Here is a 288,358-nt window from a genome sequence, read left to right as displayed (position 1 = left end):
ACCAACGTCCATCCAGCAGTCATCAGCTGCATTAGTGGAGGGATGGGACGCCGTACCACAAAAAGTCCGAACCATCCTTGTCGACAGCGTGGGACCACAAGGCAGAGCGTGCATTGCCGTCTGTGGTCATCAGACACCCTAACATGTCCAGGGGACGATCATGAAATGCGGTGACTTCAGTGTAATAGTCTCATTATGTATCTCTTTCAGTTAGCTTCTGTACGATAGCGAAGCAAGTCTTTCTATGTATGGTCTGTGTAAGTGCTCTGTTACTTAAAAGTGAAACATGATGCGAAGGTTGCTTTCGTCCGTAAGTTTTGCACCCCAGAGTATTTGTCGAATATATTCCATTCTATGTCTTTCCCTACAGGTTTTATCCCCTACAGCTCCGTCTAATGCCACAAAAGTTGTTCCCTGATGTCTAACACACACCTTACATCCCTTCTCCTTGTCGATGGTTTTTACATGTTTCTCTCATCCCTGTTACTGCGGAGACCCTCCTCATTTCTTATCTTCTCTGTGCACCTAATTTGAAATATTTTTTTCCATCTCAGTCACTTCAAGTTCTCTTCTTCTCCAGTTTCCCCACATTCGATCCCAGTTCGAAGTAATTTTCAGTATTTTCAGTACATAAAATTGTCACTTCTACGGATGAAGAATGGTGTGAGTACGTGTTGGCTAGCAAGTGTAACGTTGCTGAAATATTTCAGACACAGATCGCAACACAGCATGCCCAGATGACGTGCACGTGCTGCTTATCGCCACCTTTCTGACTCTGAGAAAAGGTCGAATTACCGGCCTAATGGACATGGTGTAAGTAAACTGTTTAGGTTTTTATATTGGTAACGTCACGTAGCGCTCTGTATGAAAATCACTGGCTGTGCTGTGTGCAGTCTGTGGCTGGTTGGCATTGTTGGAATATTCGCTATTGTAGTGTTGGGCAGTTGGATGTGAACAGCGCGTAGCGTTGCGCAGTTGGAGGTGAGCCGCCAGCAGTGGTGGACGTGGGAAGAGAGATGGCAGAATTTTGAGAGCGGACGATCTGGACGTGTGTCCATCAGAAAGAGTAAATTTGTATTACCGGATATCATGAACATATATAAAATGACTTTTGAGCATTATTAAGGTAAATACATTGTTTGTTCTCTGTGAAAATCTTTCATTTGCTAACTATGCCTATCAGTAGTTAGCGCCTTCAGTAGTTAGAATCTTTTATTTAGCTAGCAGTATTGGCGCCTGCTGTATTGCAGTAGTTCGAGTAACGAAGATTTTTGTGAGGTAAGTGATTCATGAAAGGTATAGGTTATTGTTAGTCAGGGCCATTCTTTTGGAGGGATTATTGAAAGTCAGATTGCGTTGTGCTAAAAATATTGTGTGGCAGTTTAGTGTTGATCGGAATAAGTAAAGAGAGAAATGTCTGAGTACGTTCAGTTCTGCTCAGCTGTTTGAAAATCAAATAACGTAAGAGGTTTATCAGCACAGTAATTCATTAATTTTTCTAAGGGGACGTTTCAATAGGGGGCCAAGCCGACAGATCGCGCAGACAGGTGGCTGCAGTGTAGTAACTGCAGAGCGAGTGGTAGGACTCAGGACAACAGAGGGGCTAGAACAATAGGCACTGATCCTTCTGAAAGGACTGCACCACGGAAAGTTAGTAGGATTTTTCCGTTATCTCAGACGAATGGATGGACGGCAAAAGCTGAAATGCGGGCAGATATTAACAGTGTCAGCACGAACCGTTGTAAACTGACTACTGGAAGCTGGGTCGAGACCTCGAGTTGTCATAAGTAGATGACACCGATCATCCTGCGACAGCCTACTTAAAAGTTTTCAATACCCAGTAATGAGTGAATAATACAGAAACATATTTCAGTCCGCTACGTACTGCTCTCGTCTCATCACACACGTTGCATTAAACAGCAAATTTTTGCTGGTGTTCATCACGTGTAAGGTACTGAATGATTAAACTGTTCATTTTTATTCTATCTATAAAACCGTCTAGATTGCTAAATTATGTATTACAACGTTCCGTCATCTGCTGTTATCAGATTTCAGACAACTTTGTACTTGCGAAACAAGGTTCAGTATCAGTTTTAAATTACACTGACGGAAAAAAACGCCACACCAAAAAATAATTAACGCAGAGTAATTAAAATTCGGGCATACATTTGTCCAGGTAACGTATTTAAATGGCTCTGAGCACTATGGGACTTATCGTCTCAGGTCATCAGTTCCCTAGAACTTAGAACTACTTAAATCCAACTAACCTAAAGACATCACGCACATCCATGCCCGAGGCAGGATCCGAACCTGCGACCGTAGCAGTCGCGCGGTTCCAGACTGAAGCGCCTAGAACCGCTCGGCCACACCGACCGGCTGGTAACGTATTTAAGTGATCAATATTACAAGAGTACAAGATTATGTATGCACGGGGTAAGTCATTGCAAATGTGAAGTGCTGGTACATTAATAACCATTGTAACCGCCAGAATGTTGAAAACAAGCTTGAAAACGTGAATGCATTGTGTTGAACAGGTCCCGTATGTCAGTTTGTGGTATGGAGTTCCATGCCTGTTGTTCTTGGTTGATGAATACAGGCACAGTTGGTGGAAGACGCTGGAGATCCCATGATGTCCCACACGTGCTCCATTGGAGACAGATAAGGTGATCGAGCAGGCCAAGGAAACATGTCGAATTCTGTACAGAATGTTGGGTTACAACAGCGGTAAGTGGGCGAGCGTTATCCTGTTGAAAACATTCCCTGGAATTCTGTTCATGAATGGCGGCACAACAGGTCGAATCAGGAGACTTCCGTACAAATTTGCAGTCAAGGTATGTAGGATAACCTCGAGAGGCTATAACTCCAGGTGAGGTGCAGGCCTATAACTGGCCTCCTCCTGACCGACACACGGCCCTCGCTGGCACCGACATAGAAGCAACTTTAATCAGCAAAGACAACAACCTCCACCCTGTCCATCAATGAGCTCTCGCTTGACACCACAGAAGTCGCAAATGTCCGAGGTTTGGGATCACTGGCGTGCAGGCTACAGGGCGTCTGTCTCGGAGCTGTTCTTGAAGTGAGCGATGCAACAGTTCAAAAAAGGTTCAAATGGTTCTGAGCACTATGGGACTTAACTACTGTGGTCATCAGTCCCCTAGAACTTAGAACTACTTAAACCTAACTGACCTAAGGACATCACACACATCCATGCCCGAGGCAGGTTCAAATGGCTCTGAGCACTATGGGACTTAACATCTATGGTTATCAGTCCCCTAGGACTTAGAACTACTTAAACCTAACTAACCTAAGGACAGCACACAACACCCGGCCATCACGAGGCAGAGAAAATCCCTGACCCCGCCGGGAATCGAACCCGGGAACCCGGGCGTGGGAAGCGAGAACGCTACCGCACGACCACGAGATGCGGGCCCCGAGGCAGGATTCGAACCTGCGACCGTAGCGGTCGCGCGGTTCCAGAGGGTAGCGCCTAGAACCGCTCGGCAACTCCGGCCGGCTGCAACAGTTCGTTGTGTAACTGTGGTGCCAACTGCTGCTCAGACTGCTGCTGCAGAGGGAGTGCGATGCGCCAGAATCAAACGCAGAACACGGCGGTCTTTCGTCTCAGTAGTGCCACGTGGCCGTCTGGGACAGGTCTTCTTGCGACTGCGCATTCTCATGACCACCGCTGCCGGCAGTGGCTACGTTGCTGCCAAGTCTTTCTATAGTATCACAGAAGGAACATCCAGCTTCTCGCAGTCCTATTACACGACCTCGTTCAAACTCAGTGAGGTCTTGATAACGGCAACTTTGCCGTCTTAAATGCGTTCTTGACTAACTTCAACTCACTATGTCTAATCTCAAAGGTAAATAACGCTCACGATCTTTACAGCTTGCATTTAACGCAAACATGACTTGCATCCTTTTAGTGCCGCTACTAACACCACTCTTACGCGATTGGCGCGAAAATTTTAATAGGTGTCATTTTCAGGTGTATAAACACGTCTGCCAACCTTCATTTACGTCTCACAACTCCGTCTTGGTGCTGCGATTTTTTTTTTCGTCCTTGTTGTCCTAATTATTGTTGTTGTCCTAGTTGTGGCGTCGACTAATACCTACGTATATATTTTAATATGGACACTGGACCATGTTTCGAAAGTCAGTAACGACAGTGTGAGGTATGATCAGCACTATCGTGAAAATATTCTTTTCTTCGTTGTGGTGTGGAAGGAAACAGACTTCGAATCTCATCTTGAAGAATTTCTTGCCGTGCCTGGAACACACGAAGCTGGCTGACTTGAGGCCAGTATGACAGTAGCCTACACGGCCTTCCCTCGCATGCTTGACATGCTTTATATGTGACAATCAGGGGACATTCCTCAAATCGTTTGTGTGGTCTTGCTCTACCCTACTAGAATACTTCATTTCATAGCTTGCCCTTGATTGGTATGACAGCAGGATCCACCTTCTTGTCACATAAGCCTACCTTCAATTATTACCAAATGACTTCTATAGTTATATGCTGTAGCTACCCACACCATGGCTCCGAGAGTTGCAAAGATGTGGGCCTCGAGAATTGCTGCTTCCGGCGGCCTCTCAGCAGGTTCTCTATGGACACGTTGTTGTCGATTTGACAAATGTGTTCCCGAAATGCCATTACTCTACATTAATTACTTTTTGGTGTTGGTGTTGCGATTTTTTCCCTTCATCGTATTTTAATACTGACACTGAACCCTGTTTTGAAAGTTCAAAGTTTTTTTTTTTTTTAATCTGATAATGATAGATAACGAAACGTTATAATAAATAAATATATTTTATTTAACGATGTAAACAATTTTTTAGATAAAATAAGAATGACAGTTTAATCATTTATTACATGATATATGATGAACAGCCGCGCGGTCTAATGCGGCTTCTCACGGTTCGCGCGGCTCCCCTCGTCGGAGGTTCGAGTCCTCCCTCGGGCGTGGGTGTGTGTGTTGTCCTTAGCGTAAGTTAGGTTAAGTTAGATTAATCAGTGTGTAAGCCTAGCGACCGATGACAGTAGTTTGGTCCCACAGTCGTTAACACAAATTTCCGATATGATGAACATCTGGACAAATTTCTTGCTTAAATGCAACATGTGTGATGAGTTTAACCGTGAATTTCGTGGAATTATTGCTTCTGTTTGGAATGTCTTACCCGTTTCTTTCCACTTATTGAGTGATGTTCGACAGCATTTTGGCAAATTTTGGGGACACTCCAGATACCAGTAACTCTATCTTCAGATTCAATGCACTGAAGATGTTTGATTTATGAAATATTTGTACAGCGGTAGGAGCGAGTGCCCTGTAGAACATACTAGAAATCCTAACAGGTGGGCAGTTGAATGTGAGTGTGGGGATGCATTTGAAGGTCACTTTTGAACTTTTTTCTTGAATAACTAGAAAACAACGGCCTCTACTACAAAATTTAACTACACTAAATTTCCTACAAAAAGGTTCTGTTCATTTTTGCTGTAGGACTAAAAGAAAAGTTTACAAAATTTTTGGAGAGAAAGTCAAATGTTTTTTGTAATGACTTGTCTAAAAGGATGAAATAAAAAATGTTATTGAAACGTTTGGTGCACCTCATTTTCTGGTCATGATTTCGAGCATGAATCATAGGCACATAGAACGGTTCTCTGATCTTCTTATTTCTTTTATACAAATCATTTCTTAAAGATATTTGACTGATTTCTTTCATTTTTTAATTTCAAGTTTTACTCAGGAATCATGATCTTACTTACTCCTCGTTTGCCTTCCTCACGTACTTGATTCGAAGGAAGCATTTCTGACATTTAAATACCGCACCAATGCATCTTTTTATGTGCAAAATAGCTAGGTCTTGAACAGATGAAATTTTTGACAGTTTATTTACGTAGCTCGGCGGTAGCTTTTCGTGAAATATTTCAATTTTTCCTCGGCTTATTAATTAAGTTTTCGTTAATTACCTCGATTACTTTCAAGTAGTTAAATATTTTCATGCCAAACTAGACCTCATGCTGGTCACTTTGATACCGCGTTTACCTGTTTCTCTCCCTTTGTTTGGCTGTGAAAACTTGGACAAAACCTCATGATGTATTTAAAGGGAATCTTGCTTTCGCTCTGCTCACGCGTTTACTGAAACGTATCGAGTGTTAATCATATGATAAAATAGTCCTTTCTGCGTGCTGTCATTTCCAAAATTCGTCGTTTCGATATCTTGAACCTTTTATGAGATACGACGATTTTTACGACCACTTGATTCCCGAAGCGCAGGAAAGGTTCGGACGCGCTGCAAGCGACCCGTCCGCGGATATAACAACCAATATCTCAAGAATGAAACGAGATATCATTCCGGTCTCAACTTTAAATAAAATTTAGATATATTGGTTACATTTCATACGCAATAATGTATGGCCTCAAATGAACTATACGGAAAGTCTACACAATGTGAATTTACCTCTGCAAATTCTTAAAAATTTCGTGCAGCCATGTACTCAATTTCATGCAGCACTGGAACTATGACGAATAACGAAAATAAATTCAGACCTTTATCGTTTAAAGACATCAAGCTATAGGTTGTGGAAGAATCCAATTTTTTCACCGAATAGTTTTCTTAAAGTCGGATGTTAAGTAATTCATAGCTACCATCGCGTCCGTTCCACTAATTTGCCGAGAAGACACGTGGCTGTCGCTTTCTGTCGCGCATGATGCAGCGACAAGATTCAAACACGTTTGAATTCAAACGTCGCCAGTTGCAGCTGGAGACAGGCAACGACACAGATGTCGCTCACGTAGGACACTTCCGTAACTACGCGTGCGGTTGTGTTTTGACGCTTAAAGATGTCGCGCGCTGTCGCTCACGTAGGACACGGCCTAATAGTTGCGCGTAGCGAGCGACAGAATATGAGAATCTCCCGCGTGGTTTATGAAGGCTAGCTGTAGCACTATGGGTTGCATAAAGCGATACCGGTAGGGGCAACTGAATCATCCTATATATCTAATAGCGCACAGGACCTAATTTTGCAATGATGAAAGTTGTTAGCTTGCCGATAGATTGATTCCTCAAAAGAGCTGACTTACGGGCTAGTGCGGAAGATGGAGGAGGAACTCTTTTCCGTTAGAATGGAATGGGACAGAAATTCCGGATATTATTTTCACGATTCGCCGGCTTAACGAGCGTAGGAAAGTCGTAAATTGCCTCCAGCGTTCGACGAAGCATCTCTGATAAAGGCGAGAGCTAAGGAAGCGTCGCTGCCGAAAGCGGAGTGCGAATGCCTTCCGGTTCCGGTCCGTGCGTGCTGCTATCTGCTGGTACGGAAGCGGGGCGGGGCACGAAGCAGAAAACGTATTTCTGTTCGGCACTTCTCAGAGATTTTTTATTTATTGATAATACATTACCTCATAAATCACAAAGGAGAAAAGTCGATTTTCCATATCATGAGTCGCATCTACAAGCCAACTAGTACAGATACCTGGGTGTGACAATTTGCATGGATATGAAACGGAACAATCATTTGGGCTCAGTTGCAGGTAAAGCAGGAGACAGATTTAGGTTCATCAGCAGAAAACTGGCAAACAGCAGTCAGTCTAAAAAGTAAACTGAGTACAAAACACTTCTGCGCCCCATCTTAAAATATTGCTTAAATGTGTGGGACCTGTACCAAATAGGACTAACAGGAGATAACTCAAAGTATTCAAAGAAGAGCAGTACAAATTGTAACAGGTTTGTTTCAGTCGGGGGAGAGCGGAACAGAGATGCTGGAAACTCTGAATTGGCTGACACTTGAACATTCACACCAATTATCCTGCAACGGCCTGTTTAGAAAGTTTCAATACCCAGTACTACGTGAAGAATCCAGAAAAATATTTAAGCCCCTACATATGGCTGGTTGTGATAATACAGCAGTAGTACACTGATCTCGTATATATAGCTGTGGCGCAAGTGACTGAAGAATTTCACAGCACCAGGACGGAAAAACTTAAACACACCTCGCATATCTTTATATTTTAACCTGGAAATGAGAAGGAAATTCACAATAAAGAACAGAATTGTTCGATTTAGTTTACAGTAAACAGAAGATTAATACAACGCCATTGTGCACTAGACAAGTAAGGAATTCTGTAGTTAAATATACTATTACAAGTAAGTATGGGCAGTTCAAACATACCATCCATTGATTGGATTGTCACGGATTCTTTGTTATGCCAGTTTGCATTCGTTTGTGAGAAGTCTGACATTTCAGCATACAGCAGTGGCTGGATTTAGATGATATTCCACATCTTAAGATAATAATCTTAAGAGACTGAATTCTGAAAGGTCAGTTTGCATTGTACTTTGAATCCTACAGTACTTTCCATTTCTTGATCAACACTGATCACAGTCAAAGGAGATGGTTTACATCTGGATGCTTTGATTATTTCCTTGACATCTTCAGGTGTTTCGTAATCTGATATTTCTATCACACTCTAAGTATGAATGACCATGCACAGGGAACGTAATTTTTATCTTCTTCAGGCCACTAACATGATTAACAGTTACATAAAATGAATGAAGATGAAGATAGTGAAGCTTTTATTTTGATCACCAGCAGAATCACAAAATATTCAGGACATTCCAGGTGGAACGGTCAGTATTCTGGGATATGACCGGAACGATTATCTGAAGTAAAAAAGAAAAAAAGTAATGAATATATTATCTAAAACACATACCTGGAGTCCTATGAACACTTCTTCGTCTTCGATAGTGCGATACAAATCTCTTCGACTGCAAGATATTTGCTTTCCATATTTTGAGAGGTAGCAGTATTGACGGCTTCAAAGTGCATGCGTTAAGAGATATTAGCGTTTGTTCATCTTTACTATGTTAAAAATGTCTCCTCTAATACACTACTTCCTACCAAAAACGGAAACCAAAGACCTTTCAGGGAAAGAGATTTATTTTACAGTAGGGATCGTAATACTAATATGTGAACAAGAAACTGTAGTACCGACTTTTAATATTCATTGTACAATGGCCAATGATCCTTATATAATTCGAAAGGTTCTTGGCCATAGATTCCACAAAGGTAAAACAATATGTGTATGTAGCCTTTAAGAGTGGTAAAATGAAGGAGAAGCTTTCACATTCGTAACACTGATGGTACGTTCTCTATTAGGCATTAAAATCTCCAATACTTGAACTTCGCAAATAGAAGAGCTACCAACCTTTGCCCTGCGCACCGATCGGGTGCTATGGTAGGAATGACACACAAAAGGAACATTTTGTGGAATCGTGTTCTAGGGGCTTTTATGTTCACATGGTTTATCTGCAGTAACACAAGCTTACCGGGCAGCTACAATGCGACAATTGCTAGATCGATGGTGTTATCGCCAGTGAAAATCAGCATATAACGATCATAATATTAATACTCGTGCATCCAAAGTTGCAGTACCGATTTTTAAAATTAATTGTACAAGGAGGCCAATGAAACTTACATAATTCGGAAGGAACTTTGCCGAAGATGTGTACAAAAGAAAAAATCGTGCGTAAACATAGCCATTTTTATTTTTATTTTTTTTTGTGAATATTCGTATGCCTAACTCCCCCTCCACAATGAAACTGTTCTTATGAAGTTTTACACACTTCGCATCACCACAGACTACACAGTGCTTTCTTTCCTCGTCCAGTAGTACTCCATATTTGCGACAAGAAGTCGAACAATTTTCTACTCTGGATAAGCATGGAATTAGGTTTTTCCATGTGAGAGAATCCGCCAAAGAAGCGTCAAGAGCACCAGACATCCCAATCGCTACCGATATAAATCGTCTGATTTTCCCTAGCAACTCAGAAATAATTCGCGGAGGTATGTAATTTAGAGCAACTAAGGGAACGACGGAAAATAGATAAAAATGACGATCACAAATAATTGATCATAACGCCCGCGACCAGAGTCGCATGATCGATTTACTATCGCACGTTCGATATGTATCGTTCGGACCCCGCGACTTCGATAGGCAATCATTCTTGGAAATTAGGTATTGCACAAGTACTTCGAAAATGCACTGTTGTCATTCCAGCACAGGCTTTGCTTGCCCATGATGTAACAGCATTACTGTTTCATGTTTCTCTATATTCTGATCCAGATCATTTTTGTGTATAAGAAAGAATACAAATCCCAGTACAGAACCTTAAGAGGCACCGTAGGTTATTGGACCTTTTTCAGATAGATGTTCCATCATTAGTTTACAGTCTTATCAGTGAATCTCACATAAACCCTTTGTCTCTGGTTACTCAGGAAAGAAGAAATCTACTCTGTAGCTGTTCCTTGTATAGCTTAATTTGCTAGTTTAATAAGTGGACTTTTGTTATCTACCATGTTGAATGCCTCAGTCAAGTCCAAAAATATTTCTGTTACATGTTATTATCATCCATTAATTTTAAGCCACTGTTTAAACATTCATAAACTGTGGTCTATGTCAATTTTTGGCTTCTAAAACCCATGCTGAGAGCTGCTTAACAAATTATTCTTACCTCAGAAATTAATCTACTACAAAATTTTTAATTATTTTGGATAAGCTATTTGGTATTAAAATGAGGTGGTAATTATTAATTTTATCTCTCTCATCTGTTTTGTATACATATATGACTTTAGCAGATTTGAGTATATCTAGAACAGTTTCACAGCGAAGAGAGCAGTTGTACAAGTGAGTCAGTGTTGCAGCAGCTGTTTGTTTTTTATCATCATTCAAGGCATTTCACATGTTTCTAGTGGCTGTATTTCTCACTTCATTTATAGCTGACATAAATTCTAATGAACATGGATTTATCACGTATTGAAATTCTTTTTTTACATGCTGACCATTGCCACTGAAATATTTTCACATGTACCCAGCTCTTTCAGTGAAATGCTTACATATTTGCAGTTTCTTTTGGATCTATAATAGTTTTTACATAAGATTAGAGTATGCATTATTTTGACCAATTTCCTCCTTTATCATCCTTCATAACACTTTCACTTTGCTGATTTACTTATAATCTATCAGTGCTCATTCCTTTTGCTAGCTTAACAGCTTTCTTAGGCATTTTGAGATGGATTTTACAGCATGGACCTCATTGTTGCCTTTACTTTGCACACATAATTCATACGGCAGACCAACTCAGTTTTATTATTACGTATATTAATTCCAATTTTAATCCAACTGTGTTTGAAATACCTCCCCCATAATTTACAGTCTTCCTTGGAAAAGCAGTTTTTAAGGGATTAAATAGAATGTCAATAAATAATGTTGTACCTACACTTTCACTGTCATACAACTCAACACCACTTTCCTTTTTTAACAATGAATCAAAAACGTTCATGTTTTCGTAACTGAAGTATTTGTACTTCATTTTTATCCCACTGCTTTCATTGAATCTTGCTTTGACATCAGTGTTTAGCACTTGATAACAGAGGGTCACCGAAGCCTGCACTTCTATTTCAGCCATATGTTTCTATTTTGTGATTAGAGTTACCCTTGCTAGAGCTTCCCACTTTGGAACTTAAAAGTATGGGCTTCCAATGGATCTAGCAATGAACTCCTGTTTTTCCTTCCCCATAAAAGGTCAATGCTGAAGTCTCTAAAGTCAAATCATAAGTCATAGCTCTTGCTTCATTCAGGAACCAATCTAGCTTACTAATTAATCAGCTACAATGTTGCAGAGGGTGAGGGGATAATGGAGCGAGGGTTGAGGAACAATGGCTGACAGCTGTAACAGCTGGGATGGAGGTGATGACAGTGCATGGTGTTAACATAGACGAGTGGGTTGGGAGACAATGACAGAACAGAGGAAGAGTGTGTGTATGCAAGATGTGGAAGTTTGGGTCCTTGTGCAAGGTGGATGGGCAAGGGGCTGGTGGAAACCGAGGCCAGGAGGAATGCAGGAACAAAGTATGTGTTGGAAGAACAACTCCCATCTACGTAGTTCAGAAAAGGTGGCATTGGGAGGGGGGGAATCAAAAAAACCAAGCGGCAAAAGTTTTGAGGAAGTCACTGAAATGGAGCATGTTATGTTGAGCAGCAATGGGTGGTCAACTCTGCTCTTGGCCACAGTTAGACAGTGGCCATTCATTCAGTTGGTCAATTGGCTGGTGGTCATGCCCACATAGAATGCTGTGCAAAAATGGTAGTAGAGCTAGAAAATAACATGGCTGCTTTCACAAGTGGCTCTGCCTCTGATGGCATAGGATAAGTTTGTGATGGAAGTGGGTAGGTGAATCAGATAGGTATTTTACTTGGGCCTTCCACAGCAATATGACCCATGTTGCAAGGAGATGGGACTGTGAGTGGCATTGAAATGGACCAGGATATTGTGTAGATTGGGTGGACACTGAAATACAACTTTCGAAACAGTGAGAAGGATGTTTCTAATTTTTTACTTACTACAACAATAAGTACAAAATTAAATTTTGGATCCAAATTGGCAGATAAATAATACTCATTGTGATGCACCAAAGCATGTACCAGTTTCTTGTCATAGTTTTATGCTTGAAATAGCTACGTCACTTCCTGTATATCATCTGAAGATGATCCTGAAAAGGTTCGAAAAATAAATAACTATTTCAAAAAAATTACTGGTTGTAGTTTTATGTACTTACATTAAAATGGGAGGTTCTTCAGAGGCACAAATTTGTGAAATCAAATGTTTCGCCACCCATGTTCCAGCACACACACACACACACACACACACACACACACACACACACACACAAAAATACAACTTGCACACACGTCTGAGTTCTCTGAGACTGCAGACATGTGTGCAAGTTGTGTTTGTGTGAGTGTGTGGTTGTGTGTGTGTATGTATGTGTGTGTACTGCTGACAAAGGCCTTAATGGTCGAAAGCTATAATTGTGTGAATCTTTTTGTTGTGCCTATCGTGACTCAGCATCTCCGCCATATAGTGAGTAGCAAATTTCCTTCTCTAGTATTGTTACATTCCATCCTGGATTTTTCATTGTTTGATTTTTGCCTTACACCATGGATATAAGTTACAAGTAACAGTACCCTACTTTATAGCATGTCAGATAACAGATGTGTTCATTGACTTGAAGAATGTAACACCCAAATTTATGCTGTTCACATGACAGTCTTACTTCAACCTGCTCTCGAATAGCACAAATTTAGGCACTATGCTATCTATGTCAATGATCACATCTGTTGCCTCCATTGCTATTAAGTGGGGACACAACAGGAGAAGGGTACTGTTACTTGTAACTTATATTTGTGCTATGAAATAGCAACAAATAATTTATACTTGGCAATGGTACAATGCCAAAATAGCAATAGCAGGATAAAAATTTATTGCAGCGATAAGTGGAAATGGATGTCCTTTAAACAGTTCATATATTACAAGAAGTTAATAATTAAAATAATTGAAAACTATAGTATTCAAAATACAGGGTGATTCAAAAAGAATACCACAACGTTAAAAATGTGTATTTAATGAAAGAAACATAATATAACCTTCTGTTATACATCATTACAAAGAGTATTTAAAAAGGTTTTTTTTCACTCAAAAACAAGTTCAGAGATGTTCAATACGGCCCCCTCCAGACACTCGAGCAATATCAACCCGATACTCCAACTCGTTCCACACTCTCTGTAGCATATCAGGCGTAACAGTTTGGATAGCTGCTGTTATTTCTCGTTTCAAATCATCGATGGTGGCTGGGAGAGGTGGCCGAAACACCATATCCTTAACATACCCCCATAAGAAAAAATCGCAGGGGGTAAGATCAGGGCTTCTTGGAGGCCAGTGATGAAGTGCTCTGTCACGGGCTGCCTGGCGGCTTTTAATCTTATCAGCTGCAGACAGTGCTTGAACCAATTTCAGACGATAAGGTTTCATAACTAACCTTTTTCGTAGGACTCTCCATACAGTTGATTGTGGAATTTGCAGCTCTCTGCTAGCTCTGCGAGTCGATTTTCCTGGGCTGCGAACAAATGCTTGCTGGATGCATGCTACATTTTCATCACTCGTTCTCGGCCGTCCAGAACTTTTCCCTTTGCACAAACACCTATTCTCTGTAAACTGTTTATACAAATGTTTAATACACCACCTATCAGGAGGTTTAACACCACACTTCGTTCGAAATGCACGCTGAACAACTGTCGTCGATTCACTTCTGCCGTACTCAATAACACAAAAAGCTTTCTGTTGAGCGGTCGCCATCTTAGCATCAACTGACGCTGACGCCTAGTCAACAGCGCCTCAAGCGAACAAATGTACAACTAAATGAAACTTTATAGCTCCCTTAATTCGCCGACAGGTAGTGCTTAGCTCTGCCTTTTGTCGTTGCAGAGTTTTAAATTCCTAAAGTTGTGGTATTCTTTTTGAATCACCCTGTAGAAAACATTAAGAATGTGTTGAACATAATAAAAAGACGAAGGAAACCAAATTAATGGAAAAAATGAAAAAAATCTACAGGAATTATTCTCTTGCATTGATTTATTATCAAGTGTTGGAATCATTGTTTCCCATCACTACTGACCTGAACAGATTATGTTTACTATGGTAAAATTTACTGAATGAAGCTACATAATTTCTACTTGTTATTAATGCTGCCATTATTAATAATGAAACTTGCTGGTTTCAGCATTAACATGGGTTGAAGAAATTATATAATGACTGCTACATCGAGTGTCATTCTGTAATTCCAGCTATGTCAGAGCTTTTATTTCTTAATTTTTGCTGTCCCTTTCTGCTGCATGTATTATGGAAGTTGCAGTACTGGAGGTGCGTCAAGGATGTCTGTGTGAAAATGTGAACTGCTTTTGAAACTAAATTAAAGCAGGAGACAGTATTGTGGTGAGATAATTGGATGTTTGTTACATTAAAAGGCAGAGAAATATTTAACGTGGAGTTCTTTTAAAGATAGCGCTGGTGGCATGCATCAGATAATTTGCTACTTGAGTGTTCAGATTCCTGGTGTTATGGGTCAAAGATAACGTCAATAAGTTTTCTTAATAATGTTACATTCGTCATTGTTTCGTAATTCCTCTATTGGCAAATGCTGAATAATAGTTCTATCTATTCAAGATAGTATGGAGCAGAATCATAATGAATTTGCAGCTGATGAAAATTGATATAAATCCCAGTTTATTATGTCAAAAGTGTCTAAAAGCTGGTGCCAACAAAGACAATTTGTGCTACACGTGTGCTGCTAAAGTAAATAACTGTAAAGGTGTGTCTATGCGATCGAAAGTGAAGAACTGTACACTGGTGCCACATGGCAACCAAAAACTCATAACGGACTCAGCACTGAAAGACGAAATAATTGAAGTAATCATAACAGCCCCAAGCTAATGGAACTTCTAAATGAAAGCAATGAATACATCTGCTATAATTTAAGGTTAAGACATTAGCTCAACCTAAAAAATCATCAAACTACAAGTAAATAACTTGTTGACATAACTGAACTTTCTAAATTCTCCTGGTCGAGAGTAACTGGTAACACTTTCTTTAGTTGATCTATGTCTACTGTGTATTTCTGATACCACTCAGAGCCTTGAAATCTGCATTTTTCTATACCACCCAACAATTTTTTCTTCGTGTCATTTCTTGCTATACCCTTGCATATGTTATCGAGTCCCACTGGAAGACAAAAACTGCAGCCCTTCCACAACCTCTCAAAAAACGACATTGAGAAAGGTATTGAACAATTAAAGAAATTTAATGCTTGCTCTATTCTGAACATAATTAGGTAAAGTCACAAACTTGCAGCATTAGTCTAATTTTGTTTGTAATATGCATATGGTCCCCCCCATGAACCATGGACCTTGCCGTTGGTGGGGAGGCTTGCGTGCCTCAGCGATACAGATGGCCGTACCGTAGGTGCAACCACAACGGAGGGGTATCTGTTGAGAGGCCAGACAAACATGTGGTTCCTGAAGAGGGGCAGCAGCCTTTTCAGTAGTTGCAGGGGCAACAGTCTGGATGATTGACTGATCAGGCCTTGTAACATTAACCAAAATGGCCTTGCTGTGCTGGTACTGCGAACGGCTGAAAGCAAGGGGAAACTACAGCCGTAATTTTTCCCGAGGACATGCAGCTTTATTGTATGATTAAATGATGATGGCATCCTCTTGGGTAAAATATTCTGGAGGTAAAATAGTCCCCCATTCGGATCTCCGGGCGGGGACTACTCAAGAGAACGTCATTATCAGGAGAAAGAAAACTGGCATTCTACGGATCGGAGCGTGGAATGTCAGATCCCTTAATCGGGCAGGTAGGTTAGAAAATTTAAAAAGGGAAATGGATAGGTTAAAGTTAGATATAGTGGGAATTAGTGAAGTTCGGTGGCAGGAGGAACAAGACTTTTGGTCAGGTGATTACAGGGTTATAAATACAAAATCAAATAGGGGTAATGCAGGAGTAGCTTTAATAATGAATAAAAAAATAGGAGTGCGGGTTAGCTACTACAAACAGCATAGTGAACGCATTATTGTGGCCAAGATAGACACAAAGCCCATGCCTACTACAGTAGTACAAGTTTATATGCCAACTAGCTCTGCAGATGATGAAGAAATAGATGAAATGTATGATGAGATAAAAGAAATTATTCAGGTAGTGAAGGGAGACGAAAATTTAATAGTCATGGGTGACTGGAATTCGTCAGTAGGAAAAGGGAGAGAAGGAAACATTGTTGTTGTTGTTGTGGTCTTCAGTCCTGAGACTGGTTTGATGCAGCTCTCCATGCTACTCTATCCTGTGCAAGCTTTTTCATCTCCCAGTACCTACTGCAACCTACATCCTTCTGAATCTGCTTAGTGTATTCATCTCTTGGTCTCCCTCTACGATTTTTACCCTCCACGCTGCCCTCCAATACTAAATTGGTGATCCCTTGATGCCTCAGAACATGTCCTACCAACGGATCCCTTCTTCTGGTCAAGTTGTGCCACAAACTTCTCTTCTCCCTAATCCTATTCAATACTTCCTCATTAGTTATGTGATCTACCCATCTAATCTTCAGCATTCTTCTGTAGCACCACATTTCGAAAGCTTCTATTCTCTTCTTGTCCAAACTGTTTATCGTCCATGTTTCACTTCCATACATGGCTACACTCCATACGAATACTTTCAGAAATGACTTCCTGAAACTTAAATCTATACTGGATGTTAACAAATTTCTCTTCTTCAGAAACGCTTTCCTTGCCATTGCCAGCCTACATTTTATATCCTCTCTACTTCGACCATCATCAGTTATTTTGCTCCCCAAATAGCAAAACTCCTTTACTACTTTAAGTGCCTCATTTCCTAATCTAATTCCCTCAGCATCACCCGACTTAATTAGACTACATTCCATTATCCTTGTTTTGCTTTTGTTGATGTTCATCTTATATCCTCCTTTCAAGACACTGTCCATGCCGTTCAACTGCTGTTCCAAGTCCTTTGCTGTCTCTGACAGAATTACAATGTCATCGGCGAACCTCAAAGTTTTTATTTCTTCTCCATGAATTTTAATACCTACTCCGAATTTTTCTTTTGTTTCCTTTACTGCTTGCTCAATATACAGATTGAACAACATCGGGGAGAGGCTACAACCCTGTCTTACTCCCTTCCCAACCACTGCTTCCCTTTCATGTCCCTCGACTCTTATAACTGCCATCTGGTTTCTGTACAAATTGTAAATAGCCTTTCGCTCCCTGTATTTTACCCCTGCCACCTTTAGAATTTGAAAGAGAGTATTCCAGTCAACATTGTCAAAAGCTTTCTCTAAGTCTACAAATGCTAGAAATGTAGGTTTGCCTTTCCTTAATCTTTCTTCTAAGATAAGTCGTAAGGTCAGTATTGCCTCACGTGTTCCAGTGTTTCTACGGAATCCAAACTGATCTTCCCCGAGGTTGGCTTCTACTAGTTTTTCCATTCGTCTGTAAAGAATTTGTGTTAGTATTTTGCAGCTGTGACTTATTAAGCTGATAGTTCGGTAATTTTCACATCTGTCAACACCTGCTTTCTTTGGGATTGGAATTATTATATTCTTCTTGAAGTCTGAGGGTATTTCGCCTGTTTCATACATCTTGCTCACCAGATGGTAGAGTTTTGTCAGGACTGGCTCTCCCACGGCCGTCAGTAGTTCCAATGGAATATTGTCTGCTCCGGGGGCCTTGTTTCGACTCAGGTCTTTCAGTGCTCTGTCAAACTCTTCACGCAGTATCATATCTCCCATTTCATCTTCATCTACATCCTCTTCCATTTCCATAATATTGTCCTCAAGTACATCGCCCTTGTATAGACCCTCTATATACTCCTTCCACCTTTCTGCTTTCCCTTCTTTTCTTAGAACTGGGTTTCCATCTGAGCTCTTGATATTCATACAAGTCGTTCTCTTATCTCCTAAGGTCTCTTTAATTTTCCTGTAGGCGGTATCTATCTTACCCCTAGTGAGATAGGCCTCTACATCCTTACATTTGTCCTCTAGCCATCCCTGCTTAGCTATTTTGCACTTCCTGTCGATCTCATTTTTGAGACGTTTGTATTCCTTTTTGCCTGTTTCACTTACTGCATTTTTATATTTTCTCCTTTCATCAATTAAATTCAATATTTCTTCTGTTACCCAAGGATTTCTATTAGCCCTCGTCTTTTTACCTACTTGGTCCTCTGCTGCCTTCACTACTTCATCCCTCAAAGCTACCCATTCTTCTTCTACTGTATTTATTTCCCCCATTCCTGTCAATTGCTCCCTTATGCTCTCCCTGAATCTCTGTACAACCTCTGGTTCTTTTAGTTTATCCAGGTCCCATCTCCTTAAATTCCCACCTTTTTGCAGTTTCTTCAGTTTTAATCTACAGGTCATAACCAATAGATTGTGGTCAGAGTCCACATCTGCCCCTGGAAATGTCTTACAATTTAAAACCTGGTTCCTAAATCTCTGTCTTACCATTATATAATCTATCTGATACCTTTTAGTATCTCCAGGGTTCTTCCATGTATACAACCTTCTTTCATGATTCTTAAACCAAGTGTTAGTTATGATTATGTTGTGCTCTGTGCAAAATTCGACCAGGCGGCTTCCTCTTTCATTTCTGTCCCCCAATCCATATTCACCTACTATGTTTCCTTCTCTCCCTTTTCCTACACTCGAATTCCAGTCACCCATGACTATTAAATTTTCGTCTCCCTTCACAATCTGAATAATTTCTTGTATTTCATCATACATTTCTTCAATTTCTTCATCATCTGCAGAGCTAGTTGGCATATAAACTTGTACTACTGTAGTAGGCGTGGGCTTCGTATCTATCTTGGCCACAATAATGCGTTCACTATGCTGTTTGTAGTAGCTTACCCGCATTCCTATTTTCCTATTCATTATTAAACCTACTCCTGCATTACCCCTATTTGATTTTGTGTTTATAACCCTGTAGTCACCTGACCAGAAGTCTTGTTCCTCCTGCCACCGAACTTCACTAATTCCCACTATATCTAACTTCAACCTATCCATTTCCCTTTTTAAATTTTCTAACCTACCTGCCCGATTAAGGGATCTGACATTCCACGCTCCGATCCGTAGAACGCCAGTTTTCTTTCTCCTGATAACGACATCCTCTTGAGTAGTCCCCGCCCGGAGATCCGAATGGGGGACTATTTTACCTCCAGAATATTTTACCCAAGAGGACGCCATCATCATGTAATCATACAGTAAAGCTGCATGCCCTCGGGAAAAATTACGGCTGTAGTTTCCCCTTGCTTTCAGCCGTTCGCAGTACCAGCACAGCAAGGCCGTTTTGGTTATTGTTACAAGGCCAGATCAGTCAATCATCCAGACTGTTGCCCTTGCAACTACTGAAAAGGCTGCTGCCCCTCTTCAGGAACCACACGTTTGTCTGGCCTCTCAACAGATACCCCTCCGTTGTGGTTGCACCTACGGTACGGCTATCTGTATCGCTGAGGCACGCAAGCCTCCCCACCAACGGCAAGGTCCATGGTTCATGGGGGGAAACATAGTAGGTGAATATGGATTGGGGGGAAGGAATGAGAGAGGAAGCCGCCTTGTAGAATTTTGCACAGAGCATAACTTAATCATAGCTAACACTTGGTTCAAGAATCATAAAAGAAGATTGTACACCTGGAAGAATCCTGGAGATACTAAAAGGTATCAGATAGATTATATAATGGTAAGACAGAGATTTAGGAACCAGGTTTTAAATTGTAAGACATTTCCTGGGGCAGATGTGGATTCTGACCACAATCTATTGGTTATGAACTGCATATTGAAACTGAAGAAACTGCAAAAAGGTGGGAATTTAAGGAGATGGGATCTGGATAAACTGAAAGAACCAGAGGTTGTAGAGAGTTTGAGGGAGAGCATAAAGGAACAACTGACAGGAATGGGGGAAAGAAATACAGTGGAAGAAGAATGGGTAGCTCTGAGGGATGAAGTAGTGAAGGCAGCAGACGATCAAGTAGGTACAAAGACGAGGGCTAATAGAAATCCTTGGGTAACAGAAGAAATATTGAATTTAATTGATGAAAGGAGAAAATATAAAAATGCAGTAAATGAAGCAGGCAAAAAGGAATACAAACGTCTCAAAAATGATATCGACAGGAAGTGCAAAATGGCTAAGCAGGGATGGCTAGAGGACAAATGTAAGGATGTAGAGGTTTGTCTCACTAGGGGTAAGATAGATACTGCCTACAGGAAAATTAAAGAGACCTTTGGAGAGAAGAGAACGACTTGTATGAATATCAAGAGCTCAGATGGCAACCCAGTTCTAAGCAAAGAAGGGAAGGCAGAAAGGTGGAAGGAGTATATAGAGGGTTTATACAAGGGCGATGTACTTGACAATATTATGGAAATGGAAGAGGATGTAGATGAAGACGAAATGGGAGATAAGATACTGAATGAAGAGTTTGACAGAGCACTGAAAGACCTGAGTCGAAACAAGGCCCCCGGAGTAGACAACATTCCATTAGAACTACTGATGGCCTCGGGAGAGCCAGTCCTGACAAAACTCTACCATCTGGTGAGCAAGATATATGAGACAGGCGAAATACCCTCAGACTTCAAGAAGAATATAATAATTCCAATCCCAAAGAAAGCAGGTGTTGACAGATGTGAAACTTACCGAACTATTAGTTTAATAAGTCACAGCTGCAAAATACTAACGCGAATTCTTTACAGACGAATGGAAAAACTGGTAGAAGCCGACCTCGGGGAAGATCAGTTTGGATTCTGTAGAAATGTTGGAACACGTGAGGCAATACTGACCTTACGACTTATCTTAGAAGAAAGATTAAGAAAAGGCAAACCTACGTTTCTAGCATTTGTAGACTTAGAGAAAGCTTTTGACAATGTTAACTGGAATATTCTCTTTCAAATTCTGAAGGTGTCAGGGGTAAAATACAGGGAGCGAAAGGCTATTTACAATTTGTACAGAAACCAGATGGCAGTTATAAGAGTCGAGGGGCATGAAAGGGAAGCAGTGGTTGGGAAAGGAGTGAGACAGGGTTGTAGCCTTTCCCCGATGTTATTTGATCTGTATATTGAGCAAGCAGTAAAGGAAACAAAAGAAAAATTCGGAGTAGGTATTAAAATTCATGGAGAAGAAATAAAAACTTTGAGGTTTGCCGATGACATTGTAATTCTGTCAGAGACAGCAAAGGACTTGGAAGAGCAGTTGAACGGAATGGACAGTGTCTTGAAGGGAGGATATAAGATGAACATCAATAAAAGCAAAACGAGGATAATGGAATGTAGTCAAATTAAATCGGGTGATGCTGAGGGAATTAGATTAGGAAATGAGACACTTAAAGTAGTAAAGGAGTTTTGCTATTTAGGGAGTAAAATAACCGATGATGGTCGAAGTAGAGAGGATATAAAATGTAGACTGGCTATGGCAAGGAAAGCGTTTCTGAAGAAGAGAAATTTGTTAACATCGAGTATAGATTAAAGTGTCAGGAAGTCGTTTCTGAAAGTATTTGTATGGAGTGTAGCCATGTATGGAAGTGAAACATGGACGATAACTAGTTTGGATAAGAAGAGAATAGAAGCTTTCGAAATGTGGTGCTACAGAAGAATGCTGAAGATAAGGTGGGTAGATCATGTAACTAATGAGGAGGTATTGAATAGGATTGGTGAGAAGAGAAGTTTGTGGCACAACTTGACTAGAAGAAGAGATCGGTTGGCAGGACATGTTTTGAGGCATCGAGGGATCACAAATTTAGCATTGGACTGCACCGTGGAGGGTAAAAATCGTAGAGGGAGACCAAGAGATGAATACACTAAGCAGATTCAGAAGGATGTAGGTTGCAGTAGGTACTGGGAGATGAAGAAGCTTGCACAGGATAGAGTAGCATGGAGAGCTGCATCAAACCAGTCTCAGGACTGAAGACCACAACAACAACAACATGCATATGGTAAGCACTAGCTTGGGAATGATCGATTCTGATGAAACTTGTCACAGCAAACGTACATGGTTAAAGGTAAAAAAATAGTTGTACTCCAATATATTCTGAGAAAAAGTTCCTTGAGTAACGTGAGAAGTTGCACTTTTTTGTACTGATTTAGTAAATTACCATTTACTCAGACAGCAATAAATTCTTAATTTGCTATCAAGAGAAAGAATAAAAGATTTAATATTAATTTCTTGTGAGGGATAATGACTTCCTCATTTTATCTTTATGTTGAGAATTCTCTTAGGGGCAACCAAGAGAAGGCAGAAAAGATTTAATAGTAACTTATTGAGAACAATAATGATTTTCTCATATTTAGTCTTATTGTTCAGAATTCTCTTAGAGGTAAATGACTCAATGATTGATTAGGTACACTACCTTTGGCGCTGTAGGAAAGGTAACAAAAACTGGGTGTGGACTTCTTGAATGCGTACTTGGAAATCAGCCATAATGATTTACAGAATCCATTAAAATTGCAAATATGAGTTCTGAATATTAGTTTGGATCTTTCTTCTCTAGATTATCAGTTCAGAGTTTTACTACTGCACCACTTTGCTTCTAAGAGGCAGAAGCAAATAAAGAAGGGAAAAGGGAAGCAAACAAGTGAAAAAGGAAGCAGAAGCCATTACACCAAACAAAGAGGAAAAAATTTCCTCTGGATCTGAGGTAACAATCTAATCCTCTGTGAGGGAGGTACACGGTCAACAACTGAGAAACTTGTCTTGATGTACCGCCAGGGCTTTTACTGTAGCCATGGCACAGATAGCACTGACACAATGGTGAACAGACACCAGTGATGCATGCTGTCAACATGAAACAGTGGAAATGAAACTATACTTTCAGTAAAGCCTAAGAAATATTAAGTTAATGTTCCACTTTCAGAGCAACAAATCACACATCTCACCTTTAATTTCAAGATAACAGTGGCAGAGATGAAATGTCTCATTCTGTGATAAGTATTCACTATTCAAATATTTGTGGCAAGTTAACATTTAGAGGTACACTAGATATCTGCCTCTTTCAATTGACGCATCTGGACAAAATACATTGTCTCAAAAGTTGAGCTTGGCACTATTTGCTCGCCGTTCTTGACTATAATTGTTCAACTAGAAAAACATTGTTTCCCAAAGTTAAGTTCCAGTGTCCAGTCGTAGTTCAGTACACAGTTATAACTTCTCACAAATATTCAAAACATAGAATTTACATATCAGGTGTAAATAATAATAATAGTAATGGCTAATTTTCCTCTTAGTTATAATCCTACAGTTGTAGTCAAGTCAAAAGTATTCATTGTTCCTCTCTACATATATTACTTGTCTGTCAGATGGCAGAGCTATCTCAGTGAATTTTGGAAAGACAAGAGGAACTAGAGTGAAGTTGAAGTTTCAAGTCAACCTGTGAGCACCATCTGTGACTCGTGTTTCTGCGGTCTGTTAGATATACTGTGGCTTGTGAAGTGGCAGAAAGTAATAGTTGCAAAATGCATAAAATACAGTTTGTCAGCATAACAATGTTCAAAAATTGTGCAAGGGCTAAGATGCCTATCAGACAACAACAAGTAGATAATGCACAATTTGATCCTTTTGCAAACGTTTTTGTCAGCCATCATGGACAAAAAAAAAGAACCTGCTGCTGTTGGGATGTTGATACTCCATTCAGTTTGGTAAGTGTGATGTGTGAGTATTTTTGGCATTATGGTCAAGTTATCACAAAGTAAAGAATAGTTTGTTTAAAAACCTTCATTAAAGATTCTGGGAATTGATTGAAACTTCCATAATCAAATCCATATTAAAGTTTTGTGTGTGTGTGTGTGTGTGTGTGTGTGTGTGTGTGTGTGTGTGTGTGTGTATGTATGTGTTGCTCTGAGCAGGAATACAGATACATTAAATCCTGTTTATGGAATTATTTCTGACTAGTTATAGTTATGTTGCTGAGCAGCATTAGAAATATGTTTAGTTGGACTACTTTCATGAAGGAACCTGTGAACTCCAAAACACACACACACACACACACACAGCAGGTAATCTGGATTTGGTTTAACCCATTCCCAAGAGATATGTCTTGTGCACAGTGCTCCTGTCCCTATCATACTGACCCACCATGTATCTGTATCTCTAGCATACATTACATCTTGCAGTCAGAGAATTTCATCATACAGTTGCCATTATAAAGCTGCATTTATTTTTTCAGTAACAAATATAAAACAATATCCACAAATATATGTTTTGTCACATTGAATTATGTCTATAAATCACACCATTGGCACAAACTCATTTGTGATTTAAACATAAAGATCTTTCAAAATAAACAATTATAAATGCATCATATTAAAACAATAACTAAAAAAATAACATTTGTCATCTTGCTTAATGCTTGTAAACAGATACTGAGATAACACTTCAACATCTGGAAAGTAAGTACACACAAGTTTAAAATATCTTTCCATATTAAGTTCACTTAATGTAACACAAAACATTATATTACATATTATATGTTAAAGATGTTCCTTTCTCAAAACCCTTATAAAGAAGATCACTGAAAAGTAAAGAACACACAGCTTCCTCTGTGAAAGAAATCAAAATTAAAGAAAAGCATGCATTTGACAAAATTACTAAAACAAAAATTATAGTTGGAATGTTTTGGACCTATTTCTCTGAGGCTGCCAAATTGACTTAGGTTCATTTTTTCCATTTTTAGTGGCATTTGTGATGGCATCACTCTTCACTTATTATCAGGCAATTTTTACTCCTTTCCCTCGTCCTCCCCCTTTTACCAAATTCTTCTCTTTCAGTGGTTATGCTCACTGAAAAATCTGCTTCAGAGCACCATCTGTGACTCATATTTCTGCAGTCTGTTAGGTACACTGTAACATAATGTTTACAAACCTCATGGAAGTGTGAGTAAATTGTGACATTTGTGAAAGACTGCTACAATTTTGGTGGAATTTTTGTCCCACTGTGAAGCTGATGCGACTAAGTTTTCCTAAGTTTACCACAGTTGGCTTGAGGTAGTTTCTCAGCACCAATTGAAATCCCCAAACTAAGGCAAAAGCCAAACTACTGATACTGGCTGGAAAGCTGTTTAATACTTTTTGGAGTTGTCCTGGACTTGATTTTGGGGGGAGTTGAGCACATGTTTGTGCAATGTGAATTAGTGAAATAGGGAGTATCCTAAGAGGTTTGTAACTAAGAAGATGGTGATCAGCAGTTCTGTAGACATGTTGAAGATTCTACTCATTCTACTCAATGTCCACAGGAATGAGAGTTTTTGGTGTCAGATCTTTGTAAAGGGAGGGTATTAACTGACTGGATGAGGCTACAGTCAAAAATTAGTTTTGGTCTTGTGGGATTAAACTGCATTATCTGTGATGATCCAGTGAAAATCAAAAGTGTTTATTTGTTTTGAATTGACTGACTGGTTCCCATAACTTTTAACAATAAACCAGAGATTTTGCTTCTGAGAATCACAACACTATTCTGTGAGCCACTAATAAGCATCTAAGTCATATGTCACGTACAGATGGGAGGTGATAAGAAGCATTTTTTCTTCTGCTCCAGTGGTTAGATCTGTGAGATTTTCTGAGAGTGCTACAGGATTCATATTAATGGAATAAGATTTGTAACTATTTAACCTCACAGCACAAGTCAAAACTATACTGGCAAAACACATCTAAAAACATTTTAACAAGTGGAAGAGAGTTGGAAATTGATCCACTTCCTCTGATGAATACTTCATTCACTAATGGTGGCACAATCACATTGTATAGCAAACTCACACATCCCACATCTCCTCTAGTACGTATAGAAACTTCCTTTGCAACCAAGTTGAGGAATGAACATTTTAAAACACTATAAAAAGACCATACAAATTCATGAAAACATATACACTCTAATAAAATTTGAGACGTAGAGAGCATGCAAGGTTTGTCATAGAACAGTCACTTTTTCACATCAAAAAAGCGTAAAAAGACTAATTTTGCAGTCCATACAAAGTTTTTCAAATTACACGAATGAACTGTCAACTCTTCTAGATTTTCTTATCTTATTTGGAAATTCAAGTTAATTATTTTCTGACCAGTACAAAGAAAGGAATGGATTGAAGCTGACCAATACAATACAAGTGAAGTTGTATGATGTTTCTCCAGTCAACATATTTTATAAACTCAAAAAAAAAAAAAAAAAACCACATAAAAAGCTTTCACAATTAGGCATTGTGCTTCATAATGTTCATATTTAAACCTTCACCTTCAGTTGATATACTTAACATAATGTAGAGTTATTATACAGTTAACATACAGAGACATTACACAAGTCAGCAACATTATGTCACATGGGAATGAACAATTCCACATTGGTACTTTCTCAAATCTGCAACTCTTGGGTGGAAATGGTGAAAGATTCTGTCTGACAAGATTCAACAGTATGATTCACTGATTGACAAAAAACTGTTTGTGACTTCAACAGAGCAAAGTTCCCCTAAATAATGAAGTAATTAAAGGTTGAAAAAATTCAAATTTTCAATATTTCATGATCCCAACATAACAAAGCATTTAGTCCCTTTGTTACTTCCACACTCAATATAAGTACTATTTTGTATATTAAGAATTTATATTAAAATATGTTAATCTGATAAAATTATTTCTTTTTTAAGTCATGTTTAAGTCTGTTTGGTCTCTCAACTTTCTTGCATTGATTTCATGAACTACAACATAAAAATATACATAAAACAATGAGTTACAAGTACCAAATCCTACATTTTTAACAAGGAACACAAATTATTACAAAAGTAACTGGTAAGTACAGACTATTATGACTTACTGATTTCCTGCTTACAACAACAATGAAAGTTTTGGTATTTTGCATCACAGAAGTCAAGATATTCCCAGCAGGAATATATTAAGTCTTAATTATGATGCATCACATTTATAAAACACAAAAGTTAAAATAACATGAGCAAAAACACACAACTTTGTACTATTGTTTTGCATTTCAGAAACTGCAGAAAGAGTATTTCTTACTGTTTAAGTGAAAATGTATGAAAATTCTAATAAAAATAACAATCAGTTTTGTTTAAGTACCACTTAGTAAAATAGTGACATACATACAGACTGACACAAAACACATCATACAGACATTTCCCTTCAACATACTATGTTGTGCTCCAACATGAAAGACTTGTTGGCCTCACAAAAATCAGCTAGCAGCAATTTCATGCAGAGGAACATCAGCAATATTGGTTTCTTCTTCTATAGGTGAACTATATTTTGCTTTCACCCTGTTTAAAAGTTTTGGCCCAGATATATAAATAGCAACAGCTCCAGTAGGAGCAGTCAACAAAATCGATAGCACAGCAACGGTTAGCAACTTTGATGCTAAATCTTCTGAAGCATCTCCTCTTTTTCTTGCTATATCTAGAGCTACAGGTCCAAGAGCAGCCTGAAAAGTGAAAAGTAACACAGTCAGAAACCTTCAACATATTCAGGAAAGGAGGTATGAAACATTAACAATTTGTGAAAAATTTAATGATAGTCGTTAAACGTGTTGTGAGCCACCTTTGCCATAGGACATTAAGCTGAGTGTTAGGCAATAGGCTTGGTGCATAAGTCGGTAGCATTTTTGATTTGCATGTTGGTATTCTAACTGCTATGGATCTATTTATCATTTGTCATTTTTTATTTGTATTAGCTTGGTGCATAAGTCAGTAGTGCTTTTGATTTGCATGTTGGTATCTGGTTGCTAAGGATATATTTATCAATTGTCATTTTTTATTTGTAGTTTGCTGTTTGAGTTTACATGCTGTTATTTTGTCATTTGGAGATATTAGTGGATCAGTGGACACTAGTAAATGGAGTGCCAACTGGGGAAATCAGAACATTTCTTCTGTTTGAGTTCAACAGAGGGTAGACAGCTGCTAAGGCAGCCAGAAACATTTTCACTGTGTATGGGGATAACACCACCGGACAGAGCATGACAAGAAAATGATTGTCACTCTTTATGGAGGATCTTTTTGGCATCAGTGGCACACACCACATTCAGGAAGCACTTCAAATTGAAAAAGATCATTAGTATGCACATTACGGTTTGGTTTAGCAATGAAGCCCACTTTCATCTGTATGTGTTCGTAAGTAAGCATAATTGGCACATTTGGGGGACTGAGAATAGTTACGAAATAATCGGTGCAATATTCCTTGATGGCACAGTGACTACTGAACAGTATGTGAAGGTTTTGAAAGATGATTTCACCCCATTATGCAAAGTGACCCTGATTTTGACGAGATGCGGTTCATACAAGACAAACCTTGTTCCCATCGAAGGAGAGTGTTTTATGCCCTGTAGGAGCACTTTGGAGATCACATTCTGGCTGTGAAAACAGCCAATTGGGAGGTCATTGACTGCACTGATGTTCCGACATTCAGTAGGTCACGCAGAATTTCGCTATTCGTCTGCACCACATCATCACAAATGAGGGCAGGCATATAGAATATGTCATAACCTAAATCCAATATCTGTAGTGACGTTTACATGTTGAATAAAGCGTGTGCACACCATAGTTTGTAACTAATTTATGTTTTGTTTTTTTCTTATAGTTCAATAATTGGCACCCTGTATGTGTGTTATTTATGCAGCAGAGGTACATAGTATAAGAATAATGGAAAAAAATAAGACATGCTTAAGAAATTCATGATACACACAAACATCCACTATTTGTCACTGAAGTATATAAGGCAAGAAAGATACTGATTCTAAGAGTTGAACAAATGCTTACTGTAGTCATATTTCAAATAGTTAAAATGACTCTAAGCACTATGGGACTTAACATCTGAGGTCATCAGTCCCCTAGACTTAGAACTACTTAAACCTAACTAACCTAAGGACATCACACACAGCCATGCCCAAGGCAGGATTCAAACCTGCGACCTTAGCAGCAGCGCGATTCCGGACTGAAGCGCCTAGAACCACTTGGCCACGGCGGCCAGCTAGCCACATTTACCACTACGCATGTACTGTTTGCATTTAGTTTTTGCGATGTTTCTACAGGAATTCTGAGGTAGTTTAGGGACACGTCATAGTGTTGTAACATTTTAGTTTGTGTTTGAATGCCTATAATACTTTCAGGCTATTTGTATCATGCATGAGCTTATTGTAAAAGATATAACTTGCTTCCACAGGTTTTTTTTAACATTACGAAGGTGTCGGATAAATGTGAACAGTCCTAAAGAACATGTTTCCATGTTTTGAGAAAACTTCAACATTCTGACTCTCATAAGCTAATGAAACTTCTTGCATATGTGCACACAAGCAAAAATACAACCTTTCTCTACATGACAGTTTCAAAGGCTAACCAAGAACAGTAATTACAACAATTCTGGTGCAAGGATATTACTCTTTGACTCTTTCTGATACAGCCATTTGATATTAACAAACAAGACTTAAGCTTCATAATAAATTTAGATTGTGTCACATCAAGAATCCAACCTAGATCCCTGTCTACTGCAGCAAGTATTCGTCCATGTGCACAATTTAAGAATGCTTCTTGGCCTAATTCAAAGCTAAGCACTGAGCAGGCTCTTCTTAATGCTAGGGGTGCTATTATCTCCTTTCCAACACTAGTTTACGAAAAAGACGTTCTCCTATTAACACAAGTAATGCTGATTCAGTTCTTAGCACAAAGAAGAGATACTCCAGCAAGAAATTTCAAACCAGGCACGCAAGGTATTAAGAAGAGCATTTATGAAGTTTGGAAAACTGCAAAGAGATAATGGCAAAATCAAAGCTGGCAGTTTTGGATAGCTCATTTGGTGACAGTATTGCCTACCAAATGTAAGGTTCCGTGTTGAAGCCCCAGGCTGGCACAGAGATTTAATCTACCATGCCTTAAATCAGTCCATGAAGATTGTCTCTAGAACTCAACTGAAAGATGTTAACCGAAATGTGCCAGCTGAAAGAAGTTAAAAGACATGTTTCAGCATGCTAGTAACCCACTAAAGTACAAAGCAACATACTGTATGTCCAAAATTGGAACATTGCATCTGAAATAGCATTTACAAGAAATAAACCAGCATTTACCTTCTCAAAGGTGGAACTTCTGACAGTTTTAAGCACAGCTATGAACAACTTTTAAACAGAATGATGGGGATTTTTATATATATATATATATATATATATATATATATATATATATATATATATATATATATATATATATATATATATATATATATAAAAAAAACAAAGATGAGGTGACTTACCGAACAAAAGCGCTGGCAGGTCGATAGACACACAAACAAACAAACACAAACATACACACAAAATTCAAGCTTTCGCAACAAACTGTTGCCTCATCAGGAAAGAGGGAAGGAGAGGGGAAGACGAAAGGAAGTGGGTTTTAAGGGAGAGGGTAAGGAGTCATTCCAATCCCGGGAGCGGAAAGACTTACCTTAGGGGGGAAAAAAGGACAGGTATACACTCGCACACACGCACATATCCATCCACACATACAGACACAAGCAGACATATTTAAAGACAAAGAGTTTGGGCAGAGATGTCAGTCGAGGCAGAAGTGTAGAGGCAAAGAAGTTGTTGAAAGACAGGTGAGGTATGAGTGGTGGCAACTTGAAATTAGCGGAGATTGAGGAGAGGATATACTGAAGGGCAAGTTCCCATCTCCGGAGTTCAGATAGGTTGGTGTTGGTGGGAAGTATCCAGATAACCCGGACGGTGTAACACTGTGCCAAGATGTGCTGGCTGTGCACCAAGGCATGTTTAGCCACAGGGTGATCCTCATTACCAACAAACACTGTCTGCCTGTGTCCATTCATGCGAATGGACAGTTTGTTGCTGGTCATTCCCACATAGAATGCATCACAGTGTAGGCAGGTCAGTTGGTAAATCACGTGGGTGCTTTCACACGTGGCTCTGCCTTTGATTGTGTACACCTTCCGGGTTACAGGACTGGAGTAGGTGGTGGTGGGAGGGTGCATGGGACAGGTTTTGCATCGGGGGCGGTTACAAGGATAGGAGCCAGAGGGTAGGGAAGGTGGTTTGGGGATTTCATAGGGATGAACTAACAGGTTACGAAGGTTAGGTGGACGGCGGAAAGACACTCTTGGCGGAGTGGGGAGGATTTCATGAAGGATGGATCTCATTTCAGGGCAGGATTTGAGGAAGTCGTATCCCTGCTGGAGAGCCACATTCAGAGTCTGGTCCAGTCCCGGAAAGTATCCTGTCACAAGTGGGGCACTTTTGTGGTTCTTCTGTGGGGGATTCTGGGTTTGAGGGGACGAGGAAGTGGCTCTGGTTATTTGCTTCTGTACCAGGTCGGGAGGGTAGTTGCGGGATGCGAAAGCTGTTTTCAGGTTGTTGGTGTAATGATTCAGGGATTCCGGACTGGAGCAGATTCGTTTGCCACGAAGACTTAGGCTGTAGGGAAGGGACCGTTTGATGTGGAATGGGTGGCAGCTGTCATAATGGAGGTACTGCTGCTTGTTGGTGGGTTTGATGTGGATGGACGTGTGAAGTTGGCCATTGGACAGGTGGAGGTCAACATCAAGGAAAGTGGCATGGGATTTGGAGTAGGACCAGGTGAATCTGATGGAACCAAAGGAGTTGAGGTTGGAGAGGAAATTCTGGAGTTCTTCTTCACTGTGAGTCCAGATCATGAAGATGTCATCAATAAATCTGTACCAAACTTTGGGTTGGCAGACTTGGGTAACCAAGAAGGCTTCCTCTAAGCGACCCATGAATAGGGTGGCGTACGAGGGGGCCATCCTGGTACCCATGGCTGTTCCCTTTAATTGTTGGTATGTCTGGCCTTCAAAAGTGAAGAAGTTGTGGGTCAGGATGAAGCTGGCTAAGGTAATGAGGAAAGAGGTTTTAGGTAGGGTAGCAGGTGATCGGCGTGAAAGGAAATGCTCCATCGCAGCGAGGCCCTGGACGTGTGGAATATTTGTGTATAAGGACGTGGCATCAATGGTTACAAGGATGGTTTCCGGGGGTAACAGATTGGGTAAGGATTCCAGGCGTTCAAGGAAGTGGTTGGTGTCCTTGATGAAGGATGGGAGACTGCATGTAATGGGTTGAAGGTGTTGATCTACGTAGGCAGAGATACATTCTGTGGGGGCTTGGTAACCAGCTACAATGGGGCGGCCGGGATGATTGGGTTTGTGGATTTTAGGAAGAAGGTAGAAGGTAGGGGTGCGGGGTGTCGGTGGGGTCAGGAGGTTGATGGAGGTTGATGGAGTCAGGTGAAAGGTTTTGCAGGGGGCCTAAGGTTCTGAGGATTCCTTGAAGCTCTGCCTGGACATCGGGAATGGGGTTACCTTGGCAAACTTTGTATGTGGTGTTAGGTCCAGGGCCTCGCTGCGATGGAGCATTTCCTTTCACGCCGATCACCTGCCACCCTACCTAAAACCTCTTTCCTCATTACCTTAGCCAGCTTCATCCTGACCCACAACTTCTTCACTTTTGAAGGCCAGACATACCAACAATTAAAGGGAACAGCCATGGGTACCAGGATGGCCCCCTCGTACGCCAACCTATTCATGGGTCGCTTAGAGGAAGCCTTCTTGGTTACCCAAGTCTGCCAACCCAAAGTTTGGTACAGATTTATTGATGACATCTTCATGATCTGGACTCACAGTGAAGAAGAACTCCAGAATTTCCTCTCCAACCTCAACTCCTTTGGTTCCATCAGATTCACCTGGTCCTACTCCAAATCCCATGCCACTTTCCTTGACGTTGACCTCCACCTGTCCAATGGCCAACTTCACACGTCCATCCACATCAAACCCACCAACAAGCAGCAGTACCTCCATTATGACAGCTGCCACCCATTCCACATCAAACGGTCCCTTCCCTACAGCCTAAGTCTTCGTGGCAAACGAATCTGCTCCAGTCCGGAATCCCTGAATCATTACACCAACAACCTGAAAACAGCTTTCGCATCCCGCAACTACCCTCCCGACCTGGTACAGAAGCAAATAACCAGAGCCACTTCCTCGTCCCCTCAAACCCAGAATCCCCCACAGAAGAACCACAAAAGTGCCCCACTTGTGACAGGATACTTTCCGGGACTGGACCAGACTCTGAATGTGGCACTCCAGCAGGGATACGACTTCCTCAAATCCTGCCCTGAAATGAGATCCATCCTTCATGAAATCCTCCCCACTCCGCCAAGAGTGTCTTTCCGCCGTCCACCTAACCTTCGTAACCTGTTAGTTCATCCCTATGAAATCCCCAAACCACCTTCCCTACCTTCTGGCTCCTATCCTTGTAACCGCCCCCGATGCAAAACCTGTCCCATGCACCCTCCCACCACCACCTACTCCAGTCCTGTAACCCGGAAGGTGTACACAATCAAAGGCAGAGCCACGTGTGAAAGCACCCACGTGATTTACCAACTGACCTGCCTACACTGTGATGCATTCTATGTGGGAATGACCAGCAACAAACTGTCCATTCGCATGAATGGACACAGGCAGACAGTGTTTGTTGGTAATGAGGATCACCCTGTGGCTAAACATGCCTTGGTGCACAGCCAGCACATCTTGGCACAGTGTTACACCGTCCGGGTTATCTGGATACTTCCCACCAACACCAACCTATCTGAACTCCGGAGATGGGAACTTGCCCTTCAGTATATCCTCTCCTCTCGTCATCCGCCAGGCCTCAATCTCCGCTAATTTCAAGTTGCCACCACTCATACCTCACCTGTCTTTCAACAACTTCTTTGCCTCTACACTTCTGCCTCGACTGACATCTCTGCCCAAACTCTTTGTCTTTAAATATGTCTGCTTGTGTCTGTATGTGTGGATGGATATGTGCGTGTGTGCGAGTGTATACCTGTCCTTTTTTCCCCCCTAAGGTAAGTCTTTCCGCTCCCGGGATTGGAATGACTCCTTACCCTCTCCCTTAAAACCCACTTCCTTTCATCTTCCCCTCTCCTTCCCTCTTTCCTGATGAGGCAACAGTTTGTTGCGAAAGCTTGAATTTTGTGTGTATGTTTGTGTTTGTTTGTTTGTTTGTGTGTCTATCGACCTGCCAGCGCTTTTATTCGGTAAGTCACCTCATCTTTGTTTTTATATATAATTTTTCCCACGTGGAATGTTTCCTTCTATTATATATATATTATATATATATATAAAAGAGGAAAGCTAATTAGCTGTTTCACTCAAAATAAAATTCTTGCCATAGCTTTTTATGCCTGACAAACAAGAAATCATTTTAAAAATTGTTGTCCAAGTTATCAAAAACACTCTTTGATGGTTTTCACTGTCTCTGCAACATTTATATTTCCCAAAAACTGAAAAAATACTGTTGTTGGACTGTTACTATTACTGTGCTGTTTTGCGTTGGTACTATTATTTTAGCTCTGTTTACTAAATTTTAGCAAGTTTATGTTCAGTTTGCCACTGTCTTCTGAATTATAATGTTGTTAAGTGCTTGGGTAAATAATCAAATGAAGAAACACCATCCGGCACAAAATTTCTTTAATTAACGACTACTGGTGTTGATCCACCCTGCATATCACCCTCAGGTCTGGCCCCACAAGAAGTAGTTTGTCAAAAATGGCATGAATGTAATAACATTACTTTTCTGTCATTCATATCACTGTTGCCAAACTGCACCTTGCACGGTTAGACCTGAAGATGATTTGCACAACAGACCAAAACTAGCAGTTGTTAATGAAAGAAATTGAGATGTGTGCAGTTTTTTTAGTTTGTTGTAACAACTGAGATCATGGTTCCTAACGCATGGCATCAATTACGCTTGGGTAAAGTAATGATCTTAATGATAGAACATGCCGTTATCTTGAATAAAAACCATACACTTCTTTTTCTTCTTCTGTACATGCAAAGATAAATATAACTTCTGGAAGCAAATGTCTTTTCCAGACATTTAAAATCCATTGGCACACTTTCCCTATCACATAGTCCTCACTATGTCCATCAGCAGCATCAGATAAAAAAATTCTGTCCTGGATGATGGCAGCTCATTGGTGATGGGTACAAAACGGTGAGAATGAGTTTTCGTATATCCTACATCACAAGGTGCTATCGGGTTTCATCTGGATGTGGACATCCAAAGAAGGTTATGCTATTGCAATCCAGTATTATTACAAGCAGAGTACACATTACTCAAGTAAAAGAACACTCAGATGACTATTAAACTGGTACATGGGAACAAATAGGGCTTCCTTTTTTTTCTTCTCTATTGGTCAGATTTTGTAGTCAGTATTAAAGATAGAGCACAAGCTCAGATCAGGGAAGGATGGAGAGGAACCTGATCAATGCCCTTTCAGAGAAACCATCCCAGCATTTGCTTTGGGTGATATAAAGAAGTCACAGAAAACTTAAATTTGGGTAGCAGAAAGAGGATTTCAATGGCCATCCTCACAGACATGAATCCAATGTGTTGAGTCTGTGCCAATAGCTTAGTGACAGACACATTACACAGCATCTAACAAACATTTCAGCAGCAGTCAGTTGGTGAAGCTAGACTGTTACATTGGTACATCAAAATCAGTCTGATCCTCTCTGAAAGCACTTTGTGCTTTAGCACTTTTATTTGTTATAACTGCTTTACTCCATTCATGAAACTGGTTCTATTGGTATTTAATTGCACTTTAATTCATTCTTCATCATTGCAGATCATTACTTTTTGTTTCAGACATATTTATTTTCGTACTGCATCAGTTTATTTTGGTTAAAATAGCACAAACCCTTCAAAAACCAAAAATCAGGAGATTCAGATTTAAAAATCGGGAAGAACCACTGATCAAAAATTGCAGCTCATTTTCAGTATAATCCTGAGAAAAAGATGATAGTCTTTCTCTAGTCATGCCACGAAGCTTTATAGCAGCCATAAAAACAAATAAAAGCACTACAACTGCCAGAAATGTCGGTTCCATACCCTTTTCTTTAGTGTAAACCAGTTAATTGATACTAGGTTGGGATTTTTTGGTTTTAAATAAATAAGTATTACAGTACTGCCTTAAAACAATGTCCACCATATTGTTTTGTGACATACACATGAAAATTGTTAACACAGGCTCCACAATTGGCTCACAAGTGTATTCAGAAATTCTACCAAAATGCTTCTTTTTCAATTTTTTAGGGTAATATCTTCTGTCTCCTCATAATATTTCACACATTATATGTCAGCATGGCAAAAGTTAGCTGGTATTACATATTTTCAAGGTTCTCATGTAATTAGAGAAATCTGAAAAATTCTCATACTGTTGAACTCTCGCTATGCTGCCTATTATTATTCAGTTATACTTAAATATCAAGTAGCATTGAAATGATTACACAAACATTTACAGTACCTCACTTGTCACAGATGAAGTAGAAGCTTCTTCAATAGGAGTAATAGAATAGTAGCTATATCATAGCATCTAAGTATTCTTTACTCACATCTGGAACAGCAACACCACTGGTACATTTCAATGTACATATTTTTAAGCATATGATTGTAGTTTTTCTCTGATTTACAGAGGTTCTTCTGCTTTATGACTAAAGATTCCATATTATTCAATGATTTCTTAAGCCTATTTCTGCTATTTTCTTACTTCATCTAATTCCTCAATATTTATCTAATGACAGCTCTGCCTCTACTTCCTGTTCTACTCATTGTGGAAAAAATGTTGTGTAATTTTTATGCATGTGTAACTAAATTCACGGTCATGTAATATTTTTAATGCAAAGAGGCTGCTAGAGAAATTTCTTTCCTTTCTACATATTATCTTTTCACACATTATTGATAGGAAACAACTATAATCTTGCCTATGAGTCCTTTTTCATTCTACCTCATATGTTTCCAGCAACACCTTGTCACTGGCCTTAAATATTTCCCCTCTCTTGACATGGAAAAGAGAGTGACCTTCTGATATGATAAATATAGTGTAGTCACAATTATGATAAGAGAGTAAACTTGTATCAATTTAATCTCCAACTGCAAGTATACAAATGTCGCATCATGTCAACACTGGATCACAACTTACACTGAGTGTAATGGATCTTCCACTATTCCCTGTAAGTACAGTAATAGGAAATAAAGACAAATGTCAACCAAAGTTCTCACATTATGTTAACTTACTTGAACTGTTGCCTTTGGTAGCCACGCTATGGCAACAAAAAGCTGCTCCTTCAGAGTCAGTGCTCCTCCTAGAGTTGCGATGCAACTAGCACATACACGAACCTGAAACACGAAAAAATAAAAATGTCACTTACTGTGAATCTATATTCAGTTTACCTGTAAATATATAACTGAGTTATGCAACAATGAATGACAACTCTGATTATATAATAGCTATTTAAATTGGTTTCTATTACTTACATACCTAGATCAATCCCAACAACAAACGAAGATCAGTATTCAATGTCCCGTCGACAACAAGCTCATCAGAATCGGAGCACAAACTTGGATTGTTTGAAGGATGGGAAAGAAAATTGGCCATGCCCTCTCAAATGAACCACCTTGACATTTGCCTTAAGCAATTTAGGAAAATCACAGAAAACATAAATCTGGATGGCAGGGTGGGGATTTGAACTCCATCTTGAATGCATGTCCAGTGTACTAACCAGTGCACCACCTCATTTGGTTTCCAACAACAAAAGAATGTTAATGAAAAAAATCACCTACTGCTGGATACAGACCATCTCTAGACCTTTTGTACATTATACTCCTTAGCTATATGCATCCATGTTACTCGTATTTGTTTTCAGATGTCATGTATTCAGCTTCCACTAAGTCCTCACCTTGAGCGTCTCTTGTGTCTTGGAATCCAGTAAAGAAATCATTGCTCCATTTATGGTCCATTTGCCTGTCATTGTGCTATTTACCTCCAGTTTATTTTCGTTACAGTCATAATTACAGCTTTCACTCCAGTATGTTCACTGATGCACTTGTATTCTCTCTCTCTCTCTCTCTCTCTCTCTCTCTCTCTCTCTCTCTCTCTCTCTCTCTCTCTCCACTGCTCAGTAAGCTATCATTGACATCCCTCCCTTTTTTTCATTTTTTTACAGTGCACATAGTAACTCACATGTAGAGTAAGAAGACTGCCCAGACATTTTTCCAACCTATGAGTTAGCAACCAAATAGTGTTCACAATTCACTGAAAGGGCATACCTGTATTGTGTATTTTGGGGAGTCTGTACAGGACATATTTAGTTTGCAAACAAGGTCTGAACGTCCCAGTTTTTTAGTCATTTGGTCCCAAGAAGGGCCATTTGCTAGTGTTTGATTGCCTACGTTAGCCTGCATACGTGTAGCTAGAAAGTGCAATAAAGGTCTGGCTTCTGAGGAACTCTAGTTCATGAGACCCAGGGTCTAAATGCAGTACTTTACTGCAGATGCGAGCTTAGTTGTACATATAAGCTCTTGGAGAGACTTATTTACAGCAGATTAGTGGATGTATTTTAGAACTCATTCCAATAGAACCAGCGGGATTTAGACCTCACTGAAGCTGCAACAACCAAGTACTAGCTATGAAAACTTTCATATGTGCCTGTTTCCAGAAGAAACCACAAACATTTGTGGCCTTCATCAATCTTATGGCAGCATATGACACCATCTGGCGGGAAGAAATGATTTGCAAATTTCTGAAAATAATTAAAAGCCAAACAAAAGCATGTCTTAATATGATAAGCAATCAATACTTTCTGGTTTGTTTGGGTGGAAATAGAAGGTCAATAAGGCAACTAAATAATAGCCTGCCACAGGGCTCAGTCCTAGCCCCTCTCCCGTTCAGCCTTTATATTTCTGACCTTCCAAAAACATCTTCAAGGAAATTTTGCTATGCAGACAATATCACGCTGACTTGTCAATCAAAAGAGCTCAGTCACTCAGAGGGAAGGACTCAGCAGCCCTTAACTCATATTTAAAAAAAATTGAGACTGAAGCCTTGTACCAGCAACAGCAAGATTTGCTTGCTTCACCTCAACAAAGAAACAAGCTAACACTGAGCTCAAGGTGCAATTTGATGGCAATATTCTCTGTCACAACAAGTACCCCAAATACTTGGCATCATACTCAGCTGCACTCTATCTTTTAAAAAATACCTGGAAAACACATCATCCAAGACAAAAAAAAACTCAAAACAACATCATTCAGAGGCTGAGTGGCACAACCTGAGAGGGAGAGGGGGAGAGAGAGAGAGAGAGAGAGAGAGAGAGAGAGAGAGAGAGAGAGAGAGAGAGGAGGGGGGGGCGAATAAATTGGCCATTGTGGATGCATTATTTCTTTCTTTTCGAAGTAAGTGAACTGCTTCCAAAACTCCAACTGGTGAAGTGATGCCTCTTCTGAAATACTAAGGCAGGATTTTGAATTTATCATAAAAGCAACTGGTTAGATAACTGGTAATAGCAACAACGATATGGAAGTCTGTATACCAGTTTACAAACAGACTGGCGATCACCATTCAGGTTTTGACTTCTGCTGGGTCATACAGAAGCTTGATGTATTACTTCAGAGTGCACTTCTTACCAATATGACACTTGGTACCAGACATCTGCTACACTTTGGTGGCAGGACTCAAGAAATTAATGAAGTCTGAAATAAAAATCAAATTTTTTTCCTACTATCTTATTGTAGTTCACTGGTACAATGAGAGAAATACAACTATGACCAAAATTGAGGGGCATGTAAAAATATGTATATGAAGACAAAAGTAAACAAAATAAACAAATATTGAAATAAAGACCTGGTTGAGTGTTTTGTGGTATGATTCATCTAAAAGTAAGAAGTAAAGTAGATTAGAGAAACATTTGACACACTGACAAATGATGCTCTAGATCATGTTCAGCAATTGAGGTACCAATTGGGAATTTAAAGTAAATAAGAAATAAAATAGATTAGGGAAACATTTAACGCATTTCTGAATGGTGCTCAAAATCATGTACAGGAAATGAGGTACCAATTGGGAACCTGAAGTTCAATTTTTAACTTGCAATTTTAGAGAATACTAGAGGTTGTTTGTCTAGTGTCTGTTATTGTGTGGCCTTTCTTACTATTGCCATGTGAAGTTAAGTGGAAAGATATGTTACCACTTGACATACTATTGCTTTTGTAATGTCAAGCATTTAAAGATTTTGCCAAAAGAATTACTACTGCTATGCAAATCAGTAACAGTAGCAGTCGAGATGCTCATACAGTCATATAGTAATTATGTAAAGAGTCCAGTGAGTGGAATTTTTAACCCTTTCAAACTGTAATCTGATTAAACATTCCTTGTATTATACTCAGTGGGTCTTCTTTTTTTGTGGGAAAAGTCCAAGATTTTGACAGCACTTGTAAGGGAGACATTACATACTGTGCCACAAACATCCTCTTTCCTTATATTTGAAACATCCCTTACTGATGAAATTTTGAGACTACAAAACTATTAGAACTTTTTACACTGTCATGCATAGATGATAGAAACATATGTCAGTAGACTGCATGGTCTACATAATCCACAAGCCAAATATCCTCTGATACTTTTTAAAAGTCTAAGATGCTAAGTTAACATTTAACTTTAAGTTCCCAATTGGTACCTCAGTTGCTGAACATGATTTACAGCATCATTCATAGATGCATCAAACGTTTCTCTGATCTATTTTAGGTCTTTCTTTTAGACAAATCACTTTATAAAAGATTTAGCCTTTTTTCCTAAATTTTTTATTTATTTTAGTATTTTGTCCAGAGCATGAAATATAACATATGCAAATATCAATCAGTGTTCTATTATTAATCTATATTTATATATAAAGGGGAAATGGTATTAGCAAAAAACTCAAAAAGTTCTTGGCTAATTCATTTCGGATTTTTATATGATGTTCTAATAAACATTCGGAAAATCCAGGATGGAATAATGGCAGCATTATGAGAACAACAGATTGCTACTGACCACATACAGGAGGCATTGAGTCGCAGACAGGCACAACAAAAGGACTGCTAAACATATGACCTTTTGGCCAAAAGGCTGTCTTCTAAAGAAGACAACACACACATTCAATGCAAGCATAGGTCAAATACACATGGCCACTGACTCTGGCCCCACAGATAATGTTCATGTGTGTTTGAGTTATACTTGCATGAATATGTGTGTGCTGCCTACTTTACACGAAGGCCTTTTAGTCGAAAGCTCACATGTTCAGCAGTCTTTTTATTGTGACTATCTGTGACTCAACTTATCCTCTGTATGCTGAATATCAATCTACCCTATTCATAATACTGCTAACAAGCATTTGAAAATACAAAGGCTATATCTTTTTTAAACAACTATGTAAGGGTTTTCTGTTAAACCTGATTGTGAGAAGGAAAATGGCACTCTGTGCCTTGAAAATGTGTTTTTTCGTTTTACTTCTCACTAATGGTATTAAGCGCAATTGTAAAGAATTTAAAACCATTAGACAAATTGTTTCCCCTATATATATTGTTTCTCTGTACATATAACTTTAAACCAAAATTGTACACACAACAATGTGCTGTTTTACTTTCTTCCTTGTAGTTGGGCTTATCAGAAAACCTGTATATTAGAAAAGTTCTATTGATGCCTTATGGGCTTATGATTAGAATACTACTATGCAATCTCAGTCCTTCAGGACTCGGTAATGGTAAATTAATACTGCAAGACATAATGTCATTAAAGCTAGTATTCTCACCGGTTTAGTAGCTGCTGAGCTCACTCTCATGCCCCATATACCAGTGACCCCAACCAATTTACCCATTTATTTTACTTTAAGTAACTCCAATTCCCAGTTAGTGTTTTGTTTGCAGTAACAATAAACAAGGTCAAGGTCAGACGTTCAAGTAGTTTGGAATTGATTTATGATCAGAATGTTTTTAGCATGGTTAAATGTATGTTGCTCTTTCACAAACTGTTAGTTCAGGAAACCATTTCATACTTCTACCATCATTCTGAAATTTTGTAACTGTATTGTCCGCAAAAAATTTAAAAACCTCATAAACAATAACACCCAAAATAAAAAACATAGGAGTCTTTTTCATTCAAATTCTACACGATTTATTATAACTTTAAGTTTCACACCTTCAAAGAGAGGGAAGTGGCAGCGAACAGCCAAAATTTATGTCCTGACACAATTTCCAGGGATATCCCACATTAGGATGTATATCCAATTCCTGTACATATTTAGCAATTGCAAAGCATCATTGGGTTGCCCTCTAAGAGCATATAGACCAAGAGAAACAAGGGAAATTTTAATTTATGCTGTGATGTGGGAGAAAAAGCAAAGCACTGCCATTCTGGCCACAGATGGGTCAATTGGGACCAACTGACAGCTGTGTCATACTCAGCCAATGGCAAAATTTGGTGCAGTTTTGAGGGACATGAGGGGTCAAAAACTGCTCTCTCTACCACACTCGTTCAAGTAGCTCCTCAACCCACATCATAAGGCTGAGTGAACCTTGATACAGTCCTCCCACCAATGAAAAATACTTGGAAACACTGGGAATAAAACCTGGGTCCTCCACATGTTAGTCAGCCACATTGATGACTCAGCTGTGGAAAGGGGCTGCTGCAATTTGACATCTATTTTATTTTCCCCACATGAAAGAAAGACTTCACAATTTATTTTTGACAGTAAAATATCACACCACCATAACATTTTATTTATAGAAAAGTTATGTCTTTAAGAGATGAATTTTTTGAAACTTCATTTACATAGTTAGCAGTGGCTCTTCGTGAAATATTTCAATTTTCCCTCAAATCACTAATTAACTTTTTCTTAATTACAGTAATTACTTTCAATCAAATAAACCCTTTTCTGCAGAACTAGATCTCACACTGGTCAATTTCCTACCCCATTTGTCCCTTTCCCACTTTTCGTTTGGCTATGAAAATTCGGACAAATATTCATTCTTAAATTTACAGGACGTCTTGTTTTTGCTCCACTCAAGCATTTGAATAAATGCTTTCATTGTAGATGTTACCTCCTACACACACACACACACACACACACACACACACACACACACACACACACACATATATATTCATGCAAATGCAACTTACAAACACATGACCACTTCTGACAATATTGTAGCCAGCATACAAAACTCATGCCCCTTGTTCACATGTCAGCTTTTGAACTGAAGCAAAATAATTTTGTTTCACCATTCAGATTATGTGACTTGGCACTGCAGCACTGTTGGTGTGAAAAAATGGAAGTAAGGCTGAGAGCGGGGTGAAAATATTTACAGACAGTGACTGGGATAGAGACAGCCTGACCAACCAAAATATTCTCCACCCCTCTAGGAAAACACTGGCAATACTTTGGCTGTACCTCAGCAACTGCAACAGCCTGCTCTGTCAGTAATATTGCCAGGCCATACCACATGATTGCCTTGTATTACAGTAAGGTTGATGGCAAAATAATTGCAACCACACTTTGCAGTACAATATGGCCCATGTAAACATATATTTAGATGTTTAATCCTGTGCAATGTTTTCTCACTACAAGGGTATGTAACAGATGACTCTATGGTTTTGTGGCAGTATGAACTCATAATAATCAGAAAGAGCTGTCTTGGTGCACCATGTGATTAAAATCCCATGAGCTTTTGCTTCTTTTGCTGTAGTGTGCACTCTTATTTCCAAATGAGTTCTCAAAAATGACATATCTGATTTTCTGGAATTAGTTTAAGTTATTTTTCTTATTTATGGTTACTAAGTTTAGTTGAGTGCAAGGAAGATAACTTTAAAAAATCATAGGGCAACAGAAGAAATACTTCAAACTGATCAGTGAAAGAATTAAGTACAAAAATATTGAAGGAAAGACACAAACACATCAATAAAATTCACTTAGAGATGTAATAAGTATGAATTGCAGGAAAGCCAGTATGAAATGGCTAAAGTAAAGATGCGAAGATATTGAAAAGTAAATAATCACTAGTATCACTGATTCAGTATTTAGAAAAGTCAAACCAAACTTCAGTGAAATTAAACACAAAGCCATCAACATTAAGAGTGCAAGAGGAATTCCACTGTTAAATGCAGAGGAGACACTGGATCAGCAGAAAGAGTACATTGTCAAGGGGATGAACTGTCTGATGACTTGAGAGAAGAAGAAATGAGAGTCAGTATGGAAGACAGAAGGGATCCAGATTAGAGTCAGAGTTTAACAGAGCTTTGGAAGACTTGTGATCAAATGAGGCGGAAGGTATAAACATAATTTCCTTGGAATTTGTGAAAGCATTAGGGAAAGTAGCAACCAAACTACTATTCAATTTGGTGCACAGAATCTATGAGACACACCATCAGACTTTCAGAAAAATATCATCCACACAATTCCAAAGATAGCAATGGTAAAGAAGTTTGAGAGTTACTGCACAACAGAGTTACTGCTTAACAGCTCATAGACCCAAGTTGCTGACAAGAATAACTTAGAGAAGAATGGAAAAGAAAACTGATGATCTGTTAGATGTCAATCAATGCAATTTTTTATATTCTTTTAAGATCACTTTCTCAATTTTATTTAAATATTTTTTACTTTAAAGTCACAATGTAGCCAAAACAAGCCAACCCTGACAAATAAGTATTTTCAGTTAAATAAATAGTGCCTTCCAAGCATAAAGAAAAATATTGTACATGTATTCACTTACAGTATAAAAAATATAGTGTGGAAAAATTTAACAGCAGCAGTAAATAATTTATATTAAAGCATCTATGAATCATTCACTTATCCATATGTAGTTTTCATACTCACCAAAAGGCCTACAAAAAGAACACCCATTCCACGTAGCACAGTGGCACCATCTAGCTGACTTATGAGAATTTCAGTGCCAATAAGTCCAAACAGTATGGGTTGAAATATTTCCCATATGACTGAAAATATACTGGAAACTGGATTCTGAAAAATCAGCCACATAAAGGACCAGACCTAAGCTCACATACCATTTTTTCATTTTTTTTCAGTAGCAGGTAGAATCTACCACACTGGTGAAAGTTACTGTACTGACAAAATAATGAAATTATGACAAATCACATACTTAACTGCTACATGTTAGTAGCCTTACAGACACTATACAATCTATGAGAGAAAATACATAAAATTTACATTAACCCAGATAACCCTGACGTCCTTCTGGAAGGACGGCATCACTCACTGTTGAAATTTTTACGAATAACACATTTTTGCAATGGACTGTGACGCATTGTTATATGAAGTAGGCAGAGTCAGTTGAGTGCTGCGACAGTCAGTTTGACGCTGTCGTTCATAGTGAGTGAGAAACTGTGTCTTGAAAATAGGGCCTATTTTACCATGGACTAACTGACTGACCTTGTCATCGATGTGTATGTATATTTTCTTTCATATTGCATCAATAATTCTGAAACTTGTCATATAATATCTTCAAGAATTAACCTTAATTATTTACAGGTTCATACTACGATTGAAAGTTTTCGTCAGTTGTAGTTCAATAATGTTTTCAACCGTCCTTCCAGAAGGACGTCAGGGTAATATGTTGTCATTTTGTATTCACAGAAAACGGTGTACACTGATGGAATTTTTGGACATGTTAGAATCAAAAGATGAGGAAATACCTAAAGCTGGCACATGTAGTAAGGATTATGAAACGAAAGGTATGGGGTACGGTGTGGTAATGACTTATGTTGACCAGTTACTTCCACATGTTCCATATCGAATATACTTTGAGAACCTCTTTACCACCGTTGAACTACTACATGACCTAAAAGAGAGGGGCGTGGAAGCAAGAGGAACAATAAGAGGAAACAGAGCTAAGAATTGTACTCTATCATCTGTAGACAAAATGATAAAAGAAAATAGAGGATCATATGAAGACGAGGGCTAGTAGAAATCCTTGGGTAACAGAAGAAATATTGAATTTAATTGATGAAAGGTGAAAATATAAAAATGCAGTAAATGAAGCAGCCAAAAGGAATACAAACGTCTCAAAAATGAGATCGACAGGAAGTGCAAAATGGCTAAGCAGGGATGGCTAGAGGACAAATGTAAGGATGTAGAGGCCTATCTCACTAGGGGTAAGATAGATACTGCCCACAGGAAAATTAAAGAGACCTTTGGAGATAAGAGAACGACTTGTATGAATATCAAGAGCTCAGATGGAAACCCAGTTCTAAGCAAAGAAGGGAAAGCAGAAAGGTAGAAGGAGTATATAGAGGGTCTATACAAGGGCTATGTACTTGAGGACAATATTATGGAAATGGAAGAGGATGTAGATGAAGATGAAATGGGAGATTCGATACTGCGTGAAGAGTTTGACAGAGCACTGAAAGACCTGAGTCGGAACAAGGCCCCCAGAGTAGACAACATTCCATTGGAACTACTGATGGCCTTGGGAGAGCCAGTCCTGACAAAACTCTACCATCTGGTGAGCAAGATGTATGAAACAGGCGAAGTACCCTCAGACTTCAAGAAGAATATAATAATTCCAATCCCAAAGAAAGCAGGTGTTGACAGATGTGAAAATTACCGAACTATCAGTTTAATAAGTCACAGCTGCAAAATACTAACACGAATTCTTTACAGACAAATGGAAAAACTAGTAGAAGCCAACCTCGGGGAAGATCAGTTTGGATTCCGTAGAAACACTGGAACACGTGAGGCAATACTGACCTTACGACTTATCTTAGAAGAAAGATTAAGGAACGGCAAACCTACGTTTCTAGCGTTTGTAGACTTAGAGAAAGCTTTTGACAATGTTGACTGGAATACTCTCTTTCAAATTCTAAAGGTGGCAGGGGTAAAATACAGGGAGCGAAAGGCTATTTACAATTTGTACAGAAACCAGATGGCAGTTATAAGAGTCGAGGGACATGAAAGGGAAGCAGTGGTTGGGAAGGGAGTAAGACAGGGTTGTAGCCTCTCCCCGATGTTGTTCAATCTGTATATTGAGCAAGCAGTAAAGGAAACAAAAGAAAAATTCGGAGTAGGTATTAAAATTCATGGAGAAGAAATAAAAACTTTGAGGTTCGCCGATGACATTGTAATTCTGTCAGAGACAGCAAAGGACTTGGAAGAGCAGTTGAATGGAATGGACAGTGTCTTGAAAGGAGGATATAAGATGAACATCAACAAAAGCAAAACGAGGATAATGGAATGTAGTCGAATTAAGTCAGGTGATGCTGAGGGAATTAGATTAGGAAATGAGACACTTAAAGTAGTAAAGGAGTTTTGCTATTTGGGGAGCAAAATAACTGATGATGGTCGAAGTAGAGAGGATATAAAATGTAGGCTGGCAATGGCAAGGAAAGGGTTTCTGAAGAAGAGAAATTTGTTAACATCCAGTATTGATTTAAGTGTCAGGAAGTCATTTCTGAAAGTATTCGTATGGAGTGTAGCCATGTATGGAAGTGAAACATGGACGATAAATAGTTTGGACAAGAAGAGAATAGAAGCTTTCGAAATGTGGTGCTACAGAAGAATGCTGAAGATTAGATGGGTAGATCACATAACTAATGAGGAAGTATTGAATAGGATTGGGGAGAAGAGAAGTTTGTGGCACAACTTGACCAGAAGAAGGGATCGGTTGGTAGGACATGTTCTGAGGCATCAAGGGATCACCAATTTGGTATTGGAGGGCAGCGTGGAGGGTAAAAATCGTAGAGGGAGACCAAGGGATGAATACACTAAGCAGATTCAGAAGGATGTAGGTTGCAGTAGGTACTGGGAGATGAAAAAGCTTGCACAGGATAGAGTAGCATGGAGAGCTGCATCAAACCAGTCTCAGGACTGAAGACCACAACAACAACAACAACATGAAATTTGTTCCGACTCAGCATCCGGGATTTCCATTGTACGTTGGAATGACAACGATGTTGTTGCTGTAGCCACCAACTTTGACGGAGTGCAACCACTACACTCTGTAGCAAGATTTTCCAGGAAACAAAAGAAAAGGATTAGCGTGCCTCAACCTAACTTATTACACTCCTACAATAGTCACATGGGAGGCATAGATCGAGCTGACCAAAATGTATCCCTATATAGATGCTCTGTAAGAGGGAAAAAGTGGTATTTCCCAATCATTGCACATTTTATAGACATTGCAGAGCAAAATGCCTGGGATCTTTACACGCACAACGAAGAACCCATAGATCATCTGACATTTTGTCGTCGAATTGTCACTGCAATTCTTGAAAGTAACAAAAGAGTCACTACCAGCAGTGGACGTCCTAGTAAGAGGGCCAAACTAGATTCTAGATTTGATGGAAGAGAACATTAGGTTGCCAAATTACCAACGGATGAGATAACAAAAAAGAAGAAGCAGCTAAAATGTCGAAGTTGCAACAAAAGAACTACTACTATGTGCGTAAAATGTGACGAACCACTTCACGTTTGTTGCTTTTGTTCCCTTATTGTCCTGACATCCTTCTGGAAGGACGCCCATTTTTGGAAATAGTAAATAAAAATAAATACCCAAAATTGTTTTTACTTCCTTCCTTACAACCTTGTGAATCAACGTTGATAAGATATAAATCAATTTTGAAAAACAAATAATTCAGGACTATCTGGGTTAATTAACGTATTCTGTTGACAGTTTCAATATAGAATTGACATGTCTCAAAACAAAAAGGGTCTAACTATTTTAGAGCATGTCAAAGACAAAATGCTTCACAGATATCACCACCACACTGATTTATTTCCATAATGTCATTTTTGTGAGAGCAATTAGATTTTTTCAACATTTTATGATCAAATCCATCTTTCAGTCAATCATATCAGTGCAAACTCATAACAGGAATCTAGTGATCATGATAGCTGTCAACAGCAATTACATTTAGAAAAGAGATTACATTAGATATACTGTTTGCTACATAGGTCCATAATAGGGAGGTCCTCAAGAATGTAGAACTTTTCGTTAAATGTGAATACATAATACGCATTTTTTTAAAAAAAAGGGAGAGAGAGATAATGAAGGCCTTTCCATCCATCCCAAGTGAAAGAGTCTTCATAGATGTAGAGTAAGTCCAACAATTCTTAAGCATATTTTTATTTAATATGTAACAACAAACCTTTCACAAAATAACATACTGTACACTGATATCAATATAATGGAAGGAAACATTCCACGTGGGAAAAATTATATATAAAAACAAAGATGAGGTGACTTACCGAACAAAAGCGCTGGCAGGTCGATAGACACACAAACAAACACAAACATACATACAAAATTCAAGCTTTCGCAACAAACTGTTGCCTCATCAGGAAAGAGGGAAGGAGAGGGGAAGACGAAAGGAAGTGGGTTTTAAGGGAGAGGGTAAGGAGTCATTCCAATCCCGGGAGCGGAAAGACTTACCTTAGGGGGAAAAAAGGACAGGTATACACTCGCACACACGCACATATCCATCCACACATACAGACACAAGCAGACATATTTAAAGACCCAATATGTCTGCTTGTGTCTGTATGTGTGGATGGATATGTGCGTGTGTGCGAGTGTATACCTGTCCTTTTTTCCCCCTAAGGTAAGTCTTTCCGCTCCCGGGATTGGAATGACTCCTTACCCTCTCCCTTAAAACCCACTTCCTTTCGTCTTCCCCTCTCCTTCCCTCTTTCCTGATGAGGCAACAGTTTGTTGCGAAAGCTTGAATTTTGTGTGTATGTTTGTGTTTGTTTGTGTGTCTATCGACCTGCCAGCGCTTTTGTTCGGTAAGTCACCTCATCTTTGTTTTTATATATAATACTGTACACTGAGGTGCACATGATAATTCTTAGGCAATGCAGCCATCATGCATCATCCCACAGAAAAACAATGTACAACACTTATTTCACAGTTCCTGGCATATTAAATTTGTGTGACAGAACAGGACTCGTAACTGGAACCATTGTCTTTTGTGACAAAGTGCTGTGAAATTAGTTATTTCTCCAACTTGAAAGGTTACGAGCAGGAAGCCATCCTCACAAAAATGTTCACATAGTACGAATACTGTTGGTCAAAAACATCTTAGATACATCATCCGCTATAGAACAATAACAGCAGTAATTATTTTGAGTGATAAATGCCTATTTTTCTCTTTGGACAGTGAGATCAATGGCCTAAGATCATCAAGCCACAGACTTCTCTGACCACCATAAGATGGAGTAAGAAGGCTGTCTGTGGGTTGAACTACTGTCAGATGGGTAATGTAGCTCACTGTCTGTAAATCATTATAACTTTGGATCAAGCAGTGCTACACTTAAAACTCTTGCTGATATCATGCTCTGTTCTGTTTAGCTGTGATCTAGGAATTTCTTGTCATTATTTCTTTGGACTTGGTAGCTGATACGACTCTGCCACGACTACAGACTTTCATGGTGGCTTTTTAGGCTGGCTATCCATTACATTTACTATGTCGAAGCACAGAGGGATGCTAACAGATTTCAATGTATTTTGGTGTTGTGATGTGTTACATGCAAAGACCAAGAACTTATCAAAACGTGAATATAATAATATTCTTTAACTCATTGGAATAACTGCCTCCTGTCTGTAGATAGGCCATTTATGAATTACTAGTCCCACACATTCTTTAATATTCTACAAGCGTGCTAACAGCAATATGGAAAGGATAGATTGTTAATCACCACATACCAGTAGAGACGTTGAATTCAGAAGCACAATGAAAAGTACTGCTAAAATGTTAAGCTTATGGGTTAAGTCCTTCTTTTGAGATAGAAATCACACACACATTCACACAAGCACAACTCACATACATCTACATCTACACCTATACTCTGTAAGCCACCTTGTAGTGTGTGGTGGAGGGTACTTTGTGTTCCACTGTCACTTGCCCCTCTTTCCTGTTTCAGTTGATAATAGTTCACAAGAAGAATGATTGCAAGTAAGCCCCTGTGTGGGCTCAAATTAAACTCTCTAATTTTGTCTTCATTGTCTTTTTGTGAGATAAGTGTAGGAAGAAGCATTGTATTTGTCGACTCTTCTAGGAACATATCCTCTCAGAACTTTTACCAGTAAACCATACTGTGATACAGAATGCCTCTCTTGCAGCATCTGACAGTGGATTTGGTTGACCATCTCTGTGGCACATTCATGCTTACTAAATGAACCTGTAGTGAAATGTGCAGCTCTTCCTTGAATCTTCTCTATTCCTTCTACCTATCCCATCTGGTACAGATCCCGTACTGATGAGAAATATTCAAGTATTGGTCAAATGAGGGTTTTGTAAGTTATCTCTTTTGTTGATGCCCTATAGTTCCTAAGGATTCTTCTGATGAATCTCAGGCTGCCATCTGCCTTTCCTGCAATTACTTTTATGTGGTCATTCCATTTTCAATTGCTCTTTAAGCATAATCTAAATATTTTATGGAAGAAACTGCTTCCAGTGATTGTTCTGCAATCATTTAGTCACTTAAGAACAGATCTTTCTGGCTATGTATATGCAATTTATTACATTTGTTAATGTTGAAGGTCAATTGCCACTTTCTGCAACAAGCATCAACCCTCTGCAGGTCTTCCTGCATTTCGCTACAATTTTCTAGCATTGCAATTTCTTTGTATACAATAGCATCATCTATGAAAATCCTCAAGGAACTTCTAATGTTGTCTGCTACATCATCTATATCTTGTGGAAAGTAATGGACCCATTACTCTCCACTGGAGTATGCCTGAAGTCATTTTTACTTCTGAAAAGTTTTTTCCATTGAGAATAACATGCTGCCTTCAGTTTGCTAGAAACACTTAAATCCAATCACACAGTTGGTTTTGATAATCCACAGGCTTATATTTTGTTCATTGGGTGGCAACACAGGAGTGTATCAAATGCCTTATAGAAGTCTAGGAACACAGCATCGGGGCACTGGTATCTACCACCTCATGGGTCTCGTGGACAAACAAGGCAAGCTGGGCCTCATACAACCATTGCATTTAGAACCCATGTTGATTCCTATTGAGGGGATTTTCAATCTCAAAAAGGGTCACAATACACAAGCATAAAACATGTTAGCAAATTCTACAACTGACTGATGTCAGAGATATAGGCCTGCAGCTTTGAGCATCTGTTCAATGACCCTTACTGAAAATGGGAATGACCTGTGCTTTCTCCCCATCATTGGAACACTTCACACCTCCAAAGACTTACGATATACTGCTTTCTTTCGCATGCTCTATGTAGAATTGTACTGGTATCTCATCGGGTCCAGTGGCCTTCTCCCTATTTAATGATTTCAATCATTCTTCTATCCCATGGTGACTTATTTTGACATCAGCCATTTTGTCATTTATGTGATGATGTAATGGAGCCTCTATAATCTGATCTTCCTCTCTCAAACAGTTTTGGACAAAGATGTTTGATATTTTGGCCTTTTTGTGTTGTCCTCTGTCTCAATGCAATTATGGTCCCAAAAGTGCCTGAACAGATCGCTTCAATCAATTTACTTATATAACATAAGACCAAAACTTCTTAGGACTTTCTGTGTAGCCAGCAGACAGAATTCTACTTTCAAATTTGTTGAACGTTTCATGAATGACTCCCCTTATGCTTACTTTTCATTTGATTTCTGTGTGTGAAGCTTTGGCTATGTTTAAATTTACAGTGGAGCTCTCTTTGTTTTTGTAGCTGCTTTCTAACACCGCTGTTGAACCATGGCTGGTCTTTTTCATCCCTCACAACTTGGTTCACACATACCTGCCTAAAGTACTAATGCCCTTGAACTTTGTCCATGGAGACTCAACATTGTTAGTGCCAGAGATGAAATTTTCATGCTGGCCACTTAGATAATCTGAAATCTGCTTCTTGTCGCTCGTTACGCAGAAAGATCTTCCTATTTATAGCTGTATTCAGTGATGCTGTAACAGCCTTATGATCACTGGTTCCCTGTTCTGAGCTAACTATGTCAAAAAGTTCTGGTCTGTTTGTCATCAGCAGGTTTAAGCTGTTGCCTTCATGAGTTGGTTCTCTGATTAACTGCTCAAGGTAATTTTTGGATAAGGCCAGTCTCCAAGTGCTGGAATGCGATAAGTCTAGCTCCAGCATCCAGAGATGGTGGTCATGTGTGTGCGAGTTGTGATTGTGAGAATGTGCATGAAATTTCTATTTCAGAAGAAAGACTGTATCCAAAAGCTTAATATTTTAGGAATCTTTTTCATTGTGCCAGTCTGGGCTACAATGCCACCTCTGTGTGGTGAGTAACAATCTATCCTTCCATATTGTTGGAATAGGAATTAAAATTGAAGGAGAAGAAATATAAACTTTGAGGTTCGCCGATGACATTGTAATTTGGTCAGAGACAGTAAAGGACTTGGAAGGGCAGTTGAACAGAATGGACAGTATCTTGAAAGAATGATATCAGATGAACACTTAAAGTAGATTCTTAAAATAGTTAATGAGTTTTTCTATTTGGACAGCAAAATAACTGATGATGGCTGGAGTGGAAAGGTTATAAACTGTACACTGGCAATGGCAAGAAAGAAGAAGAGAAATTTGTTAACATCGAATACAGATTTTAGTGTTAGGAAGTCTTTTCTCGAGGAATTTGTCTGGAATGTAGCCTTATATGAAACTGAAACATGAATGACAAACAGTTTAGACAAGAAGAGAATAGATGCTTTCGATATGTGGTGGTACCGAAGATTGCTGAAGATGAGATGGGTAGATCACTTAACTAATGACGAGGTACTTAATACAATGGGGAGAAAAGAAATTTGTGGCGCAACTTGACTAGAATATGGGATCGTTTGATAGTACACATTCCAAGATGTCAAGGGATCACAAATTTAGAACTTAAGGAAAGTGGGGGGAGGGGGGGGGGGGGGGAATAAAAATCATAGAAGAAGACCAAGAGATGAATACAATAAGCAGATTCAGAAAGATTTAGGTAACAGTAGTTATTTGGAGATGATGAGGTTTGCACAGAATAGAGTATGAAGGAGAGCTATATCAAAACAGTCTTCAAACTGAAGACCATAACAACAAGAATAACTGAGAAAAGTGTTGCATAATTACGTGCACACTTCCTCAGCATTCAAGTTACAGGGGAGTTAAATGGGAATATCAGTATTAGGCCCCAAAAATTATGTGTACATTTCACCACAAGTCACCATAAAATTATTTTGCCTTGTAATATTAGTTCTGTTTGAGAACAGCATCTGCCGAAATTAAACCATTAATGTATTTGATCACAGTGAATGTCCTGCTTCATTGCACACAGAGTACTTACATATTCTGCACTCCAGCCTTGAGCCTTCCAACCACAACATGCTACAAATGCAGCTGTAATACATGCAAGAGCTCCTGCTCCATCATAACCAAGAATCTGACTTCCAAAAACTGCAAATATTCCTCCTCCAGCAACCATTGCAGCTCGATAGTAAACTACATATGGCTGAAACCAAAATCAATGATTACTTACAATATTGGTAACATTTTTTGTTGAGAAATGACTAATTGTAAATACTGCACTTACATCTTTCCTGTGGGGTATGTACATTGACACCACACCCCAAGCAATACCAAATCCCAAACCAAGAACAACTTCCAGTGGACCCTGAAGTAATTGCTGAGTTACATTACCTACAGCACATGAAAAACAAGTGTCACAAAACACTGTAAATAATTTATAATTAATATAAACTAAACTATTCAGTCAAGAGGATAAATAAATATTACCATAGCAATAAATTCAAAATTGATCTTTGAAATAAGTAAGTAGAAAAATGAACATAAATGTCTTCTCTTGTTTTGTGAGAGTAATTCTCCATGAAATACTAGACTGCTGAGTTCTTCTTTACAGGCACTAAAGCCAAGTTGAGATGTTATTGGTTTGTGTCAGCACATTGAAGGAATTAATAGATGTGATATTCATTCCATATATGATGTTAAGTGATTAAAGTTTAACTGATGCAGCCTCATTACTAACACTAAAATAAGGACTTTGTGGAGGCACTTTAATTTTCCTGTTATCTGCATGCAGTATGGTGTAAGAAATGGGAAACTGTGACAGTATTCCTGCTTGCTGCCTTACCTGAACAGTGAATGATTACCACAAAAATGGATCTGGGTTCAATCTTTCAAAATTTCTAGGTCCTTTCTCAATTCAACAATTGGAAAAGAGTATGCACAGCCTTAAAAGCATAATTAAAGGTAAAGCTATCATCAACCCATAGGTGGATCTGAATTAGGTAAGGCCCTATTGGAGGTAGTATGCCAATGCCTTCCCCTTCAGCCTTTGAACTGAGTTATCCAGCCAATTAAAATATTTCATCAAATGAACATCTGCAGCTAAGCAACATATTTATAGAATAAATATCTGCTTCAGTTGCCAATAATTTCTTAATTTATTCCTCGACCATCTGTACTGGTCATTTCTGTGTCATGCTGTCTGGGTGGTTGCTGGTCCTATACCTCTATGTGTTTGTTTGACATGGGTGTGACCCCTCACCCCCACCCCCACCACCACCCATAACTGAGACTGGCATGACCACCGTACAATTATGTTGCCATCCTTATTTGGTGGCACCTGAAGATGAAGCTTTATGCTTTTAAATTGGTCATGGGATAAATTAAGAAATTGCTGGAAACTGAAGCAGATTTTTATCTGATAAACTGCCAGTTAAACACGGACTTTAAACCAAGGCACAACTTGACATTGTTCATATTAATAATTCATTGACATAGTTGAAACAGGTGATTCATGACAAAAAAATTATTTGTAATGACTGGGGATCAGAGCCCAGCCTTTTAGATTTGTAGTCTGGTAATTATTCACTGTGACATCAACAGATATTTTAAACAAAGGAAAATGTCCATTAATTCCTGGAAGAGTAATTTGCATAGTCCATACCTTCCTGTGTAAGCGTTCAGCATCACCTCTGGCATGACATGAGGTAGTTTACTGACCGAACTGTATGCTCCCATGAGCATGACTAGAGAATTATATTAAATTTTCATTACATTCCCATGAGGCTGTGTCTCAAAATAATTCCAGTTTGAAAAAACAATGATGTGGCAATAACGCTAGAAAAAATCTGATATGTAAATGAATGTAACCATCATATAATGGCAGTAATTCTTCAGTTTTTCTGACCTATATTCTAAAGGAAAAGTTTTTGGGTAAACAACCAGATCATCAGGTCAGTATTTGCAGTTCTGTTAAAGCTTTAAAGAATGTGGGTAATGATACTTTAATGATAATTCATTGGATTATAATAACAAATATTCAAAGAAAGATAGTATAGGCATTTACAAGTTCCTTGATGTACCACTTGCTATTTATAGCACAAACAATTTATCCTCTTGGATTAAAATAATTTTGTGATTGATATTTCTACATGTTAGGTGGTAGCAGTCATCCATCAGCTGTGTTGTATTTTTTAAGTGCACCTATTAGTCACAGTTTGTTACAGAAGGAGGAGAAGGGAACACTTTTGTCCCGTGTTACATTTACAGCTGGGGCAACATAAGCCAAATCTCTGCAGGGCAGAACAGAGTGATGAGTGAGTACAGAGAAGTTGCTACTTGATAGTGTTTCGGTAGCCACTGGATGGAAAGCAGAGAGACAAATATGGAGTGATTTCAAGTCATCTGCACCCTTGTATGCTAAGCAAAACTACATCCAAATCTAATGTCAGTTAAATTTGTACACAAATATGAAACACAGATTTTTGAAAGTGTGTGTTTGCTTCACTTTGAACCCTTCAATCAATCAATTTTATGAAACAATTATTTTGGTCATATTTATTTATTTATTTATTTTCTATCATGATGCCTCAAAATTAAGTCACCTATAGCACTGAACTTCCAGAGTTTGATGTGAATATGTGGGTGCTGAGATTTTTATGTTTGATGCATATGAAATGAAATGTAACAAACATATCAGAAAAGTCTTTATATCTCTCCAATTTGAAGTGTCAGTATATAAATTTTATATAGGCGATGTGCACATAATTTTCGTTCCATTTCTGGGTCAGAGAGAGACTCTGCAAATCAATTAGCATGTTTGTGCATACAACAGTCAGTGCAGTAAGTTCATTTTATTGTCTGTAGTGAGAAAGTTTTGTTCAGAAATGGACGCCCTAAAACATTACTTTTAAAAATGTATTAATGTATCCATTGTTGATATAAGCTGTGTGCATCCATTCATAGTATAACCTGCGTTCACAATCATTATCACTGCAGTTACTGCATTCCTCAAGAACCTATCTCCCCTATCTCACAGTTATTGCCAGTAGAGACATCAAACCTGATTGACAGAGTAAGGCACTTGTCCCATTCATCAAGTACTCATTTATACACCTCTGCAACCAATCAAACCATGTTTTTGAACACTAAACCTGCACATAATCTCCTCTGATCCCTCAAGAAAAACCAAAGAAAACATAATTCAAGAATAACATTAAAAGGACAGAACATATTAATTAAGCCACAAACCTTTTCACAACTTGACACACCATCACCAGGTATGTTGATGTATCATTAGGCCAATGTTTGTTAAAATATTTTCCTGATGTTCTGCCAGCACAGATTGCTGACACTGTCAGAAGTTAACACTGGGGGTTTAGTCTGCAGCCAGGGGTTACATGTGCCTGTCGCACCAATGTCTGAGGGCTTTTCCCTGGTCATTACCACTGTGGGTCTCTGCGTGCTAACTGCAACAGTCATTTGCTGCAGCATGAGCATCCAGGACCCATTTACGTCTTTCTTATTGAAGCTATTGCCATGTTTGTGAATTTCTACAGTTTCTGTGAACAAGCAGATATGTTAGCTCTTCTCTGCAGTACGAACATCTGTGACGGCGAATTTTGTTATGAGGTCAGTCTCACACAGCACGAGCTCCAGCACGGGGTGGATTGTCCAGTCACGCCAAAATAGACTTTTCCACATGTAAGCAGCATATGTCTGACATACTGAGTGGGTCCTTTTTGTCCCTTGTCAATTTGTGACACTCTCTGATCTTGTCAGCTGATTTATAAATAGTCTTGATGTCATATTCATGCAATGTATGGCCAGTTCTGTCCTTCACCATGGGGATGTATGGCTCAAAGGTGTTACTGGACCATTTTTCTTTTGACGTGTCACTTTGTCCAATGTTAGGTTTTGTGGGACTTCTTATGCAAATGATGGAGGACTCACTGGTCCTCAGAACACACTTCAGGTGTTGCACGTCAAACCTGATGTGCTTTGGCTCCACATATTCATCTTGCATGCATTATGAGCATATTAGTCATTTGTCTTTCCTGGCTCAAATAGTGATTTGACAGTTTGTGCAATTTTTGATGCTTACTGTGAACTAGGTTCTCACCATTCATTATAAGCAGCACATCTGAAATGGGTAGTTTTTGGTCCATTTTGACCTCTATAGTAAATTCACCTCTATAGTAAATTTTATGTTTGCACAGAAATTGTTCAGATGTCTTACAAAGTCACCAAGCTGTTCCTCATCACGACTCCACATACTGAATGTATTATCAACATATCTGTAACACACCTTAAGTTTACAAGGTGCCAAGTCCAGTACATGCCTTTTGAAATGCACCATGAAGAAACTGGCAACCACTGGACTAAGTGGTCTACCCATAGTGACACCTTCCAGCTGTTTATAGAAATAGCCATTCCACATAAAATAGCTCATAGTAAGAAATGTATGAGAGGGTTTGGTGATGTCCTTAGGGAACATGGAACAAGAGTCATTGACTGATATTTGAGTAAACAAAGAAAGAACATCAAAGCTGACCAGGATATCGTATGAGCAAAATTTCAGTTTCTTCAGTTTCTCAATAAAATTTCCTGAGCCCCTAGTATACATGTTAGTGGTTCCTAGGTGCATCTGAAGCAGAGAGGTCAAGGCTATGTAAACTGCACGACATTGGTCTGCTGAACAAACCTGTTTCATTCTCTGTCTTACGTGCCACTGGATGGCAGCACTGGAGAGGCATACGGTCAGGACACTCTCCAAGATAAAGTTTGACTTTGAAAACAAGACCTCATACTTTTCATTTGAAAAGATTTAGTGGTTCCCGGAGGGTTAAATGAGGCTTTCTCCAGGCCTCAAAGCATGACAGTCCTCCATATAAGAGACAAAATACCTACTGATACCTACTGCTAAGCCATTTAGATAGACACAATACATTTTCTAACTGTATACTTTCATACCAATGGCACTTTCTGTCCAATGTATGTAACACCAGGGATACAGACATCTGTCTTTATTACTCTAAATGTTATTAGATTATGCTTAATAAGGTGTCATAGTCTTGCTTAGATTTACAATGTATGTTTAAAGATATCCTTCAGCTTTCACATATTATTTAGCTCTGGAACAGTAACTATTCCTGTTAGCAGATCCTAACATGCTGGGATGGGAATTCAGCATTAAAAATTGAGATCACAGGAAAAAATAATGTCCCTTTAACTGATTTTGTATCTGAGTTGCACAATTTCTAAACAAATGTAACATCATACAGTTTTTTCTCATTTTACTATGAAAAAAAAATTTTTTTTTTCTCTTCCATTGTTTTTAAAGTAATTTAGTGAAAGTCCATTAAATGAATAAAGTAGAAGAAAACCATGCTGTAATAAAATACAATGCAGTTGCATACTCATACATATCATCTTACAAGACACACATGTAGAAGTCCAATACATACATTTATTTACCAATTTATTTTTTAAAGTTGTCAGACATTAAGGAAGTAAATCTACTCAGATAAGGGCACTTACAACAGGAAGACTTTATCCATGTTCATATCAGATCCATACAATTTTGATGAGATTCAAAGAGTGAAAGACAATGTTAAGCTCACATTAAGTTTAATACTATACATAAATTATAGACCAAGTATTAGCTTCATCATCAGACCATACCTTCAGAGAAAATGAATCCCAAAATAACACCAAAACCAGTGATAGCAGCTATATCATCAATACTAGAAGCTGCGATAACCAGTGTAGCTACACCTTTATCTTCTCCATAACCTCTTTCTTGCAGGTGTAATAATGAAGGAACAACAACAGCAGGTGAGACAGCACCCAGAACAAACCTGTAGAGCAAATCAATACATATTTTATAATTTTTGTGAAAAAAAAAATGTGCCGAAGGATGGTCACAGTTTCAATACAGCTACAGTGCCAAATGATTTCACAGTCAGAAATATTGATTACTTCAATAATGACACAGTAGTCTGAAAACAGTTAGAATAATCCTAGGCCGCAATTCCAATAAGGAAACTTCTTTTCTGTCAAACTGAAAGTAGGCTGTTACATTGCATTATCTCCACTGTGATTAAACTAGGTCAGTTTTGTAAAATATTTATAATTTTGGGCATGGAACTGCAGATACCCAGAGGCAGAATAATGGTTATGCTCACAGTGGACTAAAAATACTGGCCTGGGTACTGGAAGCTATCTTGTTTGTGACATACACAAAGTAATTCCTTGCCTGTAGAGATTGTGATCTATTCCATGTGAGTTCACTGGTTCATTTGTGTATGTGACTCAGGACTTTCACAAGGACTTGTCTGTTATTTGTTTATCTTCGGTTGCTAAAACGAGATTTATGAATTTGCAGTTCTACTAACAATAAGTGCTCGTTAATTGCTTGTTTAGATAGTAATTGTACGTTCTTAACAAACATTGTGAATGAATATTTTCATGATTCTTTCAGGTTATGCTTTGAAGTTATGTCACCTTGTGTATATTTATATCGTAATAAATACACTGAAGAGCCAAAGAAACTTGTATTGGCATGCGTATTCAAATACAGAGATATGTAAACAGGGAGAATACGGCATTCCGGTCAGCAACACCTGTATAAGACGACAAGTGTCTGGCACAGCTGTTAGATCAGTAACAATAGCAGGCCATCAAGATTTAAATAAGTTTTAACATGGTGTTACAGTTGGTTCATGAGTGATGGGACACAGCATCTCTGAGGTAGCAATGAAGTAGGGCTTTTTCCATACGACCATTTCACGAATGTACCATGAATATAAGGAATCCGGTAAAACATCAAATCTCTGACATTACTGTGGCCGGAAAAATATCCTGCAAGAATGGGACTAACAATGATTGAATAGACTCATCCAACATGACAGAACTGCAATCCTTCTGCAGATTGCTGCAAATTTCAATGCTGGGCCGTCAACAAGTGTCAGCTGGCAAACTATTCAACGAAACATCATCAATATGTGCTTTTGGAGCTGAAGGCCCACTCGTATACCCTTGATGACTGCACAACACAAAGCTTTACACCTTGCCTCGGCCCTTCAATACCGACTTTGGACTGTTGATGACTGGAAACATGTTGCCTGGCCGGACTTGTCTCGTTTCAAATTGCATTGAGTGGATGGGCATGTACAGGTATGGAGACAACCACATGAGTCCATGGACCCTGCATGTCAGCAAAGGACTGTTGAAGCTGGTGGAGGTTCTGTAATGGTGTGAGGCGTGTGCAGTTGGAGTTATATGGAATCCCTGACACATCTAGATATGACTGACAGGTGACATGTACGTAAGCATCCTGCCTGATTACCTTCATCTGTTCATGTCCATTGTGCATTCTGCTGGATTTGGGCAAGTCCAGCAGGACAATGTGACACACAACACATCCAGAATTGCAACAGAGTGGCTCCAGGGACACTCTTCTGAGTTTAAACACTTCCACTGGCCACCAAACTCCCCAGACATGAACATTTTTTAGCATATCTGGGATGCATTGAATGTGCTGTCCAGAAGAGATCTCCATCCCCTCATACTCTTATGGATTTATGGACAGTCCTGCAGGATTCATGGTTTCAATTCCGTCCAACACTACTTCAGACCTAAGTAGAGTTCATGCCATATCGTGTTGGGGCACTTCCACGTGCTGACGGAGGCCCTACACAATATTAGGCCGGTGTATCAGTTTCTTTGGCTTTTCTGTGTATATTGAACATCCGTTTTCAAATACTAAAAATGCTGAGGTGCTGTAATATGCTTGGCTGTAAAAGTAACTTCAAATCACAAAATGAAAAAGTCAGCATGTCTTCTTTACCCAGTGATGAAGAACTAAAGGTAAAAAGAGAACAGTTTATAGCTTACAGTAAAGCAAAGACATTTGTAAGGAGTTGGTTGGTTGGTTGTTTTGGGGAAGGAGACCAGACAGCGTGGTCATCGGTCTCATCGGATTAGGGAAGGATGGGGAAAGAAGTCGGCCGTGCCCTTTCAGAGGAACCATCCCGGCATTTGCCTGGAGTGATTTAGGGAAATCACGGAAAACCCAAATCAGGATGGCCAGACGCGGGATTGAACCGTCGTCCTCCCGAATGCGAGTCCAGTGTGTAAGGAGTTAACCAAGGATGAAACCAGATAGTGTGCCATCAATTTTCCCAGATTTTCCACAATACTTGACAACAGCAGAAGATTATGTGATGCACAAAGTGAAAATTTCAAAAAGTGATGTAAAATTCCTCATCATAATGTGCCAAATTGTTGTGTGTCAGTAAAATGTAAGCATGCCTTGGATAGTCTAAATACATATGTCAAATCAACAGAGTCTACAGAAGATATCTTAAACGAGAATTTTGTGATTCAGCACATAACATGTATGTTGGAAGAGGTTTTCTTTCATGCAATTTGCCACATCCGAGCAATGTAAGAAAGCTGACAGAAAAGTTTGAGTTAGATATTTTAAATGCAGATGGTAGTACAGAGCATCTGAAGATTAAAAAAGAATTTCTGAAAGATCATGAACGTGCGGTAAATGTGCTTCTGGATGAAATTTACATTGAGCCTCATTTGCTCTTTAAGGGAGATACAATATACTGGGTGATCTTTTCCACCGTGTACAAACTCTTGGGATTGATCAGTGGGAACATATGGAACAAAAAGGGTCTAATGAACTTATGTCCAGAAATGCACAAGACCATTTATTTGACCATACATTGTTACAGACACTGCAGTCTAATAAGTGCTGTACCATGCAAAAACAGTTACAGTATGTGTTGAAAAAGGTTTCCATAAGGTTCAATGCATGTGCATATGTGCTGTACCATGATCTGTCTCACACGTTCACATTGGCCAGGCTCTATCCAATCAGTGTCAAAGGCAGCATGAATAGGGTACTCCAGTGTCTCAAAATCTGGAATAAGCTCTGCACACACAATACTTTTGAGATGGCCCCATAACCAGAAATCACACAGATTGAGATCCGGTGAACGAGTAGACCATGTAACTGGACCCCCTAGTCCGATCTGTTGATCAGGGAAGACACAAATGAGATGCGTCTGAATGTTACTGGTGAATTGGTGTGGAGCACCATCATGTAGCAGCCATGTAACCCTTTGAATCATCAATGGCACTTCTTCCAGCAGAGGAGGCAAAGTCGCCCACAAGAAATGCTGATAGTTACAGCCTGTTAGGTGATGTAGAAGGAAGACTGGTCCCAAAACACAGTCGCCAATTATCCCAGCCCCCACATTCAGGCTGCACCAATGTTAATGGTTTGCTGTCATCATACCATGGGGGGGGGGGGGGGGGTTCTGCATACTATCCCACAGATGACTGTTATGAAAGTTGAAGATACCACTCCGCATAAAGGTGGCATCATCTGTGAATAGGATGGTCAACACTAATCCCACAATTGTGGTTGTCTGGTGAAGAAACCAGTGACAAAACTGCTCCTGATGTGGAAAGTCTGTCGCTAGTAAGCCCTGCACATGCTGTAAGTGATAAGGGTAGTAACAACTGTCATGGAGGATGTTCCACACCGTCGTCTGGCTTACCCTGTACTGGCACGCCAACTGCTTAGTACTGACATGGCGGTCACCTTTCACAGAGTTAATCACGTTTTCCTCCAAGTCTGGTGTCCGAACAATTTGAGTATGTCCTTCATGATTTCCTGCTTCCTGAAACAATCTTGTCTCAGACAAATGACAAAACACTGTTGCAAACATTGAATGGTGGAGTTGTTGTCAGCGGGGATATGTTTCCTGATACAACCTTGCTGCCCACTGCCCATTGCCATTTGGCTTTGTGTAAGTAAACACCATGTCAGCAAGCTCTCCATTTTAATACAGAACCATTGTGTACAATGCTGTATGAGATCCACTACAAGGTGAATCAGCGAGAGAAGTGAATCGGACACAACATTACCAATAACTATGGCAGAAGGCACTAGGGCATGACATGTGAGGAACAATAACACCCTCTAGGAGGAAACAATGCATACTGTAACTATGGTTGTATGGTACAGCACATATTAGACAGCAGTTTCTTTAACATAGTATGACTGATTAAATGGTATCTATAATGGAAACCATGCATTTCCAGACATAAATTCAGTAGACCTTTTTTGTTCAGTATCCTCTCATCTATTAGTTCCTGGAGTTTGAACACAATGGAAAAAATCACCCTGCATAGTGCCAGTAAAACTGATAATAATGATTTAGCTAAAACAGCTCAGGTTTTCATGCAATCAAAATTTAAAGATGATGTGACTATTATACCTATTAGCAATTTAACTGCTCCACACCTAAAAAGTATGCTATTACATGTATTAATGAAGTAGAGAAAATTAGATTTATTGTGTTAGCTTCAGTATCAGACAATAATGCAGTAAATAGAAAATCTTATGAGCTACTTACTCATAGTGATCTACTACAGCTTTGTATTGCACTTCCTGTTCATAGTAGTAGAAAGTTATTCCTAATTTTTGACATTGTACATATACTAAAAAGTATCCGTAACAACCGGATTGCTACACCTGAGAGAGTGTTGAAGTTTTCTGATTTTGACAATGTTGATCTTACTGCAACTTCTGAGTGTTTGAAGCTGATGCACAACAAATGTTAATTTAGCACTGAAAGTTTTTGATGAAAGTTCAGTAGCTGCTTTAATGGTCTTACCTTCTAGGGACACAGACTTTCCAGGGTCTGAACATACAGCGTCACTCATACAAATCATTTGTGATTAGTTGCACATAGTGAATGTTAAAGGTTCATATGAAGGTGAAAGTCAGTATAAGCAACCTATTAGGGTAAATAGTTCCTTACAAATAGATTTTTAAAAAAAGTCTTGCCCCCCTTCTAACAGCCAAATGATTGGAAAAGAGCACAGGTAGTCCCAGTCTTCAAGAAGGGTCGTCGAGCAGATGCGCAAAACTATAGACCTATATCTCTGACATCGATCTGTTGTAGAATTTTGGAACATGTTTTTTGCTCGAGTATCATGTCGTTTTTGGAAACCCAGGATCTACTCTGTAGGAATCAACATGGATTCCGGAAACAGCGATCGTGTGAGACCCAACTCACTTTATTTGTTCATGAGACCCAGAAAATATTAGATACAGGCTCCCAGGTAGATGATATTTTTCTTGACTTCCGGAAGGCGTTCGATACAGTTCCGCAATGTCGCCTGATAAACAAAGTAAGAGCCTACGGTATATCAGACCAGTTGTGTGGCTGGATTGAAGAGTTTTTAGCAAACAGAACACAGCATGTTGTTATCAATGGAGAGACGTCTACAGACGTTAAAGTAACCTCTGGCGTGCCACAGGGGAGTGCTATGGGACCACTGCTTTTCACAATGTATATAAATGACCTAGTAGATAGTGTCAGAAGTTCCATGCGGCTTTTCGCGGATGATGCTGTAGTATACAGAGAAGTTGCAGCATTAGAAAATTGTAGCAAAATGCAGGAAGATCTGCAGCGGATAGGCACTTGGTGAAGGGAGTGGCAACTGACCCTTAAGATAGACAAATGTAATGTATTGCGAATATATAGAAAGAAGGATCCTTTATTGTATGATTATATGATAACGGAACAAACACTGGTAGCAGTTACTTCTGTAAAATATCTGGGAGTACGCGTGTGGAACGATTTGAAGTGGAATGATCATATAAAATTAATTGTTGGTAACGCGGGTACCAGGTTGAGATTCATTGGGAGAGTCCTTAGAAAATGTAGTCCTTCAACAAAGGAGGTGGCTTACAAAACACTCGTTCGACCTATACCTGAGTATTGCTCATCAGTGTGGGATCCGTACCAGATCGGGTTGACGGAGGAGATAGAGAAGATCAAAAGAAGAGCGGCGCGTTTCGTCACAGGGTTATTTGGTAAGCGTGATAGCGTTACGGAGATGTTTAGCAAACTCAAGTGGCAGACTCTGCAAGAGAGGCGCTCTGCATCGCGGTGTAGCTTGCTCGCCAGGTTTCAAGAGGGTGCGTTTCTGGATGAGGTATCGAATATATTGCTTCCCCCTACTTATACCTCCCGAGGAGATCACGAATGTAAAATTAGAGAGATTTGAGCGCACACGGAGGCTTTCAGACAGTCGTTCTTCCCGCGAACCATACGCGACTGGAACAGAAAAGGGAGGTAATGACAGTGGCACGTAAAGTGCCCTCCGCCACACACCGTTGGGTGGCTTGCGGAGTATAAATGTAGATATAGATATAGATGTTTGAAAAGCTGGAGGCAGAGTGTTCCTAGCTCCCAATCTTTAAGCCCTCAGACTTTTCAAATACTCTTGAAGCATTTTTAGTCTTGATTCAATATGTATTTAAATATTCCAAAACAGATTGCACATTGCTTAGCAAGAGTCAGAATGACAAGCTGGAAGGTAGATTTAGCTGTTACTGTCAATTCAGCGGGGCAAATTACTGTGTAAGCTATGTCCAAAACTTGAGAGTGAGAAAAAAATGAAGATTGATAGATATGGTGCTAATTAATTCTTTGAATAAAAATGTATCCCTGAGAACTCTGTTTCCATGTCCTGGCAGATATACGTGTGTAAATGTTAACAAATATTCTGAGGTGTTAAGGGAGACTTTTGAAATATCAGAGGTATCAGTACTGATGTACATATCTGATTATGCTGTAAAGAAGGAAACTTTTCTAAAAAAAACTGTCAGCCTTGCACCTCTTGGGTGCAATCTCATAAGAAAGTTGGATTATCCATCCCAGATGACTTCATCGCAGAAGGTTGACAGTTCCCACTGAAAATGCTGTTATGGTGATTACTCTTTCTTGATTCATGTTGAAACATATATTAGATGTGTGTTCATGTACTTTCATTAGTGATTTACATGAGCTTCCTGTTTTGCACAAAGTGTGTAGTCTAAAGCTGGAGAGCTATGATCGTGTTGAGGATCATTTAAGTGATACTTGTAAATGCCAGACAACTGTGAGGGACCTATTACAAACCATCAGTTTCCAATCATGCAAGGTAATGATAAATAATCTGATTAAGAATGTCAATCACACTGCAACAAGTAAACAAAGTGGTAGGCAGTTAAAATAACTGAGAACATCACAGAATATTTTGTAAAAAATATATGAAAATGCTTTATTTCCCGAATATTTGATTAAGTGTGTGTGTGTGTGTGTGTGTGTGTGTGTGTGAGTGTGTGTGTGTGTGTGTGTGTGTGTGTGTGTGTGTGTGTGTTTGTTTTGGTATATTCAAGATGATTGGGCAGAAGTAGCAAGTTCCTGATTGCCACATAACACTGTGCTGTAAGTCTTTTATTATTATTATTATTATTATTATTATTACAAATGAAACAGTATCGTCATTTGTGCCACTGAGGACACAGACTTCAGTTACTTCACAGCCTAAGCCGTTAATGAAACTGCTGTACTTTTTGCCTCAACAGTAAATAATAACTCACAGACAGCTAAATTATTTATGCCTAATTTAGTGCACATGAAAGGCAAGTTTGCAAGAGTCTGCATGGCTCAGCCCACAAACCACCAGCAGCCACAGCTCTGCTCAAAGCCGATGGAGCTACTTTACTGGTGTCTTCAATGTGTGCCCAGGCTAGTATTTCTAGTTGGCCATGGGTTTTGCAACTCTATACTGTTATAATTTTTTCCTTACAAAAGAGGCTCAAATTATCAGTGGAAATGGATAACAATCTTTCAGTAAACATATGGAAATTATATTTAAAAAAAGAAGTTATTTCAAATCTATAAATTTGCAAAACTATTTGAAAGGATTTTCAAATCATTCTAAAAACCTCGACAAGTACATTATACAAAAAAATCCAGTTTTATGCATTCCATCTTATCTGTAATTCAGCTGTGCACTTAACAATCATTAAAACCCAGCATTTGTAAAAGAACGCTTTCACAGAAATGTATATTAGGTACATAACATAAAATGATATGCACAAATTCATGCTGCCATTATATTTAGGAAGTTGCTGTGTAAATGTATCTTTACAATAGAAGAATAAAAAGAATAAGAACATTTGTATGCTGCATCAGCCACTTTCCAAACCATTGAAAACTTGGTTTCAGACAAAGTACAGTTTAAACAGAGTTTGAAGAACTTTTTGTTAGGCAACTCCATCCGCTCTATAGATGTATATCTTAACAGGAACTGTTAGGCCAGCTTAAGTAAACTTCTCTGTTACATTTCAGTTTTGACAGCACTTGGTCACAATAGTCAAAATTAGGTATTTTGTGTATGACAAATTTATTAAAAGTGCACAGCTATGATTCATTCTGACAGTGTATTGATTCTGTAAATATTAGCAATTCCAGTTTACTATAATGTATTTCCATATCTTGACAATCTCATGACAAATGACCATAGAAGTGAGTATTATGTTATACTTTCTGACATGTTCCACACCCACAATAATCATAAATCAACTGTTTGTTTGATAAATTTTATGTGCTTTTGTGTGAAATTAGGCCTAACTGACTAATCAGGAACCAATAATACAATATAATTGGATAGATCAAAAAATCTACTCAACAAGCAGCAGCAGGGCAAAACACACATATAGGTTAAGAAAATGTGTGAGATTTTGGAGCCAGTGACTCCTTCTTCTCACAGAAAAAGTCTTCTGTACTGTCCTGTAACTCTCCCTTCATCTAAGGTTCTGGGTGACTTTTCCATTAACTCTCCCCATTTTCTAAGCCTCACCTGTCCTTTTCCTTCATCCCTTTTTCTTCCCTTTCAATACTTCTGCCGTTAGGAGTCACTGGCTTGGAAAGCTAGGATAAATTGCACCTTTCCTTAACCATTTCACTGCTACAATTGTTGCATTCCGTGCTGAGGCTGCTTTTGTTATGGCCGTACTGCTGGTGCATGTGCTGAGAGACAGCATTCCAGCTAATATGAAATACATATCATCCGATTTTTCAGAAACTGTTGGTGAGAAAAACTGATTTTTGCACCTCTTCCAGTCTGATTCTTCACTTAATGAAGAACTGAATTCCTTTTCATTACCCATCATACTTACTGTGCTTCATCAAATTATTCTTATCATCCGATTTTTCAAAATCTACAAAGTGAAAAAATTTTGATTTTTGCACACCTACAGTCTGATATCTTTTCTCGATAAAGAACTAATTTCTTTGATATGTGTCGTACTTACTGCACTGCATCAAATTAAATAAAACATTGCACAAAATTTTAAAGAGTTACCAGAGGTAAAAACACATTGTGTAAGCTTTGCATATGGTTGATTTTAGCTCATACATTGCAGTGAATGAAACATTGACAAGCTATCAAAATTTTATTTGAAATTGAGAGTAGAAGGATATCTCATTTCATTCTCAAGATATTGGGTTTTATATCTTACCAATGGTTGGGTGTGATGTTCTCAGTTCTGTCCATGTGGACTTGTTGGCAGTTAAGAAACACCAATCATTTGTTTTTAAGAAAATTTTTATGTGCTCTTTCTGCTCTTTCTGAGCTGGTAGTCGACTTATATTGTTATTATACAGGGTGTATCAAAAATAATCATTCAATTTTAAAAAATCATAACTATTATGTTATTTGAGATATGTGCCTCAACAACGTACTGTTGGAAAGAGCAAACTCTCAAGTTTTACACGGCTCCCACTAGGTAGCAGCAGTGAGTGCCCACTTCAGTTCTAGTAAAAATGGTGTCGAGAAACAGAAAGTGTTTTGTGGTCTACGTTTTGTGCAGTGCAGATCAGTAATAACTGTTAAGCGTGACCTTCGTATCAGGTATGGTGTGGATCCTCCTACAGCACAGAGCATTTGACAATGGCATGAACAATTCCAAGAAACAGGTTTTTTATGTACAGGCAAATTGCCGGGCTATCCTCGAGTGCCTGACACAGACGTCAAACACATCTGCCACAGTTTCACAAGGAGTCCACAGAGATCAGTTCACTGTGCAGCTCAACAGCACAACATGCCCCTGATGTCTATCTGGCGTGTGTTGCGTTGACTTCTACATGTGAAACCATACAAAATTCAGCTGCTGCAAGCTCTTTGTGAAGGTGACAAACAACGATGTGTGGAGTGGAGGATAACAGTTTTCTTCGTGAACCGTCACAATGTGAAAATACTGGAGTATGGGACAACCACATGAATTTGTACAACATGAGAGGGACTTCCCAAAATTTAATGTGGGTTTTTGCAATTTCATGCAAAAAGGTGTATGGTCCATTTTACTTTGCTGAGAACACTTTTACAGGAAGTACATGTCTCGATATGCTTGAGAACTTTCTTTTCCCACTGTTGGAGATTGATTTGAACAACCTTATTTACCAGCTGGATGGGGCACCATCCCACTGGCATCTGGAAGTGTGAGAATTTTTAGATCTATAAAGGATTACTGAACAATGGATCAGTCACACTGGACAAAATGATTAAGCCCTACATTACTGGCCTACACGGTCACCAGACCTGACTGTATATGGTTATTTCTTGTGGGCGCTTATAAGAGACTCTGTTTATGTGCCTCTGTTACCAACAACAATGAATAAACTAAGACACTGCATAACAGCAGCTGTGGAAGCTGGTGCTCAAGATATGCTCGCTGCAGTGTGGGAATAATTTGAATACCACATTAACATAAGCTGTGCTTCTCAAGGGTGGGCATTTTGAACACGTATGAAAAGGTATGAAAAAAGAATCTTTTTGAGTTTCCCGTTCATCAAAAACAAAATTCACAGTACCTGTTTATTAGTTTCAGAACAACTGAATGATTCTTTTTGATACACCCTGTATTATATTAATATTATAATAATATGATTGGACAGATAAATTTCCTCACCAAATGGTGGCAGGAAAAAACACATATAAAAGTCAATGAAATGTGCAAGCTTTCATAGCCAGTGGCTCCTTCTTCTGGCAGAAAGCACCTTTCCTTCTCAACCCATCTGGTAAGTCACTCCTGACTGGGGTTCTGAGTGACTTTTCCGTAACTCTCCCCATTTCCTAAACATTTCCCAATCCTTTTCCTTCATCCCTCTTCCTTTCCCTTCAACCCTTCAGCCAGAAGAACGTGCCACTGGCTCCAAAAGCTTCACATTTCCTTACCTCTTACACAGTATGTGTTTAGCACTGATGCTGCTTGGCGAGTAGATTTTTTATCCACCCAGTTTATTATCTTTTCAGAACCTGATTATTTTCATTAATCGTCAATTCCTTGATCGCTTTGTTAGATGAAGATATCTTTTCCCTAACAGCTACTGTTTATATGAACTTCTGTTTGCATCTGATGAATATAACATCTTATATTTACTTTGTTGTAGTTTACTACATAAAATGTCAGACTTTATATCAAGTGTATAATACTGCATAAACAATGGAATGAGTAAAGGCAACCATCTACCATAAAACAATGTCATGAACTGCAAGGTGAAATGTGGTACCTCAACTTATGAAACTAATTTATTCTTCAAAGCACACAGACACACAAAGCAACATTACTGTGACATATTGGCAGCTCTAAGGAACAACTTCTTTTCTGTGTTGTATTAAAGAGGTTCTTTTTTGAGTAACCACCAACCTGTTACTGAGTGTCTCAACTATACAGCCCTCTTTACTTAGTCCATTGTTTGTAACCCACCCAATACTTTCTAGTTTCATAATATTAATACATAATACTTATAAATACATAAAATTTTATATCATACCCCAGTAGAAAACCCCAAAGCCATGGAAAGTCAAGCAGGTAGTGAGAAACCAGACCAACAGTGGATGCTTCAAACAGACATGGTATAAATGCTAGCCTTATAACAACTAAACTAAGACGTTTCAAGGCTTGAGCATCCAAACCAAGACCAGCTTTGATGAGAATGACAGTCATAGCAATTTTCCTGCAACAAAAATATTGTGAGAAAGTGTATCTAGTAGTACTTCCTTGTAAAGTAAGGCAATATAATATGACGAACAGCATTTGCAATCATACCTCAGTGAAGAAACAACTTCCATATATACCCCTGACAAATTGAAGAGATGAAGATTGCGAATTGCTATGCCTGTCAGTAGCATTCCTAGTAGAGGAGGCAACCGTATCAATGACACAAGTTGCCCCACAATGTAAGCTAATAAGAAAAGCATCAGTAAGGTGAAAATATTTCCTCCTGGTGCTATCTCATTTCTAATTAGAGTATATGTTGCCCCCCAAAACAGCAGTAAAAGAATTAAAGCTGTTAGTTTTTTAAGTGGCCATATTAGTTCAGGGCATAAGTTGACTGGATGTAATGACTCTGTCAGCCATTCCAAATATCTTCTACAACATCCCCTGCAACAAAGCAGAATAAATTAAATGATATGTGAATTAAATTTATGACTCAAATTCATTTTCCTAATTATACTGTAGAGCAATATTTTAGAAGTGTCAACTATTTATGAAGTTGCAGCACAGTATTAAGAATATACACAATTAAACTATTTATGTAAAATTATAGACAGTTAGGAGGGGACTTCTCATAAGAAAAAATGTACACTGAGAACATGACAAAATAAGTGGGTTGTGAGACACAGACAACAGTTAATTCACATTACAATGTAATTAAAAGGATTTGTTTCAGTTAAGTAAAAGGAAAAGAGATAGAAGTTACTAAAAAAACTTCAGAAATGGCCACAGGAATGGGGTACCTTGTGAGACTTGAGAGCTGGCATTGCAAACAAATATGACCAGGGAGCAAAGGAAAGCTGAACAGATAGTAGGTGAGAGAGAGTGAATGAAACAGGGCTGGCAGAAAAGTAGAGACAGTGAGGATAATGTGGAGAATAGGTGATAGAGCGGGTGGCAGGTTAATGAAAAAATAGGGACAGCGTGGGGTAGCAATGAGATGGGGAGAAGAGTCAGCATTGGGACTGAGGGTAAGGCAAGTGAACAGATGGAATGGAGGATCTCAGGAGGACATTATAAATTCTCTAAATGGCCAAATAATGACAGGGGTGGTCTTTGAAGTTTATGGAGATGAAATGCTGACATATTCATTGGTTCACAAATATCTGTGTGAAGGATCAGTAGAAATGTGAGACTGTTCAAAAGTAACTGTCAACAGTTACTGAAATAGTGATGGAAAGGATTAATGCACGAATTAGATAAGGCATATATTCTATGATGATGATGATGATGATGATGATGATGCTGTTGTCTACAGGAAAGTTACAATGCCACAAAACTGCAGCAAAATGTAGGAAGAGCTGCTGAAGATTGATGATTGGTGTAAGGACTGGAAATTGGGTATAAATAAATGTCACATATTGCAGATAAATAGGCAAAGATATCTATTATCATTTGATTACACTATTGGTGAAAAACTGGGAACAATATCGACCATAAAATTGACCTAAAGTGGAATGACCCCATAAAACTCATTGTAGGAAATGCAGATGCCATGCTGAGATCTGCCAAAAACCTCATGGAGCTTCTGTCATTATCTGCTAGATCATTTACATATATTGCACACAGTGACAGCCCCACAATACTCATAGTTCTGTCTGCTAAGAAGTATTACATTCCATCACAAATCTGATCCAATACACACTAAGTTCATATTTTGTTCAATAAACGACAGTGCAGAATTACATCAAATGGCTTCTGTAAGTCAAGATACATGGTATCATCCTGGGTGCCTTTATCTGCAGAAACGATTCTTAAATTGAGGCTCCGTGGAGATAACTCAAGTGTTTCACTAAATCTATGTACATTCAAGAAAGTGGGTCAACCCTATCAATGTCAACACATTTTTCATAAAGTGTAATATCAATAGCATGGGCAGTTGGGTGTGGGGGATGTACTTTATGCCACAACAAAAATATTTTTTTGTAATACAAATTTTGTTAATTTATTGTTTTTGACTTTCATTAAAAACATACTTCACAAGAAGACACTGATGTGTAAGTTGGGTCAAGAACTTGAAAATATTTAACATAAAATTCGTTGTGGAAAGTCACATCTTCTACTACTTCAGAGCACAGAGAGGGGGGAAGGGGGAGGGGGAACAACATTATGACTACCATAATTTCACCTAAGTTTCTTGATTAAGTTCAACTGCAAAAGTTTAAATCGATTATAGAACCTGATAGAGGAATTCATTAAAAGTACTTTTTTATTTTAAAATATAAAGTGCTAGACTAGAGAACAATGTTTACAAAAGGTGGGCTCAAAGGCCCCCCTCTTTCTTGTTGATATTCCTGGGGTTAAAAAAGAAACATTTTTATGACATTAAAAAAAAGCTAACTCATAATTACACCAACCAATTTGAGGGATAGCTATGAATGTTACACCAACACCTAACTAGGCTGTACTACCAGGGACCAGGCAGCTGTCGTGCAAATGGCAAACTCAACAATTAGAGAACAACTACATAAAGCTTTATTGTACCAGGCTATTCAAACTGCTACCACAGTCAATCTCACAGTGCATCTACATACATATCAACCTGTGTAAGTCTGTCATCTATCATCATTCTTTGTGACCTTAACATGTACACATAAAGAAGAGTGGCTGTGTGTAGAGAAGGGCACTGTCCATATAACATCTCAACACCCACCCCCTTATGTTCCCCGTTTAAGCAAATTACATAAAAGGCAATGTTTATTTGTATTAATAATTTGAGTTTTATACCTCTGCTGGTAATATTACCAAAGTAAGTAACCATTTAATTTTTACTCAGTCATAAAAAGTTAAAATCATTTTTTATATTTTGTTGCAGGATGAAGTGGTAGCTTGAAAAGGGTAGAAAGGGAATGAACAGGGAGCAGTGAAAGACTGAAAGGACAGTTGGTGATGGGACAGATCAATTCCCCCCCCCTCCCAATCCCTCCCCCCCCCCCCCCCCCACCCCTCACCCTCTCTCTCTCTCTCTCTCTCTCTCTCTCTCTCTCTCTCTCTCTCTCTCTCTATCTATCTCTCTGACAAACACACACACACACACACCCACACACATATTTTTACTAATGCAAACAATTTTGAGGCCAAAAATATTAGTAAAGGTGTGTTCTTATGTTGTTGTTGTTGTTGTTGTTGTGGTCTTCAGTCCAGAGACTGGTTTGATGCAGCTCTCCATGCTACTCTATCCTGAGCAAGCTTCTTCATCTCCCGGTACCTACTGCAACCTACATCCTTCTGAATGTGTTTAGTGTATTCATCTCTTGGTCTCCCTCTACAATTTTTACCCTCCACACTGCCCTCCAATACTAAATTGGTGATCCCTTGATGCCTCAGAATATGCCCTACCAACCGATCCCTTCTTCTAGTCAAGTTATGCCACAAATTTCTCTTCTCTCCAATTCTATTCAATACCTCCTCATTAGTTATGTGATCTATCCATCTAATTCTCAGCATTCTTCTGTAGCACCGCATTTTGAAAGCTTCTATTCTCTTCTTGTCTAAACTATTTATCGTCCACGTTTCACTTCCATACATGGCTACACTCCATACAAATACTTTCAGAAACGTCTTCCTGACACTTCAATCTATACTCAATGTTAACAAATTTTTCTTCTTCAGAAATGCTTTTCTTGCCATTGCCAGTCTAAATTTTATACCCTCTCTACTTTGACCATCATCAGTTATTTTCAACCCCAAATAGCAAAACTCATTTACTACTTTAAGTGTCTCATTTTCTAATCTAATTCCCACAGCATCACCCAATTTAATTCGACTACATTTGATTATCCTCGTTTTGCTTTTGTTGATGTTCATCTTATATCCTCCTTTCAAGACACTGTCCATTCTGTTCAACTGCTCTTCCAGGTCCTTTGCTGTCTCTGACAGAATTACAATGTCATCGGCGAACCTCAAAGTTTTTATTTCTTCTCCATGGATTTTAATTCCTACTCTGAATTTTCCTTTTGTTTCATTTACTGCTTGCTCAATATACAGATTTAATAACATCGGGGATAGGCTACAACCCTGTCTCACTCCTTTCCCAACCACTGCTTCCCTTTCATGCCCCTCGACTCTTATAACTGCTATCTGGTTTCTGTACAAATTGTACATAGCCTTTCTCTCCCTGTATATGACCCCTGACACCTTCAGCATTTGAAAGAGAGAAAGCTTTTGACAATGTTGACTGGAATACTCTAAGTCTACAAATGCTAGAAACGTAGGTTTGCCTTTCCTTAATCTATTTTCTAAGATAAGTCGTAGGGTCAGTATTGCCTCACGTGTTCCAACATTTCTACGGATTCCAAACTGATCTTCCCTGAGGTCGGCATCTACCAGTTTTTCCATTCATCTGTAAAGAATTCGTGTTAGTATTTTGCAGCCTTGGCTTATTAAACTGATAGTTCGGTAATTCACACATCCGTCAACACCTGCTTTCTTTGGGATTGGAAAATTCAAAGCAAAACTTGTGTGCTACAACAAGCTACAATGTGGTGCACTTTTCAGTTAAAACCATTAAGAAGATTTCAAACACTGGAGATCAAACTTGAGTAAACACTAAAGTAAACTATAATTATCAGTTACATAAGTACATGAAAACATAAATCCACTTGCTGTTATTATTATCACCACCACCACCACCATTAACAAAAGAGTTTGAACATATAACACATTCTGACATTACCTTGTTTGTTTATCGGAAGTAACAGCTCCTCTTTCTCTGTCAGTTTTATCACTAGGGCCTTCAGCATAAGGCTCATTAATTCCTGCAACAATAAAATTTCACTGATGAATATTTTTGCATTTATTTTCAATTTGCATAAGAAGCTTGTTGTTAGGAATTACAAGCAGTAAATTCAGCTGAGCCCTCACAGAACAATTAGGTTTCATTTGATGTATTCAATCTATGTTATACAAATTTCATGTAAGCTGACAGAAGTTCTTAAAAATCAACATATACTTACAAAACAATGTAAATGGAAAACTTGTCTCACAAATGTTTCTATTAAACCTGTAACAATGATGTGCTCTTTCACTCTGCAGTTAGATTTTTGCATGTCTGTTTCTCTCATGCACATCTTTCAAACTATGCTGATAACTAAATTTTGGTAGATATCTAACACAGAATTTCTGCCTAGTACTTAGGCTCATGAGGCAAAATATTAGTACTGCTGATAGATGCATATCAATGTTTGTGACATTATCGCAGCTTTTGGAACTATTAGTTTCTTCCTGAGGGAGGGCAGAAGGATAACTTGGAAAATGTTAGAAAAGTAGAGCAGGTCATTCAGTCTCAGAATGAGAGGGAGCCACCTAACAGTTAAGCTCAGAATATGTTCTAAGATTCTACAAGAGATGGATGTCAATGATTTTGGATGGTAGTTTTATCAGTCACTCCTGCTAGCCTACTTGCAGACGGACAAATACTGGGCAGCTTTTTCGTTTGAGGATCTATGGTACATTATAGTGAAAAGAAACAGCAGTATTTTTTCCAGTGAACTCAAAAAATGTTGTTTGTTGCAAAGTGCTGCACTCTTTTTTGAACAATAACTAAGAATGTGTGCATAACATGGAGATTATGGACATTTTTGAGTTCACTAGAAAAAATACTGCTGTTTCTTTTAAATAAGTCCTTGCTGTAAAATACAAATTGTGATTTATTGAAATTAAGAGCCTTTCTGTTAGCCATGAACCGAGGATGGGAGAATAGATTCTCTCAAGAAAATTATTTTCTATACTATCCTGTTCCTGTTGTAAATATGTAACAATCTTATATCACCTGCATGTAAAAAGATCTTAAAGTTATCTGATAATGTTGAAGTGCGTGTGTGTGTGTGTGTGTGTGTGTGTGTGTGTGTGTGTGTGTGTGTGTGTGTGTCGACAAAGGCCTTTTTGGCCAAAAATTCATTTTGGAACGGTATGTTTGTTGTGCCTATGTGTGAATCAGCATCTCCGCTATATGGTGAGTAGCAACTATCCTTTTCATAATATTGTTATTTGACAGGAGTTTCATTTCTCAAATTTCACATCATCTTGTTGCTCACTCATCATAATTTTCTTGTTTTTATTATTCCACTTGGTTTTTATAGCCATTATGAGGCAGCAAGGCATAAGTTTCCTTCCCCTCCCCCCCCCTTCCCCCCACTTCCAATCACCCATCTTTGGGGTATGTCAGATCAATCACTTCTTAGATGCTTGTGCTCTCCTTTTCTCCCAATAGTTCTTCATTCTATTCTTTCTTTCCTCCTCTGATATCTGAATCGCTTTTTCCTGGTGTTGATCTTAACTTGGAGTCTCTTAGTTTTGTCTTTGGTCACAGTATTTGCTGTACCATTCTTTACCATGACTTTGGTAATCTGGAGTTTCTATAGAAAACTTCTTTGTTACTTTGGAATTTGGGACCCATGACCTTCGTCAAAATTTTCCTCTCCTTGATTTCCAATTTCTCCATTTGGCCTTTCCTCCCCATGACTAGTGTCTCTGATGCATAGTGTGCTTCCAGCTTAATTACTATGTTACAATACCTTATTTTGGTGTTCCAAGAGAGGGCTTTCTTATTGTATGTGTTTTTGGTTTTCTGGAAAGCTAGTTCCATTTTGCTCCTTCCTGCTTCCAGTGCTTTCCCTTCAAGGTTGTTCCATTCAATCCATTCCCCTAGGTAATTGAAACTCCTAACCACCTCTATTTTTTGGCTCCTACTTTAATTCTGTTAGGAGTATCTAGTATATTCGTCATAATCTTCATTTTTTTCATAAGAAATCTTAAGTCCTATCTTCCCTGCTTGCTCTTGTAACTCGACAATTTGTTTTTTAGCCTCCTCCCACATTTCTGAAAAACATTGCCATGTCGTCAGCAAATGCCAAACACATAACTGTGATTCCTTTGTTTTTTTGTTCCAAGTCTTATTCCCCCTCTCGTTCTTGCATTCCATTCCCTCACAACCTTTTTGAGTGCACAGTTAAACAGCAGGGGTGAGAGACCACCCCTTGTCGGACCCTTGTACTGATCTCAAAAGGTTCCAGTAGTTCACCCATGAATCTAAATTTAGAGGACGTATTCACGAGTGTCTCCTTTATGATGTTTAGAATCCAAGCAAAACTACTCCAAAATATTGAACAACGACTCTCTGTCTATGGAATAGTAAGCTTTTTGGAAGTCTACAAAAGTCACTATATACAGTTTTGCCCTCTGCTTCTGATATGCTAAAATGTTTCTGAGGTTTAAGATCTGTTCAGGGCAGGATCTTCCTTTCCTAAACCCTGCTTGATACTCCCTAACCTGGCAACTAAACTGGGATTCTCCTCTTTTTAGTAAATCTCTGGACAGTATCTTCCACAGGGAAATCCCTCTATAGTTATTGGGACCAGATTTAGGACCTTTTTGTGAAGAGGTTGTATCAGGGCCATTTTCCATTCCTCTGGAATGATTCCTTTCTTCCATATCTCCTCAAAAAGTTTCTGGAGTAAGACAATTGCATTTTTGCTAGCATACTTCCCTAATTCGGCTGTTTCCGGTTTTCCACTGATGCCTTGAAATTTTCCATATGATTTAGTATTGTCTGGATCTCACTTACAGATGGGGGTTTAGAGTCTAGTTTGGGGGTTTAATAAGTTTCCTTACTAAAACTTCTTTTTTTTAAAAAAAAAAAAAAAGCCTTTGAAATGTCATGGATATCTCAACACTTCTTCATTCAATTCACAACCTATATTCAGAACAGCTTCTCCACCATCATTTTCTTTCCATGAAATAGGCTGTTGAACAACCATTAACATTAGTTCCTTAATCTTTTTTTCAATAACAATATGGAATGATGAGATATTAAACTTATCACATAATAGTGCTTCCTGATAATGAAAATGTTTTTCTGAATGTCTAATGAGCATATATTTTGGGTTATAGAATGATTAATATTCTAGGCCTTAGATACCATAACAATTTAGTAATTACAAATATCTTTCATCAGCTTCTTACTGTGTCCCTTATTTTCCAGCAACTCTATAGGTTCATCATAGACAATTCATCTTTCACTCTTCATTTCCCCAGGAAAATCTTCTATAAATACAACTGACTTATTTATGTTGTCATAACTTGTTTTGTGTCTAAAGTCACACGATCAAACACTTATCATCAAACAGCTTAAACAGTTGTAAAAAGGCCACAAAATTTGGAAATGAAGGCCAAAATTACATACACTCATTGAAACCAAGCCATAAGTTGACATGACACTGACCATTACATGCTGGAGTCAGGCCACATGTAAAATTAAAAGCTTCCATCACTGGTCAAATGCTGTTGTCAACTGATCAGGGAACAGACAGAATAAGATGCTGTAATTCTGACTGTTATGAAAGTAAGTGATGGTGAGCAAAACACAAAACTGGGGGAGTGGATAAGGGTGGACTAAGGAAGTTATTTGATGGATTCTAATCAATAAGGAAAGCCCAAGATTATGAACTAATAAAAGGTGGGTAAATGACAATACAAAATGTGTAGGAGCAACATAGATACATACAGCTGAAGACCATAATGCATGAGAAAACCTAGAGCAGGTCTTTGTCCATCTGTGGATAACAAGTTTGGCATTTAAGTTGGTATATGCACCCTTCCTGGAATTTCTCTCTCTTGGATGTTAGGTCATAAGGTGTTCCATTTATGTTGACCACTCAAATAACTTTTTGTCAGAAGCAAACTAAAAAGTGTATCAAACAAATGTGGTTTAACTACCAGTGGGACATTGACCAGCACAATTGCCTTTCTCGTAACTTTGTTCATTATGAAGATATGAACAGTAGTAAGTCTCCACATTCCAGATGGACATTTTCTCGTCTTCTTATGACATTTGAGGAAATGGGAAGTTTCGAACCAAGGCAACACAATCATTGTAGAATTTGCATACATAAAGCTGCCAAAGTTACTGCTCCAGCTTCATTTGCAATTATTGCACAAATGACCAGTATGCATCTTCCTTGTGTTCCCATTTGTTTACTAGAAAACAATATATCCTACTGAAAATTTTTGTAGCCCCAAATTGAAAGGGCATCAATTTTGCACAGAAATACCTTCTTAGAAGTTAAAAATCATTTCAGCCATTTAGCCAGAATCGGTCATTAAGGATCAGCGATGTTTACCAACTTGATGGAAAAGTGAGTTATGTTCATGTTCCAATGGTTGCTACTCAAAAATGGCTACTCCAAGTGAAAAGTGTGAAGCATGGAAATTGTAGAGCATCAAATTTTGTGTAAAATAATATACTAAATTTTAAAATTCACTCACTCATTTACAAAGATACAAATAAAAACGTGGAAGTATTAATTGTGCTAAAATCCTGCTAAGACTTTTTGTGAAGTCATATTAAATTTGAACTCCAAATCATCCACATTCATCCAAATGTTCAAATTTAATTGCAATTACAGTAGGTAGCTCTATGTATTAACACCAATTACCATTCCAGCCCACAATGATGACAAATAGGTTTAAAAAAATCAAATGAAAGTTTTATTAACAGAAAAATACTTCAGCTACAATAAAAAACTGATGAGAGATACTTTCTTACATTCTTTAAGCAGTTCTGTATTTACATTAATTTGCAGTTTACTTTTTTATATTTTCTGCATTTCAGGGAAGATGGCTCCAAGGAGAAAATGTCATCCTCCAACTTGCCTCCTTCTGGCACGGGATCTAAACTGCTTTCCTCCTCGATGACGTCAATCTCATCATTGATTTGTGTTGAATCAAGGAAGATGTCCTCTTGTGTTAGATAATTGAGGCATGAGAGCTCCTTACAATTGTTGCATATAGCCAAGCACTTTTTAGACACTTGCCTGATACTGAACCAAGCTGCTTGGCACCCTTTCTTGCACATACGGGATATTGTGTTCAGCAGTTCCAGCGCAGTAGTGGGTGGATCATTGCAAGGGGGCTCAGACTGCTTTTTGGGGTCTTCCATCCCCATTTCAATGAATCCCACTAATTGTTGCTCCAAATCTGAATCTGCAGGTATATCCTGAGAGAGTGCTGATGAGCAATGGCTTTGGAGGGAGGCAAACAAGCCAAACTGAATGTAGCTTCCTGGCAGATGCCACACCAAGACTTGAACTCAAGACCTTTGACTTTTGCGGGCAATTACCCTACCAACTGAGCTACCCAGGTGTGACTCTGACTCATCCTTGCAGCTTTACTTCTGCCGGTACCTCAACCTTCCAAACATCACTGAAGTTCTCCCATGAAACTTGTAGAACTAGCACTCCTGAAAGAAAGGATATTTTAGAGACGTGGTTTAGCCATAGCTACAGCCACAATAACCTTTCTTCCAGGAGAGCTAACCCACAAGTCTCGCAGAAGAACTTCTTTGAAGTTTGGAAGGCAGGGGACGAGGTACAGGTGGAAGTAAGGCTATGAGGATGGGTCATGAGTTGTACTTGGGTGGCTCAGTTGGTAAAGCACTTGCCCATGAAAGGTAAAGGACTCAATTTCGAGTCTCGCTCTGGCACTAGGTTTTAATCCACCAGGAAGTCTCATATCAGTACGCATACCTCTTCATAATGAAACATTCTTTCTTGGAAAATCCCCCAGGGGCTGTGGTTAAACTATGTCTCTACAATATCCTTTCTTCCAGGAGTGCCAGGACTGCAAGTTTTGCTGGAGAACTTCTGCGAAGTTTGGGAGGCAGGGGATGAGGTACAGGTTAAAGTAACGCTGTGAGCATAGTTAATGTGTTGTGCTTGGGTAGCTCAGTTGGTACAGCACTTGCCCACAAAAGACAGAGGTCTCAAGTTCGAGCCTCAGGCCAGCACACAGTTTTAATCTGCCAGAAAGTTTCATATCTGCACACACTGTACTGCAGAGTGAAAATTTCATTGGAGAAACCAAATTATAGTTATTAATTTTTGATATATCTCTCTGGAAGAGTTGCAGACAAATTTCCTCAAAAGGTCTGGAGCTGCCAGCCTTGTACATGTGCACAATGAACTTCACTCTTATGTCAGTGACCTTATCAGGAGTGGCACTGGGAACCATGAAGTCTGAGATGAAGTGTTGGATGTTTGCATTCTTTTGAAATGTGTTTATAAATTTGATTTTGCTCTGTTGAAAAAATGCAGAGGTGGAGACACAGTCACTGAAGGCATGATGAAATGACACATTATTTTTGGCTTCTCCAGAGAGTTTAGAATTGTTGGGGGTGTAAATGTATGTGTCTTGGTTCCATTTTTCCAGGTTTAATAAGGAAGATATTGGTGACAGGTTCTTCCTGCTCACTGCTATTAGCTATGTGATCATTCAGCAGCACCAAAAAAATTAATATCTTCCCCAACAATGAAGACACTGTCTCACTGTCTTGATTTTCTATGGATGTGCCAACAGTCAAGGTGTCTGCCACCTCAATGGCCTGCTTGACTCGATACCCTTTACCACATAAATCTACTGTCAACATTGAGATAAGACATTCCTTATTGAATTTGTTTGCTAAGAAATTTTCTTTTGGCATACTTTGTGACATTGTCCCATCAAATAAAACAGAAGTGGATGACACAATGCAGTCTCTTTAGGCACATTCAGCAGAGTTTATCCTCTTCTCAACTCACTCCTCAGGGCGTCCATCAAACACTATGGTGCAACTGGACCCAAAGTGGTTTTTGGCATAGTTTGTACTTTTCAAAGATGGAGGAAAACATTTCATTAGTATTCCACAATACTTGGTGCAAGACAAACCTACCATCAAGAATTAAGACTGTGTTGCTTCTGATTTTAACACTGACTGAATTAGACAGTTTAAAGACGTTTGATGTTCTTGTCTTTCACATTGGTCTCTCATCACCAAAAAGAGTTCGTTGATATTGAGCTAACTCCGAGGTGAAGTGTAGGGATATGGGGTGCCATAACAGTATGATGTTGAAGCTGTAAGTTTTGCGTGAAAGAATAATTACCAGTTCCCTTTTGTTATTTTTTTCCTTTTGCACTGTGAATCTTATGTTATTCTGTGACTTGTTTATTTCTATATGAAATTTATCTGTTCTTTCTTTTGGTTCATCTGGTAGACAGACAGTGCAATGTATATGTGCAAGTGTACAGATTTGTATTTTTCTTCTGGATACAAATAAATAAAGCAGTCATCAATCTGAAGACTGTTTTGAATACCACAATGATTTAATAGGCATGGTCCTGTTGGAGGTGACATGTGGTTGCCTTTCTGAACTGACTTAGCCAACCAGTTATAGAGGGGCCTACAGTTTAACTTAGATTCCAAACAAAGGTGTGACTTGGCATTTTTCACATCAACAAACATTGCCATACATGAAAGATGTGATAAGTGGCAGATAAAAATCCTAGACTGACCAATCAAATCCGAGACCATTGGTTTTTTAATGTGGCATTTCACCACTGAGCCACCAATAACTACTGTACAATAAGTTTGGAGTTCACTGAGTGCAGTGCGAGTCAAAAACTTGTGTCAAAAGTAATGGTGCTGTAAACCAATTTCATCAAAACATGAGGCTCCTACCAAGGACTGTGTAGTGGGTTCACCTGAAAAGGACCTGGAAATAATCAGATAAGATGTGACCACACTAAATTAACTGACAGGCTGAAAACAAAAATGAAAAGTAACAGAGCAGTAGAAAAAGACTGTGTGTTTGTTAGCCCAGAAATTAATTCAAGAAGGAAGGATCTTAGATAAACTCTTTACAATGAATAGATTAGAACTGTTGACAAGAAGATAGAAATGAAACAAACTTGAATAGACCGGTAGAGTATAAGCATTGGCTGTAAATAATTTTTGGCAAGCAAAATGAAAGTAAACAGGTGGGTGAGAAGCAGACAAACAGCATGATTGATGAATTATGCATTGTGTTGGGCAGTCATGGAAAGGGTTTCATGCATAAACAGCCATGCAAATATGAAATAATGATGAAATCTTGCATAAAACAGAAAATAACTGAAAATGAAAAGTAAATTTAAAATAACGTTTATTGTAGTAATAATGCATGAGAAATTTCTAAAGTGTGGACTGCACAGAAAAAAATTATGGGAGAGGAAAACATCTAAAGCAATATTACAGATGTGAAGGTTAACAGTAACATTGCCTGCAGAGACACTACCTGTTGTGATGAACCAATATATGACATGGGAACCAAACACTGAAAAAATGTACTTGAAAACAAGCTTATGGATATCTAATGATGAAAATAGCCAGCACTACAAATAAAGATGTTTTACAGAAATTGTACTACTGTAGGTTGATCTTTTTACACATATCTTAGTGTATTCTGGTATGAAATTGTACTACAAACTTTCATGCAAACAGACTCCTAATTCTACAAATGCCATCGGATACATTGCTGAAATCTCCTCAAGACAATTCTACAGGAACACATTTAAAGAATTTATTATATTATACATACATTACACAATTTTATTTGTGAAGAAAACTGCAGTGAGCAATTAAATTGTGATGTGCATGAGTACAATACAAGGAAAAGGAATGACCATTGCACAGAAAGCAAAGCTATACAACTAATGGATAAAGATCCTGTAAATGCCACTGAATTATTTTCAGTAAGCTATCTCAGCCCTTTAAAGCAGAGATTAAAAAGATAATTTGAGAAAGAAATTAAAGTGTTTTCTAAATTTCTGCCTGTCCAACAAATAGCACAAAGGAATATTGGGAAACCAGTAGGATGGCTACATCTTACCAAATGGTAAGCTGGGACACAAGTACAGAAAAATACATGAAGTACTGTTTTAAACGCAAAAAAGTTCCTGCTGCTGAAGTATTTTTATGATATTGTACAGGGTGAGGAAATAAAAACCGACTAAGAAAATATTTACAAGAATGACGTGGAACTGACCCTTGTTAATGAACAGATCTGCCCGTTACAGAAAATGCTGGAAACTGTGATTTCAATGCACCAATCTGTTACTGTGTGTCATGTGCACATGTATAACTCCTGTGTGCTCAGTACCTAGTACGCTACTGTGTGATTACATCTGACAATGAGTGAGAGAAACAGATGTGTTAAGCGACCAGCAGAGTGCAACTCAAAATAGTGTTTGCAAGAAAACAATGCAAGTTCATTGTGAGCATTATGCAAAGTACAACTCATGGAAGATGTGTGCACATCTGTTTGCACAAGAGTTTTAAGGCTAGAAGTGTTTTTGTGAAACCTCCAGCAAAGTTTGCAACGCACAGCACTGCAACAATGTCATGGTGGCTATGGCCAGCCGCATGTCAACCTTATAAATATTTTCTGTGACAGTTTTACTTTGCCCAATCTGTATATTTAAATCTTTTTTCTGTCTTGATATAAATAAATGCTTGTGGTATATGCAGGGTGTCTTATTTATTATAACCACCCCAAAGAACTTTTTGTCCAGAAGCATAATAAAAAATGTATCAAGCAAATGATGTTTAGCTACCAGGGGTACATTAACTATAATGAGTGCCTTTCTTGTAACTTCATTCATTACAAAGATATAAATAGCATTCTTTTTTTAAACAGCAAATAATAGTTTTTATTTAGTCATCTACTTCCTCTCCTGAAGATCTGTCCAAATATGTTTCCCAGTGTACCATTCACATAAACCTGATTTTATTAAGAAGCGTACTTTGACACTCCTGTACAGCGCATGTACCCGGACTAACATAACTTGTCCACTTACTGAAGCTTACAATAAATAAATGGAAAGCAGGGGTAATGCACACCATGCATTCAGTCAACTGTCTTCAGTTGAAAATTTGTGTGAGTACAATGCACACCAAAGAAGAGAAAGTAGAAATTCTACTCATCCATGGAGAACATAAGTTAGCAGAGCAGCAATTGCAATGATGTTTCCATATTTACAGTATGGATACTTGTAGTACTTTTAAACGATATCATCCCTCTTATGCCAAAACCACGGATGTGCAAAAACTGCAGTTTTCAATTTTCTTCTTCCATGTTATGACAAAATGTCAAATGAGTTGCCTTGGTGCAGAGCTGTTCTGCAGTGATCTGGCACACCCCTGCCAAAGCTGTGCTTCAAGGGCAGAGAGAAAAAAGTGCCACAGCAAGTGCCAAGGGAAAAAAACCTCTGCAACAGTCTGGTCGGGTAGTAAGAACAGTAGCAGTTTCTTGCTATCTGCGACAGATAATGCAAGGGCAAGATGGTTGTTAGTTTTGGGTATCGTGCAGTGCTCGGTACCATTGTCATAGCTTAGGTCGTCATGAAGAGAGTCAGTCCTTTCAAGGAAGGGTACTGCTGGGCTACGCATCTGCAAAATCTCCAGGGCCAGCTGCAGTGTCTGTACCTGCAACAGCAGGCTCCTGCTAGAATAACAGCAAAATACATAAGGAAGGCCTACTTCCACAGGTCTCTCTCTAAATGCTTCAGTCATGCTGCCGATGACTGATAGCAGAACACACATTTATTTGTACGAGGATTCCGCTTAGATGAAAGGGACCAGTTCAAGACCATCATTTGGTGCCCTCTCCCTTCCTCCTTTTCCCTTTGTTCACTCTCATCCATATCAGTTTTCACTACTAATTGTGAAATACACTGCACACAAATCTTACACAAGTGCCCCTTTCATTTTGGCACCCCCTAGAGGCCTTTACTAGTTGTGGTATGCCCTGTATACAAATTTCACAGTTGTTGCACCCCTGGTGCCCCTCTCAGCTTGCCACCCTAAGTGGCCGTTAATAACTGTAATATGTCGTGTATACAAATATTACAGTTGTCGCGTCCATGGTCATGGTGCCCCTCTCAGCTCGGCACCCCAAGTTGTAGCTTGTGTTGCCTGTGCCTTAAACCGATCCTGTAGATCCGTGGTCATCAATCTTTTCTGCATAAGAACCAATACTGACATTGTAGGGTGACATCTCGGGCCGCATACAAAAGACGGGTAAGGAGCAGGAGGGAAGGGGGGAGGGGGGAGGGGGAGGAAGAGGCTGCTGGAATAGAAATTGAATTTTCACAAACATATGGTTATTGATATAAGCTTTCAACTGACACATTTTGAATCTACATTTTATAACGTGTAACCCCAAATATTTTTAAGTGAAAGAGAAAATAATACAAGAAGAAAATAATGTACTAGAACCATATGCAACTTTCTGAAGGCTTACATAGTGACCAATTTTCCATACTGAAGTGGTAACTGTGGCTAATGCCATCACAACAGGATTCAATGTTCATTTTTCTGATTCCCAGACACATTTTCTAACTCCGTCTTCAGGCCACGAGTGGCCTACTGAGACCATCCGGCTGCCGTGTCATCCTCAGTGGAGGATGCGGATAGGAGGGGCATGGGGTCAGCACACCACTCTCCTGGCCATTATGATGGTATTCTTGACCGAAGTCGCTACTATTCGGTCAAGTAGCTCCTCAACTGGCACGAGACTGAGTGCACCCCGAAAAACGGCAACAGCGCATGACGGCTTGGATGGTCACCCATACAAGTGCCGACCACGCCCGACAGCACTTAACTTGGGTGATCTCATAGGAACTGGTGTAGCCACTGCGGCAAGGCCGTCGCCCCCAGACACATTTTCTAGGTGTCTTATTGCCTTGCTATCTGAAAGAACACCCGGCAGCTACAGCAGAGCATTTTCAATTAAAGATTTTTGTGTTAGGCCAAATATAACAGGACAGAGATGGTTTTAAATAATATAAGTTAGTTAATTTAAAATTTTCACAAGCCATGGAATGGGGATGATAGCTTTGGGCACAGAAGGGTTTAGAAGTCAATTTTATTTGTTGTATTATGTGTGTTTTTTGGAAATTACTAACTCTTATTGGAGTGATACCTTGGCCACTTTGCCGGACAAGTAGTGCGGCCAATTTTCCCGATCGGACTCCATGTCAGTATTAGTGATCCACATAATAAACTATCAAACTGAAATAAATAACAAGAACTATAGTTGTATGCAAAAGACGCTGTTTAAACACTGATATTGTAAAATATTATTACTCTTCAGGTAAGTGAGGTAACAAGAATTATATAAATGACTTAACTTACATTAAATAACTCAAAAACAAAACAAAAAAGTGTTTACTATAACGTAACGGAACAAGCTTCCTCTGTCAATCTCACTGACAACTATGGCGATTCACATCGGAACTAGTGTGACCACTTCTCGGTAGGAAGCAGCGCCGTTCAGGGCAAAAAATACGCAATGGTCACTTCTCGTCCTGGCCACTTTACCACACCTTGCCCTGCCGATCTTCCTATACTAATTATTATTGCAATATGAGACACGATCACAAATCTCTGCTAAATGTCTTGAACGTCATTTTCCTTTTACTCATTCCATCGTATTACAACAGCCTTCATTTTATTGCACTTTACGTGCTACGAACACGTACCACATTTGAAGAGACCGTTTCTATAATGTGCATTCAAGATCCCTGTTACTCCCGTTTGACATTGTACCACAGCAGCTGATCGGTGCTAGTTGCGCACTCTCGTGACTCGTCAATGTTGCAAGACAAACAATAAAATATTCACCCTCTCACTTCCATTAACTCTGCAGTGCCCGCGCTCATACCACTCCGCCTCTTACATAAGAGACAAAGTTTACTTGGCCCGCAGCCGAATTCACCAACCTCAATTAAAATTAAGCAGATCTTAAAATATTACTGTCTCAGTAGGTATTTTTGAGTGTTATTGAGCAAGGAAAATACACTCTTAATATTTTAAATTCGGCTGTTAATTGCTTATTATTGTAAAATACGGCTGAGAACATTGAGCTGCACTAATGCGGTACTGATTGGGGCCGTATGCGGCCCGTGGTTTGACGACCAGTGCTGTAGACGAACCGATTATATCAACAACTCCCCTAATATTATTAACCGTACATTAAATGCGTGGGTGAGATGTGTCTCTCAGTGATGTTTGTTGCAAGCTTGCTGTGTGTTGATTTTCGGAGTCGCACCTTTCAGTAGCTGAACATTTATTGTTGATGTTCGTAGTGTTTGTTACGGCGCCAATAGCATACTTTTGTTTCTATCAGCAGTAGCGTGTTTGGATATAGTTTCAATTGTATGTCAAAACGGTGGAAGACTGGGCTGGGACGACAAAAGATACGACTTTTTATAAGATTATTTAAAAATATTCTCGTTGATTTCTTTGAATATCATGTATGACAAAATTGACTTCTGAACAAATTGTTAGTAGCGCGTACTTTTTGCAGAATTTGAAACGAACTAGCACACATTTTTGTAATGTCTGCTTGTCTCGGAAAAGAAATAAACGCGAAGTACAGAGAAAACAATAACAGCTATCCAAACAATAAAACCATGTTTTTACTGCTGCACATAACTTCTTTAAAGTATTCCAAATTCGTTAACACATCTTGTCAATCTTCAGTTTTTGCAGAGTTGCACTCGATCACAAGTTGCATTTTTCTGGTTTTCCGTTTTCAAAGATCTACGGTTGTCGCCAAGTATAGTTTTCTGCCAGGAAAAGCTCCTCTCCACATCACAGGACGCCACAGGAGCACATTTTAAGGCAACGAGAAACCTGCAGGTCAATTTTAGTTAACTGTATTCAAATGTTGCTTTCCCAGAAAGACTGTCACCGATTTTGCGCATTGTAGAATATCCAGGATTCGCTGGAGAAAATGTTGCAACTTGTTGTTAATGTTGTCTATCACATGACTGCGAGCTCGACACAACTCCCTCTGTATGTTTAACAATATCCAGGGTGTCAAACAGTTGAGTACCAGCAGCTTCCCATCTTGATACCACTGAAAAGTTGGCGTTGATGTCTATGTTTCCAAACAAGGTATCTTTATTTCTGCACCTGTAGCGGAACTTTCCAATACATTTCCTTATCACTGGAAATTAATTTGTCCACATCAGAGTCATTTGATCGTACCTCTTCTGTGTAAAGCATGTGCGAGCCAAGTGACAGCCACCATACTGGAGAAGAGAATCTGAAGCACCTTGGCTGTTTTAGCTACGTATGGAACTCCATACGTCACTAGCAGCAAAACGTTGTCTCTCTTCACGCAATCCGGTCACATTGACTTCACAGAGTTGTCAAACAAAATCGCAATTGTCGAACTGTTTACTCTCCAGGCCCATCAACTTTTAGGACACCGACAATAACAGTTGCAACTGAACGCACATCCACATCGGTGGTTTTCAGCTACGGACACACATTTCTTTTGATCAACAACACTAATCCGTATTTTGTCGAGCAACTCCTCGTAGCACATGGATAAATAATTCTGTCTCAGAGTAAATTCACTTGGAACTGGATGTGTTGTGTACTTCTCCAAGAACTGTCTGAGGAGAGGATTCTTCAGCTTCTCCAATGGGACGTTGCAAGATACCATCATTTCACGCAAATCCTTGAAGAATGATTGCACAAATGAAGGTGGACCTATCTGCTGTCGCTTTCATCACTTTTCTTCACACAGCTGCTTTGTTTGGCGACATTACAGTGTTGTTGCACATTAGACTGCTTTTCTGCATTAACTAGTAAGTTGACATAGTTACTAAATATTTCCCCGTCAATGCTGAAGACCTTCACACCATGCTTTTGAAGCACTTCACTTTCGGCATGTTGAGCCAGACTGAATTTGTTTTCAAACTGAATAGTGTGACCTTGTGTGCGATGTTTATTACGCCGGAAACCGCTTTTGTTGGTTTCGAGAGCGTTTTGTTGACTCCGCGTAACTGTCTTACATTAGCGGCCTGACTAATGTGTTCCGCTACTTATCTACTATAGACCTAATAAAGAAAAAAAGTAATTGTGTTTATTTGTGACAATACCATCTGAAACACTGTCATGTGAGCAGCATTTTCATGTTTTTATTCTTGTGTTCTTTAAGATACGACAAATATATGCATTTTTGGCAAAAGCTGGTCGAAATATTACCTATTACTAAAGGTATGTATGACTTTATATGCATAATAAAAGTCATTTTTCTACATTAAAATACCTTGATTGGTGCATAAATTGTTGTAAATTCACCCTAAAGTTCAGGAAAAAGCATGACTCATCATTAAAATCGTGATCCTAGTTATAGCGATGCCTCCAGATCATCTGAATTTTCTTACCAGTAGTGAAAGGATTGTGAAGCAAGATGGTACATAACAGTTACTCTAAAAATGTGCGCAGGTACTCCAGCGAGTAACATAATTATTAATCTTCCTGGAAGTAAAAGTAGGGTTTATTCGGTCAAAACTTCGATGAACACTAAAATATGTATCTTGACGATGACATACTGCACATTATTGTTTCCTGTACTAACATGTACATTGAAAACGTTCTTTCAAGATTTACTAGAGAAAGAGATGCAAGACCGACAGATAGTGCAGAAAAAAAGATCTTTCATTGGCATCCTTTATGACACTGGTACGAAGTGTTGTTAAAAAAAAAAAAATTGACACAAGTGGATGATAAGTCTAAAGGCAGTGGGTTGGTGTGTTCTTTCTGCGCAGTCCTAGAGCATCCACTGCACATCGACCACCGCAGCGCCATGAAACGGCATCAAGAAGGTGCTGACCTGCGTGCCAATGGAAAGAGCGAGCAGCGCCAAGCCTCCAGGAAGCAAGAGTTTAGCGCCCCCTGTCAACGCTGCCTTAATCAGCCGCCCATCCCTGGTCGGGCCCCAGTTCAGTCGCAGACTTCGAGAACACCAGTACTGAGTTCTGCGAGTAGTAATAAAGAGTAAATTTAACTGCACGTGGGAGGGACACACGAAGCCACTTCTTAACGAGAAGTTATGTTTCTTTCCTTTTTAGAAACAAAGACTTTTATTAATCTGCAAGTGTATGTAGAGATCAATTTGGATTTGTGCCACCGGCCATTGCCGCTTCTCTCCTTCCTTTTTTGTGTCAGTACTGACTCCCACAGTCGTCAACACAACGCTTTCCTTACTATGAGCGAGAAGAGATTTCGTTTTCTGTGCCGATATTTGCGTTTTTACAATGTAAAAAAGAGCAATTTTCGGCAGGTGGAAGATAAACTAGATCCTCCTCCCTTCTTTTTTACCGCCTGTAGCCTTACATCTCAAATGCTTCGATTCTCTTCTGCTTCCGTTTTCCCATAGCTCATGTTTCACTACCATACAATGTTGTGCTCCAAACGTACATTCTCAGAAATTTCTTCCTCAGATTAAGGTATATGTTTGATACTAGTAGACTTCTGTTGGCCAGGAGTGCCCTCTTTGCCATTGCTAATCTGCTTTTGATGTCCTCCTTCCTCCGTCTGTCATGTGTATTTTACTGCCTAGGTAGCGGAATTCCGTAACTTCGTCTGGCAATGTCATCAGCGACCTTATCATTCTTATCCTTTCAATTTCAATTCGATTATTGCACCTTTCTTTTACTGCTGTCATGCCCGCAGCTCGTGGTCGTGCGGTAGCGTTCTCGCTTCCCACGCCCGGGTTCCCGGGTTCGATTCCCGGCGGGGTCAGGGATTTTCTCTGCCTCGTGATGGCTGGGTGTTGTGTGATGTCCTTAGGTTAGTTAGGTTTAAGTAGTTCTAAGTTCTAGGGGACTGATGACCATAGATGTTAAGTCCCATAGTGCTCAGAGCCATTTGAACCATTTTACTTCTGTCATAGCTTCTACTATGTACACATTGAACTGCAGGAGCGAAATACCACATTTCTGTCTTAAACCCTTTCTGAACCGAGCACTTCGTAAACATTCTATTCTTATTATTTCCTCTGTTGTAAATTCCGCATCTCTCCCTATAGCTTAACCCTATTTTGCACAGAATTTCGAACATCTTGCACCATCTGACATTGTCGAACGCTTTTTCGACGCCTACAAATCTTATGAACTTGTCTTGATTTTTCTTTAGTCTTGCTTCCACTAGCAACTGCAACGTCAGAACTGCCTCCCTGATGACCTTTCCGAAATCCAAACTGATCGTCAGCTAACAGATCCTCAACTTTCTTTTCTGTTCTTCTGTATATTATTCTTGTCAACAACTTGGATGCATGAATCGTTAAGCTGACTGTGCGATAATTCTCGTACTTGTCAGCTCTTGCAGTCTTCGGAACTGGGTGGATGATATTTTCCAGAAAGTCAGGTGGTATATCACCAGACTCGTACATTCCACACACCAACATGCATACTTGTTTTGTTGCCACTTCCCTCAGCGATTTTAGAAATTCTGATGGAATGATTATAAAGAATCCGCCTCGATTGCAAATACAACCCGGATGTTGACCTAGGTTTCGGCGCGGATAACCACGGCTTCTTCGGAACACACTAAAACTACAAACTGCCTAAAGAGGCATGGCCCAACATTAATTAGGCAGTTTGTAATTTTAGTGTGTTTCGAAGAAGACGTGGTTATCCGCGCCGAAACCTAGATCAATATCTGGGTTCTATTTGCAACCTAGGCGAATTCTTTATAATCATTAAATTATTCACGATTGCTGACGCGCTGCAATGTTAAAAGTTCTCACATTCTGATGGAATGTTATCTATCTCTTGTGCCTTATTTGATCTTAAGTCTTCCAATGCTCTTTTAAATTCTGATTCTAATACTGGTTCCCTTGTCTCTTCCCTAACGACTCTTGTTTCTTCTTCAATCACATCAGACAAGTCTTCCCCCTCACAGAGGCCTTCAAAGTACTCGTTCCACCTATTTGCAGTGGTATTACCATTGCACTCTTAATGTTACCACCCTTGCTTTTATTGACACTGAAGATTGTTTTGACTTTTCTGTAAGCTAGTCAGTCCTTCGAACACTCATTTCTTTTTCGACTTCTTCACATTTTTAATGCAGCCATTTCGCCTTTGCTTCCTTGCACTTCCGATTTACTTCATTCCTTAGCGACTTTTATTTCTATACTCCTGAATTTCCCTGAACATTTTTGCACTTTCTTCTTTCATTGATCAACTGACGTATTTCATCCGTTATCCATGCTTTCTTCACAGCTACCTTCTTTGCAACTATGTTTCTCTTCCCAAATTCTGTGATAGCCCTTCTTAGATATGTCCATTTCTCTTCAACTGAACTACCTACTGGGCTGTTCCTCGTTGCGGTATCTATAGCTTTATAAAGCTCGAAATGCACTTCATTTCTTAGTACATCCATATCCCACTTCTTTGTGCACTGATTCTTCCTGACTCGTCTCTTAAACTCCAACCTACTCTTCATCATTACTACATTGTGAGCTGAGTGTATATCTGCTCCTGAGTACACCTTAGTATCCTGTGTCTGATTTTGTAATCTCTGCCCGACCATGATGTAATCTAAATGAACTCTTCTTCTATCTCCTGGGCTTTTCCAGGTAAACCTCCTTCCCTTTTGATCCTTGAACTGAGTATTCCCTATAGCTAGACGAAATTTATTGCAGAACTCAACCAGTCTTTCTCCTGTCTCATTCCTATACCACACCCACATTACACCCATTCTTCTACTCCATAACCCTTTCTTCTACTCCTTCCCCTACAACCGCATTCCAGCCCTCCGTGACTATTAGATTTTCTTCTCCCTTTACTATTGAATTATCCATTCAACACCCTCATATACTTTATCTCTTCAGCTCGCGACGTTGGCATTTATACCTGAAATATTGTTGTCGATGCTGGTTTGCTGTCGATTATAATGAGAACATCCCTATCACTGAACCGTTCACAGTAACACACTCTCTGTCCTACCTTCCTACGCAAAACAAACCCTACTCCAGTTATACTATTCTCTGCTGCTGTTGATATTAGCCTATGCTCATCTGACCAGAAATACTTGTCTTTTTTCCATTTCACTTCACTAACCTCCACTATATCCAGACTGAGCGTTTGCATTTCTCTTCTCAGATTTTCTGGCTCCTCTACCACGTTGAAACCTGTCATTCCACGCCCCGGCTCATAGAATGTTACCCTTTCCTTTTTCTCATGATCATCTCCCCCTTGGCAGTCCCCTCCCGGAGATCCGAATGGCGGACTATTCTGGAACTTTTGGCCAATGGAGAGGTAATTATGACATTTTTTCAATTACAGGCCACATGTTCTGTGTATATACCTTATGTGTCTTTAATGCAATGGTTTCTATTGCCTTCTGCATCTACATGTCCTTCATCACTGTCGATTCTTCCGCGTTTAGGAGCAGTTTCCTACCCCAAGGGCAAGAGAATGCCCTGAACCAACATCCGCTCATCCGCCCTCTTTGACGAGGCTTATCAGATAGGTATTTCAACCTGTGGTTAATAGTTTACTGATCTCTTCTCTCCAAGCGAGTGTGCAGAAGCAACGAGCAGGTTCTATCTTTCAGGGAGAGCTGCTCCTTTATGCAGTACATATCCAGTAAACTTGAAAAATATAGATTAAAATGTTTGTTCTTGTTGACGCTAAGACAGGTTATACAATTAATTTAGAACCACATGTCAGACAACACACTGAAGGAAAGTTTCGGACGGTAATGGTGCTAGCTGTATGATGACGTTAATGGAACCTATTTCTGGAACAAATAGGAATGTAACTGGGGACAACTGATTCAGCAGAGTGAAGTTGGCTCAGACATTGTTGGAAGAAAAGAAATGTACACGAGGATGACGAAAAAAAATCAAGAAGAGATTCCAAAAGAATTGCTCCCAAATAAGACACATTCCTCAATGTTTGCTTTCAGTGACAAATGCACTCTTGTGTCATACTGCCCAAAGAGAAATAAAGCTGTACTCACTGTATTAGCTATTCATTTTGATGATGCACTTTTTGAAGGTATTGGTGATGAGCGAAAACTTGAAACATTTTAAAATTGCACAAAAATTGGAGGAAGTCTGGTGGAACAGTTGTAAAAAAATGTTGCTAGGACCACAGGGATATGGACCACAGTGATGTTTTTTGATTCTCTGAATACAATTATCAGCAACTAACGCACTTTGCATTCTGAAAGTCAATAAAAGCTCATCTCAGTTGTAACGAACGAGTCTTTTCTTGGACGAAATTACATGGGAAATGATAAAATCCTCAGATACAACGCCGACGCACTATTCCCTTAAGTTCTAGCTGAAGTAAGGAGGTGCCTACTAATACTTGGCGTTGAGGAAGTGATCGATCTTGAGAAGCTATCAGGCTGCAGAGAATTCTGTCATGCCTGTGGAAGAGATATAACTACAAGGAAGTTGCCATGTTCTTAGCTGCATCCTCTGTGACAGCCACTGTTTATGCAATCAGATGGCATCTCTGAAGAGAGGAGTGCAGTGTATGGCTGGTGCCTGATGACCCAGCACACACGTACAGCATTGCCTTGAGGGTTGCCGTCCCACCAGATGTCTGCAACTGACGCACCCCAAATTCATTGCGACATTCGCTGCAGTAACGAGGGTGCCACAATTACCAGACACAGCCGGTACTACCTCACATCCACGACGCCATGTCGCCGACCACTTGTTGCTGTACATACCCTCAGCAGCCTTTATAAGACTGCCGCCTGCAGCTCTGCGACAATCTGATGCTGTACCTGAAAGTGACCATGAATCAAAGTGACATCGACGAATCTATAATAATGCTCACCGACAACAGGACCAGGACTACAGCAGTGCAGCCACCGATTGCAACTACGACCGATTCCGACCTTGCAGAGTAACCTATAGTGACATATTGTGTGTTTTTTCTTGCACCTTCTTGGAATGTGTTCAAATCGTGACGATTCTTCTTATAATCAGGATAGGTTCTCATTTTCCTATCTTACAGAATCTTATTTCTGTTGTTCATGTTTTTTCTTGCTTGCTTTTCTGTAAAAAAAACTTTCATTGTTCAGTGCTACCTGGACATCGTCTTGTTTCCTCCGTGCACCACCCCACAACAGGACACTCTAGAAGTGGTGCTTCAAATGTAAGAGACGGACGTGTGAAGAACATCTACTAGACATCTATATAACATGCTTGGAATCGGTCCAGTGGACAAGGAAAAAAGTCCCTTATACTCAGTAGAACACTGAATACAATCAAAAGTATGGCCTGAAATTAACGATTTGTCAAATAAATGACGCAATCAATCATCTTTTAAATATGATTTCCCTTATTCTAGATAGATTTTAGTAGGTTGTTGACATCTGTCAAACGTACGCACATAACACATGATTAATCATCAACATCAGGCTTACTCTCTATGTTTTTTTTAACTAGCACTTGATCTTGCCAACCAAAATTTGGTGGCATCAAAAGTACTGGCTGGAGGAGGAAGTATTAAATATCCCCCTACCACCTTCTTTATTTGCTCCCTCCAGCGCTCGCTCTCTCTCTCTCTCTCTCTCTCTCTCCAGTCCTCAGTTGGCAGAAATGAAAAAGTCGGACGCCTTCTGTCAAGTAGCATGTTTGCATCAACCGTTTCCCAGGCTTTGGTTCAAATGGCTCTGAGCACTATGGGACTTAACTGCTGTGGTCATCAGTCCCCTAGAACTTAGAACTACTTAAACCTAACTAACCTAAGGACACCACACACATCCATGTCCGAGGCAGGATTCGAACCTGCGACCGTAGCGGTCACGCGGTTCCAAACTGTAGCGCCTAGAACCGCACGGCCATTCCGGCCGGCCTTCCCAGTCTTTGAGGATCTACAATACAGCAGTAAAGTTTGAGGGGTGTTCAATATGTAATACAACACATTTTTTTCTTGGCCACTTTAGATTGAAAAAATGCAGAATTTGTTGCAGGACATTGTGGAATATTCCCACATCGGCCCCTACGTTTTCATGAACACCTGTCAGGTGGCAATGCTATACATAGCTTTCAAAATGACGTCTGTAATGGAGGTGCATTCCAAGCAGAGAGCTGTCATTGAGATTCTTTTGGTGGAAAACCACAGCATCACATGTGTTCACAGGCACTTGTAGAATGTCTACGAAGACCTGACACCAAAGAAAAGTGTAGTGCGTCACCGGACAAGGTGTCCGGCATCATCGCAACAAGATCGTGCAAAGCTGCCAATCTCCCGCGTGCTGGCCGGTTACGCACAGCTGTGGCTCCTGCAGTGTTGGAATGTGTGGACTCTCTCATTCATCTGTTAGGCTCAATGAAGGAGGCATTCCGCACGAAGCAGTATGTGGATGATGGGAAGGTTATTGACACAGTAGGACGTTGACTCCAATATTGACCGGTAGAGTGTTATCACATGGGCATACTGGCCCTCCCAGTAAGGTGGCGTAAAGCCGTCACATTGAACGAAGATTATGTTGCAAAAAAAGGCTTTGGCAGTACCTGGATGAAATGGCACTGCAGACGACACCATGACAGCAACACACGTTTCTAGTGCCAAACCAATGGGAAGGCTCTTCTCGTAGGTAAAAAAGAACATGACAGGTAGGCGAACTCTTTTCCCTTTCCCAGTTTTTTCACCCTTTCTATGTCCGCACCCTTGGCAAGGGCTTTTATCTCGTCACCCCTTCGCTACAGCCCAGCCTTGAAACAAGTACCAGTACACGATGAAGGTGCTTACTTCCACTCAATGTAGAAGTTATCAGTGCACCAGTATATACTCACAGTTTTAAATGAAAAATTATTTGTTCTTCAGACGATTCTAGTTTTAGTGGAAGCTCACTTGCTTCAGTTTCACGTTTCATCTATCAAATTCCAGCCTTCAAGCTGTACTGGGATAACCATCTCTGATGACTGTGTTGTTAAACTTGGCATTAACACAGATACTAGCAATCAGGATGAAGGGAAACCAATACTGCACTTGTTACTTGTGGGATGAGACATACAGCAAAACGGATTGAAATTTCCATACGTGTATGATCATATATCATGCTGCTACCAAAAGTTACACAAGTTTAAACAATATAAGACAGATGTAGGTCAGCAGAAGAACTTTGCATTGGTGCATATGCAAGAAATATCCAAATTTACAGTCAATTGATCACATATTTGTTTTAAACAGGTCACACGGAAATGAACTGCAGCTCCATTCACTCCAAGATGGATAAGAAAATTAAGTACACCGAGGTGACAAAAGTCATGGGATACCTCCTCATATTGTGTCAGATACTGTCGTAGTGCAGAAACTCGACATGACATGGACACAACGTCACCTACAGAAAAACTGAGCTGTATTGCCTCTACTGCCATCCATAATTGCAGATGTGTTATTGGTGCAGGATTTTGTGCACAAACTGACTTCTCGATTATATCGCATAAATGTATGATGGGATTCATATCTGGTGATCTGGTTGGCCACATCATTTACTCAAACTGTCCAGAAACTGTCTTTGAAACAACCATGAACAATGATGGCCTGGTGACATGTTTGGAAACATGAAGTCCATCAATGGCCGAAAATGATCTTCAATAGCCAAACATAACCATTTCCAGTCAGTGATTGGTTCAGTTGGACCAGAGGACCCAACACATTCCAGCCCACACTACTCTCTTACCAACTGAAATCGGGACTCATCTGACCAGGCCACAGTTTTCCAGTTGTATAGGGTCCAACCGATACAGTCACGAGCCCAGAAGCAGCACTGCAGGCGATGTCGTGCTGTTAGCAAATACTCTCGTGTCGATCGTCTGCTGTGATACAACTTCAATGCCACATTTCACCACACTCTCTTAACAGATATGTTCCTCATACATCCCACATTGATTTCTATGGCCATTTCAAACAGTGCTGCTTGTCTGTTATTGAACCAAAATCTCTGCTGCTCTTCATCATTATGTTAAGCCATCAGCCAGTGTGTTGTCCATGGTGAGAGGTAATACTTGAAATTTAGTATTCTCGGCACACTCTTGACACTGTGGATCAAGGAATATTGAATTCGCTAACAATATTCAAAATGGAATGTCCCATACATCTAGCTTCAACTACCATTCTGCATTCAAAGTCGCAATTCCTGTTGTGTGGCCATAATAATGTCTGACACCTTTCTGCATGAATCAACTGAGTAGAGATGACAGCTCTGCCTATGCACTACCCTTTTATACCTTACATACTCTACACTACCGCCATCAGTGTAGGTGCATATTGCTATCCCATCACTTTCGTCACCTCAGTGTAAGTGCATGCAGTGCACCACCCTGAAGGATGAGCAGAGAAATCTTTGCCCTTTCCTGATCTTCACTGTGCTGTATGACGAATTTCTAAACTTTAAAAACGACCAAAAAGACATCCCCAAAATTTCAATGCACAAATTTTGCTTACTATGTTCTAAGGAAAACAAAGCTCTTTCAGTGTTTTATATGCTGAATTTGAAGGAGCCTTTAGAGAAACAACCTTAAAAAAGAAAAGAACAACCTTTGGCAAATGTGTGTGTCCCTACAGCATACACAAATAACTTCCAATAGCAGTGGCAAAACTTCAGGGTTGTTCTTATTACAGAAGTTTATTCGTCAATAGCACATAAAAATTCAAATGATCACAAGTTTCAGCAAAATTATACCACCATCTTCAGATCATTTGTCTATAAAAAAAATTACAAGGCCAATCCTGTAATTGGACACAACTTACAGAGACGACATTTCATAGTCCCGTCTCTCGTCATACAATATGACAATAGCTGTGTGAACAGTGCACAATAGTTCACCAAAATACATAAGACACATATAAAATGTTTAAACATTGTGTCCTTGTTGACATATAAAGAGTTTCATATTGTATGACAAGAGACTGTAACATGGAATGTCATCCTTGTAAGTTGTGTCTAGTTAATGTGAACCGTAACAACACTGATTGACCCTATAAAAATATATTTTTCTACACAAACAATCCGAAGATGGCCATTTAAATTCACTGACTAGCAATCATTGTGTATATGTGATCTGGGTGAAAAAACTTCTGTAAAAAGGACAACTGTGTTTTAATATCATGAATATTAACCCTCGCAAAACTAATGTTGGGGGAGGGAGGGTTCTTCACGCCCACTTTTTTAAAATATTGAAACCTAGTCAGGTACTTTATTTTTTTTTTAATTTTGTAAAAAATATTTATTATCTTTAATGAAGTCTTTTTCCAGATTCTTTTGCATTTTTTGTTTAAACTTAATCGGAAAATTTAAGTTTAAGTCTCCACCCCCTTGGTAGTACATGTGACTTCCCACAACGGTCATCTTTCTTCGCAAATACTTGCATTACATGACCTTAGAACATATGAACATTATATTTCTCTAGGTTGACAACAACAATGGTCTCAACAATGATTCATTTCCCTTTGGTTCTGTTAAGTGGCACTTAGTCTAGTGTTAGATACAACTGTGATTGAAAATGTAATGACAGTCACTTACTCATGGAGACATATCACAGATTTTGGAAGAATCTACAGATTCTCAAATTGAATCTGATGACACTGAAGATGTAGTGAGTGAACTTGAAGGGGAATGTTTTGTGCACAAGGATATGGACAGTGATAGAGTACCTACAGATTTTGAAGTATATTACAAGCGCTGGAAAAATTTATAGCTTCAAACCTCATCACATAAGAAGACGAGTAGCACAAAAAATAGTGACAGAAACAGAAGGCATAAGAGACGAAGGTAAAGCAGGAACAACAGCAGAATCATGTGAAAAGTTTTTGTCTCCAGAAATTGTCATCATCATAATAAAGCTTACCAATAAAGAGGTACTAAGGCAGAAAATACCCAAGACAGACAGACTTTAATTCATGGCATATATTGGACTACATATTATTATGTGGAAGGAAACCGACAGTAAATCATCAGTTACAGATTTATGGTCCTACCCTTCAGGAAGGTTTGTTTATATTGCTACCATGAGCTGAACCAGATTCCAGTAGCTTACTAAAATAGTAAGATTTGATGACAGAGTGTCGCAAAGCGATCACAGGAAACATGATAAGTCTGTTGCAATACAAGAAATTTTTGATAAAATGAATGAATTGCTGCCCAAATATTATTTTGTTGTGATGCGCACTGTCATTGTTCCGTGGCAGATGCCCCATCAAGGTCTTCATGATGGAAAAACCTGGTAAATATGGTATACTTACACACATGCTCACAGAAGCTAAAACCAGCTTATGTTTGGAAAAGAAATTATGGTACACAACAATCAAATTCTGCTGCAGCTGTGGTCAAACGCCTGGTGGTTCCTATTTATAATTCAGGGCGAATTGTCACCACAGGCAGATATTACACTTAAACTGAATTGGCCAAAGATCTATGGAGGAATCGGAAGCTAACTCTCGTGGGAACATTACAAACTGATAGGAAACTATATCTCAAGAGCTGAAGATATCTCAAGATGAGAATTATATTCTAGTACATTTGCTTTCAGAGATACTAGTAATGGAAATATTCCAATCACAACTGTTTCTTATATCCCCCATGAAAAACCCAAAAGAACTCTGCAGTTTCTATCATCTCAACATTGTTGTTGTTTTTGTTGTGGTCTTCAGTCCACAGACTGGTTTGATGCATCTCTCCACACTACTCTACCCTGTGCAAGCTTCTTCATCTTCCAGTACCTGCTGCAACCTACATCCTTCTGAATCTGCTTAATGTATTCATCTCTTGGTCTCCCTCTGCAATTTTTACCTTCCACGCTGCCCTCCAATACTAAATTGGTGATCCCTTGATGCCTCAGAATATGCCCTACCAACCAATCCCTTCTTCTAGTCAAGTTGTGCCACAAATTTCTCTTTTCCCCAATTCTATTCAATACCCCCCTCATTAGTTATGTGATCTACCCATCTAATCTTCAGTATTCTTCTGTGGCACCACATTTCGAAGGCTTCTGTTCTCTTCTTGTTCAAACTATTTATCGTCCCTTGTTTCACTTCCATACATGGCTACACTCCATACAAATACTTTCAGAAACGACTTCCCGACACTTAAATCTACACTTGATGTTAACAAATTTCTCTTCTTCAGAAACACTTTCCTTGCCATTACCAGTCTACATTTTACAACCTCTCTACTTAGACCATCATCAGTTATTTTGAAACTTCCTGGCAGATTAAAACTGTGTGCCGGACTGAGACCCGAACTCGGGACCTTTGCCTTTCGCGGGCAAGTGCTCTACCAACTGAGCTACCCAAGCACGATTCATCCTCACAGCTTCCATTCTGCCAGTACCTCGTCTCCTACCATCCAAACTTCAATTATTTTGCTCCCCAAATAGCAAAACTCCTTTACTACTTTAAGTGTCTCATTTCCTAATCTAATTCGCTCAGATCGCCCAACTTAATTCGACTACATTCCATTATCCTTGGTTTGCTTTTGTTGATGTTCATCTTATATTTTCATCTCAAGACACTGTCCATTCCGTTCAACTGCCCTTCCAGGTCCTTTGCTGTCTCTGACAAAATTACAATGTCATCGGCGAACCTCAAATTTTTCATTTCTTGTCCATGGATTTTAATTCCTAGTCGGAATTTTTCTTTTGTTTCCTTTACTACTTGCTCAATACACAGACTGAATAACATCGGGGATAGGCTACAATCCTGTCTCACTCCCTTCCCAACCACTGCTTCCCTTTCATACCCCCCAACTCTTGTAACTGCCATCTGCTTTCTGTACACATTGTAAATAACCTATCACTCTCTGTATGTTACCCCTGCCACCTTCAGAATTTGAAAGAGAGTATTCCCGTCAACAATGTCAAATGCTTTCTCTAAGTCTACAAATGCTAGAAACGTAGGTTTGCCTTTCCTTAATCTATCTTCTAAGGTAAGTTGTAGGATCAGTATTGCCTCTCGTGTTCCAACATTTCTATGGAATCCAAACTGATCTTTCCTGAGGTCAACGTCTACCAGTTTTTCCATTCGCCTGTAAAGAATTCGTGTTAGTATTTTGCATCCGTGACTTGTTAAACTGATAGTTCAGTAATTTTCACATCTGTCAACACCTGTTTTCTTTGGGGTTGGAATTATTATATTCTTCTTGAAGTCTGAGGTATTTCACCTGTCTCATACATCTTGCTCACCAGATGGTAGAGCTTTGTTAGGGCTGGCTCTCCCAAGGCTGTCAGCAGTTTTACAGGAATGTTGTCTACTGCCGGGGCCTTGTTTCGACTTAGGTCTTTCAGTGCCCAGTCAAACTCTTCACGCAGTATCATATCTCCCATTTCATCTTCATCTACATCCTCTTCCATTTCCATAATATTGTCCTCAAGTACATCATCCCTGTATAGACCCTCTATATACTCCTTCCACCTTCCTGCTTTCCCTTCTTTGTTTAAAACTGGTTTCCCTCTGAGCTCTTGATATTCATGCAAGTGGTTCTCTTTTCTCCAAAGATCTCTTTAATTTTCCTGTAGGTGGTATCTATCTTTCCCCTTGTAAGATATGCCTCTACATCCTTACATTTGTCCTCTAGCCATTCTTGCTTAGCCATTTTGCACTTCCTGTCCATCTCATTTTTGAGACATTTATATTCTTTTTTGCCTGCTTCATTTACTGCATTTTTATATTTTCTCCTTTCATCAATTAAATTCAATATTTCTTCTGTTACCCAAGGACTTCTACTAGCCCTCGTCTTTTTACTTACTTTATCCTCTGCTGTCTTCACTATTTCATCCCACAAAGCTACCCATTCTTCTTCTTCTTCTTCTTTATCTCTCTCCCCCATTCGTTCCCTAATGCTCTCCCTGAAACCCTCTGCAACTTCTGGTTCTCCACCATTTTGCAGTTTCTTCAGTTTTAATCTACAGTTCATAACCAATAAATTAAGGTCAGAGTCCACATCTGCCCGTGGAAATGTCTTACAATTTAAAACCTGGTTCCTAAATCTCTGTCTTACCATTATATAATCTATCTGAAACCTTCCAGTATCTCCAGACCTCTTCCATGTACACAACCTTCTTTCATGGTTCTTGAACCAGGTGTTAGCTACGATTAAGTTATGCTCTGTGCAAAATTCTACCAGGCGGCTTCCTCTTTCATTTCTTCCCCCATTCCATATTCACCTACTACATTTCCTTTCTTCCTTTTCCTACTATCGAATTCCAGTCACCCATGACTATTAAATTTTTTGTCTCCCTTCACTATCTGAATAATTTCTTTTATCTCATCATATATTTCATCACTCTTTTCGTCATCTGTGGAGCTAGTTGACATATAAACTTGTACTACTGTGGTAGGCGTGGGCTTCATGTCTATCTTGGCCACAATAATGGTTCACTATGCTGTTTGTAGTAGCTTACCCGCACTCCCACTTTTTTATTCATTATTAAACTTACTCCTGCATTACCCCCATTTTATTTTGTATTTATAACCCTGTATTCACCTGACCAGAAGTCTTATTCCTCCTGCCACCGAACTTCACTAGTTCCCACTATATGTAACTTCAACCTATCCATTTCCCTTTTTAAATTTTCTAATGTACCTGCCCGATTAAGGGAGCTGACATTCCACTTTCCAATACGTAGAATGCCAGTTTTCTTTCTCCTAATAACCTCGTCCTCCTGAGTAGTCCCCACCCAGAGATCAGAATGGGGGACTATTTTACCTCCAAAATATTTTACCCAAGAGGACGCCATCATCATTTAACCATACAGTAAAGCTCCATGCCCTCGGGAAAAATTACGGCTGTAGTTTCCCCTTGCTTTCAGCCGTTCGCAGTACCAGCACAGCAAGGCCGTTTTGGTTAGTGTTACAAGGCCAGATCAGTCAATAATCCAGACTGTTGCCCCTGCAACTACTGAAAAAGCTGCTGCCCCTCTTCAGGAACCACACGTTTGTCTGGCCTCTCAACAGATACCCCTCCTTTGTGATTGCACCTATGGTACAGCTATCTGTGTCGCTGAGGCATGCAAGCCTCCCCACCAGCGGCAAGGTCTGTGGTTCATGGGGGGAGATCTCAACATTATGATGCTGCAATTAGTTCACCTACTGACACTATGAAGAAAACAGTTATAAATTTACTGACATGATGCACCAAATGGTGAGGAAATATTCAACTAAGAGGGCTACAGGAAGATGGCCACTGTCTGTTTTCTATACTGTAGTGGACACAGCAATGGTAAATAATTGTTGAACTTCCTGGACTGGAATAAGAAAAAACCTAATAAGCGACGACTTTTTCTTTGAGAACTGGGACTACAGCTCACGAAACCATACATCGAAGAAAGGGCTGCAAATACTGTAAGACTCCCAAAGCCTGTAGTTTCAAGTGTGGAGGGTATGCTTGTATGGAAAAGGTGGTAAAGGTAGATGTCATTTGTGTGATAGTGAAAGCCATTAAAAAGCAGGAAAGTACAAAAAACTGAACAAAACAACAATAATCTGCAACACTTAAGAGATACACATGTGGTAAGTGCAAAACACACACACACACACACACACACACACACACACACACAACAAAACAAAAAAAAAACTGTTGCATGTTCCAACTGTGAAGTAGATTCCGAAGAAAGTGGTGAATAATTCTTCTCACAAAACTATGTTATGTACCTAAGCTATTTGTATATTACCTCAAATTTTTGTAATACTTTTTAATTATAGTAAAGTGTACTTGAATAGAAGTATGACAACATTTACTACAATTTTTCTCAAGATAATGAGACGTAGTAAAGTTCAATAATGAAGTAAGTGAAAGATATAAAATGAATTTTTGAATACAGTTTTAAAAGAAATATTCAGCTTCTGGATCCTGATTATGCATCAATAGATCTTTCAAAAGTATGTTATTAATATAACTGAAGAACAATTAATGAATTTTATTTATTTTTTAATTTTTTTATGGTGGGTATAAAGTACTCCCGCCCCCCTAGTAATACACATTATTGAAAATGGCTTATATCGTGAGGGTTAATGCAGTTTGTCAAGCGATGAAACTGCATGTGCTGCCCGAACCAGATATTAAAGAGAAGTGGTGCAGATCAAAGGTCTCTGTAGCTAAGCTTGATTAGAGTTTTATTAAGGACTCAATATTTGATTAGCAATTTATTTTCAAGCAAGTTGATTGGATTTGCCACCCAATATGTCTGATTTGCTTTTAGAACATACGTGGAAACAGAGTTTGATTTGGTACTTCCTGAACAGCGAATGTGCAATTACCACCTCCACCTGCAAGGGGAGGGAGGTATGATTGTGTAACTCATATCCTAGCATCTGCAAATGTGGTAACAATAAATCAGACACAGATAGATTTCTTAAATAATCATAGCTGATTTTTAAAACTGTGAAACATTAGTCAGTTGGTTGGTTAATTTGGTGGGGGTGGGGGGAGGGGACAAACAGCAAGGTCATCAGTCCCGTCTGATTAGGGAAGGAGGGAGACGAAGTCAGCCACGCCCTTTCAAAGGAACCATCGCGGCATTTGCCTGAAGCGATGTAAGGAAATCATGGGAAACCTAAATCAGGATGACTGAACACAGGTTTGAATCACTGTCCTCCCAAATGCGAGTCCAGTGTGCTAACCACTGCACCATCTCACTCAGTAGGAATCGTTCAGTTGCCCCTAGTTCATAAACAATACAATGCACATTTCTTGTTTTAGAATAAAGGGGATGATATGTTGTGTACAATAAAGGCAGTCCTTGATTAAAAACTGCATCATCATTACTTTATTTTTATTGTGTTGAAGGTAGATGTAGTGCCACTAAGGCAGAGTAATTCTGAGAACCTATGGATGTTGTATCCCTTTTTGTGGCCATAGTGGATTAAAGTAGTAAAAAATGTAACTAAAGATTGCCGTTCAGTTTCATATTAAGCTGAACATCATGTTTTTGGGAATACACAACACAATTTTGACAAAGTCTGAGTTGATTAAGTGCATTACTAAATAAAAAAATAAAGGGCGCTATTTAAAACAAAGTAGTACTACTATTCTGTTCATATCTTTGTAATGAACAGAATTACAAGAAAGATAATTATACTAGTTAATGGCCCTGGTAGCTAAAGTAACATTTCCTAGGTACTTTTTTTTAAAAAATTTTGATTCTGCACAAAAAATCATTTAGAGTGGTCAGGGTAAATGGGACACACTCAGTGGTGTGACTCAACTACAATGTAATGCAAGAGGTTAGTGATTATTTTCTGTATTTAATATCATTCTATACATAAGGTAATTTAAACACATCTATCTTTATACTTAACAGAGACTGTAGTGCAAGTCATGCATAGGTCTTTCAGAGCATACAAAGATACATGTTTGTGTTTTTGTATTGCACGACCATTAAAAATAAAAACATATACTAGATGATATCCACACAGTGTTAATTGTCCACAAATGATTGAATAAAAAATTGAAATTAAACATTTCTAAGTAGTTTATGAGAACACCGAAACCAATGACAGCAGGCATCGAATAAATATAGCCAAATAGTTGGACAAATTATCGAAAATGAAACACAATAATACAGTTACTTGGGTAAACAGGTCGTGTGCTGGATAACTATTTATAATGCTAGAAATACAAGAACAGGTTCACAAGCAGAAAGACAAGCACGCTTCCAGTGCTAAATCAAGACACACAGCAAGTAATAAAACATATTGAGCAAGAAAGTGTCAGAGCCAGAGTTATTTGTAACTTTTAACTATTTCACAACGTCAAAATATGCTTGTAAGTGAAAGTGTGTATACATTTAAGGCCACTGAAGATGTTTCAAATCATCTAACACAAAACACATATGGCATAACATGCTTTCCATCTATTCAGTTATCTTCTCTTTACCCTTTTCCACAGCCAAGCTGTATTTTAGAAATGAAAACATGCACTTCCTGGGTTGTTAACAAATTTATTAACTACTGCAATTTCAATAACATTCTCATATCAACCCTGTTTCCACACTTCATCTAAGATGCCTAAGAAATGTGTTTGACACAAGAGGAACATCCTTAATGATAATGACTGTTGTTGACACACTTCATAGTTACATATAGATATAACCTCAAAATCATTAACATTTATTACTTGACACTGGCAATTCAGAAGTTATTAATGTAGTCTTCTATTTCTTCACACTTCTTTCATTTTTACGTTGCCTCCTTATATCTTTCTTCCTGTACCTTGCGCACATTATCATTAATTTAAAAAATCTTTTTTCAGTTCTGAAATGCTCTTGCATTATTGCTTCTGTCATGCCTAAGTTTTTCTTTCTTGCTTTCATTACTTCCTCATTTAATTCACCAAAATGCTAACAGTCTCTGAGAATTTCAAATTCAGGTACTGACCTTTATTTATTTAATTCAGAGTGTGAGAGCAAAAGAGAGAGAGAGAGAGAGAGAGAGAGAGAGAGAGAGAGAGAGAGAGAGAGTGTGTGTGTGTGTGTGTGTGTGTGTGTGTGTGTGTGTGTGTGTCACTGGGTCTACTTACTCAAATTACCCATTAACAATGATGTATCTTGATTTGTATAGTTGTATAATTTTGTCTTTTACAATGTGCAATCAAGATCTACATTCTAATTTTGTTCTTTGTGGTTCATGCACATATAGAAGCATTACTGAGCTTAAAGTGTATGGACACTCTTAGCATATCCGAGCAGGCAGCAGAAGCTTACAGTACAATGAACTCTTGCAGCTGTCACTCGAGAGAGAAGTGTTTCCATATATAACTTGTTGGCATTCAGTGTACAAAAACAGCATATAACCATCTATTACCTACACAAACCAGTTGTAAAGCATTAAAATTGAGGCTTCCATGGCCATTTGCTGATGTATTTCCTAAACAATCATCATCTCTAGACGAAGCCAACTGGAAATGCATTACATTCGGTTCATTACCAGTTGAGTGAGGTGTATAGAGATCGTTGTGTCACTGAAATGAAAAAAAGTGTTTGATGTGACTGTTCAAAGATGATAAAGTATCCTGTGCAAACACATAACACAGGCTTCAGTGGTTCTCCCAAACAAACTGTGTGTCAGAGCACATGGTAACAGGTGTGACATACATCAGCCTAAACAGTTATTTCTCTTTTATATGTTCACAGTGTCCTTCAGTAAGATCTGAAGTTTGGAATATTTCTTTGTGGTACATGCCATAAATGCTACTTGTGGTTAAAAGGTTGTGCCATTGACATTTTCTCAGGAGATTTTTTTTTAACTTTTTTATTTCTCATATCAAAGACATTGAATTAATTACAGTAATTACAAATATACAACAAAGTCATAACAAAAACTAAAGCTAATCAATTTAAAAAACCAAGTACAACACAAAAAACTGAGACAATATAATTATACATGAGAACTTTCCTACTTCAACAGATGATGATCTTGTGAATATTGAAGCACACTTGGTGCAAGATGATGGACACTGACTACAATTCATGATGGGGTTATTCCAACTGCCTTCCAGTGGGGCAGTGTACAACTGTGATTGCACATGGAAGGTCAGGTATTGTGTCCAATTGTGCTTATGACAAACGGCCAATGGAATATTTATCACATTCTATATCTACCATAACAGTTCCCTATTAAAACTCATAATTAACACGCCAAAGAAATCTGACAGTTATAAATTATTCAATTTAAATTGCTATTCATGTTGGTTTTTTAATCTTTCCTTCACTTGCACATTATCATTAAAAATTGTTATGCTGTTGACATGAACTGCATCAATTACTATGTCACTTCCATTATTATTGTGATCAACACATGGATCCACTGTACATATTTTAAAGCTCAAGCTTAATAGCACTTTATCTAGCTTAATATTATCATTGCAACTAAATTGTTTTAAACCACAATTTTCCTTCAAAAGCTCCATGATACTTTTAACAGTTTTATTGATACAGTCAAGTTTTGGGATTTAAATTAAAATGTGTTCTTTTATGTCGCTTTGTAGAAATGCTTTAATATCTACACAGTGCTTATCTAAATCATATCCAGCAGCTAAACCAAATATATCTATGTGAACAGTGTTGGCTTACTGGAGACATACATTTTTTCATAGTGCATACCTTTTGTTTGTGTGCACTCACTGACTACTAGATGTTCCTTGCAGCTGGTAATGTGCTGTAGATTCTTTTTAAGTTTTAAAAATCCACTTGGAGCCTATTACTTCTTTTCTTGTGTAAGAACTATTTCCGATGTTCAATTTTATAATCTGGGCTGTAATTGTACTTTAAATGCCTGCAGTCACTTGTACAAAATTTGCTAAAAAAAACTGCTGCTTCTAAGAATGGCATACGAATCTTGTGTGTCTGGAGTAATAAGACATACAACAAAACATTCTTGGTGGTTTTGGAATTCTTTATAAGCTTCTAAGTGTTCAAATTTGCTGCGAAGATAAAGTATTTTTGTCTGTCTTGGGTGAACTTCATAAACACAATTATTAACCTTTCCAGTTCTACGAAGTTTTTAGAAGTTCTTACTGCACCATTATTCTTTCGAATTACATTATTTATTAAACAGCACATCTTTTGCATTTATTAACTTTTTGTTGGGTGGGTTGAAATGGCCGATATGGCCTGGTCTCTTCAAAATACTGGTAAGCATTGATTTTTTTTTTTCTCTGTCTTTTATCTTGTTTACATCTGCTGCTTTTGGTGAACAGACATACGTCTCGCTATGAAACACTTAGGTGCCAATGGCAGGTTTCTTGCTGGTAAATGATTGGTCCAGTGTCATGTCCTTTTAGGCTTTTTTTATTTACGAAATACAGCTTTACCCACAGTACATTTTTCACAATCCTGCAGCAAACAATAAGCATCTAGTTTTTTTACACAGTGATTGCAATATACCTTTCTGCCACTCCATTTTATTTTTGTGCAAACATACCATTTGTTGATGTATTATTTCTTCATTCTTTACGTTACTTTTTATCACACACTGTGTACAAAAATTACTTTTTCAGGCTGTCACCTACCGTTCTCAGAAAACATTTAGTGTCTGCAACTGATCCTGCCTCCTCCAGTCCACACAAATTAGAACACAAACATTCTTGTCTCTACTGTACACCAAGAACAAAACTCATGAAAAATCAATAGTTTCTACATATTTAATGCCACAGACATGTTTTTTCTGAGATTTTTTAGCAAATGTGACCATATTTATTATAGCTATAGCACGTCAGTCCCCTGGGTACAATTCGTATTTCTGTATCTTCTTGCTCTTCCTCCAATTCCTGTAAAAACTTCATCTCTTGTTATTGTTATACTGTAGTTCACAATGCCATGATCATTGGTCTATAGTCATCAAATTGCCCTGCCAGTAAAATGCATCGTGCCCACTCATCTCACTTTAAAGTGTGTTTCATTTATTCCATGCAGAACGTATTTTAGAGACATTTTTTTCTATTGAAGTGCAGCTCTCCAGTCCAGTTGTGGGGAGAGTTTTCAGCAAACCAAATTATCTACAATGTTGTATAAGTCTTTATATATAAGTATTAACTTGTCTCGGGCTTCTTTGGCGGTGTGTTGTTGTGTTCGTACATGTAAATTGCTAGATTAACTCTCAATAGTAGTTTGGCTCTTGCAGTTTACATTTTCACAACCCCTATTATTTCTTACAAGACACATTCCCACAACTTTTTGTGTTTATTTGTTTCTTAGCACACTCCCGTGTATTGCAGCTCTTCCATTGTTCATTTTTTATATAAGCAGTAATGAATTAAAGGTAAAAGAAGCAGTAAATCATGCATTCTGATGGTGTATCTTGTTAACAGAGATCCAAGCATTTTTCTTTCTTGCAGTAGATCACTGAACTTATGATATCTTTATTACTGTTTAAATTCAAGTGTGTCTTCTAAGGCCGTAGACTGCTGTGTTAAATAAAATGATCAAGGTCTGAAGCAAGTTGTATATAACAATTGTTAACAAATATAGATTCACAAAAATACATTTAAAGAAGTGGAGTCACAGATTCTCAATCCCATCTTCAAATATTATGCTTTCATCATTACATTTCAAAACATACCTTTTAAATTAACTTATTCAAACACTTTACTGACTTCAAAGTTTCAGACACATCTAGTTCCTTCACTATTTTTCCCTACTTATTTAGTTGCACTTGTGGCAGTACATCTATGAGTTCTTTTCTCGTCCATGTTGTGCGTTTGTCTGAGAGACGCTGTTCCTCTAGTCTATCACCGGAGGACAAAAGCATAAGTACCCATATTCTAAACGAAGTCTGGAATATACTGCTGCCTGCATCTGCTTCAGATTGTTTGTTTTGAATCTGTGAGAAAAACTGTTTGGTGAGGTTTCTGTGGCTTGAATTTATATCTCAAATGTTTGCAAAAATGTTTTAGTTTGCAGTTCTGAAGATATACCTCCTCATAAAACCATTATGCATGGGGCAGCAACATAACCATTGTGCTTGGTACATACGAGCAACTAGCTTACATCAGTCATCTTTCATTCAGGAAGGAAGGAAAGACTGATTATTCATGTCTTCTCCACTTCCTTTATTTTGTTCCCTCTCTCATTTTAGCTCACGGCAATTAAAATTAGCTATAACTAGCAACATTTGGTTGATTAGTAATTATTTGGTAAGTTAAAAGACAATATGCTGTACACACTTAGTAGTGTTACTCATGTTCTACAGCTAAGATTGCAACAACTCCTCTTCTAATCCATCTCTGATGACCGTGTCAACGGGAGTTTCCATTCTGGTGTTATCCATAAAATTCACAATCACTGTCAGTAACATGGAACTTGCTTGAATGTTTCTCACTGAACCATTCAGTTATAAAATGCACATCAGGTTAAGAGCCCATTACAACTTCGTACCTCTACAAGTGTGTCACACACAAAAAATGTCAGACAGTTGTCCTGGCAGATGACATACAGTGGTTCTATCTGGTCTGTCATTCTATTCAGATCAGGCTCCGAGAAGAGCTTATATCTTAACATCTTTGATATTGACAAGTGATGATTTGAATAGTGACAGTTCTCTTTTCACTGTTATTGCAATGGACACACCATGGGCACATTTTACAATTCTCAATCAACTTAGCAGCTGACACAATGGTAACTTACAGCTCACTGGCAGTGAACAAATTTCCAACTACCAACAGAGATGAGAAATCACTGGTGGCCATCATTTCAACCAGATGCAGTATTATCATAATTTGAGTTCCAGTGGGTACAACAGTGAAGTTCCTTCCAGCAGTGCATGCTAAATGACTGGGAAATGTTGGAAATATACCTATCCAAAAAGAATTTCCTTACTCACCAAGAATTCCTAACTCAGGAGTCTATGTCTACATGGAGAGTTTGTTGAAAAGTGGTGGACTGACACCTTTCTGGGGTAATCTGTTCAACAGAGAAAAGTAATCTTTAAAAATAATACTCTAAAGAACACATTAGTACTGCTATTAATATATATTTGCAGGAAAATGTTAAGATGTCCTGAAGAACCTCCTGCTTCCATCTGCACCATTTCTTATCACCATACTGCGTAACATTGGTTTTTTGTTTCTGATACTTTTAAAGATTTGTTCAAAATGTTCAAATTGCAAACTAACAGTTAGTTGGCACTCGTCAGGATGAAATCTCAGTAACTCCTTTTCCTATTTAGTAATGGCCTTTTCAATACTGAGCTACAACAGCATTCATGACCTGTGTGCAAGTGCAACCACAAGGAGCAGTGCACTGCATGATGATTTAAAAAATCAGTGAGACCACTGCACATCACAGATATATTCTTTTGATAAGTGAAGGTTCTCCTATAAACTAACCAGTGGAAGTGTTAGACAACTTACAAAAGAATTCAGTATCACCACCAGCTCATGTAACCACATTCTAATATTCTCATAGGCAGATTAACATTATCTTTCATGACATATCAGAGTTTATGCCAACTCTTGGGATAACCATAAGTGTAGCAGCCCTTATCACAATAGGTAATCCAAACATTAAGACTGCAAATGATGATGTGCGGGGAAAATATTATGCAAATGATTTTCCTGCAACTGCAGCACTGAGTACTAATACATTTCTGACAGAAGAAAAACTAGGTGACCAAAGCACTACCCGTATTTGATGCTGAAAAGATTTCTCCGTGAAAATGGAGAAAAAACAATTCTAAGGAAGAGTCAATTTTTGCAGCAAAATAACACATCTGCTCATTCTTTCATCAAATATATAGTGCTGAAACAAAGAAAATGGGACAGCAGCCAATTTTACTCTCAGTAACTGACTTTCTTGATTTCATTCCCACTTCTCAAACAAATTAACACCAAAAGAGAAACAGTTATCACCAATGAATACATCATACAAAATTCAATGCAGCCTCTATTGGTATATGCTGTACACACATTTAAAACTGCACATAGAAGTGGAAAGAGTGCTGCAAAAATATTTACCTATCAAATAGAAATAGTCAACAGGAGACCTAATCGAAGAAGTATTAAGTAATATTAAACAAATTTTATGAAAGTAGGCCTTAAATATTTTCAACATGACTATCATTCAAACTGTCTGACTGGCAATGTAATAGCCATAAATGATTTGAAGAATTCGGTAACATTTGACAGCACTTACATCTTCAATCAATTTCTAAAATTTTGCTCAGAGTTTTGGGAATACAAAGCTGAGCAATCATACAGGTTTCATCGCAATTAGGCTTTAATTTACAGATACAATTTTGAGAAAATGTTATTTGTCTACAAAATATATTGCCAACAAAACATTTTTTCAACTTTAAGGTCTAGTGCGTGGGATACGTATCAGATTGGACTAAAATGGACATCATGTTAAAATTCAAGAACAGCTTGAACAGGGGCATGCTAGTAGCCACTCTTCCCACACTCCATCTGTGAGTGGACCACAAAAGAAACCTAATATACGTTCCACAATAAAGATGAAGTTAATTTGATACTAGAAACTTCAGTAATGTGTACACAGTCAAGATCTAATGAACCAGATATAGCTGCTGTGTTGGAGAAGAGCTACTTCTGTTGCCACAGCAAATAGAACAATTCAGCATGCCACACAACTTAGAATGTAACTGAACCTTATACTAGAAGGTGACCAGCAGCTGCACATTTAGCTGCAGAAGATCAGATGGTCGGTTGGTTGGAATTAAAGGAGTCAAACTCTGAGGTTCATACCGCATAAGTTAATAAGAGACGGGACTGATCCACCATGGTACATAAAACACATCAGAACACTGTTTCAGAAGCAACGAAAAAAGCATGCCAAATTCAGAACGTAAAATCTCCAAGACTGGCTAAGTTCCACGGAAGCTCGAAATTTAGTGCGGACATCAATGTGAGATGCTTTTAATAGTTTCCACAATGAAACTGTCTCAAAATATGGTAGAAAACCCAAAGAGATTCTGGTCGTATGTAAAGTACACCAGTGGCAAAAGACAGTCAATACCATCACTCCGCGATAGCGATGGTAATGTTACCAATGATGGTGCCTCTAATGTGGAGTAACTAAATACAGTTTTCCCTAATTCCTTCACGAAAGAAGACAAAGTAAATATTCCAGAATTGGAAATCAGAACAGCTGTTAGCATGAGTGACATAAAAGTAGATATCTTAGGTGTTGTGAAACAACTAACATCACTTAAGAAAAGCAAGTCTTCCAGTCCAGATGGTATAACAATCAGGTTCCTCTCAGAGTATGCAGACACAATAGCGCCTTTCTCAGCAATCTCATACAACCACTCAATTGATGAAAGGTCTGTTCCTAAAGACTGGAAAGTAGCACAGGCCACACCAATATTCAAGAAATGAAATAGGAGTAACCCATTGAATTACAGACCCATGTCACTGACCTCAATTTGTAGTAGGATTTTGGAGCATACACTGCACTCTAACATTATGAATCACCTTGAAGAATATGACTTATTGATACATAACCAACACGGATTCAGAAAATATCGTTCTTCTGCAACACAGCTAGCTCTTTATTCCCATGAAGTACTGAGTGCTGTTGACATTGGATATCAAATCGATTCCATACTCCTACATTTCCAGAAGGCTTCTGATACCGTTCCTCACAAGTGACTATTAATCAAATTGCGTGCATACGGAGTATCGTCTCAGTTGTGTGACTGGATTCATGATTTCCTCTCAGAGAGGTTAAGTTCGTAGTGACAGACGGTAAATCATCGAATAGAACAGAAGTGATATCTGGCGTTCCGCAAGGTAGTGTCATAGGCCCTTTGCTGTTCCTGATTTACATAAATGATCTAGGTGATAATCTGAGCAGCCCCCTTACATTGTTTGCAGATGACGCTGTAATTTACAGTCTAGTAAAATCATCAGACGATCAATTCCAATTACAAAATGGTCTAGAGAGAATTTCTGTATGGAGCAAAAAGTGGCAATTGGCACTAAACAAAGAAAAGTGAGAGGTCATCCACATGGGTACTAAAAGAAATACAATAAATTGCACAAATCTAAGAGCTGTCAATTCGACTACCTAGGAATTACAATTACGAGCAAATTAAATTGGAAAGCCCACATAGATAATAGTGTGGGGAAGGTGGAACAAAGACTGCGCTTTGTTGGCAGAACACTTAGAAGATGCGACAAATCCACTAAAGAGACAGCCTACATTACAGTTGTCCGTCTTCTGCTGTAATATTGCTGCACGGTATGGGATCCTTGCCAGGTAGGATTGACGGAGGACATCGAAAAAGTGCAAAGAAGGGCAGCCTGTTTTGTGTTATCACGCAATAGTGGTAAGTGTGTCACTGATATGATACGCGAGTTGGGGTGGCAGTCACTGAAACAAAGGCGGTTTTCTTTGCACAAGATTTATTTACAAAATTTCAATCACCAACTTTCTCTTCCAAATGCGTAAATATATTGTTGACACCCACCTATGTAGGGAGAAATGATCATCATAATGAAATAAGAGAAATCAGAGCTTGAACAGAAAGATTTACGTGTTCCTTTTTCCCATGTGCCATTTGAGAGTGGAATGACAGAAGTAGTATGAAAATGGTTCGATAAACTCTGACAGGCACGTAAGTGTGAATTGCAGAGTACCCATGTAGATGTAGAGGTCATCAATCCCTTAATCCTATGTGTGTCAAACCAAGAATAACCCTCAGAAGAAGGATACAAAAGGCAAATCCTGGGAAGCCCAACAACACAAGATACAACAAGAATGAGTTAAAATCAAGGATAAGTAGGAGGGGAATGAAGAGGTAACGTGGGCGTACCACTCTGCCCAGAATGCAGGTGGTGGTCCCCGAAGCACAGTATGCAATTGGAGATATACACTCTGCATCCCACCAGCACAGAAGATCAGTAATGAAAATATACCCTAACAGATCAAGAGCCACAATACGACTGGCTACTTGATGACAAATGTCAAAACTGGGCATGGCTATAAAAGCCAGGGTTCAGAACTGAAAATTAAATTATTTCATTTACTTTTACAAGCAGTATTGCTGACAGTTGAGCACAGAATGGGCAAGATGTAATTTCAGCATTTAATCATGGCCCATCGCGAGTGCCTGATGCAACTGTGCAAGCGTTAGGCTTTTCTTTTGCCACCGTCGTAAAGTTATACCACAAGCCTTCGATTCAAGTAATACCACCACCACAAGAGTTAACTGCTATAGCCAATATGTTGACAACAGGGCTCACCAAAGTCACGATTTATGAGAGCATCATTTAATAATTTGAAGTCTGAAACTAACTGCAAATTTTGGGCAGCAATACCATCTTGAACCACCTCAGTATGAGGCACAGCAGCCACACTTCTAGTGAACAAATCATGCCGTGCGCGTGTGTGTGTGTGTGTGTGTGTGTGTGTGTGTGTGTAGTCTACATTAGGTTGGAAGACGATAGTTTGGTTGTGAGCTGCAAAGTCAACAAATGTGCATTATGATAACCTTTATTTAGTTACAATTACGCTTCTGGCAAAAATCTCAATCCTTCTACTGTGGTCCTGATTTTGAAGTTTTTAATATATTATATATACGTAAAAACGCCAAACACAAATTCTGGATAAATGAAGGTCACTAATGAAATCTTGCATATCAGAGGAAATATTCCAGCTGATTGGCTAAAGAAAGAAGTAAAAAAATTACAGGAAAAGAGTCACTTAGAAATGAAATAAATAGGAAGTGAGGAAAGCGAAAGCAAAATCACTGCAGGAGTAATGAGAAGACAAGACAAAATGGTTACTGGAAGTGTTGAGTTAGCATATAGAAAAGTCAAAATAACCTTTGGTGAAATTAAAAGCATAGCTGTCAACACTAAGCGTGCAAGAGGAAGAGCATCGTTAACTGCAGAGAGACAGCTGATGGGTGGAAACAGTACACTGAAGGTCTCTATGTGGGAGAGGTACTGTGTGATGACGTAACAGAAGAAGATCCAACATGGAAAACATAAGAGACTCAGTATTTAAGTCAGAGTTGACAAGAACTTTGGAAGATTTGCTATCAGATAAGTTGGATGTAGAGAACACTCCTTCAGAATGTGTAAAATCATTGAGAAAAGTGGAAACTGAATGACTATTCAAGTTCATTTGGAAACTTAGACTTTCAGAAAAGATTACCCACATAATGCTGAAGAGAGAAGGGCAGTTAAGTGTGAGAACTATCTCACAATCAGCTTAAAAGCACATGCACCCAGAATAACAAACAGAAGCATGGAAAAGTATACTGAGAATGACTTCGATGACTACCAGTTTGGTTGTTTTGCTTTAGCAAAAATAGTATAATGGCAATTTCGACATTCCATTTACAAGCTTGAGGAAAAGCGACTTAAGACACATTCACTGAATTTGTTAACCTGGAAAAATGTTTGGCTGTTAAAATGGTGTGTGACGTTCAAAATTCTCAGGGAATTAGATGTAAGTTATAGGGGAAGACAAGAAGGAAAAATTAGAATGGAAGGCCACGGAGACAGTGCTCTGATTACGAAGGGAATAGGACACACATGTTGAATTTGACACCCACCATTCAATCTATGCATCCAACAAGCAATGATAGAAATTTAAAAAAAAGGTAAAGTAAATTCTTAAGGCATGACTGGCTGGGAGCCCCTCAAAGAGGGATCTTCAGCTGCCATATTGCAATTTATTTCAATTGGATGCCACTTTGGTAACATGCGTGCCCTTGAACTACACCAGTAATACTACCAGGAAAAGAGAATATCTTCACAACGTTAAGAGGTGAAGGCTAGTGTACAGGCAGACTGAAAAATTTGTGTCTGACAAGACATTCAATCCCATAACCATACTGTTTCCACACTCCCACTTTATCATCATCAGACCAACAAGCCCAACCAAAGAAAGGTTCAATGATGAGATTAAAATTTAGGGTGAAAGTAAATCAACAACAACACTTGCTGACAACATTGCATCCTCAGCAAAAGTGAGGAAGAACTGCAAGATATGCTCCGCACTACGAATTGAGGGTAATCCAAAGGAGCACTGAAGTAATGAGGCATAGCAGGAATTAGGTTGGCAATAAACTTAACATCAAAATTGGGGACCACAAAGAAGAAGTAGTAGTAGTAGTAGTGAAGCAATTCTGCAACCTTGGAAGCAAAAGTAACACATGATGGTCAATACTAGGAGGGCAAAGAACAGCCTAACTGAGGCAAAGAGGGCATTTCTTTGCAACACAAGTCTACCAGTCTTAGACATCTGTCTTAATCTGAGGGAGAAATTTCAGAGAGTGCACATCTGGAGCAGATAATTTTGTGGAAATGAATAATGGATTTGTAGGAAAACCAGAAAAGAAGAGAATCAAAGTATTTGAGACATGGTGCTACAGAAGGATACTCAAAATTAGATGAACCAATAATGTAAGAAATGAGTTTCTTAACAGACCTTGCAAGGAAATACATGGAAAACACTCACAAGAAGAAGGAACTGGATAATAGGACGTGTGTTAAGACATCAAGGATAACTTTTGCAGTAATTGCAGTACCTGTACAGGATAAAAACTGTAGCTGTAGAGGTTGGACAAAAAACACTGTAGATATTAGGTGGAAGTCCTACTCTGAGATGAGCTGGTTGGGACAGGAGAGGAATTCATGGCAGATTACAGCGAATTAATCAGAAGATTGATGACCAAAAAACGAATGGTGTTTCAAGGCAGTAATAACAATTTCTGCCATCAAAAACTCCCTATTCCCGTGGAGGTCACACCCATTTGCTAATAGTTCTGAATCATTCATTTGTAATTTTCTAAGTCTCTTATTCTGGCATGTTAATGATTTCATCAGCTTGTGAGCTTGGTATCACATTGTTTGCTAATTCTGCAATCACAACCCCAGAAGTGTACGTTTGCTCATTTCACATTGCAGGCGACAAATTAGTTTGGGCACAGGAATAAAGTGACTAGATGTTCGAACCTTCAACACATCACTATCACTACTGAATCACCACAATGGTTTGCTAACACTCTAGGGCCACGAGGGTTCCCTGTGTACCCCTCAACTAACCTTACCAAACAGAGCACTTTTTGAGTACTATTGCACCAGGTGTACATTTCCTGGAACCAGCTCCAATCTGTGTTCATGAGTTGCAAGTCTGAGTTTGGAAGTCTTTGTCACGATGGCTCCCAAATGCTTTCAATGTCTGTGGAAGGCATGTGCCCAAAAAAAAAACTGCTACTGTCACAAGGCAAAAATAAGCTGTTACCTGGTACCAGATGGGAGTGTGTAATTCAATTGCTCAACTATGTTGAACAAACGCAATATTATCACTATTAATTTGAAACCAGACGTGCAAAAAGTGCTAGGAAATTTTTCCTTCTCTACGTACCAGGGAGGCAAAACACACTCTTCTGTGCATGTTTACACTGTAGACAAGAGCTCTAACTTCTCCTAGCAGTTTTCTTGTACGAGTTGATCATATGGTTTGAGAGATGTACACAGCAGAACAAGTAAGAGTGGTGGACAAAAAACTGTAATGTTCAGATTATTCACTGTGTTTCAGAACTTCAGCCTCATGGGAGTTTTATATTCATGTTGACTTCCTTCATTAATCAATTTAGAGAATTCTATTGCAGTACAGAAAAAAATAAAGAAAACTAGTGTGTGTTGTACTCAAACAAAGGTATGATTGACCCTTTCAGCTTGAGTAAGTCCTATGATCCTGCAAAATAATATTAAACTGAGGAAAATTTGTTCTTTCAAGGTGCCACAATCACTAAACAAAAAGCAGATATACAATTGTGCTATTTTGTCCCATTTTTGAACAGGAAATGAAACCTGAGTTTGATACTCCAAATCTATTACAAAATGTATATTGAACCACAGCTCCGGGAAAAAGTGAGAGAAGATAATCAACTCAATATTTTAATATTCTACCAGAAATCTCATTGTTGGTACTTTTCAGTCACCTCGTGGGGTTTTCTCCCCTCCAATCTCTACTGGGGTTGAAATAATGAGGTTACTATAGATCTTCCCAGCTGCATCTGCAGTACTAGCTGCCTTCAGATCACCATTTAAATTAAGGAGCCAGGTCAGTATACAATGAGAAACATACTGTTAAATAAGATTCTACATGGCAGTATGTGTGAAAAAACATTCCAGAAACTTCTAAAAAATTAAGTAATGGAAAAATATTTTTAGTGTGTGGTGTGTAAAGTGAGGAAAGCTATTATTAATTGTAACGTATGTACTGTAAACACATGAAAATATTGTTGTATGTAAATAACTTAAGACATAAATTAATCAAGAGGAAAATTATGCAACATTATCAGCAGCAGGCCCATTGCCAATTTGATGTTTTATATTGTACTAATATGTAGGCCTAGTTAAGTTGACTTGCCATATATCACACACTGTGCATAATGTAATCAAATGGGGCCAAATTAAAATCAATTGGTAGACTGATACATGGAAGAGCACAGTTGATAATTTGTTGACTCTTCCCAAAGAGTCTCTATACACAATGGGGCTCAGCTCCAGGTACACACTGCATAAGTACACAGAAGCAAAGTATGATATAACATCATTCAAGAGAATTCAGAAATTGCATCAAAATACGTGGTATTGGAAGATAGCCGTCATCTATCAACAAAACTGCCTTACAATGGTTGCAAGTGTGGCTTGAATTTATACTATAATTCTTAGATTCAAACATGACCAAGTATCCATACAGAAGATGGAACTAATTTATTCATACATAAAGATGCATCTGTTGGAATAATCTTATTTAACATGTTTTTATGTATGCAATGATAGTGCAAACTTTGATTTGTGTCACTGATGTGTGATGAGCACTAAAATTCACCTGAAACAAGTTTCACTTTAAGATCAACTGCAAGTCTACTCCATTCTGCTACAAGAATCATTCAAAACGAAGCTGCCAAGCTTAACTTATTCTCTGTGCCTTTCCCTCTCTTATATATGAAAACGTTTATTTCGGTGTTTGAGTATCAGCAAGAACAAACTGCAGTGACAATTCGAAAGGCCAACAGCGCTATCTATAGGCAGGAAAGAGAAGAGCTTCATGAAGGATTTATGAAGAACTTTAGAAAGATTATACTTGCCATAATAAATTTGAATGAATCAATCTTAAATCACGCATAAATATCATTAACATGCTGAACTGCATGTTTATATTTTGTTTTACGTAAAACTGGAGAAAAACTACCGACTGTAAAGTAACATTCCGATTCCGAACATCGTTTAAGTTTCAGCTACTCTGGAGACGTAATATCTGCAGATATTAAACCTTTGTTTTTAAATAGTGAACACTAATCGGTACCATAGGTTGGTTCCATTCGTACAAATTAGATACCACAATAACTAGGTACCACTACAATACACGCAGTCCGCGAATGAAACAGTTAAGATTTTCATGAACTTAGTTCCAGATATCTGCGCTTCTAATGATGAAAATAACGCTGTTCTGAATTAATGACACATGAACAATTTCACATTTAAAGGTCTACTCAAGTTCACAAACATGCTGTTGCACAATATAACAGAAAGCCTAACAAAGTGGGGAATCAAATAAAAATGAAGTGTAGTCACTGTGTGGACGAACACACAAAATGTAAGCTTCAGTTACCGACAGAAAGTAAGCTATCTTGGACACGTTCGATCCCATCGAAGTCTGCGTCAGTGTACTTCTGCTTGGGGTTTCGGTCGGAAATTTTATCGGCTGTAGGTACCATGTTCCATGTGATTTCACCTCAACTTAGAACGATTGTGCCAACTTACCAAACAAATCTTCTTTCTCGTACAAATAAGTTGCTTTCTTATGTGCTCATTCCACAACAAATTCTTAAATCCAAAGTTGCCCTAAAAAAAACCGACAAAACTAATGATTGATCGATTATATATCGAGCGACTGATTATGAACTAGGAGCGATCAAAAACACCTGGTGTTATTTAGCACTCTAATTTATTAACTTAATCATTGACACTAGAATTACTATCATCATTGAACATTAGGCCTATATAAAGTTTGCAGACTCTTTTTTATATATACTGGCAGGTGGCATCAGTATGCACAATACTTCTCCAAATTTTATTCTTATTACGCCTCTCGAGAAGTCTGCCTAGGACCGTAATAGCATTTTATTAGTTTGTTTGTGTGACGGCTTGCTACCTCCTTCAAGTTTTAGAGGAGGCCGCGCAACTTTTACTTGCATGACGCTTCACGGTTGTCCTCCAATCAGCATTTCTGAAATAGGGCAACAGTTTTACTGTAATGCCTACCATGAATACAAATGACTGAGTTCATTATTTAAAAAGAGATAATGAGTGTATTACGCTTTTCTCATTGACCTTGTTCGCCATCGTCAGGTGCCGGGTGAAATGGTTTACAAAGATAATATTCTGTAGAACGAAACTGAGCGTGCGAGAGACCCCGTTTTGCAGTCGAAGGAATCTTCAAAAGACGCCCCATGTGTACCAGTACGACGATGCATAGTATCATCTTCCAAAACACTTGCCCTAATTTGGCATTAATCTTATCCCTGGATTGATGTCAATAATGAGGGTTGCATTCATCTCAAGCTAGGTGAGTAGAGCCCTACGTCACAGTGACGTAGGCAAGCGTCATCAAAAGTTTCACTAGTCGTCCTGTCGACTGTTGTGTGAATTCTATAGGGTTCTCCTCATTTAGCACGAGATGAATGCTACCTGATGATGAGTCTTGGTGAAGGACTGCACAGGCGGCACTACGGCTTTTAATTCCGTCAAAAACCACTCCTGCTCCTCCTTCCCTAAATGTGGAGTGATATATCCATTTCCTATCCCACGGAGGAAATACCTGAAAATGAGAATAAATAAGATTACTAGCAGCTACTGACTTCAGGCATTTTGATTTCTCTGAAAGCAATAATTCGTGGAAGTATGATATGAAGTGACAAACAAAAAATCACAGTACCATTATTATTATTTCGAGGCACAGAGAATGAAATCAAAGTGAATGTGAAAAATGGCAAATAAACAGGAACTTCAGTAAAACGTTAAACGTGAGTAGAATGTATCAGAGGGAAAGTGTAGGCCTAATAATTAGATACCCAAAAAATTGTGAAACAGAAAATGTAAAGCACATTTACACAGATAACGAAAACTTTCACATGCATCACCACCAGCACCTTGCAGGTCAGTCTACTGATGTGTGGAAACCTATCGTAATAAATAAGTTACGAAAACGATATGGCGCATCATATTATGCTCCCTGCATATAGGCCTACAGATGGCTGTGATTTTGCCAAGTGGCCAGCGAAAATTTTCAGTGTCCTTGTCATGTTCCAGAATGTGTATTGCAGCATTAGACACAGTAAGGCAATTAGATTTTTTGAGTCATAACATTTCTTCCATTTTGTGAGGACTAGTTATGAAGACTGTTGGTGACCACTGCGATTTGCCCACAGACGTGGGATCTACGAAACGATCAGCTGTGTACCATGAAATGATCTGCATCCACTGGTTTGTGTAGTAGCAGTGATAGTGACAACAATAAAAACAGTAATGTCAAGTCGGGTTTCCATAGGCATGACTTTCTGAAGGATGCCATACACAAGCAATGGATCGTAGCAATCCATCACCTGGGCAACCAATTGCTTCATAGATTGCAATTGTGTGGGCAAATCACAGCGATCGGTCGTTGATCGCTGGTCGCTTGGTTGGTTGGTTGATTTGGGGAAGGGGGACCAAACAGTGAGGTCATCGGTACCATTGGATTAGGGAAGCATGGGGAAGGAAATTGGCTGGGCCCTTTCAAAGGAACTATCCCGGCATTTGCCTGAAACAATTTAGAGAAATGACGAGAAACCTAAAATAGGGTGGCCGCACACGGGTTTCAACCACCATCCTCCCAAATGCGAGTCTAGTGTGCTGACCACTGCGCCACCTCGCACGGTGTTGGTCACATGGAAATCCCAGGCAATCGGGTGGATTGAATGCGATCCATGAGCACAGTATGGCTACCAGGCTGATTAGCAGCGGTGTGTGGCAACATATCTACGACCAGTTTCTCTAGTTATTAAGCATGGTGATGCAGTTACATTTCGTGTCATTTTGCCCACGTTGAGTAGCATTTATTGATATCCAGGGACAACAAACTACTCTGACAAGTGAAGTGGAAGCCAGAGTTGTCATTTATATTAAGAAGTAATACAAAAGACGCACCCCGATTTTTCAGTAATTAGCATTATGAAGCTTGTGCTGTGGCAGTAGAATTGGTGGGAAGTTCATAGTCACTATTCAGTGGACTCCATCTTATGATTTTAAGTTATTTATGAAATAATAATATGCATTATTAAAAACTTCAACTTCGAAGTAGACTGATATATTATGTACTTATTGTACTGTAATGTTAAGAGGATATTTCAGTTTAAATGTTAAGTGAGAATCTATTATATAGTTGATCTCAAATTACCTATCGTTACATAAGATCTAATTCTCCTCCATACAATTTATAACAACGGTTATGGTAATCAATAGAGCTGCTATTGACAACACTTCTATTGACACACTTGTGTAACCATTTGCAGTTAAAGTATAAGATTAATGAATAAATAAGGAAATTAAGGATTAATAAATGTTAAACGAATTGTACTGACACACTGAAAAGAAGTACACAACCCATTTGGCGTCACTGAGAAATATAATATATTCTGTAAAGTAGCCTACAGTTCTCAAGAAAAGCATTTCGAAGTAAGTTTAATAAATTATAATTCTCATATATTTTAAATTAATGTTTGGCAAATATTTGTATGGACATGGAAATCAATTGTGACTGCTGCTAAACACTGTAGTTCATTTTCCATAGCCAAGGTGATGTTCATAATACTGACTAAAACCGCCTGGCAAATCACTCTGAGGGATGTCGAGGCGAGCGACGGAGTGCAAGCGATATCGCATGCAGTGGATCGCTGCGATCTGTCGCTCATGTGTGGGGCTATTTACACGTTCATCCCCCCACCACCACACTTACATCATTACCGTTTGCAGTCATCAGAAATTGGAAGTGCTACTTACGGGACTTTCAAGATGGCGACGAGTGAAATTATTCATGCAGTAGTTTAGCAGCTTCTAGCCAAAGAGCTTATAGTGAAGCCGATGAACAACAATCAGACATAATGAATGTTGGGTATGGAAAAGAGCACTCATAGGGTTTGTTTGGGAACATACAGGACACTAGAAAGGAAGTTATCTGTTGAGGACTACGTTTCGTTCGAAAATCACTTTCGAAAGAATATAGTCCATATGGAACTCTGTTTGACACATATTTCTGGCATGCTAGCTCGAATTAAATTACAAGTAACATTGAAATGTCTGTCAACTGGAGATAGTGCAATATGTATTGTATTCCAAAATTGTAAATTTTTATTTATCTACAATACACTGAAGTTACACCAGGAAGTAAGGTTTTTGTTTCAACAGTTCAGCTTTGTTTTCATTTTCAGGATTAGCCAAGCTTCTTATACGTCGTAGGTGCAATAAATACTGATGTGGTACTTAATTTTGCAACCAAACTTTGTATTACTGTGCAGAAAAATCATTACCCAGTGATAGCGTCAATATGAACACTGTTTACACTCCATCGATTTTAATGAGGGTCATGAGTAGTTTTAAATCTGTAAAGTCACAGATACATTTTCATTTGACCATAATATTTATACTCAATAACTACATCAAAAAATTATTATCATTACACTAAATTAAAAAATATCTTCGTGGTATCGACTGTTGTGAAGAAACAAGGCTATACTCTCAGTTACATCATTTTTTAATCCATTTTGTCACTTCAGACGATGCTGTCTTACTCAATTACAAATATGTGATTATAAAGATTTGCTGAACGCTAGAAAGATGTTCCTGTCATGCTGCTGGAGAACAATTTACCACTTTAGAAAGTATTTTTTTACTTAGTTGAAGACTTTACCTATTATTCTCGCATGACACTAATTTTTCACGGAAACAAAAATGTGATTCTAGATATGTGCTGTCAAATGTACCAGAGCAGATCACCGTATGACCAGTTGCTGAAGCTCATAGGTGACAGTGGGAGGAAGCTACATTTTGCAAGGAAGTAGAATGTCTTTCAACTTTCATGACTACATGTGGAAGTTGTCATGTCAGTGTGTAAGTTTGTTGTTTCCACATTTTGTGTGTATGTTTGTGTTTGTTTGTGTGTCTATCGACCTGCCAGCGCTTTTGTTCGGTAAGTCACCTCATCTTTGTTTTTATATATATATATATATACATATATATATATATATATATGGGATGAAATAATACCACAATAAGTTGTAGTAAGATGTGGCTGTGTTTGGAACATACATGCTCAGAATTTTAACAGTAAATCTGTCCATATATATATATATATATATATATATATATATATATATATATATATATATATCATGAATTGCCCATGATGACAATATCAGCGAAATCTGAGCTCTTACACAGATTTTCCAACAGTCGCTCTTAACTTGTGCCATACACAGATGGAACAGGAAAGGAGAGAAAAGAGAGTCACACATGAAATACGCTGCACAACACATAGTAATATGATTTAAAAGCAAAAATGTCTTGATCACTGGATGGAATTAAACTGGATGTGTGACCTCAAATGACTCCTAATTTGAAGACAACCAACATTAACTGAATAATACTTTGGTAAGTTATAAAATATGCAGCATCAGTCTTGTGTCTCATTACTCAGACATATGTTTCAAGGGAGTATGTAGTAAATTACTGATCCTCTGCCACTGAGCTGATTGATTTTACTGAAGCCTGACAAAGTATAAAAGCACAGTTTTAGGTTGTAAATGTACTTTCTCGCTAATATGATATGACCAATAGATTAACTGTAGTGAGAGTACCCTCATATATTTTATGCTGGGGCTATATTTCCACAGATTTCAGTATATATTGGGCAATTCAAATGCATGTTACACTTTGAGGACAGTATTTGCAATATGCTTAAAAGCTTCTAAATATGTGTATAGTAAGTCACTAAATGCAAATGTGTGCTCCAGCACAGTAGTCTAGTCAAATGGTGCTCAAAAACGTCAAAAAGCGGAAAGTTTTGCAGAAGTTTTTTTAACAAGCTCCCTATATGTTTTCAAGGGTTCTGAGCCTGAATTTTCAAAGTCTCACAAAAATTTCGGATCGTAAATAGGTCAAGAATGGAAAAACTAAGAAAAATGGGAGTTATTTTGGATTTTTCGCCTATGACTCGGAAAAGACACAATTTTCGGCAAAGTTCTTCACTTATGAAAAGAAAGTGGGTAACCTTCGCACAAAATAGTTCACAGTGATATTTCTCATCAGACCAACTGAATGACATGTAGTGCGTGTTGACATTAGCGTGATTCAAAGCTGAGATGGATCACTCAGGACCCTCTCCCCTCCCCCCCCCCCCCCCCCCTGCCCGTCTTTGTGCCTTTGCCATACTTTATTCTGCATCTGTCGCCGGATTTTATCCTTGGCATTGTTGGTAGTTAAAGCTTGCCACAGTGGAGGATGGAGATGTTTGTGAGATGGCACTGACTTCCCCCTCCAATTGGGGGTACCTGTTGCATCGAGTTACTTGGCAGTGGGCAGTCACTTGCAGATATCTGTGACAGCTAAGTTTCCTTCAGTCAGTCGAAAAGTTGTAGTGTTCACAGGTTTCCTAACTAGCTGAGCACCAGCACCAAGGTGAATGACCGAGCAAGAAGGTCCCACAGACATAGCGCTGTAGAAATAATCTTCACTGGAATGATGATAATACATGTTACTCAGTCAAATTCCTTTCTCAATCGAAGATCAAAGACCACTAAATATAACTGTTAATGGACAGATTCGCCTAAACAGACATAGCTTCCCAGCAATCTGTGGAAGATGCTGATACCTTGACTATCAATACTGCACTATCGTTGCCCTCACCTACATTCAACTGGTGTAGTTGTTAGAGAAGACATGGAACTTCTTGTCATTCTAACAGGTTTCCATCAACAAAGTACCGTATTATTGATGAAACCAGTGAGAGGCAAAATTCAACAGCAGGTTTGCTCTTGTTAGGGAATTGGCCTCTATTTGAGAGAATATCCTGTTCTTGCAATCAGTCAATGCCTCTGACGCTACTTCCGCTCCATACAATCAGGGCAAAGTGAAATGCACTATACTGAAGAAAAATCCTGAATTGCAAAGGGGTATACAAATATTTTAAGATCTGAATGTCATAGTGGGGACGTGGTGACATCCTCATCAAGTTGTATGGTGGCGCAAGTGTAGGCTGACCAGATTTAAAAGAGAGAAACCCAGGAGAACTGTATTACTACTTTATACATAACTTAATTACTTTGTTTACACTTACCTTTCTTGTCAGTTATAGTGATATTTTGAAACTGATGATTGGGCTATGACGATGCAGCATCTGAAAAACCCATAGTAAGTATGTATCTTCATTTTGTAAATTGGAAAGAAACATGTAGGTAAATTACACATAAATAAAATTCTTTTCTTAAGAAAGAAAGAAGACTGACATATATACTTTCTTATTGTAATAACTTGGATATATTTTCTGTAACATTTAGTCACTTACTAGGTACTTATTATTTAGATACAATTTGTTAATCCTAAACACTCTATAATATTGGTAATTAGTAATCAGATACAAATTATACATTTCATACTAAAATTTAAGGTTTAGTATGACTGCAGACTGTTGGAACAAGTATGCATATATGACAAGCAATATTCAATAAGGACTGCTAACACATGCCACATCATTCACATTCTTCACAATATTAACTTCCACATAGCTGCAGTCATGTTAGGAGAAATCATTTAAGTGATGCTGCTTTAAACCATCTTTGGTTTTGGTTTACTTGTCTTGAGTATCATAAACTCAAAAGTTGGCAAGTTAGAGGCAGGGGTAGGTAATGCCAGCTTTTATTTTCAACATATCTTTTATTCTTTATTTAGGCAAAAGACGAGTTAAACCAAATGTGGTGGGCTTATAGAGAGTACCGTGAAAGTATATATTCTAGGAAACTTGTTTTCCACAAGTATTTAGTTAAACAAGAAATATTATTGCACACATTTTATTTCTTGATTAAAAACCAGGACAATTATGTGCCCCAAATGACTTCCTCAGGACACCAGTAGATGTACGTGAAAATCGGAATTGTCCCAGAAAAACTGGGACATTTGGTCAGCCTGCATAAGTGGGCAGTCTATGAACTACCTCATATACAGAAGCTACACAAAATCAGCATTCAGAACAGATCTCAGCATTGAGTCTCTGCCACCAACTGAGGATTCTGCTTGCCAGCATATTCTCTGACTGTATCACAGTATACAACAGTGGGGTGGGCAGGAGTAAACGCTGAGAGAAATGTCGTTGGAAAAGATCCAAGGATCACCTGTTTCGAACCACTATGCTTCAACTGCTACCATCTGATGTTATTCTGACTTCAATGGCATGCAAGTGCAGAACGGGGTGTCATGACTGCTCTTGCAGCAGTTGAAAAGCAGATATCCAATTGTAACATAATCTCAATGTATATGCGGTGGTTTTTACAATTTTTTTTTTTTTTTTTTGCATTCTGTAAGAGAAATTTCTCATACCAGTGATGCACGGTAATTCTTGACAGCTAGAAAGTGATGTCATGCAAAGTATTTAAATGCACACATACCCTCCACTAATTATTAGCAGTTTTAAGTTGATTTTCAATTAAAACTGACTAAAACTCTCATATTTAATAGTTTTTAATTAACAGAAATAAATAAATGCCATTAGGGAGGGTATATATTTTGGTTATTCTTTTTGGTTTACAAGGGGACCATGCACAGCCAAATCGTGTGCAAAACGAGAGAAAAGACAGTTGCTCACAGAAAGGCAGAGGGCACGGGTGTGAGTCGCATTTCACTAGTGATTTTGAGAACGGTGAATCAGTGTAGCCAGTGCTAATAGTTGAAAGTGGTAGTATCAAATGATGTGGAAAAGTGTTCTCCACCATTTAAGTGGAATGCAAGCGGTTCTTAATTAATATGGATGGCGACCATGGGTGCAGGTGCCAAGGGCATAATAGCAGCCAGAGGCACAGTGACTCGTTTCAGTAAATGCAACCATACTGCAACGTGAAGAATCGTTCATCTGCCACATCATCTCAACAGCAACTCACCATCTAAACATTCAAGGCAAGTGGAAGACCTTACATTTAGTACAGATAGTTCAGTGAGTATTGCCAAATATGTGATGCAGATCTGAATAATAGAGTAATTCAAACTAATGGTTTCAAATTGTTATTTACCTAAACAATTTCCTGATTCCAATATTCAAGTAAATTACCATATTGAGTATATATATATATATATATATATATATATATATGTCCTTCTTTAAATTTTGCACTTACAACAATTACTTTTCGTCACATGACATAGAATAGTCTCTCAGAACTAAAGAATAATAAATGTATTCAATGGTCACCTATTTATAAATTAAGTTTGCTGGAAAGACTTTTCATTTAAAGTATTGTTCGTAACAGATCAATATTGAAATGATTAATAATGTAATAACTTTTTTGGTCCCATTTCAGGTTAAAACCATGCATTAGTAGCTAGTATGCTACAAATAAATAAAGTTGGCTTATCCATCTTGTTTTTAAGTTTGCAGAAAGTTAACATTAAAAGTAAGTAAACAGTTCAGTAAAAGTGTACTTATTTCCTTTAAACCAAATAACTCAGTTAAATTCATATTCAAAATTTAATTACTTTCACGTTTGCTTTAGAAACTAATTACATCAATGAGTAAGGTAGGCAGTGATTTATGATTAAAGCGTCGAACCATCTAAATCAGCTCTGCAATTTGGTGACAAAGTTCGATTGCGTGAAGTGAATTCTTAAATTCTTAAATAAGGAAAACACATTTGGAACACCAGTCAGATGTTCACTAAATATTTATAGTTAAAAAGGAGAGATAGGTTTCATACTACTAACTGAAGAAATACATTCCGTATATGCTTTCCTGGGCTGAATAATGGAGTAATTTACAGGGCGGTGACACACGCAAGGCTGAGCAGGTGGCTAAGGTTTTTTGTGTTAGTCGCGCGGCCGGCGGTGGTGGCAAAAAAAGACGCACACGCCGACCCAAGTTACAGCGCAAGGCAGCGGAGCCCGTAAACCATTCCTTCAAGAAAACAGTTTCCTCAGGAATACAATCTGGGTACTGAAAGTGGCTGTAAGCGCATAGTCGCGTTATCTAACATCTCTTCATAGTTAAAATTGATCAACAGTAGTGCTAAAAAGATAAATTGAGTCGTTCTTATTTGATCTTGCAACTCTAACTTCGCAGATAGGAGTTTATATTAGGAATTATAGGCGTAGTTAAATCTGGAGAAGAGATGAACGTTTCGGTCACATACTGCTCGAAACTTTGCATCACCTGCTCACAGTTTGTGAGAATGTCAGCCACCTCAATTCGCAAGCCTTAGAAGAAGATGTGGTGGAAGTAGAGGAGGAACAGAATACTGAAATAAAAGCTGCTACAGATGAAAGTAAGCAGTATTTAATTTTGTTTTATTAAAATTTCTCATTGTGAAAGATTACAGCCTCATTAGCGTTAAAAACACTGTACCTTGGTTTCAACTCTAATTTATTATAATTATAATATAATTATTTTCCTGTTATCTGGTGTGAACTGAAATTAGTCTTCCATTTTCTCACTTAGGTGTAACATACCGATATATATATTCTCATTTTGCAGATGAATCAAGTGTAGACAAAGGCAGTGGAGCATGAAGCATGAAAAGGATGAAATGTCTTTGAAATTTTTTTTAAATTAATACATCAATAACATAACATTTTGATAGCTATTATTATTACCAAATGCCAAATAAATTATAGTGCAATCTCATTTACCTAAGTTACTTCAACACCTTTTATGCTGAAAGCTTTCATTCTGTCATTTGTACAAACAACATAGCCTATTGAGGAATGAGGTGTTGGGTTTTGATGGTGGCACTGAAAATTACACTAACTTTAACATGCACTACACACCATATGGCTGGTCTGAGAAAAAAAGTCACTCAGCACCGTTTTGTGGAAAAATTACACAACTTCGTGTTTCCAAATAATTAGCAGAAAACTAGAAAAATGCCTATTTTTGAGTTTTTCCATTTTTGATAGTGTAAAGTATTTTCTTAAATAAGGAAAACACATTTGGAACACCAGTCAGATGTTCACTAAATATTCGTAGTTAAAAAGGCGAAATAGGTTTCGTACTGCTAAGTGAAGAAATACATATATGCTTTGCTGGCAGAATAATAGAGTAACAGGGCAGTGACACATGTGAGCCTGAGCAGTTGGCTGTGTTTAAGACTTTTACCTTTAGGTTGATTTAACAAACACCATCTCATGGAAGATACCAATTTATGAGATACCTGAAATTTTGTGACAGTAATTTGTGGCATGTAATGCTATTAATATCAATGCCAAGTCAAATGTTTTGTCCTTGTGTATGTAACTTTGATAAATAATACCAGCTCTTATCATATAACTTGGAATGTAAATCAGAAAATTCAATGTGTACTTGTATTAAATATCATTCTCCAGCAGTAAACATACTGAAATTAATGAAAGAAATGACACTGCACTTCAGCACTGAGATACAAAGGTAGAGTGTTCTCTTCTTCTGCAATCTAATTTCAATATTTACAGTGAACTGTGGATACTTCTTTAAGTAATTTCTCCAAACTGGGTTGGTTCCTTTCTGAAGTGGCATATTGCAAAATGAGGAGCTTTTGCTGTATTTGAAAGAGAACTTTAACAAACAACAGAATTTTGCATGGCTTTTCTTATGACAAGTTTTTATCATTTGATTTCAAATGCTGTAAGATTTGGAAACATCTATTTTCAGAACTTGTTCATTACTATCGTAATTTAGAGTTATTGTTTGTTTTTACTTTTGGTAAAGGAGAAAAAGAAAAGAATATATTTACAGTATCAAAAATCAGCAGTATCAATACAAACAAAATTGTAGTATTGGGACTGAAATAGGCTACAGAAATGGATAATTGGTAAATTTAGCATTCAATGTGTCATATTAATTACTAAATAATAAAACACATTACTTAAAATTCTTATAATATTAAATTTTAAAGTCAACACAGTTATATAATATCATACAAATAGAATCACAAAAACTAAGTGCCTTCTTATCCATTCATGGCGATGTAGACAAAAAGTTGATTAGGAATGTTCCATCAGATAATGAAAGACCAGTTGTTGCTGGTTACAGCTTGTAAGACGAATGGAAAGAGCGAGAACTGCAACTGCTAGTGCTGAAACAGGATGAAAGGCAAGCAGAAAAAAATAAAAATATGTCTATAATGACCATGAAATATAAGAATAAATAGTCAAGAAATACATGATAAAAAATGAGTAACTATCTTTGAAGATGTTATATTTATTCACAGAAGTGCCAAAAAAGCACAAATATGTATAATAAAACAAGTTTCAAAAGGCATGAGAAATGACAAAATTACAACATATATTCAAGTTAGCATATTATTTGAATACATGATATTGGCCTTAAAATCCAGTTTATAACGATATAATAATAATATTTTACAGTATCATGCACATTGTTTCCACTAAGGGACAATAGTTCAAGAGTGTTTATTAGTGATTTACTGAGAGCAGTCCAGATGGAAATATAAAAACCTGGTGATAAATATGAAAAAGCTTTAGAAATTGTGCCATAGTACTATTTTTGATGTTATTGTTACTATTGGTATATGATAATAAGAAAATGACTTTCCTGTACACTTACTTTATTTGTATTTTGTGCACATGTTAGTTAAATCATCTAAATTCTTTTGCTTAGCATAGTAAGTATGACAGTTATCTCAATTTTTGACTATAACAAACGTTTTGAACATTACTGAACTCCATTGTATTGATTCTCATTTATATATTGGTAAATGTCTGTGTGAAGGTACATCTCAGAAATTGTTATGAAATTTGTTAACTGATTATAAAGCATTGATTTATTTAGTTATAAGTAATTTGATATTTGTAAGAGGCACATTAATTCATTTCTGTATATCAAATGCAAAATTTCTAAACTTCTTATAGTGACAAATAGTTTTGTTACAGCAGTTATCTACAAAATCAGTCAAAAGTTACGAATTTGTTTCCTGACATTAAACTGACTTCAAAAATCTTCCATAAATGAAAATTTGTGTAAATGGTCTGTGTCTCCTACAGTGTGTGTGTGTGTGTGTGTGTGTGTGTGTGTGTGTGTGTGTGTGTGTGTGTGTGCATACATTTCACATGTTCTATACACATTCATTAATATGGGCCTGCTAGCAAATATAGTCTTGTGAATCTGGGAGTAACAGAAAATATAATGAAATACAAGTTTCCATTCTTGAATATTTTTATAAGTCATAAAACTGATAGTGTCTACAATTTACATTTTGTTAACAGTCAAGTCCTGCATTTCAAATTTATAAGATTTTTTTATTTTCTTTTTATTGCTATGTGTCTGTTACATTATTATTTTGTAGGACTAGTGCCCCACAGAATTATACTGAATCAGATGACATAGTTTAAGTTAGTATATAAAAGCCAATGTTAAGAACAAAATCACTCTTTGCACCTATATGAACTGCATTCCCATCGTTGTTTGTTTCAGCTAACACTATAACGAGAACCAATGAAACTGTAACTTAAGTATGTTTGTGAACTTCTGCATCTGGAGTCACGTCAGTAAAATTCTTTAGAATTTATGACAACATAAAAAAAGGTTTTGTCCACTATTCCAGATGACCTTCACTGAAATGTCTCTTCATAATTGTCTCAGGTGGACCTCTAACGACAGCTTGAATGGAAAACCCATCATGCTTGACATCTAATGCAAATTGGAGAAAATAAGCACAGCTTCAGATTTTCACACAAAAAATGGGAAAAATTAAAGTTATTCAATACCAAGATCAAATCTGAATGTACTCTGAATATTTTTGATATATTGTGGTGATCTGATAATAATATTAATAAAACTTTTTGGCCATAGTGAATTGAGCAAAATAGAAAGACACAGAAATCTTTAAGGATAATGGAGTTGCTTAGAAATAACTGTTTAATTCTGTGGTGAGGAAAAGGGTTTTCATTCAGTTTCCATTCTTAATACACATACTTTTGTCATTTTATATGCAAATTCGTATATTAAATCAGAAAAAATGTTATGGTTATAAATCATTACTGAATCCGATTTGACTGCTTTCAATGTTTTACAAGAGATGCACAAATCATGCTACACATTGTTCTAAAGACAGTTATGCCTCATCTTTGTACACATAGTATAATATGTATGTCTACAGCAAGCAATTACCTGCATACTCCCACAATCGCTCTTCCATTTCATTTATCACTGAAGAATAGTGTTGCTAGATAGATTCTTTGATCCACAGCCCACATGCCCCACTTAAGAAAAAAATATCAAAGGAAGTTAACCTTGATGACTGGGTTGGCTGTGCCACTAGTAACATTCTTCCTACTCACAAAAGTTTTGATTAGAAAAAATTGCTTTTAAATACACCTGTGTACTATGCAAAAACGAGACTACCAGCCACCTTTTTGCACTCATATTAACAAGGATGTTGCTGTTGGGAAGTTATGTAGCAACTCCATAAATCCATGATTCTCTATTGGAGAAATTCCAAGTACTACTCACCATTAAATAAAAAGTGTGAGATGAAAATACATTGTCTGTACAATGTTAAGAAGATAATTTAATCACATCTATTATCTAATGAAATTTATTTTTCATTCCTTCACTACTGTTCAGTTCATTAGCAGCAAGATCTCTTTTTGATTACATCAACATATTTTGAAACAAAAGGAAGTTCATTAGGATCTCTATTCAACAATGCCAATTTTGTACAAACTTTCTGTTTGAAATGACAAAGTTGGCTTCATTTCCCCCAATTTGTGGCAAGCTCCAAGTAATTTAGAGTTTATTTTGTCTCTAAAGGTTTTTGCTATATATTTTGCTCAAAGAATCTTGGATGCACTTCAAGAAAAAATGTAAAGTGGATTTCTTAGACCATGAATAGTACTAGATCACTGTCTGTCCTTTCAGCTGAAATATGCTAACAATTATTATGTGATAGTTGAAATGGTACAAACCCTAATGAAAGTGACATGCGTCAGTTGTCAAAAAAATGTGTCCTTATTACAAGACAATACAGTCAGAAATCTATAAAAAGTTTATGGAAAGACTGCATATTTTTATTAATGCTTCTCCTCCTAAAATATACTGTTAATAAATCCCTTATCACATTATACAATTCTTGCTAGCTCATTACATATATGATGCTGCCACACCTGTACTTCCTCTAGCACAAATGTCCATTGATGGACAGTATCTGTCAGAAAGCAATTATAACAGCACCCAACATACTGCTTGAGAAATGAACCATAGCATGTGTAAGACAGAACTCCCACATTCCGAAAGGTGCAATCCATGTTATTTTCACATTGTGCCAAGCCTAGTCTTGTCTTCATCTTGTACCCTTATGGCCTTCTTCTGGGTGTGTGTGGGTCGCCACACACTCAATCTTGTGGTAACCTCAGACAGGACGTTGAGCATCTAGTGGAAGAAGACGTGGCCCCAGCAGCATGATGAGAGCAGATCCAATGGGTGCAGTCAGTAAAATGGCGAGGACAGCCACCTCGAGCACGGTTCGTGCCCACAGCAGCTGATCTGAATCTGGCTGCACCATTGAGCGCACTATGTCCAGCGCCACTGGTCCCAGCGCCGCCTGGAACACACATGGGACCACACAGAATACCTTGCTCATTCTCAACATTGTCCATGTTCTTATTACGACCCACACAGCATAACAAAGGCAAAGGTACACAGTGTGACTCTGTGAAAATTGTGAATGCCTGCCCTGCAACCCTCTAGCCTTTGACACATTATAAATATATTAAAGTTACAAAGATATTTAAAAAACTAACAAATATACACATTGATGGGAAAAACATCGCACCACCAGGCAAATCAGGTTCGCTTTAAACACACACTGTAACAGTCGTGATCGTTAGTTACCTTTGGGACTGGACGTGGTGAGGTGATGTTACCCAGGAAAGAATTTAAGGCGACAAAGGCCCTATTATTAGCACCTCACTGAGTTTGAAAGAGATCGTGTAAAAGAGCTACAAGAAGCTGGATGTCCTTCTGCGATACTGCAGAAAGACTTGGCAGGAATGTAGCCACTGTAAATGACTGCTGGCAGCGGTGGTCACGAGAGTGTACAGTCGCAAGGAGACTAGGCTCTGGACGGCCACATGGCACTACCGAGAGGGATGACCATCACATTCAGTGTATGGCTCTGGCACATTGTACTGCATCTGCAGCAGCAATTAGAGCAGCATTTGGCACCGCAGTGACACAACACAATGACTTGTCACAAATCAGTTACTTCAAGGACAGCTCTGAGCGACACACCCTGAAGACTGCATTCCGAACCACCGTCGTTTGCGACATCTGTGGTGTCAAACAAGAGCCCATTGGAGGGTAGGGTGAAGGTCTGTTCTGTTTTCTGATGAAAGCTGATTCTGCCTTGGAACCAGTGATGACCGTGCTTCGGTCAGACCAACTGTGGTCGCTTGAGGGCCTACAACCAATCTGTCTGCATGGTAAACAACACTTGACCTGTTCCTGGTGCGATTTCACGTGACAGCAGGAGCACTCTCGGGGTTATCCCATCCATCCTGATTGCAAATCTGTACGTCAATCTGGCTGTGCTGCCATTCATGAATACCATTCCAGGGGGTGTTTTACAACAGGATAACGGTCGCCCCCATATCGCTGTTGTAACCCAACACGCTCTACAGGGCGTCGAAATGTTGCCTGGGCCTGCTCGATCACCAGATCCATCTCCCGTCGAGCACTTAAGGGACACCATCGAACGACAACTCGGCGTCTTCTGCAACCAGCATTAACCATCGCTGTACTGACCGAGAAAGTGCAACACTCATGGAACTCAATCCCATACATTGACACCCAGCAACTGTACAGCACAATGCAAGCTGATTTGCATGCTAGGATTTAACATTCTGGCAGTTACACTGGTTGTTAATATACCACTGAAAGTCCATTACTCTATGTTAATTATTTTTTGGTATTGCGGTTTTCTTTCCGTCAGTGTAGTCAAACCTCTCGACACCGTCAATGAAATTAAGGATGGAGACACTTATCAGTTGAAGAAGGACAGAGAGAGGAACCCATAATGGCCGTTCAAGAGACCATTTTCATGTTGTTGTTACAGTGGACTTCAGTCTGGAGATAGGTTTGATCCAGCTCTCCATGCTAGTCAGTCCCACGCAAATCTCCACATCTTTGCATAGCTATTACAAACTACTTGTTTGAACCTGGTCACTGTAGTCAATTGTTAGTCTCCCTTATAGTAGTTATTCCTGCCTTCTCCACATTTCACATGTTTATCAAGTAGCCGATTCCTTGGAGCTTCAAGATGTGTCCTATCAATGGATCCCTTCTTTAAGTCAATTTATCATATATTGACAGAGCACTGAAAGATCTGAGTCGAAACAAGGCCCCAGGAGTAGACAACATTCCATTAGAACTAATGACGGCCTTGGGAGAGCCAGTCCTGACTAAACTCTACCATCTCGTGAGTAAGATGTATGAGACAGGCGAAACACCCTCAGACTCCAAGAATAATATAATAATTCCAATCCCAAAGAAAGCAGGTGTTGACAGATGTGAAAATTACCGAACTATCGGTTTAATAAGTCACAGCTGCAAAATACTAACGCGAATTCTTTACAGACGAATGGAAAAACTGGTAGAAGCCGACCTCGGCGAAGATCAGTTTGGATTCCGCAGAAATGTTGGATCACGAGAGGCAATACTGACCCTACGACTTATCTTAGAAAATAGATTAAGGAAAGGCAAACCTACATTTCTAGCATTTGTAGACTTAGAGATAGCTTTTGACAATGTTGACTGGAATACTCTCTTTCAAATTCTAAAGGTGGCAGGGGTAAAATACAGGGAACGAAAGGCTATTTACAATTTGTACAGAAACCAGATGGCAGTTATAAGAGTCGAGGGACATGGAAGGGAAGCAGTGGTTGGGAAGGGAGTGAGACAGGGCTGTAGCCTGTCCCCGATGTTATTCAATCTGTATATTGAGCAAGCAGTAAAGGAAGCAAAAGAACAATTCGGAGTAGGTATTAAAATTCATGGAGAAACAGTAAAAACTTTGAGGTTCGCCGATGACATTGTAATTCTGTTAGAGACAGCAAAGGACTTGGAAGAGCAGTTGAACGGAATGGACAGTGTCTTGAAAGGAGGATATAAGATGAACATCAACATTAGCAAAACGAGGATAATGGAATGTAGTCGAATTAAGTCAGGTGATGGTGAGGGAATTAGATTACGAAATGAGACACTTAAAGTAGTAAAGGAGTTTTGCTATTTGGGGAGCAAAGTAACTAATGATGGTCGAAGTAGAGAAGATATAAAATGCAGACTGGCAATGGCAAGGAAATCGTTTCTGAAGAAGAGAAATTTGTTAACATCGAGTATAGATTTAAGTGTCAGGAAGTCGTTTCTGAAAGTATTTGTATGTAGTGTAGCCATGTATGGAAGTGAAACATGGACGATAAATAGTGTGGACAAGAAGAGAATAGAAGCTTTCGAAGCGTGGTGCTACAGAAGAATGCTGAAGATTAGATGGGTAGATCACATAACTAATGAGGAGGTATTGAACAGAATTGGGGGGAAGAGGAGTTTGTGGCACAACTTGACAAGAAGAAGGGACTGGTTGGTAGGACATTTTCTGAGGCATCAAGGGATCACAAATTTAGCATTGGAGGGCAGCGTGGAGGGCAAAAATCGTAGAGGGAGACCAAGAGATGAATACACTAAGCAGATTCAGAAGGATGTAGGTTGCAGTAAGTACTGGGAGATGAAGAAGCTTGCACAAGATAGAGTAGCATGGAGAGCTGCATCAAACCAGTCCCAGGACTGAAGGCAACAACAACAACAACATCCTATATCGTTTTTTCCTAATTCGATTCAATATCTCCCAATCTGTTATCCAATCTAACAATCTGATATTCAGGATTCTCCTGTAGCACTATATTTCAAAAGCTTCTATTCCGTTCTTCTCTGGATGGTTTATCATCACGTTGCACGTCTGTACTCGGCTACATTCCAGACAAACACCTTCAGAAAAGTTTTTGTAGTGTACAAGTTTATATTCAGTATTAACAAATTTGTCTTTTGCAGAAACGCTTTTCATGCTGCTGGTACTACGTATTTTATATCTTCTCTACTTCAGCCAGTGAGAGTTACTTTGCTACCCCAATAGCAAAACTCATATACCACTTTTAGCGGCTCATTGTTGTTGTTGTTGTGGTCTTCAGTCCTGAGACTGGTTTGATGCAGCTCTCCATGCTACTCTATCCTGTGCAAGCATCTTCATCTCCCAGTACCTACTGCAACCAATATCCTTCTGAATCTGCTTAGTGTATTCATCTCTTGGTCTCCCTCTACGATTTTTACCCTCCACGCTGCCCTCCAATGCTAATTTGTGATCCCTTGATGCCTCAAAACATGTCCTACCAACCGATCCCTTCTTCTAGTCAAGTTGTGCCACAAACTTCTCCCCAGTCCTATTCAATACCTCCTCATTAGTTATGTGATCTACCCATCTAATCTTCAGCATTCTTCTGTAGCACCACGCTTCGAAAACTTCTATTCTCTTCTTGTCCAAACTAGTTATCGTCCATGTTTCACTTCCATACATGGCTACACTCCATACAAATACTTTCAGAAACGACTTCCTGACACTTAAATCTATACTCGACGTTAACAAATTTCTCTTCTTCAGAAACGATTTCCTTGCCATTGCCAGTCTACATTTTATATCCTCTCTACTTCGACCATCATCAGTTATTTTACTCTCTAAATAGCAAAAGTCCTTTACTACTTTAAGCGTCTCATTTCCTAACCTAATTCCCTCAGCATCACCCGATTTAATTTGACTACATTCCATTATCCTCGTTTTGCTTTTGTTGATGTTCATCTTATATCCTCCTTTCAAGACACTGTCCATTCCGTTCAACTGCTCTTCCAAGTCCTTTGCTGTCTCTGACAGAATTACAATGTCATCGGCGAACCTGAAAGTTTTTACTGTTTCTCCATGAATTTTAATACCTACTCCGAATTGTTCTTTTGCTTCCTTTACTGCTTGCTCAATATACAGATTGAATAACATCGGGGAGAGGCTACAACCCTGTCTCACTCCTTTCCCAACCACTGCTTCCCTTTCATGCCCCTCGACTCTTATAACTGCCATCTGGTTTCTGTAAAAATTGTAAATAGCCTTTCGCTCCCTGTATTTTACCCCTACCACCTTCAGAATTTGAAAGAGAGTATTCCAGTTAACATTGTCAAAAGCTTTCTCTAAGTCTACAAATGCTAGATACGTAGGTTTGCCTTTCCTTAACCTTTCTTCTAAGATAAGTCGTAAGGTTAGTATTGCCTCACGTGTTCCAACATTTCTGCGGAATCCAAAGTGATCTTCCGCGAGGTCCGCTTCTACCAGTTTTTCCATTCGTCTGTAAAGAATAAAGAAATATAATTCTCTCAGAACTGGCTGATTTAATTCGCCTTTATTCTATTACCTTTGATACTCATAAAACTTATTTTCGAGATATAATCCATGTCGTTGAACTGCTCTTCCAAGTCGTTCAGCTTCTCTTACAGAGTTACAATGTCATTGGCAAACTTGAAAGTTTTAATTTCTATGGCCTGTTGATCCATTTTCCCCAATTCAGACAGAGAAGTTTTTCCTGAAATTTTTTTTTCTCCAATATTCGTTTTGCTTTTCTTCCTTTTTTCTCTTAAATAGGTTTATTGCTCTTTACAGGGTCTACACGTGATGAGCATCTACTATTCGTGGACCTAGAATCATTATAATTATTATGATATAATTTTGTGATTGGATACCACTCCTGTGACTATATCGTCATTGTAGCCAAAGGTAGGAAATAAACTGCAGTGCCTTCTGTCTGTCAGGTAAAAAATAGACAACTGTTGATAGGCGGTAATACATCTTGGCTTCAGAATTGACAGCTGACTTAGTTTTTGATTGTATTTAAAAGATGTACCAATAAAGGTTATTCCAGGTTGTTCCAACTATACTTAGTTTTTGATTGTATTTAAAAGATGTAACAATAAAGGTTATTCCAGGTTGTTCCACCTATACTTCAAAGTGATGTTAAAAATCAGGAAGGCCACTTTACTCCCAGTAATTCGTTAAAGTCTATAGTGTACTCTGAATTTTTCGTTATGGCTGCTGATAACAAACTAAAGAAAAATGCACTAATTCGGTTGGTAAGGGTGTCATAAAGCCTTTGTATCCTTTCCAACTTTGCAATTGGCCTTGATATCCTGGACACTGGCACTGGGACAGTGTTGATATCTGAGCTACTCCCGCACACTTACTATCAGCTCTGGGGATCTTGCTGGCCGCGGGAGTAACTCAGCACCGCACAGACAGTTCACAGAGACACGTACCGCGTGCAGACGAGCGCTGTACTGTTGATAAACCGCACCACGGTACTGTCGCTTGAAGGATAACACATGAAGGAGTGCGTTGTCAGCAACGTATTGTTGTGTCATCAGAGTTCCCTCTTCACTATGTAATGTTATGTGTGCCTCACTGCTTTTTTTAAAAACTAATTTGTGCCTGATTTTATTCTGTGAATCTCAGTAATGTATGTAAATACCGTAAATGTAAATGTGATTCAAAAAGTACTTGAAGTGAAGTGAAGCGTAGCTGGACAGCAAGAAACTCTTTAGCGCGCAACCCCCGCAACGATAGTATTAGAGAATCTTTGAGTAAGGACTCTAAAAAAAAACAGTTGATTTATTAAAAAAAAGACTGTTAATCTGTATCTTGTGGAAAGAGGACGTGTTGTTAGGCCGTCGCTCAGAACATAGTTACATTTAATGAAAATTGGTATTTTAGTGATAAAACCGAATAAAGTATGTGTAAGAGTTGCCAAACATTAATGTATAGAAATTATCTGGAAGTGAAGAATAGAAATATATTGTTTTTGGATAAGGGGGTGAACTTAATTGTCGTTGCCGACAGAATTGTAAGTGTACAAAGTTCACTAAAATACAGGAAAAGAAATAAATTCTCTTTAGTTTTCATTCAATAAGTAACAACCTCTCATAATTTCTTAATTACAGTAATTGGATTATGTTCTTGTACAATAGAATGGTGCTGAACTCCACTGACCAATTTTGATGTAGCAGGACGTGTAGTTTGAAGGAAGTTTGTGTGCCAAGCAGTCTCCTTTTTTTCACGAAAAGCAGATTGCTGTTTGATCTTACTTGTTTACAACAGTGGTCCCTTAGCTATGGAAAGCTACGAAAACTTGGGCTCAAAGCTATCCGCAATGCGGCCAAGTAACTAACAGAGTCGTATTTTAAACCTTAAAGAACAATAACTTCCTCCAAATTGTAATATGTCTCCAACTGGTGCAGAAGCTGATCTTTCAAGGAGGCAGCAAACAAAATTCAGGTACCAGTTACGACTTAAAGTAAAAATCTCAAACAAAAATAAATCTCTCTCTTTCTCTCTCTCCAAACACATATACAAAATTGACATTATTATTGAAAAATTCATTTTTATAACTACTGGCTGTGACCTGAAGTTACACCCAATGATACCAGAGTGCACTGCTGTGTCTCTCCAAAACTTTGGAAGAATAGAACTTTTCCCTAGGGCGCCGCCATACTCGTCGACGACAGTCATCTGGGGAAGTATAAAACCGTGTTACATCGCTGAACACAATACGACACTCCAAATGCATCCATTTGTGTTGTTGTGTTTATGGCAGCCTGCAAATGGGACACTGTTCACACTTCTTATACAGGGTGGGGCAAATAAAAGTGGACCGGACGAGGGGATAGGATTGGACGTGAATGTATGCCTGTAGCCACACCACACGTATGCCCATCACGTAATCCACTCTGACTTAGAGTGTAGTCGGGCTGTGTCAGTGTGAGTAGAGCTGTGCAAAGGGGTGGAGATTGCCACCCAGGTCATGTAATGTCAGTGTGTGATTACTTTGTGAGGGGAGCCCTCAAGTCTAAGGTGTATCGTAACAATCCTCGTGGTCTTCAAGAACTGCAGCAGAACATTTGGGATGAGATTGCAGCAATTCCAGCACTTCAGCTTCTATGTGCCTACAGAAACTTGTTGACCAGGACCCAGATATGCCAAGAGACGAATAGTGGTCACTTTCAACATTATCTATGGTCAGATTAGTACTATATCTCCTTTCCTCTGCTGTGTTTTCTTTGTACCCTGGAACCCTGTTCTCTTGGCCCCTTTTATTCTCCCCACCCTGCACCGTATACCCTATCAGGCGTGGTAACAAAACTACATGTGAACGGTACTAAACGCATTGTAGTGGCCATTTTACCTATTTCAAGAAACTGCGAAGCATTTACATCCCACTGAAGGCGTGTACGTGTGAAAAGCTACGCAATCGAACCGTGTGTTCTGGGTGCTTCACTTTTTTGTCTGGCGGTGTGCATGTCGCTTGGAAATGAAATCATAAAACAAAGGAAAATCTGACTGGCTGAGAGAGACAGACGATACTGCATCGGGCAAGACTGTCATCACTGAAAATAATATTAAGCAAAATTCTGTACCAGTATAACATAAAGACGGTAACCTACAAAGCACTCATGGGAACCGCGTTAAGAAGACGGACTGTTCACAAACGGCACCACATTACTGTTGGATGAGAGATAAGACATGAAGATGCAGATGACGCAGATATACTGAAAATCTAAACGATCGGGAAGAGCTGTCTAGAAACTTACCAAAAGGATGTATAGAGACTAATGTGGAAGAAATAAAATTACTGTACAAAGGGTTAAAAAACGGTAAACGAGCTCAGACAACTCATCAGTATTTTCAGATTTACCAAAATTATCTGAAGATTTAGAAATTAGGAACTGCTCTGATGTTTTGGTGTTCAAAACTGTGCCGTGAAGTGAAGCACATTTGTCTTTCCCGCCGCTGGCGGTGAGTGTTCAGTTGGATGTGGCTGCTAAACATGTGAGATGTTGCGAGCAGAGCCAAACAAGGCAGCCACCGGTTGGTAACAGGTGGAGTGGAGGCAGAAGGGAATCGGCCAGCGAATGGAACACATCTAGCAGCTTGGAGGTCGAGGACTGCCTTCTGGAGAGACGAAGCGAGAAACATGTGATGGAGCAGCGAGGTATCCTGTCAGATGAACAGCCAAGGCTGATAGGCGCTTGCTGTCAACAACGTTCATTGTTCCGGCAGGACCAGAGGACGATGCTGGGCTTAGCAAACCGAGGGAATGCAGTGAAGCCAGGAGTGAAGTGCTGGTTGCTCCGGCACTACAGTTAGAGGAGTAAGTGCTGGCTGTAGTGCACACGAACGAGGCAGGGCTGGCCTATTTGAGCTGCCTATTGATTTCGAGCTGAAAAACAAGGCGGCCGCTGTTGGGTCTAGTGTTATTCAATTGAAAGAGTACTAGCTGAAGGAAATGTGCCAAGGGATTTTATTGCTTTACCGTTCTGATATTCTGTGTGCTGCGGGATGTGTAGAGCGTTGGTTCCACTGAGAATTTATCTATCTTCTTTTGTCTCTTTAGAATTAAGTAGGGTGTTGGCTTTGTCGGGTATCTTTGGAATTTGGTTTTGAGATGACTTCTGGTACGGAGTATCTTTTATGCTTTCACTGTGCATTGTTATTTGTGTATCTCAGTTCATGCCCTTGTGTGTAACATGAATGAACTCACAGGGACTACTGTGTTGTTAGATTTTATATTCATTTGTACCTCCTTATTGTAACATTGCCTGATTCTCTTGGGGCAAGTTTAAAAGCGCCCCACAGTGGCAGCAGAGTGTGGTTGTGAATTGTGTTCGTATGCCATCAGTGGTAGCATTAAGGTAGTTAATGATTGTGTGTCCTTATGCTCTTTTGGTGTGATGTTGCAGGAATAACTGTTAGGGGTGTTACAGGTGCCATTTGGTTGAAAAGGGATGAATTCGGCTATGAGGTTACTTTCGAAGACACACCCTTGGAAGTACAATGTCAGGATTGGTCCAAAAGTCTCTACAGGTTCTGGGGAAGCCAGTATGTTTATCAGGGGAGCACCAGAATATGAGTAGCGGATCAGCTACTATCCGGTTTGCGTTAACTGCAAAAGAGCAAGTGATTAACTTTTTTTTTTTAGGTTGAAGTGTCTGCCCACTCACATTTAAAAAGGCAAAAGGCTCGGGTAGCTCATTATGTGAACTGGTTGAACGGTTTGAAACTCTTAAATAAGGAGCACTTAAACGATGAAGTATGACACATCAAAAGTACCGCTAGGATTGCAGGAAAGCGTTACAGTAACCTTGTAGAACAAAGAGCAAGCAGGTAAGGACTATTGCGCAATCACCTGCGTATTTCACAATTGTAAACTGGTACTTGCCATAATATACAGAAGAAACGACAGTGACATTTTACAGAAGCTGTAAAACGAACTCTTCTCGTATGCGACACAGAACTTCTGATGAGTGCAAAAACTTGATTAATATTCAGTTCGTTTCAAGCAGTTGCTATTACAGCATATGTAGACCTTTAAAAAGAACGAAATGTAGTATTACTTTACTGGGCCGAAAATAAGCCGCACTTTTTATCCAGATTTCACCTTCGAGAAGTTAGGACGTGGGTTTGCAACAATACATCTAGTGTCTGTAGCCGAAACTGGCGGCAACGCATTTTGTTACACAATCGTGAAAACTTTATGATATTTTATTGGCGTTAACATTGTGTAGGTCTAGCAATATTGTTTCGTTAGATTATAATTCAATTTCAGTTGGCTGGTAAGAACGTTTGATTTATGCCGATTTCAGCCACCATTTAGAGCGAAAAGCATCATGTAGCCAAGGAACTCAGTGCGGTTACGACGCAAGCGTCAGACTTAGAATTGTGTGTAGTACCAAAACCACAGCCAACAATCCAAGCTTTAGACTTAGAATTGTGTGTTGTACCAAAACCACAGCCAACAATGCAAGCCTCAGGCTTATTCTGTGTGTTGTACCAAAACCACAACCAACAATGAGGCCGGAAGAATGTGTGGACTTGCCACTGTTGGCTGTTGCAGCCTATGGGAGAATGCTACCCCCTTTAGTCATTCTGAAGAGAAAAACTATGCCCAAAGTAAACTTTCCTAAGGGCTCAGTGATTTCATGCCAAGCAAAGTGCTGGATGACGACGTAACTAATAGTTGACTGGCTGTTTACTATTTGGAATCGCAAACCTGGGACACTGATTTCTAACACAGCCATGTTAATTTTGACTGCTTTAAAGGGACATCCAACTGCTGAAGTGAAAAATAAACTTGCTGCACAAAAGACAGACCATGTCGTAATACCAGAGAAATGACTGTAGGCGCCAGACGAGGTCGAAAGTAAGCCGTTCAAGTACAGCCGCCGAGAAATGTATTCAGATTGGCTCCTGGAAGAAGACCATGCCATTACACCGCCTGGTAAGATTAAGAAGCCATCGTTATCTTTCCGTGCGAACGGATTCTTCTTTGGTAGACCTCCAGATAATCTGAGTCCATTATCAAGGGGTTCATGAAATGCTGCATATCGAATGCGCCGAATAGCAGCGAGTATGGCATACTAGGGACGAGAATGAAGAAAATGATAGAAGTAAGAGTGATATCAATAGAGTGAATGCCGGTCCTGATAGCGATAAAACTGAATATGACAAAATATGATTCCGATACGTTAGGTGCCAACGTGTAATACATGTTTATGATAGAGCAAATTTTACGGTACACACCTAAGCTTTACACGAAAGACAAGTAAATTGCTGGTACTCTCCTCTGAATCAGTGTGCGACTTATTTTCGCGCGATGTTTTTTCATTTTTTAAATTTAGGGATGCCGCATGTATGTCATGGTAGCTTACTACAGGGCCAATATTATACTATTTCTGATTAATACCTGAACAGTAGCCTTCGGCAACCATGCAAACGCCAGAAACGTTTTCTCCTTCACATTGAAGCCAGCGCCGAAAGCAATGACGACGGAAATGAGGATTCGGCACTGAAACAAAAAAGCACAGCGATGTCGGCCAACCGGAGTTTACAGAACACGATCTCAGCACATTACTGCTCAACAGACTTTCACTTTACCGTGAGGGCAATAGCCAAACACGCTATGGCGAGTCCGACACGATCCCCTTCCAGCTCAAAGAGGTTGATCTCCGCACCAATGAGGCCAAACAGTGCTGGTTGGAAGAATGCCCAGATCGTTTTGAAGGACTGTGACACAGGGCTCTGCAATGGAATAAAATCCATGTCATTCACCGATTCAAGGAACGCTACAGCTGGATGTCCAAGCGTTTGCAGCAGCTACACTGAGGTGTCACGAACCATACGTTAGCGATATACACATATATAAAATGGCTTTGAGCACTATGGGACTTAACTTCTGAGGTCATCAGCCCCCTAGAACTTAGAACTACGAGGGCCGTTCAGAAAGTAACCTCCGGTTGCTTTAAAAAAATACACACTATTTTTCTACATAGTCTCCATAGCGATTGAGGCACTTATCGTATCTCTTCACAAGCTTTGAAATTCCTTCTGCATAAAAATCACCCGCTTGTGCCTGGAGCCAGCCTGTGACCGCATCTTTGAGCTCTTCGTCGTCATCAAACCGCTGTGACCCGAGCCATTTCTTCAAATGCATGAAGAGGTGATAATCACTTGGCGCCAGGTCTGGGCTGTAAGGTGGATGGTTGATAACGTCCCACTTGAAGGACTCAAGAAGGGCCGTTGTTCTGCGAGCAGAGTGAGGACGGGCGTTATCGTGCAAAAAAACGATACCGGAAGTCAGCATACCACGGCGTTTGTTCTGTATAGCCCGTCGTAACTTTTTTATTGTTTCACAGTACACGTCTTGATTAATGGTCGTACCACGTTCCATGAATTCAACCAACAACACCCCTTTGGCATCCCAAAACACCGTTGCCATCAGTTTTCTGGCAGAAAAATCTTGCGAGGCTTTTCTTGGTTTGGTAGGCGAATTTGAATGTGCCCACATCTTTGATTGTTCTTTTGTCTCAGGGTTCACGTACTTAATCCAGGTTTCGTCACCGGTCACGATTCTGTTTAACAATGGTTCTCCTTCGTCCTCATAACGTGACAGAAAGTCTAATGCAGAGGCCATTCTTTGAGTTTTGTGGTGGTCGGTAAGAATTTTGGGCACCCATCGTGCACAGAACTTACGGTAACCCAATCTTGCTGTCACTATCTCGTACAAGAGAGTCTTAGAAATCTGTGGAAAACCGGTAGACAACACCGACATTGAGAAACGTCGATTTTCACGAACTTTTGCATCAACTGTCTGAACGAGTTCGTCAGTCACCAATGATGGTCTACCACTCCTCTCTTTATCATGAACGTTTTCTCGTCCACTTTTAAATAAACGTACCCATTCACGGACAACTCCTTCACTCGTAACTCTTGGTCCGTACACGGCACAAAGCTCATGATGAATAGCTGCTGCAGAATATCCTTTGGCTGTAAAAAACCTTATGACAGCACGCACTTCACATTTGGCGGGGTTTTCTATTGCAGCACACATTTCAAACTGCCACAAAAACTAAACTAGCGCAGGTACGACGTTCACTCGACCACCGCTTGATGCCGACTGACCTGTTGAGTGCGTGAACGCACAGATGGCGTCGCTACTCCCCCCACAACCCGCACTGTGACCAATCGGAGGTTACTTTCTGAACCGCCCTCGTACTTAAACCTAACTAACCTAAGGACATCACAGACATCCATGCCCGAGGCATGATTCGAATCTGCGACCGTAGCAGTCGCGCGGTTCCAGACTGTAGCGCCTAGAACCGCTCGGCCACCCAGGCCGGCGCACATATACAGATTGCAGTACTATCGAATACACAAGGTATAAAAGGGCAGTGCATTGGCGAAGCTGTTGTTTGTATTTGTACTCATATGGTTCATGTGAAAAGGTTTCCTACGTCACTATGGTGGTACGCCGGGAATTAACAGACTTTGAACGCAGAATGGTAGTTGGAGCTAGATGCATGGGACAATCCATTTCGAAAATCATTTGGGAATTCAATACTCCAAGAGCCACAGTGTCAAGAGTGTGCCAAGAATGCCAAATTTCAGGCATTACCTCTCACCAGGGACAATGCAGTGACCGACGGCCTTCACTTTAACGACCGAGTTCAGCGGCGTTTTCGTAGAGTTGTCAGTGGTAAGAGACAAGCAACTAAGTGTAACACAACTGAAGAAACCAAGGTGGGGCGTACGAGGAACGTATCCGTTAGGACTGTGCGGCGAAGTTTGACGTTCACGGCTTATGCTAGCCTATGACTGAGTGCATTTGCTAACAACACGACATCGCCTGCAGCGCCTTTCCTGGTCTCGTAACTATATCGGCTGGACTCTATCCTACTAGAAAACTGTGGCCTGATCAGATAAGTTCCGATTTGTATTGGAAAGAGCTGATGGTAGGGTTCTAGCTTGGCGCAGACCCCACGAACCCATGGACCCAAATTGTCAACAAGGCGCTCTGCAAGCTGGTAGTGGCTCCATAACGGTGTGGACCGGGTCCTCTGGTCCAACTGAAGCGATCATTGACTGGAAATGGTATGTTCAGCTACATCTACATCTACATCTACATTTATACTCCGCAAGCCATCCAACGGTGTGTGGCGGAGGGCACTTTACGTGCCACTGTCATAACCTCCCTTTCCTGTTCCACTGGCGGGAAGAACAACTGCTGGAAAGCCTTAGTGCGCGCTCGAATCTCTCTAATTTTACATTCGTGATCTCCTCGGGAGGTATAAGTAGGGGGAAGCAATATATTCGATACCTCATCCAGAAACGCACCCTCTCTAAGCCTGAACAGCAAGCTACACCGCGATGCAGAGCGCCTCTCTTGAAGAGTCTGCCACTTCAGTTTGCTAAACATCTCCGTAACGCTATCACGCTTACCAAATAACCCTGTGACGAAACGCGCCGCTCTTCTGTCAACCCGACCTGGTACGGATCCCACACTGATGAGCAATATTCAAGTATAGGCCGAACGAGCGTCTTGTAAGCCACCTCCTTTGTTGATGGACTACATTTTCTAAGGACTCTTCCGATGAATCTCAACCTGGCACCTGCCTTACCAACATTTATTTTTATATGATCATTCCACCTCAAATCGTTCCGTACGCATACTCCCAGATATTTTACAGAAGTAACTGCTACCAGTGTTTGCTCCGTTATCATATAATCATACAATAAAGGATCCTTCTTTCTATGTATTCGCAATACATTACATTTGTCTATTTTAAGGGTCAGTTGCCACTCCCTGCACCAAGTGCCTATCCGCTGCAGATCTACTTGGAGACCATTTGCAGCCATTGTTGGACTTCATGTTCCCAATCATGTCACCAGGCACAACTGTTCGCAATTGGTTTGAAGAACATTCCGTGCAATTCGAGCAGCGAATGATTCGGTCAGCGAGATTGCTCAACATAAACCCCATCGAACATTTAAGGGACATATCGAGAGGTCAGCTCGTGCACAAACTCCTGCACAAGCAACACTTCCGCAACTATGGAAGGTTATAGACACAGCATGGTACAATATTTCTGCAGGGGCTTCCAACGACTTGTTGAGTCCATTCCACGTTGAGTTGCTGTACTGTGGCGGACGAAGGGAGACCCCACACAATATTAGGAGATATCCCACGACTTTTGTTCAAATCCAATGGCTCTGAGCACTATGGGACTTAACTTCTGAGGTCATTAGTCCCTTAGAACTTAGAACTTTTAAACCTAACTAACCTAAGGACATCACACACATCCATGCTCGAGGTAGGATTCGAACCTACGACCGTAGCGGTCGCGCGGTTCCAGACTGTAGCGCGTAGAACCGCTCGGCCACCCCGGCCGGCACGACTTTTGTCACCTCAGTGTATTATGCACAAAAGATCTCACTGAAAAGAAAAACTTAGTTACGGTATCTTCACCTGCACTGCGGTTTGTTAGATACAATGGAATAAATAACTGTCGAACGTACGAAAACATTATTTGTGTTCTCTTTTCGTTTTTTTTAATTGTAATTTTGTGTCGTTATTCTTCTGGCTTATTTGATGCCGTCCACCACGATTATTTCTTCTCCTCTTCCAAACTCCCTCCAAACATCCTCATTTATTTCTTGTCTCTATTCAAATCTCTATCTTCTAGATTTTTTCCCCTTCACACCACCATTTAGTCTCATAGAAGATGTCCTATCAATCTGTACCTCCTTGTAGTTCATGTCTCTCCATGTATCTCCTTTCTCTCTGATTCTGAAAAGACGTTACATTTCTCATCTTGTCAAATAACTTAATTTTCCGCGTGATTCTGTAATAACACGTTTCAAACACATCGATTTCGTTATTTTCCGGTTTTCCTGCTTCTCATTTCCGTGTGATGTGCTCCAGACGTAATTCTCAGTTATATCATTAATAAAACTTAAATAATAAGTAAACATTAAGAATTACACATTAACATCTCCTATACACGTTTGCTAAGTAAAAAGAATGATGGAAAGAAGTTAGATCATAGGAGACAGAATATAAACTCGGATACACAAGAAGAGTGTAAGATATTAGTGGTCTTTTCCAATGGAATTTACCGATACTTGCTTTATCGGCTTAGAGAACCACGAAAAATTAATCTGTGCAGAAAATTCTGAAAAAATAGGGATAAACTGTAAGGAAACACGGGTAATATACAATCTCAACTAGAACGAAGAGGGAACAACAAGAATGGAACAGGTAGAACGACGTGCTCGGATTAAAAAGGGTATAAAGCGTGTAACATAGGGACGTATTCTTTGGATCCTACTGTTCACTTTGTTCATCGAAGAAGCGATGATGGAAATAAAGGGAAGTTTCATGAGTGAGGCTGAAATTCAGGCTGAAAAAATATCAATGATGAGAGTCGCAGATGAAATCGCTGTCCGCAGTGAAAGTGAAGAAACATTGCAGGACATCATGAGTGGAAATGAACAGTCTAATATGCACACACTGAGGCTGGAGAGTAAAGTGAAGAAGTAATGAGGAATAGAGCAAGTGAGATTAACGATAAACTTAACATCAAAATTGGTGACTACGAAATAGAAGTTAAGGAACTCTGCTCGGAAGCGAAGTAACATAAGACGGACGAAGCGTGGACGACACAAAAAGCAGATTATCACAAGCAAACAGGACAGCCGAGACTAAAGGAAGCCTTCTGATATTAAACATAGCCCTAAATATGAGGAAACAATTTCTGAGAGTGTTCGTTTGAAGTACAGCATTGTATGGCAGGGGATCTTGGGTTGAGGGAAAAACGGAAAAGAAGATCACTGAAGAGGATTTGAGATGTAGTGCTATAGAAGGATGCTGAAAATTAGGTGCACTGATAAGATAAGGAATGAGGAGGCTCTCCGCAGAATTGGTGAAGATAGGACATGTGAAGCACACCGACAAAAAAAGGACAGGGTTGCAGAATGTGTGTTAAGGTATCAGGTGATAACTTGCATGGTACTAGGGGGAACTGTAGAGGATGAAAACTGTAGGGGGAAGAAAGACATTGCAATACATCCAACGAATAATTAAAAGCGTAGGGTGCAAATGATATTCTGGGATGAAGAGGTTGGTGCAAGAGAGGAGTTCATTGTGGTCCACGTCAAACTAGCTCGAATGCAGACGGCGCAAAAAACACCTCCCTCCCTATCAAATTAACTGTTCTTTGATGCATCAGATTACGTCATACTGGAGTTCCCACTCTTTAGTCAAGATATGCCATAAATTTAGTTTCCGTTTATTATCTCCTCATTATTTATCTAATATACCCATCTAATTTCCAGCGTTCTCCTGTAGCACTACATTTCAAAAGATTCTATTCTCTTTTTGTCGCAACTGTTTATCATCCATGTTTTACACATTCTAACAAACATCTTCAGATCTCACAGTGACGCGTGTGGGACAAAACACTTGCGTTTTCTCTGTCGGATACACAGTGCTCGATATGAAAAGATATGGTTAAGAAGGCATGTCGAAACGAAGTCATTGCTCAAAATGTCAGTCGTGGTCAGAACAGTGAGTGCAACTCACATACACATGAGTCATGAGTGTGTGAGTTGCGTTTGCGTGAGTGTGTATGTGTGTATTTGTCGTCTAACTTTGACGAAGGCCTTACTGGCCGAAACCTGTATTTGTGATAGTCTTTTTGTTGTGTCTATCCCGACTCAGAATCTCCGGTATATGGTGAGTAGCAACTTTCCTTTCCACAATATTGTTACATTCCATCCTGGATTTTCTAGTATTAACATTCTACATCTTCATTCAAGATGTTTACTCATTTGCAGCCCTCTGGCGCTAGAGGGCTCCTATCCGTAGCGTGTAACATGGCCGTGGGTACCATAGGTATGTTGGTGCGTGTGAAACAGTGGGGTGTAATCTACTTCCGTATTGAAAGGGTTCGTGCAGCACCGTTTCTTTTAGCATGACAATGCCAGCCCACACACCAGCGTTGCGGCGTTTATAACAATCCGACGCTCTGGGTACACTGTCATCGATCATCTTCCGTACAGTCCTGACATGGCCCCATCCGATTTGCATCTGTTTCCAAAAGTCAAAGAACATCTTCGAGGACTTCGTTCTCATGAAGCGATGGAAGGAGAGGTGTGTTTTTGGCTCAGTCAACAAAGATAAACATTCTACACTGACGATATCAACAAACTGGTCTCTCGTTGGCAGGCATACGTTCGTCACCTGCATGACTATGTTGAGAAATAAATATGTAGACATGAAGAATAAAGATGTAGGATGTTAATGACCTTAATTCTGTTTAAAAATCTTTAAGAGTTTCCAAATAAAAAATTCAGGGGCATTAAGTTCCAGGACGCCCTCATATGAGATTGCCTTGAAAACCATACAGGACCTTTATTTACTCATTCCGCGACGACTGGAAGCTGTTTTGAATGCTAACGGTTTTGCTACAACTTATTAGGCATGATAGTATGGTGTGTTTTTGGTGTTTCTACATTCCATTATTCTCGTTTTGCTTTTGTTGATGTTCATCTTATATCCTCCTTTCAAGACACTTTCCATTACGTTCAACTGCCCTCCAGGTCCTTTGCTGTCTCTGACAGAATTACAATGTCATCCGCGAACCTCTAAGTTTTTATTTCTTCTCCATGGATTTTAATACCTACTCCGAATTTTTCTTTTGTTTCCTTCACTGCTTGCTCAATATACAGATTGAATAACATCGGGGAGAGGCTACAACCCTGTCTCACTCCCTTCCCAACCACTGCTTCCCTTTCATGTCCCTCGACTCTTATAACTGCCATCTGGTTTCTGTACAAATTGTAAATAGCCTTTTGCTCCCTGTATTTTACCCCTGCCACCCTCAGAATTTGAAAGAGAGTATTCCAGTCAACATTGTCAAAAGCTTTTTCTAAGTCTACAAATGCTAGAAACGTAGGTTTGCCTTTAGTCGAATTAAGTCGGGTGATGCTGAGGGAATTACATTAGGAAATGAGACAATTAAAGTAGTAAAGGAGTTTTGCTATTTGGGGAGCAAAAAACTGATGATGGTCGAAGTAGAGAGGATATAAAATGTAGACTGGCAATGGCAAGGAAAGCGTTTCTGAAGAAGAGAAATTTGTTAACATCGAGTATAGATTTAAGTGTCAGGAAGTCGTTTCTGAAAGTATTTGTATGGAGTGTAGCCATGTATGGAAGTGAAACATGGATGATAACTAGTTTGGACAAGAAGAGAATAGAAGCTTTCGAAATGTGGTGCTACAGAAGAATGCTAAAGATTAGATGGGTAGATCATGTAACTAATGAGGAGGTATTGAATAGGATTGGGGAGAAGAGAAGTTTGTGGCACAACTTGACTAGAAGAAGGGATCGGTTGGTAGGACATGTTCTGAGGCATCAAGGGATCACCAATTTAGTATTGGAGGGCAGTGTGGAGGGTAAAAATCGTAGAGGGAGACCAAGAAATGAATACACTAAACAGATACAGAAGAATGTAGGCTGCAGTAGGTACTGGAAGATGAAGAAGCTTGCACAGGATAGAGTAGCATGGAGAGCTGCATTAAACCAGTCTCAGGACTGAAGACCACAACAACAACAATATTTTTGTCCTCGCTCTGTACGTTGTATGACAGGGAACGACGCGCGTATTCTGTAGTGAACGGTGGTCGCGGTTGTTATTGTAAGAATGTCAACTTCATTTTTGAGAAGTTTTATAAACAGATATAGGAGAGATGAGATCGTTATAGTAATTCATACTGAGAGGCAGTTTTGGCGTTAATACTGTACACCCACACAAAAGCTTAAAGCATTCCGTCGTCAGGCCACAAGTGGCTCATAGGGACCATCCGACCGCCGTCTCATTCGCAGCTGAGGATGCGGATGGGAGGGCGTGTGGTCAGCACACCGCTCTCCCGGTCGTTATGATGGTTTTCTTTGACCAGAGCCCCTACTATTCGTCCTCAATTGGTATCATGACGCTGGGTGCACCCCGAAAAATGGCAGCAGCGCCTGGCGCCCCGGATGGTCACTAGAGATGGCCAAACTCGTTCATCCTTGGGAACTAGTTCATTGCTAATCGTTCTTTTTTGGGAACCGTACATTTTTACTCGTTCATCGTTCTTTTGTGCTTGGAATATGGTTCTTATGAAAAACTGAAAACTAGTAGTGTAGGTGATTGAAGGATGGAGAGCACCAAAAGGGGGCACTTGCCTCCCCCTGGAGTATAGAGTTTTTATTCATTACAGAATTCTTACGCACTTTTAGAAGCAATTTCTGTGATTCTGCAGAACCTGTCGTTTAGCCAACCGTAGCCTTGTGTGGCTGATCGCAGGGAAATAATATAGGGTGGCGCACGGAAAACCGGCCCCGAGTACAGACCGCTCGCCAATGACGGACGATATGTTGCCCGTTGCGAGAAGATACAACAAACAGACAAACACGTAATAATTAGGCAGTGAAGAAATAACAAGCTAATGCAAACAACAATTGCGAAACAATCGATGACGATGTGTAGAGAGCTGGAGAAGAGAACATGAAAATCTCACGCGACGCGCATGGGCTATAGCTCATGTAGTCTTGTAAACCTGTTGGTGCCTGTTTCCCAACATAATAGACCACAAGTGTTTTGTATAAAATTCTTCGTTTCGACTTCTACTACATAGCTATGCTACGTTGTAAACAATAATCGTTTACACCCTATATATACTTCACGTTGTCTCTGAGTTCGTAGGCGAAGTAGAGACTTCATGGAAGCATGAAATAAAATGTGGTTTTCTCACACTTGCGTCACACGCTTGGTAAAAATTAGGTTTCTATGTTGCATTATTAACGTTAATGCAGCAATAATAATAATAATTAAGTTCACAGTAGTAAAGTTTTCGGTTTGAAAGCTCCTTCTGAACAAATGTTTTTGAGATAATAAGTAAATATGATTTTATGGCAATCTATGTCTTTTCAAATGGAGAGGCACCGCTTTTCCTACTGAGCCGAAATGACCCACAACCCACTTTTTTTCCCAAAGAAACCAAACTAGCAGGTAATGCAAATTGGAAACAACCAAACTTAAGAATAATTAGAGCCTTCCTAAATGTAATGTTTTGTATATGAAAGATAGCCAAAAATCGTTTTATATGAATTTTCTTACACTAAAAATTAAGCAAATTATTGAAAATTAGCTGCTAAATCAAGTCGATGATACCAAAAAATATATGAATAACAAAAAAAAAACTTGCCTTGTTATAAGTATGTCTTATGCTGTTCATCGATATAATGAAGTGAGCTGATATGGCCTTTTGTTACCTGAAAAGACGTACCTATTACATACAACGTAATTTTTATGTAATTTACGTAACTATAAAATACTTTTTGATTACCGGTCGTGGACGCTGAATAGCCAGAGCCAAATGCAAGAACAGTTTGGAACACATTTAAAATAGGCGAGCGCAGTGAACGAAACGAACAGACAACTGGATACTGAAATGACTAGGAGCAGTCGGCAGAGGAACTGAGACAGGTGGTCATGCGAAGAACGACGAGTGCGGCCGAGGGAGACCGAGACTGAGACGAGCACGCGAACGAGGATGGAACGAGAACTGCCGAAGTGACCGCCGGGACCGAAGTGAACTAGTGAACTATGAAACTATCGTTCCTCGTTCCCGGGAACTATAAGTAGACCGCCGCGACCAAAGTGAACCATGAACCGATCGTTCCTTGGAATTCGTTCCTCGGTCCTTTCGTTCAACGCAACCTATCCAAGTGCCGGCCATGCCCGACTGTGTTTAACTTCGGTGACCTGACGGGAACCACCGTATCCACTGCGGCAAGGCCGTTGCCCGTAAACCTGCAGCATGGCGGAGTAAATACATAAATGTTCGGTACAGAAAACAATACCATTTTATTCTCCAGATTAGATAATTTGATTAATTTAGGGTAGCATATGCTGTAGACAATTTCAGGAGAAGAAGTTCGACGCAAAATAGGCGACATGGAATCAGCGAATGGTAAGCAAAAAGATGTACAAGTTATTTGATGACGTACGAAATCTATCAGCCGCGTCTCTGTAATTGTTAAGCAACCGCTACACTACTGTCCTAAATCCTTTCTCATGCCACTTCCTCTCCAATCCGATATACGTCCAAACCCTTCACCCAGAAACTGTTCGCCGGTCGTAGTGGCCGAGCGGTTCTAGGCGCTGCAGTCTGGAACCGCAAGACCGCTACGGTCGCAGGTTCGAATCCTGCCTCGGGCATGGATGTTTGTGATGTCCTTAGGTTAGTTAGGTTTAACTAGTTCTAAGTTCTAGGGGACTAATGACCTCAGCAGTTGAGTCCCATAGTGCTCAGAGCCATTTGAACCAACTTGAGAACTGCACCATAGATCTGGCTGACTTTTTGTTGTTGTCTTCGGAATTTTCAAGAGAAGGTTGGTACGTTTTTGGAAAATTCAGCGGAAAAGTCGGAAATTTGGATGATGTTTTTGTATGAAAAGCGCCTATAGTTTCCGATTCGCGTTGCATTCCGAGTGACTATTAATAAATCGCAAAAAAAAAATCGTTTGAAGTATGTGGAATAAACCTTGAATTGCCGTATTTCCGCATGGGCAGTTGTACGTGATGTGATCGAGATTCAGTAAACCATCGACGGTATTTGTTTTCTCTCGGGACGAAGAGACAAAAAATATTAATCTTGAAGTGCTTCAGTGAACGCATTAAAAACCCGAACAAATTATTACGAAATGAGTGAATTCCAGCTTGTTTCAGTTGAATAAATTCATGATCTTACTGAAATTTTTTGTACGAATTCACTCAAATTCAAGGAAAGATTCTGTTGGATGAACCCTTCTCTATCAACCGGCTGACTGACAGAGACGAGGCTGTTCTCACAGATCCAGCAGTTTGAAAAATCTCTCTCTCTCATGCCTCGTGTATTAATTATTCCAACCGATTTATTCATTCATTTTCACTTCTGTTCCAAGTCAAGGTTCCGTTTGTAATAATAATAATAATTATAACTAAATAAACAGTTTATTTCGTTTTAATAAATTCATAATCTTACTGAAATTGTTTTGTTCCAGTTCACACAAATTCAAGGAAGGATTCGGTTGGGTGAACCTTAACTTGATCAACTGAAGCACGCTACACAATAAACACTTTTTGTTAAACCGGCTGCGAGAAAGAACATGCTAAGCTCTGCAGTGAAAATGTGTGGTTTTGTTTTCTATTCGCACTCTTTTTTAATAGTAAACAGGAAACCTGTGTTTACAGCTAACTTTATAATCCTTCCTATTCGTAGATTAAAACCGCGCGAAATATTAAAACTACTGTTCTCACAGATCCAGCAGTTTGAAAAATCTCTCTCTCTCATGCCTCGTGTATTAATTATTCCAACCGATTTTTTCATTCATTTTGACTTCTGTTCCAAGTCAAGGTTCCGTTTGTAATAATAATAATAATTATAACTAAATAAACAAGGTTAGAGAGAGAGGGGGGGGGGGGAGAAGACGGGCAGAGAAATGGAAGGAAATACACACACTACTCGCTATTAAAATTGCTACACCAAGAAGAAATGCAGATGATAAACGGGCATTCATTGGACAAATATATTATACTGGAACTGACATGTGATTACATTTTCACGCAATTTGGGTGCATAGATCCTGAGAAATTAGTACCCAGAACAACCACCTCTGGCCGTAATAACGGCCTTGATACGCCTGGGCATTGAGTCAAACAGAGCTTGTACGGCGTGTACAGGTACAGCTGCCTATGCAGCTTCAACACGATACCACAGTTCATCAAGAGTAGTGACTGGCGTATTGTGACGAGCCAGTTGCTCGGCCACCATTGACCAGACGTTTTCAATTGGTGAGATATCTGGAGAATGTGCTGTCCAGGGCAGCAGTCGAACATTTTCTGTATCCAGATAGGCCTGTACAGGACCTGCAACATGCGGTCGTGCATTATCCTGCTGAAATGTAGGATTTCGCAGGGATCGATTGGACTGGATTGTTTGGGGGGGGGGGGGGGGGGAAGAGACCAAACAGCGAGGTCATCGGTCTCATCGGATTAAAAAAGGACGGGGAAGGAAGTCGGCCGTGCCCTTTCAAAGGAACCATCCCGGCATTTGCGTGGAGTGATTTAGGGAAATCACCGCAGGGATGGAATGAAGGGTAGAGCCACGGGTCGTAACACATCTGAAATGTAACGTCCACTGTTCAAAGTGCCGTCAATGCGAACAAGAGGTGACCGAGACGTGTAACCATTGGCACCCCACACCATCACTCCGGGTGATATGCCAGTATGGCGATGACGAATACACGCTTCCAATGGGCGCTCACCGCGATGTCGCCAAACACGGATGCGACCATCATGATGCTGTAAACAGAATCTGGATTCATCCGAAAAAATGACGTTTTGCCATTCGTGCACCCAGGTTCGTCGTTGAGTACACCATCGCAGCCGCTCCTGTCTGTGATGCAGCGTCAAGGGTAACCACAGCGATGGTCTCCGAGCTGATAGTACATGCTGCTGCAAACGTCGTCGAACTGTTCGTGCAGAAGGTTGTTGTCTTGCAAACGTCCCCATTTGTTGACTCAGGGATCGCGACGTGGCCGCACGATCCGTTACAGCCATGCGGATAAGATGCCTGTCATCTCGACTGCTAGGGATACGAGGCCGTTGGGATCCAGCACGGCGTTCCGTATTACCCTCCTGAACCCACCGATTCCATATTCTGCAAACAGTCATTGGATCTCGACCAACGCGAGCAGCAATGTCGCGATACGATAAACTGCAATCGCGATAGGCTACAATCCGACCTTTATCAAAGTCGGAAACGTGATGGTACGCATTTCTGCTCGTTACACGAGGCATCAGAACAACGTTTCACCAGGCAACGCTGGTCAACTGCTGTCTGTGTATGAGAAATCTTTTGGAAATTTTGCTCATGTCAGCACGTTGTAGGTGTCGCCACTGGCGCCAACCTTGTGAGAATGCTCTGAAAAGCTAATCATTTGCATATCACAGAATCTTCTTCCTGTCGGTTAAATTTAGCATCTTAGCACGTCATCTTCGTGGTGTTGCAATTTTAATGGCCAGTAGTGTAATTACTCCAACCGATTTATCCATTCATTTTTACTTCTGTTTCCAGTCAGCGTTCCGTTTGTAATAATAATAATTACTAAATAAGCAAGGTTAGAGGGAGGGGGGGGGGGGGGAGAGAGAAGATGAGCAGAGAAGTGGAAGGAAATACATGAGTATATGAATAGGGAGATGTTGGAGGAGGAGATGGGTTAGAAATGTAAAGGGAGAGGGTGGAAGGTGATGGACAGATATAGCTGAAAAGGAGGGCAAAGGCAAAGAGAGGGTGGAGGAGGACAGGGATAGAGAGAGGGGGAAGGGGACAGAAGGAGATTAGGACGTGTATCCAATTCCCGCATAAATTTAATAGTTGCAAAGGATTGCCAGGTACGCTGGCAGCAGAGACAAGTTGAGAGAGGGCGGACTCACGGTCTGGGGCCAGCCGTGCCTGCGCCAGCCGGCGGCGGCGACGAAGCCGGCCACGGTGGCGCCCAGCGGTCCCGCGCCGTTGTAGCCCACCGCCTCGGAGCCCAGCACGCACAACAGGCCGCCCGCCAGCAGCAGCCACGTGCGCAGCGACACGCAGAACCTCTGCAGCACGGCGCACGCGACAGTCGCGTTACAAAAACGAGAAAGAGAAGCTCCTCAAAACTATGACTAAACTACAGTTCAACATGGAAAAGGGACATCTGGGCATCACTCCCAGATACAGCAAGATCAATATGAGAAACAACACATCTAAATCATCCCGAAACAAAAAGCTGAAAAGTGCCGGCTGGAAACTGAAGCCAAACTTGTTCACAAAGAGAATGATCTGTTTGATAGCAAACTTACGAACATACACACAGAATTAGCTAATTTCTTCGACAACTATGCTTTGATAAAAACCCTAGACATGAAACTTCCTGACAGAATTAAACTGCGTGCCGGACCGAGACTCGAACTCGCGACCTTTGCCATTCGCGGCCGAGTGCTCTACCATCTGAGCTACCCAAGTACAACTCACGCCCCGTCCTCATAGCATTATTTCTGCCAGTACCTCGTCTCCTACCTATTCTAGACAAAATCACTAATCCTGTAATTAATGAATAAATAAAGATCACTCGTAATCAGTGCCTTAAAATCAACAAATAAAAAAATAAGCAAGTAAACAGTTAAAACAAATGTAATAACGACACACACACACATAAATTTTATGATTTATCAAATAGACAGACATCATATTCAGAAGCAGAGAAAACAACTTACTAAGTAAAAGGCAGAAATATAATTTACAACCTGAAATCAACGCCAAAAGTATACAAAATAATAAAAGAGATTAGTGTTGCAACAAAAAATGCTTCAGATATAGCAAAGTTAAGCAATACCAGAAAGTCTCTTATAGCCCAGAAGACCATGAAAGCCTTAAGCAACGAACTAAACAAACATGATGCAAGGCTTTCGGGAATTACGCCGGATAATATTGTAAAGTTACAATATTATCCGGCGTAATTCCCTGGAACCTATCAAGCAGATGCAGCCCCGGGAAAGCCTCAAACAGCACAAACATGATGCAAGTTATAATACCTAGCAAGAGGACAGGAAAACACTCAAAGATATAAACTAAAACCTAATGACCATGAAGCCATACCTACTATGACGAACAAATACAACACATTGTGTATAATTAACGAAGAAGAATATATAAGAAAACAACTGGATTTTTTTATCATAAATGTCTTTACTGAAATATAGAAAGACCCCACGAAAGCATACAGACAAAAGTCACATCACAGCTGAAAAACACACATCTGTTGTTATCTGACCTTGAGAAGAATTATGAATCTTTGGGCACCAAGGCTAAGATGGCAACCAAAACTACACGAAGAATTTTCCCTGTTATGATCAATTGTGAACTCCAGGTTACAAAATTATAAACGAACTTATCAACATACTAGCCAAGACATATACATACACTGAAAACTACGCGATAAAAACATTTTTCAGCTAACAGAGGAAATTAGAAACATCATCCTCCAGTCAGCCCAATCACTACCATGTGACATAACAAAACTATACACAGACATACCCATCCAGAATCACTCGAAGTCATCAAATCAAACATTTCAAAACACAAAAAACTACCACTGACTGAAACTGTTGAATTCATGCATATTCTTTAACTAGTTCTAAACCACAACTATTTCACACTCAAAGATTAAATTTACTTGCAATGTAAAAGTCTTGCAGTAGGTTCAAGTACAGCAGGTACAATGGCCAATATAAATGTCAACCACCTCAAGCAAAAAGCCCTTGTAATAAAATCAACCTCCATGAATAAAATTACTTATTGTAAACGTTACGCTGCTGATACATCACTCTTGGTACATGATGACACAAATAATTCAATAAACAGAACAAAAGTATAAAATTCGCTGTTGAATACGAAAATAGCGACAGCAGTAACTTCCTAGACCTGAACATACTTTTAAAGTTCACTGACAAACCAGTAACAAAAAGATACAATCACACACAGCTCATAATGCCACCCCATGACATAAAAACATGCTCCACACAGATCATTAGTTAACAGAGCCAGTATCATACATTCGGATAACCACGTGCAGCTCTATGTATTCAGCTTGACCAAACAAATGCTGCAGCAAATAGCTTGGGTCACTCACTTATTGACAACCTCACACGAAAGAGAAGAAACAATTACCTTTCACGTGCCTACTCTCCCACAGACTAGCAAACATTTTCAGATCGCACAGTTTTAAAGCTGCTTTCACATCACATAACAAACTGCAACGCATGCTGAGACAACTTAAACACACAGACAAACACACAGTCAGGCGTTTACAAAACTACTGTGTAGTACATGCAAAGCCCTCTATGTAGGTCAAACTGGTAGACCTCCAAAAAGATACAATGAACACACAAAACACTGGCCATCCATTCAATGATATCATGGACGATATTCATATATTACGTGAAACAGACAAGGAACACTAAACAGATATGCATTAAGAATTAGAAATTTTCATTTGTTGACAGTATATAGTGACAGGTTTCTAAATGATAAACTGGTAAGTAGCAATATAAATTTCTTCAAAAATTTATCCATTATTGAATTCTTATTTTATTTAAAAAATCTTAACCAAGTAATCATATTCTTCAATACGTGCTACTGTACAAAGTCATCCATACAGTAAAGGTTTCATTTTTACTATCTCAGCAACTGTAAAATCTCTAGAATGATGTAAACATCTGAATATGAAAGTGTTAAGCTGTGACGTTTTTAATACTGTTCTCTGTTTGTGAGACAACTAAATTTCCAGCAAAAATGTAAGTAAATACGCTAATGAAATGATTTAAAACATACGACCCACTTATGGTGCACACTAAAATAAATGTATCTTTATGTATGAATTATATCTCGATGCATAACCTCATTCCCGCACCCAGAAAATGAACATCATAATTCAGGTTATTGTAATGTACAAATAATTGTAATGTAAGTGATGACGGCAGCATGCTGCCGGAACACGTTGTGCTAATTAAATATTAGTAAAAAGCGACTGACATAGTACAAATTATGTCATAAACACATAGCACCTACTTCCATAGCGCATGTTGACAGTATGATGACACTCGATCCTGTGTATCTTATTCGCGTCTACATGTGTACCCCGCAGGCCACTTAGTGGTGTGTAATAGAGGGCACATTGTGTAACACTGTCACTCTCCGTGTTCAATCCCCATTCATTACGAATCACACGTGGGAAGAACGATTATTGATAAGTCTCAGTGTGAGAAACTTCCAGGCAGATTAAAACTGTGTGCCGGACCGAGGCGCGACCTCGGGACTTTTGCCTTTTGCGGGCAAGTGCTTTACCATCTGAGCTACCCAAGCATGACTCACGCCCCGTCCTCAAAGCTTCACTTCTGCCAGTATCTCGTCTCCTCAGTGTGAGCTCTAATCTTTCTAATTTTAGTTTTATGCTGTTTCTGCTATACATTCATACAAGGCTAATTCTTCAAGGAAAGTGACTGCAAAATTGTACGTCGATCTGGTGATTCGACCTGTTGTGCTACCATTCATAAACAGCATTCCATGGGGTGTTTTCCAACAGGATAAATTTCGAAACTTTCTGGCAGATTAAAACTGTGTGCCGGACTGAGACTCGAACTCGGGAACTTTTCCTTTCGCGGGAAAGTGCTCTACCATCTAAGCTACCCAAGCACGACTCACACCTCATCATCACAGCTTTACTTCTGCCAGTACCTTGTCTCCTACCTTCCAAACTTTACAGAAGCTCTCCTGCGAACCTTGCAGAACTAGCACTCCTGAAAGAAAGGATATTTCGGAGACATGGCTTAGCCACAGCCTGGGGGATGTTTCCAGAATGAGATTTTCACTCTGCAGCGGAGTGTGCGCTGATATGAAACTTCCTGGCAGATCAAAACTGTGTACCAGGAAGTTTCATATCAGCGCACACTCCGCTGCAGAGTGAAAATCTCATTCAGGATAAGGTTCGTCCACAAACCGCTGTTGTAACCTAACATGCCCTACCGAATGTCGACACGTCGCTTTGGCCTGCTCGGTCACCAGATCTGTCTACAATTGGGTACGTATGGGGCAGCATCGGACAACTCCAGCATCATCACAAAAAACACTAACCGTCCCTGAATTGATCGACGATGTGCTAAAGGTATGGAACTCCATCCCACAGATTGAGATCCGGTACCCATACAACACACTGCATGTACATTTGATGGTTACGTTCAACATTCTGGTGGTTGCACAGGCTATGAATGTACCAGCATTTCACATTTGCAATGGCTCATCTCGTGCTTATAGAGCGGTTTTCACGGAATGGATTGGTAGTCAGGGGCTTGTAATGTTAGCCGATCAGCAGACTGTAATAATACTGAGAAAGTATATTTTGTGCAAACATACACTTCTTTAAATGGAACAATGCCTACTGACATTAACAAACTTAAAATAGTCAGTGGTGTTTGTTGTAATATTCTAGTACGGGTCATTTTCAGGACATTGTATTTTGAAAAGTTTCCACACCAACACTTGTACAATACCTATAGCAGCAGACACTAAATTTTAGATGTGTGGAGTCTGACCAGTAACGAGACAAATGACCATAACGGGTTGTGATCAAAATGACAACCGGCAGTGGCAATACACGCTTCCAATCTGATATGGAACGACTATTGCACATGTACTAGCATTCCAGCGGAGATGTCCGAGCAGGTTGCAGTAATACATCACTGCATATCATCGGGTGTAGAGGTATGTCCTTGTAGAAATCGTCTTGCCGCTTTCCCTACAGAAAACAGTTTACAGGCGTCAAATCCGGGGAACGAGCCAGGTACAAGCCCCGTTCGTCCAGTCCAACGATTTAGAAACAATTCATGAACCATGCTGTGGTACTTGGTGCACTATGTGCTGGACAGCCATCATATTGGTACCACAGGTTCCTCTTGGTCTGCAGAGGAACGTCCTCTAGCACCTGTGGAAAATGGTCTGTTAAGAGGCCGCGATACTTCTGCGCAGTCCAGTGTTCCGTCTATGGAAAATGGGTCCATGAGCTGATGGTTCACTATCCCACACCACTCGTTTAAACTCCATGGACTCTGACGCTCCACCTGACGAAGCCAACAGGGATCGTCGACAGACCAATGGTGCATGTTTTGGGCATTTAACCTTGCGATGGCTGGTAAATGTGGCTTCATCGCTAAACAAGATACATAAGAAATCTCGAGTACCCTGTCTCATCGCCCATGTACAGAAGTTAACATTATTATCATTATTGTTTCTATGCAGCTCTCTTAATATAGGGTGCAACTTAATCGTTTCTTGCCGCATACACCCAACAACGAACTGCATTCTTATTACACTCTCTGTACACCATGAGCATGTCGGATTTTTCTGCACTCACGACCTCCTGCTTGGACTGTCACACTCTGACTGACTAGCAAGTCACAAGGCACTCAAGAAACACATAAGCACGCTGTAAGGAAACATAACATAATTGTTAGAAATCAAGTCAAAACAGTCTATATCGCGTTTTCAAATTTTTATTCGGCAGCAACAGGTTTCGGCCCTTTCCTCAAACCATTTTCAGGCTTGTCCTCGCCATTATGGCTGCGGTGGCGGCAGACGGAGCGAGATCGGAAGAAATAAGGATGTCATTGCTCACGCTTAATTCTACGGATCTCGCACCTTCTACCGCCAGCAGCAGCCATAACGGCGGCCTGAAGATAGTCTAAAAGGAAAGGGCCGAAACATGTTGCTAACGAATAAAAATCTGTAAATACGAATGAGACCATTTTTTTTTATTTTTAGCATTTTATACCGATCGTGGCTTTGCTTCAATTATAGAATGCTTACTAAAATTTTAAATAACATCACCGTACCTAGCAACTACGATGGTTGAATGGCACAAAGAAGTGTCGGCATGGAAACTTTTCAAAATACAATATATCGTAAACGACTCGCATTAGGGTCCTGCAACAAACAACACTGACATTCTAATTTATCCTGCTTTTAGTCTGTTAATGTCAACAGGCATTGTTCCATTTAAACAATGTATGTTTGCACAAATAATACACTTTCTAAGTATTATTACAATCAGTTTATTGGTTAGCAATATGAGCCCCTGAACACAATCCATTCTGTGAAAACCGCACTTCAATAGCACTTTCCATTTCCACAATACCTGTTGTTGCAAGTTTTAGATAATTCACCCTACATATTACCGGTAGCAACAATCATTAGTGTTTGAATACCAAGCGGCCAAACGAATGTTGTGCGCACCTGTTCGGTAGTGCGTGTTGCACCGTCCAGGAATCTCACGGACCGTGGGCACATGCCACTGTTATTGGCGATAGCTCCGACAGAGAGGGATGTGAAATTCCATCGTCTCCTTGTAGCTATTTGGAAGGGTTGAACTACACTATCTCATCAAAAGTATCTGGACACACATTAAGTCCGCAGCTCTTGGCTAGTGGCTAGCGTTGCTGCCTCCGGATCACGGGGTCCCGGGTTCGATTCCCGGCCGGGTTGGGGGTTTCCTCTGCTCGGGGACGGGGTGTTTGTGTTGTCCTCATCATCATCTTCGTGACAGCGGCTACATTGGATTGTGTACAAATTGGACTGTGTAAAAATTGGGACTTTGTACGGGCGCTGATGAGCGCGCAGTTGAGCGCCCCACAAACCAAACATCATCATCGTCATAACTTCCGAACTGTTCCTCTGATGTACGCAGCACACAATGCTGTAAAATGTGCTTATATCCTCCTGCATTTAGCTTTTTCTTAAAGGTATAACAGCAACACATCATATGTACTTGCTAGTGGACTTCGTGCGCCTTAATGTCCGTTTGTGAAATGTCTATATTGGTCTGTTGATTTTTTAGATTCCTTTTCGTACTTAAAGGATAGTATGAAAGTACACACTTCAGTTGTCCCAGTAAATGTTGAAAAATTTTCCAAGTACGGGCACATGTTGCTTGATAATAGACGTCGCTTCCCTTTCGAGTACCTCTCCGTGCTGAGTGTCATACACTGCAACAGTCAAAGATGCTACTCCAGGTGGGTGTAAAAATAAATGTGCGCAACGGAAATAATAAACGCTAAAATGAAGATTTAGCCCTGTCTGACTACCCCCCGAAGCAGATCTTAGGATCTCTTACTGGACTTTAACATATAAATTACAGCCTAAACATAAATAAATGATTAAGGCAACTAATACTACAAAACGATAAACGTTGTTCCTGCTTATATATTACTGTAAATTAAAAAAAAAACTTTATATTACAACGTTTACATTTCTTAAGTAAAATTACAAATCAATTGCCCAACTCTGCCCCTTATTATGACTGCGCGGTCTAATATCAAGCCGGTCGGAGTGGCCGAGCGGTTCTAGGCGCTTCAGTCTGGAACCGCGCGACCGCTACGGTCGCAGGTTCGAATCCTGCCTCGGACATGGATGTGTGTGATGTCCTTAGGTTAGGTAGGTTTAAGTAGTTCTAAGTTCTAGGGAACTGATGACCTCAGAAGTTAAGTCCCATAGTGCTCAGAGCCATTTGAATCTAATATCAATAACCGCAAAGTATGTGGATGGGTGCTTTTAAGGTGCGACAATAACTGACATCGTCTACGTACCAAACACTAGAAGACACTACTTTCAAAGATGATCTACGGTGGTGTGGAACCTCAGCAGAAATAAACTAACGTGATCACAGCTGTTTAGCTTTTATAGCCCTAATAAGCCGAAGCAATTTGCGGTATCACCTTATGTGCTGCGTCCGTTGCGTCGAAGTGGTGGTTCTCGTACTCGTCTGCGACGATCGAAGAACTCCAGCCACAAATAAACTCCTTCAAACACTAGGACGGCAAAAGGCGGTCCTCTGACTAGTGTACTCTAATACTGTCTTCTCCTCTCTGTGTTCTACAGACGAGAAACGCGAACTCTCAGCCACAAGGACGGAGTTCAGGCACGTCTCAACGTAAGTATAGGCAGAGGGACTGCTCTAAATTACTGAACGCTGCGTACTCAACAACGACTTCCAAACCGGAGGTGAAATCCAGAATCGTGTAGGTGCGCAACAGGACAGTGCCTAACTGTTCCAACTATAAACTCTCCTGAAAGCAAAGACAGTAAGTCCGTCTGTATCACCAAAGCTGACACCGAGCGACCATCACACACGGGCGCTCACAACGGAAGACCTCGTCTCTCCACCGCTGGCTTCCCAGCAGGCTCAGCTCCCCCCATCGTAATTCCGAAAACGAATCATATTCCCGAAACCACGGAATGTTCTCCCTCTCTACAGATTCTTCCGAACGCCGACCAATCATATTTTAGTCTTTTGTCTTCCAGAGCGGAAAGTTTGCGAGAAATAACCTATACTCGTAAAATGGTACACTTCTGAGTAAAAACCCTTGGAAATAACCTATTCTGCGTGTTTTCCGAGGTGCCGCTTCTTCGTTCCTCTCACCTGCATCCAAGATTTACAGAGTTCGGAAGTATTATCTGGTTATCCTTCCGGCCCCTACTACAATAGCGGCCGGCCGTCACCCCTATTGTGCTCCAGAGCTCAGGTGCCACAACGTCCTTCTAGCTACTTCCTGTGTTCAAACAGGACCAACACCTGTGTTGGCCTTCCACCTAGAGCTTGAGTTCTGCCTGCCGTTTCATCTCCACTGGCGTTCCAACCTCTACTAGTATAGGCAATCATTTATTGCGCTGTTTTTATAATAAAGAGACTCCGTCACCTTTCATGCAGTAAGCGTTAACAAGTGTTGACAAGGCGTACGTGACAATGTCAGTCTCCTTTAAATATACATATATACGATGTAAGATCTATCAAATCATATCTAATTGTGTTTGTAGATCACCGCAAAGTATGTGGATGGGTGCTTTTAAGTTGCGAAATTACAACCACCTTACAATAGCTACACGATGGTTATACAGTTTTTGTGCATCTTCAAAGAACTTTAATTTCCTAAAGGAAAACGTAACGATTTTAAACTAAATTTCTTTTTGTAATTTCAGTTCCAACCTGCCATGAAGCTTTTCATTACTCTAGTTAATTTTACACTGAGGTGACAAAAGTCACGGGATAGCGATATGTACATATACGGATGCGACAATATCGTATGCACAGCTTATAAAAGAGCAGTGCATGGACGGAGCTGTCATTTGTATTCAGGGGATTCGTGTGGAAAGGTTTCCGACGTGACTATGGGCACTCGACGGGAATTAAAAGACTTCAACGAGGAATGATACATGGAAATAGACGCAAGGACATTCCACGTGTCAAGAATACCAGGCTTTATCTCTCATCACGGACAACACAGTGGACGACGACCTTCACGTAACGACTCAGAGCAGCAGCGTTTACATGGAATTGTCAGTGCTAACAGACAAGCAACATAGCGTCAAACAGTAAGAGACATTTATGTGGGACGTACGACGAACATATCCCTTATGAGAGTGCGGTGAAATTTGGCGTTAATGGGCTATGGTAGCAGACGACTGACGCGAGTGCCTTTGCTAACAGCACGACATCGCCTGCAGCGGCTCTGCTGGTCTCGTCACCACCGTAGACGCCTGGAAAACTGTGGCCAGGTCAGATGAGTCCTGATTTCACTTGGTAAGAGCTGATGGTAGGGTTCGATTTTGGCGCACACACCACTAAGCCATGGAGCCAAGATGTCAACAAGGCACTGTGCAAGCTGGTGATGGCTCCATAACGGTGTGGGCTGTGGTTGCATGGAATGGACTGGGTCCTCTGGATATTGGGCTACTTTAAGAACATTTGCAGCTATTCATGGATGTCACCTTTGCAAACAACGCTAGAATTTTTGTGGATGTCAATGCGCCTTATCACCGGGCCAGAATTGTTTGCGATTGGTTTGAAAAATATTCTGGGCAGTTCGAGCGAATGATTTGGCCACACAGATCACCCGACACGAGTCTCATCGAAGATTCAGTTTGTGCACGAAATCCAGCACCGACAACACTTTCGCAATCATGGACGGCTATAGAGGCAGCATGGCTCAGCATTTCTACAGAGAACTTCCAACGACTTGTTGAGTCCATGTCACGTCGCGTTGCTGCATTATCCCGTCCAAAAGGAAGTCCGACACGATATTAAAAGGTATCCCATGACTTTTGTCACGTCAGTATGTACCTCAGTTTACATATGTTTTATACAGAGTGGGGCAAACAAAACTTATCCGGACGGGTGTATACTATTGGACGTGAATTTATGCATGTAACCACACCCCGTGACGCGTACACCACGCGTACGGCCGCCGTATGACCTACACGGCTTCTGAGAGTAGTGCGGGCTGTTCCAGTGTTAGTGAAGTGGCGGGTGTTCATTCCGGAAAGTTACGTGACAATAAAGTCGTGAAAACGATGTGCTCAATTGTCTGCTGAGACACTGAATGGTTTCAAAGTGCCACCAAAGAGTGCCATCCAACGCTTAGTCCGAAAATGGCTTCAGACAGGTTCTGCGTTGAACAAGTCAAAAACAGTCCGGTACGCGGCCGCACACCAGAAAAAGTGGCTGCAGTTCACCAGAAAATGCTTCAGAGTGCTATCAAATCAATCCGACGCCTGTCGCAAGAGACCGGCACATCACGTCGATCTTGCGGACGGATATTCTACCTGGATCTGTTCTCCGGCTCACTTTTATTTGACGCACCATACATCATTTTTGCGTCGTTTTATCGGTATTTTCAGGTCATTCTAGTGATAATTTTCTTGTATTTTAGGCCATAAAAATCTGAGCCTTGCGTTTACAGATCCTTTTTCATATTCGTAACCTAACTGAATTCTTGCAAGGGGCTTCTGCCGTCATTGCCATCCCACCTCTCCCCCATTCCCCTTTCTCAGCGGGCGTCCGTGGTTGAAATGTCTTTGACTATTTTTTACTCAGGTAACATCCTCGTTCGAAGTAAATGAGTTCTCCTGTTAGACTCTTCTGCTGTTACTGGTTCTCTACGGACAACGCAATACTCTACCTCTTCTTCTACACTGGCGGGTCCACCTGTCGTGAAGAGTAGTGGTCAATTCCGCATTACGTAGGAGCCTCCGCGTACTTTTAATCAGTTTATTAGTGAAAACCGCATCAAAATCCCTACAGTAGTTTCTAAAAGCAGCCTTCACACATTGACAACAAATCCTGGAGTGGGACTTTTAATCGCCGCGCGGGATTAGCCGAGCGGTCTACGGCGCAGCAGTCATGGACTGCGCGGCTGGTGCCGGCGGAGATTCGAATCCTCCCTCGGGCATGGGTGTGTGTGTTTGTCCTTAGGATAATTTAAGTTAAGTAGTGTGTAAGCTTAGGGACTGATGACCTTAGCAGTTAAGTCGCATAAGATTTCACACACATTTGAACATTTTTTTGACTTTTAATCCAGTAACGTGTACAGATGACTGCTTGATTACATTTAAGTATGAAACCAAGCAACTGTTTACTCAAAGTCAGGAACAACATTTTTACACGCCCTAAAAGTTAGGCGACTGCGAAAACCTGCCTGATAGAGAAACACACATTGACTCCGCGCGGCGTGAGTCACACGTTAACGACTAAAGCTTGACATGCGGTTGTCATCTCTTCAAGGTAATGCGGGTCTGCCCAGTGCAGGGTGAGGTGTTAAATGCTCATGCCAAGCAAAGTAAGCACCAAGCTGCCATCGGGACATGCGGCTATGCTCTTACAATGTGAAAGTACAATATGACAGTTTTACAAGTAGGTCGAAGCTTTTTCCTTTGCACTGGGTAAAGCCGAGCTCCACTGATAAAATTTCAGCTGTTGTTCAGGGACAGTTTGTCAATATTTTGATATGAAGGACTTGTGATCTCCGGTGGCTCGTCACACAGTAATAATGCAACTGTAATGTATTCGGTTTGTTACGCCGGTTATCTTTGTTTTCATGAAAATACTTTCGCAATAATGAAAAAGGCTCTAATATGCTATTTCAAAACGTACAGTACTATCTAAGGATGCAAAAGGATTGTGATGAAATTGCCGTCTTTACGGTAACAGCTGACCATACATTTTTGGGCTCTTTCATTACATTTAATGAACCCATACGCGAGGGGTATATCGAGCAGCTCTTCAGACTGAACCTGTTCGTACTTCTGTGTATCACAGACAACGAACGTACAACTGACACTGTCGAAAAAGCATACTCGAGACAGACCCCAGCAGTAATGTGCGCAAGTTTGAGGGCGAAGAGAAAAGTGCGCGTTACTGTTGTCAACTGCAAGCACTGTGATTGAACGAAAGAAGTTTGTGTCCATACAAGACATACAACGCATACCGACGACATTCTCACAGTTGTGCGGATACTTGCAGCGTAATACGGACACAAATATAATTAGGGGAAATAAATCAAATGAAATTCAGTTACTATGTAACGAACCACAGGAGACCACAAATCTCTCATGAAAAAATAGTCAGAAAATATCACTGAACAACTTCCGAAATGTTGTCGAAGGAGTTCGAGTTCACCCACATATAGCTGATCGGGCTGGAAGTAACAAAATCTTCGAACAATTGTTCAATGGACTGCCTGCTTAGCATATGGAAATGAGCGTTTGGCGTCAATGGCCCGGAGGCCCCTTGCGGGGCAGGTCCGGCCACCTTGGAGCTGGTCTTATTACTTTGGACGCCACACTGGGCGACCTGCGCGCCGGATGGGAATGAAATGATGATGAAGACAGCACAACACCCAGTCCCTGAACGGAGAAAATCCCCGACCCAGCCGGGAATCGAACCCGGGCCCGTAGGACGCCAATTCGTCACGCTGACCACTTTTTTTTTTAAATCTCATTTTGTTCGTTTTCGTTCGTTGTATTTGCTCGGGGCGGACGTCGCAAGACACCCGTTTCAGTTCGTCGTTGATACATTAACTCCGTTTTTTTTATTATAGAGGGCAGCGAAACTATCCACTCAGCTATCGGGATATGCACTGAGCTGACAGAAGTCATGGGATATCTCCTAACATTGTGTCGGACCTTCTTTTGCCTGGCATACTGCAGGAACTCGACGTGTCATGGACTCAACAGGTAGCTGCAAGTCCTCTGCTGAAATATTGCCTCTACAGCCGCCCACAACTGCGAAAGTGTTACCGGTGCACATTTTGTGCACAAACTGACCTCTCCATTACGTGCCATAAATGTTCGATAGGGTTCATTTCGAGCTATCTGGGTGGCCAAATCAGTCGCTCGAACTGTCCAGAATATTCCTCAAACCAATTACGAACATTTGTGGACCCGTCACACGGGACATTGTCATCCATAAAAACTTCATCGTTGTCCACCTGAAAATGGCATCCTAGGAGCCAAGTATAATCATTTCCAGTCAATGATAGGCTCAGTTTCACCAGAGGACCCAGTCCATTCCACGTAAACAGCCCACACCATTATCGAGGCACCACCAGCTTGCACAGTGCCTTGATGACAACTTGAGTCCATGGCTTCGTGGAGTCTGAGGCACTTTCGAACCCTACCATCAGCTCTTATCAACTGAAATCGGGACTAATCTCACCAGGCCAAGGTCCAAACGATGTGGTTAGAATCCCAGGAAAGGAGCTGCAGACGCGTCGATCGTCTGCTGCCACAGCCCATTAACGCCAAAATGCGTCGCACCGTCCTAACCGCTGCGTTAGTCGCACGTCTCACATTGATTTCTGCAGTTATTCCACGCAGTGTTGCTCGTCTGTTAGCACTGACAACTGTACGCAAATGCTGCTGCTCTCGGTCGTTAAGTGAAGGCCGTAGGTCACTGCGTTGACCTTGGTGAGAGATAATACCTGACATTTGGAATTCTCAGTACACTTTTGACACTGTGGATATTGGAATGTTGAATCCTTAACGATTTCCGAAGTGGAACTGCCAGTCCACATTCAAATTCACGACGTGCGGCCGTAATCGCGTTACAAATCTTTTCGCATTAATCACCTGAGTACAAATGACAGCTCCGCCAATGCACTGCCCTTTCATACCTTGTGTAAGTGATACTACCGCCATCTGTATACACGCATATTGCTATCCCACGACTTTCGTCGCGTATTGAGTACAGATGAGAAAGTTGGTGCAGATAAAGAAAGCTTTATTCAAGAAAAGGACGAGGTCGGTATTAAATTTTGAGTTCTGATTGAGAACTATAATTGCAAACTGCTCGTCTGGAGCACAACAGCACACAGACGTCAGATGCCGACGATGGAGAAAAGGGAACAGTATTTGTAAGTATTTGAAACTTTATGTAGAAGCTAAATGAATGGGGAAACTTTTCCCAAAGAGATATAAACAAGAATAGAACAAGACTTTAAGAAAATTTTTTATTCACAGTTTATAAAAGGCAGGAAGATAAAGGTCTGAAGTTCAATCGACAACATGCTCTGATAAACAAAAATGACGAAGTAAATCGAATATGTGTTTCTGAGAGCGACCATACCGGCACCTCTTGTTGATCGGTACAGGAAAACCACAAAAATCTGTACTTGGGTGTCGGAACCGAGAATCAAACCCCGTTACTGCCAAATGCTAGATCGCTGCCTTACCATTGCGCCACTGCACTAGGTATTTACCAGAAGAAGAGACGGGCTAGGGGAACATCTGCTAAGGTATCTCAGAATATTTAATTTATCGTTAAAAGGAACAATACAGCAGAATCAGAAAACAACGCAATCAAGCTAGCCAAAATGTTTCAACAGGCACCGTATCGTAGATTTATACTGTATGCAGAGAAAATGGAAAAACATCATAGCCAAGTGACAACACGGAGGAAAGTGTGTGTTGAATGACCTGAATAAGGTTGTGACGAAAAATAAGAGGATGAAAGCTGCAAAAATCACTGGATAATTGCATGTCGAACTCGAAAACCCTGTCAGCCCTATAACAGCACGTAGGAACCCCCATAAGCTGTGAATTGGAATTCCGAAACCACTCATCAGTGATGCAAATGCCCGTAGCAGAAAAACGCGGTACCGAAGCCATAAAACCTGGACTATAAATCAATGGGTCTTATTTCACGATGTTTCCAATTTCTGGCCAAATTTAAGTCCTAAGAGTAAAACATGGCGGATTTCAGTGATGATTTGGGCAGCCATAGCATGGTATTCTATTAGCCCCATGGTTGCTCTGCAGGGTTGCATCACTGTCTCGGATTATGTGACCATTTCGGCTGATCATGTCCAACCCATGGTACAATGTTTGTTCTCCAATGGTGATGCTGTATTCCAAGACACTGTTCGCTCAGTTCGCATCGCCCAGTACTGGTTTTGTGAACACGAGGATGAACTGTCGCATTTCCCCTGGCCACCACAGTTACCAGACTCAATATTATTGAACCTTTGTGGTCTAATTTGTAGAGAATCTTGCGTGATAGCCGTCCACCTCCATCATAGTTACCTGGTCTTGCCACTATTTTGCAGAATAAATAGTATAAGATTACACTGAAAACCATACAGGAGCTGTATTCATGCATTCCGAGACGACTGGAAACTGTTCCGTATACCAACGGTTTTCCTATGCCGTATTAGGCATGGTAAAGTGCTGTGTTTGGTGTTTCCATATTTTTATCCACCCGCTTAATGTGAGGCAACCAAGTTTCGCGTTTGCCATACTAAACGTTGAATGAGAAATTGTCTATAGTGCATCACAATTAATAGCGAATGCCGACACTGTTCACTTTGGAATACTGTCCTGGTTAAATCTAAATGTATTTGAAATGGAAACACATTCTAAGACCAAGAAAAAGGACACACCACCAAGGAATTATTTGAATGGGACGGAAATCAGTTGATGTGATGTACGTGTAGAGACAAATAAACGGTTACAACTATAGAAAAATCGGACGATTTATTCAAAAGTAGCTTCACAAACTAAGCAACTCCATAATGCGTTGACCCACGTCTGGCCCTTATGCAACCAGTTATTAGGCTTGGCGTTGGATGTCCTCCAGAGAGATATCATCCCAAATTCTGTGCAACTGGTGCATTCGATTGCCAAAATTCCGCGCTGGCTGGAGGATCCTGTCTATAATGCTCCAAACGTTTCCAGTTGGGGCAGGTCCGGCGACCTTGCTGTCTGGGCAGGGTTTGGCATGGACGAAAACTAGCGGTAGAAACTCTCGCCATGTGCATCCGGGCATTATCTTGCTCAAATGTAAGCCCAGAATGGCTTACCACGAAGGGCAACGAACCGAGCGTGTAATAACGTCAGTGTACCGCTGTGCTGTAAGGGTGCCGTGGATGACAACCAAAAAGATCCTGCTATGAAATGGAGTGACACCCCATATCATCATTGCTGGTTGTCGGGCCATATGGCGAGCGACGTGGGTTCCAGTTCTAAGCGGGACTCATCACTGAAGACAGTGCTGTTCCAGTCAATGAGAGTGGAGGCCTCGATGACTAGACGTGTCAACAGACACCCCAGACAGTGGCTGAATACCAACCTGACTGTCACTCGTCATGTGGCGTGACAGATAAAGTGATGGTATGGAGTGCCATTTCATTTCATAGCAGGACCCCTTTGGTTGTCATCCACTAGCACAGCGGTACGCTGTTTTGTTGCCCTCCATGCACGCCATCCTGTGTTTATATTTCAGCAAGATAATTCCCGGCCGCACACGGCTAGAGTGTCTACTGCTCGTCTTCGTACTTGCCAAACCGTACCTTGGTTAGCAAGTTAGCCGGATCTCTCACAAATTGAGAACGTTTGGGGTATTATGGACGAAGCTATCCAACCAGCTCGGGTTTTTGCCGATTTAACCCATCAATTGGACAGAATCTGGTGAGACAACCCTCATGGGGACATCCAAAGACTCTGTTAATCAGTGCCAAGCCGAATAACTGCTTGCAGAAGGGCCTTATGTGGATCAACACGTTATTGATTTGCTCAGTTTGTGAAGCTCTTTCTCTTGAATAAATGTCCGCCCCGATAGCTGAATAGTCAGCGGGACGGAATGCCGTCTTAAGGGGTCCGGGTTCGATTCCCGGCTGCGTTGGGGATTTTCTCCGCTCAGCGACTGGGTGTTGTGTTGTCTTCATCGTCATTTCATCCCCATCCGGCGCGCAGATCGCCCAATGTGGCGTCGAATGTAATAAGATTTGCACCAAGGCGGCCGGACCTGCCCCATAAGGGGCCTCCCGGCCAATGACGCCAAATGCTCATTTCCATTTTTCTTGAATAAATCATCAGATTTTTCTGAAATTGGAATTCGTTTATCTGTACATGTACATCACATCAACCGATTATCATCCCATTTGCGTAATTCCTTCGAGATGTGTCTTTTTTGTCTTAGACTGTGTTTTGGTTAGGTGCCCGCTTAATTGGCTCATGTTTCAGCCAGACCCAGTGGCCAGGGAATGTAGTAAATGATTAATGTAGAACCGGTACCTCTTGCTACTGATGTAAGACAACATCTAACGCACCAGCATAGTCGAAGATCGATAGGTCGAGCAGGGTCTGAACCGTAGACTCCGATTTCTGACCTCAATTCTCTTGGTTTTACTGTTAGGGGTCGTCTCAACATAGAAGTGTACAGCATTTCTGTTGCTATGGTTGAGGATCCGAGACACCGGATTATACGGTCTTGTGAAGATTTACTAGATAATCCGGTGTCGTTTGAAAGTATTCGTAATTCGCTATGAGACGAATGCAGTATTGCATTCAAATGCGAGGACGACAAGCGGAGCACATATTGTAACACACAACGTGCTGAAGGAGTATTGTGTTTTTTGGTTATGTAGCCTGCTTGAAAATGGAGATCAATTAAAGGGGCAGTTAATACAGTCTAAGACTAGAAAGACAGCTCGAAGGAATTACAAAAATGGGACGATAATTGCAGATCCATTTGTTTTAAATAGGACAACACGTCGTATCAAAGTCAACGGTACGTCGGGAGACCCATGTTTACTGGAAGGTTTTTGTTACTATTATCATATGTTTTCACTTGTGTCAGTTTTTACCATTAATTACAATACGCCAACTACATATAATTCACCGGAATACATAATTCTAACGCTTGCTTGAAAGTGAAGCTTTGCGGTTCTAGTATTGGCGTCCATAGTGTAGTGGGAATGGAACATCGTGGTAACCAACACCTGGATCGCGGATTTAGCCTCTCGTTATACACGAATCATCCTTGGGAATGACTCATGCCGTTACTCGTGCGACACTGCAAAGAAGTCACAAAGTCACCACCACACTGAGACGTGTAGAACGGTTTCATAAGGCAAGATAATGTCTGCGCACGGGAGTTACGTCAACAGGGGTCTATAAATTGCACACTCACTCACTTTGCTCACATAATTAGTACACTTCATGGACCAGCTAAAGCAGTAGTCTTCGATATCGTAAGAGACTCTCGATAATCAGCATTCATTGAAGGGCAGTTATTTTTTAACAATGCTGTTGGTTAAAAAACTAACACAGGATTCTTATGGCAGTATATTAGCACTTACATCTTCCGGCTTTGGAAAGAAGTACAGAATGACGCCCCAGACGATACCGAAAGCGAGGCCAATGATAATTCCGAGAGGTCCTTCAATAATCTTCATGGTGAGGTTTCCTGCAGGAAAAAGAGACAGGGCTTAAAACATTGTTACATTGTATGTAATACTGTGTTTGATGTGTAATATTGTGTTTCATGTGTTCCGTGAAAACCTGAAAAAATGTGAGTAAGGTTCCTGAAAGTAGCGAAGCTATAATAGACCAATTTTGTACTTAGATGAAAAAGTTTTTCACGATAATAGTGCAATAATAAAGGTAAGATTTTAACATTACTCTCCCTCTAAACTGCCATAAGCCTAATTTAACTAAAGCCTTATTTGGTAGTTACATCTTTGAGCCAGCAAAAACTGCTTTCAAAATCAGTTTTATGCAGTTGTTGCTAATACCATGCACTAACCAACAATCTCATCGTTAGGTATAGAAAGCGGTGCCTGTTTCTCTTATCATCTGGATATTGTACTCTATGAACGCATCACTTATGGTAAAACGATATTATGTTCCAAATATATACTTTCTTTTACCGCGTGCCATTGATTTGTGAACAGAATAGTGCCTGCATGTTACTGAAGCCTCAAAACGCAGTCGCTAAGTGTTAATGTACATAGTAGTTTTGTTGCTCAGTCAGTGAAAGTTATCTAATCGCTTTGAGATTTATATACATTACACAGAAATTCTGCTCTAAGTCTGATGTGCAGAACCATTTGACTTACGGCACCCAAATAAAGTAACTCCCAAATGTACAACATTTACTTGAATTAACAATATATTTTGTTTTTTTAATGGTGGTCATGTAGTGTAGAAAGAAATACATTGTGATCGAAACGAGCTACCCGCAGTGCAACAATTATTGGTTTGTGTCTTTCATTGCTATTAGTATATCGAGTGTTATACTACACCACGGCAGTTTAACCCAAGGCGACATCGGCTATATATTTATGATTTGGTGGTACTGTGTTAAGAGTAATTTCTATTCATTTATTCCATATGCTCTACATAGTTTCAAGCAGTATTACAAGGGAAGTGGAGAAATAAGCCAGTACGCCACAGCTAATGACAAGCGGCTTAATTATTGCGGCAGAGCAAGTAAGTATGTGGAATGGAGGAGATTGTGCTATAGATACAATTTCAGCTAATGTAAATGAAAACCTGAGAGGTACTTCACAGCAGCGACAATGTGACACTTTGACTACTAGAGTCAGCAGTTTCTAGATACACAAGATGAGAGTTTAACTCCTTTAAAAGCGAGGTACGCACAGTTGTAGGTGCAACACAGTCCTAAAACAAATCAAGTTTTGACAAATAGCCCGGATTTTTAGAACAGATGAGGGATGAAAGTGTTTTTTGTGTTGGTGGAGTACCTTAAAATATAACCACATAAGCGGCACATTGAATCAGCAGAGCTACTGAAAACGAACTAATGTTTCACGACAAAGATTCATTGGTCATTATAATTTTTTTAAATTTTTATTATATAAAAATTACACATACACACAAACACACACACACACACACACAATATATATATATATATATATATATATATATATATATATATATATATATATATATAAGAATTGAAAATTTGTCCCAGACCAGGAGTCAGACGTAGATTTGCGGCCTATCACCATCATCCACCTTTACTTTCAGGCTACCTGAGCCCTCCTCCAGGCCTCATTCATTAATTTTTATTGTCAGTGGTGTTTCCACTAAATATTACCGGAGGTCACTGACAGAGATTCGCCCTTCTGGAAAGAATTTTACGTGTCTAAAATGAATTTTTCACCTTGCAGCGGAGTGTACCCTGTTTTCAAACTTCCTGGCACATTAAAACTGCTTAAAATCGACACTTAATGGCGTACTATAGCTGTGAGACACTAAATCAAAACAGAAAGTATCAAAACGGCGCGCATTCCTTTGCACAGTGAAATATTAGTTCTGGAAACAATCCCTTAGGCTGTGCCTAAGTCATTTCACGACATTATTCTTTCTTCCTGAAGCGCTGGCTCAGCGAGGTATACAGGAGAACTTCCGTGAATTTCGAAACCAGAAGAGAGGTGGCTAGGCAGGGATCAAAGGGGAGGGTGGGGGTGCGAGGGTCATGAGAGTCATGATCCCTCACGCCAAAAACGTATTTTAGTAGAAGATTTTGTATTATTACGTGCATTTATTTTCAAATTTCACAACTACTGAGGATTGGTAGCGTGGAAAGTAAGAGGTTAAAATATGGTAAGGATTTCTAGAAGCTACAAGCTTTGTTTCAGACAGGATACCTCTCAGCTGCTTGCGTGAGGTAGGCTCGTGACCTGACAAGTAACATTACAGCCACGTGAAAATGCACATTCACAGGTACAACCGGTAAGTTCACAGGAAAGAAACAGCATTTCCCTCATTTACACGCTCGCGTAACCATAGCCTCTAACCAGTGTTCACAGTCGTAGTGCTGAGTGCGATACTGATAATGGTGACTGCAGATTTCGATCTTATATACAGGGCTATTACAAATGATTGAAGCGATTTCATAAATTCACTGTAGCTCCATTCATTGACATACGGTCACGACACACTACAGATACGTAGAAAAACTCATAAAGTTTTGTTCGGCTGAAGCCGCACTTCAGGTTTCTGCCGCCAGAGCGCTCGTGAGCGCAGTGAGACAAAATGGCGACAGGAGCCGAGAAAGCGTATGTTGTGCTTGAAATGCACTCACGTCAGTCAATCATAACAGTGCAACGACACTTCAGGACGAAGTTCAACAAAGATCCACCAACTGCTAACTCCATTCGGCGATGGTATGCGCAGTTTAAAGCTTCTGGATGCCTCTTAAGGGGAAATCAACGGGTCGGCCTGCAGTGAGCGAACAAACGGTTGAACGCGTGCGGGCAAGTTTCATGCGTAGCCCGCGGAAGTCGACGAATAAAGCAAGCAGGGAGCTAAATGTACCACAGCCGACGGTTTGGAAAATCTTACGGAAAATGCTAAAGCAGAAGCATTTCTTAAACAGGAGATTGGAAAACCGATGGATCGGTCGTGGTGGAGATCATGATCCACAATTCATGTCATGGCCTCCACGCTCTACCGACTTAACCCCATGCGATTTCTTTCTGTGGGGTTATGTGAAAGATTCAGTGTTTAAACCTCCTCTACCAAGAAACGTGCCAGAACTGCGAGCTCGAATCAACGATGCTTTAGAACTCATTGATGGGGATATGCTGCGCCGAGTGTGGGAGGAACTTGATTATCGGCTTGATGTCTGCCGAATCAGTAAAGGGGCACATATCGAACATTTGTGAATGCCTAAAAAAACTTTTTGAGTTTTTGTATGTGTGTGCAAAGCATTGTGAAGATATCTCAAATAATAAAGTTATTGTAGAACTGTGAAATCGCTTGAATCATTTGTAATAGCCCTGTAGTGCAAGTTATGACGTTGCCGAAGTTTAGACAGTGTGTTGCTATTTGCACAAGGGTCATTTCATAAGTCATGACAACTATGGTATATACATAATGCGACGACATGGGAATTTCACAATAAGCTTTGAACAGTGTGTATCTGAACGCCAACATAAAATAAGATTCCAGCACAGGAGATCGCGGCAGAGGGAAAAATGAAACATATGCATTGGAACTCTGAGTAAATGTATTGTGCACAAATACAGGGTGAAAAGTATTTAAACCGACAAACTCTGCGAGGTTGTAGGTGACATCAAAACAAATATTTTTCCCTAATGTCATTTTTTCCTACGAGGATTATTTAAATCGGTGGAGGCCATATTACGCTCTTCAGTTGTTAGAGGCCATATTGCGATCTTCAGTTGTTAGAGGGCGTATTACGCTATTCAGTTGTAGGCAACTGCTGTCCACCAGTGTAGTAGTGCATTGTCTGTGTTTACTGACAGAGCGATACACCTGGAGTGAGTACACTGATATGGTTGGTGCATACTACGTAACGCACCACAACGGACGAGCTGCACATTGGGTTTATCAACAACAATATCCTAATCGCCGTATCCCGCATTATACGACCTTTGCTGCTGTGTACCAACATCTGCGTGAGATCGGGTCATTTAGCAGAATACCTGGACAGGGACACCGTCGCACGGTAAGAACGCTGCAATTTGAGGAAGCTGTCTTGCAGGATGTGGAGCGGGATCCTTCAGTCAGCACTCGTGCAATTGCACGTAAGATGGGGAGGAATCAGACGAATGTAAGAACAGTCTTTCGAGAGCAATTGTTACGTCCATTTCACTTACAGCGTGTCCAGAACCTGGAACCAGTTGATTATCCAACCAGAACACAGTCTTCGCGGTGGTACCTGGAACAGTGTGAAATGGATCCTACATTTCCATCCTCTGTGTTGTTTACCGATGTTATTTACCGGGCATGATGGAGTCTTCAACATGCATAATTCGCATGTTTGGAGGTTTGGAGTGAGGATAACCCACATGCCACAGTTACTAGCGCTCATCAAGTGCAGTTCTTCGTACATTTGCGGGTCGGTGTTGTTGAGGGCTGTTTAATTGGGCCGTATCTGCTACATAGGCCATTAAATGGCAGGCACTATTACAGTTTACTCGCCAGAGCATTGCCAGAATTGCTGGAAAACGTCTCGCTCCCTACAAGGCAACGCATGTGGTTCCAGCATGACGGGGCGCCGGCACATTTCAGTCGTCGGGTGCGTCGATTCCTGGACCGACGGTTCCCAGAAACGTGGATTGGCAGAGGTGGTCCTGTTCCATGGCCTGCTCGATCCCCAGATATGTCCCCTCTGGACTTTTTTGTGTGGGGAGAGATGCACAACCTTGTTTATGCAACTCCTGTTACATCAGAAGAGGATCTGGTTGCCCGGATAGTAGCAGCAGCAGGAACAATTCAAGGTACTCCTGGGGTTTTTGCCCGTGTCAGACAGAACATGATCCGACGGTTTAACCTTTGTTTACGTGTCAATGGAGGCATTTTTGAAAAATATACTGTAATTGAAATTGGGTTGTGTTAATGTGTTGCCTCTTGGTCATAAAAAAATGGAAAAGTGTTTGTTGGTTTAGTTAATCTGCCACCAGAGAAATCTTCCTCTAACGGTTTAAATATTCCTCATAGGAAAAAATGACATTAGGGAAAAATATTTGTTTTGATGTCCCCTTCAACCTCCCAGAGTTTGTCGGTTTAAATACTTTTCACCCTGTACAGATGGAACAAAAATTAATTATAATCAACTACTGTCTTTAAAGACAGTCCGCCAGTGGGCCCAGACAAAGATGAGGAAGGTGTTGTGTGCCCTCGGCATTGCCATCAATGTGTGACATCTGTCGCCGAAATGCAGTGACGATATCCGCCCCGTTTGCAAAGCGAATCCCACGCAATGGTTTCTTCAGTTGTGCAATGAAGTGGAAGTCGCCTGAGCTGGGGCCTGATGAGTAGGGTGGATGGGAGAGAATTTTCCTCTCCCATCGTTGTATGCAGTTTTTGATGATGTCTCTAGTGTGAGCTGTAGCGTCATTATGGAGTATTACTGCATTATCCACCAGTGCCGGACGTTTTTGCCGTTTCCCACAGTTGATCGTAGTTCCACATGACAATGAGCATTCCTGTCAGCGAGAAAGGCAATTTTTACGTTTGTTCGCTGTTCCACTCTGCTTACATCCATATTGTAGCACGGCCACGCTCATACTGAATGTTTCAGGCGCTGGTACCGTGACATCCTCGGATGCGCTCGCAATCTGCCATTTGATTGCGGTTGTTTGCAGCAGGCTTTCAAATTCATTTACTGCGATTACAGTGATGCTACATGTTCGCACGGTATACCATGGTTGCCAAAACTTATGTAATGATCCTTGTAGCTCTTAAATTAATTACATGACACATGTACAGGGTTGTTATAATTACGGTTTCGTTACTTGAGAGGCCCCCCATGAAAAAACGAAAGATCGTAGGACAATGAAGGATTGTGGAAACATCTGTAACGACGTGCGGAAGAGAACTGACGAATAAACTGCTGAAAGAAGCATATTTTAACATCTACGTGAGAGGGTAACATTTGTTAACTGCGTGCAATTTTTGCGTCCTAGGTTACAAACGTTGCTTCTGTGATGACCGTCTACGCTCTGGGACCACACTAGACATACAATTTCACAATTTTGCGCAGGATTTTTCGAACGGTGGACAGTGGAATGTACAGCTGTCGTGACACAGCCCTTGCACTGCTTGAAGATCGCACATTGTGTTCAACATTTGCAGCCATGGCGCAGTAACTTTTTCAAAAACTGGAGTCAGCCTCTCTCAGGAGCAATTCGCAAATCGCCATTTAGTTCCAACTTACGGATCACGTTCTTGAACACCTGCTCGAAAAGAGATCCTCTCCGCATTCCTTTAAAGCGTCGATACTCGCGAAGAGCAGCAGTGCTGTTGTTTTTGTTGTGGATTGGCAAGACAGCCAACCCACTATGAGAGGAAGCCGAAAGGCACGCGTTTTAGCTCAAGCAGGCTGGCGTGACGTCTGGAACAGGTCAAGGAAATGAGACTAACAAAAAACGTACGTAGCTGCTGGAATACTTAACTTTAATCCATAATTGGTGAACATCGCTCTTGACGGTACATGTTTTACAGCATCAATAGTAACTGGTAATGGCGCTTTGCTAGGTCGTAGCAAATGACGTAGCTGAAGGCTATGCTAACTATCGTCTCGGCAAATGAGAGCGTAATTTGTCAGTGAACCATCGCTAGCAAAGTCGGCTGTACAACTGGGGCGAGTGCTAGGAAGTCTCTCTAGACCTGCCGTGTGGCGGCGCTCGGTCTGCAATCACTGATAGTGGCGACACGCGGGTCCGACGTATACTAACGGACCGCGGCAGATTTAAAGGCTACCACCTAGCAAGTGTGGTGTCTGGCGGTGACACCACAGTTTTAGTGAAGCAGCTTTACGACTAAAGCCCTGCTCACCTTTTCCAGACCCATGTTGACTGTGAGCAACTGTAATGTATACTGATGCTCGTGTTTCAACACTACGCCGCCGAACTCGTACCGGCGCCTAATGACAAGTCACGACACTATACTAACAACGCAAATCCTGCTGCGCACGGTCTGAACATCACTCCTGTAACGTTGGGTACCCACACGGTAAACAGTTTCCCGCGTACACTGGCTCAAGTAGCGGAAGTTTAATTATAACCGCCCTGCACTTCTCAACTTTTCGGACGTATGCTTTTCAAATGCTTTACTTATCTGACTTACAATTTCTTGGACGTTATGCTAAAGCGGTGTATTAAACACCGATGTGAACGAAATTTTATCGTTATATTAAAACATCTCATACGTTTCATTGGAATCAGTTTATTATTATTGTCTTGAAAGAGTTCCAGTTTCCACAACAGTCTAGTACACGTGTATTTCGTGGAAACTTATTGCAGAGTAAGGATCACTACTGAATGTCAGAGCATTTTGAAGTCAGGACTGGTCTTAGACGAGGAGACGCCTAATCTCCAATGCTTTATAATTTAATTTTAGAAAAGATAGACAGAGAACACCAGATATTAAAGCAAGCTGGAATAAAATTGGTTAATAACATAATAAATAGGCTTACGTATGCGGACGATGTTGTTTTAATAAGTGGTAGCATAGAGGACTTGCAGCTCATGACAACTTCTTATAGGAATATTGCAAGGAAAGTAGGGTTACAAATTAACGAGGAGAAAACTGAGTACATGGTCGCGAGGAAGGCATCCAATGAACAGACTGCACTCTTAATTGATGAATTCTCTTTGAAAATACTTGGGGAGCATTTTTAGCGAGTAGAATAGAATGGAAGCAAGGATCGCAGCTGCAAACACATCATTTTTCGGCTTATGGGACCTGCTATAAAATAGAGCAGTTTCGATAAGTTTTAGAATCAGAAAGACACCAGACTATAATTCTCCAAGTAGCTATACATCTTTCTGAAACATTTAAATTAAAGAAAGCTGATGAACAAAAACTGTTGGCCTTCGAGAGAAAGATGTCAAAGAAAATGTTTGGTCCCGAGAGGGACACCCAGCCACAGGCATGCACGATATTAAAAAACCTGGAATTGACAGACCTACACTCACAAACTGATATTGGGCGAAAGATGAAGAAAAGAACATTGATGTGGGCAGGGCGTGTAATGAGGGTGGTAGAGGAAAGACTACGCGAGTAGCACTCTCAGGATCCGTGGAAGGCAGAAGGGGCCGAGGAAGGCCACGGAAAAGATGGACGGATGATGTCAACAGGGATACGCAGGCGATGGGCCTGAGAAAAGGAGAATGGACCACGAAAGTCAGGAACATAAATGATTGCTGGGGGAATGCAGAGAACGCATCTGGTCTCGCAGGCCAAAGTGAAAATTAAGGAAAGGATATTACGAGATTGTACGTGTTTTGTCGTTAGCACAACTAAAATTAGAGACATCAGAGACCCGTTTAAAAATACGTTGACGGAAAGTAAACTGAGGGGGGGGGGGGGGGGGGGAGGTGGAGAGACGATAAGGAAATAAAGAAAAAACTGTGATTTTCCCCTACGCCCCCCCCCCCTCCCTCCCGCCAATTGAATCCTGGTTACGCGCCTAAAGAAGTACTGCTGCGGTGGAGGACATAGGATATAGCGATGGCAATACTTAGCAGTAGTGAGAGCGTAGGCGGTCGTACCTTCAGAGAAGATGACGTTGATCATGATTCCAAAGATGGAGACGGCGAAGATGTCGTCGACGCTGGCGGCCGCCACCACCAGTATGGGGATGCCCTTCTTGGTGCCGTAGCCGCGCTCCTGCAGCGCGAAGAGGCACGGGATCACGACCGCGGGCGACACCGCCGCCATCGCCGCTCTGGCAACAGACGACGCCTGTCAGCGCACATCGCTGTAACACCCACGTCTGTTTCTGCTGACAACACTAACACGTAGCGCGGTTAGGCCGCTGTACTCGAGCTCATGGAATATTGATTTTACGAGCACAAGATAAAATGTAATTCCTCCAAATTTTTTATGTGAAAACTGTTAAATTCTTTTAAATAAAAAAAACGTCATTAACATTCTACATCTTTATTCCTCATGTCTACATATTTACTTCTCAACGTAAACATCTTGGCGACGAACACGTCTCCCCCAATGAGAGACCAGTTTGTTGATACCGCCATTGTAGAATGTCTCGCTTTGTTGGCGAAGCCACAACCTCACCTCTTCTTGCACCGTTTCATCACTATGAAAGAGAAGTCCTTGAAGGTGTTCTTTAAGTTTTGAAAACACATGAAACAGGCATGGGGTCAAGTCTGGACATTATGGAGGAGCGTAGATGACAGTGAACCCCAGGCGTCGGATTGGTGCATAAGTCGCGACGCTCGTGTCTGTTGTGGCATTGTCACGCTAAGAACAGGCTGCTTCATGTGTGGGCGAACTCTTCGAATTCATGCTTTCGGGTTTCCGAGAGTCTTTCACGCACCGACGTAGTTACGTTACGGACTACAAATCGGAGCTCTCTGGCGGCAGAGGGTTGCTGCTTGTCTCAACGAAGCGGAGAAGACGACCAAGTAATATGCGTGACATTTAATTGCTCAGAATAAAAAATTCGGAGGTATTACATTTCAGCATACCATTGTATTTGGTTATCGTACTGTATTCCAAATTCTATATAATCCTATATTAAAGATACAACAAGGGAAGGAAGATTAGAGGTAAAGTGCCGTCGACATAGAGGTCATTAGAGACGGAGCAGAAACTCGAATAGTTTCGAGGATGAAGATGGAAATCGGCGGTGCTCCTTCAAAGGAATCGTTGTGACAAGATACAAAGAATTGTTCATAAACCAAGTATAAGATTTAAAACGTAAAACAAAACGGCTTTATAACGAATATCACAAACAATCGAATTTTGTATACGGAGTGTAGCTAACAACCTGAAAACTGGGCCAGGGCATTCTAGGAGACGCCGGATCGAGCGAAATTTTGCAGAAATGCATAGTTCCAAAATGAACCACTGTGACGCAACGTCCATAAAACAAGAACCAGTATCGATAATTTTTGAAGCCTCGAGCATTAGGCATATGCAACATGGAGGGAATTTTCGAGAGAGTGGGCCAGCATTTCTTTGATTAAGCCAAATTTTTGGCAATACTGCAGGCAGGAATTTCGAGCATTTGTTCCAAAAATGTGATCTGAAGAAAAAGGGTGCTAGAAAAGTTTGTTCTCTTAGTTACACTTACTGATGGACTGTACTTACCAGAGGAGACATTCACTCATGCTTTCTGTGCGTTAACAAAATGTGAAATATGTGGATTTACATTTCTTTATTAATAACATTGCACGATACAGTACTAGATGTTGACTAGCACACTGCAGTTCTAGGTTTTTTTTAAAAAAAAACGCTACAGCTTATCATCTGAATAGATTAATGACCTGACGGTACTCTAGCGTAGTTTTTTTTAATACTCAAACTTTACCTGTAAACGTATAAGAAAAATCGAGTCTAAGGTAACAGCTATGGTTAGCAGTTTAAAAATTGTCTTGCTCTGACCATTCATTTGAAACCATTTTCTCCTGTTTAATTGTGTCCACATGCCTGTAATATTTTTTTAAAGGACAACTTTCTCCATCTGGAGTGTAAAAAAATTATTTGTCCACCACAAATGCGATTTCGGCTTTTCATACCATTTTCAAGTGATGGCTCACTTTTAAGAGAACGATGCAGCGACGCACTTCGTGGTGACATATCACTTGCAAAAAAAAAATCGCGATTTTGATGAATAAATATATTCTTACGTGCAGGTGGAAAATGTTGTCTTTTCTGAAACCCTTATTTTCAACTAATGCAACTGATAACAACACTCTTTAGCACAACAGACATTGTCTGGGGCATGTCAGTTTGAATGCACACACGTCCGCACGCATCTCGTTGACTGGCTGCCGTTTCACGGTGATAGTCCCACAGCCGTGCATTTCCAGCCTGCGATTACTTGCAAACTTTTGATCTATTCGACGTCCTGTACCGCACTCTGACCTTTCTACCAGGTTGTTTCTCTCGACCCTGAATATCCAACGGTATCTTTGTTCGCTGTAGAGAAGACTGATAGTATTGTATGACCATACAGGGAGTTCTGATGTAATAAGGCAGATGGTTGTCTTTTAAATTCACACTGACATTCTGGTGAAGGTACTTTCCGGCATCGATATAAGGAGCCCACATATCTGCCTAGGCTTTTAGTTATTCTGTTAAGTTTTGTCCAGTGATCGTCAAACTGCGGCCCATTGGCCGCATGTGGCTCGAATAAGGTGTTCGTGCGATACGCGCACCTTAGCCGTATTTTACAATAATATGCATCCAACAACTAACAGCTGAATAAAAAAATGTCAGCCAACGTTAAGAGCTTCTTAAAGGTATAGCTTTACGCCCAATAACAAAAAATAGCGAGTAACTTTTTCAGATGTACTTAATTTTAATTGATGTTGGTGAATTGGGCAATGAGCTAAGTAAGTTGGCAGCTTATCTCAGGGGCAGAGGTGTAGGTGGCGTGGCCATTGCCGGTTTGAGGGATGTAAGAGGGTGGATGTTTTATTGCCTTCCAGAACCAATAATTGCGTGTGTGTCTCGTAGCTATCGGCTGCTACAGCACAAATTTCAAATGGAAATAACACGGATTTATGAATGTACATTACAGAGATGATCATATTCAAACGTGGTACATATTTCTAGCCACCAATATGAAAATTAATTAACGCTGTTCTAATACAGATCAATGAGTACAGAAGAAAACTGACATTTATGATCCTGTATCATACGGCACAAAGTATTTAAATATATATACAGGTAATGTCATTTTTCAATTAATCATCCTCTCACACAGAAAACTGCCACACTTCTATCAGGCAATTATAGAGTCACAACTTTGGGGTCGCTGGGGGTAGTATCAATCTTACAAGAAGAACAGTCGACACGAATTATTCCGAACGGTGTCGGCTTTTAGCGATCAGTACCTTGTTGTCCGGCAGCCAACATATAGCGCACTAACTATACAACTGATCAATTGGAGTCTTGTAACATACTGATTTATGTAGATAACCAAGTACTAATAACGTCGGCACGAGTGTGCCACCCCACAATGTCAATACTGGTTCCCGAGTAAGAAAGTTCTACGGCTGCTGGGCTAGTCCATATTTTCTGGTCTAAATCGAACTTAAGATACGAAAAAGCAGAAAACTCTGCAGATTGATAACTACATGTTTGAAGAAGTAGATGAGTTTAAATATCTGAGGGTGGTAGTAAACAACAGAAATGATGAAAAACAAGAAATAGAAACGAGGATCAAGCCGCACCTAGAGTGTCATATACACTCAATAAGCTATTGTCATTCAGAATCTTTTCAAGCGGGACCAAAATATGGACATATAAAACTACAAGGGCTTGCTGAGAAGTAATATGTCCGATTTTGTCATGTGAAATCTCTTAAAGCTTTTTTAAAATTAAGGAAATGTTACTAAGATTCTACGTCTTTATTCTTCATGTCTAAATACTTGCAGCCCTCTGCCGCTAGGGGGCTCCGAATAGTAACGAGTAGCATGGCGGTGTGTAACGTAACTATGTCAAGGCGTGAGAAACTGAAACCACGAATTCGTCCACATACGGAGTACCCTCTCCTTCAGCATGACAATTCCAGAGCGCACACGAGCGCTGCGAATCTGCAACAATCCGACGCCTTTGGTTCACTGTCTTCGATCATCCTCCATACATTCCAGACTTGGCCTCATCCGATTTTCTTCGTGTCCAAAAGTTAAAGAACACTTTCGAAAACTTCACTTGATAGTGATGAAATGGTGCAAGCAAAGATGTGGTTGCGGCTCCGTCAACAAAGTCAAACATTCCAAAGTACGGTAGTTTCAACAAACTGGTCTCTCGTTGAGGAAATGTGTTTGTCGCCAGGGCGACTACGTTGAGAAAGAAATATGGAGACATGAAGAATAAAGATGTAGAATGTTGATAAATTTTTTTGATTCAAAAAGCTTTGGAAGCATTTCTTTTCAGCAAGAAATCGTATAATCAGACCAGTATTGCTATGAGAGGCAGAAATATGGAGAATACATACGCACGCAGACAGAAAGATAAATGTATTTTAAATTAAAATCCTGCAAAAAATATTTAGACTAATCTGTGAGGGAGGAGGACGGCGAAGAAGAAATAACAGGGAGCTCAGGGTGATATATAATCAACCATATGTTGTTGCAGAAGCCAAGACAGGGAGACTGGGATGGGCCGGCCTAGTCTATAGAACAGAGGAGGGATCAATACTGCAGCAGTGTCAAGAAACCCGAAGGACGAAGATCTTTTATGCACGCCGAAAATAAGATGAAGAGACAAGGTGGTCAGGGATTTTTAGGTACAATGTACTTGGAGCAAGGTAAGAAGAGGCCAAGGACAGAACATCGTGGAGAAGGCTACTTGACAAGACTGTGGTTTGTGGGCCAGAAGAGTAAGAATAACTAAGTCAAAACCTGGGCTCTTCTGTTACGTAGGGAAGGTCGTGGACCTGTGGGGTTTCTTTTCCATTGCTTTTGCTGAATTTAGATGATATTAAAGTTGTTGCAAATCGTTTCGTGGTTTATAAATATGAAGAGGTTCTGTTCACATCTTCGAACAGTTCGTGAACTGGAAGTAAATAATTGCTTCGTATTTTAGTAGGTTCTCCGACAAGTGCATGGTTGCGTATTAATGTGGGTGAATGTAGCTGAGTGTAAGGAGCCAATAGGTATCATCTACATGTTGTAATTTAGTTCTTCGTCAACCTTCTTGACACGGGCACTAGTAAGTCTCACCAGAGCATTATATTGTTATAGTAGAGTACCCGAGACCCAGAGCTGGAACACGGATGATAGACGTCGTGTATCCCAAAGTGACATTGCAGAAATTTTGAGGAACATCGTTCTTATCTACAATGAAGTTCCCGACATACCTCGGCGTGACTCTGTACAGAAGTTGAACAAAGACCGCCACGAAACATGAATCAGGAACAGTATTCAAAATCGAAGCGGGTCAGCGCTAAGGTTTCAAAAGCTAAGCTTCATCAAGAAGTGAAAGTTTATTCACTCAACTAGTTGTAAAGATGTTTAAGAAATAGATAAAGCAGTATCACGATATATTTAGTAGTCAGAAGCATCAAAAAGCAAAAAAAAAAGGGTCTGAAATTGACGATACATGTTATTTTCACTGAAAAAACTGGAAAAATCTCATCAACCACAACAAAGCAACTATTTGGGAAGACGCCTGTCCTAGTCGTAAAAAATGCTAGAGATTCAATGAGATGATTCAAGAACTTTGTTTCTAGTGGTGAAGAAGTTTGAGAGGGTCATTGCTGGTAGCTGGCGGGTGCCTTTCCCCAGTGCATTCTACATCAGCGTAAAGACAGTGCGTGATGGTGAGTACTTCTTATCAATATTAGTTATTTTCTGTCTTAACCCATTCGTGTACTGAGAGAGAGAAACTGTCCACCTATACGACTCGATACACGCTCTGTTCTCTCTCGTCACATTTTGGTGGTGCCTCTGAGAAAACTGTATTGGTAACAACGGAATGGTCACACTGTCGTCTTCGAAAAGAAGTTCTCTAAATTTACCCAATAGTGTTTCTCGAGAACAAAGACGCCTTTTTTCTAAAGATTTCCGTTCAAATTTCACGAGAATCTGAGTTACATTCTCGCACGCGCTATGCGACCTCTCCCGACAATTCGTTTGATTTCTGCTGTCGCGCCTATACGATAATGACTCCAAACACGAAAAGTGCTCTAGAATCGGTTGCACGAGCGTCTTCTATGTGGTTTTTCTTTACAGATGCAATTCGCTATCCAGAAAACCGTTCTGACAAATCTAAGTGTTCCACTCACATTCCTTAATACTGATTTTACGTGTTCATCTCAATTCATATCGCTTCTTCGTGTTATGCTGGAATATTCAAATGGCGTGACGTTTTCCCGATGTTCACCACCAACCTTGTAATCAGGTACTACCGTGATATTTCTCTTTTCACGAGCATTACCTAGCATCAGTCCACATTTGAAGAGAGCTGCCGTTCATTTCACCAGGGGGAAATTTTGTCGTTCTGCATTTCCTCACGTGCTGTATAGGATTCAGCTATAGACTCCTCTTTGAGCAGGTAATGAGAAGAATATTTTCATCTGCGAGAAATTCAGATAGTGGAGCTGCAGCATGCGAGTGGGCACTATCGTCTAGGAAGAGGAATTCTGGATCAACTACACATCTGAAAAATCGCCCATGTGGTAGCAGCACCATTCTTCGTTAACAGTATGACACTGGTAACCAACAAACATACGATGCTCCAGGCACCTACCAAACATAATACCTGCTGCACCCGGTTCCCAGCCCCTCTTGCAGTAGTGTTTTCTGATATTGTATAACATACGACTTTCCCTCTAGACGAAAGGTGAGACATTTATCCTGCAAACTGAAATAAGATTCATCTGCAAAGAGCACATTTCCCTATTTATTCGTTCTCCAATTTCGGTGTTATTGACTCCATACTAATAGAGTCCATGCCTGCACTGCTGTGTACCGGTAACACAGTGTGGGACGTACGGCGTACACACCAACTTCTAGTCGCTGCATTTCATCATGCAACTAACACCAGGTACTTGTCACGTTATGGAGTGGTTACACTTGAACAAACTCGCAGTCTGCTGGTCTGTTCTATGCGTGAATACCCCCTCCACACACACACACACACACACACACACACACACACACACACAGACAGAGAGAGAGAGAGAGAGAGAGAGAGAGAGAGAGAAAGTGTGTTTGTGTTGTAAGACGTGGAGAGTTATGTAAGACGTGTGTATTTCTACTGTCTATTGTCAAATCACAATTTATGAAAGAGGTTTATATTTTATTAATAGCATTAAGTAGGAATAATTAATATTTGTCATGTTGGAAATAACTGTGGTAGCAGGGAATGTCTGCATCAAAGTATTGTTGACAAGAGAGACCGCAAATTGATATAATTTTAAGAAGGGCGGGAGAGAGCGCGTATGGATATATTTTAAGAAAAGAGCGGGAAAGATCGCACATTTAAACATTTTGTAATGGTAGCAGGGATTGTCTGCACCAGAAAGTATTGTTGGCAGGAGAGACAGCACTTTAGTGTTCGTAGGAAGTCAGTAGTAAGCGAGATGTGAAGCGAGTCGGTAGCAGGTCTGAAGCGAGAGGTTGAGAGGAGCGGTGTGTTTGCCAGCCACTATCTATGATTTACAAGATATTATAAACGGATGTACAGAGACATCAGCTAATTATTATCATAAGAGGAACTAATATTATTGAATTATTTTCTTTGCGAAACTCAAGAGTACTGAAGGTATGTTTGCGCAATGCTAGTTGTAAGATTATTGTGAAAAGTAAGTCCCATTTGAACGTTTGTAAAATCATTTCATTATCAACAGTAAATATTTGAAGCGTTTTCAGAATATAATTAATTTTGCCAGCAATGTTGCATTACTGATTATAATCCATCCCAAAAACCATCAACGTAAAACTTTGCAAAACTTTTATTGTTGTCAAGAAAAAGTGTAACTATGAATTACGTAACTTCAGTCAAATTAATTAAACAATAACGTCAGCTTTGCTATTAAAGAATAACGTCAGCTTTGGTAATAAATACAGCCACTTATTATGACAGCCCACCAGCAGTTAACAGATTATAGTAAACCAGAGTAAGTATATTCATGTCGCAGTTCGATGTAGCAGTCAGATGGCGATCCAGTAACAGTAAAAAAGGTAAGGAACAGTTTTGGGTTATTGCAGATAACAACTGAGCCTCACGACGACGACACATTCTATGTTTCGTCGAAATAATCAGAAAATCACTTTTAATAAGCAGCAATTAAATTTGTATGCGAAGATTGAGAAAGAGAATAAATTTCAAAGGGAAGATTTCATTTGTTATTATTAAGCAAGAGATAGAAATCCTACATCTACATCTACATCTATATTTATACTCCGCAAGCCACCCAACGGTGTGTGGCGGAGGGCACTTTACGTGCCACTGTCATTACCTCCCTTTCCTGTTGCAGTCGCGTATGGTTCGCGGGAAGAACGACTGTCTGAAAGCCTCCGTGCGCGCTCTAATGTCTCTAATTTTACATTCGTGATCTCCTCGGGAGGTATAAGTAGGGGGAAGCAATATATTCGATACCTCATCCAGAAACGCATCCTCTCTAAACCTGGCGAGCAAGCTACACCGCGATGCAGAGCGCCTCTCTTGCAGAGTCTGCCACTTGAGTTTGTTAAACATCTCCGTAACGCTATCACGGTTACCAAATAACCCTGTGACGAAACGCGCCGCTCTTCTTTGGATCTTCTCTATCTCCTCCGTCAACCCGATCTGGTACGGATCCTAAGGGAAGGTTACATAGCTTATTGTAAAATGGAAGGTTATCATTAACAAAAGAGGTATAGAGGAGACGGGAAGGTTTCAAAGGTTTCAGTGTGTGTGTGTGTGTGTGTGTGTGTGTGTGTGTGTGTGTGTGTGTGTGTGTGTGTATGTGTGTGTGTGAGTGAGAGAGAGAGAGAGAGAGAGAGAGAGTACTAGAGTAAGAGCAAAAATTCTATGCCTTTATCTATTTTCTGGAATTAAATCAGGAGATGGTGCAGTACTTAGATTGGGAAATAAGACAGAAAAAGGGGTGGATGAGTTTTGATCAAAAATGGCTCTATGCACTAAGGGACTTAACATCTGAGGTTATCGGTCCCCTAGACTTAGAACTACTTAGACCTAACTAACCTAAGGACATCACAGACACCCATGCCCGAGGTAGGATTCGAACCTGCAACCGTAGCAGCAGCGCGATTCCGGACTTAAGCGCCTAGATCTGCTTGTCCACAGTGGCTGGCTGAGTTTTGATATTTGGGCTTGGCTACAGTGAGCAGGTTGAAATGGATTTTGGTTGCAACTGTTATTCGTAGATGAAAAGCCTTACCCAGGATAGTCTAGCATGGAGGGCTGCAGCTAACTAGTCTTCGGACTGTGACGACGACAGCAACAACAACATTCAATTGGAGAAGTCTTCATGTGTTCTGGTTTGTCTACAAGTTCTACACCTTTCGATTGCAGCAAAACAGTAGCCAGGCGACATGAAGGAGTGTGACGCTGAGCTCACCCGAGCAGCAGCCCCCAGAGCCATGGCAGCGAGAGCAGGTAGTAGGTGGCGACGGCGAGGGTGCCCGCCTCGGTGATGGACGGCAGCAGCGCCAGCCGCGCCACCACGCCGCTCAGGCGCCGCAGCGCGCCCGCCTCCAGGCCCAGGCCGGCCCGCATCATGATCACCGTCAGCGCCGCCTTCCTGCACACACCGAGCACTCTTGTCACAGTACGGCAGGAGGGGCACGACGCTTAGGTGAGTGGAATTCCCGTGTTCGCGCCAAAGAAAAAAAAAGTAGCCAACCCTCGCGATATACACTATTGACCACTAAAATTGCTACGCCAAGAAGAAATGCAGATGATAAACGGGTATTCACTGGACAGATATATTATTCTAGAACTGACAATTGCTTACATTTTCACGCAATTTAGGTGCATAGATCCTGAGAAATCAGTACCCAGAACAACGACCTCTGGTCGTAATAACGGCCTTGATACGCCTGGGCATTGAGTCAAACAGAGCTTGGATGGCGTGTACAGCTACAGCTGCCCATGCAGCTTCAATATGATACTACAGTTCATCAAGAGTAGTGACTGGCGTATCGTGACGAGCCAGTTGCTGGGCCACCATTGACCAGACGTTTTCAGTTGGTGAGAGATCTGGAGAATGTGCTGGCCAGGGCAGCAGTCGAACATTTTCTGTATTCAGAAAGGCCGACTACAGGACCTGCAATATGCGGTCGTGCATTATCCTGCTGAAATGTAGGGTGTCGCAGGGATCGAATGAAGGGTAGATCCACGGGTCGTAACACATCTGAAATGTAACGTCCACTGTTCAAAGTGCCGTCAATGCGAACAAGAGGTGACCGAGACGTGTAACCAATGGCACCCCATACCATCACGCCAGGTGATACGCCAGTATGGCGGTGACGAATACACGCTTCCAATGTGCGTTCACCGCGATGTCGCCAAACACGCATGCGACATTCATGATGCTGTAAACAGAACCTGGATTCATCCGAAAAAATGACGTTTTGCCATTCGTGCACCCAGGTTCGTCGTTGAGTACACCATCGCAGGCGCTCCTGTCTGCGATGCAGCGTCAAGGGTAACCGCAGCCATGGTCTCCGAGCTGATAGTCCGTGCTGCTGCAAACGTCGTCGAACTGTTCGTGCAAATGGTTGTTGTCTTGCAATCGTTCCCATCTGTTGACTCAGGGATCGAGACGTGGCTGCACGATCCGTTACAGCCATGCGGATAAGATGCCTGTCATTTCGACTGCAAGTGATACGAGGCCGTTGGGATCCAGCACGGCGTTTCGTATTACCCTCCCGAACCCACCGATTCCATATTGTGCTAACAGTCGTTGGATCTCGACTAACGCGAGCAGCAATGGCGCGATACGATAAACCACAATCGCTTTAGGCTACAATCCGACCTTTATCAAAATCGAAAACGTGATGGTACGCATTTCTCCTCCTTACACGAGGCATCACAACAACGTTTCACCAGGCAACGACGATTAACTGCTGTTTGTGTATGAGAAATCGGTTGGAAACTTTCCTCATGTCGGCACGTTGTACATGTCGTCACCGGCGCCAACCTTGTTTGAATGCTCTGAAAAGCTAATCATTTGCATATCACAGCATCTTCTTCCTGTTGGTTAAATGTCGCGTCTGTAGCACGTCATCTTCATGGTGTAGCAATTTTAATCGCCAGTAGTGTATATTGTCAGGTGTACTCTACATACAGGGTGAATCAGAACTCCATTGACAGACCGCTTGTGTGGACCAAAACAAACAAAGAAACAAACAAAAAATGCTATACAGTCATTGGCCCTAAAACGCATAGCTTATGAGCTATAAGCACTTGTTCATTTTCGTTATTGTGAGACACATCCCTTCTACTGACATCTCTTTGCTTTCCATCTTTTGATATTTTTGAAGTTGGTAGTACGGGCTAAAACAAGACAAAAAGTCAAGTAAATAAGGACTCTAAAGGGCGTCCCTTATCAGATATGACCACTCGTTCATCTTTGCAAATGTGAAATGCATCACTTCTGCTGAGTAAGTGCCCATAACTCTTAAGGTTCGCATTTTACAGCCCATTTTCACTAGATATTTTTTTATTGTTTTGACCCATACTACCAGCTTTGAAAGTTTGTCAAACGAGTTCTGGTCCACCATCTACAGAAACGATCGAACGGTTAGCGTCATTAGTAATCTGCGGCTGTTTCCTGATGACGCTGTAGTGTACAGAGAACTGTCATCTTCGAGCGGCTGTACGAGGATGGCATACGACTTGGATAGAATTTCTGTTTGGTGTGATGAATAGCAGCTTGCTCTAAACGTCTGCTGCAGTGTTCGGGGTCCCTACCAGGTTGGATTGACACGTTCACGCTGGAACTGTAACCACTATGAATCAAGACACAAGGAAAAAACAGTCGTTTAATGTTCGAACAGATTATTAGTGATGTGCTGCCTGACACAGTCGACTCGATTAAACATCTACGCATAACGTTAGAAAAACATGTGAAATGGAACGAGCACGTCACATCGGTTATAGGGAAGGCGAATTGTCGATTTCTTTTATAAGAGAATTGTAAGCCAGTGTAGCTCGTCTGTAAACGGGACTGCGCACACACCCCTTGTATGGCCCAATCCTGCATACTGCTGTAACATTTGGGATCCCCACCAGGTTGGATTAACATGTCCACGTTGGCGCTGTAGCCAGTGTGAACCAAGACGCAAAGGAATTAAAGGCATTAGCTGCCAGTGGGCAATGGGAAAGTTCAAAACCTGTGCCCAACCGGAATTCCAACCCATGTCCTCTGCTTACCAAGCAGATGCACTGACCTCTGACTCATCCACACACAGTGGGCATTGCCACTGCACGGACTACTCTACCACGTCTCCCGTGAGACCCAAATCCTCAACTTATCCACACACTAATGATGTTGTGCCCCTTGCCCATCATTCTCTTCTCGCTGATTCACGTAGAAGTTCGAGCCAGCTGTGCAGGCGCACTGAACAGAATAATGAATTATATGTGTGGTGCTGTTCTTTCAGACACATTCAATACGCACGTATATAGACGGTGGTAGTATCGAGTACACAAGGTGCGAAGGGGAAGTGCATTAGCGCAGCTGCCATCTGCACTCAGGTGATTTACGTGAGAAGGTTTCGCAAGTGATTTAGCCGCACGACGGCAATTAAACAGACATAGAACGCGGAATGGTAGTTGGAATTAGACGCATATGACATTTCATTTCGGAAATCGTTACGTAATTCAATATTCCGAGGTCCGCAGTGTCAAGAGTGTACCGAGAATACCGAATTTCAGGCATTACTTCTCAGCACGGACAACGCAATGGCCGATCGCCTTCACTTAACGACTGAGAGCAGCGACGTTTGCGTAGAGGTGTCAGTGCTAACAGACAAGCAACACTGCGTAAAATAACTGCAGGAATCAATATGGGACGTAAGACGAACGTGTCCGTTAGGTCGGTGCGGCGAAATTTGGTGTTAGTTGGCTATGGTAGCAGACGACCGAAGCGAATGTCTTTGCTAACAGCACGACATCGTCTGCTGCATCTCTCTTGGACTCGTGACCATATCGGTTGGATCCTAGACGACTGAATCAGTCCCGATTTCAGTTGGTAAGAACTGATGGTCGTATTCGAGTGTGGCGCAGAACCCACGAACCCATGCACCCAAGTTGTCAACAAGGCACTGTGCAAGCTGGTGGTGGCTCCATAATCATTGACTGGAAATGGTACTGATCAGCCACTTGGTGACCATTAGCATTCGTGGACTTCATGTTCCCAAACAATGATGGAATTTCTATGGATGAGAATGCCTCATGTCACCGGGCCACAACTGTTAGCGGGTGGTTTGAAGAACATTCTGGACAGTTCGAGCGAATGATATTGCCAGACAGATCGCCCAGCATGAATCCCATCGAACATTTATGAGACATAACTGAGATGTCGGTTGGTACACATAATCCAGCAATACCTTCACAGTTATGGAAGGCTATAGAGGCAGCATGGCTAAGTATTTCTGCAGGGAACTTCCAACGACTTTTTGAGCCCATGCCACGTCGGGTTGCTGCACTGCGCCGGGCAAAAGGAGGTCCAACAAGATATTAGGAGGTGTCCCATGACTTTTGTCATCTTATTGCAGATGACAGAGAGCAAATCAGTTGATTTCATATTTAATACCCAGCACTGGCATAGAAGTATATTTGTTACGTTCCGATTTATAATTCTGAGAGTGATACATGTCATAGAAAAATAATAAGATAAAATGTTATCACACTATGAAGACTATATGTAGGACACCTTGCCACTGATGCACTTAGCTTTCAATAAATTACACGTGAAACTTATGTCATTGACATTCCGCAGTAATGATTTTGCATATATTAATTTTGCAGCCATAAATCGCCGTCTAACTAAAGTTGGTTAGTATTCGCCCTTTCTTCATTCATATTCACCAACGCAGACGACGCCAAAAATAATTTTAAAAAATTGTACGACTATCGTCGAACCTACATGTCTTACGGCGCGTCAGTCTGATGCTATACACACTCGATTTTACACCATTGTTGATGTAGTTACTTTTGTAATGGGTGATACGTAATTCATCTCTTCGGTTACTGAGGATGAAACTCCCGCTTGATGGCCCATAAGTGAGAACGGCCTTACTTATAGGTTGCTGACACCTTACGATAAATTACCATTCAGTCCATCCTCTGATCTCATGCCCGTTCGGAGTTCTCCACTTGTGAGAAAAATTGTTCTCTCATGTTTATTTAGATGGAACATGGATTCAAACATATTATTATGTGAATGAATGCTGTCAAAGTGATGTTTGTCCGAGGAGTATAGCAAACAATGATGCCAGGCTACATTCATCATTTCTGCTGTGCAAGTCACTAACACACAAACGTGTATCGTATGACAGCGGTGTACTTGTAAGGATATCGGATTCTACAAATCTACTTCCGTCCGTCGCTGCCTTCTGTGCGTAAACACGAAAGTGCTGCCACCCTGGCCATGTCACAAGATCTTTTTGCCATACAATGCTCACTTCCACTTTGTAAATAACATTAACTCCCGTGCCTCAAGGCTCTATTCTTTCTCCACACTTGTATAAAATGTTATCACACTATGAACACTATATGTAGGACATCTTGCCACAGATGCACTTAGCTTGCATATCCTCTACACTGCCGACGTGCCTAAGCCCCTCGTCCTTTCAACGGCTGATTTGGGAGAAAGTACATCTAATGCGTATCTGAATAGGACACTGTCTTCTGGCGTACGGAGACCACTTCCGGCGAGAGTGGTCTATTAATGTGAAGTGCTTGTAGTGTGCAGGTCTCTGTACACCCCATTTTAAAAGAATGTGTTTTATATCAAGATACGAGAGTTGCAACCGGCTTGCCAGATAATCTGCCCTCTATTTCAGGAGCCTATGAAATGAATGTGTTTCATGTTTTGATATTCTGGGTAATATCCGACCTACATTTTAATGTGTTTTTAGGATGGCTAGTTCATCCTATTTTTCCCAATGATCAACTAGTAAGAGTTCCGTATTAACTGTTGTCTCGTTATAGTTTGTTTATTTTAGCAATGAAGATTACAAAATGATTGAGTCTCTTCCACTGCGTGCCTCTATGTGAAAGTGGAGAATGGAGCATAGCGGATCGGAGTTTGTATTTGATATTTTATCTTTTGGTATGTAATTTTAAATACTTTTAGTTTAATAAGGGAGCTGACGATCTCTCTGTTGAGTGCCCTTCTTCATACTATCAACCAACAACCAACCTCCCCTTAACCTGCTCCATCTCGCCGACAACACCGCCTTCCAAGACCTGCATCCTACCTTCCAGAAATTCTCACGATCCTTTGAGCTCCATTTCAATAAGTTTACCTCGTGACACGACACGTGGCTTCTTAAAATCAACCCTTCCAAGACGCATGCGATAATAATGCGACGGACCACACGCAAATTCAGGCTCCATGACTTCTAGTTCATCATTTACAATCCCCTATCCGATTAATGAACACATTAAAATACGTCGGACTAACGCTCGACCGTAAACTCCACCCCACCAGAGCAGCCGGCCGTTGTAGCCGAGCGGTTCTAGGCGCTTCAATCTGGAACCGCGCGACCACTACGGTCGCAGGTTCGAATCCTGCCTCAGGCATGGATGTGTGTGATGTCCTTAGGTTAGTTAGGCTTAAGTAGTGCTAAGTTCTAGGAGACTGATGACCTCGGATGTTAAGTCCCATAGTGCTCAGAGCCATTTGAACCATTTTTTAACCACCACAGCAGTACAGCCTGTGGAGAGGGAAGAAGTCACGGAGGAAGAGGCAACCACTGTCTTTAAGCAGTACATTGGAGCACTATCGGCAAAATTCGGACGCATATTGAAGAAGCACCGAGTAAAAACTGTCTTTTGCCCGTCCAATAAAACGCGAGCGTTGCTGGGAAGTGTCAAAGATGATCTGGGTTGCGGAAGGCCGGCGTCTTTCAGATTCCATGTCAATGTGGGAAAACGTATATTGGACAGACAGTGCGCACCATCGAAGATCGTTGACGAGAACACCAGAGGCACATTCGACTGATGTATCCCAAAAGCCAGAGGTTGCAGAGCACTGTTTTTCCGAGAAATACGCGATGGAGTACGAACGTACCATGATCTTGGCACAGACTTCCAGATACTGGGACAGCGTCGTTAGAGGGGCCATAGAAATCCGCAACAGGGGCGATCTCATCAACCGAGATTGCGGTTGTAATATTAGCAAGGACTGGGAACCAGCACTGGGTTTAATTAAGTCGGCCGCGCGCCCTCAGGAGCTTAGTTCGTCAGCGCACCTGACAATGGCGACATTTCCGATCGCCGAAATATTGTGTCAGGCAGCACACCCGCGGACTCTTTGATCGCATGGGGTTAAAGTTCTCAGAAATGGTGTATTTAACAGAATGTGAAATAATTTAAATTTATTGGTAAGCTCCATGAAGAGACTCTTGGGACATATTATTGAAAGCTAATGTTAACAGCGACCGGAAACGAGTGAATATCGTTCAGAAGTCATACACGGTCTTTGGACTTTTGTCGAAACAGCTGCTTCCTTGAACCACAGTGCTGTGATTCTTCGTAGAGTGAACGATGCATATAGTGAGCTGTAGAGGTCAGAAATTGTGGAGGACCGTAGGGTTTGGGGCAGCCAGCAAATACACTCATCCTCACAAGAAGAGCTGCACCCAGAAGGACGAGGAGGGCTGCGATCATTGTTGGCGGGCAGGTGGATGGTAGCACACATATGAACTGATTAGACTTTCAACTATGAAGCATCAACATATATAGCACCACACAACGACGTATTTATAGGACATCGAGCTCCCATGGTTGTGATTACGAGCATTCATTGGGTTGTTTAGGGGAGAAGACCAAACAGTGAGGTCATCGGTCTCATCGGATGAAGGAAGGAAGTCGGTCGTGCCCTTTCGAAGGAACCACCCCGGCATTTGCCTGGAGCGATTTAGGGAAATCACGGAAAACCTAAATCAGGACGGTCGGTCGCGGGATTGAACCGTCGTCCTCCCGAATGACGAGCATCCAGTCGTCAAGGCATGGAGTTGTGCAGGTCTCGGATGTAATATTGAGATACTCTATCCCATGCCTATTGTACCTGAGCACTCAAATCCCACAGATTGGTGTGTGGAGGTGGAGTCCGAAAGACACGCACCATGGTACTCCACATTTCGCGATCGGGGAGAGATCAGGCGATGTCGTTGGCCATGGCAGAATATCCGCGGCTGCAAGGCGCGCTCAGGAGGTGGCACTTGTATGAGGACAAGAGTCGTCCTGTTGAAATAGGGCATTGGCGTGGGCGTTCTCGAATAGCAAGGTTACTGGCTACGGGACCTCATCCAAGTGATTTGCAGCTGACACAGAGCTCACTGAGAACACTAACGGTGGACATGCAGCATAGAATAGCTCCACACACCATCACACCAGATTGGTGGACACCACAAGCTACTCTTTGTGGCGCTCTCGACGCTGCGGGGCTGTGAATGGCAGGCTTTGTGACGGTTGGCATGTGGCGAAATTTGCATCATGCAACTGCCTGACAATGGTACTAGTAGTTAAGAGACGTTGTATAGTACAGGTTCAGGTGATGCTCTGTTGATGCTACATGCTGTCATACTGGCTGGCACAGCTGCTTAATGGACCCTATTCATTTGCCATTGGGTCCACTCTCATGTGACAGACAATCCTTTAGTGTCCTCTCCTTGTCATTCGTGTTGGACAACCAGATCCCACATGTCGGGCATGTGTGCCTTCCTGCATCGATAGCCGCCACCTACAGGCAATGTTGGTATCCTTACGAACGGCGTGGTGCGCAGTGTGACTATAGGACCACCCAGACTCACAGCCCCATGATAGGTCCTTTCGAATCGTTTATCTGAGGAAATACACTACTGGCCATTAAAATTGCTACACCAAGAAGAAATGCAGATGATAAACGGGTATTCATTGGACAGATATATTATACTAGAACTGACATGTGATTACATTTTCACGCAATTTGGGTGCATAGATCCTGAGAAATCAGTACCCAGAACAACGACCTCTGGCCGTAATAACGGCCTTGATACGCCTGGGCATTGAGTCAAACAGAGCTTGGATGGCGTGTACAGCTACAGCTGCCCATGCAGCTTCAACACGATACCACAGTTCATCAAGAGTATTGACTGGCGTAGCGTGACGAGCCAGTTGCTGGGCCACCATTGACCAGACGTTTTCAATTGGTGAGAGATCTGGAGAATATGCTGGCCAGGGCAGCAGTCGATCATTTTCTGTATCCAGAAAGGCCCGTACAGGACCTGCAACATGCGGTAGTGCATTATCCTGCTGAAATGTAGGGTTTCGCAGGGATCGAATGAAGGCTTGAACCACGGGTCGTAGCACATCTGAAATGTAACGTCCACTTTTCAAAGTGCCGTCAATGCGAACAAGAGGTGACCGAGACGTGTAACCAATGACACCCCATACCATCACGCCAGGTGATACGCCAGTATGGCGATGACGAATACACGCTTCCAATGTGCGTTCACCGCGATGTCGCCAAACACGCATGCGACAATCATGATGCTGTAAACAGAACCTGGATTCAGCAGAAAAAATGACGTTTTGCCATTCGTGCACCCAGGTTCGTCGTCGAGTACACCATCGCAGGCGCTCCTGTCTGCGATGCAGCGTCAAGGGTAACCGCAGCCATGGTCTCCGAGCTGATAGTCCGTGCTGCTGCAAACGTCGTCGAACTGTTCGTGCAAATGGTTGTTGTCTTGCAATCGTTCCCATCTGTTGACTCAGGGATCGAGACGTGGCTGCACGATCCGTTACAGCCATGCGGATAAGATGCCTGTCATCTGGACTGCTAGTGATACGAGGCCGTTGGTATCCAGCACGGCGTTCCGTATTACCCTCCTGAACCCACCGATTCCATATTCTGCTAACAGTCATTGGATCTCAACCAACGCGAGAAGCAATGTCGCGATACGATAAACCGCAATCGCGATAGGCTACAAGACGACGTTTATCAAAGTCGGAAACGTGATGGTACACATTTCTCCTTCTTACATGAGGTATCACAACAACGTTTCACCAGGGAACGCCGGTCAACTGCTGTTTCTGTATGAGAAATCGGTTGGAAACTTTCCTCATGTCAGTACGTTGTAGGTGTCGCGACCGGCGCCAACATTGTGTGAATGCTCTGTAAAGCTAGTCATTTGCATATCACAGCATCTTCTTCCTGTCGGTTAAATTTCGCGTCTGTAGCACGTCATCTTCGTGGTGTAGCATTTTTGGTTGGCAGTAGTGTAGATTTTAAACGTGTGGCCTGGGAATAGTGCACGTTCAGATAATGCTCTACCTGCCGTCGTACTGGCCACCACAGGCAGTTATGGGCCTCTTATATAAACCGATGGACATGATGCAAGACTCCTCATGGGCCGGCCGGTTTGGCCGAGGGGTTCTAGGTGCTACAATCTGGAACCGCGCAACCACTACGGTCGCAGGTTCGAATCTTGCCTTGGGGATGGATGTGTGTGATGTTCTAGTGTTAGTTAGGTTTAATTAGTTCTACGTTCTAGGGGACTGATAACGTCAGCAGTTAAGTCCCGTAGTGCTCAGAGCCATTTGAACCATTTTTTTCTTCTCATGGTTCCCTGCGTGATCTGCCGAGCTTGAAAAAATAATCATTGGCACAGCTGATGGTATGTGGCACACCCACCCAATCTGCAGTGGATTGATCACGTACTCTTGGATACAGCACTGTTTATGATGAGTGTAACTGGCGATGTTGCTCGTGATGTTCTGAGAAACGAAGAGGTTTTCAGACAGCAAGAAATCGTGGCAGGCCGCCTGAAACCAGATTACTAGTGACCTCAAAAAGAAGCTAGCAGCGCTGCTTACCTGACGATGGCGGCGATGAGCGTGTAGAGGCCCTGGGGCTGGACGGCGCCCACGTTGCGCAGCAGCAGCCCGGCGAAGAGCGAGCCCAGCAGCGGCGGCAGGCGCAGGCAGGCGACGGCGAGCGCGGCCAGCTGGGAGGCGGCCAGCAGCAGCACGAGCGCGTACAGCGGGCCGCCGGGCGGCAGCGCCGCCGCGCCCGCCTCCGCCACCAGTAGCAGCCACGCCGCGCCCAGCAGCAGCGACAGCGACAGGCCGCGCACCAGCCGCGCGCACCACCGCTGCTCGCACAGCTTCAGCCTGCCTCACCGCCAGCTCGTCTCAGCACACAAGGTGAACCGCAGCAGGAACTAACTACGTTACGTGGTTAACTACAGCCATGGTCTACTTCAAACAAGTGCACACGAGAGACTGTGCACTTCGGATGGGCAAGAAATCACATAACTCTACAGGCTACCAGGTAGATGCCATTTTCCTTGACTCCCGGAAGGCGTCCGATACAGTTCCGCACTGTCGCCTGATAAACTAAGTAATAGCCTACGGAATATCAGACCAGCTGTGTGTCTCGATTGGAGAGTTTTTAGCAAACAGAACACAGCATGTTGTTCTCAATGGAGAGACGTCTACAGACGTCAAAGGAACCTCTAGCGTGCCACAGGGGAGTGTTATGGGACCATTGCTTTTCACAATATACCGGGTGATCAAAAAGTCAGAATAAATTTGAAAACTTAATAAACCACGGAATAATGTAGATAGAGAGGTAAACATTGACACACATGCTTGGAATGACACGGGGTTTTATTAGAACAAAAAAAAAAGTGTTGCTAGACGCGTGAAAGATCTCTTGCGCGCGTCGTTTGGTGATGATCGTGTGCTCAGCCGCCATTTTCGTCATGCTTGGCCTCCCAGGTCCCCAGACCTCAGTCCGTCAGATTATTGGCTTTGGGGTTACCTGAAGTCGCAAGTGTATCGTGATCGATCTCCAGGGATGCTGAAAGACAACATCCGACGCCAATGCCTCACCATAACTCCGGACATGCTTTACAATGCTGTTCACGACATTATTCCTCGACTACAGCTATTGTTGAGGAATGGTGGTGGATATATTGAGCATTTCCTCTAAAGAACGTCATCTTTGCTTTGTCTTACTTTGTTATGCTAATTATTGCTATTCTCGTCAGACATTTTTTAAACTTTGTATTTTTTTTTGTCTAATAAAACCGCATTTCATTCCAAGCATGTGTGTCAATTTGTACCTCTCTATCTATATTATTCCGTGATTTATTCAGTTTTCAAATTTATACTGACTTTTTGATCACCCGGTATATAAATGACCTAGTAGATAGTGTCGGAAGTTCCATGCGGCTTTTCGCGGATGATGCTGTAGTATACAGAGAAGTTGCAGCATTAGAAAATTGCAGCGAAATGCAGGAAGATCTGCAGCGGATAGGCACTTGGTGCAGGGAGTGGCAACTGACCCTTAACATAGACAAATGTAATGTATTGCGAATACATAGAAACAAGGATCCTTTATTGTATGATTATATGATAGCGGAACAAACACTGATAGCAGTTACTTCTGTAAAATATCTGGAACTGTCCATGCGGAACGATATGAAGTGGAATGATCGTATAAAATTAATTGTTGGTAAGGCGGGTACCAGGTTGAGATTAATTGGGAGAGTCCTTAGAAAATGTAGTCCATCAACAAAGGATGTGGCTTACAAAACACTCGTTCCACCTATACTTGAGTATTGCTCATCAGTGTGGGATCCGTACCAGGTAGGGTACCGAGCGAGGTGGCGCAGTGGTTAGCACACTGGACTCGCATTCGGGAGGACGACGGTTCAATCCCGTCTCCGGCCATCCTGATTTAGGTTTTCCGTGATTTCCCTAAATCGCTTCAGGCAAATGCCGGGATGGTTCCTTTGAAAGGGCACGGCCGATTTCCTTCCCCATCCTTCCCTCACCGAGCTTGCGCTCCGTCTCTAATGACCTTGTTGTCGACGGGACGTTAAACACTAATCTCCTCCTCCTCCAGGTAGGGTTGACAGAGAGATAGAGAAGATCCAAAGAAGAGCGGCGCATTTCGTCACAGGGTTATTTCGTAAGCGTGATAGCGTTACGGAGATGTTTAGCAAACTCAAGTGGCAGACTCTGCAAGAGAGGCGCTCTGCATCGCAGTGTAGTTTGCTGTCCAGGTTTCGAGAGGGTGAGTTTCTGGATGAGGTATCGATTAGATTGCTTGCCCCTACTTATACCACCCGAGGAGATCACGGATGTAAAATTAGAGAGATTCGAGCGCGCACGGAGGCTTACCGGCAGTCGTTCTTCCCGCGAACCATACGCGACTGGAACAGGAAAGGGAGGTAATGACAGTGGCACGTAAAGTGCCCTCCGCCACACACCGTTGGATGTCTTGCGGAATATAAATACAGATGTAGATGTAGATCAAAAGTGACTGGAAAGTCACAGTTTTCCAAACAACAAGTTGTCAGTGCGTGGCTGTTATTTTAGTCACGAGTGGGCTGCACAGATACCGAGGATACACTATTTTACTGCGTTCATATTACCGTGGAAGTTACCTATCATTTTGGCTGTTCTAAAGAACAGTTTAACTCACCAGTAACGACTAAAAGTAGCACTGTAACACTCATTGCCGTGTGTTGCCTGTCGACGAATGTCCATACTTCATTCTGCACTGATGCTGATGTGACAAAAGTCATCGTATACCTCCTAAAATCGCGTCGGACCTCCTTTTCCCGAAGTGGTTGTAATGTCCTTCGGATCTTCGGTCTTGGCTAACACTCAGCAGTAGAGCAATGAGACTATTACTTCTTATGTATCGGTATCGACGTTTCAAACAGAACATTGATGAACTGAACTCGCGACCCCTAAGTGGCTGTGGTGGTCAATACGCGTAACTTCACCAAATGTCGTAATTAAATCGTTTATAATCGATGGTTCATCAGTTGCTATTTAAATATTAATAATAAGTTCAAATTAGTTCCAGCGACACCAAATTCCCTATAGACCGGTTGTAATCTCAAATCTATAATCAGTCGTAACACTGTTATTAATTCGTAACGTCAAGGTGTTTCTATATAAGCGCCGAGCGCTTCAGTCAAATAATATCGCAGCACGTTATCTCTATAAATACGTAATATTGTACAACTTGGATGATAAGTGCGTGAATTGACACGATATGCTGGTTTATTACACTATATTAGTCGCTTCCTAACAGAGCCGTGAGGAACAAGCTTTCCCAGGTGTTGGGGGCGGGGGGGGGGGGGGGGGGAATTATAAATTATATGCTTCGTAACTGTCGCCAAGTTTCATAGTCCATTAGTTATTACGAATGAAATTGTCTATCTGTGTTTCTAAATAGTGTTAACTTCAGGTTATCTTATTAAAATTCACTTCTGTCTAATATATGCAAGTCCTCTACCTGAATTCTAAATAACGTAATATTTGAAGTCAAAGTATCGTTTCACGGCGTCATAGTAGATCGCAATATTAAATTCTGAAAAAACAATCTAATTGCGCCTACATATACGAGCATTCAAAAGTATGACCTGCTTCGGCTAACTCTCGTAACGTAGTGACAATGGATTGAATTATCCTTAGCCATTACTCATGAATCTCAAAGAGTATTCACACGGAGTATTCTTTGGGAACGTTGGTTCTACTTTGCGAATTTTAATTATAATGATTTTGTGATTTACTATAATTTTGAATTTTGAGTTTTATTTTACTGGAATCCTATCTTTCTTTCGTATTTTAATAAATTATTAAGTATTAGATTCCTGATTCAATTACTGGTTAATATCCTAATAATAGTGTTAACTGTAAATTTGTTTGCTTGTTCATTTTTCATGGAATTTGGAACTTGTTTTTGGGAAATCTTTGGAAATTTTGGAACTAATTTTTGATTTTCATTTCTAGTCCGAGGAAGAGGCATTACATGGTGCAGCAACTCCAGGTGATGTGGACTCAACAAATCGCTGGGAGAACCCTGCAGAAATGCCGAGCCATGCTGCCTCTACAGCCGTCCATGACTGCGAAAGTGTCGCCGATGCAGGATTTTTTGCACGAACTAACCTCTCGATTGTGTTTCTATAAATGTTCAGTCGGATTCATGTCGGACGATCTGTGTGGCTAGTTCGTTCGCTCGAATTGTCCACAACGTTCTTCAAACAAATCGCGAACAATTGTGGCCCAGTTGTAAGGGGTCAACAATATATTTTTGCCTCACGCTTGTCGCAGTAAGTACTATCGATACTCGAGCGTCGCGTGCGCCAGAGAGCATTCACTGTTGTGTGTTACCCAAAGCCGTGGATCTGACCTCCAGCAAATACGTAAATGACGTTAATTGAGTGATTTGTTTCAGTCTTCTTTTGTGCACTGTTATCACGCGGCAACCTCGCCGGACACCCACGATTTGGATTGTCTATTCAATGCCACATGAAGATTATTGGCGTGTGACGACAGTAATAAATGGAAATGAGCGTTTGGCGTCATTGGCCGGGAGACCACCTTGCGGGGCAGGTCCGGCAGCCTTGGTGCAGGTCTTATCACATTCGACGCCACATTGGGCTACCTGCACGCCGGATGGCGATGAAATTATGATGAAGACAGCACAACACCCAGCCCCTGAGCGGAGAAAATCCTCGACCCAGCCGGGAATCGAACCCAGGCCCGTAGGACGGCAATCCGTCACGCTGACCATTCAGCTATCGGGGCGGACACGACACTAATAGGGGACCGGTCATGACTTAAACGGTATTACTCTGTCAGATAAAGGGAGTAACTGCCTAACTGCCTCATTCGTGCTGTTTAGACAAAAGACATAGAACATTAACAACAAAGTATGTACCGATTATTACTACCTGACATCCTAATTAGCTTTGTTGTAACTGATATGAATCAACTCTCGTGCAATTATTAACCGATCTGCCTTATCAGTTGCACACGGTCAAACTATTTGAAACTGTTAAGCTACAATCCACTAGTCAATAATGGTGGGTATAATAGGGAGTATTTCATAGTGACATGGAGTATTTTCATCCATAAAAATTCCATCGTTGTTTGGGAACATGAAGTCCATGAATGCGGCAAATTGTCTCCAAGTTGCCGGATTTACCCACTTCCAGTTAACGATCGGCTCAGCTGGACCAGAAGATACAGTCCACTCCATGTAAACACAGCCCACACGGCTATGGAGCCACCACTAGCTTCCACAGTGCCTTGTTGACAACTTTGGCCCATAGCTACGTGGGATCTGCTCCACACTAAAACCCTAACCATCAGCTCTTACCAAATGAAGTCGGGACTCATCTGACCAAGACACGGTTTTTCAGTCGTCTAGGATGCAAGCAATATGCTCAGAGTCCAGAAGAGACGCTGCAGGCGATGTCGTGCTGTTATCAAAAGCACTCGTGTCGGTCGTCTACTGCCTTAGCCCACCAACGCCAAATGTAGCAGCACGGCCCAACTGATACGTTCGTCGTACGTCCCACATTGATTCCTGCGGTTACGCACGCAGTGTTGCTTGCCTGACAACTTTACGAAAACTCCGCTGTGTTGCCCGTGGTGAGGGTAATGAAATTTGGTATTCTCAGCATTCTCTTGGCACTGCGGATCTTGGAACACTTAATTCCATAACGATTTCCGAAATGGAATGTCCCATGCATCTAGCTCCAACTATCATTCCGCGTTCAAAGTCTGTTAGTTCCCGTCGTGCCGCCATGTCAGAAAACTTTATGACTACATTATTAATTGTTGGTTCACAGGCGCTTTTCTGGCGATTATTGTAACTGGTTTTTTTTTAATGTTAGAGCTGGAGCAATAGAAATATCAGATTTTCGACATATGGAATATTCGAATTCACTTTAAGTCTTCACGTTTCGAGCAAAGGCAGAATATCCGTCAGAAAAGATGACAACAAGAAGCCAGGCCATGCCTGTCTTGTGGCGGATGTGCCAATGAAAGTGATCTCAGTAACAATATTGTACAGCAAGGATAAGTTGCCAACTCAACCGCTGGAGAAGCTCCAAAATTGTGAATCGTGTCTGGTGGATACGCTTTCAAGGTTTCGGTCCAATTAAGACAGTAAAACACAAATAATTGTCGAAGTTATCAATTTATGACATTTAGTTTGCACTCAGTGCATCGATGCATTACAAGTAATTACACTCTAGCCCCTAAACCTAGTTACAGAAATACGAATAAGACTTATATAATAAGGATATTGCGGCCCTTGCCACCCGCAACCTTGAGACGAAGCTATAGTCACTTCCGAGGTCACTCACAGAACACATCAGCTGGTATCCTTCCTGACGGTATCACTGAAACTTCGCAACAGTGCAGAATATGTTTGGCAACTCTGTGACCGAAGAGTTACTTCCTTGATGACACAGAACTATCCTGCTAAATTCGCTTGATATTATCGTGTCATTTCAATTGAATAATGTGAGTGATTTTCTCTGGAGTGTGAGATAAGGGATATCAGTTAATCCTTTTGAGTTAACGAAAGTCGTTCCACACGGGAAATACAACTACTCTCGCCTCTTAAGTTGCGATTGATCTGTCATAGGAGCTACTAGGCCAATAAATAAGTCAAACACACCGCACCTATTCGCTAGCTCCTAGGTAACGTGCTTGCCTGTCAGGTGCACACTGCCTGTGTTCGCCTTTCGAGAGTCGCTGAAAGCCAGATTATTAATTCTTTTGTAGCAGAGCTACAAACAGGCAGATACAAACTTAATAAGGGAATCGTAAGACAAAGCTCGAGCAAAATTCCTCTGGCTACTTTCAGTACCCCTTAGTGTCAGAGCGAAAACCTTACGGTACTGCAAAATTCATAATGCCACTTTTGTTTTCTTCCGACATATTTTTGTTGTTGTGAATACGTAATTTTATTTATGAACTGCCACATTTTCATAATACTTGCGAATGACACAGAACATGAAGTAAACACAGATATTTTCGAAGTCAAAAGTCGATAGTATCCTACTAATTCGTGTTAAAACATGCTCAGTCGTCTTACAGACGCTTAATGCTTTATTAAGATAGACTGCCGTCGTGATGTTTCGGAGTAATCTGAATTTAATTTGTATTAGTACAGTGAATATTTTAACTGCGCTTTCCTTTAGTTTACTGAATGCAATAGTAATCATCAAAGAGAAATTAATCAGCAGCAGGATTTGCATTCACGATATCTAAAACAATCAGACAATCCTAAAGTAGTTTAGAAATTCTATGCCCATAGAAACCTACTGGTTCTAACGATGTCATTAAATCAGTGTAGGCTGAAAAGCAGTTTCGTCTAGAAATGAATTGCCTTGACGGTTGATCGATCAAGAGCGGGAAATGCAAAATTTTACGAGTATATGATGAGAGGGACAAGTGCTTGAGACAGGACTTCCCTATCAATACAAGTGCCTCAGAGATGACTTTCCTATCAATCTCTTGGATAGTTTTGTTTTCTCAAATCAACAGAGTGCCTTATCATGCAGTAGCACACGTGATGTAGTTTTGTGGGTCGATTTTCTTACACTGCGCCCGCAAGGTGTCTCAGTTGTTGGCAAAAAATTCCAGCTGTGTTGCACACACCCCTTGGGGCAGAATTCGTAGCGAAAACACACTTTTGGAGCTATCAGATATAAAATATTATGTTCACACTACTCTTTGCTCGAGTTTACGTCTTTTGGTGGGGCTCAACCTTTCATTTCTTTTTAGGAATTTAACGATAAAGGCATCATAACTCGTCACCAGTGACAGTACTGCATAGGAATGCTCAATGAGCGACCTAATGACGTTAAATAATAATCACTCCGTTGATTTTTGTTGTTTCGAATTAGTACTCCTACACCAGACTTCTCAATTTTGCCTGTTGAATACAAATTTCGCATGATGGTTAAATGGTAATCCATCACATATATCAGTAGTCGAGACTTCCGTAACGTGGAAAATCATTCATGCCAGAACTATCTTTGTTGAAACAAGAATATCTTTTTCTGGCGTATCTTTCGCGAAAGCACTCGCTCCACACCCAGTTCAAATCTTTTTAGCTGCCCCCTCTGCATTCACCCCTCTGTTATACCAAAAGTAAATATTGTGTTGCAGATGTTACACCTTTCTCCACTTGCGACACAATTTTACGACGTTTAACCGTAGTTCATGATTTTCAAGTATGAAAAATCGAATGCCTAACTGCAAGATGATAACTAGAACTTCAAATTCGAAAATGACAGTTGATACATACACTGACAGCTTCGCGCCGCGTTCACCTGGGCGGCGCGGGATTGCAGGCGGCGGGTGGCGTCTGGCCGGTGGCTGGTAGCCGCTGCAACGCGAGGAAACGCTCGAGCGTAAGCTGTTCTGATCGCGACGCAGCCACGAGCTGTCCTGCGGAATAATTTCTGGAAGTACTTGTTATTGCTGGTGGGTAGAATGTGAAGCGAATTATCTTCGATGTTCAATCAGACTCATAATTTTAGACGAGGGCCGAAATGTGGTACAAAAAGATGCCGTTGGGCGCGAACACGCGACTATAAGTTTACAATTCGCGAGGATTACCACTAGACCACGGGCTCCCCAAACACAACTGCATCTCGCAAGTAGATAACACTTCCTCCTGACACTTCCGCATCTAGCAGTGTTGTCAGATCGTGAAAACGGTCGGACTTAAGCATTTTCAGGGGCGGTAGGTTTTATTGGCCACCTTAAGTGAACGACTCGGACTTTATGACTAAGACTGTACATTAGCATATAGGCGGTACCGTTTGGCAGTGCTCCACATGTAAGAGTATTGGTGTGTACGCTGTTACCACCACCGTTGTCTACTTACCAATCGTACGAACGACCGTGTTATTTCTGTGACAATGTCTTCACAGTACGTTTTTCGGTCATACAGCAGTGGCCGGCCGAAGTGGCCGAGCGGTTCTAGGCGCTACAGTCTAGAACCGCGTGACCGCTACGGTCGCAGGTTCGAATCTTGCCTCGGGCATGGATGTGTGTGATGTCCTTATGTTGGTTGGGTTTAAGTAGTTCTAAGTTCTAGGGGACTGATGACCTAAGAAGTTAAGCCCCATAGTGCTCAGAGCCATTTGAATCATACAGTGGTGTACGCCATTAGGGCACTGTGCTGGACACGGCTGTAGCACGTAACGGTCTAGATGCTGGAAGACCCTGCAACAACAAAATTTGGCTGGTCCGAAGGAGAGATGTGATGCTTACAGATCCTCGACTCTAGCCTACGTGCAACTTCCTGGGTTATGTTTCAAACATTTGCCTCCCATGTGTCACGCCCTGAACAATTATTTATTGAATAATTCCATTTTTGCACCTCAACTGCAACCTCCTGTAAGAGGTCCGAGCAGATGTAATTTCGATGTATTGCTCATGCGCTGCCTGCGATATGCAAGGTATAAGAGAATCGCTGACCAGAGAGCAGTGTTGACTGCAGTAGGTACTGTGTAGCTGTAGCAGTAAGTAGTGGCTTGTCTGCGCTTGTCTGGTCTAGAGTCTGCTCTGGTCTGGTATGGTGTATCGTGTTGGCTGGCCGGTCGCGGTGCAGCGATGCCGGAGCCTGAGTATTATTGTATAAGGTAAAAAGCAGCCTCGCGCATATCTAGTAATGTATCTAAACTCCCATGTAAATGTTTTAAAAATGTGGTGATAATAATCTTTGTCATATAAAGTAATTTCTAACAAGCATTCATTTCAATTTAAAGAATTTACTAATTTCTTCAATCCATGATCATTCCTATTGTTGCAAAAGAAAAATCACCTGTTTCTTTCATAAATGACAAATCTATCGGCCAGCATTGCACAGAGCTGTGCCGGAAAAATTTTAGGTGAGAGCAGATATATTCGCCGTTTTTATTGAGGCAAGAATTTTTTGCTTTTTTATTCAGAATGATCTTACAGGGCCATGACGCAGCACTGCTGTCGTCCAAAATTTACCAGGTTACTGAATTTATTTTTTATTACGAGGTTTAGGAATTTTTCTGTTTCGAGCTTACATTAAATGAAAAAAGAATTTTGTGGGTACATTAAATGTGAATGCATTTCTGTACGGAGATTATAAATGGGAACCAATTTTGTTCTGTGAGGTTACACTTAAATTAGAATCATTAACCCAATAATGTTCATTTTTATTATTTTTTGTGGGGAGGTTACACTCCTTCCCTTCAAAGTAAAGGACTTGTTTCAGACTTTACATGCATTTTCAGATGTCACGAATGCCGAAAGAACGTGAATCAACGTTTTTGTTACCTTGCATGCCAATACGTAGGAATAGACTACATTAAATACTCGTATACCTTTTTTACACCCGCCTCCACAGCCAAGATCGCTAGCGTACGCCTATGCGTTGGTGCTTGAATCGAAGCTAGCCGGTTCGAATGCTGGAGGTGAAGACATTTTCATCACCAGTATCTGGTGCTGGCGTAAAGTGTCTTATCATCAGAATTTGTGCCAATGTCCTGGATAAAATTCCAAACATCTCTGCTGTGTCTCACGGAGTCAGAGGATGTGACACTGTTGTTGCCGATACGTCCATCCGATAGGGACGTTAAGCTTGACGCAGCAGGCTGTGTGTCGGCACCGGCTATCCCTCCTCCGTTTCTCTCTTAACCTTACAACACAAACACACTAGACGCACACCCGTTACAGTCAGCTACGCTGAACAGATACACTTAAGATACAATTCCCTTACACCGCTCGGAAAGAGACCATTCTGCACGGGGGAAGAAACCCCTTACTGATTAGACAGCTGGAAAAAACCTCGGCGTCTCCCAGCTGATGAGTCCATTCTATTCTTTCTTTCTTTCTTTCTTTATGTTCCCCCGTATATAAAAAGTGAAACTAACAGCATGTGCGGACTACGATTTTGATATACACTACCTGATTAAAAAAGCGAAGTAACTTGAAGGTGAAGAGGAAACGAAATGAATCTTCACGAGCTTGAAGGGTATGTGATGTTACTGCAGTCATTAAAAAATCGAGTCAAATATGCTTGGCAGAATGACCCTTCTTGTCAGCATGACGTTGCATCTCCTCCGCACTATTTTCTTTTGGAAGAATGTAATAAAACCGTGTATTCTCTCCAGAAGCCAGCTGTTCCACAACTGTTGTAACATATACTTGTGATGCTGCATACTGGTAATAGTACAGAGCTGACGTCCGAGATGGTTCCACAAATGCTCTATTGAGGACAAAACTGTGCACCTCAGCATCCTGCAAACACTTCATAAGAAACTGTGCAATGCGTCGACGCATCAGAGATAACAGATGAGGACGCTCTACGTCCATGACGTAATGATTTGCCGTCAGAGTTCCCTCAGTCACTACCAGCCGCGATCTGATGTCATATCCGATATCTCCCCATACAATGACGCTAGGAGTAACAGTGCTATGCCTCTACAAAATACTAGAAGAACGTATCCACTGCCCAGGTCTCCACTGTTCCTGTCGACGATGGTCATCCAGGATAGTGGAGAACCGTGGTGCATTGCTGAAAACACTATGATGCCTTTCACCAGCAGGCTACCCGCGCCAGTCACGATACCAGTCCAAACATAGCCTGCGCAGGAGACTATAATTCTGCAGTCCGGCTGCTGCTGGTCTCTGACCAATAGTGTGGCATGAAACGTAATGTTGCAGGGAGTCAATTACTTGAAACTTCCTGATATATTAAAACTGCGTGCCGGACCGAGACTCGAACTAGGGACCTTTTCCTTTCGCGGGCAAGTGCTCTACCAACTGTGCTACCCAAGCGAGACTCACGACCCGTCATCATAGCTCTAATTCCACCAATACCTTGTCTCCCACCTTCCAAACTTCAGAGAAGCTCTTCCGCGAACCTTGCAGAACTAGTACTCCTGGAAGAAAGGATATGGCGGAGACATGGTTTAGCCACAGCCTGGGGGATGTTTCCAGAATGAAATTTTCACTCTGCAGCGGAGTGTGCGCTGTTATGAAACTTCCTGGCAGATTAAAACTGTGAGTTCGAGTCTCGGTCCGGCAAACAGTTTTAATCTGGCAGGAAGTTTCATAACAGCGCACACTCCGCTGCAGAGTGAAAATTTCATTCAGTCCATTACTTGTCCTCGGATAGCAGGCGGGGATGTGAATGGTTGCGATGGTGCACGATGTGCCTGTCTTCCCTTTTGATGGTCAACCAGAACCTTGACGACGAATATGTCTCCCCTCAGGTTACGATGCAGAGCAACCTTAGACCATTGTCACATTTGAATGCACGACAAATCTAGATACCGTTCGATTCGACCAGACGGTCAAATGGAGACCCACAATGATACCTCGCTTAAACTCTGGCAGCTGCTGATAACGCTCTCTCACACATATACACGGCATCTCTGTGTCCTTCACAGTGATTATTCAACATTTGGTGCTGTGAATGCCCCTTATTTCCCTACTAGGTCTGGTAACAACGCTAAACGTGAGTAACACTAACACAATCTGGTGGCCTGTGGTGTGCGTACTGTAAGACCTTCGGTACACACACAATCAGATTATTTGACTTGCCGCTCTAATGAAGTAGGCGAGTGTCAGCAATATGTCTCGTGGTCTTATTGTGGCATGTTTATCTTCTGCCGTTAGGTCAGACGATAGAAATGCCACTTGCACGCTTAAGAGTAGCAGATTGACGGTGACCAACTTTAAACAGAACTTGATTAATTTTCACACACATTTATTAAAATAAATAAAAGCATAGATATTACGTAACTTGATTCTGGATGCTGTTTACAATTGACAATCTGAAGTTCCTTTGGTCTTGGTACGTTAATCTTATTCTCACATATCTCTGATACTTGACAAAGTGTCTAGTCATTTATCTTCATGGCTATGTACAGGAATAAGGTAATCTTATTAGGCACAGACTGAAACTTGGCTACAGACTAATGCAGACTGGTACAGACTGGTGCAGACAGATGCAGACTGACTAATCGGAGGTCTGTACACTCGTTATAATACCTCGTGCGTTCATGTTTCACTGCGCGATTGTGATCCGCGAGGCGAAAAGGTTCTACGCTAGCAGCAATCTCATTGGCTGCGTTACATATTAATACGCGGATCGGCGGAAGCAGAATTTGGGCCGTCTCTAAGACAGCGCCATCTCGTAGTGCGGAGACGGACGAGCGCTGCGCCTGCGCTGTTGTGCTTAGCGGGGCGCGCTCTAGTGGGAAGGTAGTGTACGCGCTGACTACGCGGAACTATGTACACAACATGGGCATTCTATCTTTCTATCTGCTACAGAGAATTGTAACTCTGATCATTTATACACCCCCCCCCCTCAATGTTATGTACGTGTACAAAGTTACGTTGACATCTAGCTAGGTTGTCTGGGGCTTCACTTTTTTTTGTTAGATAGTGTTCTTAGGTCTTTGAAGGAAGTGATAGCGAGTAGCAAGTTGTTGTTAGTTACCTGTAGTTGGCGCATTCACGTCAGAAGAGTGCTGAAAGCAATGGTGAACTGCATGTATATCTGTGAATACGTTTCTGTCTGTTTATAAATACATTCATGTATAAGAAGTCATGTGTAGTGTTGTCTACCCAAATGCGTTTCCGTTTTCTTGTAGTTGAAGAAGTTTGATCCGCACTTTTACTACTACCGCTGATATAATGGAATATGGCCACAAAATCTAAACTGTATCTGTACGGTACTTCGAAAAATCAAAAATTTGCATTGGTGATGTAAAGATGATGGTATTCTATCAATCCCCACATTTTATTATGATCACCATTTTAAAAAGTTTCGCACCACTGGCAGGGTATGGCAGGAGTACAAAGCTCTTTGTGTTCTCCCACCACCTCTCTTTTGCTAGTCTGGCCCACTTCATTACAGGAGTGAGAAAATGTGACTTTGCCAATGTTGATACGTTGGTAGCAAGTGTATGTTACTTGGCGGTGCCCTGCTTCACCCCCAGCCCCTTGACTTTTCCATGCTATCACCACTCAATATCTGATTTTCTCTTTCTCTGGTTTCCCAAATCATCCATTACTACTCTGATCAATCTATGGAGCACGGCACTTGGCGCACAAGCTTGTGAGACAGGAAGGTGAGCGAGGTGCAGCTGGATTCCACGTTGGATTAGTGATACCTCATCAAAAATGTGTGTGTGTGTGTGTGTGTGTGTGTGGGTGTGGGTGTGTGGGTGGGTGGGTGGGTGGGTGGGTGGGTGTGTGTGTGTGTGTGGGTAGGTGTGAATTCCTAAGGGACCAAACTGCTTAGGTCATCGGTCCCTAGACTTACACACTACTTAAACCAACTTATGGTAAGAACAACACAACACCCATGCCGAGGGAGGACTCGAATCTCTGCCGGGAGAGGCCGCGAAATCCGTGACATGGCGCCCTAAAGAGCGCGGCCTCTCCGCGCAGCCATAAAAAATGCAGGAGCTTTATTTGACAGTTTTACACATCAGTCTAATTGGTTGTTCACAAAATCCTAAATTACGAGGGTCAGATTGTGATTTTCAAACCATTAATTCCAAATACTGAGACGTTGCTTTAGTCCATGCCATAGAGTTTCCATGGCACTGCAAGAAGTTGTTCTCATGGCCACAGCCTGCATCCACACACTCTTGCTGATGTGTGATATGCAGGACAGATTACATGGCGTATTGCTCCTCAGATTATATAGGAAGTAGTTATTGTTGGATCCAGATGATTTCTCTGCAGGTGCTGCATAGTATAAAATCAGTCTAAATAATGGTCGCCAATGTAGCATCCTTGGCTGGCGCCCTACGATCCAGCCACAAGCAACACAGTAGGGTGCTGTGGATTGCCGCCCTGGCAAGGCGCCTGCAACAGAACCGCATCTCATCCTGCTTGCTGCAGTCGTTGCAGTATCTGGGGTGCCACATGTGCCGTATACAGCGCTAATGTTTTAAGCACTGGTTCACCCCACTAGCCACGTGATACTCGCACAACTCCCCGGTCTTCCTCCATCGGACGGCCTTACAGGACGCTGCCCAGAAACTCAACAGTCAGTGCATATTCCCGTGTCAGCTTAAACGTCTCGACCTCAGCATTCGCCGTCGGAAGTTCGGCGAGAGTATTTTCCATAGCGCAGTACACACCATACAGAACGTAAGACACAGTGCCGGATATATCGACTTTGCCTACGGCAGAGTTTTCTTACTGTTACAGACTGTACGCGAGTTGTATCTTCAAGAACAGTTATCGTGTTAGTCTAGTTTCTCATCAGGTCAGGATAAACTTTCAGTTGCATTCATTCTGAAACTGTTTCAGTTGCTACCGACAGCCAAACGTTATTGTGTACTCCCTATGTCAGCAATAAAGTTCTACTGCTCTTAGCTACCTGGGCACGTCTCTTTTCGTAGTATACATCACACACAACAGGATACTAAAACCATGGCGCACTCTGAGCCATGAGCTAGGTTAAATTTCTCACTACTCCAAAGCCTATAATTAATTTCCTGTAGCAATACAAATACTATCAGAAAAATTCCGAGATCTAACGAGTGAAATGTAAAATGCACACCACTAACAGTTCATACGCTTCGTCTAACTGTACATTAATAACTTCCGCTGATAATCTTCACAACAACAGAACACGTATATTGAAAGTCATACGGAAAGAGTCACCCAAAAACACTACGCTCAAATTTCAACAGAGACAAATATAGTTTCTTACCTTAAATGAAAACCTCACCAAATCCCTTTCGTTCACTAAACACCAATTTCCAGCTAGCTACTTGGCTCCATAACGTAGTTTGAGGTTTCTGACTATTGAGCATGTGCACACTCGCTAAATGGCAAACTCGCCTAGAAAACTGGAATGGCTCAATGCGAAATCCACGGCCGCTTATGGGAATGTACTTTTGGTACCTCTCAATTTTTCTTACTTTAAGAAAGTAGCTGGTTGTTCACTAAAGGATCACCCCCTCCCTTCTTCTGAGACACCCTACGAAAGCACCCTCTCCGTCTCAGCGGGCACGTGATTTCTACACCCCATGAAGGCTGTCGACCAACTCCTTAGTCACGTAGACTCCAGACCGCTCCACGAAATTATTTTCCATTAAATCTTTCCAGCCAGTCTGAATCAGGAACAGAATGTAGGCATTTTCATTGTCCATTTCCTGCTGCCATCAACAGACCTTCTGAGAGGGGCAGCTTCCTGACAGTGTTTTCAGAAACCTTTTCTGTAATGAAAATCACACCGCTGCATCTTTCGGCTAATGGTACAGTAACATCTTGAGATGTTCAAGAAAGAACACGCAGTCTCGGTTGCAAAATGGAAATGCTTTTTCATTTGTATAATTTGTGACGCGTTTCACACTCACAAGAGCATCATCAGACATCGAGTAAAAACACTCGAGTCCCACAATCACCAAAAATGGCACGTCATCCAGGAAAATATACAGGGCACATCCACGGGCTAAAAACACTCGAGGACCACTGGCAAGAATACGCGTAAACACAGGTCGATGTGTCCTGTATATTTTATTGGATGACGTGTCATTATTGGTGAAAGCAGGACTTCCTGTACACTTGCCAGTGATCCTCGAGTGTTTTTACTCGATGTTTAATGATGCTCCTGTGATACGTCACAAATTAAATGAATGAAAAACCATTTCCATTTTGCAACCGAGACTGCCTATTCTTTCCTTTCCGTAATGGGTGTCAGCTCCGACCGCAACGTATTTAGGAGGATTAAGGAGAACAGTCCTTAAAATAAGCCTAGTCGGCTCCGACCGCAACCCATTTGGGAGTATTAGGAAAAGATCGGCCCATCGCCCTCAGGCTGAACAGAAACCTCCTTCTCCCTGTAGCTGGAAACTAACTGAGGCGACTGCAGTTGCGAAGATTCTAGCACACATGGGCGACGGGGAAATGAAATGTTACAATACAAATCCAGCGTCTTAATTATCTAAGATTTACTACGATGCATAAGGGGCGATTTAAAAGTTGCCGTTCGAAGATCACGCTAACCCCTTGCCTACTTGCAGATGTCACGCTGGGCTGTACATACGCTACAGAAACGACTCTGACGGAAACTTCTTGATCGTCCGCAATAGTTCATCTCCCTTCGGATTGACTTCAAACTGTGTTGATCCACAGCAAAAACACAATGCTGAGGCACTCTCAACTAAGCGTCTCTGACATAGTTTGTCTGGCCATACCGAACATTAGACGATAAATTATGCAAACTGCAACTTATAAACTAAACCGAGCGAGGTGGTGCAGTGGTTAGCACACTGGATTCGCTTTCGGGGGGACGACAGTCCAAACCCGCGACCGGCCATCCTGATTTAGATTTTCCGTGATTTCCCGAACTCGCTTCAGGCTAATGCCGGGATGGTTCCTTTGAAAGGACACGACCGACTTCTTTCCCTATACTTACCTAACCCGACGGGGCCGATGACCTCGCTGTTTGGTCCCCTCCCACAAATCAACCAACCAATCAACCTTCCATTAACTACACAGAAGAAGAAAAAACGTGCTAGAATAGTAACGCTATATTATCAAAAATTATGAAATAACGATGCACAGACCTAACAAGCGGACCGCGCCTATTTGTCATCATCGATTTCGTCCAAATTTATGGCGTACGCAGCACTTGGAAAAGCAATAAAATCATAGAAGTGGGAGTTCCAGATGGCGAAGCGTTTAGAAAATATAGCGTAGTTTCCAGGCATCTATTGACGCAGCTGAAAGAACATAGAACGGTAATCGTAGAGCTGTTGGGTCAAATCACTGTGCGGAAACTTTAATTTTCAGTTTTTATGTTATACAGCAAAAAACTGAAATAACGCTCAATACATTGTATTTATTACCATTTTCGTAAAACGGCGTGAAAAGGAAAACCGAAGTAAGGAAAAGGAAAACCGAAGTAAAATTTGGGATGTGAATAAGTTTCCGGTGAGGGTCGTAAGGTATACATAAGAACTTGGTGTATGAAGTTAGATTAAAAAAAAAAAGAGAGAGAGAGAGAGAGAAGCAATAAGTCTCTCGTAATCTAATGTACATTATAAAGGCCCCAGTTCTGCAATTGCTTGGTCGTTTTATACTTTATATAAAAACTTTTTTTACATTCATAAAAGTTCCTCCCTCGTCGCCTAGTTTGTTAGCAATCCACGCATAATGCATTATTTCTACAAATATTGGCAATGATGGCTGGCGATGTTCAGTGAAATGTATTTTTATGCAGTCTCCTCGGAATGTGATTCTCTTTCTTTCCCTATCGGACTAGAGTTGTTTTGAAGCTTTTTGATCAAATTCTGTAGCTGACTATAAAAACGTACATCGTACGGTTACACTAACGGAGTGCGTTTGAGGTGGTATCATTTTAATACTGCACGATAGCAATCCTTCTTCATCTTGAAAAATATCGTCATGTTAGTGTGGATATGTTTGTCCTCCCCACAAGTCATTTAACAGAATAAATTTCTTATTCTGCACGTAGAAATTCGTCAGAAAACTCAAAAAATTTCTGTATAACGCTGTTCGTAAGGTTTCCCTTTCCTTTTCATACCTATTTATGAAAATATTAATAAACTGTGTGCGCATTATTTCTGTTTATTTCTTGTGCAAGTATTGTAAAAATTGAATATAAAAGAAGTTTTCGCACAGGGACTCGACTCTACAACCTTCAGGTTACCTTCCTCCACTCTTTCTGTTGCGCCAGTCGCTGTCTGAAAATTACGTTAATATATGTGGCTCATGCCTCGTCTGACCCGCGTCAAAAATGCTATATTTTATAAGCCCCTTGCCATCCGGTGCTGCCACTTCCGTCAGTTTCATATCTGACTAAATTCATATAATATAAATCTGGAGGAAATCAGTGATGACGAGTAGGAGCGGTCCCGTTGTAAATGACCTCGTAAACAAACAGTAACTTTTTACTGATGATGAAAGGGGACCAGTCTGCAGGCGCCGGAGCAGTACAAGAACTGACAATGGTCGGTACACTTAACCATACTTGTTTCAGTTCCGTCACACGTTTGACTCGTTATCAAGTTTCAAACACTCCACAAAAATCAGAGATAAATACTGCAATGAAGAAGCCCTTTAAATGCTATCCACTCTTTTGAAACCAACAAGCTGTAGTTACTAGTTCGACACAAACCTTGTGACCCATTTGCATCGCTGTTTTCGGGGCATAGTGTAATACTGAAATACGGCTCCTCTTTTTCCTTGAACGTAGAGTACCGAGCGTGCATCTGGGTAGTTAGGATGGTTTTGGCGAATTCTTGGCCATTGGTGTGTTATGTTTGTATTGTTATAAATGGCTCTGGATATGGAAGGTTAGGAGAGACTGAAACCCAGTGACCTCTTGTAGATTATTCATCACCATTAGCTGAAAAGGACCACAGAACTAAACGTCACGAATTGATAGTGTGCGTATGAGACAGGATTTGCAGAGGAGGCTGAAATCGAAGAATTGTCGACAAGTTAGTATCACCTGGCATCTTGTATGAAGTGAGCAAGTTTCTGATAATATATTTCGTACAAGACCTTTAGAACTGATTTTGTCTCAACTTACATTTTTACTCTGGAAGTGTCTGAGCTCTCTTCGACGAGATCAATGGTCGACACCGACACGGACGTCGCCACTTCTGATTTAGCTGAAAGAAAAAGAGTGATCATATAATAAAATCACAAAGGCAAGGACACAACCTCGTCGTTATTAAACAGTTATTTCATTCACAAACATATGGTATGTTCACAACGTCCTGAGTGAATTATCAGCATGGGGCGGGGAGTGGAGGAAACAAACTCGGCCCACCGATTCCCACCACTACGACCGTCGAAGGGAAGAGATGGCGCTTTTGCCTCGTAGCACTTCACATGTGCTTACTGGTTGGGCACGGCGCAACTTTACAGTTATTTCGTAAAAGCTACGGTACACAATGATGCTGGATCGCCAGTGTTGGGAGTGGCTGGACGCAACACATTACAGAGCCAAAGTCGAGCGATCTCTGCATATCCAGAACTAGCGATCCCTATTTCAGTTCTAAACAAATAGTTGCAACTGCAACTTTTTTAATACTATATTTATCAGTTAATAATAATCTCTGTGTCATAATTACCTGTCTTGACTATGTCCTGGTTTACGTATACAGAGTGTTCGAAAATTCTCGTTGTACATTTCTAGGATTTGCAGAGGGGAATGAGTAGATAATATTTTGCAAAGGAGTCCATGTCCGGAAATGTCATTCAACGACACCACAGAGAGTCAAAGCTATGGGCACCGGCGCCACAAATATATGTATGTGTGATTTCGTGATGATGTTACAAACTTTCAAGAATGATGGAGAAGAATAACATTACCAATTTGAGTTAAGGGTCCCTGTACCGGAGCTGTAAGCGAAAACCGTGCTAATACCTCTGACAGTGGAATACATGCAACTGTATCGTTGTTGCTAAGACTTTAGGGTAGGCGACTTCCACAGGTGATAGTATGGACCAAAATAAGAAAAATAGTCCAGTAAACATGGGCTCTAAAATGCATACCTTAGGATCTATGAGCACTTGTTCAATAGAGGAGATATGTTTCACACTTGTGAAGATGAACTGCTCATAGTTCCTCAGGTATGCATTTTAGAACCCATGTCTACTAGACATCCTTTCTTGTTTTGGTCCATACTATCACCTCTGAAAGTTACATTCCCTTCACTTCTAGCAACAACAGTACAGTTACAAATATTTCACTGTCAAGGATATCAGAACGGTTTTCGCTCACGACTTTCGATTCGTTTGTTTCCGGTACAACGACCCCTACCTCAAGTTGATACTATTATCCTTCTCCATCATCCTTCAAAGTCTGTAACATCATTAAGGAATCACTTTGTGTATACACAATTTTACAGGCTTCGGTGCCTGTAACTTTGGCGCTCTGCAGCGTCGTTGGATGACGCTTCGGACTTGGGTTTCTGTTCAAAATATTAAGTACTCACCACCCCCCCCCCCCCCCCTACAAGTCCTGAGAGCTTGTAATGGGAATTTACGAACACCCTGAATAGCTTGAAGAACATTTTACGACAGAGTAGCATGCGCCCAGTGCTTCGTTCTAAGACACATGCATCAACACTCGATTTTTTCATCGCTGATACTCGAATTGTCAGCACTGACTGTATTCCTAAGGTGTGACTGATCGGAAATTCCCACTGTAAATTTCTAGGACTGGCAGAGGGGGAATGAGTAGATAATATTTTGAATAGGATTCCATGTCCAGAAACGTCATTCAGCGACGCTACAGAGCAACTGAACTGGGTGACTGACTTGTTGGACTCCAGACGCCAAAGCCAATGGAATAGCTCACCATGTCACGCGGACTGGGAGATCATCGGACTTTGTACAGGCTGTAATAACAACCAGGCACAGGATTGGCAAAATGCGAGATATCAGCACATTTGATCGTGGCCAGATGGGAGTCCGGCATATGAGATACTCTATTTCCGATATTACTGAGTTACAGAGCTTTTTTGCGTGTTATCGACTCAAGTGAGGAAATATATTCCCACTAGTCCACTCAGCGGCTGACTATGAAGCATTGTCAAAGCGGGCAGAGCGACCACAATGCAGCTGTCAAATAGCTAGTTCAGTTCAGAGTAACAACTGGTGAGGAGTCAAACCATCCAGAAGAACGTTGTGAAAGTTACATACAGATTGTGTTCATCGATTTGTTCAACTCCATTTCGTTGCAGATGAGCTGCACCTCCCAAGACAATGCTCCACCTTATTTCGTCAGAATGGCTTGAAGAACTTTACAAGGGGTTGAGGGTAGTTGTGAGTCTCCCCATTGACCTGACCTCATTCCTATTGGGACTCGAATGGTTCAGATGGCTCTGAGCACGATGGGACGTAACATCTGAGGTCATTAGTCCACTAGAACTTAAAACCTACTTAAACCTTACTAACCTAAGGGCATCACGCACATCGATACCCGAGGCAGCTTTAGAACCTGCGACCGTAGCGGTCGCGCGGTTCCAGACAGAAGCACCTAGAACCGCTCGGTCACAGCGGCCGGCGGACTCGAATGTAAAAATTTGATTTTTCGAACTCTAGTTTCCCATCTGGGCTATCTGAAAGAGATCAATTGTTTCATTGTAGTTCGTCTGACTTCAGAGATAAACTGTGGTACAGCCCGAGCTTGTGACACACATCAGAACACACAACTTGTGGCCCGAGGCAAGCAGAAGACGAGCACACACATGTAGTGTTACCAGACGTGTACAAATTCTCCTTCAGCCTGCCTTCTCCTAACTCCACCGCAACCATTAAAGCAACTCAACGTGCCGCAAAAAAGACACGAGGGTAGGGGCCTAATTGTGTACTGAAGCACAATAGTTAAAGCAGGGATTTCCGCAAGCATGGCAAGCTTCACAGGACCCGTTGAGCGTGCTACACCTGACAACAAGTCGCGCTACTAATCTAACGTGACTAACCAGATATATGATAACTTAGGTAGTTTCACTGTAGCTCATTTATCATAACGGTGGGAGTAGCAAAATGAACAAAATAGATTGAGAAGGAATAAATAACTAGAGAATATGTACCAGTCAGAAAACAGAGTCCAAGTCCATCAAAGGAAAAGCTGTCGTGACCTTATGAGGCAGCTTCAAATGAATCGGTAGTTGTATCCCGAAGTAAATTGTGTATAAAGTTACTAACCACTCATTGCGGAACCTCGAGTATCTTACGACATGTTTGGAAATTTGATCAGCAGTTTTGTTACTTGTGAAATATTTCGAAAGAGGGCAAAGGCTCTCAGTGGATGGCAAGTGTGTGGAAATGTGTGGTAAAGAACTGAAGTCATTTAGTTGTATATTAGGCAGAATTTAGAACTAGCATTGATTGAAATACAATAGATAAATAATAAAATGGTTATTAAAAACCACAGTAGTGCGAAGAGGAATTAGTACGAGACAAAAGTTTCTTCTTCCAGACATGTTTTTCTTACGTTAACATAATATGAAAAACGAACTTCGTGTTTGCTTAAATGCAATTTCGGGAATTAAGAATGAACTATTTTAGCAACTTGAAATGAATTCAGCAAACACGTAGTACACATCCTGAAACAAGTAATTAAAATTGGTGTAACGGGGATCATATTTGGCTGGAACACGCTAAGGTTACAGAAAACAGATTTCCAAGACCTTGCTGTCGTTGCAGTATAATATACGTTCCCAGATTCCTAGGTGCAAAGGATCTCGACTTTCAGAGACGGTTCTGCTTACTATAAAAAACATGTATTAGAGGTGATCTGATGACGGCTCGAATTGAGAACAACCAGTGATAGTCGAAAGAAGGGGCAGAGAAAACCGTTCGTATCGAAATAAACAAATAAGCACGAAATACGTCGAAAAGATAAAAATGACAAATAATATCCGCCATTTTCTGCCCTACAATGACACAAAATGATTACGTATTTATTAAGCCTCGTCTTGTGATACTCGGGTAAAAAAAGACTTTTCATCAACTTCTGTATCCTATGTTAACACCGCAATGAAAGAGTACAGAATAAACTGCTACGTAGCCTAGCATAGCGGGAAGACGGGCATACAAGCAACATTCTCGTAGCCTGCTTGGGTTGGGCATAGCTTGGCTAGGATGGGAGTAAAGCAGCCTGCCCGTTCCACTGACAGCATGCAGCATCTTGGCTGTCTTGCAAACAGGCGAGCACGGGTAGGTTAACAGCGGAGTGTGTACACCTCTGAGAGTGACAGTAAACTCCACTACTCTCAAAGACAGTCAGATTCAGCAATCTGGGACAGCAGAGGTGATGTGGAAACGACGAAATTACTGATCATAAGCTGATACAAGAGGAAAAGAAGTGCATTTAATATCTTGTTTACTGAAAAAGTAGCCGTAAGGAATTGTAGGAAAACAATAAGCTTCAACGATATTTGGTTCTAAGTTATGCTTCGGATTGTTCAATAGTACGAACGACAGACTATAACGTGGCAATACTTTAATCAAAAGCAGCTTATTAAAAGGATCCTTTTGCAGGCACCCTTCGCAGTGTACAATCACCCCTCCCTCTCTCAGTTTCTCTGACTTGCTGATGTAGTTAATTAACAATGCTCCAGAGACGGGTCAGAGATCGAATTACTGTTGTAACATCTTTGGGAGTCAGAGGTACAACTAGCAGAGTGAGATGCACGACAGTAAAAGACGAAGGGAATTGTCATTATGTCACAAACATAGAGCCGCAGTCCGCCACCTTAAGTAGCTCAAAACATTAGGTTCACCCCGTTTACACCTACTTGCGTCGTTTACAGGTGTGTTGATCGATCCGATCGTAATCTTAAGTTTAGAGGTACCACATTTCGTTCGTAAGTGGACCCATTCAAGCAATATGTTCATTTGTATGTTTGGTTATTCTTCAAAAACTGACAGAGTTACTGGCGAGAAATATTCCACGAAAAGAAGCAAATACGCTATTTGAAAATGGTATCTGTTCCCGAAAGAACACATTTTCAGCTGTCCCCATTGATGTATATCAACAACACCTGTCGGCAGCTAAGAGTTTCGATTTAATTATCATTTCAAATAGGCTATTGTTGGAAAGGTAGGCCTATGTGTTCCACATGTAGGCTATCACTACCAAAAAATTACCTACGTACATGTTATAGCAAAATATCCATTTTACTGCCGGCCGGTGTGGCCGATCGTTTCTAGGCGCTTCAATCTGGAACCGCGCGACCGCTACGGTCGCAGGTTCGAATCCTGCCTCGGGCATTGATGTGTGTGATGTCCTTAGGTTAGTTAGGTTTAAATAGTTCTAAGTTCTATGGGACTGATGACCTCAGATGTTAAGTCCCATAGTGCTCAGAGCCATTTGAACCATTTTGCATTCCGCTGCCATTTGGACCATATCCATTTTACTGGAACTAAGCGTTTGAGACCATGCCCGTAATCACTTTTATAGTATTGCATAACGCTGTAACATGTTTTTAAAAAATTATATCTTTTCTTACCCTGTAACTTGCTATTATTGGCCACACACTGAATGTCGCATCATAGGTAAGATTTCAAAGTGAAAAGGTGTGTAAACTACAGTGAGACTTCTTGTATTTTTATTTTTTAGTGACAATCTAATAAAACGAGAATTCTATTCTGCGTGGAGGTATAGTTCTTTGCAGTTCTGTTTCTTTGACATTTCAAGAATCGTTCACTTTGTTGACATCCACAAGATACGATAGCATGCCTTGCTTCTTTCCTCATTGCACACGTTAATCGGCTAACAAGGAAATCGTAGGTAAGATTTTTGCAAACGTGAACATTAAAAATGCTGTGCATATGGACATAAAAAATGCTGTACGTACGATTTAAAACCTGAAAATGTAACGACAACAAGCAGCAGCAGCGAGGAAACAAGCAATTGTTTCGGAGTTCCAGCTTTATTTGCTATCGGTACAAATACAAGTAGAATTAGATGGATTACGAAAGCTTCCTCTTTACATCATATCCTTCTCTTATTGGCTATTGAAAATTATCATCAAAAACCAACTTACGTTAACGAGGCCAAAAGTTTCGTATTATTAAATATATATCCATGAAGAGACAAAAGTTCAAAATTATCATCCTCACACAATGTTATTCATGAAAGCACTGCAGTTTTTAGTGTTTAAAACAGCTGTTGCGTGCGCGCGACAGAAATAATGAACAAGAAGCAATCGTAGACCATAGTCCGCTATTTAAGATGGCGGCAGGCCGCTTCCCCTATCGCTTCAAAACAACGTACAGTGTAAGTCTAGAGTGCCATCCCCCTTCTTGTTTTACCTCCATGGTGAGATGTTACTCTGGGGTACATGGAAAGGGTAATAGTGTTCCCTCCGAGTCAGCCGAATGTGACGTCGTTATGACGTGTAAACATTGTATTGAATACCACAGAAGCGATATATCGACTTTTGTGGTCATTCAAGACACTAAATGGCGGTAGCCATTCTAGCAGACGAATTAAAGGAGCAGCTCATTACTTCTTCAGTAAGCACATAGAATACAATTATAAAAGTCTGAAACACATGAGTGAGTGAAGGAATAAAACCAAGTCAGCCTGCAACTGCATTCCGGCGTCAGTTGTGTCGAGTAAATGCAGTTACCGATGAACTACAGCTATATCGATGCAGTCCTTATTATCTTTCTCACTCTTACACACAACCTCCTTTGCTAAAGTCTGGTAGTAAGAGTTGTGGGTGGGTGTTACAAAAACTCAAACAGTTTACAGAGTGGGCAAGAGAAGGAATGTGGTTCTTACTTACGTCTACTGTCCTCGCCGACGTCAGGGGGTGGTGCCATCCTCATCTTGAACTCTGGCTCATTGTTGGCAGCTGCTGTCACATCAAATTCCTTTCTCTCCCCGAACATGTTGACTTTCCAGTTTTACCACTAGCTCTAGATCTGCAGCAATAAAGTCACCTGCGAACAGAATGTCCAGTGTCATGTATGTGAAGTATTTTTGAATGATTTCGTGATGCCCTTAGCCACCGTTCTCTTTATTTAATGTGAGATTGTACAATTTCGGCCTTAAGCCATTTTCAAGTATCTAAAATGGAAGTATTATACCTATGTTGAACACATTAGTGTCACTTGTGATTTTAACATAGTTACAAGTCATACCTCTAGAAGTACTAGGGACATTATAACTTACTTTATCAACGATTTTTTATTGGTATATTATGCCATGTACATCCTTTCTCCTATGTAATTGTCGCAAAATAAATTCGAAAAGGTTTTTCCCTATGTTGGGAGCACGCTACTTTCGAACAGGTGTTGTAAGGCTCTTATGTATAAGATCGATGTTTTTAACGTTCTTACACTAATAAGATTACAACTGTTTTAAAGAAATTTGTTAATTAAGCTACATATATATCTTTCTTTTCAATTATATTTAATTATCGTTATCATTGGTGTAAATATGACTGTAGATAATTTTTTTAAAAATAACTTATAAATATTTGTTACAAAGATCTTATATACAGGGTGTTCATTTTAACTGAAGACATCGAAATATCGCCAAAACTACACATCGGATCATAAAAAGTCCGCTGTATGAACGGCCACGCACACTTGTAAATGCCGACCGCTGTGACCGAGCGGTTCTAGGCGCTTCAGTCCGGAACCGAGCTGCTGCTACGGTCGCAGGTTCGAATCCTGCCTCGGGCATGGATGTGTGACTGATGACCTCAGATGTTAAGTCCCATAGTGCTTAGAGCCATTTGAATCATCACTTGTAAATTTGTAAACCCTAGTCTTCCGAAACACCAAATCATCTTTAACGGAACGCAGGAGCGCTGCTGTCTTTGGTGGAGAGCAGTAGCACACAGATGACACTTACAGTCCATGAGAGATGCACAAAGCACCGCAGGTTCACCCAGCTCTTACAACCTAATAAATCGGCGGTACAGAACACTGTGTTGACAAATGTGTGTGTGAATCCCTAAGGGGCCAAACTGCCTAGGTCATCGGTCCCTGCTGTATTGACACTGGACTTTCTATGGTGTACGATAACGTCGGAATTTTTGCCTCTAATTCAACTTTCCGGGACTCAGTAATGAAAGAAGCAATTGAAATTCCGTTGGCGACGAATTTAATTAAGAGAGATAGCGTCTTCAGCTTGGACAAATCATGAAATCCGACACTTTCTGTAATAAATTCACAAAGACGTTACAAAGACTCAGCTCGCAGTGTTCATCGATATCACAATGTGGATCGACCGTGTCGCCATAGACTACTTTCTTGCATATGTTGTACCTCCTTGCCGCCGATCCACGTCTCTGGCGCCTGTGCTTCTGTGGTCGCACGCGCACTGGCGCGGTCCGCTGGTATCAAGGGACGGAACAAGTGCTGGAGCCCGGTCACTCGGGTCACTCTGCTGATGGCTAGACGGTCTACAGCCGATATATCGCAAGAAGAAACGAAATTAATGCGGCTGCAAGGAAGAGTTACAACACCTCCGCAGTGTTTATTGCCTGCACACCTACCCATCGTTTGGAAAACAGACGTGCAAGTGGATGGTGAATGTTGCGGACACAGAAGAAGAAATTGAAATGATCCTGATTTAAGAAGACTGTATAAGAAAAGTTGAGGCTGATTTTGCCGAGCGTTTTTCCAGAGAAAGTTCGCTCTCTTTCGTTCTTTTACAAGGTTGTGAACACCCTTATGTCTGATGGCAGCGTACAGACCGGCAAAAGGAAACGAAGGAGAAGCTAATGAAATAACTATACTGGCGGCAGTGCACAACAGCCCATGATGTAGGTGGTATTGTCACCGTACTGCATCGTCGTAAGTATCATCCATACCACGTGTCACTGCATCAAGAACTTAATGGCGCAGATTTTCCTTCGGATAGTGTTTTGTGAATTGGCACGTCAACAAGTGCAAACAACCCCAACGTTCTTTGCTGATGTACTATTTTCCGATGAGTCTACATTCGCAAACCATGGTAGCGTTAACCAGCATAACATGAATTACTGGAATGTGGACAATCTCCACTTGCTATGGCAAGTTTACCACAACGTCCTCGGACGGTTATCGTATGATACGTCGTCATGGCGAACAAACTCATTGGTCCATATTTATCGACGACACTTTGAATGGATACAAATATCTAACGAACGGTACTGCTGCAGGATGTTGCACTGCACGTTCGACGACGTATGTGGTTTCAGCATGACAGTTGCCCAGCGCATTAGGCAATTGAAGCAAGGGAGGTAAGGACCGTGTTTACACTGGTCGGTGGATCGGCAGGGGTGTCCTTGTTAATTGACCCGCTAGGTCACCAGATTTGCCGTCGTCGGGTTTCTTTCTGTGGATACTTAAAAGATAAGTTGTACCAGCAAGTGCCAACAGGCTGTGAAGATATGGTCGACCGCATCAGAAACGCCGCAGACATGCTTCTATCATTTGTAAATCGGATCAGGAAGTGTTTTGAAGTTCGTGGTGCTACGTTTGAACACATACTCTAATTGGAAAAGTAGAGTATTGTTCGCCTTGAGCCTCGGCCACAGTGGCGCGTCGAGTAATCCCCTCTCCGATATGTCGGAGTATTACAGTGTAGGGTTTTCCAATTAGAAGTTTTAAAGTACTGGCCTGTCCTACCCTCGCCGCATGGAAGTGGTGTCCAACGCGCCATTGAATATTCAAGGGCCACTGAGAGAATGTCGTAAATCACGATTGTGTACTCATTTCTATTCTGTGGCAAAACAAAGAAAATGCTTCAGACAAAATGTATGTAGATTTTACCGTAGAATCGTAATCTGCAATGAAAAATGGGAGTTTCCAATGAAGATTTCAAAGCTGCCTTCACGCCACCCACGCACGGGTTGGGATTGGGGGGGAGGGGGGTTTAGATTAGATTAGATTAGATTAGATAAGATTAGTTTTTCGTTCCATAGATCCGTGTTGAGGAGATCTTCGTGGATGTGGAACATGTCAATTTTTTTATGCTGAAATAACAGTACTAGTAGTATGAATATATACAATACATTTTAAGCAGAAATAAAAATGCTAATAGTATGAATACATACAACACTTTTTTAAGCTGAAATAGCAATACTAATAGTACGAATCCATACAATACATCACTTGTTTCTATTAAAAAATTCGTCAATGGAGTAGAAGGAGTTGGCCACTAGTAAGTCTTTCAGGCTCCTTTTAAACTGATCTTTATTTATAACTAAATTTTTTGTGTTTGCTGGCAAATTATTGAAGATGAGTGTTCCTGAGTAGTGGACCCCTTTTTGAACTAAAATAAGTGCTTTTAAGTCCTTGTGCAGATCATTTTTGTTCCTGGTATTGTATGTATGAACTGAGCTGTTTGTTGGAAAAGGAGATATATTATTTAGACAAAAATTTCATCAAGGAGTAAATATACTGAGAGGCAGTAGTTAGTATACCCAGTTCTTTGAAGAGGTTTCTACAGGACGTCCGTGAATTTACTCCACAAATAATACGTATTACACGCTTTTGGACTCTGAAAGCTTTTGTTTGACTTGAAGAGTTACCCCAAAATATTATACCATATGACGTTATGGAATGAAAGTAGGCAAAGTATGCAAGCTTTTTCACTTTTATGTCGCCTGTGTCTGCTAACACTCGAATTGCAAATACAGATTTGTTAAGGCGTTTCTGCAGTTCTGTGGTGTGCTCCTCCCAACTGAATTTATTATCAAGTTGTAATCCCAGGAATTTAAGACTGTCAACCTCTTCTATCTGCTCTTCTTCATACTTTATGCATATGCTGGGTGGAAAAAAATATCATTAGCAGATCTTTCTAGAACTACACTCGACATACTGTTTGTTTCAATACTTGTCTCATCTGCAAAAAAAAAAACGAACTCTGATTCTGGCAGTGTAACTGATGAGAGATCATTAATGTACACAAGAAAAAGCAATGGCCCTGAGATGGATCCTTGTGGGACATCACATGTAATTTCTTCCCATTCTGATGACGACTGATGAGTTAATTCACTAGTCCCTTGTACTGACACCCTCTGTTTCCTGTTAGCGAGGTATGACTTGAACCATTTTGCAGCGCTGCCAGTTGACACCATAGAATTCTAGTTTATTTAAAAGGATGTTGAGGTTCACACAATCGAGTGCCTTTGACAAATCACAGAAAATACCTGCTGCTTGTAACTTGTTATTTAATGAATTAAGTACATTTTCACTGTAGGTGTAAATAGCCTTTTCGATATCAGAACCCTTCAGAAATCCAAACTGTGTTCTTGATAATATGTTATTTGTGGTCAGATGGTTGAGAAGCTGCCTGTACATTACTTTTTCTAAAATTTTTGAGAATGCTGTCAAAAGTGAAATCAGTCTGTAGTTTGATGGTATCTCTTTATCCCCTTTCCGCATATTTTAACCAGTCAGGAAATGTCCCAGTTATAATTGACTGGTTGCACAAGTAACTTAGAACTGTGCTAAACTCACAAGAACATGCCTTAATCAACTTTGTTGATATTTTATCGTAATCACTCGAATGCTTTGTTTTTAAAGATTTTATTATGGAAGTTATTTCTTTTGGTGAAGTGAGTGACATATTCATGTACCTGAAGCTATTTGTAAAGGCTAGTAACGGATATAAAGTCGAGTGTAGTATCACTGGGCGTCTCTCTCCGAGATATTTCAATGTCTTTAGTTAAAAGTCATGTATAAAATCGATCACAGTACTTCAATGAAACAGTATTGGAAACCACAAGACTCGAACTACTTTATGTTAGCGTGATCTTCCGCATTACAGTAATATTTATCACCGAATGCAGCGACAGTTATAGATTCTATGGTTCTGTGACGCTTCGTCGTAGAATTGGTAAAAAGTTGTTTAGGAATTTTTCATTATGCAGGTGTTTTTGTTTATTTAAAACTATGTCTGACTGGTCTTATAGGTCGATGTAAACATCAGTTTCTTTCATTACGTCCATAATTTTTCCTTCCTGAATATGTAACATTTGAAGTGATTCATCTATATTAGGTATTTTGTAGTTGGTATCTTTGAAGTGGGCAGTAAAGTTGGATGGATTACTGTCGCTTATTGTTGTATGTTCTTTAAATCGTATGCTAACTTTCCTTCCTGTAGGGAGAATACAAAATTTTGCGAATTCTTAACAGTTAATTGCGAAAACAGTGTTCCGTGGTATAAGTCTCAATAATCGTTGTAGATTGTTAAGTACTCCTGTATCTAGCGTCTAATTTCGTACTCTTGAAACATCGAGTAAATTTGTCGGAAACAATACCCAGCTATGTCCACACAAAATATTATTTCACAGGTACCCTCACTGCCTTCCATCAGAGGACATTTAAATATAAATCTGGCGGAGGGATTCTGACAATTTGTCTCTGTTAAAAACATTTCTACCATTCTTTTCTATTTGAAATAATCGTAACTAAGATGATATTGCATATGTGAATCACTTAGTGATTGCCACTATTCATCTGGTAATCAGAAGATGACATGGTAATAATCAACAACAAATCGATGTCTCTATCGTAAATTGTGAAAACTCGAATCTCATGAGTAACGTAACCACGTACAGTTGTTATACAATAAAAGACTTCTGCAGCTACTGTACCAAGGGGTCCCTTCTACAACTTAATGAATAATTCGTCTGGAGGTAGCTTTCTCATTTAGCGTAAGTGAACATACACAAACATCGATGTCTACTTATTGAGTTGAGAGTAAAGCGACACACCTAGGAAATATTTTTTTCTAGTAATCTGAATGAATTAAGGTCTCAGTTTGCGTGAAGGGCCATTATTGATAATTTTTTTCATCGAATATACTATTTCTGATCCAAATTTTCGAAAAGCACTTAATGTTGGGTATAAGTTAACAAAGATAAAAAAAGTCAGTCATCAGCTGCGCTTTTTAATCTTCGTTGAAATACACTCCTGGAAATTGAAATAAGAACACCGTGAATTCATTGTCCCAGGAAGGGGAAACTTTATTGACACATTCCTGGGGTCAGATACATCACATGATCACACTGACAGAACCACAGGCACATAGACACAGGCAACAGAGCATGCACAATGTCGGCACTAGTACAGTGTATATCCACCTTTCGCAGCAATGCAGGCTGCTATTCTCCCATGGAGACGATCGTAGAGATGCTGGATGTAGTCCTGTGGAACGGCTTGCCATGCCATTTCCACCTGGCGCCTCAGTTGGACCGGCGTTCGTGCTGGACGTGCAGACCGCGTGAGACGACGCTTCATCCAGTCCCAAACATGCTCAATGGGGGACAGATCCGGAGATCTTGCTGGCCAGGGTAGTTGACTTACACCTTCTAGAGCACGTTGGGTGACACGGGATACATGCGGACGTGCATTGTCCTGTTGGAACAGCAAGTTCCCTTGCCGGTCTAGAAATGGTAGAACGATGGGTTCGATGACGGTTTGGATGTACCGTGCACTATTCAGTGTCCCCTCGACGATCACCAGTGGTGTACGGCCAGTGTAGGAGATCGCTCCCCACACCATGATGCCGGGTGTTGGCCCTGTGTGCCTCGGTCGTATGCAGTCCTGATTGTGGCGCTCACCTGCACGGCGCCAAACACGCATACGACCATCATTGGCACCAAGGCAGAAGCGACTCTCATCGCTGAAGACGACACGTCTCCATTCGTCCCTCCATTCACGCCTGTCGCGACACCACTGGAGGCGGGCTGCACGATGTTGGGGCGTGAGCGGAAGACGGCCTAACGGTGTGCGGGACTGTAGCCCAGCTTCATGGAGACGGTTGCGAATGGTCCTCGCCGATACCCCAGGAGCAACAGTGTCCCTAATTTGCTGGGAAGTGGCGGTGCGGTCCCCTACGGCACTGCGTAGGATCCTACGGTCTTGGCGTGCATCCGTGCGTCGCTGCGGTCCGGTCCCAGGTCGACGGGCACGTGCACCTTCCGCCGACCACTGGCGACAACATAGATGTACTGTGGAGACCTCACGCCCCACGTGTTGAGCAATTCGGCGGTACGTCCACCCGGCCTCCCGCATGCCCACTATACGCCCTCGCTCAAAGTCCGTCAACTGCACATACGGTTCTCGTCCACGCTGTCGCGGCATGCTACCAGTGTTAAAGACTGCGATGGAGCTCCGTATGCCACGGCAAACTGGCTGACACTGACGGCGGCGGTGCACAAATGCTGCGCAGCTAGCGCCATTCGACGGCCAACACCGCGGTTCCTGGTGTGTCCGCTGTGCCGTGCGTGTGATCATTGCTTGTACAGCCCTCTCGCAGTGTCCGGAGCAAGTATGGTGGGTCTGACACACCGGTGTGAATGTGTTCTTTTTTCCATTTCCAGGAGTGTATATTTCAGTTGCTGAACTGCAGCTATGAACAAGGTTGTTGGATATAAGTGTTTCTGAAATGAGGTAAATGCAAGTAATGTAACAGATGGAGGTGGTGCAGTAGTTAGCACAGTGGGGAGTGGACTCGCATTCGGGAGGGCGATGGCTCAAAGCGGCGGGTAGCCATCCTGATTTACAGGGGTGGACAAAAATATGAAAACACCAAAAACACAATACATTACCATAACTAACATAGCGTAGATAAACCGTTGGCATTCAATACGGCCTCCAGTCGTCTCGGAGTGGATAAATACAGATCCTGTCTAGTTTTCGAGGGAATCTTATATCCTTCTCCTGCAAAATAGTGGGAAATTCAGATAACGATGATGGAGGTAACCACAGAAACAAAGTGGACCACATAGCCACAATAATGTTAAGACCTGGTGACTGTGTTGGCCAGGAGAGATCCTGGTGCTCACAAAACCAGTCCTGGAGGACGCGAGCTGTGTGAACAGGCGTCCTGTCGTCTTGGAGCACACCGTCATCACTGGGGAGAAAAACATTGCATCACGGGATGAACCTTACCAGCCAAAACGGTTACATTATCCATGGTAGTAATGCGACTTTGCCGAGCAACCATGGAGCAAATGGAATAGTATGATATGGTTGTCTAAATTATCACCGAGTCTTTGCCGTGTTTGATTCTCGGGACACAAACGGCCAGAAGTTAGAAACAGTGTGGAACAACTCTCATCCCACCAAATGACATCCTCCCAAGTTTTATGGCTTCAGCACCACGGTTTCCTATTATGGGCATTTGCACCACTAACTGTGGTTCTGGAATTCCAGCTCATTCTGAAATTCCCTGCTTACGGAGCTCCATCCGTGTTGTCTTGGTGCTGACAGTACGCGCGAGTGTGGTATTCAGTTCTGCAGTGACTTTTGGTGCTGTACTTCTCCTGTTTTTCGTCACAGCCCTCTTCAATCACTGTCCGTCACGATCAGTCAACAAATGCTTACATCCGCGCTTTTAGTGCCTGACGCTTTTCCGCTTTCCCTGTAAGCATTATAAATCTTCGATTTGGTGTCTATTGAAACATCAAACACTTCTGCTCCCTTGGTCACCATACAATTTTCCAGTGTTCGTACTCACTTAGCTCCGACATAATGCAGTCACAACACAGAACACAGTGCTGACCACGACTGACACGTACTGAGGACACTGCACAGGTGCCGTTCGTGATTATATACAACAGCGCAACCTGCAGACATGGCTAGTATCTGCATTTCTGTTCAAAACAACGACTTAAGAAACGATATTTTGACGCTCGCTTGAAAAATTCCGGATCCCTGTAATAATGAAAGGAAGGAAGATCAGAATTTAACGGCCTGTCGACAACAAGGTCATTAGTAATGGAGCACCAGTTCAGGTAGGGGAAGAAGGGAAACGGCATCGGCTGTGTCCTTTCAGGGGAACCACCCCTGCATTGCTTTAAGCGATTTAGGGAAATCAAGAGTGCTGGATCGGTATGTGAACTACTGGCCAACAGAATGTCATTGTCTTACCAGTGTCTCAGTGTGAAAAATAAAGGGTCGTGGAATATTTTACAAAATTACGTGATATTTCGGCTGAATTATCCAACCATCTATGCCGTAATATTGACGGTGCAGCGCTCCCGCCTGCTCACTGAAACACATCGTTTGCGCTATTGGGCATCTAGACACAGACCATAACAGCCGCAGAAATGTCACTTAGACGACAAAGATGAAAACCAGTAGCATATCCTTTGTAACAGATATCGTATCACATGTTCTAGTTTATAAACACTAGGCATTAACGAGAGGCGCATTGCACCATTATCGACAAGAAATGACTATTTCAAATGCCAGATTACTCATTTTAGCCAAGTTAAAACCTCCGTCGCGTGTAAGTAAAACTTTCGTCAAACGGACTACAATGGCTTCCGTAATCTAAGAGACCCGGAAGGATGGTGGAAGTTATTAACTGGACATTTTTATAATCCATGGAGTGGCATTTTGTGGTATTCTTGTGATCCATCCAAGGGATTTGTCTGTGTAAATCATGATACCCCCTTACTAAACGGCTTTATGCGCAGCTGGTTTGAATCAAACTTAACAAACACAATACGAAAGGTTATGCTGAATGATTCAGACAATGTCGGAAAGATAGAAAATTTTAGTGACTGGGGAATAATCACAAAGGGAGTCCCATAGGGCTCAATTTTAGGTCCATTCCAATTTCATATATATGTGAATAACCTTCCACTTAACAATCAACAAGCAAAATTGGTACTTTTTGCAGACAACCCTGGTGTGTGAAAACACACTTGACCTCTTAGCAACAAATAATCCTGAGTTAATAACGAACATCAAAACTGATTCAGGGATTAGTGAACACAGAGTTGTAGGGATGTCGAATATTGTAATCCCCAAATCCTCGAAAAATAAGTGAAAAACATACCTAGTCAGAAAAGCAGATAAAGTTCACTCGACGCCTTCCTAAGAGACAATCTCCACTCATTCCAAATTAATAATGTAAGTGTAGACCAGAAGTGGCATAAATTCAAAGAAATAGTATCGGCAGCAATTGAGAGATTTATACCAAATAAATTAACAAACGACGGAGCTGATCCTCCTTGGTACACAAAACGTGTTAGAACACTGTTGCAGAAACAACGAAACAAACATGCCAAATTTAAACAGATGCAAAATCCCCAAGAATGGCGATCTTTTACAGAAGCTCGAAATTTAGCGTGGACTTCAGTGCGGGATGCATATAACAGTTTCCACAACGAAACTTTGTCTCGAAACCTGGCAGCAAATCCAAAGAGATTCTTGTCGTATGTGAAGTATGTTAGCGGCAAGAAACAATCAATGTCTTCTCTGCACGGTAGATACTATCGATGACAGTGCTGCCAAAGCAGAGTTACTAAACACAGCCTTCCAAAATGCCTTCACAAAAGAAGACGAAGTAAATATCATAGAATTCGAATCCAGAACAGCTGCCAACACGAGTAACGTAGAAGTAAATATCCTCGGAGTAGTGAAGCAGTTTCAATCAGTTAATAAAAGCAAGTCTTCTGGTCCAGACTGTATACCAATTAGGTTCCTTTCGGAGTATGCTGATACATTAGCTCAATACTGAACAATAATATACAACCGTTCGCTCGACGAAATATCCGTACCCAACGACTGGAAAGTTACACAGGTCACACCAATATTGAAGAAAGGTAAATTGCAGGCCCATATCGTTAACGTCGATATGAAGTAGGATTTTAGAACATATATTGTGTTCGAACGTTATGAATTACCTCGAAGAAAACGGTCTATTGACACACAGTCAACATGGGTTTAGAAAACATCAGTCCTGTGAAAAACAACTAGCTCTTTATTCACATGAAGTGTTGAGTGCTATTGACAAGGGATTTCAGATCGATTCCGTATTTTTGGATTTCCGGAAGGCTTTTGACACTGTGCCACACAAGCGGCTCGTAGTGAAATTGCGTGCTTATGAAATATCGTCTCAGTCATGTGACTGGATTTGGGATTTCCTGTCAGAGAGGTCACAGTTCGTAGTAATTGACAAAAAGTCACCGAGTAAAACAGAAGCGATTTCTGGCGTTCCCCAAGGTAGTGTTATAGGCCCTTTGCTGTTCCTTATCTATATAAACGATTTGGGAAACTATCTTAGCAGCCGTCTTCGATTGTTTGCAGATGACGCTGTCGTTTATCGACTAATCAAGTCATCAGAAGATCAAAACAAACTGCAAAACGATTTAGAAAAGATATCTGAATGGTGTGAAAAGTGGCAGTTGACCCTAAACAACGAAAAGTGTGAGGTCATCCACATGAGTGTTAAAAGGAACTCGTTAAACTTCGGTTACACGATAAATCAGTCTAATCTAAAGGCCGTAAATTCAACTAAATACCTAGGTATTACAATTTCGAACAGCTTAAATTGGAAGGAACGCATAGAAAATGTTGTGGGGAAGGCTAACTAAAGGCTGCGTTTTATTGGCAGGACACCTAGAAAATGTAACAGACCTACTAAGAAGACTGCCTATGCTACGCTTGTCCTTCCTCTTTTAGAATTCTGCTGCGCGGTGTGGGATCCTTACCAGATAGGACTCACGGAGTACATCGAAAAAGTTCAAAGAAAGGCAGCACGTTTTGTATTATCGCGAAATATGGGAGAGAGTGTCACAGAAATGATACAGGATTTGGGCTGGAAATCATTAAAAGAAAGGCGTTTTTCGTTGCGACGGAATCTTCTCACGAAATTCCAATCACCAACTTTCTCCTCCGAATGAGAAAATATTTTGTTGACACCGACCTACATAGGGAGGAACGATCACCACGAGAAAATAAGGAAAATCAGAGCTCCTACGGAAAGATATAGGTGTTCATTCTTTCCGCGCGCTATACGAGATTGGAATAATAGAGAATTGTGAACGTGGTTCGATGAACCCTCTGCCACGCATTTGAATGTGATTTTCAGAGTATCCATGTAGATTTAGATGTAGATGTAGATGTAGAGTGCTATCATAAACGCGATTAGAAAGAAAGCAAATGATAATTTCCAAAGAATTACTAATTGATGCTCTGAAAATGGACTCTCCCTGAATTTTGAAAAAAAAAAGAAAAACTGAATTCAGTTCTGTACAACAGAAAGAATAATATCAACAATTGATGTAGCACATGAATATCAGTCATTAAATAGGGTACAGTGCTCCTCATTTTTGGGTGTACCTATTGATGAATACTTGAACTGGGAGAAGCGTATTACTGTGCTTCTCAAACAATTAAGTTCAGATACTTTTTCTCTTCGGATAATTGCTAGTCTTAGAAACAAACGTATCAATTCCTGACATATTATACGTATTTCCACTCAAAAATGTCGGACTTAATAATTTTCTGGGATAACTTGTTTCTTAGAAAGAAAGTACTGATTACACAAAACCGAGCCGTAAGAATAAATGTGGTGCTCAGCCACGGACGTCATGGAGACACCTCTTCAAGAAGCTAGGAGTTTTAACTGCGCCGTCAAAATACATATATTCGCTAATGAAAGTCGTCATAAATAATCCATCACAATTTGAGAAGAAGAGTGATATATATACCTACAACACTAGAGGGTAAAAATGACCTTTATCACCCATTTTTAAATGTGTCAATGGCTCAGAAAGGAATTCAGTATGCAGCAACAATAATTTTTATCATTTTCCCAACAACATGAATGTCTGACAGGTAGCGAAGCATGTTTCAAATCTAATTTAAAATAATTTATGCAAGACAACTTCTTTTATATTCCACTGATGTATTTCTACTTAAAAATTTGAAGCCAGTAAAAAAGAAATAGTGTATTTATATGACTAGGACTAAAATAACAATGTGTTTCTTAATGTTGACACAAACTATGTATAGAGATCCTGCAGAGTGATCCGTTCCACATCACTTCGATAAAAGAATCGTTCAGACGAACTATAGAACATGTAACTGACTAACTACCTAACATGCCTCAGTGCATTTCTCGGCCACCCTGTAGTCAGTCTGTATCAGACGCTTGCAGTGTCGATGTTCACGCTTGAATAGTTCGTAATGTTTTATCCCGTTTATTCTTACGGATACGACGGAAACTTATGCTGACGGTGTCATGTCTGCGTGGAATTTGGCAGGCGCCTCTTTGAACAACTGTTGCAAATATGACACCTCTTGGAAAGCTATAAAAACAACTTTACTCAGATTTTTGCGCTTTCAACAGACATCTTCCAGAGGATGTAGTATCCCATCAGACGTGAGGTTGTATCCTGCCAGCTGCGATTCGTTGCCACACAACAACGCTCTATGCAAGTGTATTTCACTTAGCTTCAACAATAAAGCCGTTATTCTGTACAACCCGTACTTGTGGGCCTTTTCAGGCATCGTGATACAGACTCGTCGGTGTGTTTTTCTGTTAACGGGCTGTTCTTGAATATGATCGCTTTTCATCCAAGTTAATTACGTAATTTAATGTATCGCACAAGTCTTAGTTCGTAGATAAGTTTTCTATATTTCACAGAATTCCTCTCACACGGTCACAGCCTATATAAGAAGCAGTAGTATAAGCAGCATCTCGTATTCTTCAGCCTCTTATCTCACAACTCACAGTTCGAGTTTCAGAGTAACTTCTCTGTTAGTATTGCCCACTGTAAGACTCTTTCCTGACAATTTGTCTCTGAATATCTCATGAACATGCTGTCACTTAATTCTTTTTTAGAGTCTGATGCGACTTCTCCACCTCAGATCTTCCTCTTACGTAGTGAGGTAGCTCATATGTTGTGTAACAACGTGGGTGACATAAGCGTGCACAAATATTTGTTGGAGACACTGGAAACCACGTCGGGATCCTCTTCTCTTGTTACAAGAAACAGGATTGTGTTAATTGCAGGATAAACACGGAAAGTCTCGTTTCTACATTACTAATTTGAATGTGTGCTATACGCGTTCAGTCCCTGACGTCCAATTTCTCTTTGAAAAACCAGTGAGCAAACGTTCTTAAGTTACCTAGCATTTTGTCTGCCGTTATCACTTGCATTTTTTGAAACATGTTGTAGATAAATTGTTTAAAACAGTACTTAAAAGAATGTTGCTCTATAATAGTGAGTGGAAATTCTCGGATTCTCAGATCATTTTTGTGGAGAGCATTACAGTTTAAAGTTAAATCATCGTGGGTGACTCAGTTGTTACATTATCACGGATAAATCAATTCACCTTCTTTTGAACTTCATAGTCTTTCTGAGAAAGACTTTCACAGTCGTTCTACCTTGCACCGGGTCCAGGTACTCCACTTCTCCACCCCTTCCTGTCTTCTGCGTTTCAAACTATTTTAGTATAATTTGATAGTAACATATTACTCTTTCGTAGTAAGATTGCTAGTTGAAAACAAATTTTATGTGTCATATGTTATTCACCACTACAAATTCCTTCCAATGTGCTGACTGAGAGATAAGCTCATGCCTTTAAGATTCATCGAACAGAGAAAAAATATTAACATTTGTAAATTTGGTAACGGAAGCAAAGCTGAAAAAAGATCAAGACACGTTCATAGGATTTGTCAACATGGAAGAAAACGTTGGACAATGTAAAATGGTGTATAATGTACGAAATTTCGCGAAAAATAGGAGTACGCTATAGCGAACGACAGGTAAGATACAACAAGCAAAAGAACCATAAGGGAACAATGAGATTGGAAGACCAAGAACGAAGTACTCGGATTAAAAAGGGTGTAAAACATGGATGCAGTCTTTCGGCTCTACTGTCCAATTGATATATCGAAGAAGCAATGGTGCATATAAAAGAGAGGTTAAACAGCCGGATTACAATTCAGCATGAAAGGATATCAGTGATAAGATTTACTGATGACATTATTTTCCACAGTGAAGTTGAAGAAAAATAGGAGTACGCTATAGGGAACGACAGGTAAGATACAATAAGCACAAGAACCATAAGGGAACAATGAGATTGGAAGACCAAGAACGAAGTACTCGGATTAAAAAGGGTGTAAAACATGGATGCAGTCTTTCGGCTCTACTGTCCAATTGATATATCGAAGAAGCAATGGTGCATATAAAAGAGAGGTTAAACAGCCGGATTACAATTCAGCATGAAAGGATATCAGTGATAAGATTTACTGATGACATTATTTTCCACAGTGAAGTTGAAGAAAAATTGTATGGAATGAACAGCCTAATGAGAACGGAATATGAACTAAGAATAAACCGAAGGAAGTCGAAAGTAGTTAGAAGAAGTAGTGAGAAACTTAACATCAAAACTGGTTATCACAACGTAGATGGGAATCTGATACCTTGGAAACGAAATAATCTATGGCAGAAGATGCAGAGAGGACATATAAAGAGACTAGCAAAGGCAACAAGGAAATTCTTGACCAAGAGAAGTCTACTGATATGAAACATAGGCCTTAATATGACGAAAAAAGTTCTGAGAATAAGTGGGTTCTCTGTAGAACGGGCGAGGAAAGGAATATATGGAAAACACTGACAAGAAGAAGGGAAACGAAGACAGGTCACGAGTAAGAACTGTAGAGGAAGATAGAGACTAGAACACATACAACAAAGAACTGAGGATGTAGGTTGGAAGTGATACTCTGAGATGAAGAGGAGAGGAGAAAATCGTGGAAGTACTCAAAAATTTGGAAAATTGCACAAAAGATAAAGAAAATAAAATTACTTTGGAGTTACTTTAACACGGCAGAAAAAGGAAAGCCAAAACATTCAGAATATCGGCTACGAAATTGGAACACGAGGGAATAACACAAATAACGTTCTACGTTGAATTTCAAAACGCTCTCCATTCATTACAACTGACAATGAATAGTCGATTAGGCCATGGGAATGTATAGCATGCACTGTGTAAGGATTCAATACAGATTTGCTACTGTGTTGTACTGCAAAACATACGAATGTGCTCATACGAATTTGAATCACAATCTAATCTGCATCTATACTCCTGAAATTACTACTGACACTGGCATAATTTCCCACCTTTCCTGTTTCACTCCCGAATGAGAAGAAAAATTATCGAAAAGCGTTAGTATGATTGATTTTTATCATCGTGGCCATTTCGCGAGATATGTGGGAGGAGGTACTGTGTTGGCCATTTCTTCTAGAAATGCACGCTATCGGAATTTCAACAGTGCACGAAGCGTCTTATAGAAACCGCCACTGGAATCTTTTGATCATTTCCATAACGTTTTCGCGCTTACCAGACACTACCGTTACGGTAATTAGCCACTCCTAGTTGGATCTTGTCTATCTGTGCTATTAATACAACTTGGAAATCGTCTCAGACTGATGAGCAGTACTCAAGGATCGGTCTTACAAATGTTGTATAAACCACTTTTGTCGTGGCTGAATTACATTTCCATTTAAAATAAGTGACACAAGAGGCTTATCAATTCGCAGGGAGATAAAGTGGAACGATCACATAGACTCAGTCGTTGGCAAAGCTGGTGACAGATTTCGCTTCATTGGTAGAATATCAGGATAATGCGCTTAATCTACAAAGGAGATTGCTTACAAAACTCTCGTGCGACCCATCCTACAATATTGCTCATGTATGTGAGACCCGCACCGCATAAGACAAAGAGTGAATATTGAACGGAAAGAAAGAAGGACGGCACGAAAGGTTTGTTTGACCCATGGGAGAACATCACGGAGACATTTAAATAATTGACGATGCCCTAAGCAGAGATTACAAAAAAAAAGCAGACTTGCATCGTCAAGAAAAGCTTATTAAAAAAGAGAAATGTGTAAACGCCGAATATAAATTTAAATGTTAAGCACTCTTTTCTGAAGGTATTTGACTGGAGTGTATTCTTGCATAGAAGTGAGAACTGGACTATAAACAGTTCAGACTAGAAGAGAATAGAAGTCATAAGTACTGCTACAGAAACTGCGTAAGATTGGATGTGTAGATCGAATAACTAATAAGAGGGCACTAAATCGAACTGAGAAAAAAAGAAATTTATGTCAAAATCTGATTGTAAGAAGGGGTCGGTTGACAGGAGACATCCTGAGACATCAAGGAACCGTCAGTTTGGTAATACAGGTAAGTGAGTGGGGATGAAAATTGTAAATGGCAACCAACACTTTAATACGGTAACGAGGCTAAAATGGATGTTGGCTGCAGTAGTAATACAGAGGTGAGGTTTGTACAGGATACATCAGAGTGGAGAGGTGCATCAAACCAGTCTTAGGACAATAACAAACACATACTACAACCCCCTACCTGTCACTCCCGTAGGGTCGCCAAGACAAGATTAGACTAACTACGGCGCGCACGGAGGCGTCCAAACAATCATTCCCCTATACATGAGTACAATGGGAAGAAGCCCTAATAACTGGTGCAATACGAAGTACCCTCCGGCAAGCACTTCGCTGCGGTTTACGAGTATGAATGTAGATGCAGCCTGGCGTCTTCTTTTCCCACAATTTGTCTTATGTGGTCAGTCAACTTTACTCTGTTAATGTTACGTATCTTACGGTTAATACTGTTTGCAGTATTTTAACACCAATACCACAACAGAGTATTATTGGAGCTCTTCTCTCTTTGCGACGCCAGGTGATTGGTGGAATGCAAAAAGACCTGCGGAGGCTCGGTGGTTGGGGTGGGGGCTGGTAGTTGATTCTGAACGTAAATAAATGTAATGTATTTTGCATAAACAAATCTTCGCCTATTTATGCGCAATACGTTACATTTATTTACTTTAGGGCCAACTCCGCAGATCTTCTTGTACACTCCTGGAAATGGAAAAAAGAACACATTGACACCGGTGTGTCAGACCCACCATACTTGCTCCGGACACTGCGAGAGGGCTGTACAAGCAATGATCACACGCACGGCACAGCGGACACACCAGGAACCGCGGTGTTGGCCGTCGAATGGCGCTAGCTGCGCAGCATTTGTGCACCGCCGCCGTCAGTGTCAGCCAGTTTGCCGTGGCATACGGAGCTCCATCGCAGTCTTTAACACTGGTAGCATGCCGCGACAGCGTGGACGTGAACCGTATGTGCAGTTGACGGACTTTGAGCGAGGGCGTATAGTGGGCATGCGGGAGGCCGGGTGGACGTACCGCCGAATTGCTCAACACGTGGGGCGTGAGGTCTCCACAGTACATCTATGTTGTCGCCAGTGGTCGGCGGAAGGTGCACGTGCCCGTCGACCTGGGACCGGACCGCAGCGACGCACGGATGCACGCCAAGACCGTAGGATCCTACGCAGTGCCGTAGGGGACCGCACCGCCACTTCCCAGCAAATTAGGGACACTGTTGCTCCTGGGGTATCGGCGAGGACCATTCGCAACCGTCTCCATGAAGCTGGGCTACGGTCCCGCACACCGTTAGGCCGTCTTCCGCTCACGCCCCAACATCGTGCAACCCGCCTCCAGTGGTGTCGCGACAGGCGTGAATGGAGGGACGAATGGAGACGTGTCGTCTTCAGCGATGAGAGTCGCTTCTGCCTTGGTGCCAATGATGGTCGTATGCGTGTTTGGCGCCGTGCAGGTGAGCGCCACAATCAGGACTGCATACGACCGAGGCACACAGGGCCAACACCCGGCATCATGGTGTGGGGAGCGATCTCCTACACTGGCCGTACACCACTGGTGATCGTCGAGGGGACACTGAATAGTGCACGGTACATCCAAACCGTCATCGAACCCATCGTTCTACCATTCCTAGACCGGCAAGGGAACTTGCTGTTCCAACAGGACAATGCACGTCCGCATGTATCCCGTGCCACCCAACGTGCTCTAGAAGGTGTAAGTCAACTACCCTGGCCAGCAAGATCTCCGGATCTGACCCCCATTGAGCATGTTTGGGACTGGATGAAGCGTCGTCTCACGCGGTCTGCACGTCCAGCAGGAACGCTGGTCCAACTGAGGCGTCAGGTGGAAATGGCATGGCAAGCCGTTCCACAGGACTACATCCAGCATCTCTACGATCGTCTCCATGGGAGAATAGCAGCCTGCATTGCTGCGAAAGGTGGATATACACTGTACTAGTGCCGACATTGTGCATGCTCTGTTGCCTGTGTCTATGTGCCTGTGGTTCTGTCAGTGTGATCATGTGATGTATCTGACCCCAGGAATGTGTCAATAAAGTTTCCCCTTCCTGGGACAATGAATTCACGGTGTTCTTATTTCAATTTCCAGGAGTGTATTTCACTACTCATCTGGCGTCGCAGAATCGAACTTCCATGTGTAAAACAGCTTCAAGCGTCTGATTACTTTCTAAATGATTTAATGTGTTAAATATTTAATTCTAAGTATGTAAGCGAGAAAAAGTGTAAAAAAGATCTGAAATTCTGTTTAGCGTTTGTTGCAAGTCGCTAGGTCTCTTTATGAAACAGTGGATTAATATTGTCAGGGTAATTTGCGCCCCATTGTGAGCAAAAGCAAGTTTCTCACACATCTTAATGTTCATGACTTCAGATCTCCTGACCCACATGTCATATAATGATATAATTTTGCAGTTACACTGAGTGGTATATGTGGATACTGTCTGCGAAGTGTGCTGTTAATAGAGTCGGTAGTAAAGGAATAAATAATTAAAACGTCGTACCTAATGCCGAAGTTTTACTGCCTGAACATCGAAAAAGTAGTAAGCGATAAACTTTTTTTCCTTTCATCATTATGTGAAGGGAATTAGCCAGAAAAATTTTCGTAAATGTGTAAAATTACGTGTAAAGTTTGCTGGTAGTCATTAGGCTCTCTCATTCGCAATTACGAATAAAGTCCGGGGATTTGTGTGCTGTCAGTTACGCTGCCCCAAGAAAACACATATTTCCTAACTGTAATACTTGTTTTACTGTCTTCAACTTCTAACATAGACTTATTATACCATTTTAATAATTATTACAGCATTTAAAATTTTTAAATTTATTACAGTATTTTAAATTCTTAAACTCTGTCAATAACTACTTGAAATATTGAATACAAGCCGTTAGAAACGTAAACTACAGCTGGGACCGAGTCCCGGGACCGTCGCTCAGTAACATAGATATCGTCTACGAGTAACGGAATGGAGTTTCCGACCTCATCCAGCAGATAATCTGTATGTACTGTAAACAGTAACGGCCCTTTACACTCCCTTGGGGTACTTCCGAAATTCTGTCTGTTTCGTCTCGTTAAGAAGAACGTTTTGAGTTCTGTTTGTTAGAAATTCCTCAGTCCAGTCACAAGTCTGATCCGATACTCGATAACGTCCTAATCCGTTCACTGAACTTTTGTAAAGGATACAAGGATATCTTGTTCGCCATTGACCCTAAAATTATTGATTTGCACAACACACTATTGCAATTTATGCCATGTGTCCATTAACAAGTGGAAAAAATTGTGGTTTTTCACACGTTAAAACACAAAAATAATCCCACATATACCCATGTCATCGCCATATCCGCAGTTGGATCTGTAGTTTACCGTTGTTAACATCTTTTACATCGAACACCTTAAACCACAGCCCGTGTACACTGTATACGTAACGACTCGTGCAGCAATGTACAGGAGTGGTCGTCTGATGTGATTCAAGTAAAAGATGTTAAGAATGGTAAAATTACAGATCTAAGTTACCGATGTGATGATGACATGCATATAATGTCAGACGACCTTCGGGTTTTCATCTGTGCTAAAGCGCAATTATTTCTATTTGATAATGGCCGCAAGACTGAAATTACAATAGCACGTTACACAATGTGGTGGACGCCCCTGCTTGTGAAAGAAATGTATGAACGACATCTTCCGCACGTATTCCACTCTCTACTTACATCCTTTTTACGTGTATATTCTTAAGTAATTAATGAAAATGACTTCTCTGATTAGGATGTAGTTCCCGCAATGGACCAGGAATTGCTTCATTATTCACTTCACAACTAATAAAGGAACTAATTGACAGAACAACTCAAAAGTAACTATGCAATGAATTCTACACCGCTGTAGCACTTACACATAATAATAATAACATTAATAATAATATTAGTGGCAATTGTCATACACAAAGCGTTAATAGCCTGAAGTCCTCCATTTTCTAATAGTTTAGAAGTAAGGAATCCAGGAATCAAGTGGCTTACAAACAATAAGTGTTGTGCACACATTTTAACATGGTCGATTTTAATTATCGGCGGGGAGGGGAGGGAGGGGGGAGGGGTGAAGCAAGTGTCGGTAGGGAGAGGATAGGTGCAGAGAAATCATGTTTTGTAACAATCATCTATCCTCAATGTGGGCAGCTAGCTGTGTTTCCTGAGGATGCACTTGCTGTGCACTGATAATTGCTTCAACATTCTATATAAAAAAAATGTTATTGCAGGGTAGCAGTACCAATTGTCTCATGGTCTCATTAGTACGTGGTTTAAGAAAACAACCACAAAACTAAAAATCATTAATCTTTCCCCATTTTGAAAATAGCAGTGTCGAAAGGAAATTCTTTTTCATTCTAAACTTAAGTTAGACGCTGATATTGATGATGGTATGGAGAGGGGTGGAATTCTAGATAAAAACTTATAGGTCACAGGAGTAATGGTCTTAAGGACATAAGGTACTTCTGAGTGATGGAAAAATTAATTTTTATCACGTCATTAAATTCTATAGTCTTTCCTGATTAAACTGATATATACTTTATTGGGTATAGGATGAAAACCGACCGCTATATATTACATTTTATAGGCACGGTAGTGTCGTTGCCATTGCCTTTCTCCCGTTATTTAATTTAGAGAAAACCATTAGTATTTCGTAAAACAAGTAGAAAATTTGGCTACCAGCGTTCCTGTTTGGGATGTATTGTATTTGTTGGTAACGCTACTAGTTTCCACCATCTGTAAATTACCCTCTTTGTTCCTGTTTGTTTTCGCTTTGATGAAGTGTTACTTTTACGTCCTACTGAAAGTCTGTTACCTAAGTAACGCAGATTTTTGTGAGTACAGATGTTCATTTGTGTGGAATAAGTACTAACAATGCCACACATCAAGAAATTCGATAAAATAAAATCCATGGGAAACTAGTTTAGAAACAAAGCAGTCCACACTGTTGGGAGTAAACTATGTATCTGTTCTTCATATATGATTCAAATTTCTGTGAGGGCAATGGCTCTGTTTGTAGTCTACCTGAAACCCTTCCTAATAGTTTGCAGTTCATTTACTTTCAGGCAGTTACTTTCGCTACTTCTTTTATCAAAGAAGATACTTCGATAACCAATAATTGGTTATAAAGCGATATCATAGTACCTCCAGAATTTTGCACATAATGATGAATTAAATGTAGAACTCTATTGCAAGACAGGCATAATTTATTTTAAGCAATTATATATTCATTCATGTAAAATGTATTTATCTCTCTAGTAACCTCATACAAGAAAAAGAATTTAATAGTTATGTTTGCTGAAGTCTGTGGACATAAATATAATTAATATACATTCGTCAATGAACTAATAAGTAATCAAACGAATGCCAAAAGGAAGCTAGAAGATGGAGAGGTAGTACTTTTCAGAATGTAGGTACATATATCGCCTCGAGTTGATAAAGCATTCCACCAATCTCTTTCCTGTAACTTGCAGTTGTTTACACCTATGAAACAAACCTTAACCTTATTGCTGGTTCATTGTACAGAAATAAAATTTTAACTAGGGAAAATATTCTAAAAATTTATTATAAAATAAAATATGGTAATTTTTAATTTGTTTAATATAGTTAACGTGCTAAAATAACTAGGTTTAGTATCTCAGTCACCATGTCATATATATCTGGTAAAAATTTAGTCTCCTTCACATGCGTATTGGCTCTGAGCACTATGGGACTTAACTGCTGTGGTCACCAGTCCCCTGGAACTTAGAACTACCTAAACCTAACTAACCTAAGGACGTCACACACATCCATGCCCGAGGAAGGATTCGAACCTGCGACCGTAGCGGTAACGCGGTTCCAGACTGTAGCGCCTAGAACCGCACGGCCACTCCGGCCGGCATGCGTATTAAATGGTACCTGAATCTGTTGAAGTATTTTAGAAAATCTTGTGCATCGCTATTTTAATTATTGTTTTTCATAAACATAATATGTCCTAAAATATGCAAAATTCTTGCAAATTGCTTAGATTACAGTGATTCCTACAAAACTGTAAGATATACGCAAAAGAAATAGTGCGTGAAACAAATAGGTACTGATTTTCGAAACATACGGAGCCAAAAAAGTTTCTCGTATCCTTAAAAGGGGTGGGAACCACTGCCCTACAGCCCACCGGGTCGCTTACCTGTGAGACGGCGCCTCTGCTGCTGCCGACTGGTCTCGACTGGGCCTCCTCCACTCAGCGTCTGATATTAATAAGAGTGAGCGGCGCTTCCAGCACCGAGCGCGTTGCGTGATACGCACGTGTGCACTGACCCGCTAAATAAGGTTACTTAGCGCTCTGTGTGACGTCGCTACTAAAACACTTCGTCACGTGACCTCGGCCCTCCGCGAGATAACCTCTGGAGAACGTACCTTACCGGCAACGTGCGCGCCAGGCACTGCAGCTCAGTCACACCGAGCCCTTCCTACCTGCCAGCAGATAAACTGCACAGAATGCGACTCTCGCTTCTTCTCCCAAAAGCGGTCGAGCGTGGAGCTACGTCTACTCTATTCTCGTGTTGTAATCACCAGTGAGACGACCGATTTAGTGAAGCCCTCCACATTATTATTATTATTATTATTAGTAGTAGTAGTAGTAGTAGTAATAGTAGTAGTATATCTTGTGCAAGCTTTTTCACATATGCAATACTGCTGCATCTTACATCTGCGTCTGAACCTGATTCTGTATGCAAGCCTTGGTCTCCCTTTACAGCTCCTCCTCGTACTTTCGTTCCTTTCCAAATTAGCAATTCCTTGAAACTTTCTGGCAGATTACAACTGTGTGTCGGATCGGAAATCGAACCTGGGAGCCGACCGATGTGGCCGAGCGGTTCTAGGCGCTTCAGTCTGGAACCGCGCGACCGCTACGGTCGCAGGCTCGAATCCTGCATCGGGCATGGATGTGTGTGATGTCCTTAGGTTAGTTAAGTTTAAGTAGTTCTAAGTTCTAGGGGACTGATGACCTCACATGTTAAGTCCCATAGTGCTCAGAGCCATTTGAACCATTTTTTTTCGAAACTGGGATTTTTGCCTTCAGCGGGAAAATGCTCTACTGTCTGAGCTATCCAAGGAAATTTCACGATCGACACTCACGACTTTGCTCCCGTCAGAACCTCGTTTACTACCTTCCAAACTTCCACATACATTAAGGGGCTAGCACTCCTGGAAGAAAGGGTATTATGGACACATTATTTAGCCACAGCCTTGGGGCGGGGGGGGGGGGGGGGGGGTTATTTCCAGAATAAATTTTCACTCTTTAGAGGAGTGTGCGCTGAGTTTAAATTTCCCGATGGATTAAATCTGTGTGCCCGACCAGGACGAGAACCTGGACCTCTGCCCTCTGCAAGTAAGTGCTCTAACGACGGTGTTGCTGAAATCAGGGCACAAACCGTTGCAGATTGATCATTCTGGAAACAATCCCCCACGCTGTGGCTAAGCCATGTTTCCGCAGTATCCTTTCACCCACGAGTGCTCGTCCCACAAGGTTTGCGGGAGAACTTCTGTGAAGTGTGCAAGACAGTAAAAGCCGTAATGGTGGAATTAAAGCTCTCAGGACAGGTCGTGAATGTTGCTTGGATAGCTCAGTCGGCAGAGCACATGCCTACGATAGGCAAAGATCCCAGGTTCATGTCTCAGTCCGGCAAACAGTTTTAATCAGCAAGGAAGTTTCAAATCAGGGCGCACTCTGATGCAGACAATTACTATTAAAAATATGTGTAATAATCACGGAGGCTCCATGAGGTTGATGGGGGACTATATATTCTTGTATATAGAGAAGTCACAACGGTAGAAAGTTAAAGAGAAATGCAAGAAGACGTGCAGAGGTTCGACGCTTGGTGCAAGGATTAACTGTTGACTCTAAGCATGAAGAAATTTAGTCTGTTATTCGTAAATGGACGGAAATCGCACGAGTGGTAAAATTTGAGTGGAAACAACATCAGTTAAATATCTGGGAGTTTTCATTCGGAGCGATTAAAAGCGGAATGACCACATAAAATAAATCGTAGGAAAGTTAGATACCAGATTGAGATTGTAGAGACATAATAGTATTTTTTTCTTTACTTCCTAGTTAAAAGAAATTTATTTGTTTTTAGAACAGATTTAATAGTATACCTATCGAATATGTTATCTGTAATAAGAAAAGAACTTATGGTCTCAACTGTAGAATCATAAAAATGGTGTCAGTTAAACTTCGGAGGAATAGAATGACTGGCAAGACCATATTTGTAAAATTAATGTTCATCTTTTATCTGACATTCTTTACCTGTCACTTCCCTCTTCAACTTTTTTCCTCCTGGCCTGGGTCTGTTAAGATATATGCATGACTGCAAGCTCATGTAAGTGAGAATACTTACTTATTCCGTTTAAATGTTGACTCATGTCTTATTGTTTATTACCATTAATCTCTCCGATATGTTATTGAGAAGTGGAAACGCGGTGATTCGTGATGTATGAACGCACATGATCTGCTTGGGAGACGTCTGTTAACCACCATTACGGGCTATCTCACAAAGATCGCTACGAATTGTAATAGCATTAGTTAACAAATTAAACTTTTTTCAGCATCTGGTTTGCAAACGAGTGGATTTACCTAATTTTGGGGTGCTGAATACACTGGTAAAATCAGTTTTTTTCTACGACGTCACATTTCCTACATACAAAGCAGAATAAAAAATGGTAATAGCGAAAATTGACACAATTAGGTAAAACAAAAATACACATTCAGAACGTTTGAAATCAATACTGTTTTGTATGCATACATGGGCATGATGCCAATAAAAGGTTCAAATTAATTCAGAAGACATTTTCCCCTTTAATCGTCTTTGGTTTTTGAAAAATGCGACGACGCAGCTCTTCTCTTGTTTGTCGTTTCATCACTCTCCCTAACAAGACACCACCAGTAGTCACCCATCATCGAAGGGTTCCAATGGCCTTGGTAACGGTGTTCCGTGGTAAGAATGTTTTGGTAAATGCGTTCACCATGCTCATCGCTTACGGCTCCCAAATTTCCCGGGAAGAAATCAAAGTGAGTAAGTAAAAAGTGAATTTTTAGTGACATTCTACACTCCCTGTTCTTATAGTTGTCCAACAGATCACTCGCAACGGTAAGATAGTTTTTGTCTTTTCTTTTACTCAAAAAGCCATTCACAATTGCTTTAAAAGAAGACCAAGCAGCTAATTGGATATCTCTGAGTTTGGTATCAAAGGTTGGATCTTTCAGCAGTTTTCTTATTTGTGGTCCAACAAGTATACCCTCTTTCAGCTATGCCTCACTTAATTTGGGAAACTTTTCTTTTAAGTGATTGAAGGCCTCATCTTCTTTATCCAGAGCTTTTACAGAGTTCTTGATAAGGCCCGACTTGATATGAAGGGGAGGCAAAATGATTTTATCGGGCTCAACCAATGGGCTATTGTTCACATTTACGTTTCCAGGAATATATGACTTCCTTATAGGCCATTCCTTGACTGTATAGTGGTTCTTGGTGTCACGGCTTCTCAGACGCACAAAAAGCAGCAGTATTTCGTGAATCCAGCCTGTAAACCTGTAGGGAGTGCAACAACTTTTAGATCACAGAAAAGCTGCCGTTCATGATCCTTATATTTAACTGTCTCTAGCAGCAAAGCCATCGTTTCATAAGTTTATTTCATGTCTACTGCATAAGCCAAAGGTACCGATGGAAATGCATTGCCATTATGCAGTAGTACTGCTTTCAAGCTGGTTTTACTAGAGTGGCCACTCCCGTGTATTATGATGTACACCTAGCTGCATCATCAGACCATTGACATCTCTACATACACACATTGAATTCTGCGTATCGAAATATTGAGCGAAGGAAGCACCTCTTGATCTGAAACAGGAAATTTTTGTTCCTGGAGCTAGAAGATTCCACTGTTGCAGTCTCGACCCCAAGAGTTCAGCTTGCTGTTCCGAAAGTTTTAGATCGCGAACCAAATCGTTCAGTTCCTTTTCATTAAAGAGCTGAGGCGAACCGTCATGATATTGAGGGCAGTACTCTTCTATATATTCAATACTTTCTGATTCACTTGACATGGTGTCTGGTACCGTGGGTTTCAAGTTATAGACAGGAACAGGCTGCCCCTCATCATGGGGCACAGGCAAATGCACTGAAGATACATTTGGATACTTTATTTTTTGTTTAGTTTTGCTTGAATGTCCCGAAACATTTGTAAGACAGAAGTAACAGTCTGAATAATGGTCATTAGGCTCACACCACACCATCGGAACAGCGAACGGCATGCCTCGGCGTTTTCTTTTCAACCACTCTGTTAAAGTTGTAGTACAGGTTATGCAGGCAATATGAGGTGCAAAATTTTTATCTTGGTCACCAACAGGACAATCAAAATACAATTTATATGCCTTTTTAACTAAATCAGTAATTGGCTTTCTTTGGACTTTTGGAGTGAATTTCCCACACACATAACAAAAGTTGTCAGGGTGGTTTAGACACCAACGAGATTTACTAGTTGTCATTTTTCTTAGTGTAAATTTTAAACACAGAAAATTTGCACTATCTTTCACAGGAAACACTCACTGTGGATCTCTTTGACACTACTGGATTACCACACCAACCATTTACTGACTATTTGTAGATCTTCTAGCTCTCCTCTGCAAATCAAAAACAAACAATTAAACGTCAAAACAGAAGAACAGCAAAAAGCGAAATACTGAATACGAAAAATAAAAGACCTTTAAAAACTCAAAAATGGTACGTACTAGAACATTTTGAAAGGTATATTCTGATTCTACACACCAAAATACATACTATTTGATGTATCACATCCCAGATGCAAAATGGCTGTTGACCAGTGATAATCATTCAGGACCTGCTTGTTATATAATTTTACGAAGTCCTGTTTGTTAGTGCGATTAATATTGTCGCGCTTCAGATATTTAGAGTTGGCATGGTAGCGGAAAACAAGAAACCAAACAAGTTATTCTCGAAACATATAATATTTCGTCCGAACTGAAGATTTTTAATTCGCTTTCAAGTCTCCAGTGGAGTTGAAAGATTCGTTGGAAGAATCCTCAGAAAGTGCAGTCTACCCACAAAAAAGGTAGATCATAAGAGTCTCGTTCGATCGATGGTTGAATATTGCCCTTCAATCTACGATTGGAACACACAAACAATAGCTCTCCCTGCGCACTGTTCGTTTTTCAGACAGGAAAGGCAGGAAGCTGTAGTAGTACGCCGGGTCACACGCCGTAAGTTGCGTGCAGAATGTATATTAATGCATAGATGTAAATGTAGCCCTATAAATTTATTTATTTTCTCCCTCCTTCGATGCAGTACCTATTCATTGGTTATTCGGTCTGCCTGTCTTCTGTAGCATCACATATCTGTAGCATCACATATCTGTTAATGTTACCATTGACGTTGAACTTCTATATAAGGCTACACCCCACACAAACACTTTTAGAAAAGATATCTTACGCTCGAATTTTATGTTCTACAGTAATATATTACTCTATATCAGAAAGAATCTCCGCAATGACCCTCAGATCAGAAACAAAACATACAATCATCAACCGACATGCATCGACAAACGATCGCAACAGGAAGAAACAACAAGCAAATCAGAGGCACATACACAGCACACAGACTTACGAACAGTAATGGAGAACATATGATGCATTACTGTCAAAATTTTAACTTATAAATTATGTCAACGAAATTTCAGAAGCCAAGATGAAAACTCACAACACAGAAAATGTTCAAATACGTATGGGGAGAATTCCAAATAGACCGCGTAGCCATAATAAAGAAAAATACAAGAGAAATTATGAAAGTGAGAAGACGCAAAGGATTCTTAGAGCCCGACCATCGCTTGCTACAAGTGAAGATTATGCCAGTTCGAAAAAACAGAAAGACATCACAGGACTAAATCTAAGACGACCCGGAATACTTGAAGACAAATAAAGACAAAATTATTGAAGAAATTAATCAAAATACAACAGAAAATTGGGCAGATCTCGCAAAGATATTCAGAATGCAATGCTTTGGGGTCAACCTCCAACGACAGGCAAACATAAAAGGAGGAACGCAACTTGTGATCAGGCCACTGAACGTAGAATCCAGCCATGGAAGAAGTTTAGCAGTAACATGGCAGGATTTCCACAAGTACCAGAAACAATCGTCGAAATATATTAGAAGTGTGCAAAGAGCATTCAACAAAAGTAGGCTACATGAACTGGCGGAAGACTTAAAGAGAAATAACAAGTCAAATTTCTACAGAATATTCAGGGAAAATATAAAGGGTCACGTGCCTCCAAATTTTTACTTCGAAAGAAGACATGGATATCTAGAAATCAATAGTAAAGGAAGCTGCAAAATTCCTTAAAAAATATTTTGAATAACTTCTCGACTGGGAGAAGTCTAAAGACAAATTACACTCCACGAAAACAATATCAAGTCTAGATTGGAAAACGCTTACAGCCACAAAAAGAGAGGGGAATATAAAACAACCAAAAACAATAGAGACTCAGGATAAGACATCAAAATTTTCGAGATATGGAAACCCAAAGACCCAACCATCACAAAGAAAATTCATAAGCTGTCACAGAAATATGAAATACAGAGAAAATTCCAGAGGAAGTGAAATGTGCATCGATTCATCCACTTCACAAAAGAGTCAACAAGGTAGACCCCAGTAATTACAGAGGTATCTTATTATTACCTGGTACAAAATCTCTCCAAAACATTAATCAATAAACTAGAGTAACAAGTTGATGCAGAGGTAGGTGCATATCAACCAGGCTCTTCAGAACAGAAAGATCCTGTACTGAACAGATTTGGAACGTGTGTGCAGTCTTGAAGACCAGACAGACAAACAACATTGTGGACTTTAAGAAGGCCTTGAATCGATAAACAGGCAGACTCCCTTTGACACACTAGAAGAATAAGGAATAGACAAAATTATCAAACAATGAGAAGAAGAAGCAAGAGGGGCTGAGTTAGAAAGAACAAGTGTAAACGGGACAATCAAGAAAGTCCGGCATTTGCAGATGACCTGGCAGTACTCATCGACAATAGACAAATATTACAAGAAGCACTGGAATACTTACATAAGTCTCTGCCCAAACAGGTCTACAGATATCATACGAGAAAACGCAGTACATGGAAATAAGGGTCAACAACACACAAGCCATGAACACAAAATACGGAAAGGATAAAAGTGTGAAAAAAATTCAAGTAGCTAGGGGGATATATACAAACAGGAAGGTCAAACTAGGCATCCAGCATCCAACATAGAACGAATGGAAAGCGTACAAACTGACATGGACACACTACAATAAAAGAAACGTTTCGAGACAGACAAAACTCAGGCACTACAGTACAACTGTACAATCAGAAGCAATCTATGCATCAGAAACGACAGCAATCGGATCATCAGGCATCACACAGAGAGCAAACACTTGAACTTAAAATCCGAGTAACCATTGCAACCTAAATCATTCTGAATCTGCTTAGTGTATTCATCTCTTTGTCTCCCCCTTCGATTTTTACCCCCCACACTTCCCTCTAGTATTAAATTGGTGATCCCTTGATGCCTCACAATGTGTCCTATCAACCAATCCCGTCTTCTAGTTGGGTTGTGCTGCAAATTTCTTATCTCTCCAATTTTGTTCAGTACCTCCTCATTATTTCCATTATCTTCCCACTTTATCTTCGCCATTCTTCTGTGGCACCATATTTCAAAAGCTTCTGCTCTCTTTTTGTCTAACCTGTTTATCGTTCATGCTTCACTTCCATACATGGCTACATTCCACATAAACACTTTCAGAAAAGACTTTCTAGCACTTAAATCTATGTTCAATGTTAACAAATTTCTCTTCTTCAGAAACACTTCTCTTGCCATTGCCAGTTTATATTTTATATCCCCTCTGCTTTGTCCATCATCAGTTATTTTACTGCCCAAACAGCAAAACTCATCTTCTGCCTTAAGTGTATCGTTGCTTACTAATTCCCTCAGCATTGCCTGATTTAATTTGACTGCATAATATTATACTTGTATAGCTTTTGTTGATGTTAATCTCAAATCCTCCTTTCAAGACACTGTCCATTCCGTTCAACTGCTCTTCCAAGCCATTTTCTGTCTCTAACGGAATTACAGTGTCATCGGCAAACCTCAAAATTTTTATTTCTTCTCCCTGGACTTTAATTTCTACTCCAAATTTTGTCTTTGGTTTCCTTTACTGCTTCCTTAACCTTTCTTCCAAGAGAAGCAAGAGAAGTCGTAGGGTCAATATTGCCTCGCGTCATCCTGCATTTCTCGAAATACAAACTGATCTTCACGAGGTCGGTTTCTACCAGAATTTCCATTCTTCTGTAAAGAATTCGGATTGGAATCATTATTTCTTCTTGAGGTCTGAGGGCGTTTCTCCTGTGTCATACATCTTGCACACCAGACGAAAAAGTTTTATTATGGCTGGCTCTCCCAAGGCTATCGGTAGTTCTGACGTGACGTTATCTAATCCCAGGGCCTAGTTTCGACTTAGATCTTTCAGTTTCTGTCAAACTCAACTTGCAATATCATATCTCCCATCTCGTCTTCATTTACGTCCTCTTCCTTTTCTGTAATTGTCTTCAAGTACACCTCCCTGCGCTCTGTGCGAACTTCTATGAGGCGGCTTCCTCCTTCATTTCTTTCCTCCAGTTCACATATACCTAGTACTTTTCCTTCTCTTCCTTTCCCTACTATGAGTCCAGTCCCCCATACCTATTAAATTTTCGTCTTGCTTAACCACCTGAATAATTTTTTTATCTGATCATACAGTTTTCCAATCTCTTCATAATATGCAGAACTAGTTGGCATATGAACCTGCACTACTGTGTTTGGTGCTGATCTCATGTCTATCTTGGCTACAAAAATGCGTTCGCTATACTGTTCATAGTGGCTTATTAGCATTCTCATTTTCTTATTCGTTATTAAATCTACTCCTGTTTTACCCCTATCTGATTTTGTATTTATAACCCTGAACTTTGAACACGAAATATGAAAAAGGAAAGGAAGAAAACAGAGAAAATGTGATACAACAAAGGAAACAGGAAAAAAGGTAAAGAACGAATAGATTTTGGGAACATAAAAAGAAGAAGCATACACGAAAAAACTGAATAATCATGTAACATTCAAGTTAAACACTGCCTTAAGAGCAAAAATCTGTAACAATAATAACGTAACTGCTTTTTTCAGAAACAATTTTCTTGATATTGCCCATTTACATTTAATTTCCTCTATAATTCTGACAATGACACTTCCTGCCCAAGAAGGACAATTAGTCTACTATTTTCAGTATCTCATTTATTAATTTAATTTTCTCAACATTATCTAATTTTATTAGATACACTCCATTTCCCTTGTTTTACTCTGTCGATATTCAACTTATACCCTCTTTGAAGACACTATCCATTACGTAAAGATCTTCCAGTTCCTTTGTCGTTGGCAAATATTAAATTTTACTTTCTAGTCTTGATACTAGAAATAGGATAGCAGGAACATTATGTATCGTTAAGGCACGCCAACTGCAAGGTTAAGGATGACGGTGCAGTAGTGGTTAGTTGTGACATATACAGGGTGATTGTGGAGAAAGGATACTACACTATGTGATCAAAAGTATCCGGACACCTGACTGAAAATTACTTACAAGCTCGTGGCGCATTTCATCGGTAATGCTGGAGTTCAATATGGTGTTGCCTAACCCTTAGTCCTGATGGCAGCTTACAGTCTCGTAATCATGCGTTCAATCAGGTTCAAATGGTTCAAATGGCTCTGAGCACTATGGGACTCAACTGCTGAGGTCATTAGTCCCCTAGAACTTAGAACTAGTTAAACCTAACTAACCTAAGAACATCACAAACATCCATGCCCGAGGCAGGATTCGAACCTGCGACCGTAGCGGTCTTGCGGTTCCAGACTGCAGCGCCTTTAACCGCACGGCCATTTCGGCCGGCGTTCAATCAGGTGCTGGAAGGTTTTTTGGAGAATGGCAGCCCATTCTTCACGGAGTGCTGCACTGGGAAGAGGTATCGATGTCGGTCGGTGAGGCCTGGCACGATGTCGGCGTTCCAAAACATCCCAAAGGTTTTCTGTAGGATTCAGGCCAGGACTCTGTGCAGGCTAGTCCATTCCAGGGATATTATTGCCGTGTAATCACTCCGCCATAGGCCGTGCATTATGAACAGGTGCTCGATCGTGTTGAAAGATGCAATCGCCATCCCCGAATTGCTCTTCAGCAGAGGGAAGCAAGAAGATGATTAAAACATCGGTGTAGGTCCGTGCTGTGATAGTGCCACGCAAAACAACACGGGGTGCAAGCCTCCTCCATGAAAAGCACGACTACACCATAACACCACCGCCTCTGAATTTTACTGTTGGCACTATGCACGCTGGCAGATGACGCTCACCGGGCATGCGCCATACCCACACCCTGCCATCGGGTGGTCACATTGTGTACCGTGATTCGTTATTCCACACAGCGTTTTACCAGTGTTCAATCGTCCGATGTTTACGCTCCTTAAACCAAACGAGACCTCGTTTGGCATTTGCCGGCGTGATGTGTGGCTTATGAGCAGCCGCTCGACCATGAAATCCAACTTTCCTCACCTGCCGCCTGTCATAGTACTTGCAGTTGATCCTGACACAGTCTGGAATTCCTGTGTAATGGTCTGGATAGATGTCTGCCTATTACAAATTACGACCCTCTTCAGCTGTCGGCAGTCTCTGTCAGCCAAGAGACGCGGTCGGCCTGTACGCTTTTGTGCTGTACGTGTCCCTACACGTTTCCACTTAACTATAATCGGAAACAGTGGACCTAGGAATGTTTAGCAATGTGGAAATCTCGCGTACAGACGTATGACACAAGTGACACCCAACCAACCTCACCACGTTCGAAATCCGTGAGTTCCGCGGAGCGCCCCATTCTGCTCTCTCACGATGTCTAATGACTACTGATGTCGCTGATGTGGAATACCTGGCATTAGGGGGCAGTACAATGCACACAATATGAAGAACGTACGTTTTTGTGGATGTCCGGATACTTTTGATCTCATAGTTTATTCAATTGGGAACGCATAGCTCTGTAGCTTGAAGAGCAAACCAGACTACCATACCAGCTTAAAGTTTTCCCTGGATGCCAAAGGAAACAAGAATGACGAATTTTCGTTTATTTAGATGATGAGAAACAACGTGTTAGTGTTAGCCATCAACGAAGTAGTTAGGACAAAAGGCGCATTGGGCGTTGGGAATAGTTGTGTTGTTAGATGTTAAGGAATTCTTTCGATGAAGATGAGACGGTAGGGAGAGATTTGAGAAGGCAGTATATTAGGTCATAGGCAAAGTACTACTTTGATTATTGTCACAACTTTGGGTAATGGAGCCGTTTAAAGAGTGATAATGTAAGTGCAAACAAAGGTTTCGTGGTTCAGGGACAGCCATTGAAGTATCATACTGTAATGCCATTGTGAACAGGCGCAGTCTTGCGGTTTTTGGTAAGGACTACATCTTCCGGTGTTATTAGTGTCATTATTTCTGTTTGTAAAGTGCTATGGAACTGCTAGAAGTTTGGTGTGACGGTGAAATGTATGTCTGTATGTGCGTTCATTGGTGTGGGGATCCATGGAATGACGAAAGTTGGGGTGAGTTGCGCTGGCGAAAGTGACTTCCAAGTACGACACACATTAATTAGCTTTAGGCAGGTTTTCGAGAGGATGTTCAAATCGCTCTGAGCACTATGGGACTTAACATCTGAGTTCATCAGTCCCCTAGTCTTAGAACTACTTAAACCTAACTAACGTAAGGACATCACACACATCCAAGCCCGAGGCAGGATTCGAACCTGCGACTGTAGCAGCAGCGCAGTTCCGAACTGAAGCGCCTAGAACCGCTCAGCCACAACACCCGGCGGAGGATGTATCACTTTGTAAGGCTGGATATGTGGGGTATTTTGGTGAAAGCCTAACGAATGTTTTCCTGTATTTTATGGTGTTTATATGCATTCCTTTAGTTTAGGGAGTAAAATGTGCTAGTCCCGATGTCGTTTAGCTTGTACAGAACTGCCAACATGTCGCTGGAACTCTCCTTCGAGTGCAAGAGCCTCCCGACCACGAGTGCAGGGGAGTTCTCTGTATGGACGATAGGACTGTTGGAGCACAGTAAATACAGGATGACACCAACAATTCAAGTTTTATTGTTTAATTCTGACAGAACTGAGTTTGTGAGGGCATATATTCTTTTATCAGTAGTGTAGCGCTGAGAAAAACAAACTGAGAGATTGTTGAAACATTATTGCCGAAAAAGTGTTAGAGTATTCTGTTATAATCTGTCTTCTCAAATACACTGAGGGAAAAAAATCGCAACACCAGAATATAATTAATGCAGAGTAATGAAGTTTCGGGAATACATTTGTCTAAGTGACAAATTTAAGCGATTCACATTGCAAGATCACAGGTTAATGTAAGGGCGAGATAATCTATTGCAAATGTGAAATGCTGGTGCATTAATAACAGGTGTAACCGTCAGAATGCTGAATGCAAGCATGCAGACGTACATGCATTGTGCTGTGCAAGTGCTGGATGTCAGTTTGTCGGCTGGAGTTCCATGCCTGTTGCATATGGACAATCAATACATGGACGGTTAATGCTGTTAGTGGATGGCAGTGAAGTCGTCAGATGATGTCTCACATGTGCTCGAATAAACGCAGATCTGGTGATCCAGCAGGCAAGGCAACATGTCGACACTCTATAGAGCACGTTTGATTACAACATCAGTCTGTGGGGGAGCGTCATCCCGTCGAAAAACAACCGCTAGAACGCTGATCACGAATGGCAGGACTATAGATCGATTCACCAGATTGACGTACAATTTTACTGTCAGGGTATGTGTGATAACCACGAGAATGCTCTTGCTGTTATGAGAAATCTCACCGCAGACGATAACTGTAGGTGTAGGTCCAGTGTGTCTTGGCCACGGACAGGTTGGGTACAGGTCCTCAACTGGCCTCCTTCTAACCAACACACGGCCATTATTAGCGCTGAGGCAGAATCCACTTTCATCAGACACCACAACAGACATTCATTCTGTTCTCCAATGGGCTCTCGCTGGACACCACTGTCAGATGGTTGTGGTTTGGAATCAGTAGCATACACGCTACAGGGCGACTGGCTCGGAGCTGTCCTTGAAGTTCGTTGTGTCACTTTGGTGCGAAGTGCCGCTCAAATTACTGCTACAAGTGTAGTACGATGTACCAGAGCCACACGCCGAAAGCTATGGTCTTCCCTCTCGGTAGAGCCATGTAGCCGTCCGGAACCCGGCCTTCTTGAGACCGTACTTTCTTATGACCACCGCCGCCAACGATCATATACAGTGGCTACATCCCTGCCAAGTTTCTCTGCAATAACGCAGAAATGGAAATGCCGTGTGGGTAGGGCTTCCCGTCGGATAGATCATTCGCCTGGTGCAAGTCTTTGTAATTGACGCCACTTCAGCGACTTGAGTGTCGATGGGGATGAAATGATGATGATAAGGACAACACAACACCCAGTCCCTGAGCGGAGAAAATCTCCGACCCAGCCGGGAATCGAACCCGGGCCGTTAGGTATGACATTCCGTCGCGCTGACCACTCAGCTACCAGGGGCGGACAATATCGCAGAAGGAACATCAGCTTCTCGTAACCCTATTACTGGATCTCATTTAAACTCAGTGAGGTGTTGACATTGCCATCTAAGGCGCCTTAAAGGCATCCTTAACCTACATCAATTCACCACGTCCAATATCAAAGGTAACACTTACGGCCGTTACAGCGCGTATTTAAAGCAAACCGTATTTGCATCCTTATAGTGGCGCTCCTACCGCCACTCCCATCTGACTGGAACTAAATCCGAACAGACATCATCTTTTAGGTGCAGAAACGCGCCTGCCAATTTTCCTTTATGTCGTACAATTCCTTCTCGGTGCTACGATTTTTTCCCGTCAGCGTATTTTTGAGAATACAAGAAGAAGAGAAGGGAAATGGGTCTATAATTAGAGGATCCTTGCTTACGTCTGTTTCGACACCCGGGTAACTAGCGCTCGCTGAAGTCTTTCAGGAAATACAGTATATCCACCCTATCAACTTATTACAAAGGTAACTGAAAGGGGGAGCTAGTAATTCAACACAAGAGTTCATCACTTTGGTTGAGATCTTAGAATAATTCGGTGATCCAGTGACTTTAATTATCTCTTCATTAATTGAGTTGGTAAAACGTATGTCTACTGCTAAGTATCAATGCCTGTCTCAGCCAATTTGATGGATGAGCTTCCAGTGGTCAGTTTTTTGTTTTTGTGTTTTCAATTACTGTTAGGAAGAAATCATTGAATTTCATTCCAGCATCATCCGTCGTGCAGTTTCCTTCTCTAACATTTCAGAAAGACTTGGCAGGAATGAAGCTACTGTACATGATTGCTGGCAGCATTGATCACGAGAATGAACGGTTGCAAAAAGACCAGTCTCTGGACGACCCCGTGGCACTAGCAAAAGGAAACACCATCTTGTTCGGCGTATGGCTCTGTCGCATCGTACTGCATCTGCAGCAGCAATCTGAGCAGCACTTGGCATCGCAGTGACACAGCAACTGTTACAGAGCAGTTACTTCAAAGATACCTACGAACCTGTCGCCCTGTTGCTGCTCTGGTGGTGCCAAGCAGAAACTCATTGGAGGGCAGGGTGTGTGTCTTTTGCGCGCAAGTGCTCTGCTGGCTGAGCTACCCAAACACGACTAGTGATCCGCCCTCACAGTTTTAATTCTGCCAGTACCTTGTCTCCTACCTCCCAAACTCCACAGAAGCTCTTCTGCGAATCTTAGTTAACTCGCAGAACGCAAAAGCTATGTTGGAAGGAGAGAAAGTTTTTGTGACTGGAGGTAAGTCACTTAATATTCAAGAAGCATAGCTGGTACTTTTTACAAACAGTACTAGGGTCATAACAATTCCCATTAGAGAGAACGCAACGGAAGAGATTGTTAATAAAGTTTTTAAAAAAATTATTAAGTGGTTCTCTGCAAATGGACTGTCCGTAAATTTTAAGAAAACTCACTATATTCAGTTCTGTGCAACAAATAGTGTCTTACCAATCATTCATATAGCTCATCAATAGGGGTTGATTAAAAGGATAGAATGCTCCTAATTTTTGAGTGTATATATTGATAAAATCTTAAATTGGAAGAAGCATATTACTGACTAAACAAAAGTAAGAATAATATGTGGTTTTTACCTGCAGTCGCCATGTAGGTACCTCTTCAAAGAGATAGGCATTTTAACTGCACCATCACTGTACATACCTCCGCTAATTAAACAAAAGCAATTTGAGAACAATAGTATAACAACACACTAAAAATTGCCTTTATTTTCCATTATTAAAGCTGACAGTGACTCGGTAAAGAATTTGATATAGAGCAACAAAGTTTTCGATCATTTGTCTAATAACATACAATGTCTGACGGATAGAAAAGCAAATTTTAAATCTAACCTAAAATCATTTCTCCTGGACCTCTCTTTCTATTCCATGGACGAATATTTATTTAAAATCTGCTATCTCTAAAAAACACTCATTTTTAAGGGCAGTTGCGTGAGTAGGACTAAATAATAATATGTTCATTAATGTTAACATTAATCACGAATGCATATCCAGTAAACTAACTCGCTCCACATCATTTCGATAAAAGATATTGCTCCGACGCTTTGTGGAACATGTAATTCTAACAATTAATTAACGAAACGACAACACATACCCGCTCAGCCCGAGAACTTCCATTTAGTTTACTCCTTCCCTTCCGAGTAATTCCCTTATTTTGTCGAGCAGTTTTAATATATTTTTTGTGTGAATCTAAAATTTAAAACCTCTCTCACACCGGCCTGATTTAGCTTCACTGATCAGGATAGTAAAAACATGCGTATATTAAGGGAATTTTCATTGACAAAGCAGGCTTATCACATTCACACAGTTCAATACTGTTCTATCCTGATAAAATTGAGCTTAACTCAAATTCCATAAGGCAGTGAAGCAATTTCGAAGTCTCGGTGCGACGAAAATTGTCAGTCGATCTCCTGGAAACATTTGTAATAATTATTAACTTTCGGTGATCACATGGGGAAGACCGGAGATCTGCTGGTAAGACCGTGTTATCCTATTTATTTGAAGTAACTGGATATCTTGAGCATACAAAACGGCAGGTTCGTCCAGTGTGAATCAGACGTTCCGCACTGATTCCGTGCAACACAGCGTAGTAAGCAGACACTGTCAATAATAATCAGTTAAATAATACGCGAACACACTTACTTTAGTTTAGTTCATGTATTAAATTCCTTCTCATACAGAATCTCATCAAGATGGCGACTAGCTCAACAATACATACATATACATCCTTCTTTCACGACTAATCGGCAAGAAGTGCCCTATTCTTTTCATACCTAGTTGTTGCTTTCACGTGTACTGGGGCATACCCGCATCCCACGTACACAACCAGGGAAGATGGACTTATATAGTTGTTAATCAGGTCTACCTATTCAGGAACTGGCCTTCACAGGGAAACCCCGGAAAACCTGGAGGCTTAGACCCCAACTAGGTGTCACAGATGATAGGAAAGACAGAATAATTTAGAAATTTGAGAGTTATCTAGAATTCATAGGAAAGATAAAATCTGCCTCATAGCCAAAAAAAACTTTACACATGCAATTTTTTTTTTTACAATCTTCTGAAAAATTTTCTTCATCGATGTCTTGCTGAACTGCGGTGAAACTGATCGAACAGGAACATTGGACACGGCACGGAGGACAGGCGTCGCATTGGCGTACCGGACAGGAGACGTAATGGATTTGAGAGACCAGAAGGAACCTCAGGAACAGGTACTCAGGATTGTGGCATGAAACAATCGAAATTCGTCTAAGGAATGGTCAACTATTTATTAAAGATTCCTGGAAGAGAATGGTTAGTCGAAATTTTCCAGATTCATTTTGAACTCAAATATGGACCTGATCCATCCAATCTTCCATCTGAGGAATGGGAAAATCCATTCGTCTTATACTTTCCACACCTAGGTGTCTTAATCGATACTGTAGTTGCACAATATCACAACTCCAGATCGGAAAACAATTTTGAAAACATGGATAATTTCATTCATCTTCTTGAGTAAGCCGAAAGGTTCTAATCCTGGTTTTAATTATTTATTTATTTATTTATTTTTCGTTGGCTTTTCCAGGTGGAAGTAGATCTGAATCTTTCCTAATTTGGTTTCAAGTACGAATGTGGATAGCATGTCAGAATGTTAAAAACTTTATTATTTGAGACAATTTCCAAAAAAAATTATATCTTACTCATACATGATTAAAATGAAATTTTGCTGAAAGAGAACGTTTAATTAAGTCTTGCTGTATGACCTCTCCAGCTGAAATTAATTTTTCTCTTTTATACTCCAAATGCCGCATTTTCTCATGAACATATATGAATGCAGTATAACAATAAACAAATCCAACTGGAAAATGACACATTATTATAAATTCAATGAAGAACTTTCTTATTAACTCTAATTTTATAAACACACACTAAGCTGGTTAATTAAATTCTCTTGAATAGGATTTAGCTCGCGCCAAAAAAAAACCAGCGAATCTTTATATCTGTGGACAGTAGCAATCGATTCTAATTTCCTAACGCGGTTCATTTGTTCTCCTGTGAACTGTCAGTTTACAAACACTAACTTCACATGCAAGCGCCGTATTCGAGCATATAGTTTCAGTAAACTTATTCTCACTGGAGATTAACACTCCCTGAATGTATATTATTTCACACGCACAAGCTTCTTTGGTGATCATCCTGTAGACAGATAATCCGTAAGTCTTCACAGCAGCAATAGCTACAGTTCCACTTACTTTTCTAAATATTCCTATACTATCACAGAAGCAATCGCTTACTGTTCATTAAACTATCACAGATGCTTGGCATGCTGTCATTTAACCTATCGCAGTAGCTGAGGCATACTGTCCTTCGCACTTCATTTTTATTTATTTATTTATTTTTAACACCCAAATACTTCATACAGACTTTTCATTTAATTTGAAACACTTTCCTTAAAAGTACCTCTTTAGGTCTACATGGGGAAATAATCCTTTTATTCCTCCAGAATCCGGATATGCTAATAAATACGCACCAGGATTCGGTATATCAACTATTATATATGGACCTGTATAAATTAGATTCCATTTTTTGATGGTCTTCTTCAACCTTGATAACTTGATGTGTCTTCTTAAAAGAATTTTCTGTCCGATATTGAAAGTCTGAATCCGTTTGATGTTTCTGTCATGGATTTCCTTTCGCTGTCTTGCTTTCTCCGTAATATTAATGAGAGCATTGCGAATTTTTTCTTCCCATGACATTTTGGTGTCCTCGAGTTTAGGCAAGTTACCTACCCAAAAGTTTCTTTCGTTATCTCTGAACATCAGTTCATTCGGGGTAAAGTTTGTAGAACTATGAGGTAAATTATTATAAATCTGCTCAAACTCGGTCAAATAGTTTATCCAGGTAGTTTGTTTATCATGACAGTACGTTCTCATGAATCTGTTTAGTTCTCGAAAAACCCGTTCAATTAAATTCCCTTGTGGATGATAGCAAGATGTAAATATCTGTTTTATTCCTAGTTGTGATACTAATTTTCTCCATAAATATCCAGTAAATATCTTCGCATTGTCGGAGATTATAGATTTTGGAATCCTTGCATGAGGAATGTAGCCATTTACAAACTTTACTGCGGCAGCTCTTGCAGTTGCTGATTTTATAGGATATAGTTTAACATATTTTGTAAACACATCACAGAATCCAATAATGTACTTAACACCACCTCTGGCTCTAGGAAGCGGTCCACAAATATCACATGATATAAGTGATCTTGGTGCTTCAGGTATTATTGAGTGAAGCGCAATTTTATTTCCCTTGTTGTCCGGCTTAGCCTTTTGACAGAGAATACATTTCTGTATGACTTTGTGCACTTTTCGCCTTATATTTGGGAAGTAACAATAATATCTAATCTTATTAGCACACTTTACAACACCAACATGACCCCAGGTCAAATGTGCAAACCAAATTAATCGTTCTTCATATTCTTCGGGTATGCAGACACACCACTTTGGATTCTCAGCCTTCCCAGATTTAAAAAATAAAATATTATTCACAAGCCGGTAGTATTCCAAATTGACCATAGGATTTTGTTGATTGAATTGTCGTATTATAGCATTCCATCGTCGATCCTTCTTCTGAAGCTGAGCCATTGTCTTACATAAATGAATATAATATAACTTGTAATTATTTTCTTGAAGAAGAAGCACTGGAAATTCTGCCTTATTATTTACATCCAGTTCAGGTTTTATTCCTTCTGGAGATCTTGACAACGTGTCAGCTATAATATTTTCTTTTCCGGCTACATGAATAATTTGAAACTGATATTCTTGCAGCGCCAGCGTCCACCTTGACAAGCGAGGATGCAGCAGCTTAAAAGTTTGTAAAAAGGCTAGTGATTGGTGGCCACAATAAACGGCTATCCTTGAGCCATATACATAATAATTAAACCTTTTCAAAGACCAAATAACTGCTAAAGCTTCCAATTCCGTAGTGGTATATGCTCTTTCACAGGTGGATAAAACTCTGCTAGCAAATGCAATTGGACAAAAGGTTTTTACGCCATCGATGTACCTAATTTGAAATAAACAAGATCCTAATCCGACATCTGATGAATCAGTGGCTAAACAGAATCCGACATTCATATCAGGGTGATATAATAACGCAGCATTTATCAGTTGATCCTTAATTCCACAAAAAGCCTTTTCACAATCATTAGACCATTGCCATGGTACATCTTTCCTCAGGAGCCGGTTTAGTGCTTCAGAGTTCATTGCTTGAGTTTTAATAAATCGACGAAAAAATGAAGCCAAGCTTATAAAGCCTTACAGTTGTCTTCTGTTTCTTGGAGGTGGAAAATTTTTTATCGCACTAATCTTCGCTTCTGTTTGGAAGAATGCCTTTTGCATTAATCATATGTCCTAAGAATTTAATTCTCTGTAGAGAAAATTGGGATTTTTTTTAGATTTGCAGTTATACCAGTTTGTTTGAACACAGCAAGAATCCTCCTAATAAGTTTTACATGTTCCTCCCAAGTTTTAGAGGCAATTAATAGATCGTCCACAAAAATTGTTATTCGACTACGTAGTTCTGGTCCTAGGGCATAGTCCAACGCAGAAATAAAAACTCCAGAGCTGATATTGAGACCAAACAGAACGACCTTGAACTGATAGCTTCTCCCTCCATATATAAAAGCAGTATATTTTCTTGAGTCCTTGTGTAACGCCGGAAATGCATATCCTCCTATTACCATCTATTGTACTGTAAATTTTTTCCTTATTTTGTTTCCTGAATATATGACATTTCTGTGCCTGTATATATTGTAATTGTTTTACTATTTGTATATATATATTTATGCATTTATGTCGATATATAATTGGTTTGTTTTGTAAATATTATTTGTATTTTACGCTGGGTCTGGCCTAGGGAAAACTATACTATCGAACGAATACATCGATAGGTCGTGTGGAGAACAAAAGTGTTGAGGATCTTTGGGAGTGTTAACTCTGCCGCGTGGAGCGCGGGCAGAGCAGAAGGAGTCTGGCGGGAGTAGCGAGTGGAGCAGGTGTGTTGTGTGAAGCTCCCGCGAGTTGCCGCGCTTTCGGGGTTTGGCAGCATGTAATTGCGCTCGACTTGCGATGATAATTTCTGACATGGTGTCGCGGACGGGAAGCATTAGCTGGCGCACATCAAGAGCCCGTTTCGTCTGGTGACCGTGTCGAGAAGAAGGCGCGCCAACATCCAGCTTCTGCAACAGCGACGGCCGACAATGAGTGACTGTCGCCACCTCCTCGATCGACGACTTCAAACCTTCAATCAACCAACAAGGAAGCCTACAAGCACGTAAAGTTTCAGAACTGTATGGCAGACCTCAGCTTTTCAAACTGTTCCATTTGTCTCGCAAAATTACAGCAACTTGCATGAACTTTTGTTGCTCATTGTCCCAATTGCATTGCCAAGCAGGGTCCCTTCCTTTTCCGAAATGAACCCGAGGGTCGTTGAAATTCAAACGCCAGCATAATTCCATTTCAGTGCTTTAATAAGTTCAGTTTAAGTATTTATAGCTGGCTACAATATTTAGATTACGCAAGCACAAATTAAGAGTGCGAGTTTTGTTACCGTATTTTAGCTTACCTGTGACTGCAGCTCAGCTTGGTACGTACTAAATTTTACTATTGTTAATTGTTCAGAATCATTTAATTCAAGTTCAAAGCTAAATCTCTTATTTCTAAATTGCGTAGATTCAAGTAGCTTTTGAAATGATTGTTGAGGTAGTCCAAGACTAACCGTATTTTACTGAATTTCGATGTGCTTCAGAAAGAAAGCTCACTATTAACTTCAGTCACTAAATCAACTTTCGATTTTCCGGTTTTATTAATTCTTTTGCTAAATTAAGTCAGAGTGTAGCGAGATTTATTACTTCTGACAAACTTTCAGTTTTCACACTACACGTGTCAACCTTCAGTTGCCACGCTTCTAGTGCTAATTATATGTGTAATAACCTTTTTCAGTTACTATAGTAATTGTCCTTAGGACTGGCGACCGTAATTTCCCCCAAATCTCAAATATCTAATTACCGCTAGTTAATTGTTAACGTAACGGCCGCACATTTACTTTCTTTATTAACTTTACCCCTTTTCAAAATTAATTTCCACCAGTTTCATTTGCATTTTTCCTTTCATTTAGATGTAACCCTTTCCTCCCTCTTTACCGACAGATTAACTTCGGTGACGATTGCTTTTCCCAAATTTCCATTAGGTACACGCGGTTTAATTTTTCACTGTCATTAAGGTCGATAAGTGAGGGGGAGGTTACACTTGTCTAACTGGACTTGCCAGAACGAACTTCTCAAATCAATACTGGTTAAATAGGATACATCTTGAAATTTCTGTATTAACTCATCGATGTTCTACGGATGTGTGCGCACAGGTACTATAATTTTGTTAATTTCCCTTGCATCTAATACCAATCGAACTTTTCCTCCTGGCTTTGGTACAACAAGCAACGGAGAACAATATGGGCTGTTCGACGGTTCAATAAGATTCCAGTTTAACATTTTTTGTATCTCTTCCTGAACTTGTTGTTTTAATCGCCAGGGAATGGGATAGTGTGTGCGGCAAAATGTCTTATGGGGCTTAATCTGTAATGTACAAACATATCCTCTAATAATTCCGGGCTTTTCATCGAAAACTGACTCATATTCTGTTAATATTTTGAATAATTGTTCCCTCTGACTATCCGTTAGGCAATCTGACTCAGCAATCTTCTGTTCGACTGTTTGTCTGAAATCCTCTTCTTGAATTGACTTGATCGGTAGTCGGCACATATTATTCTTTTCAGCACAAATCAACTGCACAGCAGCACCACGAAAATATCGCTCATACATTGCCTCCTTTCTCAGTAAGATCAGTGCAACAAATTTATCTTCGATTTTAAAATGCACCTTTCCTTCTACCAAGTCCAACTTGCAACTGCAGGCTTGCAAAGTTCCAATGCCAAGAATACAATCTACTAACAACTTTTCCACTACAAAGAATGTGCATTGTTTAGCTACATTTCCCAATTTTATCTCTATAAGCGTTTGTATCTTGACGTTCCGGGATTTTGCCCCCACTGCACCTATAACTCGGCAATTTTGTACTGGTAGGACAGGGATTTTCTTAATTTTAATAAGTCTGCGAAACAAAGTTCCGGATACTACGTCTGTAGATGAAGCTGTGTCCAATACTACATTCGTTAAAATTCCTCCCACTTCAGTGATGATCTCACACACAGGAACCCTTTTATCTTCGACTACACAAGCCTCTAAGTCTCTCGTCAATTCATCTGTCATTAATTCGCCTTCATTATATCTCAACATTGCCACGGAATTAATTTCGTTTAAAACAGGTTTGTCCCTTTTGTATTCCCCGGCCGACTTTACGGAGCATAAAGCGGCCCTCTTCAGTTTAAATGTCGATTATTATTTCCTCTTGAATCATCTACTACTTCTGTTATGACTGGTTGTTGTTGATGACTGGTTGTGTTATTTGCTTCAAATCGAGGGTCAGAATTTCTGTACGCATTATTATTATTTGAAGACTGCTGGTTCTGATAATCTCTTGCATTTCCAAACATTGGGTTGTATCTGCGACCTGTTCGATTGTCTCTGAATCTGCCCCTCGCAGCACAGTTATTGAAATTTCCATTTCCGTTGCAATTGTTTCCGTTGAATCTCTGACTATTCCTAGTATAATAATTATTAAATCCGTTTCCGTTCCGGTTTGCGTTTGGCGCCTCAATCGCTCTCCTCTGCATAACCGGTTGTCTTGGCCGATGTTCATCTTCCTCGATCATATCTATAGTGTCAAGCAGAGTCATGAAAGAGTCAAGGTCATGCTCATTAATATACAGCATTCTATTTCTGATGCTGGCCGGAAGTCGAGATTTTAATCTGCCAATCACGTCTTGAAGAGGCATAGGCTTATCCCAATACCGCGATTTGTTTATATATTTCTCAAAGTATTTCTTTAAAGACCCACGTGAAAAGGAAAAAGGTTCCGGGTATAATACCTCCTGCCTTAAACGTTCTTGTACTCCTTCAGACCAGTATTTGGATAAAAATGCTCGTTCAAAATCTTCATATGTGTCCCAAGTTGATATCATATCAGATGCCCATGTAGCTCCCGACCCCTGAATATAACCGATCACGAAACTAACCTTTTGCCACTCACTACAATTTTTTGGCAATACTCCCCTAAAACTTCTTATAAACACTACTATTTTCTTGGCTGGGTTGTAGATCTGGAATTGACGTTGTTTCAACATTTTCTCCTCAGTATTGCTTTTACAATTACAGTCATTATGACTACCCTCATAGTGTTGTGATTGATGTTGATTGCAAAAACGAACGTGTGCATTAATGTCCCTGTCTGTACTTGGTCGGGTAAATAATGTAGCTTCATTGATAGATCTTGTTATGGGTTCATTTCCTTGCGTGGAACACAAACAGACTTGGCCACTGTTTCTATGTTTCGATACAGTGTATCGATACGTGGAACTGTTTCAGTGTTTCGGAACGGCTGTGGTTCACTGTTTCGAAACAGTGGTGTTTCATTCCGCTCCTGTCTCGGATAACCGCACCAGATTCGATCTCGAGCCAGACACAGAAACTGTATCGTTGTTTCAAAATAAGGCTGTTTCAGTCCACCTGCGCTTGGAACGGACTAATTGTATCGAAATAGTAATGTTTCATTCCGCTCTGTGTCGTACGAGATTCGGGCTCGGCAAAGACACTGAAACACAACATAACACTTAATGAAACACTTTCAAGAGTGGCGAAATATTTTTGACAAGCAATAGAATGAAGCTTAAGATATCCGAAAATAAAGCTTCGTTTCTAGCTGACTATCCTATTCGAAATGGCGTAACATCTGATTTATAAACACTAACCAAACAATGAAACAACGCATACTATTCACATTAAAAATAATAAATATGTGAAAATCATTCGGTTAAATTACACTTTTTTTTATAACATACGCTTCTCTTTTCATGTACAGTAATCGTATTAAGAAACGCAAGTAAGCCTACAACATTCAGAATAAAAAAAGGCGTAGATTGACAGTTATTAGATATAATTTCATCTAGGTATAATTGCCAGCAATCTGTTTGACATATCACTGATAGTGCAGTGGTGAACGGGAAGGGCTGGGAAACATGGTGACTTCATAGTAACGGTTCGAAACACCTTGAAAGGCAAAATTTTTTCTGTTATATTTTGTTATTTATTCGAATTATTTGGTGTTATCTGTGAGTCTATGGTCACTGCCTATTATCCACAATGATTCCCTTTGTGTGCATGGGAATTAGCAGGATGGGTATATTACCCATACTAACGGAATGTTTGCTCCCACCTCCAGTTCCGTTCGTGGTGGTTGTTCTGTCTTCAGCTATGGCTGTCCTCAGCCAACTGAAAAGTATGTAAGTCACACAACACGAAAGCAGCGCATTTGCTGCGGGAAATACGAAACTGCCAAGACTCCCAAGTGATAGTTTCATACTTTCTGCGAAGTGATTAGCGCTCTCGCACCTCATTTGTGTTTAGATGGACATACTTATACAGTGGACTTCTTCGCCTTCTCGAATCCCTTTATTACATTAATTTTCTTCACAACTCTGTCTTGGATTGTATAGCTGCTCCGACCGTATGTCCAATACTGTCTGAACAAATGCTTTGCCTTTCTAAACTTAACTGCGAGAATTTCCCCGCGAGAATGTTTACCTTATGATCAACTTGGTCTTGTCTCTCCTTTATGTTATTTATGGATTTATCCAAATTTTGGATGTCCTTCGGGATCTTGTCTTGTGATTGTCTCAAATCCTGCATATCTGCTGACATCTCATTTACTTGTTGCTTTAATTCATCTTGAACTTCAACTAATACCGGAATTACCGCGATAGAACATTGCATCTGTTCTTGTGCTTGTACTATCTGTGGGATTGACTCGACCTGCTCTTTAATAGTATCAAGCTTAGTAGCAACATACTCAGTTAGCTCTAGGCGTAACTTCTTCGCATTTTCATTACACTGCTGAGTGACTTGCTCAATTTGAGCAGCTAATTTTAATTCTGTCTTTTCATTCTAAATTTTCAATTCTTCCGCCGTTTATTTAATTTATCATCAAGTTTCTGAAAACTCTCTACTAATTTATTATTTAATTCCGCTTGATTAGCTTCTAATTGCTCCTGGACTTTCACTTGATTGGCTGCTAATTGT

The 288,358-nt window shown here is 40.6% G+C and overlaps 2 protein-coding genes across 2 annotated transcripts; both read right to left on the bottom strand.

The window, feature by feature from the left end:
• Positions 1-25,141: 25,141 nt before the first annotated feature.
• LOC126457359 (sodium/hydrogen exchanger 9B2-like) lies at positions 25,142-125,271 on the bottom strand. The gene is made up of 10 exons (XM_050093592.1): positions 125,149-125,271; positions 77,106-77,187; positions 72,482-72,817; positions 72,207-72,389; positions 60,187-60,362; positions 54,791-54,897; positions 54,545-54,709; positions 45,119-45,262; positions 37,509-37,610; positions 25,142-27,848 (listed from the first exon to the last, which is right to left on the bottom strand). The coding sequence occupies exons 1-10, from the start codon at positions 125,252-125,254 to the stop codon at positions 27,606-27,608; spliced, it is 1,644 nt and encodes a 547-aa protein (XP_049949549.1). The 5' UTR covers positions 125,255-125,271; the 3' UTR covers positions 25,142-27,605.
• A 13,526-nt stretch (positions 125,272-138,797) lies between these two features.
• Positions 138,798-262,680, bottom strand: LOC126456088 (sodium/hydrogen exchanger 9B2-like). The gene is made up of 11 exons (XM_050091844.1): positions 262,587-262,680; positions 239,245-239,401; positions 232,521-232,602; positions 212,984-213,280; positions 202,509-202,691; positions 193,015-193,190; positions 184,318-184,424; positions 165,757-165,918; positions 151,832-151,975; positions 151,641-151,742; positions 138,798-140,365 (listed from the first exon to the last, which is right to left on the bottom strand). The coding sequence occupies exons 2-11, from the start codon at positions 239,348-239,350 to the stop codon at positions 140,174-140,176; spliced, it is 1,551 nt and encodes a 516-aa protein (XP_049947801.1). The 5' UTR covers positions 239,351-239,401; positions 262,587-262,680; the 3' UTR covers positions 138,798-140,173.
• Between the last annotated feature and the right edge of the window lie 25,678 nt (positions 262,681-288,358).

The sequence above is a fragment of the Schistocerca serialis genome, chromosome 2 (genome assembly GCF_023864345.2).
Source record: "Schistocerca serialis cubense isolate TAMUIC-IGC-003099 chromosome 2, iqSchSeri2.2, whole genome shotgun sequence".
Classification (NCBI taxonomy): Eukaryota; Metazoa; Arthropoda; class Insecta; order Orthoptera; family Acrididae; genus Schistocerca; species Schistocerca serialis.
The sequence above is the reverse complement of the archived record's forward strand: the minus strand, read 5'-3'. Positions and strand labels throughout refer to the sequence as shown.

Coding starts and splice junctions, on each gene's coding strand:
- LOC126457359 (XM_050093592.1), bottom strand. CDS start 125,254: ATGGTACCTACAGCCGATAAAATTTCCGACCGAAACCCCAAGCAGAAG. Junction 77,188..125,148: donor AGATAGCTTACTTTCTGTCG/GTAACTGAAGCT, acceptor TTATTGTTGCAG/GAATTAATGAGCCTTATGCT. Junction 27,849..37,508: donor TACCAAAGGCAACAGTTCAA/GTAAGTTAACAT, acceptor TTCACTTTTCAG/GCTGCTCTTGGACCTGTAGC.
- LOC126456088 (XM_050091844.1), bottom strand. CDS start 239,350: ATGTTCGGGGAGAGAAAGGAATTTGATGTGACAGCAGCTGCCAACAAT. Junction 151,743..151,831: donor GTTTGGCTATTGCCCTCACG/GTAAAGTGAAAG, acceptor TTTTTGTTTCAG/TGCCGAATCCTCATTTCCGT. Junction 140,366..151,640: donor TGCCGAAGGCTACTGTTCAG/GTATTAATCAGA, acceptor TGTGTGTTCCAG/GCGGCGCTGGGACCAGTGGC.